The sequence below is a fragment of the Pagrus pagrus genome (assembly GCF_965226575.1).
Source record: "Pagrus pagrus genome assembly, chromosome: 13".
Taxonomy (NCBI): domain Eukaryota; kingdom Metazoa; phylum Chordata; class Actinopteri; order Spariformes; family Sparidae; genus Pagrus; species Pagrus pagrus.
This window is the reverse complement of record NC_140197.1, coordinates 18,043,252-18,288,306: the sequence shown is the minus strand read 5'-3', so window position 1 is coordinate 18,288,306 and position 245,055 is coordinate 18,043,252. Positions and strand designations below refer to the sequence as shown.

At 43.1% G+C, this 245,055-nt stretch overlaps 12 protein-coding genes, 2 long non-coding RNA genes and 1 pseudogene across 25 annotated transcripts in view; 12 read left to right on the top strand and 3 right to left on the bottom strand.

Annotated features, from left to right (window-relative positions):
- Positions 1-53: 53 nt before the first annotated feature.
- On the top strand, positions 54-15,336 carry axin2 (axin 2 (conductin, axil)). 4 transcript variants are annotated; one of them, XM_084370583.1, is made up of 11 exons: positions 54-551; positions 2,070-2,996; positions 4,853-4,984; positions 7,654-7,756; positions 9,677-9,817; positions 9,912-10,417; positions 10,521-10,697; positions 10,817-11,032; positions 11,143-11,262; positions 12,040-12,207; positions 14,999-15,336. In XM_084370583.1, exons 2-11 carry the CDS (start codon positions 2,188-2,190, stop codon positions 15,123-15,125), a joined length of 2,499 nt encoding a protein of 832 aa, XP_084226709.1. In that variant the 5' UTR covers positions 54-551; positions 2,070-2,187; the 3' UTR covers positions 15,126-15,336. The 4 variants fall into 4 exon arrangements, with proteins under 4 accessions (XP_084226709.1, XP_084226706.1, XP_084226708.1 ...); XM_084370580.1 differs by having other exon boundaries at positions 54-766; XM_084370582.1 differs by lacking the exon at positions 54-551 and adding an exon at positions 785-1,420.
- A 31,928-nt stretch (positions 15,337-47,264) lies between these two features.
- LOC311267712 lies at positions 47,265-55,308 on the bottom strand. The gene is made up of 3 exons (XR_014623872.1): positions 55,235-55,308; positions 48,820-48,939; positions 47,265-47,333 (listed from the first exon to the last, which is right to left on the bottom strand). It is a non-coding gene; the product is annotated as an uncharacterized lncRNA (long non-coding RNA).
- On the top strand, positions 55,241-83,942 carry tex2 (testis expressed 2). Of its 4 annotated transcripts, none has more exons than XM_084370935.1 (14): positions 55,241-55,378; positions 55,475-55,986; positions 56,767-56,858; positions 69,645-71,409; positions 73,139-73,339; positions 74,958-75,321; positions 75,909-76,198; positions 76,457-76,600; positions 76,696-76,795; positions 78,824-78,944; positions 79,492-79,608; positions 79,902-80,111; positions 81,141-81,261; positions 82,100-83,942. In XM_084370935.1, the coding sequence occupies exons 4-14, from the start codon at positions 69,670-69,672 to the stop codon at positions 82,247-82,249; spliced, it is 3,558 nt and encodes a 1,185-aa protein (XP_084227061.1). In that variant the 5' UTR covers positions 55,241-55,378; positions 55,475-55,986; positions 56,767-56,858; positions 69,645-69,669; the 3' UTR covers positions 82,250-83,942. The 4 variants fall into 4 exon arrangements, with proteins under 4 accessions (XP_084227061.1, XP_084227059.1, XP_084227062.1 ...); XM_084370933.1 differs by having other exon boundaries at positions 79,486-79,608; XM_084370934.1 differs by lacking the exon at positions 55,475-55,986 and having other exon boundaries at positions 55,324-55,378; positions 79,486-79,608.
- Positions 83,943-84,902: 960 nt separating this feature from the next.
- Positions 84,903-85,894, bottom strand: LOC311267958. Its single transcript, XR_014623895.1, has 4 exons — positions 85,673-85,894; positions 85,476-85,590; positions 85,239-85,289; positions 84,903-85,065 (listed from the first exon to the last, which is right to left on the bottom strand). It is a non-coding gene; the product is annotated as an uncharacterized lncRNA (long non-coding RNA).
- Positions 85,895-86,054: 160 nt separating this feature from the next.
- Positions 86,055-107,052, top strand: ern1 (endoplasmic reticulum to nucleus signaling 1). Its single transcript, XM_084371339.1, has 22 exons — positions 86,055-86,315; positions 92,804-92,924; positions 95,580-95,613; positions 95,757-95,829; positions 96,077-96,149; positions 97,242-97,364; positions 97,853-97,954; positions 98,041-98,302; positions 98,773-98,851; positions 99,437-99,596; positions 100,442-100,557; positions 100,649-100,843; positions 101,040-101,304; positions 101,418-101,508; positions 101,607-101,796; positions 102,140-102,239; positions 102,376-102,575; positions 103,136-103,283; positions 103,562-103,689; positions 104,326-104,449; positions 105,532-105,599; positions 105,681-107,052. Exons 1-22 carry the CDS (start codon positions 86,238-86,240, stop codon positions 106,218-106,220), a joined length of 3,270 nt encoding a protein of 1,089 aa, XP_084227465.1. The 5' UTR covers positions 86,055-86,237; the 3' UTR covers positions 106,221-107,052.
- An 855-nt stretch (positions 107,053-107,907) lies between these two features.
- On the top strand, positions 107,908-112,904 carry LOC311268642 (sterile alpha motif domain-containing protein 9-like; annotated as a pseudogene). The gene is made up of 3 exons (XR_014624908.1): positions 107,908-107,979; positions 109,282-109,340; positions 110,700-112,904. The product of XR_014624908.1 is annotated as a sterile alpha motif domain-containing protein 9-like (transcript).
- A 792-nt stretch (positions 112,905-113,696) lies between these two features.
- On the top strand, positions 113,697-115,369 carry LOC311268643 (sterile alpha motif domain-containing protein 9-like). The gene has a single exon (XM_084372389.1). The coding sequence runs from the start codon at positions 114,534-114,536 to the stop codon at positions 115,299-115,301; it is 768 nt and encodes a 255-aa protein (XP_084228515.1). The 5' UTR covers positions 113,697-114,533; the 3' UTR covers positions 115,302-115,369.
- Positions 115,370-120,446: 5,077 nt separating this feature from the next.
- On the top strand, positions 120,447-130,856 carry LOC311268718 (sterile alpha motif domain-containing protein 9-like). The gene is made up of 4 exons (XM_084372511.1): positions 120,447-120,559; positions 122,905-122,963; positions 123,276-123,334; positions 125,031-130,856. The coding sequence occupies exons 3-4, from the start codon at positions 123,331-123,333 to the stop codon at positions 129,650-129,652; spliced, it is 4,626 nt and encodes a 1,541-aa protein (XP_084228637.1). The 5' UTR covers positions 120,447-120,559; positions 122,905-122,963; positions 123,276-123,330; the 3' UTR covers positions 129,653-130,856.
- Positions 130,857-131,997: 1,141 nt separating this feature from the next.
- Positions 131,998-140,798, top strand: gaa (alpha glucosidase). The gene is made up of 19 exons (XM_084371647.1): positions 131,998-132,978; positions 133,482-133,633; positions 134,390-134,555; positions 134,643-134,739; positions 134,859-134,978; positions 135,106-135,224; positions 135,328-135,459; positions 135,672-135,782; positions 135,867-135,980; positions 136,098-136,182; positions 136,561-136,678; positions 137,338-137,471; positions 137,658-137,809; positions 137,951-138,099; positions 138,177-138,318; positions 139,178-139,276; positions 139,766-139,930; positions 140,113-140,265; positions 140,410-140,798. The coding sequence occupies exons 1-19, from the start codon at positions 132,445-132,447 to the stop codon at positions 140,473-140,475; spliced, it is 2,808 nt and encodes a 935-aa protein (XP_084227773.1). The 5' UTR covers positions 131,998-132,444; the 3' UTR covers positions 140,476-140,798.
- Positions 140,799-142,004: 1,206 nt separating this feature from the next.
- tbc1d16 (TBC1 domain family, member 16) lies at positions 142,005-166,996 on the top strand. 2 transcript variants are annotated; one of them, XM_084371340.1, is made up of 13 exons: positions 142,005-142,204; positions 147,613-147,823; positions 149,061-149,223; positions 149,405-149,716; positions 155,826-156,020; positions 156,525-156,672; positions 156,764-156,928; positions 157,425-157,573; positions 159,899-160,033; positions 160,871-161,057; positions 161,707-161,886; positions 163,513-163,659; positions 164,267-166,995. In XM_084371340.1, exons 2-13 carry the CDS (start codon positions 147,643-147,645, stop codon positions 164,564-164,566), a joined length of 2,262 nt encoding a protein of 753 aa, XP_084227466.1. In that variant the 5' UTR covers positions 142,005-142,204; positions 147,613-147,642; the 3' UTR covers positions 164,567-166,995. The 2 variants fall into 2 exon arrangements, with proteins under 2 accessions (XP_084227466.1, XP_084227467.1); XM_084371341.1 differs by lacking the exon at positions 142,005-142,204 and having other exon boundaries at positions 147,619-147,823; positions 164,267-166,996.
- A 34,494-nt stretch (positions 166,997-201,490) lies between these two features.
- On the top strand, positions 201,491-209,535 carry cbx4 (chromobox homolog 4 (Pc class homolog, Drosophila)). The gene is made up of 5 exons (XM_084371640.1): positions 201,491-202,032; positions 202,143-202,186; positions 202,822-202,887; positions 204,744-204,810; positions 206,650-209,535. The coding sequence occupies exons 1-5, from the start codon at positions 201,964-201,966 to the stop codon at positions 208,051-208,053; spliced, it is 1,650 nt and encodes a 549-aa protein (XP_084227766.1). The 5' UTR covers positions 201,491-201,963; the 3' UTR covers positions 208,054-209,535.
- Positions 209,536-215,575: 6,040 nt separating this feature from the next.
- cbx8a (chromobox homolog 8a (Pc class homolog, Drosophila)) lies at positions 215,576-218,562 on the top strand. The gene is made up of 5 exons (XM_084371012.1): positions 215,576-215,791; positions 215,913-215,956; positions 216,372-216,437; positions 216,862-216,928; positions 217,339-218,562. Exons 1-5 carry the CDS (start codon positions 215,723-215,725, stop codon positions 218,164-218,166), a joined length of 1,074 nt encoding a protein of 357 aa, XP_084227138.1. The 5' UTR covers positions 215,576-215,722; the 3' UTR covers positions 218,167-218,562.
- Positions 218,563-220,728: 2,166 nt separating this feature from the next.
- LOC311267521 (meteorin-like protein) lies at positions 220,729-225,785 on the top strand. The gene is made up of 4 exons (XM_084370615.1): positions 220,729-220,919; positions 221,385-221,797; positions 223,865-223,924; positions 224,946-225,785. The coding sequence occupies exons 1-4, from the start codon at positions 220,837-220,839 to the stop codon at positions 225,266-225,268; spliced, it is 879 nt and encodes a 292-aa protein (XP_084226741.1). The 5' UTR covers positions 220,729-220,836; the 3' UTR covers positions 225,269-225,785.
- A 2,858-nt stretch (positions 225,786-228,643) lies between these two features.
- On the bottom strand, positions 228,644-230,960 carry aqp8b (aquaporin 8b). Its single transcript, XM_084372416.1, has 5 exons — positions 230,663-230,960; positions 229,810-229,936; positions 229,260-229,474; positions 228,864-228,998; positions 228,644-228,773 (listed from the first exon to the last, which is right to left on the bottom strand). Exons 1-5 carry the CDS (start codon positions 230,926-230,928, stop codon positions 228,731-228,733), a joined length of 786 nt encoding a protein of 261 aa, XP_084228542.1. The 5' UTR covers positions 230,929-230,960; the 3' UTR covers positions 228,644-228,730.
- A 3,553-nt stretch (positions 230,961-234,513) lies between these two features.
- Positions 234,514-245,055, top strand: part of arhgap17b (Rho GTPase activating protein 17b) — a 24,051-nt gene continuing 13,509 nt past the window's right edge. For all 4 annotated transcript variants that reach the window (XM_084371135.1, XM_084371132.1, XM_084371133.1 and 1 more), the window contains exons 1-2: positions 234,514-234,878; positions 241,823-241,862. In XM_084371135.1, coding sequence (XP_084227261.1) covers positions 234,826-234,878; positions 241,823-241,862 — 93 coding nt within the window. In that variant the 5' untranslated portion in view covers positions 234,514-234,825. The remainder of the gene's footprint in view (positions 234,879-241,822; positions 241,863-245,055) is intronic.

Genomic DNA, 245,055 nt, shown 5'->3' with positions numbered 1-245,055 from the left:
GATATGAACGTGCTATTTGATACACGCCGGTGCATGCATTGTGCATCCCCAGGACTCCAGCGGATTAATCTGAGAAACTATGCGGGTCTTGAAAGGAAAAGATCCCTGCGTCTTTAAAGTTTATGTAGCAACAGAGGGATTGTAGCGATAATGCTATTGGGGCGGCAGATCAGTTACTTGTGACGCTCCGAAGCCTCGGGGAGTTGGCTCAAGATTGCTTGTCTTTGATAAGGTCCTCACTATGTAGCTGCAACTTCACGATCTGGAGAAAAGCTTGGTAAAACGTGGCAAAAAATAAAAAATAAAAAAACGAGCAGCCTTTAAAACACCTCTCACTCAGAGTGGCTGCATAGCATCCGGGAAGCTCCGTCACTTGTTTTTTTTTATTTATTTTTTTTCGGAGGCGTCAAGCTGCAATTGTTTTTTATGCAGCTGTCGGGACCCGGCAGTCGGTTCCTCACTTTGAAGTGCGCTGCTCCAGCCTGTCGGCTCACTCGGTGTTGGAGTCGCCTGCAGGAGAGACCTACCGTGCGGCATGGCAGCCTGAAACCGTAAGGGAGGAGGAAAGGAGGAGGGAGGAAAGCGGTCTTTTTTTTTTCTTCTTCCCCCCTCTCTCTCTCTCTCGAGTGCATTTTTCTCTCCGCGAACCGACTCAAACCTGAACGGGACTGTATGTGGACGCGAGTAGCTGTGGATTATATGTTTTTTTTCCTCGCGTGTTGGATACACCGGAGTTTAATTTGAGGAGAGAACTCGTGGATCGATGGTAAGTTTACAGGAGAGTGTTGCCTCCTCAAACTGGCCCCCCCACTGGAGCTGCCCTTTGATGTGCTGTTGACTCGCCTTTGAAGTAATGTTCCGGGCGCAAACGAGCCGCTTTTTCTTCCGTTTTAAAGAGCAAAAAGAATAATTAAGGAATTTTTTTTATTTATTTTTTTTAAAAAACGACAAAAACAACGCGTCGAGTCGTTTCTGTGTCGCTCACTTCGTTTTCGACATTTGTGCGGTTTCGCGTTTAAAAGTTAAGAGTAGAAAAATCTCTCAGAAGTAGTGCGAGCTTTCTTTTTCTGGAATTCCTCCTCCTCCCCCCAACAGATCTGAGACTTTGGTGTACTTTGGGACTGGATGTTTTAAAGAGGGCTCGTTTAGTCGCCTTTTAAATGCGACATTAAAGAAACTTAAAAGCACTGTAGTAGATGAGTGTGATTTTAAAGTTAACCCATGTTGTCAGTGTTTGGGTTTTGCTTTTTTTTTTTGGGAGTGCTCCAACACTTGAGCAGCGTGTCAGTGATCCAAAGTGACATCTGTAATGTTGCACATCAGCCCGCTGATGCATCTGTAACAAACTGCTGCGCTCATGGAAGAACAGATATCTGGATGTTAAAGCTCCACCAGTAGTACACAGCAGCAGCAGCAGTGAGTGAGTGATTGAACTCTATTAACTATGTTGGTCACGTTTTTCGATCTTCTCCCAGTTTGTCCCACCACATCAGTGTCCTACAGGTACTCACGGGCAGGCTCAGTTTGACGTGATTTAGCAGCTTGTGATGAGATGTAGAGGAGGAGGGGGTTGTCGGGGATGGCAGAGAGGACATGTGCTTGCATTCTGCAGCGAGCAGCCCTGACATCAGGCGTGATGGATCAGGAAGCGCTAATAAAGCCGTGTCCGTGCGTAAAGCTCCGGCATTTTGAAGGATTAATGACTTATTAATGGTGCTCAGGTCGTCACCCCGCTTGACATATAGCCTACGTGTGATTGCTTCTCGGAAAGGCAGATGATGTAGATTCAGCTCAGGTGGGTGCATGTGCGAAATCACTGATTAAATTCGTGTTAATTTGCGTCCCAGCCAGTAGCGCCTCGGTAGAAATCCCATTCCAGGTTTGAGATATGAAGAAATGCTGTTTATGTAATGCTGCTGCAGCGTTTTCTCACATTTTTTTTCTCCTGTGATCCAGCCTGTCTTCTTCTGTAAAAGTCAGTGAGGGTCTGAGAAGACTCTTACTGCGTCTCTCCCTCTTTGAAGTTGGGGCGGATCTGGTTTTGATTAGATCAATACTTTGTGTTTCAGAGAGAAGACGGGCAGCCGGAGAGAAGCTCCCCCGCTGACATAAGAGAGTGAGGAGATTACAGTAGAGGCTCAGAGGAGGCGAACAACACACAGGCTCTATCCTGCTGCCTTCAGAGCCATGAGCCGGGCGCTTATGGACCATATCGCCAGTAGTTTCAGAGAAGATGCTCCTCGACCCCCGGTGCCGGGGGAGGAGGGCGAGGCGCCCTGCTACCCCGGCAAACTCGCAATGATGAAACCTCTGGAGCCCCCCAAATCGGTTGTGCTCGGCTCTCCGGGCTCCACGGCGAGGAGGAACGAGGATGGTCTTGGGGAGCCAGAGGGGAGTGCCTCCCCGGATTCACCGCTCTCCCGGTGGACAAAGTCTTTGCACTCTCTCCTCGGGGACCAGGACGGTGCTCTTCTTTTCAGGACATTCCTGGAGCGGGAGAAATGTGTCGATACTTTAGATTTCTGGTTCGCCTGCAATGGCTTCAGGCAAATGGACCTCAAGGATACCAAAACGCAGAGAGTCGCCAAAGCAATTTACAAGCGCTACATCGAGAACAACAGCATTGTCGCCAAACAGCTCAAGCCCGCGACTAAAACCTTCATACGGGATAATATCAAGAAGCAGCACATAGACTCTGCCATGTTCGACCAGGCGCAGACCGAGATCCAGACCAACATGGAGGAGAACGCGTACCAGATGTTCCTGACCTCTGACATTTACCTCGAGTACGTGAGGACTGGCGGAGAAAACCCGAATCACGTCAACTCGAACGGGCTGGGCGACCTGAAAGTCGTATGTGGATACCTTCCCACGCTCAACGAAGAGGAGGAGTGGAGTTGTGATTTCAAAGCCAAAGCGCTGGTTGGACTGACGGCGAAGGCGCAGAGGGCCACCGTGTCCATGAGGGCGATGGAGGTGATGGAAAGAGGATACAGGTATGGCTGCAGCACCTTTTTTAATACACGCAGAATGCTTTACATATCTATTAATCCACATCAGAGGCAGCTGGAAAGTCGTGCGTAAAAGCGCAACACGTGTGTTCTCTCCGAATCAGTTCAGGGTTTCTTAAAAAATGGTAGAAAGCTCAGTCTGTCTCTCTCCCTGGCTCTCTGGCCCCTCTCACCATCTCCAGCAGCAGCAGCAGCAGCAGCAGCCCTCTGCTGGCGCTCGCCTGGATTTCCGGGGCTTTGAAATAGTTCAGCAGAATGAGGGATCGTCTTCCACGGGAAAAGTTCACAGAGCACGGCTGGCTCTGGCCCCAGCCAGCAAATAATAGATGATGACATTGCTATGCTATGCCTCCTCCTGTAACCACACTGTCCTCAAGCCTTGGGCGGAGAAATTAATCTATAGCAGATCTATAGATGGCTCTTTTTGAATTGGATATTCTGAAGCCTCTTTTGGATGCTGTTCCACCTGCTCCTGTCCATTTTAAGAGTAGATATCCCGAACAAATATATGCTTTTCTTTAGGAGTAGGTGTATATAAAAACATCTGTGTCGACAGTGGAAGTTGCACAAAGATCTTAACTTTAACATCGAGTATGACAGGTTAGCAAACTGACAGCTACCTGCTCTGGACAACATGGATTGACAGCTTAGTTGTGGGAACTCTTCCCGTAGTGAGAGAGTCTAGTGAAGCCCCGGTGCCTTTCTCTCCCCTCCCATTGTCACCTTACAGATTCAAAACATGTGGAACCCATTTCTCCCTCTTCCGCTTCCCCCTGCTCACCTCCTCTCATCTGACTTTCTCTTTTTTTTCCTTCTTTTTTTTAAAAACAAACCCCTTGAACAACGGCAGCAGCTACAGTACAGAATCAACACCCTCCCACCCCAACCCCTCTCACTCTCTTCTTCCCTCTTTTCTTGTTTGCGTCAATTCTCCTCTGATTCCCCCCCAACCCCTCCTGCCTTTCTCCACTTTTATCTTTTTTTCCTTTTGAAATCTCAGGGATGGGGACTACGAGGCAGGCTTTTGGAGCGAAAGTGAGGGGAAAGAGAGCGGAAAGGAAGGACAGAGAGAGAGAGAGAGAGAGAGAGAGAGAGGGAGGGAGAGAGAAAAGGGGAGAGGAAAGGGGGGTGCACCTCATGAAAGAAAGGGAGGGAGGAGAAAGGATAAATTAGGGGGTGAGAGAGAGGCAGGGAGGGAAGAATGCAAGGCCAGCTGTGTTAAATACCTGACTCTTTGCAAGCTCCTCTGAAGGTCAGCCTGAAGTTGGGGGGGCCTACAGCTTTAGTCCTGCTGGGTCTCTCCCTCCTCATGAAGACCCCCCCTTTTTTTTTCTCCTCTCCCCTTTCTTTCCTTCTCTGACACACTCTCATGCTTCCGCTCTATACTGTGTTTTTTCTTTTTCTTTCGGTCACTCCCCCCCTTCTCTCCTCCTCCTGTACCATGGCAAGAATGCATGCACAGCGGGAGATGAATGCTAAGGAAAGAGTGAGTGTGAATGTGAGAAATGGAAAGAGAAATTGTAGGCTATTTAAGAAAGGCATACATGGGGGCATAAAGAGAAAATCACAGCTTTCCCAACGCAGATGAACTTATATTTGAGAGGGAGGAGGTTGCCAGGCTCCAGAGTAGCCGGTCACATTCATTCATAACGGGGTTTAGTAGTTATTGGAGCCAACAAAGTCATGTTCACACATTTAACCACTTTATGTGTCAATAAATCCTTAACATAAGTGAAACAAACTCACCTGATTACTCACAAATAAGACATTTAAATGTCACCAACCTGTTGGATACTGTTACATGAGTATTGATCTGATTTCTGTTGTTATAACCTCCCCAGATCATACAAGAGAGGAGACTCATTCAGCCCCTGCCATGCGGGCTCTTTCGCCCCCGTCAGCAGCACCAATGACAGCGAGGTGTCCAGTGACGCCTTGACCGACGATGCCATGTCCGTGACTGACAGCAGCGTGTAAGTGAATATTAACCAAACATGCCAGTGTGTGTATGTGAGAATGTCAGCACATGATGGGGGTTTCAGGAATGTGAAATGAGGTGCTGTGAAAATTTTTAAAAAAGATTAAGTGACACTTTCCCTCAGCTAGACTGGGAGAGTGGTTTGCTGTAGTTGAAACACTTGAAGATACACTGGCCATCACTGCCAGGATGTGGCATGGGCCAACGCCAAGCCCTATACTACTTTTTTCGTTTTTAACATTATACTGTTAATACAGAGAGACTTTGGTTGGGCTGCAACTAAGGGTTAATCTGTCTGTCATGTCCTTGATTTATTGAATATTGATTTGATGAAAAGTGTCAGAAAATTGTGAAAAATGTCAATCAGTGTCTCCCAAAGCACAAGACAACTTCCTCAAATGTCTTGTTTGGACCACAACCCAACTATGACAGACTGATATATCAGTAGGCTGATATTATTGGCCGGTATTGGCCTACATCAGAAATCAGAACTGGCGTTTATGTTGTGTGATGTGCGCTAATATGAAAACTGCTGAAAAAGTTTACTGATTCAGTGCACTGGTGTCATTTTAGACAATAAAGTTTGTTGTCATACTGTAAAATATCCTGCCTCTGTTACACATCTTTGTGTTTGATAACCACATTTGATGGATATATCTATATCGGTCCCAAAAAATTCAAGTATGGTTTGGGCTCTAGTTGTAGCTCTGGACCTTGTCAGTGAGTATGGAGGCTTTACATTTAGTGCTTCAGTTGACATGGACACTGCTGGAAGATTGTTTCGCATGTGGTGTAGAGCTGAAACCAATGGTTAGTTTCATTATCAACCATTCAGCTTATTACTTTTCTGATAAACTTGTGAATTATTTGCTTTATAAAATGTTGGAAAATTGTGAAAAATCTCGACCTCTGCGAGCCAATGATAACTTGTTTTGTCTTTTTGATTGCTTTGATCTGATCAAAACTGTTGATTAACCTTCTGTGGATTGGCTAATCAGGAACTGACTAATCATTTCATCACAAATATAGTAAGTTATGTCTCATCCACATGTGGTTTGTGCTTATCTGCGTACGTGCCTAGGGCCTCGTTTGGTTGAAGGACTACTTGGCGTAATCACGCGTCTCTCAAGTGACAAGGTGCTATGAAGTCATTGCATGGTGCACAGCTAAAGGCCAAGAGCACTCGGGTCAGCCGGTTTTTGGACAGAAAGCAGAAAAACCTTGGTGCAAGTACTTCTTTACCTCATCTCACATGGGAGGCGTGAAGGCCTACATGGATGATGTCACTGAAGCAGCAAGGTTCTCCATGACCAAGCTAAAGATACTTACAGACTGAGACACTGATGTGCAGTGCAACCAGTGGGCTGGGCTACACATTAATATGGCAGCTATAAAGAGTTTTTTTTACAACGGGGAGTCCTCTGCTCTGGCATATCTCTAGACAGCCCTGCTTCAAAGAGACCGGGGCCCATATAGTCCTGTTCTGCTGTACTTTGCCCAGTGCAGTGACAGAGCCCTGGACACAGGGACACAACCCCCCTTCAATTCCTGCCCGCTTTGGCCTTGATCAGAATATCTGCCTCTCTCTTTAGGTCAGTTGAAAGGACCCATAAACATTTGAATCTCATTTACAGATAAAGAAAAGAATAGAAAAGGGAAAAAGCAACGGGGGAGGAGGCGGCTGGGTGGGAAGAGAAAGAGAGTGGTGGAGGGGGGATTTTTGCTTATATCTTATTTATGGATTTGCTTGGACGCTGGGGAATGCAGCTGCGCAGACTTCAAACATTACCTTATCTTACAAACCAGCCTTTTGATGTGCGGAGATCAGAGGCTGGCTGCGGCAGCGCTTGCCAAATGAAGATTGGGAGGAGGGGGGGTGGGGTGCTTATGCGCATGACTGTGGCATTTCAAAGCAAAAGTGGAAAAGTGCTCCTCAGTTAGGCTAGGTCACCAGGAAACTGCTGTTTAGCATGGAGAAAAGACACTGTTTTACACTGTCAAGTGCTTCAGTTTGAAGCTCGAGCTTTTCTGTTTGTTGTTTGATTTAATTTTTTGAGCCAGTCAGCTGTTCAGTCCCTCAGATAGATTTAACCAGGTTAGCTACACCCTTGGGTCCTGTCCTGCAGTAACTCTTTGAATAAGTATAATGAGCAGCTAATGCTAACAGTGTCCTCAGCACAACATTAAAGTCAGTAGGGGAATGCTAATGCTGACACTACTTCTGGCCAGTAGAGCAGAGCACTAAGTGACTGCAGAGCATGTTCGTGTGCGAGTGTGTGTATGTGTGTGTCGTTGAAAGGAAGTGGCCAGCAGCGTTCCCAGTGCTGCGCTGGAGCCGGAGCTGAATATGAGTGTCATTTCTAGGGCAAACAAAACCTTCTTCCACCTCACTCAGAGCCATGTAACCTGGTGTGCTCCGACACATCAACAAGACTGGTGAAACGCTGCCATGACTTGCGTCTGAGTGTCTCTTTTGTACCCAAATTGAGTCTAAAAGATGAAAAACAAAATTGATGATAGGATTAATAAATTAGATTTATTCTTGCCTGGACTGCGTTTGATCTACGCAGTTGGCTAACAAGCTCCTTCCTGAATGGCTGTTTGGTCTTAAATGATTCATCTGATTGGGTAATTGACCTTTGTGATCTCTCTGCACACCCCTAGAGATGGCATCCCTCCGTACAAACTGGGCTCCAAGAAACATCTACAGAGAGAGATGCAGCGTAACATGAGGATGAACAGCCAAGTCTCTCTGCCTGCTTTCCCTGTAAGTGTATACACACACACACACACACACACACACACACACACACACACACACACACACGCACACACACGCTCTGAAGTCTTTTTGAACCTGGGTCCCACAGTGTAATTTCCATACCACCCTCTGTTCCGGGTCTCTCTTGGTTCTATGAATAGTACCGCACAAACTGTATTCGGCATTCTCAATTCAACAACACCAGCAAAGATCTGAAGAGTAACGTCAAAGATCCAGCCTCCCACTCTCAGACACACACACACACACACACACACACTCACACAGTTGCGCATAAGCGCACGTACACACATACAAACATGAGCCCCCTCGCTACCTTTGGTGTCACCTACACCCCCATTAGGGTTCCTTGAAGTCTGCGGGAGACGGGGAGGTCTCTAAGCTGTTTATCGCCGCAGCGCTCGGAACACACCAGGGTTTTTCTTCCCTACCGATGCTGTAAATATGGAGAATAGAGAGAGATGAGGAAGATCTCTGCCGCTTTATCCCGAGGGCTCTGAAATCAGCCCGGTTCCCAACAAAAACACAAAGATACTCAGACACATTCACACGCACATGCACGCACACGCAGTGCTTTGATCCAAGGATGAATGGAGCAAATGCACAGGGAAGTGACAACTTCCAACAGAGCTGGCCCCCTTTTTTTCCCTAGCAGCCCCCCACCCAACCCCACCCCCTTTACATACATATGCACACACACACTCAGCCAGCCCCCCTCCCCTAAAAGTGAGGGATCTTGGGGAAGAGTTTGAGCGTGTCATGTGAGCTCTCAGTGGGTCAGAGGGGAGCTGGTAGCTTAAGGCTTTAGAGAGGCGAACTCCAGGTTGAGAGAAGAACAGGAAAAGAAGTCAGGGGAACATCTTGCAAAAGTAGTAGTAGTAACAGAAGCAGCTTGTTAAAATAAACTCAATGTAACCCCCTTTTTTTTCAACGTTATGAGACATGCAGCAAGTGTTACTTGTATGAGAGATCCACAGATTGGTTCTTGCCACTCTTCTCTCACTGTCCTGCTTTTGCTTTATTTTCGCTTTTATTCTTGTTTTTGTTTCCCGTCTGATTTTTGGCAATGGCTGCCATTCCCATGGTGCACCAGCCCTAGGCTCCATCAGACAGCGCCTCTTTTACTCACTCTTTTCTCCCCTTCATCCCGACTACAAAGGAATGGGAGAAACAAAAAAGAAAAAGAAAAATCAAGAAAGCCCCAGTGCAAAAATGCAAATAATTTAAGATGTGTGCGACACACACACACAGATTCTCATACTGTCACTATACTGTACCTCAAAGGTGCCCAGTGTGACAGGGGGGGGAATAAATTACCGCAACCTGTCTGATCTCCCACCCTTTTTGGGCCCTTTATCTCTTTCCTCCAATCCTTCCCTCTCTTCATTTTCTCTTTCTTTGCCCTCCTGCGAGCACACATCTCTGCATCTCAACTTCTCCCTATTTTTTTAATCCCTCGTCCTTTCCTCCCTGGAGTTCTCTTCCACCCCCTGTCGATATGTGGCTTTTATTCGAAGATGTAAAGCCACTGCTTCCCATCCATCTATCCCTCCATCCCTCCCTCCACCATCCTATTCTCCCCCCACTGAGTGTTTGATATTTGACGAGGAAGCCTTTGAAGTGAGCTGACTTTAAAGAGGCCTGCTGATGATGACAGGGGGAACCAGCCGAGGCCTAGCCCAGCATGACCATACACCAAGCCTGCCACCCCTTGGAACAACCCCGTAGCCCTGGGTGCCTATGAGAGTGCCCTGATCAGTGCCACCAGTGGTGGAGCAGGCGCTGGTAGAGGACAGTGCATGAATGTAGACAGATGAGGGGAAAGGAGTATCTTTGTAGATGTTGTGGAGGGCTGGGGCTTGGTCACAGAGGGATGACAATGGCTAATTTATCGCCTTCTCCTCAAAGCGTACTCGCCGTCCTCCCAAGGAGATGGTCCCAATGGAGCCAGCAGAGTTTGCAGCCCAGCTCATCTCCCGCCTGGAGAGCCTGAAGAGAAAACAGGACACCATCAACTCTCTGGAGGAGAGGCTGCAGCAGATTCAGGAGGTTTGTGTGAGATTTCTTCTTACTATAAAGGTCAATCATGATTTTATTGTTTTATTTATTGCTCAGTTGATGACTTTGTGTGCTTTGTTACCAGGAGGAGGAGCGAGAAGACACAGAGATTGTGGTCAGTGCTCCCCAGCTCTCTCCCCATCCCTTGACCCTACTCCCTGGCTCCTCCGACGAGGACCCCCAGGCGATCCTGGACGATCACCTCTCCCGCGTCCTGAAGACCCCCGGCTGCCAATCCCCCGCTGTTGTCCGCCACTCACCTCGCTCCACCTCCCCAGACCACAAGCCCTTCACACGGGCAGGCTTTGGGATGAAGGCCCTGGTGTCCAGTCCTGACCAAGGGGCCATCACTCTGGCCTTGGGCCCCAGCAGGACCCTTGTGAGCAGGCAGAGCACAAAACACATCCACCACCACTACATCCACCATCACGCCAGTCCCAAAACCAAGGAGCAGATTGAAAGGGAGGCAGCCCTCAGGGTGCACGGCATGTGCTCCAGCAGTGGCGAGTGCCAGCCCTGCCAGCCTTACCAGCGCAGCCGCAGCCTAGGCAGAGAGATGTGTGGGGCCACCTCAGCAGACAGCAGTGTGGGGTCAGTTCCAAGCTCTTCTTTGATTTCATGTCCCGGTAATCTCCTGTTTTCTCATTTCGATTGTATAAAAATCAACATTGCTAACACTCTCTCTTTCTCCCAGGCGTTCCAGCTCTCTGTCCAGGCGTGTGTGTCGCTCAGGGGCTGAGGATGGAGTTGCAGAGAGGTGTATGGAGGACGGTGGGCCCGTACAGCTGCCCAGCGACACGACAGACCCCACCCAGAACGTGCTGCAGTGGATCCTGGAAAGTAAACGTCAAGGCAGACACAAGTCTCACAGGTGAGCAGGAATGCTTTGGTTCTTACACAAGTTTTATTTTTAGTCCAAAATGTTTTAATTTATGTGCCACCATTGCATGTTGTTAAAGCATGTCGTCTCATTTTTTCTCTCCCTCACAGTAACCAGAGCACCAAGAAATCCTTTGGAGGCTCCTCTACCCAGACGCACACGTGGGGTGGTGGTGGAAGCTGTGGCCACCTACGTAGCCACCAGCCAGCCCAGCCATTCATCCAGGACCCAGCCATGCCTCCCCTGCCCCCTCCCAACACTTTGGCCCAGCTGGAGGAGGCCTGCCGCAGACTGGAGGAGGTCTCCACCAAGACCACCAAGCAAAGGTACACAGAAACAAGAGAGTAGTTGATGAATGTTGCTCTTAGCTTTGTTCAGCTTCCTCAGCCTTTATTATTGATCCATGTAATAAAGTCTCTGTAATATCTCTTCGCAGGCATTCAATGTCCGGTCTTCAGCAAGAGAAGAGCCACCTAGTGCCTGTCCAGAGTGAGGGCTCCGTCCCTCCGTCTCTAGCCAATCCCAGCCTCCTCACGACCAGTCTGCAATCAGAAGAGTACGATGCCTCTACCATCCTGCCCTCCCTCTCCTCTCCTCCTCTCTGCTCCTCTTCCTCCTCCTCTCAGCCATAGCCTCCACCTTGCAGTGTACTTCTACCCTTTTAACTCTTTCTACTTGACACCTGCACATGTAGGGAGACAGACATGTTGTCATGTGCGCACTCACATGCCCACATACAGTCACTGGAAAGAGAAGGTGACCCCCTTTTTTACAGAGCTTATTTTAAGCTTTGTGCACAGATGCCTGGCTCTACCTCGGTTTGCATGAATCTTGTGTATTTGTGCTGTGTGTAGGGAGTGTGTAGTCACCACCGCACCACCTGACTGAGACATCCCTTTCATATATATGTATCATTTTTATTGGCTGTCCTTCAGTGAGCTGGCAGTCGGCTGGGGCGAGCAGAGCTTAGCAAAGAGAGAGCTCCTCTGAAGTGGGCCTACAAAGCCTTGGACATAGCTGAAGGGGAATTGATAATACTGGGCCCCTTCTCCATGCACACACACACACACACACACACACACACACACACACACACACACACACACAACACAAGTACACACTTAGTGATGGCACTGGGTCACACTCTCTCTCACTCACTAGTGTTATTCTTCAGTCAGAGTGCTGTTACTGTATTTCTAGTCTAGTACTGTCTTCTGTACACTCTTGCTGGAAGTAGTAGATTGATGGTTAGAGGCTTTTTCTCTGATTTCTCTTCTTCTTCGCAAGGGTGTCCGCTCATTCTAACGCAGCCTTTTGCTCCGTCTACTTTCAGGATGAAGGAGTGTAAAAAGGCAGTAGGAAGCCACGGGATGTGCAGTGGCGAGACAGTGGTGACGTATTTCTTCTGTGGTGAGGAGATCCCCTACCGGAGAACCATGAAGAGCCACAGTCTCACCCTGGGCCACTTCAAGGAGCAGCTCAGCAAGAAGGGCAACTACAGGTGTGTAAAGATGGAAATCGGACGTGACATTTTGCCATCGGCGCCTCTGTGACGTTGCAAATGTCGGCAATAAAACGCTATCAGTTCATTGGCCTTGATGTCTGAGAGCAAGCAATTTATTGGTTGACCGTCTCTTGCTGTATCAACACAAGTCCTTAACACAGTTAACAGGTTGCAGATCAAAAGGTGACACCTTTTAATAATGAGACTTTAAACTTTACCTATAAACAAGTTAAAATACTATGAAACAAAACTACAAAACCCTAAAGTGGCAATCACACATGCAGGAAGTGAAGGAATTGGTAGGAGATGGGTGCTGTAATGCTGAACTTGCGTTCTGTGATCATTAGTGTCATCTCAGAAAAACCTGGTGACATTTAAGAAAACAAGGCCGGACTAAAGGAAACTGTAAACTGAAGCGAGAACGTCTAATGTAAGCAGCTACAGGCTACTTTGAATTGTGCTCAGTGCCTGTGTGACCTCATGTGTTTTCTCCACATTTATTATCTTTATCCATGTCTATGTCTATGCACTGTTATCAGTGTTTGTTTCTAAGTGTGTGTGTGTGTGTGCCTAGTCAGATTCAGGCCTCTGTACTTTGTGTGTGTGTTGAGGGGGGTGCAATGAAAAGGAAAGGACAAGAGCGAGGGAGGGTGGGTGGTGCGGGGGTTAGTGGAAGAGTTTGAACTGCAGCGATTTGGGTCCCATCTGGTATTGATTTCCATGCTAAGGCACACTTAATACACATGGCTTTGAAGCCCCGGCCCCTTTCATTTCAACCAACAAAGACTCACACAAATGGCCAGCGTGCAAATTCTTCACTGATGCTATCAGGGGCTCCTTTTTTTTCCCTTCCCTGGTGTGTGTGTGTGTGTGTGTGTACATGTGTGCTCGTGTTGAACGCGCACAATGTTTACACATGTTGTAATCATTTTATGGATATTTTTGAAAGGCAGATTGTTAAACGCCAGATTCGCTTGTTTGCTGTACTTCAGGGCCTTGACTGAGGCCGCGCAGCTTCGATGTGTATTTGCGGAGCGAGATTTTACTTTGATTGCTCCTTTCCAGTGGGCATTAAAGGGAAAAGATCAAACATTTATTGTTTAGGCTGCCGTGGCCGACAGGATAAGCATGGGTTGGGTATTGTGTTAATAATTACAGGTATCAAACTGTTTCTCGAGGGGAAAATAAGCACAAGAACTGATTGAAACTTCTTCCTGTCCAGATGTGCGCTGCGTTTTTGGATCGACAAATGTGACAAGCACTTAGCTGCGAGTCCTCCACATCTGTCTGTTTGCCCCCACCTCTCCTCTTTTTTCTCTGGCTCGCTGTCTCAGTTCCTGTGTCATACCATCCACATTTTTTGGAAAGAGAGCTGCGCGGCGCTTTAATAGCAGCCAGAGAATGTGTGGAGTTGGGTCATTTCAACATGGCAGCGGTTCAACAAAGAACAGTACTGCTGGGCCCTGCCAGACGATATTGGTGCCAGATGTCAGTGCAAACGGAGAGAGAGAGAAAGAGAGAGAGAGAGAAGGGGAGAAGGGGGAAAACAGATCTAGCCACATAAAACATGTTCCAGTGGAAATTCAGGCTCTTTCTGTCTCTGTCTGTCTCTCTCAGCAAAAAAGATCAGGGCTCTTTGAAGATTTTTTTTACCAGCAGGACAGCTTGACTTTTTCTTTCTTCTCTCCTTCCTCCTCCAGATGAAAAAGTAGGATACAATTATTGGACATGTCTTTCGCTTTAATGTCCTCTTATTTGTCTTATTTACTCACAGAAGAGGACTCCTGTACTCCTTCCTGTATTTTAAATGTAACTGCTTTTTATCGGTGACCGCTCTCTCGCTAATTGGCGCATGTGCACGCGGGCACCTTTTGCGGGATTTAAAAGTATTGCATATTTGACTTTGTCAGCCTCCCATCTCATTAAAAACAAATGCTCACAAACATACCCGCATTCCAGCCGCCCCACACATGGAGCAAACCGAGGCATTTTTCCATTACATAGTTAATGAGTGAATTCTGAGACCCCCCCTTCCCTCCTAGCCAATCCACCCCTGCTGGTTTCTCTTCCTCTAAAAATTGAGGATGGGGGGGTTGCATCATTAATGGCCCAGTGAAGTCATGGCTGACGAGAAGCCCCTCCTTCAGTCGGCTGCCCTTCCTATAGCACTCAGCGAGAGCTCGTGCTATCAACGGGGGTAAGAAGGAAGGACACGGTGTACTTGCTCTTTCTCCTCCTCCACTTTGTCTCTGTTCTTTTCTTTGTCCTGTAATAATGAAACGGGGATGAGGAGCGAGTGAAAGCCCGTGCATGTGTGTCTTCCACCGTGCGGGTGTGTAGGAGTCAGGGGGGGTTGGTGGCGGTAATGACAGGCAGACTTGCAGGCACCCAAAATTTCAGCCTTTGTCAAAGGACCCCTTCATTTGCACGCTGGCCTAATTGGCCCCTGTTAGCCGGGGCAAAACTCACAACAACATGATGGAGAGAAGGACGCGAGGGAGGGATGCAGAGGGCGAGCCTCTTATTTTAGACCCAGGACGTTTTAGCAGCAGGTTGCACCCCACCCTGAGAAGCCAGAGTCTGTAGGCGCAGCAGGCTCGGCTGCTTGTGTACCGAGTGGCTTTTCATGGCCGGCGGAAATGAGGCCTGATGTTTAAAAAGGTCGAACAAAAGAGCTGACAACAAGCTGTTTGACTTTTAGGGTCTTTCTTTTGCCTTTTCTAAGCCTTTATGTATCTTGAAAAAGACTTCATTCGGGTGTTAACTCTCTCGTGTCTCTCTCTTGTAGGTACTACTTCAAGAAGGCCAGCGATGAGTTCGAGTGCGGTGCAGTGTTTGAGGAGGTGTCCGACGACGGCTCCTTGCTGCCCACCTACGAGGGCAAGATCCTGGGGAAGGTGGAGAGGATGGACTGAGGACCTGCTTGTGTTGTGGATTACTCTCCGACGGACACTTCACACCTCCATGGATGTACTCTTTTAAGCTAAGACTGAAGGACTGGAGATGTTGTTGAAGGAATGTTGACAAGATGGAAAAAGGAAGGAGGACAAGTTATCGCTATTACAGGACTACCACGTGAACAGCCCGCCTTGAAGTGAAGAAAATAAAAGATTGTGTGTTGCTGGACTGAAACATCTCCGTGTTTCCAGAAGAGAAAACTCTAGAGACTCTAGGTGAATGACCACTCCTCAAAGAAGCGGGGCGGTGGGTTAAAATCTGAGACTGACAGCCTACCTGACCCTGCCGCTAATATGTATATGCAGATATACATGTACATTGCATTGTATCGTGATGCTCGTATTGCTGTGTTAAGATTTCTATTGCTATTTATTGGAAATATCCCTGCCCCAACCCTGTTCTTCTTACATGGACAAGCTGCTTGGAGTTGGAGAAACTTCTCCAATTTTCCACATCCGTGATTTTTTTGTTTTTTCTTCCCCCCTCCGTCTGAGCGTCAGTTCTCAAGCAAAAGGAAATGAGTTTTCTATTCATTTTCTGCCCCTCATATTGAACTGTAAACTTCAAAAATACCTCTTCAAAAACTTCACTCCTGTTCCTGGAGATTTAGTGGGACATCTCTGATCTCTTGGCTGGAGATCTTACTGCTGAAGCTTTGAGAATGGCTCTCTTATCACTTAAAAGTTTGATAATATATTTACTACTGCAGTGCTATTTGTGGCTGTGTCCCCATCTGCTCTGAAGGGCCCTGACTGTACGATGAAAAAGGAGAAAAAATGCTATTAATGTTTAATTCCCAACTCTGGGATTCTGCCCAGCTAGCCTTGATCTGTCGCGTCTTAGTGCCTTTGTTTCAGTGGCGCAGGCATCGCACAAATAGCCTACGTATTTACTAAGAGGAAACTGCCCCGAACAGCTCCTCGAGTCCCCGAAATGTGTTTACACCAATATTAATATTTACCAACAAAAAGCTCTATAATGTGCTCCCCAACGTGCTTACCTATGTGATTGTGTGATTGAGTTGCTTTTGAGTAGGGTTTACTCTGTGTGTATTTGAAGCCTGCACTATGAGCTGCAGATGATAACGATGGTGGTGATATACACTATGTCCATAGTGTTTTAATTGAGTACAGTAGCTGTGCCTACATGGATTCTTGCCGTGTTTTACCCAGTTTTCAGGGTCCTATTACTCCCTTGGTTTTTACAAGGGGCCTTATGTTGAAAAGATATTTTTATGCCTTTTAGTATCCGTTTCATCATGTTTATGTTTTATAATATTTTTCATGGCTTCCTCGGCTCCACACTTGTAAACTGTAAATTATGCGTTCTATAGAGCTCAGTTGAAAAGATGCCTCGGTACTTTAATTATTGTAATTATGAAGAGATGTAGCCTTTATTAAAATGTTCTATTTTTCAAATTAGCAAATGGCTTCCTATGGTTTTGTGTCTGTGTGTGTCTTGTAATGGGGTGTATGGATTTGCCTACCTCTAATTGGGATGTTAGGATGTGTGTGTGTGTTGTACAAACTTCACCACGCACACACACACACACCCCGCTGCGGAGAGTGCAACTCATTGGATCCAGTGAGAAATCTCCACCAGATTTGCATCTATTATCAGCTCTTAATTTACTCCCTGTTGGAAATTAAAACATGCAGCATTAATTTGGCCACCAGAGCCTCTGTGTGTTTTAGTGTGAGAAGGAGAGAGACTATGTGTATCTATGTGTTTGTGTGTGTGTGTGTGAGTGTTAATGAGACATTTTGCAAATATGTGCCATAAGTACATTTCAAACCAGATATTTACATAGTTAATCATTTAACTGTGTGTCAGAGTAATTTGGTCTTTAGCTCAGACTAATTTAGGCTGCACACAGACTGCTGCATGACTGTAAATTACAGGTAAAGACCATCAGGGAGTCTGAAGAGTAAAACGTTTTGAGATAATATTCTCAAAATCTTTAAAGTATAGGTTGACACATTTTCAAACCTGTCTTAAAACAACAATTAGGTGATCATTTTAACATTAAAACAAGTTTTGATGACTGTTTTTAGTAAATGTTACTCAAACACGTGTAAATAATGCATTTGTTTGGGACTATTTTCAGATGTGTGTTAATACACTGGTACATTAGTGAGTAGCAACAATGAGGCTCATTGACATGTTTTTGGACCAAATGCAGGTTCATGGCACAGAGGGATGATCTGGACTGGCGCTGGCTACACACACTTGTTAAAGGGATCAGTGTCTTTTGGCTTTTTATTGCATTTCTTGCCAAAAAGAAAACATAGAATAACACCAACGCTGTTCTTTAATATCAAACACACACCTTGAAATTAAATCCATGCATTTTTTGTCAGTCTTCCTCTGTGCGGTATCAGCCGAGACCCTTGTGCACGTGTGAGACATAAAGCCAGGATCACAGTGGACATCAGTCTACATCACATGATACCTTATTGAATTTTAAATATGTAATAGCTTATAGCTTCACACACATGCACACTGATATCTTCACACGCATTTTGCTGGCCCACATCCCTCTGCCACCCTCTCTCCTTTCAAGTTTCATTGGCTAAGAGTGTTGCTTACGCCGCCTTTCATATTGAAAGGGCATCATGATATTGTTAAAATACCATTTTCAGCCCTTTCATCAGCAAAGGTCAGTGCATACACTTGAAGGCCATCCTTTGGACTCTTTAGAACTAAGAGGCTCTCACTCAGCGCCGCTCCACTGTCAGAAAACCTTGTGAACCGATCTTTGTATAGAGGGCTATTTTAGATGGGGTCATCTTTTTGAAGAGTGCTCTCGGTTTGGTAGACTCTCGACTGCTATTCAAGCATGCAGGTGCTTTTTGGGTGGGCATTAAGATTTGAGGGTGGCTTTGGCAAAGAGGAGTTTATTCGTATGACTCACGAGGTTACAGAACATTATTAAGCTGTTTCTGTGCTCACTTTTGTGTTGAAGATCATCAAGGACTCTCTTCGCACAAAGCAAAAGCAGTGTACGAAAGGAATAAATATCTTCCCAAGTCTGGTTTCAGTCCTCTGATATGCTGCCCACATTGCTGCTTTTTTTCAGCAAAGAGGTAAAAAAAGAAAACAAAATAAATCTGACAAAATAAGTTTTTTCCAGAGCTTTAAACCAATCTCATAGTCGTAATCCTTGTACAGTTTGCACAAAACCAGCTGGAAAGGACCCACTAGAAATTTGTTCGGAAAAGGGAAGGCACTTTCAAAAAGTCCTTGGCAGGTGATTGGATGAAATATCTGTCTATCACCATCCATCATGGGCTGACTTCAGACAATTAGATCAACATTAGGAGAGGCCTACCACTACCTCAGCCAGCTGGTAAAAGAAACTGAAGTCAATCGGGAGAAGAAAACATCTTTTCCATCAAGACAAGCCTTCAGTGCTGGAATGCCCATTTGTCAATTAATCAGTTGGTAAGAAAAAAAGAAAATACGTTCCAAACTAATATGGAGTCGATTAAATCATTTTGCTGGCGACCGGTCCAGGGTGCATTTTTCAAGCAAAACTTGCCGAACATTAGCCGGTTCCAGCTTCTAAGTGTAAGAATTTGCTGCTTCTCTTCATCATTATGAAAGTCAGTGAAGACACAAGGACACAAGAAGCAATTTCAAGACGACACTTTGGGCTCTGGGAAGTTGTGATGAGCCTTTTTTCACATTTTCTTTTTACATTTTAAAGACTCTTTAACTTGATTAATCACTCGTGAAAATAATCATTAGTTGCAGCCCTATACATAGTTCGACTGAATGGTTTGATAAAAACCATTGGATGAAGCTGAAAGCTCTGGAAAAAGCTTGCAAATTGACCTTGAGATGATTCCAGAGAAATGCTAAAGCAATTCAGTCTGATTTGCAAGTTCAGTCAGCACCATAGTCACACAGTGGTTTCCAGCTTTATGTCACATCCATACATTCTCACCCTCAGAAGGCAGTCGTCTTATACAACAAGTACTGACAGCTGTCCGGGCCTCTGACTGTTCACCCCTTTTAAGAAATCAGCTGCGGTCGGTAATGAATTGGCACGACTTTGTGCCAACCTGCCACCTCAGCCCCCTCACGTCCACATCTCTGCTGCCTGCTATTGTTTCCCCCCCGATGATATCCATCGCCTGTTACCTGTCCCGCCCACATGAGGCGAGATCAAAGGCTCTGACTGTGAACAACCGCACACAGGAACAGGAAAACAGGAAGTGGAACCAGGATCACACAGATGCGCTTTGATTGGTGGAGGCAAGGCTTTGACGTCCATAATGCAGTCATTCCTGTGCTAGTTGCTTTCCAAATGGGCTGTTGTGGTACAAAAGACGTGACCTTGACCACCATCAAAGAAAATCCATCACAAAGAAACGGAGATGGCTTTTTCAGAAGTTACAAACTGATATATGAGGGGTTTTCACAAAAAAAGACACGGCAATATGGATTTAAACAGGTTGAAGGTCCAATTTGTAAGAAAGTTGATTCCCAACTCGTCAAATATGGACTCTTTTGGAATTGACCGACCCGACCTACAATACCATAATAAGCGTCAGTACTTGATGATTTCTGAATATGACGCAGAAATCAACTTTATTACAAAGTGATCCTTATATGTAGAGTCTAAAACATCAAACCAGAGCACAGCTGAGTGTCTAAGACATGGGAAAAAACTTTGCTCACTGTCCATCACCGCGAACCTCAAACTCATTTAAATACACTCCAATCATTCCACCATAGACGGATATGAGAGAGTGAGACCCCCAATTTTGGGTCCTGAACCCCTTCATTTGGGACCTGGATCAACCATGCGAGTTGTTCCACACAGGCATCGACCCAGACAGCCATGGGACTGTGGTCAACCAGGGGGCCTCGTCTGGAAGCTGGCCAGGCGCCACTGCGGTAGCTGATCCCCCTACCATGTGACCAATCACGTGACCTTACAACGTCTGATATACTGCTCTAACCAATCCTGTGCCTTCTGTATCAACCGATGCCAAATTTGCTGACATGTTTAGATGACAGCTGCCTGGCCAAGACGAACGTATCCATCAAAAAGAAATTAACAAGGTTATTATTGTGGAAACAGAAATATAGGCATCACTTGGATATGCATTAAAGGAGAGTGAGGTCGTACAGGATACCATTAGAGATGTCTATAAGCTTGAACAATACATTTGATTGCTCCTGTTTTTAGAAAGACAAACGCCTAATGACCAACATATGTGACCAAAACTTTTGAAGGTTGAAACAAATCTTCTTTCCAACAGTATAATGACAGAAACAAGGGCATTATATTTCATGGCAAGAATCTGAAGAGATTATTTATCTCACAAATGCTTTGGGAAACGAAAAGTTTTGACATCGAGGGCCAGAAACCCGATCTGCCGCCGGTGCAGTGCGGCGGTGTCGGGTGCCGCGCTGCTAAAAGGGCACTGAGGATGTGAGGTATGATAGCTGGCCGGGTTGCACCGGGGGATTCTGTGTGCATCCTCCCTGCAGCTGAAGGAAAACCATCTTTTGTAAAAAGAGAGTGAGCGCCATTGTCCTCTCTTTGGTGTTTACGTTTGTCTTGAATTTCACCTACTGCACAGCGCTGCCCCACCAAGCCACAGGATAGGCATTGTTCTGGGCCCGTGCAGGAATGGTAGCCTGCAGTCACCTTCTTGCTGACTGTCGCCATTGTCCCACCACCAACCCCCCAAAACGGCTTTGTTTTTGCTCCCCGCCACAGACAGCTCAGATTGTTGCCTGATGTTGCTTCCTCCTTGTCCCATTGTTTCCACGTCTCCTCTCATGTATGACTTTTCTCCTCCTTGTAGGTCGATGTGTGTGTCGGTGGTTGGAGGGGATGGGAGCGTGGGGTTCTGGGGATGGAGGGGGGGGGTTAGGGTACACAGAGTGCATGTGAAGTTTTATGGCTAACCACATGTGTTTTTGAATCTTTGAGCTTCCACGTTTTTTTTCTTTTTTTTCCCAGGGTTGAGGGGCTGGGGAGAGTGTGTAGCATGAGGACGGGGCGGAGAGCGTGAAGCTGGGGTATGAGAGAGAGAGAATTAAACAACCAGGACTCAGACATGTGGTTCTTGTTTGGGGCGCTGCATGCAGAGATGGTGAGTCTGTCTTTTCTTTGCTCCAACCTGCATCTACAATCTAAACATCCCACTGATTATTAAACAACAAGGATGCTCTCATGCCCCCATCCATAAACACAGCGGGATCTCAAAAAATCAGCTCTTCATTTTCAAATCAGGAAATCGAAACCCTCCACTGAAGTACAGTTGCACATTCTCGTATTACAAATCCATCAGATTTCCTTTGTAATATTCTATATCTGCGATGTTTCTCGATGCTTGTAACTGTGTGGGAGCATATTAGCATGAAGCCTCTGGGCTCAGTGAATTCACTACAGTATGTACTGTAGTAAAGTCATACTGTGAAGCAAGCGAACACCAAACCACAGCCCCCCTTCAGTCTGTTAGATACAAGCAACACCCACCCACAACTCCAAAGCCCTCTGGGTAATGAGCTGTTTTACATGTTCACACACCCCCAAAACACTAAAAGGCCAAGATGCAAGGGCAATGACTTCAAGTAATACATTCTTTTCATAACAAGAAGTGCATTGTAAAGTGTTTTATCAGGATATATCATCTCAGTAATCCTCTATTTTATAGGTTTGTGGTTTCTTTATCAGTTCCTAGGAAGATACCTGGAAGTAATTATGTAATTGGGAACTGATTATACTGAACATTTAGACAGTGATACACTTGGAGTTAATTAACTATTATGAGTAGCTAATGTATGTTGGACTGATAACAGAAATCTGTCTGATCGGCAACAAAACAGTTCAATACATATGGAGAATTAAGGTTCTATATGTCTATTTTTATATCTAAAGTTTAATATAATATCCACAATGACTATAGTCCCCTCGGCTGCATTTTTTATTTCATATATTATCTTTATTCATTGCTTTTGAACTACAGACCAATCTCGGAACCCATCAGCTATCGTTGGATCGTTGCAACTTCGCTGCTGGACTTTGGTTACATTTTGGGCGTCATATGCCATCTAAGGCGGGATTGCAGCCTTGAAATACATCCAAATGTGGAACAAATCAGCAATGTGTAAAGTCAGCTAGCTAGCTAGTTAGCTGCAGAGACATCAGCGAACTAGGCGTGATTGTTTTATGCTAATTGTAAAGAAAATTATCCCTAACGCGCTGAAAAACATCCCTTTGGAGGGCTGTGTACAGGAGCCCTAAAACTTTGTCCTACCCCTCTATCCCAACAACAATTGGGACACCCCTAGATGTGCAAAAATGGAGGGGTCGGGCTGTGTAGTAGGGGCAAGGGATGTATGGGATTGGCCTTGATATGAAACAATGATTAAGACGGAAGAAGTCTTCATGGAGTTACAATTTTCTCTAATTTTCCTGGACGACAACCCTTTCTTTTGAGCTGTAGTACAAACCTGTCTTAATCCTGTATCCAAGGATTAGACTACAGCTGAAAAAGATCCATGCTGGTCATGTTAATATGAATAATAATAAAGGTCAAAGTCATTACATGATTATCAAGTGGCCTTACACAATCATCAGTGCTGGTTATTTGGCTCTCGTTATATCGCAGCTCTACGTCCTCTTGGACTCCCCTTCAGTGATGTAATCACTCCGTCCTCGGACTTTACCTTGTTGGAATGAAAAGAGAAGAAAGGGAGGAAGGAGAAAGAAAAGGAGCCAGGGAGGGAGGTGAGCTGTGAGCTGGAGGTCCTCGCTCCTGCTGGTCTGCCTGGGAAAGGAACGGACCTGGCTTCACATCACACACAGCCCGCATCAGCATACGTGTGAGCATGCATGTGAGCGCATTTGCTTGCAAGGCGGTGCGTGCACTTGTGCGTGACTGGGAGAGCGCACAAAGAGGGGAGAACTGTTTCAAAGCAGAGAATTAGAAAGGATAACAGGGAACGTGTGAGAAGGCAGGGAAAAATCAAGCAGAGGGTGTGTTTGAATAAAAAAACACGTCTTAGATGTGATGAAAGATGAGGAGTGCGACTATGGATGAAGGCTCTACAGGTGCACGAGAGAAGAAGAAGCAAAAAGGGGTTATCGATTACATCTGAAACTGAAGCAGTGGGTGAACAAGCCGAACAAAACTTTTCAGGGGCAAAGAGGGCAGGGGGAGTCATCAGAAGTAGGAATGAGGGAGGGGAGGGAGGAGAGGGCTGTGATCCAGATGAAAAGCAAAAAATGCCAAATGTGGAAAAAGAGCTGCAGTGCTTGTGCGTCCCTGGCTGGGCGTGGGTCAGAGCCGGAGTAAACAAACCCACAGCTTAGCAGCACGTTTGATCTGTTCAACTGTGAAACACTGAGTGGAGTAAACAGAAAAATTAGACTGGGTCAGCTACAGAGGAGGGCTGTGGAGGGGTATGTGTGTGTGTTTGGTAAGGGGGGGTAACATACACACCAAAACAAGTTAGCTGTTCCAACCCAAAAGCAAACGGACGAGGCTTCTCACCCTGCTCCGTGATGACCACTTTTCAACACCTCAAGCTCAGCCTGTCATCTCTTATTTGGAGTTTCAATGAAATATGGCGCCGTCCAACCTTCTGAGTTAGACAAGGAAGTTATTCTACCAGGGGAATGGACAGATTCCTGTAAATATATATATATATATCTTCTATAATCTGTTTATGGGGACTGTCCTCACCAGAAAAACAACATTATTTGTTTAAATATCGTACAATACTTAGGGCCAGACACACTAAATCAACGCTTAGGCCAACAAGTGGTGATGAAAGCTGCCAAAAAGCCAAAAGGCTGCACTTGAACCAGTGGCGTGTTTGAGGAGCAGGGTCAAAAAACATTAATAAAGCACCACCAGCGCTCAGTATCATATCATGTCTACCATCTACCATAGGGGCATCGTCGCAGCTTTTCCTCTAACATGGGGGCTCCCTGAAGGGCATAAACTTGTCTACTGGAAGGGCACCCTAGAGGTGGGAAGAGCCCTGACAGCCAACTACGTGAGAGGAAATACTCCATACCGCCACTTAGCAGTATAGTCTGTATTTGTCATTCAAAAGGGAAACTGAAAGATTGTGGTCTTGTTATTAAAACGCAGTATTTCTTCACACTGCTCTTGCTCTTGCTAATACCGCTCAAGGCATTCTGTATGTCTGATAAAAAGTTGCAAATGACACTTGGCGGAGGCAGAGAATAAGGAGAAGCCGCGCTAAATGGGTGAAATCATGGATATTACAGCGACAGGCTCAAGGGTTTTTCTTTTTCTGTCACTGCTCTGGTGCTCTGATTGAACAGCCAGTCACACTGAACTTTTGGCTCCGGCTGACCCCGTCTGCCTGGTAACTTCAGGACTTTTAAGGAGGAGATCAAGGTGAATGGATGGGCATACTAAGATTTTAGGATGTCACATCAAACAGTAAGGTGTGGGAAGGTAAGACGGCAGGCATTTCATTTTGAACACCAAACTATGCATTTACATCTCATCCAGCCTGTGGTCTCATCTCCTATCATCAGTCAACTTTGGGCTCCTTTGTGCAGAAAGATAAAATCATTTCATAACAGTTTTGAGCTTTATTTAGACCAGAAAGTGGCACTGTGAGATTCATTTACCCTTCTGATGCAGACGGTGCTGAAAGCTTGATGACATAGTGACTACTCACATGGCTAGCAGCTGAGTCTAAAGATGCATTTGTACTGACCGCTCTCTCTTGAATGGCAGCAATCCATGCTGCATCTCTACTGTGGAGCAGCGACTATTCCAGCAGCGTTATAGAAAATCAGACGAGGCACCAGATAGATCTTTTTTACCATGCGCCAGAAACCACAACTTCATTAAAAGTATTACAAATAGGTCAGCAATGCCTGCAAATCATTATCATGTTGAATGCAGTAGTGTTGTTGTTTCCTTCTGGAAAAGGGCATCATGTTACGGATACGAAACAACAGAGCAGTACCTCCAGTAGTCATGGGGGGCAGTGTAGCAGTGTCACCAATAGTTCAAGACGAGACATGACCACAGGACAAGTTTTAAAAATGGCGGCACTTTTTGAAACTGTATCATCTGTACTAATCTGGATTATGTTACTTCACCGGCACAGAGATAAACAGTTGCTACAGAACAGCTGGGAGGAGAATGGACCGTTGCGAAGTACAAGCGGAGGTCTGTGTGAGACTCTGAGCGGCGCCCTCTAGTGGTTGCATTGCATAACATCCATGCCATCGTCAAGGACACATGGAGGTATGAGGGCAGTGATGGCTATATCATCGTTTGAAATGGACGTATCCATTTTCGTAGGTAAAGGGAGCATATGTGAGTCTTTAGGTGCGTGACGAATCAGAGACGGACATGTTGTGACTGACGTAGGTGTCTGTGTCATCGTTTCCAAATGTCTGCTTGTCTGCATTAAAACGCAATCCTGGAACTAAATTAACAAAATTAACTACAACAGGATCAGCAACGTTTCCAAAAGCCTCTGTTTTAGGGGTTGGAAAACGCCTACCTCCACTCCTCTTGTGACTCTGTATGCTACATCGGTTCTACCAGTTGCTCTGATCGTCTCGTATTGCTCACATTGCCGCGTGAGATGTGACAAAACATTGGTGTTTGACGCCCTGGGTTGAGTCTGCACTGCATCTTTGAATGATGAAGCCAGTGGTGCACAGAATAAATCCTTCATTATCGCATTTGTTAAATGTTCTGTGAAGATATTTTCTTGTGACGCTTTGGTATCACGACTATTTTCACAATAATTTAAACGTGATACCCTCAAGATTAAAGCTGATGTGCAAAACCTGTGAAGGCATAATGCTCCATTTATCAGCCGGCTGACACTGAACATCAGAGGCACGGCGTTACTTTGGTGGACCTTGGCTACCTTTGAACACTCGTTACTTGGCTGAAAAAGAAGCACGTCAGGCGGAAGAATCTTAACGACACGCCTTTGCCTGTTTTTCCAGCCTTGAAGAAGTTAAAATTAGTCTTTTAAAAGGCAGAATTCAAAGCTGGGAGCATGAAAGGGGTGGCAGAATGAAATGTCGGCACTGCAGTGTTAAAAGGGAGATGGGAGATGAGAGATCCTAGTGTCTGACTTTGGTGTGACTTCAAAAGGCTGTGTTTAAAGCGGCAGGCCTTAATGCTGGCCTGATAGCAGAACTGTCATGTCTGTGTGACCTCCCACAGCTGGCCAGCCAGGAACACAGGGCTCATGCCGAGTGTGAGTGTGTGTGTTTGTGTGTTTGGTGATTTCTTGATGTGTGCGTTTGAGCTTGTTTGCTTTTTGTATATTTGTGTGTCAGCACTCTTGTGGCTCTTGCTGTGTTTCTTGATGTGATTGTCTGTGTGCCCTTTAATGTTTGTGTTTTGATGTCGCAGTATGAGTTTGCCTGAGCCGTGACTTTGTGTGTGTGTGTGTGTTTGTGTGTGTGTGTGTGCACAGAGGTTGAAGATCTAAGCCAGGCTCTGCCCTCTCTCCCTATGCACAGGGGCCTTTTTTCCTTCTTGTTAAGATTCAAACGCTGATAGGCTTTGAACTGCAGCTGTAGACTCTGCAGTCATTTCACCACTTTAGCTCAACTAGCTAAAGTTGCCCTTCGCTGCCTGTCACCCTATCGCTGCTGCCATTACAAACCATCACACCAGCCACATTAACTGCATAGCAGCGGGCGAAGGCGCTCGGCACCGTTTATAAAAGCAGGGGTTTGCCTTTGATGTGGAAAAACAGACAACTGGTCTGAACATGATGTCGCTCGGCTCAACTTTTCCCCTTCGGAGAAAGACAGTTGATCTAATGTAGTTGCAGTAAACAACTTCCAAAATGGACTGAAGAAAGGTTTATTCATTTAACCCCTGTTAGCAGTGTGGCTCTGTGGATGGCAATGTTGGTCAGTCCAGACTGAAATATCTCAACAACTAATGGAAGGTTTGCCTCGGAGTTTTGTACAGGCATTCATGTTCCCTGGTAGATGTAGGTCCTCAACCTTTAGCGCCACCATGAGGTTGGAATTTGTAGTTTTTAGTGAAATTAGATGGATTGCCATTAAATTTGGTATTTGTCCAGCTGTTTGGTTTCTGACTCAATACCAGCAAAACTATCAACATTTCCATTAGCCTCAGCTGTGTTTTGTTTTTGTATGCTAAATAGCAAATGCTAGCGTGCTAAACTAAGATGATGCACTTTGTAAATAATTGACAATAAATAAGTACATATTAAATAAAAATTACAGTTACTAATTACAAAGGGGGTTAGAAAGGGGTTACATGTGAATTCTTTACGTTAAAAAGTATATATGTAGACTGTAACATTTGTTTTGTTTTGCATTTTTTCGCTGTGCAGGAATGTCTTCTTCATCTTCTGGTATCCCTGCCCGGTTTATCCAATCAGGACAGAGAACTCCGCCTGTCAGGAGCAGGATCCTCCTGTTTACTGCTACGTCTGGTGATTCCCACTGTACATTCATGTGGTGACGTAGAGAGGAAGGCGGAGATTGCGAACTACAAAGCGGTCAGGAAGTTAGCTAAAACAGCGACAATGCTTACGGCAGCTTTAAAATAGTTACATTACTCATTACATATCTAACAGGGCAACTAGTAATCTGTAACCTATTATGTTTCAAAATTAACACTTCCCATCGCTAATTAGCATCAGCATGCTAGCTCTGTGCCTACAGTCTCACGGAGCTTCTAGCATGTCTGTAAATCTCCAAGCAGCATCTTTGATTTCTCACACCGATTAAACACAAACGTTGTTGGTAATTACCATCATGGATTCTTGACAGATTAATGAGTCTGTTTTGTTTTTGTTTTTCTCACAACTGTTATCATCTTGCACAGGCTTGTCAGTTTATTTTTCTCCCTCTTTCTGTCCCTCATGTTCCTTTTGGTGCGTCTCTCCTTATCTGTAGGAGCTAGCAGGCGAGAAAAGGCCGAGCAGTCTCTTTCCTGCTCTTTAAAGTCCAACAGGCAGGATACTGCTGAGAGCTGCCTCTCTTCTGCTGCACTTGTTTGTTCTCATTTCATCTCCCTCTATCTTCTCTCAGGAGAGACTGCAGACCAGCACAGATGTTGTGAAAAGACCACAACATACACACAGCTCTGACACACCTTCATGTCCTTATCACCTTTATGCTCTGCGTACGGAGTGGAGCCCATCAGGGAACCTTTCTCTGCATATGCATCCTGCCACGTCCGTCTCCTTGATTTCTGTTTTGAACTGAGCCGAGGAGAGGCTCTGTGTGCGCCTATCAGTTGATCAAATGAAAAGTTTCCAGTGGTCAACTCCCGGCTCCTGACTGTGTGTCCGCTCGGCTGACAGCGGGAGAGCGAGGCAAACATCGGGAGACGCTCCTGTCACACCCCGATCTCTGCTTTGATGAGTCACATCAAACGATGTCCATATCTAAACGTCATCCTCAAAGGAAAAACTGGGGGAGGTGTGTGTATGTGTGTCAGAGAAACTAAAATAAAAACAGCTCATGAAGACATATAAACAGCCTGCTTTGTTTTAGCTGTTGATAAGGTTTACTTACTTAGAAGTGCCAGATGCAGGGATTGCAGTTTACTTTAAACTTCCGTGCGTCCGGGATTGTGTGTTTTGTTGAGATGCAAGTTGCCAGGCAGAGATAATAGACTTCTAAAGGGATATTAAGTCTTGGAAGTCTCTCGCCGGGCTATTCACGGGCAGAGATTTAGCCGCTATCCTCGCTATTGTGGCGAATTTGCATCTCAGGCTTTGGAGCAACTGTTTAGGGTTTATTCCAAGCTGTCTCGGGCTCGCGAGGAGTCTGTGATGATAGCGCACCACTGAGAGCAAAAAGGGAACATCAAAGACTGATAGACTGATGATGTTACCTAACTGGATTTGAATTTGATCCACGATTCCTCTTATTCATATTCTACTTCCTGTTTCCATGTAGCTGCTGCTGCTTATGATCAATTTTGCGGCTGTTGTTGATGATGTCTTTACTTCTTCTCTTCGCTGTTTTTGTCCTCTGGCTTTTCTTGGCGTCGTGCTGAAACTGCAGCTGCCAATAAAGAGGCTTTTTCCTGTGATGAAGATTTAATGTGCTTGTCACATGGCGCAAATGGCATATGTTTGCCCCCGCTGCTGCTTTCTCAGTGTTCAGCCAGAGAGAAGGTAGACGACATGCATTTATTCATCATTTCCTAGAGGTTCTGGTGTTGGTGTCCCGAACAAATGAGCAAAATACAGTTAGGCACTATGTTGGAAGTGTTTTTTGAACATATAGCCTTCGCTCGAGGCGATCTGGCGCTTCCTTTCGTCATTCTTTCTAACTTTTCTCTTCTGCCAGGCTTTTATTAAACTCCAGTCTGTTTCAAGCTTATTGTTCCCAAAGAATGGCGAAGCATGTGTTTGTTTTAGACGCCTCCACCACTGGGTTAAAGTGATAAGTACGTGCAGATCAGCCTCCGTCTTTATCAGAACTTTTTCGAAGGCCACTCAGAGGTCTCAGCTTAATTGAACACGGAGCACTTTCTGAGACAAAACGGGCCTCATCCTGGCTTTACGTCTGCTAGAAGAAGCTTTCGTAGCGTGGTTCCAAGGAACAGAGGAGGGGGAGAGGACTGAATCACGGGGAGATGTGAGGCTTTATGTCTTTATTAATGTCTTTGTGGTGATCAGGCGATGAAGATGAGCAGGAAAGATGTGGTTTTTAGTATATATTTATGTGTCTGTCTGCCTGCATGTATGTAGTTTCTTGGACTCAATCACGTCTCCACTCTGTGCCGCTCTGATGAAAGTGATCAGGCATCCTGTGCCAGCACGGGGCCCGGCCCGCTCATTAAAAATGCTAATGTCTCCCGCCGGGTCTTTGATGCGGGACCCAGGCACACAAAGCCAGCCAAGGTTACCAAGGGCCTGTGTAATCCTTTATTCGGGGCCCGACGCGGGGAGACACCCAGCTGAGAGCCCTGACAGTCACAATCAATCATGTCAGGGATGCGACACACAGGTCTGCTGACCCCCTGCAGCACGCTCTGCTTTAATTAGCTAACGTAGGAGAGTGTACACTCCGCACACACACACACACACACACACACACATATATTACATCCTCCTATTTTTCGAGTGGCTTCAGATAGATATCAAGCTGTGGTTGTCTCTAAAGCTGTCTAATGTCTGTGACTTAATTACTGTAACGTACATGGTCAGTGTGTGCGTTGAGATTTATGTAGTGTGTAAGTGCTAATGGACGTAAGTGTGTGTGTGTGTGTGTGTGTGAGAGAGAGAGAGAGAGCGAGAGAGAGAGAGAGAGCAGAAGACTTTGCCATGATTTTTTCTTCTTGCAAGCTTCTGATCAGTTTTTTTCTCTTGACACTGATGCTTAAAAGAGAAGGAAAGAGAGAGAGAGTGTGTGTGTGAGAGGAAAAGATTAAGAGAGAGAGGAGGAAGACCGTGTGTGTGTGTGTGTGTGTGTGTGTGTGTGTGTGTGTGTGTGTGTGTGTGTGTGTGTGTGTGTGTGAAGGGGGGTGGGGGAGAGCAGAGGATTGAGATGGGGGTTGTTTTGAAGTTTGCTTGACATCATGTTAACAAAGCTCGTCTAAACCCTCGATGGAAAGCTGGGCAATAGCCGTGATGATGGTGTGTGTGTGTGTGTGTGTGTGTTTGGGACACATACTAAGGTCTTGTCTGACTCAAGGCCACAACTCGGCAACACAAAGCTATGACTCCAACACCAAAAATCCCCTCCACAAATACAGCGTCCCTATTTCTGATTTAAGAGGATAAAGCTGCTGTAATAGAACTTTATTTGAATGTAAAACAGATAAAAAAATCTGGTTATTGCTCTCTGTTCATGAATATTTACTGTTTCTGAAAGTTCATGTTTTACATTTAAAGATAAATTACACAGTATTGGTTTGCAAAGCTGATTCTGATACTCTTTCTAACTTTAAATGTGACTGTTAAAGGCCAAAAAACAAGCCAACTGACAGGAAAGCTCGATTTGGACTTTATCTTGCAAAGGATTAGCGTTAATGACAACATTTCTTATTATCCATACACGAAGAACGATTTATTTCTACAATATCTGGCAACCACAGTACAGTTAATATGGAAATGGTGAATGGTATTTATTTAACGCTTTTTACCACTCAAAGCGCTTTAACAACACAAGTCATTCGCCCATTCAAACGAAGAAGCCACCGTGAGCAATTTGCCCAAGGACACTTCAACATGTACACTGCAGGGGCCGGGAATCGAACCACCGACCCTCCGATTGGTGGACGGGATGGCCGCTCTACCAACCTGAGGTTAGAAAAAGATTGTGATTAAACAAACAGTCGGATTGTGACTGGATGCGAACTCCAGTCTACTGCATGAAAGTCTGGTGCTTTACTCTCCCATGTACCTTTCCAACAGTCACAAACTGTGTTAATTTGTGTATCCAGTACCAGTTTAAATGGCTTTAAATGAGCATCAAAGGAGGACCAACTCCTGGGGGCCATCTTAAAATGAGTTATGGTGATGTCAGATGGGCTTCAGTACTATTCAGGGACGAACGCTAGCTTCCTCTTCCTCCTCGTTTTTCGAGCAGTAAGCAGTAGATGTCAAGCAAAATTGTAACAACAGCCTGAAAATCCATGATTATATGTAGCTGGCTACCATAAAAAAAATGGTGGTCACAATACAGAAGGCTTAACATTCCTCTGTTTTAAGGGGACACCAGCTAAATAGGTAAGGAAGCATGACGTTAAGGATCTTACAAAGGCAGTGAATAATGGGACGGGACACAAATCCTCTGCTGCAGAATAAAAAAAAGGCCTTATCTTTAGGGAGTGTAGGATGAAATGTACAAAATCTATTTAAAATGACATAACGTAGGTAAAAGGAAACCAGGTCAACAGAACAGACAACAACAATCATCCACATACCCAAGCAGAGATCAAGATAAAATCAATGAGCAGTGTAGAAACTAATACAACAACCGTTTTAAAATATGATACCAATCAGATTTAAGTTTTTCTCAGGGAGGTGGGGAGCTCAGTATCTCTAAAATCCTGGCTACGGCCCTGGTTATAAATACAGTAGTGTTAGATTTCACATATCTGCTCACATCGGGCGTAGTATGTGCACAGTTTGAATACTATTTGCAGCTGTATGTAGTGTATTTACATACTTTAAGAGGCTGATATTAGAATTCAGTGCAGGCAGGCTGATGTAGAGCTTCCCTCAGGAGCAGAGTTACTTTGCTCTTTGTAACAAACTTCTGAATCCGCTGCACACACACAGTAGGCTCGACTCCAAACAATACCTGAGCATACCTTCTTTTCCTGCTGTCACGCTCTGCTTTTATTTTGTATATTCTTGGCTTCCCCAGCCCTGAGCGCTTGGCACAAAGCTTCTGTGTGGCCTCATCATCATCCACTGTACTCAGAAATAGAGTGTTGCTCTCACTTCAGAGCGGGGCAGACTCTTGTTTGCTCGCAGTCCTGACAGCGGAGCAGTGTGGTTGGAAGGTGGCTCAAAGGAGGCACTGCAGACCAAGTGTGTGCGCACGCGTCTGTGTGTGTTTTTTCAGGCCTTGATGAGAGCAGGTGCCTGCTGGAATGAATGTGACTCGTTGCTGGGAGGGAGCACGGAGGCGATCAGTTTGGCATGAAACAACCTGTTACATCTCTTCCTCCACCACCTCCTCCTCCTCCTCCTCCTCCTTCACTTTTTCTGGTGCCACACGTCAAGAGGAGGCAGGAATGCAGGAAAGGGGAAACAACAACAGAGAATGTCCTTCTCCCTGGAGCTATCTGGCAGGGTTGGATTACAAACTGAACACACACGAATGTGCGCACACACACATGCAACTCTTTGTAGTGAATCTACCTCTTGTCTCACCTTTGCCCATTCCTGGTGGCTGAAATGTGAGAATACACTGGCTCGAGGGCTTGGCTCAGGTTGGGGCTTGGCACAACCTCCGCCTTTAAAAAAATCTACAAATTCTTAAGCCTTTAAGGAAGCATACGTTCTGCTCTCAGCTTTCTGAATCACCAGTAGAGGTGAGACGGATGTAACAATAGCCACGTTTCCAAGAAAATGCAGATTAGACGCATTTCCAACGAGGCTGCGCATTGAGTTTCTCCAGAAGTTGGCGGTATCTGCTACGTTACGCACACAGCTGTAATAAACAGTGTAGAAGAGCTCGCTCACTGGAAACAAAACCATATGAAGACACAAAAACAGACGCCTTGGCCATCTGCAAGAGAAAAATAGTGAGAGGTTTAACCTCTTCAGCTAATCAGTAATGTGTGTTAAAGGTTCCCTACGTTGGCTCCGTCAGAACTTATTCAGAAAATGTGTTTCCAGCTCCCATAAGCGCATTAAAGTAACAATTCATAGCAGTTTACATGTATTAATCCCCGTCTCTATACAAGCAGATTTAAAGGTGCAATATGTAAGGAGCATATCGCCAGATTAACTGCAAACTGCTGCTAACTGTAACTGCTGTTAGCTAGCGAGCTCGGGGACCAGGGAAGTATTTACATGGCCAGCATAGGAGCTTTGGACTGGAAAGGACCGGGGCTAGCTTGTTAGCATGCTAACTTCGGTAGATATTTCGGCAACATAATACAAATGAATCATAGTGTAAAAAAAAAAAAAAAGTCAAAATTGCAGTTTATTTACCTTCTGTTGGTAATTTTAGTATTTTTTTTTTACTTTTCAACTAGAAATTTTTACATATTGCCCCTTTAAGTTGAATAATCCTTTTTGGATTTGAAAAACACCTCAAGCGAGCGCAAATTTTCATCAGCCTTTCCGAATCTGATGCTTCAAAATGTCCATGAAAGCTAACTATGATGGAAACAGGCAAAACAGGCAGCCAGATAGGCAGAAAGGCTTGTCAGTCACTGGACTGATCAGCGACAGGCAGCCAGACAAACATTTAGTCAGCCAGCAAACCGGACACTCCAAACTCTGGAAAACGTAGAATTGAAAAAGACAGGCAGAGTCGGAGAGAGCGTCCAATGGCGGCTCCAACTTTGAGATGCCAAAGGAAGCGACACTCTGTCACCCAACACTTTAATTACCTCTGTGTGTGTGTGTGTGTGTGTGTGTGTATGTGTGTCAGCAGCAGTGCCAGACCTGTTTGGCCAGATAGGATGACTGTCACCTCTCATCTTCTCAAATTAGTCCCCCTCTCCTCCTCCTCCTCCTCCTCCTCCTCGTCCTCCTCCGGGCCAGCCCATACCAAGTTTCAGCAGCACACTTTTCAACACGTTTCGGTGTCGCTTACATGGAGATATTTGGCCCTGATTCTTCTCCGCAGGATTGTAAACATATCCTCTTTATCTTTTTTATCTGTTCCTGAGACCTGTTTTCATGTTTCGTATCTCACAGCGCATGCTTGCAGTCCAGCTGTACGTGCTGTTTATGAAGTTTTAAAGGAAAGGGTCATCCGATTCAGTGTTTGTGCTTTTTTGTGTTTTTACATTCTGTTTCAGCAGACGCAGAAACATATGGGATACAGCTTTGGCGGGTTATTATCTGACAGCAGACCTCGGCACATAAAGTGTTTAAAGGAACAGCCAAGCAGGAAAATGTAAAACAGACGCTATCTTTAATGATGGATTACATGACAGTACTGTGAAAAAACACTGGTATTTGGCCTTTAGAGGATGTTTCAGGTTTATAAGAGCTTGGATTATTTATTTTTTGTAGGTTTGCTCATCATTTCTCTGAGTTTCTATCACCATAACTCTTTGTGATTTACGAGGAGTGTTGTGTTTACGCCGCTGGCACAGCTGCTTTGGATAGCTGAGAGGAGGCTTTCAGGGTCCAGGGCACCAGAACCTGAGCTGGCGACTTAATCGGACTCAGGAGCCTCTACGGACATCATGAGCAGAGGTGACGAGACCGAAGAGGACATTGACAGAGAAAGAGAAAGAGATAACCTCCTGGTTCTTCATGTTTGTTAAATCTCTTGCACACGTACACATCAGCGTTATCCTTCCATCATCTCATCTCCAGTCGTTCTCTGGAGGTTTTTCTCCATCTCTGCCCTCCTGACCCCTCACCTGCACATGCTGACTCAAGGTGTTCACTTACCCTCCTCGCTTTGCTCCCTTCCCTTTCTGCCAAGTACCACTGATACGCACAAACACACACCTGCAGCCAACAATAGAGGCCTTATTCAGGGTGGGCACACTGCTGATCCAGCCGGCGCTCTATCAAAGACTGTGATCTGGACATGGGCGGCTGCCCTGCAAAGACCACAGCGCTGCAGAGGGTTACTTAAAAGTACTTCAGCTGGAGCAGCACGTGAGCTTTTACTTTTATCTGCAGCTTTAGTGTCATGGCTTCACCACGTTTACTTCAGAGATGGCGGAATAAAAAGGCTGAACTGAGCAGTTTATGATATAACCGTCTACTGTCATTATATTTTGGATGCTAGAGCCAGATTTAACCACGTCTAAATCCTGTGTTTTCTCCCTTCCGGTGCAGCTCGGCCTCAGACATAACACAACATCCCCGTGGCCATGACATCACTGTCTAAATAACATGCTTGTTAGGAATCTCCCTTGATGTCTGATGCTGCACAGAGGGATGAAAGCAGGCGAATGAAAGAGAGGGCAAAAGCCATCAGATGCGTCTTCACGAGCAGCCTTTGGCTTCAAAGGCAAAACCTCAGGCGCTGTGACAGAGAACAACAGCCGATGACGTCACGCAGGACAGGGCGCAGGACATTTAACCAAACCTCGCCGCTAGTCCAGAGCAGTTCTCCGAGCACAAAGGGGGAGGAAAAACAAAGATGCAGAAGAGGGTTGAGGTTTAATGAGGAAAAGAGGGAAAAACAGAGAGCACGAGGGTTCAAGGGGGTCGGTGTGTGCACACATCAGGGTGGCAGGCGAGATCAGAGCGACGGGGAGCGTTCCCGTGTTTGGGATAGGAGGGAAAGATAAATACGCCAGGACGGCTGCACAAAGAGAGGCGAGGAGGAAACGGGAATGTTGAGATTCCAAAAGGGAAAATCTGTGTCTCTCTCACACACAAACACACACACACACACACACACACACACACACACGAGTTCAGATGGAGTGAAGTGGTAAACAGACGTGTGTGTGTGTGTGTGTGTGTGTGTGTGTGTCTCGTAACCATGGAACATGAGTTTTAGAAGTTTGTTATGGATTTGTTTTCAAAATGACAGGCTTTCACAACAACTCTTCCACTGCTGCGTGCCAGTAGAGAGCGTATGTTTTACATCATGACTCTGCTGCCTCCGAGTCAGAAATCAGCTCACAGCAAACGATCCGGCCGTACTGTATATCTCCTAGTAGCCCTTCTTTCATGGGAGCGCCGGCTTGTATCCTAAAGTAAAATCTACTTTTTTTCACGAAGTCAGATTCACAGAGTCTGACTTTATCCTAAAGCTTTAATGTTCAATTTGCTCTGATCTAAAACCATTTGCCTCTGCCGTCACTGTGTCCTCCTGTTTCCAACAATTCCCAGAATGCCTTGTCACATGCCCTGAGATTGGGATGTTAATTTTGTAATACTTGCTGGAGTCCTTGTGCTTTCATTCTGAGGGGCTGCCCAAACCAAAGATTTACCAATTGTTCATTGTAGCTTTGATGAAAACATCCTAGTTTGATGTCACGTTTCGACAACTAAGTGAACCCAGGAATGTAAAATCTTGCACCATTTTGATGTGAAACAATATGAGAAAATATTCTAAACTTGAGGTTCATTTATCAGCTTTTACAGGAGTTTGTATATCACACATCTACTGCAAATTAGAAAACACCAGGCACTGTTAAGCAAATGAAAGTAGTGTGTGATAACTTTATCAGAATACTGATAAAATACACCAATTTGAGATAAACTGAAATAACAAAGGCCTGAAAACAAGGTTATAACTCAAAGCACTCTGGAATATGTTTTCACCTGCGCACGGCCGGCCAATCACAGTGTGAAGTGAGGGTGAATGTTGGATTATTGTTCTTCAGAAATTGTTGGACAATTAAGACAAATGTGTTTTCGAAGCTATGTGACTCTCAAATAATCAGTTTTGATGTCTTTAGTCGCACAAATGCTCGTTAATAACAAGTTAATCTCAGACATCTGATGATGTTTCTGGTTCCAGATGATCTCTGATGCCAACAAGACCGTGAGATATGACTGGAAGCTCCTCAATTTTTTCGGGGGGCCACGGTGTTATAACATTTGTCAGCATGACATCAGCGGATATTTTTAATGAGACCTTGTGACATCTAGAGCCCTGTTTGTTGTTACCAGAACAGGTATTTTAAGCCCAAACATGATCTTTTCGTAACCCTAACCAAGTGGTTTTTGTGCTTTAACCAAACCAGATCATAAGCAGAGCGTTGTCACAACATAAAATTAAAAAAGAAACAATTGTTCTAAAGAAACACAAAGTTGCAACATCAAGAAATGCAAAGTATCAACATCATGTCAACACTTATTTGGGCGATTTTGTTGGTTCCAGTGGCCGATAATGAGCCCTCGTGCTCGTCATCCATATTTTTGTTTTCTTTGTGATCCGATATCTAAACACGCGACATCCATCCACACACGACTCAAAACAGAACATTGCCGTCTATCGTCTAAACCACCTTTTTTGTTTGAAAAAAATGTAAACTAGCACCTGCACACCACCCCTTTTCCCTTTCAGCTGGGAGCCAGGGAGCAAAGAGAGGATATTGGCACCACACAATGGCCGTAAAAATCCAAAGCATCCCAAACAAACTTCATCACTCCCCTGCTGGCCTGTCCTCCCCTCTGATCTCTCTCCGCTTTCATCCTCCTCTGGTAAGGCCCCCTCTTCCTCTCTCTCCGTTGTCCCCATTCTTGCTCCTTTTCGTCTCTAGGCAACACGGCAATGGAGGTCTGAGCGCAGAGAGCGAGCGAGACAGACAGAGAGATAGTGAGCTGCTCTTGAAAACTTCGGAGACAGCTATGCCAGGAATGCAGGTGCCTGCTGTGAGGACAACAAAGTGAGGAGGACCTCCGTAGGAGCGCAGCGTGGGCAAGCAGCACGTCGGTGTGAGGGAGCCCAGCCCACATTTCAACCCCGCTCGCCTGCTTCTCATGCAAAGCAGGCGCTCGAAGTTGAGTTTCAAAGGTGTGTTTGTCACCGTGTGAGGCTCCTCAAGGCACCATGTGACAGCAGGAAACGTGTGTTGATTATCCAGCTTTCTAAAAAAAAAAACGCCTGATATTATTTACGATGTTTATTTACAATGCAAATTCATGCAGTAAGATTAGCCGATTTGCTGAAAAACAAACTGCTCGTGACGGAAACTTTCTGCAGAGACGTGACCTCATCTGACACAGTCGAGGCATATTTTCGTAACAAAGAATAGCAGGGTGGGCTGTGTTGTTGATTTTTACCACATAAAAAAAGGGAGACTTCTTCTTTCACTCTCTACCTCTCTCTTTCTTTCGTAGTCTTTCTGTGTCTTTGCCGTCGACATGTCTCTCTTCTCCCTCGCTCTCTTCCAGTCTGTGTTTTATTCAGCTGAAACAGAGAAGCCACATCACAGGGAGACCAGAGGAGTATGAGACGAGAAGAGAAGAGAAGGGAAGAAAAGTTTCAAACAAAGTGTAGGAGAGAGCTTGAGAGAGTGTGTGATGTGGCTGAGTAAAAGGACACAGATGACAGAGAATACTTGAAAAAAAAAAGAAAAAAAAGAGAACATTATTTAGTGGTGTTGTGTGCATCTGTGTGTGTGTGTGTGTGTTTGTGTGTGCGCGCCCATCGATCTGTATCTCTCAAGTGCATGAAAGCGTATTGACCTGTGTGTGTGTTCTTGTGTGTCATATATGTGAAAATGTGGCCGTATACAGATACGTGCATGAAAGCATTCCTGTTTCTGTATGTGTCAGAGCAGCGCACAAATGTGTGTAGTTGTATGTGTGTATGTGTGGGGGCAGCTGCCCATATGTTTGGTGGAGTCCTGGGGCCCTGTGGCCCTCGCAGCCAGCGACTGATGTGATTTAGTGGTGCGGGTCAAAGGTCAAGAGCCCCTACTCTCCATCTGCGCCTGAAGAAAAGGCCATCAGGAAGGGATTAGACTGGAGTCAATGGTCCTGGTGACATGTCTGCCACCAGTTCACTTCACACACACACACAGTCAAAAGAACATCAGTGTTTAGACTGTTGTTAGCAACAGCATTCATCTGATATGAATATTTACATTATTTTAAGCATTAGTTTAAGTATTGGTGTTTTAGTATTCAAATTAGTATTGACATTAAAGTGTCTGCACATAAGGCTTTTCCCTTGCACAGGCTGTTTTGTATGATTATTTCAAAGGGTATATATCTCATTCATCCAAAATACAGACCTAATTTACCTGTTGGGCCACAGATTAAAGAAAATGACAGATTGAGTTTACCCAAAACTAGCATTGAGCCTTACAGTCGAAGTGAGATGTCGCTGTTGGGAAGATTTAGTTAATCAAAGACACAATAAAAGTACGTAAAAAAACACAGAAAACACCACCTAGCATACTGCTGTTGACAGAAACTTAAAGTTTCACCTCTTAAACCTGTGCTGACTGCTTCTCCCCACCCATCCAGTCTCACTCAGTCTTCTGCTTTTGTTTTTTCTCACAGTAACGCATTACTACTACAACATGGAGCTAGAGCGTTGAAGCCATGCCCCAGCTTTTGCACAGAGTGGTGTTCAAAATGTATTAATATTGAATGTGTCTCATGTTCAAATAGGCCCATTTTGACCCTGCGCTTCCTTGGATCGTCAGCAAAAAGCATGCCAAGTGTGGAGTAGATCGGATGGACGGTTCTTGAGATATGCGAACCACAGACAGACAGACAGAGGTCCTTGCTTTATATTAACGTTAGTTACATCTGAAAATGATCACAGAAATAAACAAGTCGAGACGATTTCACCTATCTCCACAATGCTAATCAACCACCAGCTGTCTACCCGGAGGTAACTTGTTGTTAGCAGGACATCACGGTGGTTGGGTCTATTAGCATCATTATGAGTTTATTTTCATTTATGAGTATTTTTGCCGTTTGTGTTACTGTATTAAAGCAAAACATACTGAAATGTATTCATTGTAACCTTTTGAAAGAGATTATAAACTAAAAATAACATTGTCAAAACTCACAGTCACTGTGGTCAGCTGACGGTGCATGCTAGCAAATTAGCTGGGTAGCAGCAATGCTTGCTTGGCTCCCCTCATCAGTCACTTGACCCTCGACTTGTCTGTCAAGAGTCTCCAATAAACTGTGTTGGATGTTTACTGCGGGCAATTTGGGATGTAATCTGACCGCTTACCTTTGTTTTCTCCTCCAAATACATTTTACCATCTTGGAAGTTTGTTTAAAACCGTGATGATCGTCTGACCGCTCTTTGTTACCCCGAGACCTCAGAAATTGCCTCAAGGTACAACGTTCCCACAAGCCACAAAAGAAAGCCAATGCTGTAAGAGAGTTTTTTTTTAATGTTAGCTTGTATTAGCATAGGAGTAGTAGTTCTGTATTAGCATTAGCATATTTCCAAGTCGTCTATAGCTCTGAGTCCTGAGAATTCAACTGTAAATTCTTTTTAACTTAATATCCACATTTCAGAAGACAGCAGTGGAAACCTGAGGGAAGTGCTATTTATGAGCAGCTGTTTGACTGACAGACAGGCCTGCGATGGCTGAAGACAAGTGTGTTTGATGAAACATGGCAGGAGCCAAATCCCAGTCAGCCCTCTTATTGAACCTACTGAAGGAGGACTGTGTTGTGGAAAAGTTCCCCAAAGTGGCTCAGAAGAAGCGCCTGTTTTTCCGCAGGTGAAGGGAAAACCGGCGAGTCGGGGGAATAATGTTTATGTATTAGATTTCAAACACTTCCATCCTGTGAGGAAATCCAGATGTAAAGGTATGTTCTTCTGCCTCGAGGATCTGACGGATTTCTTCCTCTTTTTTCTGCCTCTTTTTTTTTTTTTTTTTTCAATATTTTCTTCCTCTTGGTGTCGCGACGGAGTGACAGAGTTTGGCTCTCCATCATCTCAACACACAGAGGGTGTTTGAGCTAAATATGCATGCAGGTCGCTACCGAATGTGTTGCTTGGCATTCTTTTAAAATGTATCATGTGGGCAAAGTGTGTTTCCTCACAGCCGCAGACACCTTAAAGTTTGCGCGGTGGAATATATAAAAAAATACACCTACCATTAAAGTCAATATCAGTTAAAGGCGCTCCCTATAGACACACCAATTTCTGGGCCATTTAAGTGCCTTTCAAGAAAAATAGCCTGTTCTGTGATGACGACAGAACTTTAATCTTCAAACAAACCTTATCCAGCTCTAGTGTTTTTTTCTCACCGCTCTTATCTTCTTTCAAGCGTTGTCGGCAGACTGAATTTCTATATATTCTTACTTTCTTTGTCAGCATATATAAACAAACCCAAGGCCTTCACAAATACGCACCTCCCTGCCTCCAAAAGTTCGATAAAAGTCCTTTTCTTTCCTTCCCCCGCTACTCAGAGAGGAGAAAAACGGGTTGTTAGCTCTTTGAGCCGGCTATCAGAAAATCCGGGGGAAATTACGCTGAGCGCAGCAGCCGTACAGCAAAGGGTGATTACAAATTCAAATGGATGCTTTTACATCAATGAAAGGCTTTGAAGACCTCTTAATGAGCAGATAGCTGGAGTTAAACATTTGTGGAAGTGCCATCTTCGAAAGAGAAAAAGGAGGGGAGAAGGAGAGAGGCGAGAGGGGAAGGAGGGGAGGTTTTTTTTTTTTGATCCTGGCAGATATCTGCAGGGCAGTGCTGAGCAACTGTCTATCTCGGACCGGCGATTGTCTTTTGAGAGCTCGCTGTTCAAGGCTCTGTTTGGATTTCCAGGGTTAGATGTTGGGCTCTCTGAACAAACTTGCACCAGGACGGCATCCCCACTGCTGCGTGCTGATCAATGTCTGTCAGATTTGAAAGACTGGCATGCGTGATGAAAGCCGGATTGAGATACAAAGAGGGGGAGAGAACGAAGAGGGTCTGCGGAGAACCGAATGTACCGCGGAATTAAATATAGAAAGTAAAATAAGAGGAGACAGTGCGAGGGGGGGAAAAAAGAAGAGGAGCTGATGCTAAATAAAGTGAGGGGATAAAGGGGGGATGAAAGACGAAGCAGGGAAGCAGTGAAAGAGAGATCGAAGCAGAGAACGAGAGGAAAGAGAGCAAAGCAAAGGATAAACAAACATAGGGAGGGAGCGGGAGACGGAAGTGTTGTTCCTCCATCTCAGCAAAGCAGCGGGAGTCTAGTGGAGCTTTGAACTTGGCCCCCATTAGAGGCCTGATGACGGTTTGAAGTGAACAGTTGAAACGAGCCGGAGCATTTTAGATGTTAATTTGTTTTTGTTGTGTGTGTGCATGTGTGTGTGTGTGTGTGTGTGTGCATTTGTGTGTGGGGGTGTATTTTCTCATCCTTTTTCCGGGCCTCGCAATCGTTCATAGTCACACCCAATTTAACGCAGCAGGATAAAATGCTTCCTTCAGCTTTGTTGTTTTCTGCTCTTTCCCTTTCGTCTCATTTTCTTTCACCTTTTTTGTTTTTGTTTCAGCCTGGAAGAAAAAGGATTCACGGTAGTTACGGCAGAACTTTAAGTTGAATTCAGCTGTTTTATGGAGAGCAGAAATGAATCCGTGGAGATGTTATCTTCATGCTGTCGTGATTCGATTTTGATCCTCTCTTGTTTTCTCTCATAGCTTTTGAATGCGCTGATGGAGAGATACATCTTTCATGTGTGAAAGTAGTCAAAGTTGACAACATTTTTAAAAGTAGCTCATTGTTCAAATCATCGTTGTGATCACATTCTTCCATTAACCTGTCAAAAGTTAGCGGCTAATTCGCTCAACTTTACAAACACGGCTAAGCAAATAGGCAAAGGCCTCAGTTTAAGTGTATAGTCGTGCCATATATCGTTAGAACGCTTAGATTCTCGTGATTACATCCACGCAAAGCATTTCAAGATGAAACCACTTCAGCAAAGTACAATCAACAAACAAACAAGCTAACAAACTAGCATGTACAAAGTTTTGCCAACTCACCATTAAAGTGTTTCATGCTTTTATCTGACAAAAAACTCTACATTGAAGATCCTGAGATGGCCGCCATTTAATTTACAGCTCATTTGAGCAGATATGAGCTTCTATGCCTGCACTAGAGCCTACAACAGCCAACAAGTGACCGTGTAGACAAGTGAGTCTCTCTCTCTTCCCAGTGAGCAAAGAGTGGTCTAGATCACGTCTTTTAGACATCATTTATGGACATCCAAGACGTCTAAAAGACGTCCTCTGGGGAGCCAGAATGAAAGTTTTTTATATGTCTTTTCTGGACGTTGTATAGATGTTTATATATCGTTTATCGACTAATTCTGGCTGTCAATGGACGTCCAGATCATGGCCTGGCCATGTCAATAGTCAGGCCATAATCTAGAAATCCACTGACATCCAGAATTAGTTGAGAATAGACGTTCATACTGGCTATGATCTGGACATCCACTGACAGCCAGAATTAGTCGACAAACGACATATAAACGTCTATACAACGTCCAGAAAAGACGTATAAAAAACTTTCATTCTGGCTCCCCAGAGGACGTCTTTTCGACGTCTTGGATGTCCTTAAATGATGTCTAAAAGACGTGATCTAGACCACTCTTTGCTCACTGGGTTCTTTCTCCTCTCTCCTGAGCCACTTACACGCCAGCCTTCAGATGACTGATGCCTCACGTAGCCAATGAGATTTAACATCCATTAGTATATAGTTTATATCAGTATTTAAAGCCCTAAACTCAGAAATGATGCAAGTTTATGTAGTTTTATGCATTTTGCTCTTTGAATTGGCTGTTTTTTTTCCACCTTCACACTTGTTTTTGACTATTTTATATGCACAAAGCTAGTGTTAAAATGTAAATATAGAACTATGATGAGTTTTTGCCCCTGTTAACCCCAGACAGGGGTATTTTGAGGTCATGAATTGCATTTGCAATAGCCTAGATATTTCCTCTGAAAATCAAGAGTTAAATGTTCATTTTCAGTGATAATGTTATTCAGTTTGAACTTGGACCATGTAAGACTGTATGATGTGGACCCATTGTGTTCCCCAGCTAACAGGGGAAGTTAGTTATTCTACAGGCTTATTTATGCATTGAAAAAATGTAGGTGAGAAAAATAAATAAATAATTCAGTGTTCACACTCCTATGGATTAATGCCAGAAGCACTAACTGAGCATCTGACAGCTTGGGGAAAAAGTTCAGTTTATAACTTTCAAAAGAGCCCAAGACCATGCCCGTACTGCAAATGGTTTGAATTCACTGGGATAGACATTTTAGGATAATTTTACATGCATTTCCAGAAATAAGAACAGGCCACCCATCGATAAACACTTTTATCAAGTGTAATGTGCTGAGAATGTTTTGTGAATCACATCGCACATGAATAATGACGCGTTTCAGCGTTGTGACATCTGTCAGGGACTTGAAATTCAAGTAATCACACAACATTAAATCAAGTTCGTTTTGGGGGAGGGCAGCTGAAGATGGAGCCAAACTATAGGAGGTCAGCTGACTTTCTTTTATGGCCCCTTTGACCCCTGACCTCCGCTCGTATCTCCCATCAGGTCCGCGGCAGTCGGTCAGATCAGAGAGCCGCTCTGGCACCACCACCTCCAGGTTGACTCCCAGCCTTTGTCCCCCGAGCTTCCCCAGCCAGGGTGACAGGTTCTGGGGGACGCGGCTGGGGTAGAGTTGGGAGGGGTCTGGATGGGTCTGGTGTGTAAACATTGAGCGTCTGTGATCTGGTGACACATGAAAGGGGGTCTGCCTGTGGGGTTGCCGTCCCGTCGTCTATATGTCGACATCCCCCGCCACACACACACACACATGCATACACTGACACCAGATTTATGTATTTATGCATTGCGGCGGCACAGCTCAAAGGGACATGGCTGGAGGGGGTTGGGGGAGAGTAGAAGGGGAGAGAAGCTGTTTGGTCTGCAGACAGAGACTGATGGGGTGCTGGGGGGGTTGGAAAGCAGTCTATAGGTGACAGGAGAGACTGAAGGGCAGGAGGGAGACATCTGGAGAGCGATGACGCTGATTCATAAGCTCAAGTGGTGAGGGCTTCCACATAGTCAGCCTGAACGGGAGCGTTTCATACAAAAATTAATAGGTTAAATGAAATGAAACGTTCTCATCATAATTTCATGAGGGTTTGTCACTTCATACTGAAGCCGTTTCGCTCTCCTAAGCGCTGATTATAATTACACTGAAGAAGCTGTTTGCTTAATATGTGGAGTGCAGCAGATTAAAAGCAAAATCAGAGTGTGAGGGTATAAAATCTTCTTTTTCCAAATACAAATCACATCTTACAAGTGTTCAGATCCTATACTTCTGTAAAAATACTGGGAGTACTACTACTATTCAGTAAAATGATTCCTGTCAGATGTTTTTTTAATTAATATAATGCTGCATTTTACTGCTGTAGATGTCAAAGGCTGAGCTCATTTGAACTTATTTATATACTGTTGGATAGTTTATCGTCAGCAATGCATCATCGTATTCTACAAGATCATCACATGTTTGTAGTTTTGCTGTTTTGTGAGAACCACATGTCTTGAAAAAGTCAACTTTTCATGAGAGAAACAGCCTGTTTTCAGTTTTGTGACAATGTGTTTTCCAGCTTATCCATGAGGGTTTTTAAACAGTTTATTAAGAATAATGGTGTTAGAGTTTACAAAAATAGCGAGGACCCAAATGCAAGACACACAAAGGCAGGCAGCCTGAAAACAAAAAGTAAGTTTTAATAAGGAAACTGTTGTCTAAAATTGAAAGTCCAAAAAGCAAGCAACAAAACTAACAAAAACAGGCAGGGTCAAAACCACTAAAAGAAAAAAAAAGAAGAGAAATGAAAAAAACAAACAAAAGAAATACAAACCAGAAACTCACAGAGAAACCAGGAACAAAACAGAGGAGGTGAGCTGACATGAGGATACAGAACAGACGAACTGATAAAGAGAGGAGGGAAGACTTAAACACACATGAGGCTAATGAGGGACAGGTGAGACTCATCAGGAAAATCACAAGGGAGGGAAAACAAGAGGAAGACAGGAAGTAACACAAATGACACGAGGACGCACCTTACAAAATAAAACAGGGAACAATAACTAAATCAAAAAACAAAAAGGGACATCTGGAAATGTGTGGATTTCACCTGGCGTGAAGGGCAAATTGTAATCTGTAAAGTATCTAGCAACTACAGCTGTGAGACAAATGTCGTGGAGTGAAGGTACAACATTTGAATCTGAGATGTAGCAGAGTAAAGGTATAGAGTTGCATAAAATGGAAATACTCAAGTAAAGTTTTCAGCTTTTGATTTGAAAGAAACTCAGTTTAAGCAACAGTGTCCAGCGTGTAGTACCAAAACTCAACACTAGAGGGTAGAAGACCCAATATACTGATTATATACTGTTCTGAGAGGGTAGATTAAAAACAGATCATTGTATTTTTGTGAAGCTGTTCTGTTTGTCATATTAAAGCTTGTCAGTCACCTGTACAGTACTTTAAACTGTACAAATAAAGTTTGATTGAGATTATATTAAACAAAATCCGTGTATGAGTGGACAAACTGGGAGACTGTCAGTGAGCTCACAAAATCAATTTAAGGGACACTATGTAGTTTCAAACTCAGAATTTATTATGGTTTATGTACAAGCTGTTCTCAGAGGAAAATAAGGTCCCCAGAACACTGTTTGAAGCTCGAAAGGTGGCAGGGTCCGCCAAATATAAACAAAGTAAAACAATGTGAAGTTGTCCTTTAAGGTCAGTTTGGTTTTTTTTAAGCCACCAAGTTTGATGCATCCGACACAACCAGAGGTCGAGCCTTACACACAACTACATCTGGACTCTGTGGTCTTGTTTCCAAACGCTGAGCTTTATGTTAACCCAAATCATCAAGTTAAAGGCTCTCTGTTTTTCTTTCACAGTTTTTAAATGATGCTCTCCGGCATCTGATCACATATTAGAAAAAATAACAGTATGATGCAGCTTCAAAGGCCTCACCGGGGTCCCTCGGGTCCTTCTCATCCTTGTTCTCTCTTCATACGATTGTCTGTTGTGCTTGTTTCTTTTCCTTTTAAGGTTCTTTCAGCTGAAATGTGATCCAACATTGGCTTTTTTTAGTACTTGATTAATAAAAAAAACACACACAACATGCTTAGCTGCAAGAGAAATATCACCCTTATTTGAAACCTATTATGAACTGTTGAAGAACGAAAGTTGGATGAGTGATAAATCCTTCGAACTGGTGTAATTTTTGATGTAATTATCTATTTACCAGCATTTTTTGGATTACTGAGGGGTCAGCTTTTGGATTTAAAGTCTTTTTCTAAAAAGATCATTGTAAGATTTCAGACAGTAAATCTCAGTTAAATTCATCTGAAATCATTCAGAGTGATCTTGTGCTGTAAAAGCCACGGCTTTAGCGTCAGACACTGCGGTTTGATCAGTCATATCATATTATGTTTGCTCAAAATCACAGATGGTATTTTCATCCGAAAAATGAACACAAGAATCATTTCAGCTCCCAGAACAGTCCTTTACTCTCTTCTTGACTGGCAAACAGCTAAGCCTTCAAGAGCAGAGAGAGAGGGAGAGAAAAGGACAGAAATAAAGGGGGGATGTCTGGGTAACTTCAATAGCCTCTCTGTGTCCATCTAATATGGAGGGCTAGCATGCTGGGAGTTGGCCCTTTCCATTCAGACAGACCCCAAACTCATAAAGACCTCTTCTATGGCCCCCAACCTGAAACCCACCCACCAAAGCCCTCGCTGGTATAGGCCCCTTCCATGGGAACTTGCAATCTGCAACGTAATCCCACTTTGGCCCCTGGAGAAGCCTTTCCAAACAAACCATGTGAGTCCTAATACCCAGGGCTTCACAAGTGGCTCCTGGCTAGGCCTGAGCTCCACCACCACCAACAACTTGGCCCTCCTTCTCCTTTTTTTCTCATTCTCTCGCTTTTCTTCTTTCCACGGATAGACGACAAAAGAAAGGGATCTCCTTCTAATTGCTTCGAAGATTGAAAAGCTGAGAGGGGCGGTGGGCGGCTACAGGGGGAAATGAGACGGAGGCTCTGGAGGCAGCGGGGGACTGTCAGTCTGGCTTTGCCCGCCCTGGGTGTGCGGTAGCTGGGATAAAGGAGCTGGCAGGACAGCCTCTGCTGCAGAGCCGGGCTGAGTGGATCAGAGTGGAGGCGGGCGACTCCCAGGGCCCAGCTTTACAACTCCGGCCAAACGGACGACTATGAGAATGTGGAGGAGCTGAAGCAGCTCTGCTGGAGGCCCTCTTCACTCATGGGAAAGGACGTCTGGTCTTCACAAGCGGGATTCAGAAACCGTAGGCTGCTGAGAACAGTGTGTTCAAGCCAAGAAGGAGTATCGGACAGAAACATAGCGTATTGGTCTCCATCCAAACCCTCCGCTCTGTACGAACAGTCCAGCCACTATTGATCAGTGCAGTGGTAGATGATGAAGTGTGTGAACACACAGTTGGGGTGGTCCGTGACCTTTGGATCTGTTGCTATGACATGCAGAGTTGCTAATAACACTCACACACACACACATACACACACACACCTTGACCTCTGCAGTAAGCCGTGCCACAAGTCCACGCCTCCTTCTCCCAGCCTGCCATCACCCGGCAGCAGCTCCTTTGAAGCTTGGCGGAGGAGTTTTGCTCAGCTGTTTGTGTCAGGCCTGAATGGGACACAAAGGAAAAGGAGCTGCTGTGATGATCAAGATAACATTAGATAACATTTCAACCGCCAGTCCCCCGCCATTCAGCCAGAGCCAGGATTTTTGATGCAACATAAAACACAAAATTTGACGAAAAAAATATGTGATTATGTCGAGGTTGGAGTCCTGGATCTGTCATGTTTAAAGGGACAGTTCACCCCCTCTTACCTGTGGTGCTATTTATCTATGTACATTGTTTGATTGTGAGTTGCCAAGTTTTGAAGGTATTGGCCGTAACATGAAATACATCAGTAAATGTACTTAACATTTGAATTACAAAGTGTTTACGTGACTCAAAAACAGTGGTTGCTAATGTTACCGGCGCTAGACTTAGGGGAAATCTGGACCAGTAGCAAAGCATACACAGGCTAGGAAGCACTGTGTAGCCGATAAACATTGTCTGTGGATGATAAAGGGAGAGGACAAAAGTTATCGTCTTGCTCAAGCCAGTGCTAGTTTATTTCTGAGCTGCGCATGAGCAGAGCTCGTAGCTAAAGTCTTCCTAGTGGATCCACAGTAGCCCTAGAGCGCCATCTACTGACTAGTTCGTGAATTAACTAAATGTAAAGTCTGTATAACCAGTGTTAGATCACTCAAATGTTTACATCAAAAACTTAAAATGTGGCATTTCCAACCCACTACACTAACCAGAGGCTAAATTAGACTACGGACATTGTCATGCCGGACACGGAGACTCATCTATTCACTAGTCTTTACAGGCTGACTTTAGTTGCAAGCTATTCCAACTCTAACTTTATAATTTATAGATCGATCAATTTATAGTAAAGTGTGTACACTAAGATGCTTGGTGTTAGTGACGTTGAAGTCATGCGACCACAGTGTAGTATCTGTTTATAGCCTAACGTTAGCCTTTCACTTCTAGCGATTGAATGTACGTGTCAAAAATCATTAAAGTTGTGTTTATCTGTGAAGATTATCTTGCTGAACAAATTGTTCAAGTATCACAAGCTTATTTTCGGCGATATCCCAAAATCCAATTAAAAAATCCCTGGGCATTTTGTCGAGGGAACCGGGACGATGCTAACTTTCGGGTTAGCCTACAAAGAATACTTCATCCCTACAGCACTCTGTTACCAACAGTCTACATCTGCTGAGGGAGACTGATCTACTCATGGACAAGAGGCCCGTGACAGCACAGGATGCAAACATTGGTGGCCTCCTCCTCGGCTGAGCCGTAACGTTAGCTAGCTCAGTTAGCCTCTCGTCCGTGAGCAGATGCAAGCTTCCTCCTGCGTGGTGATTCCGTTTGGTACAAACAAACATGAAACTGCTCACAACGAGGTGTTAGGATTATCTTGTGTAACTGGGTCATCATATCTGTTGAGCTGTTGAGCCCCACAAACCGAGGAAGGCACACATCTTTACGGCTGATATCTCCAAAAATCGGCAACTCGCACCAAGACATCCTTGGTGGATGAATAGCACTACAGGTAAGAGGGAAAATATGTATTCGTGATTCTGTGGCGAACTGCACCTTTAAGTTCAAAGCCTGAAAGCAAAAGGGTCCGCTCCTCTGTATGTGTAGTGACAGGAGATCCAGAGGATTTTGGCCTTACGAGCTCCAGAAAGTTCCCTCAGTCTACCCTCCCTGACCTCCTTTCATCCCTCCATCCCTCCGCCTTTCTTCTTTTTAATACAAATCAGCCACTCAATGCCATGCACATGTTTTAGTGTTATTTGAACTCTGGCAGAGAACTTCAAACAGCTTTCAAAGTGAGCAGAGTTTTTTCCTCTCTTGCTCTCTATCTTTCTCTCTCGCTCGCTCGCTCTTTTTTGAAAGAACACAGCCCTGCTTCCAAGTACACCTGATCAGAAGGTCGAGAGATGGGGATTATGATATGCAAATGAGGCTTTGTTATCAGCGTTGACATTCGTTATAAAGCTGAACAGAGGAGAGGTAAGATGAAAAGGTGGCAACTCACCCCCCTCTACCCCTTTTAGCATAACCTCCCCTCTCAAACACATCGGCCTACCTAAGCCCCCTCCTTTTTTTTTTTTTTTTCTCATTTAGATCAAAAGGTTACACACAACAAAGAAAGGCCTGTGTGGAAAAGAAAAAGCACCCTGTACACTCTTCTGTGTACTCTTACACAGTCAAGACTATTGATTGGTCAGCTGCCCCAAAGGTGTGTGCACATCTGTACAATATGTGTGTGCGTGTGGATCCGACCGTGTCCTGATGAGGTTGTCGTCTCTTATGCTGCTTAGGCAGAACGGAGGTCTTTGCAATTACCAAACACTGTGGAAAGGCTTTCATGTCTCTCCCCCGCTGTGACAGGATAAGGACGAGGACACACACACACACACACACACACACACACACACACACACACACGTATACACTCAGAGTCCTTTCAAATACACACAGAAACATGCATATGGTTGCCCCCCTGTTCAATCTGCGCACGGTTCAGTTCAAAGGAGTCCAAGCGAGGTGGCGGCCGGTGCTACTTTTCCAGCTATTAGCCTGGCCCCACCATCTGCAGTGATCTAGTGAGGAGTGGGTTTTATGAACTTCATAAAGGGATGGTTAATAGAGCGTCAGAGTGGAGATGGGCTGTCTGGCCTTTGAGTTAAGCAGCAGGGGTCCTGGGTGCTTTGATGTGAATCATACTGTTAAATAACTTTTGAGAGGTGGCGAGAGCTACTGAAACCTTACAAAAGGCTGTGGCCCTGTTGTATAAGTGATAATTGAACCACTTATTTTTCCCTTTCTTTATTTCCTCTTTTTTAAACACATCCAGTGCACATTAGGGACAATAACAGATGAACACAGATGTACCCATCATGTAGACGTAGTCAGGTACAACATCAAAACATCCGCTCTCTCGTGAGGTCGCCAAATGAATCAATATTTTACCATACAACATGTTTGAAACGATACGATAACCACATTTTATAGTATTGAAGCACTGCAGCAATTAAGAAATTTTAATATAGCTCCCCAGAACACTGTTTGAAGCTAAAAAAGTGGCAGGGTCCGCCAAATCTAAACAATGTAAAACCGTATGAAATTGTGTCGTCCTTTAAGGTCAGTTTGTTTGTTGCAGAGAAAAAAAAAATGTGTTTATCTTCTCTTCCAAATTAAATTTCCTCTCCAAAACTACATAGTGCATCTTTAATATTATTACAAATGTGTTGCCTACTTTTTTCTTTTTGTAACGAAAGAGCTATCAAGTTTAGTTTTTTTGTTTAAATTTGTGCATCGTGACAGCCTTACTATCGTGGATTTAATAATGCATGACATAACAGTTGCAAAAACTGTCATGAGGACCATTGAGCAGGTGTTCTTGAGCTTTTAAACATGTCACATGCAGAGGAGCACTGTCAGAGGAGGCAAACCACGCACATGTCTGGGGCCCCTTTTCCCAAATGTTTGGAGGGGCCCCAGACATTTGCATGGTTTGCCTCTTCTGACAGTGCTCCTCTGCATGTGATATGATATGAGATGGTAATGACAAACTCCTTAAACCTCACATAAAGGCATTATACTTACGTTTCATATGTTGACAATCACTGGCCTTGTAATGTGGATTGTTTACATATTGACCACAGTGAAGTTGTTAAGTTATTAATTCAGGCTTTAATTGTTGTTTTTAATGTTTTTTTATATTTGAAAATTCTACTAATTTTTGCCTTGGGCCCCAACAGCCTCTAGACTTGCCACTGCTCACATGACCTTCATCGGCAGATGAATTTGGGAATTGTTAAAGGTCACATTTGAATTTTTTTCTGAGTTCTCTAAAGACTTTTTGACTTGAAAGCTGAGGTTCAAAGTTAATTCTTAAAATTGCTAACACAAAATCTCCCAAAAGGTCAATTTAGGAGCCCTTCTGCAGTGTTTGATCATCTGACATGATCTTCATCAACAGATGGAGTCGGCTCAGTTGTCATGAAACTGAAAAAAATATATTCTCAACTGCGGTTACCAAAGTCAGGAATGACCTTTGACATTCAACATAAATACATGGTTCAGCCTAATTTGATTTTTGATCTTTGATTTGATCTGGTTATTAATTATCTCCATAAATGTATAATAATGCCCAAAAACGCTTTAAAAATGTCAACACAGACATAAAACAAGACAAGAAAATGAAACACAGCTGTTCTCTTGTCATGTTTGATTTGTGCGACTGGTTTAATTTTTATTAGATCATGTGGCCGTTCTAAAAGTGGAGCGAGTGTCCACTGTGAAGAGCAGATAACGAGTCTTTGTTCTCAGCCGGGATCGTTGGGAAGACGCTGGACATCAGGACAACATCCTGCTTACACCCTGAAGCATCAGTGGTCAGACGTGGACAACAAACTGTGAAAGATTCGAGAATCTCTTTACTTTTGACTCTCTACAACTACAACAAAAAAAACATGTTGATATTCACACTCATAAACATGGCTGTCTATGGCCTGAGGGTGGTGCTGCTGATCCAAATACCAGGAAACAAGGTTTGACGAGCAAACCTTGTAATAGTATTCAGATACTTGTAAAGAATAAGTGCCAACAACACCCTGTAAAAGCACTCATTGTGGGGTAAAATGTTTCCTGTCAGTGTTTTATTATTATATTTGATGTTTTAGGATTAATACTACTGCTGTAATAATGTGTATGTTGGTTGCGGTAATTAAGTTAATTTATGTACTGGTGGGTAGTTTAATCTGCATGCATCATATTCTGTGAAATCATGTTTGTAGCATCACTGTGAGAACCATGTGACAATGCATTTTCCAGCTAATCCAACAGTTTATTTAGTTTAAGAAGTAGGAGGAGTGTTTTCCTGTAGATCCATTCAGGAGTGGTGGGCCACCACAGCTAGATAGAATGGGAAATTGAACATTACTATGATCTAGATAGCAAAACAAAGCAAACATACAAAAAAAACACACATTAGGAGTAGCTCATAGAAGTACTCCTTTATGATCACGTAACAGAATATGAACCAAATGATCTCTGCAGTCACTTAAAGCACTGGAACCAAAGTGAAGACCAACAGGGATGAAAGTGGAATAAAATGACTCACTGCCATCGCTGATACAAAACAGTTACAGAGGAAGTACTGTAAACACTTAATCCTTCAGTTTATCTGTCAAAATCAATTCACAAAAAAAGAAGAAAAACTCCTGGAGATAATTGGTTCTCGTCAGACAAGCAAGTGTATAAAAACTTGTAATCTGGCTGACTAAAGCTGTCAGACACATGTGGTGGAGTAGTGGTGGAGGACAATATTTGCCTCTGAGATTAAATGGAGTGGAAGTATAAAGATGCATGAAATGGAAATACTCAAGTAAACAGTTGTAATAGCGCTCAAATGAAAGGCTTTCATAGATTTAACACATTCACTGGAACAAGAAACTGGTGATGATTCAAGAAGAATTGTGTCACCAACCATGAACCAAACATGTCACTGCCTCTCATACAAATACACACACACACACACACACACACACACTAACCACACATGACCTACCTAATTTAAATAATCCTGACCCCATCAAATATTATTATTGATCACAGTAAATGTAATGTCGACATTTTTTTTCTATTTGTTTTGTCTGCTGTGGTTGTTTTCTTGTTATTCCTGTGTTGTCACACTTTTTCAACAACAACAACAACAAAAAGTGCCTTTTTGGTGCTAATTAACATACAATCATTATTGCATGTTGTTATTTAATCTTAGATTAGATTAGTAGAAAATAAATAGAAATACAATTGGATAAATATTGTGTTTAAAAACATTTTAATCAGGTCTATACTCATGATTTGATTGATTTTAGGGTGCTGATCACTTTAATTAGAGTTTAACATTTTGTGAGCAGGGGGAAAACAAAAGTGAAAACCAAGAATTTCCTGTCTGAAAATATACACTCAAAATGAGTTAGGGGTGTTGGCAGGGGTGTGTGGACCAAAACTATCCACGAAACACAAAATTAAAAATCCAGATATGTGACAGAATAAACAAGTGAAATACTAAAACATCTCTAATGTTCATGTTGAGTAGTGTGAATATATGAGATTTGCTCTTTGTGCCACTAGATGGACCCCTTCACCACCCAGATTGGACCTCAGCTGAGAATCATCTCAGAAGCATCGACCAGCACTTGTAGATCAATCAACACAGTGGATCTGTAGCTACATAAATAGCCTCTTTATTTATTTATTTATTTATTGTTTCCCCCAGGTGATGTCAGGTGATGTACTCTGTGCTGCAGGCCTACTCCCTGAGGAGACGCGGGGACTCACGTGGACAGTTTCCCCTGACGTAATCGCGCCAGCCCGGTAGGTGGCAGCCTGTCCAAGCGAATATAATCAGATTAAATCAGCCGAAATTCGGATGGTTCCGCCGGCCACCAGCCGCACCGAGCCCCTGGTGGATCTGATCCAGCGGTAGGTTGTTTCACCTTATAGTTTCCCTTTAAATAAAAACCATCACTGTATCCATAACAACCATCAGTGTATGACGAGCTCCTCTGTTCTCACCAGCTGACCACTTGTCTGCAGCCTGCATGTAAGGGAGCTGTCAGCGCTGTTTTGCGGAGGGGAACCCGCGTCTTACAGGCGTACCGCAACGCCATGACGCAACTCACACTCCGCTGCTGCAACACAATAAAATATGAATCGCCACAGAACCGACGGTGGGATCTTTGGGTGTAAATATCATTTAAATGGTGAGGAGGGGGTGTGGCGCTGACCGTCTCACCGTCCCATTCACCAGAAGCAACACACGCCCAGAGAGGAGCTCGTTCACTGTCTGCTGCCCGACTCTCGCTGGGTGCACAGGCCGGCCAAGTCAGCCCATCCATCCATCTACCCATCCAGCCAGGCAGCCAGCTCAGTCAGTCAGTCAGTCAGCCCCTCGGCAGCCCGCCGTGCCTCCGTCCCTCCGCAGGCTCCGGGCTGCGCGCCGCTCCGCGCAGGGATCCTGATCGCATTACGCAGATTCAGAGCCTGGATGCAGAGCGAAGCCTGCCCGTGAAGATGCGATAAGATTAAAGGTGCGTTTGCTTTCTTTCTGTCTTTCTCTCTCCTTTTTTTTGTCGGTTTGCTTTCAGTATCAGCTGTTGTCCCCACGGATGGTTTATAAACAGACGCAGGGTTGGAGATGCGCGGAGGACAAAGGGGCGGATGGAGCCGCATCTTTTATATTTTCTTTATTATTCGCTTTACCAGAACAGGAAAGCATGAGCAGAGATGTTCCTGTCTGCGTACAACAGCCACGTTAGATAAAGCTGTCAGGACGCCTCATCACAGTGGCTGTACTTCCTGATTAAAGCACATTTCTGTGGCTGTTTAGGCTTCATAAGCCTCACCAGCGTTTGGATCATGTTGTCTAATACATCCATGTGAAACGGGTTTATTCTAGGAAGTGTCCATGCCCCTCCTCTCCTCTTGGTTCCCTTCCTACTTGCAGGCCCACGGCATCACAGCCATAAAAGACATTGATCACTCAGACCATCATCTGTGTCACCTAATTACACCGACTCTTTATTCCAGGGATAGATCACTGTAGACCTGTGTGACAGATCATTTAGAGAGACTGAGCCCAGTGTCCTCATGTGAACTGGCTCTTTAAAGAGCTCCAAGGTGGCTTCTGATACAGATGTGTGGACTAATGTGCTTAAAGATTGGTCAGATGTGTTTTTTGTGGAAGGAAAACGTTGCATGATGCCCCCCCAAATCGGAAGTTGCGGCTGTCCGAAACATGCAAGACACAAGTTTGCAACACCAGTGTAAGATGTCAGAACAGATAACGGTTGTTGTCTCTGTGTTTCTAGGCATGTTCGCACCATGATCCGTGGCTCTGGTGTGCAGTGCGTCGGTGCAGGCTGTGTTGCAAGAGGAGATTGAATGCCTCTAAAATCTCAAGGTAAGACTTCTCCTCCTTTGACCTTGTGTGTGTGTGTGTGTGTGTGTGTGTGTGTGTGTGTGTGAGGTGGTAGTGTTGGAATTGATCCATGGCCTTGATCAGCTGCTCCCCGCTTTACTTAATAGTGTCTCCCTCATCTCTGCTTCACCTCACATCATCTGTCTGAATTCAAGATGTGTGTTTTCTGTGCATGTTCACGTTTCCACACGACTTTTATCCTTATGCCGACGTCTTTGTCCAACACTGAGGTTTGTCAGTAGATGAAAAGGGGGCTTGTGTCAGCAAGTCTAAAGGGGATAATCATTCTTTAGCCTAATTAGACAAATTGCTGTGAGGGTAAAAACAAACAGTGGCAGCTGAACCATCTGAATGAGCTATTGTTTGAGGATAAAGAGAGGGGCTTGATGGCACACTGGAGAGTCACAGAGAAGCCAAAAATACAAAGAAAAGATCAATCTGTGGACTTGCAAGTTGATCAAAGTTAAAAATAATCCAGCCCCGAGTCGTCTTGCCTGACTCAGCAGACCCTGATATTCCCCCCTTCATGGTTTCAACAGTGGCTGGGATGTTTTTTAACTTGAAAAGTGCAGTTTGCAGGATTTTCCTGGAAAAAAAAAAAATCGATAATCTCCACTAGACCCACTAGATGTGTTTGTATCTAGAGACCCTGCTCTCTGCCTCTGTCTTCTATTTTCTTAGGATTTTGCTGTGTTTGCATCATTTCTGGGTATCGACCTTTGGGCAGTGGGTGCGTAGCCAATAACAATGTGCAGCTTGTGAGGTCGGGAGTCTATAAAAAAAGTAGCCACAGGTTACATTGCTGTCTCCCTCTGTCATAGAGAGCTGCAGGTCTGTGTGTTTGACTGAGGGCGGGGCTGAGCTACACAGACACACACAGGCAGAGCACAGAGGCAACAAGTGGCCAGAATGCAATTCGGCCGCATTCACGCATAATCTGGAGGGTTGTGCGGACATTTTATTTCACTCATTCACTGCTTGGTTCTTGCTAACGCTGCTCCCTCTCTTCATTCACTCTCTAACTCGCTCTACCACCACCAAAATTTAAATAATCTGATTGTACAGTGATGCTGTATGTGACATTGAAAGTCATATACTTGATTTGACTACAATAATGCTGCACCATAAACGGGAAATATGGAAATAAGACAAATTGGTGACATGTCCAACGTTTGTAGTAATTTGTACAAGAGGAAGGTGCCAGAAGTAGCCACTGCAGCTCACTACATGTTAGATATCTATAACTACCAGGGGTATTCCTCCTAATAGGGTAGGATGTCAGCAGATATGAAGCAGAGTCAGATAAAACAATGTATGTGTGAAGAATCATGGAGGCAGGGGGACAGAGTAGAGGATGTTGAATTAGACTAGAGAGAACCGGATATGTGTATTGTTCCTGTTACATGACAAGTTAAGTTTGTGTTTCGGCATTCTCATTGTTAATAGACCTCAACTTCTCCTTATGAATAACGAAATGAGTTTGTAAAATGCAGCCAACTGTCACTGTCATTTTCAAATGTTCTTTCCCAGACAGGAGGTTTGTCCTCAAAGGTGATATTAAATCTAATTTTTGTCTTGACCTAAGGTTGAAAGCAGATTCTTGCAGGATGTTGTGAAGTATTAACACCCCGCTGGCATTAGTTTGTTGTCTTTAAACTGCTCTGTCTGGACTGGAGGTACACAATCACCCAAAGTATGTAGGCTGATACTTTTCTGTATCTTTGGCCTTTTGGCAGTTTTTGATCCTTTAGTTCAAATTTAGCTTCTAATCTTCACATTACAACATACAATGATACTTTTAGACAATAGTGTGCCTCCAACTTTGTGGCAGCAGTTCAGGAAAAGGCTCTTTCCTGTTTATACATGACAATGCCCCCATCCACAAAGCAAAGGTTCGTGATGTAATGTCGGTTTGTTTAGTTATGTAAGTTGTCCGGACAGAGCTCCAACCTAAACCCCATCCAATGAGCTGCCCCTTCTGCAAGCCTGGCCAGAATTCAAATGCAGTTTCGACGACCATTGAAGAAAAACATGCAACTGGTATAAAGGTAACAGAAGGTTTCAGAGATCCTTTATTGATTCCTTCGAGAAGAGGGTTCACTTGTTAGGGAAAAACTGAACTGAACTAAAATGATTGCCAAAGATCCTTCATTGATTTGTTTGGGAAGATGGTTTACTTGCGACAAACTGAATTACTGAATGACTATCTTTTGTTGTTTACTGTTGAATCAAAAACTGACTCTGTCATTATGCCCTGACAACATTTACATTTACATATTTGTCCAGGTGGCTTTTTGCAGGTTAGGGGGGTTAGGCTAGTTCAGATAGTTAGGATGTACTAAAAATAAAGATTCCAGAGTTCAACAAAAATGATCACCCTTCAGTGCTGCATAGTGAGTACTCCTTACTTTTATACTTTCAGTACATTTTCTTGTTAATACGTACATACTTTTACTTAAGTAAGATTTTGCAAGTGTTTCACTTAACAGCAATTGCTACTTGCTGCTTATTGCTTCTGTCCACATACTTTTGGCCATGTCTTGTGTCTGTGCTCAGAGTTCTGGTGACAAAAATGCAAATGTGATCAGATAAATGAGAGAGTGCTGCAGAAAATTTGCTTATAGATAATGTTCGGAAGATAACAGATACACAGCGCTGTTTTCGATGTGAAAGGACACACGTGCACACATGCGTGAATGTGTCCACACATGTGCTGCACATACACATTATCCTACATGACACTAACTGTTTAAATGGAGTAGCCATTGGCGCTTGTCACCGTGACGAGCAGCCACAAGTGTCACAGCTAATGGCTTCTGATGCTGCCGTGACTCTGTGTGTGTCTGTGTGAGTGTGTGTGTGTTTGTGTGCACTCATTGACCCTCTACTCACCAGGATATGAATTTAATGAAAGAGCACTGACAAAGCACTTACTCCACAGCTGCTGGAGATACATCTGTTTGTGCTTACACTAACGAGAGAGCGAGTAATGGGTGGTGCTTTCCTCTTATTGCGACTATCTCGCCAAACAGGAAGTAAGCGTTAGAGAGAAAGGAGGAAGTCTCTGTTTACCAGATCACACACACAGATTTGACATACACACTGAATACACACTTGGTATACACACACACACACACGGCAATTGTTGGTTAACTGATACGGGCCTGCACTTCACCCTCGCCAAAGCAAAACCAACAATGCATTCTGCTAAAGCGTGGTATGTATTATTCCGCTGTGCCATAGAGCTCCACTGTTGTTCAAAAAAACAGTTAGACACAATAGTGAGCCACATCACTGTACTGTTGGCATGTTGACAACAAGAGCACTAGGTCCTGCTGCTGTAAACTCTCACAAGGGCGCCTAACGTGTATTAAACCACGGCTGAAAATAGTCCCCAACAAATGCACAGTTTTCTCCTGTTTGAGTAACGTTTGCTAAAAGCGACAGTGCCAAGCTGGAAGTATTCAGGGGTGGATGACACAACAGCCATGGTGGTTTGAACCAGCAACCTTCCGATTACTGGACAACTTGCTCTACATCCTGAGCTACAGCCGCCCGTCTATGTACCCTGAGATCTTATTTCATGGACAAACACAGGACACAGTGTATGAAACTTGAGTGTCTATGTCTAATTTGACTATGTACATTATCTTCCTGCACCACCCACCTCATTAACTACCATTCAGCTAAATTGTATGCCAACACAGTGCTGTTGCATCTGTCTTAGTTTCATGAGGTTTATCAGGTGGATTCCTGTGAGATTCTCATCTTGTATCACCTCCGATGTTACTACCTGATCGGCGTGATCGCTGTGGCTTTTCTGCTTCAGAAAAGCGTCGCCCAGCTCTCACTTACCACCAGCACTGCTGACTTTGTGTGATCATATAACTAACATGCTAATTCTGCTCTGTCTTGGTGCTGACGCCTCTATTTTGTGGCACATCGCCGTCGAAAAGAAATAAATTAGGGGGGAGAAATATAAATGGCTTTGATATTTTCAGCTACTTTCAGTGGCCTGGGATATTCTAATGATGTCAGTCTGTGATCCATGAATACACATTTTAAATATTATTTTTGAGATTCCTTCATTTTCTTTATAGCCACAGGTTTGTACTGAATTCCCTGCGCTCTCACAATTCTGCATAACAGCTCTAATAAAAGTAACACAGCCCTCTTATTCCTGGTATTCATACGGGAGGAAAGCGTGACAACATTTCTAATATTAATCTCTGTCTGTAAATACGCTCACGGTTGATGTTTTTCCATCGTTCTGTCTCTGCCCCCCACGTCTCCCTCCTTCCATCACTCCATTCATCATGTAATTGGGTGGATTATGACTAATACCGAACCCGCCGGCTGTTTGCGGGCTGTCAAGCAGCTTTTACACAGATTATAAATTGCTTAATATATTTGGATGCCTGTGTGTTTGTGTGTGTTCAGTCAGGACTGAGCGTTCATCCACCTTTTTGATCTCTAAACTGTCAAATCGCGTTAGGCGGCGCCAGACGTCGATATTTATTGAAGTGAAGTGTTAAAACCCGTATGGCACTGCTTGAGCAAATCAGCCGCTCGTAATGATGAAAACGAGAGCGTTTCTGTCTCGCAGAGAAGATCGGAGTCAACAGCTGAAGTTGTCAGGAGAGAGCGTATTGATGTTGACAACCGTAATTAGAGGTTATTAATTGATCAGGTGCCGTTTCATCTTTGAGATGCTGCTGAATGATGTACGAACACACACTTTCTCACCCATCTCAAAGAGGGAGATCTGAGCTTTCAACGTTCTATTTTGCGCTTTGGTTTGGCACCTACGCATCCCACACACACACACACACACACACACACACACACACACACACTGAAAACCCCTCACTGAACATCTTGTGTTAACAAACACTCAACACACATCCTAGGAGACCAAGGTTACACAGCGAGGAGAAGCTGCCCTGCCGAACAAAAGGATGCACGGATAAGCGTGGAACAAGATGAAAGCTTCTCTGTTGGCATGGCAACCAACCCGATGATCTGCATGCCGAGGTTTGATGTTTGACGTGTTGACGGTGGTTTCTGGGTTAGAGAGAGGGAGAGAGAGAGAGGTGAGGGGAACCGGTTTGATCCAGCGCAGAGTGTTGTTTTCTTGTTGTTTTATTCTCCTTTCATTAAGAGAGGGCTGCGTGATTCAGAGCGGTGATGTTCAACCATCAAACCTCGGCTCCGTGTCTCCTCTGATGCTGCTGGAGCTCTGGTCGATGGGCTCAGAGCCTGCGGCAGCTCCGTGCACGGTTTGTGTGTGGATTCACACGTGCATGTGTGTGATGCTGCCAGGCAAATGTATTGGTCCAACAGGCTTATTGACACACCACACATTAATATTGAGTATCAGGCAGTCAGTGTTGTTCACTGTCAATATGATGGAGGTCTCCTCCTGGAACAGCTACATCAAAACAGACTGTTGATGAAGCCTGATGTGATATTGACTTTGCCTTTTTGTGCTTACTTTGTTTCATTGTGTTTTGTATTAGTCGTTGTTTATCAAAGACGCTCAGTAGAGTAGAGATTCCTCTCTGCTTAAAGGTGCACTAAGTAGTTTGAGGAAGACATGTTAAAGAGAAGACTGTTTTTATGCCTAAAGAAACTAAATAATCAAACTCTCTTCACTTTCAGTACTGAATAACTGAATAAACAAACTGACCTTAAAGGACAACACAGTTTCAGTTTGAATTTCTTCTCCAAAACTACATAGTGCCCCTTTAATCTCATTAAAATGGCTCCATACAGTTCATCTGGCCTGGTCTGGAAGCCCCGAGGTCCCAAATTGATTTGAGTAAAACAGAAAAAACAACCAAATAAGATGGAACGCTGTGTACTGCAGTGTTCCTGGACCCATGTCGTAATGTCCTTTATACAACATAGTGGTGAACCTCACTCCATCCTGACTGAGCCTTAAGCCGATGCCCCTTTCATTCACAATTATGATGCTATCACCTGTTACCAATGGACCTGTTTACCTGTGGAGTGTTCCCGACAGGTGTTTTTTTTTCATCATATATTTACAAAAATCAATAAAGTTGATTAAGTAAAGCGTTGGACATATTGTCTTATTGTCTGTACAGTTATCAATTGAGTGTATGTCAGAAAGGATTAACAAATTATCTGCTGTTTTGTTTATTTTTTACACAGCATCCAAACTTTTTTTTGAAATAGGAGCTGTATATTTTATTAAACAGAAAAATCAACCGGAAACTATATAAATAATCACTAATTCAACAGGTCTCATTGATGTGAACACTTTCAGATTAAGGAATGGGATGTTTTTTAGTATTAAATTAACTGATTAATTGAAAAACAGTTTTCTCTATAATGAAAATAGTCACAATTTGCAGGCCTCGTGTTGAATTTTGTCCTGCAACTTAATTAAAAAACAGTTTTAATTAAACGTTAATAAGCACTGGCCGGTGTGTGGCACATGTCGCTGTGCAGTCGTGCCCAAAACGTTCTCATCTTTTCCTGGAAAGTCAGTCATTTCCCCTCGAGCCTCTGTCCTTTCCCTTTACTTTACTTTTCCTCCTGCACTCCTCTTTTTTCCCTCCATCCATCTGTCCTCCAGCGAGCACTTTAAGTGGCCAGTCTCGGTGTTAGGGGACCAACACCTCGACAACCCTCCCTGGAGCTATTTTAAGAGCTGCTGCCTGTGTTGCCTCCTCGCTGTCAGAGTCAGGTCAGAGTTTCTTTCTGAGGTAAATAAGAGAGGGTGTAGTTTGGCCTTCGTGTCACAAGATGATTTCTTCTAAAAACAATGAAAACAACCATTGAAAATTGTATTCCCTTGTCATCTCTCCCCTTATTCCCTTGCTTCATTCCTTGGTATTAGTCTCAGTACATCTAGATACACACACTGTACATGCGTGTGATGTAACCAGGGTGACTGGGACCAGTGTTCCCTTGAGAGAGCAGCGAAGCATGAGAATATAAGACTTGTGGTGTGTCTATGTGCTCTTGGTGTCTGTGGCCTCAGCGTTTGTGTCTTTCCGTCCTCTCTACCTGCTTTAGGTGCTCTCTGCTCATTACCGGCACGCATCACGTGACCGAGGAGCTCATCTCTCCGGGCTGTTAATCGACTGCTCCGTCAGCCTCTCGCTCTCTCTCTGCGCATCCTGTGTTCATCCCTCATCTCTCTGTCTCACCCGATCTGTCTTCCCACTGTCACCCTCCCCCTTTTTAATGCCTCGCCGACTTGCTTCTTACTTGACTTGATCTCCGTTTTCCTCCTGCCCCATTTTTGGGGGGTATGCTCCAGACGCCAGCCTTCATTTCTTCCTCCTCGTTTGACTTTTCTGTTTGATCTTCCTCCTGTGCGAATTTGGCATGCTTACTTATTAACATCCTTCAGCTGAGGCCGTGTCAGTCTGTCCACGGCCCCCTGCTGACGCATCCAATCACATCAGCAGACTGTTACTTAAAGAGAAGGACTTTGGGATTTGTATCAAACAAGGAGAAACAATGACATAAGTAGACAGAAAGGTGAAGTTTCTTTGAAGCAAAATCTATCAAATATCATGCAAATGATCCTTCTCTGACTGTGGTTTGCTTAGCCCACGTCATCCATGTCATTGCAGGGTTACGGATGTGTTATTTCCAAGTCAGAGCACAGGCTTGGAGGTTTGCTTTTTCAAAGTCAAAAATCTAAGCCCCTGCTGAAGTAACTGTTGAGTCACTGGTATTGATCCATGACTTAAAATAACTCCTAGAAATACAGATATCTCACCATTTTGTGCTAAATGACTATAAAGGTCTTGAAGGGGAACTCATTTTATGGGAGTTTAACAGACTATTGCTGCTTCTTCTGCATTTATTCGGATCCTTTTGACTCTCTACAGTGAATCAGACAATGTTATTGGAGTGCAATGCTAAAATGGTGGAGTGCTCTTTTACACACTCTTACTTTCACCTTTCTCTCTCATGGTGTACGTGCTGTTATTCAGTCCTCCACTGGCAGGATATTGGGAGGCTTAATCCCAGCCAACATGTCCATTTGGGCCCCATATGGGTCGATTGAGGGCTTTTAAAAATGGGTCTCAAGTGGGTTTGTCCTTGGATTGTTATAATCATCCATTCTTAGACGTTTTATTTCTCTTTTTTTACAGTGTATTTTATTTTGTGAGGCACCAGTTTTGATAATATTTGATAATTATTATACCATTATCTCTCCTGCTCGTTAAAAAAACTCGTTTTTGCACAGTTTTTGTACTTAAGAGGTGCATAGGTGGATTTTACTACCATTGTTAGTGCCAGGCTAACTGTTTCCCCCTGTTTCCACTATCTATGCTAAGCTATGCTAACTGGGTGCTAGCTGTTCTCACCACCAGAAAGAGAATAGCTCCCAAAATGTCTAATTTTTGCTTCAAGTTTACTACAATTCTGCAGACGTGCCACCTGACTTCCTGTCATTCTTCTAACCATCACAACAGCCATAATCCATAATGAATGTAAAAAAAATATACCCTGGTCCGTGCTCCGTGGTGTTGTGTGACTCTTGCATAAGGACTGTGGGTGCTCACAGGGCAAGAAGGAACACACATGCACACTCACCCCTCCCGCTGCAGACGCCTCCTCGGGGCCTGATATTTGTCAGGGTGTGTGACAGTCGAGAAGTATCTACCCATCCATCAAATGCAGAGAGAGGAGAGGGAGAGCAGGTGAGGCTCTGTCACAAAAAGAAAGAAAGACAGACTGAAAGGAGGCGCATATGGAACCTGTCTCAGCATCTGTCACGCCCAGTATGTCAACTGGAATGAAACGAGCAGAAAATAAAGGAGAGTGTGGCGAATGCTGCTTTTTTTTTTTGACGCGCAGCTGGATGTGTTAAATCAATTAAGAGCGCTTCTTGGCTCTTAAAAATGTGATTAAATTAGTGCTTTTCGGTGGTTCATTCAGCTGGGAGAGGAGAGACACGATATGCTGAAGGCGGCACAAACTGACCTTAAATACATCCCCGTCTCTCTTTCTACGCCCACTCTGTTACCTCCCTCCTCTTCACCACTTATTCTCATCTATGTCTCCCCGTCTGTGCCCCATTATGAAGACACATGTACATTTTAATGGTGTCAATGTACTTCGAGTTGAAGCAGAATTGAAGGGATTACAGATTGTGGATAAGGATCTAAAATTTAGTTCACCGTGCAGCTTTTTCTGTGCCATTTTCTACATTTTCTCTCCAGTCTGCCCCCTTTCCCTTTCCACCGTCTGTTCCCCCTCTTATATCATTCTTTTTACCCTGCTGCTTTTAACCTCCCTCCCCTCCTCTCTCGTCTCCTGGGGTGCTGGCTTTAGCTGATTAGAGTGGCACGGCTCGCCTTGATTAATTGGATGAGCCTTGTCTCCGTGCCAGACTCTCCTCTCCTCTCCTCTCTCCTCCTCCTCTCCACCACATCCAGAATCAGCTAAAGCAAACAGAGGCCTTTTAATGGCAGCGGTGCATTGAAATGACTAAATCTGTGATCGTGTCAGCAAACGTTGTGGATGTTGGACTTTGTTTAACCTGAGAGGCACCTGACATGTTTCCCAATGTGTCATCTATGTTTTTAGCTCTAGGATGAGCATATGTAAATGTCTCAAAATAACTCGACCTTTGTTACATATTTTGTTGAGTTGTGTAAACATTATCCCAAATGTTTCTAACAATGTTCAAACCCAGAGAAACCCACAAGTTTACTCAAGGTAACGGTGCGTTTCAGTGTGTCGGTCATCGCTACATTCAGGGCTGGGAAATTGGCAAACGAGACGAAACATGAATAAAACTGACCTCGTCTGTGAATGTTTATGCCTGAGTCACGTTAGATTCTTGTCAGCAGTGGTGGTTGTTTAATGGTGCGTTCACCCCAATCGAAGCGATCATTTGTGTGTATTCAGGTCACTCGCGCAGTGTTTATCCGCCCCAAACAGCCAGATTACTTCACTGTACATTAGCTGTAAGCTCCAGTCAGCAGTCCACATTACAGTACTTAAACACATGTCTTCTGCAGTCAGGTTAATAAACAGGAGTGAAGCTAAAAGTAATCTCTGAACTCTCCTCCTATGAATCTGATTTTACTCTGGGTGTTTATTCCTCCAGTAGGTGTTGCTATCCACCCGACTCTCTAGCCGACTCGGAGCAGCTGAGCAGCGGCTCTTCCCCCGGCTCTGCCCGGCCCTCCACACAACACTCTACAAATGTACATATTGTACGTTTAACAGATAATCAGTGTAGGACTGTAAGCCACGAGCCACATATGTGACGACCTGGAAATGAGGCTCAACACTCCTGTCCTGCATAGTATCCCTTTAACATGACAGTCCAGGTTTAGATGCTGTGTCTCTGCGTCCTCATTATACCTGACTCAATAAAACGTGGAACCATCCTTCTCTGCTCACCCCCTCGACCTCCACAATGTTTGAATCCGTCCTTCAGGCTTTCAGACAACAACAACCACTTCCATCTCCATGGCTCAGTCTCCCCACTCATTTGTCTCCTCCCTCCTCTCTGACACTTTCTCTTGTCTGTGTCATCCTCCCTGTTTTCTCTCTCCGTTTCTGCCGTCTTTAAGCGAATTCCACTTCAAAAAGCCAGTCTCTGAAAGGTCGTCTGCAGCCTCCACAGACCCCCCCCCGGGGCTCTTCATCTTTCTTCTTTTTTGTTGCTCTTTTTTTCCGTCTCTTTCCGTGTTTTTTTATTCGATCTGCCGTGCCCCTAGCACAGCCATGGCAGGAGCAGCGCGCACGCACATACTCAAAATGACGCACACAAAACCCATTGTAGCACAGCCGAGTGAATGACTGGCTGGGAAAGTCAAATGTTCTGTTATTTCATCCCAGCAAACACAATCTCTGGAGATGCAGTGCCAACCAGAGAGCCCCCGAGGGATGCCGGGGCTTTCTCAGAAATGCAGACAATCACACAAACTAACTGCTCTGTTGTTTCCCTCCGTCTCTCCTTCTTCCATTACGAGCCATTTTTATCAAGCCTGAGTGACTGTGTGTGTGTGCAGACAGCTTATGTGTGCGTGTAAGTGTGTATATGATTTGCTCTGCCTGTTTGATAATGCTAACCAGGGAGGATGGACTCTATACGATGTGGAAGAATAAACAGGCACAATAACTCAATAACAAGTGGAGGCCTCATTCAGTGAAATCATTGCATGATGAATGACTTTGGTTCTGCTGTGTTGAGAACGTACAATAGACGCCTTGTTCCTGTGATCACTGGAGCCTAACAGCCTCTTTGTGGTGTGATTATGTCCTGCATATCGTTATGATTGAGTGGGGGGGGGACGGTTTGTTATATTTATGTATATGTTTATGTCTTTTAGAGATGCCATAAAGCACAGAAATAATGCAAGACATGACAGTCACAGCCTGGTGAAAGACTAGATTTAACGACTGAATGACAAACAACAAATGAAATGAGCAGCATCAGAACAATATTTGAGAAATATAAACAAGTAAAATAGACTGGGTATTCAGGACAGGCCTTAAAGAGACAGGCGCTAACAGTGTTTCAGACAGAGGGGGGATACAGAGCTGCAGCACTGGACAATATGAGAAATCTGATGTTTTTTTGAGCACTAAAGCATGTAAACCTGTTCTGGTTGTAACCAAAATAAAATGATGAGCCTAATATGTACTGATATTTCTTCTTTAAATGAATGAGTACACAAAGTCAGGATTTTTATATAACAAGGGGTTAAGTGATTATACATAATGTGAAGAGTGAGAACATTTTAGCATCTTACAGCTCATTGTTTTGGTTTAACAACTTAACTGTATTGGCTCAGGGCTACAGGGCTCTCAGTATCACCGTTTCCTGCAGCTGCACTCAGTGGAGCTCTGATAAGTTGACAGTATGCTGATACATACATCCACAGTATTCATCTGCTAAAGAGCCAGATATTTCCCTCAGGAGTTGGAAGAGACCAAAACAGAGAGGTAACATAAGAGGGAATATTGGACTTAGATTCACCAGGTGGCCAGAAACATGACTCTGAACGAATGCTAATGTTGCTGCTGGATGCGTAAATATGAATTAGAATCAGTTTTAGTGGCAATAGCAATAGTAAAAGCAACGGCTGTTCAATTTTAAAGGTGATAATATGTCAATGTTATGTTTTCTCCTTGTTGTGCTGCCCCCAAGTGGACAAATTAATCAACTAATGCAGATTTAAGTAGAAATAATAATAATAATAATAATAATAATAATAATAATAATAATAATAATAATAAATACTAAAAATAATCCCCCCTGAAAAAATGCTGATTTTCCCATCTGTTAGTCAGAGTAGCAGCCCTCCTCTTGTTTTCTCCTTTCTCATCTTCAGCACCTCACAGCATTAGCCAGCTGAAGGCTGCTGCCCCCTGTGGAGGGTGCCGTTAAATACAGCCTCGCTCCTTGAGCCTCATGTGTTCTGAAATAACCCATTAATCATGTTGCCATAGTGGGGGTGAGTGAGTGAGTCGGATGCTGGTAAGACAGAGAGAGGCCAGGCCCAAGAGCGACTCTGTCTGTCAGCTACAGCCTTGCATAATGAGGGCTAATGGATTGGGGAGCCTGGACATACCTGTCCAGTCTACTCACATTAGGATGAATAAAGAGCTGCGAGGCTGTTCTCTTCTGTCCTATGCGTGTGTGTGTGCATGGAGAATGTGGGGATCTCTGAAGTTATTCAGTCATGGTCCTGACGTCTTTCCAATGTTTCAGTGTTTCTGTGGTTGTCAACAGTGTGTTTCTATCTCCCCCAGGCTGTGAGCCCTGTGCAGGGTGGTGATGAGCAGTCAGGGCAGCAGCAGCAAGGGAAGTGGCCAGCATGCTGACACTCGTCCCCCTCGCCAGGCCCCCGGACCCAAGCTGCAGGTGCAGCGCTCCCTCTCTCGCGACACCATCACCATCCACTTCTCTGCTCTGGGGAAGGAGGAAGACGATGAGGAAGAGGAGCTCTACGGGGTTGGAGCTGCTGGGGATAAATCTGGGCTTGATGGTGCAGGGGGACTGCAAGGTCTAGAATCCTCGGGGGCTGATGACCAGTCTGTGGCCACGGGCTTGGAGGCAAAAGAGGAGCTGCTGTTTGAATCTGCTAATGTGGAGACCTCCTCTGGAGCTGCTTTGCTCCCTGTTTCCTCCACCGATCTGTCTGTGGAGCCCTCCTGCCCTCAACCACACACACCCTCTGCAGCCATGACTATCATTTCTACTTCCACCCACTCCCACCTGAGCTCCAACCCTCCTGCCAGCTCCTCCTGGCCCTTAGACCGTCCATCAGCCGCACCCCCATCCACGAGCTCCGGCACCTCCTCCCCTTGCAAGTCCACAACGCTATCCTCCTCCAAACCATTCCTCAGCCTGGTCAGGTCCTTGTCCAATGACATCGAGTCTCGAGAGACCACTCCTGCGCCAACCTCTGTTGCGCCATCGCACGCACGCCACCGTCACTTAATGAAATCTTTTGTTAAGTCTCTTTCTACTGACACTTCAAAGGCTGAACATCAGGAAGGGCATCTTCATCACTACCTTCATCACCCCCCTCAGCAGCAAGTACAGTCCTCCCAGCGGCCACCTCGCAACATGCAGCTCTTCAAACAGTTCTCCCAGCCTCGCTTGACCTCCTGCCCCGTCGTAGTCACTCACGCGGGTGGAGACTCCAAAACAGCACCCTCGTCCCCCATTATGTCCCCAGATGGTAGGTCTTTCTTCAAGGTCCAAGAGGTGGAGGCGAGGATAGAAGATACAAAGCGGCGGTTGTCGGAGGTGATGTCAGACCCCCTGCAGCTTTTCAGTAAGATCATGGGGGATGAGTCTGGCGTGGGAGCTGTTGGAACTGCAGCTCATCGTGCCAAATCGCTGTCCTCCAGTGCGTCAGAGCTCAGTGGAGTGACAGCAGTAAACGGACACGCAGAAGGTAACAACTATAGCATCAAGGAGGAGGAAGGTGCAGAAGGGGAAGAAGAGGAAGAAACCCCAACGGGAAAGGGCCCCGACTCCGTTTTTTTCTCCTTCCCTTCGCTGGCACAAGCTTCAGCCCTCGCACAGGCCTCCACTTTCCCCAAGTCTCCTTCTCTTACTCTGGGCCGTTGCTCTATGTCGGCCCTGGTGGCTCGGCAGGAAGACGAGGACTTCTGTGAACTGTACAATGAAGACTTTGAAATATGTACCGATACAGAAACACCAGATGGGGATCATCCCAGGTCCGGGCTGCCCCGTACTGGTAGCACTGGGCTGTGCAGTGAACTTGACACCGAGGAGGACGAGAAAATGGAGGAGGAGTTTGAGACTGTGCCTGTGACTGGCCTCATCTTCCTGGCACAGTTGGTGTACTGGTATTTAGTCCTTCCAGTGCCACCATATGTAGGTGCGGTGGTGCACGGGATTGTTGCTGGCTTCATGTTGGCCTTGCTGGTCCTTTGGCTGTCCTCTCCTCGACGCTCCTCATCGGGGACGAGAACAGGGAGGCGGAGGATGGATCCCTGGAATGTGGCCCAGTTGGATATCAAAGAACCAGGAATCTTCAAGGTGAGACAAAGCGTGCCATGAATGGGCCTTGTTGTATCCATAGAGTCAATATAATCTATATTAGATTCGACTGTAGAAGTTTTACACATGTAGTTGATAACATCAGCTAGATAAAGGTGAGTGCAGTGCATTCGTCTTACTGTGCCATGGAGAAACTACCCAAGTGAGAATGCTACTGTACGGAAAATGCCAATTCTTTTGTTTACTATCTAGCTAAATTGAAGTAGGTTGGACTGTTGTCCCCAAGAGCTTTTGTTTTGTATCTTTCGACAACATGTTCCTCGCTCTCGCATTTTAACATCCTCTCGCACTAGCCAAGCACTGAAATTTCCCCTGTTGTTTCAATTGAATTGGCTTTGCTCTCAGAGCCTCCTTTGGGACTGATAAGGTGGGAGTTTGGATGAGAGTTAAACTCGATGCAGCCTCATGGGGACCAGCAGTAAGGATTGGGGTGATTGTAGACCACAGTTTAGCTTTGAATCAGAGACATTCAGATGAGAGCGTGACCACACTTGCCCCCCTTGTTCTCAGCTAACCTCTCTCCGTGATGTTGAAGCTCTCCCAGAAGAGAAGTGTTCAGTAGTTTGAGGGGGTTATGTAATGATGTGTACTGTGTGTATGTGTGTGTGCCTTAGTGGGTACCGAGCTGTTGCATCGGAGAGCTTTATGACTAGAGGGCACAGCTGTTCCAGAGGAGGAGAACATGATACACACAGATGAATGATAGACCCTGGAGCACACAAGAGCAGGGCAGCAACAGTGGGGACAAACTTTCTTCTCTCTCTTCATCTTTCATTTCCTCTGAAGATCAACAAAGATTGTTTCAGATGTGCTACTTTATCTTTTGTTGTGTTTTGTTGAAAATACTGCGAGGAGGGATATTTACAGAAATTGTTGTATCCTGACACCTTTTTTCATGTTTTAACAGTAAGTCAAGTCGACTTGTTGTTGGTCTTGGAGGTGTTTTGCTGCACTCCGCAGAGGCGTCATCACTTCTGTTTACGAGAAGGGCCCAACAATGATATGAGATTGTCACAGATATATAAGCTTTCTGCAAATACGTTAACAAGAAATAGTTAACAAGAAACTGCAGCACAAAGAATGCCAAAGATGTCTGTGGTCGCCATTACATAGTTTGTTTAAGGGGTCCTTATAAAATATAGTTTAGTTTGGTTTAGTGTGTTTATGTTTTTATGTGATGAAGAATAACATGGATGTATGTAACTTGTGGTGCGGATCCGAATAAATGGATGGATCCAGGGACTTTCTAAAACATTTCATTATTTAGGTCGCTGGTATCTATGAGTGAGTAGATTCTGAGCCAAATAAAAATCTGGATCCAGCAGATTTAAATATATTTTATTCGATATTGGATTACATGGGACTGTATGGCCTTGGTGAAGGTATGCACTTTGAGTGCCATTCTGGTTAATACTCATATCGAATCAAAATTTTCAATTGGTATTAAGAAAACCTTATTACCATCTGTCGTCCTTCAGACAACGTATCACAAATAAACATTTGACGGAGGAAAGTACAAACATTAAAACATGGTAATTGGGTTAACATGCAACAAAAAACACTACAAAACAATAGATCTTTGAACAGTAACGGCATGGAAAGTCAACTAGTGAGTTTTCTCCTGACTATGACTGGGAGTCTGATGAGAATACATTTTGAGTCACTGTCATTTATAACTCTACCCCTCTCCACCCCCTCTGTCTCTCAGGGCTGGATGAATGAGATACACTGCTACGACCCGGAGATGTACCACGCCACCTTGACCCACTCTGTTTACGTCCGTCTGGAGGGCTCCGTCCTACGTCTGTCCAAGCCCAACCGCAACATCTCCCGCCGTGCCACACACAACGAGCCTAAACCCGACGTCACCTACATCAGCCAGAAGATCTACGACCTGACTGACAGCAAGGTGTGGTGGCCGTGGGCAATGAGAGATGCTGGAAAGCTTTGTCATGTGTGTGAGAGAAGGACACAATGAGAGGGGCATTAATGTGTTAAGTGTGTTTGTGTGTGTCACCGCTGGCTCTCCAGTGTATTTGTGTGCTTAACAGATAGTGACATCAAGCACACGTCCCCTCATATTTGTCTTTGCCTCAGTGCATGCTTGCTAATAGGTCATGTTCAGTGACAAAGCTACTCAGAGTCACATATTGTGTGTAAACATGGGGTGAATATCACAGGTCACTGACCCTGTACACACAACTGTGTGCTGACTCCATGGTTTTGTGAGTCTGAAGGCAGGACAGTAAGAGGACATCGCTCATATCATTGTATCATGGAGGGAAGAGGTCATCACGGTTGTCCTCACCATGCAACTACAGTGCTTTCTTTCTTCTGGAGTTGAATGGCTCGCTAATGTCATTTCACCGTTGTTATTGTGGATGTTTAGGCTGTTTTGAATGCTATCTGTGTTTTTAGCTGCCAGATTACGCATATTAGTGTCCTCAAACATGCATTCATAGTCAAGCTGGGATTTTTTGACACAACAACCATGTGCTGCTGTTATTTTGGTGATAGAATCTGTGGCAGAGTTGTGTTGACTCACAGACCGTATGAAAATATTGTAACGTGAAGCTCAGTGTGGTGGCTCCGGCCATCGCTATCTTGGCAGCGCCTGACTCAGCTTAACACCTGGTGTGAAGATGTGAGCGTGGTGGAGCTGAGGAAGGCCAAATGAAGCTGACGGCTAGCTAGACAACTAGCAGCTAGCTGTCAATGAAAGCCACAGTACCATTAACTATGCATAACTTTAAGCCTTAAAGGGGCAATGTGTAAGATATGGCAAGGATTTTAATTTAAAGCATTAAAAAAATGAACTCACATTATCAACAGAATGTGAAGAAACAGTGTTGATGCTATGTCACAGATGTTTCCAAGTTATCTGCTTAAGTTAGCATGCTAGCCAGCTAGCCCTGGCCCGTCCTGTCTTGTAATACCGCTTTGTACCACTTTGTAATAGTAGCTAACTACAGCCAAGGACAGCTAGCAAAGAGCAGTGGTTGTCTGTTACACAGTAATCTGCTGCCCCCCTTTACTTTTGGAGCTACAATTTAATTCGGTTCAGGTTGCTGCTTGGTTGGGCTGGATTGAGAATTTATGCTTGAATGAATATAGAAAAAACACACACACACAACATACAGTACAACACTGATTTCTACTACTACTTTGCTAGCTGCTTTCATCATTAACGACACAAAAGACGTTCTTACATTACGGGTCAAAGGCAAATTGAGCTGTGGGTTAGACAAATATAAATACATAATAGATGAGTCACTTGCACTTGAGATCCTCCCTGCATTGCTTTTTTTTGTTCTATTTTCGAAACATTTTTAGCCCTGAGTTGCTGTTTCACACCCTCGAGCAAGTCTGCCACATATGATGTATTTATAGCTTCAACGTGCTCACCACATCTTTTTTGTCCTCATTTCAATGTGGCCATTCTGCTGCCCCCCAAAACAACAACAACATGATAACATCATCACTTTCACTTTTTGATTATCTGGTCATGCTCTATATTCCCCCTGAAGATCCAGCTGGTGCCCCAAAGCTTGGCTCGGAAGAGAGTTTGGAACAAGAAGTACCCTATCTGCATTGAGCTCGCCAAGCAGGAGGACTTCATGTCCAAAGCCCAGGGAGAGAAGCCTGAAGGTGGGGAGGACAAATTAACTGGGCTGGTGGAGAAGCTGGAACGGACGGACAAATGCGAGAAAGCTGAAGTATCGGGATCGGCGGAGGAACCCAAAAGACCGACCTCTGGAGGCGGGGACCTGACAATCTACCTGTTTGGGAGGACGGGTCGGGAAAAGGAAGAGTGGTTCCGGAGATTTCTTCTGGCGTCCCGGATGAAGTCGGAGGGGAGAGGTGGCAGTCTGTCTGGCATTTGCAAGAGTGGTGAGTTTAAGACTGGGCCATGTACAGTAGGTTTAGAGACACAAACCACTTCCCGCAGTCAGAATTGCCATTCTCTTGAGTATGTTACTGCACAGCCATCAGATCTGTGCATAAGCCCCAGCTTAGGGACTGCCAATCCCCTCAACTGAGCGAACAGATGAGTGTGAATGGGTCAGCAGGATTACATGCACAGAGAAGCAGCATATTATAGTATTGGTCTCCACTGTGGGATATAAGCCTGTAAGGATAAGGCTCGATTCAAAGGGAAACACTAGCACTGTGCGGGTCCGGTGATAAAGGCGTTGGAAGGGTGAACAGGATTACTGGAAAGATGATTTAAATACCAAGCTGTTTTCCTGGATATACATAGCAATTATGTTGAAAATGAGTATGTCAGTGCTAATATGAGTCAGAGAGATGATGCGCTGTGTCATAGTCGCGAGAAAAACCAAAAAAAAAATCTTGATGATACATTATGCATGTGAAATATGATTCCTCGATTGGAATTACGGCAAAATGTTAATGAAGCATAATCGTGTCACATTAACCATCCCTTCCTGCGTTTCCCCTCCACCCTCCACGTTTAGCCTTCTTGCCCTCCCACAGCCGCAGTAGCAGCACCCAATCTGGCGGAGGCCTGGAGGCGGACAGCAGGAGCAGCAGCCGAGGGAGCCTGGAGGAGCTGTCTCAGCCTCGCCACAGAGAGACCTCTTCTGCCCTCGCCTGTGGCTCAACTGGAGGGATGAAGCAGAAGATGCTGCTGGACTATAATGTCTACATGGCTAAATACGTCAACCCCCAGGCACCACAGAGAAGCCCAACTGCCACTGACAGCCCTGGTCAAAGTCCCGAGAGCAGCCCCAAAACTACCAAAAAGGTAGGAAAGAGAGGAAGGACGCAGGAAACCCAGGAAACTCGGTCAAATATCCTCCCGGTTAATCGAATAACGGTCTATAAATTGTAAGAAAATGGTGTCGATGACTGTTTCCCAGTCCCTTTTTCCAGGCAAAAGGTGCCCAACAGTTTAATCCGGCCATGTGAAATAGACTGTTATCATACTTGAATTGAACCTATTAACTTAATTTATGTGAGAAAGATTAAAGATACAGAACAAACCTGTATATGTGCCCTCCAGATACGCAGGAGTTCAGAGGAGGCTGTGGAGCCTGAGGCCTGGGTTAACGCTTTTCTTGGAAGGATATTCTGGGACTTCCTGGGAGAGAAGTACTGGGCCAACGTCGTCTCCAAAAAGATCCAAATGAAGCTCAGTAAGATCAGGGTGGGTACCCGTACTATCTTACACAAATCTACCGTATCACAAGTATGATCGGTTCAAGAGATAATTTTGATTCTCTGTATTTTTGTGGTCTTCAGCTGCCATATGTTATGAATGAGCTGACCCTGACGGAGCTCGACATGGGCTTCTCCATTCCTAAAATCCTCCATGCCTCTCCACCATCTGTGGACCACCAAGGTAGGTGTGTTCTGGATGGTCTGCTACAATGGAGATTTATTATGTTCCTGCCACCAGTCGTCTTTCCCCTCCTCTGCTATCCTTCATTATAACCCAGGCTGTTTATCAGTTCCCCCTCTCGCGTTTCTGACAGAATAGAGAAACTTTACTTTTCAGCTCAATCTATCCATCTCCTACCGTCCCTCCATCTTCCTTAAGCTTTGCTCTTCCTCTCTCCGGATAAAGACATTTTCCCCTCCCTTCCACCCTCTCTTCCTCTCTCCTCTGGAGTCCAGCCCCTCTGTGCGCCTCGCTCTATTAGGCCACAGTAATTAAACTTCACGTCTCGCGTCCCCCACATCCATTACTGAAACACTGACTCACCCTGCCTGCCGCCTGCCTTGAGCCCCTGTCAAGAGACTGGTCTGCCACACAGAGACAATACAGACACGAAGGATATATTAATTCCTACTGTGGTGGTTGGTTTGGAGAGAAAATGTGGAAAGAGAAGCTGAAGAAGGGGGTGAAAGGGAACAGGTCGTGGGAGGTGTGTTTGAATCATTAGTGGTGCTTTTAAGCAGAGAGCAGGGTGAGGGAGGAGCGGTTTCCGTCCTTATTTAAGAAATATTCAGCGTTTTTCCAAAGACGCTCTCGTCCAATCTGATCTCGCGTCTAAAGATATAAGAGCATTGAGGACGTGATACCTTTTTCTATTCGGCTGAACGAGCCAGTCATGAGTCATTCTCCTGTCAGCCACATTTCCACGGCTGAGTCTGCAAAGCTCATTAATGTGCTCTGTCTGAGCCCGTACACCCACAGAAACATACTCACCGAGCATCATCGGTTGATCCCAGCACATAATCAGTCCTGTGGGAACGGCATCTCTGAAAGTGCTGCACTGTAAACCTGCGTGAACCTGACGGGAGGCGTTTGCCGCGGTAGTAACACACCTAATTTCGTATCTTGCGTATATTTCTTTGCTCTAGTGCTGATGAGAAGGAGGAGAGGGAGAGTGCTTCCTGACTCATTAACGATGGGAATATATGAGCTGATTTATAATATTAAGCCTGTGCTCCAGGAACTACTAAACACGGCTGATATAATTACATATCATTTCTCAATCCAGCACCTAGACATTGATAATGTAACCACTTTTAGTATGACTATCCATTATACTCGACTATGGAGAAGACTGAACATAAAGTGGGATCTACAGTCACACTAGTGGCTCTGTGAGACAGTAACGCTTATTGAACAGAAAACCAAACCATTAAATCTGATAAAGGGCAATTTGGATGTAAAAAATGAGCCAGAGATGTCAAATAAAGTCATTTTCAGACTGTTAACGCATGAAGTGTTGTAATATGTAAAGTAATGGTTACCACATCTGTACAGTTTGTTTTTATCATCGTTTACCACTGCTACCATCTCAGTTTAGCCTGTCAGCATGCTAAAAAACAACATATAAGGTGTATATTACAATAACTTAGATTCAAAGTAATATCTTGTCTCATATGATATTGCAGTTATTATGATATATTTCCCAGTTTATGTAGAAACACACACATGCTTATTTATATTGACTCACTGCAGACCGTCTCCCCCCTGTGTGTCTCGTTCTAGACAGGGACAGCGGGACACCGTCTAACGCGCCCTGACTTAATGCCGTCATTTAGCGCCTCTTTGACGCGGTTGCCTGCCACACACACACAAATCAATGAGCATTTGTGGGGGAAGCAGCGAGGCAGAGGATTAATAAAACACCACTTATCAGTTGCAGAGGTTAGCACTCAATGAGCGAACAGCAGGGGGATCGAAATCTGAATAGTTCTCCCGTCGCCTCCCGAGAAGTGTGATGCGTAAACAGGAAGTAGCCTGATGAAGTCAGCCAACAGAGCTGACCTTTTCAGTGTTTAGGATAGGTCGTCTTCCTGGAGGGACTGCGGGGGACTTCACGGCAATTAGAAACCTGGCAGGAGCTCATTCAGAGTTTTTCCATTTATGATGCTGCTTTTATTAATGTTGAAAACAATGCATGTCTGTGTCCAGGTCTGTGGTTTGATCTGGAGGTCTCCTACACGGGCTCCTTCCTCATGACGCTAGAGACCAAGATGAACCTGGCCCGTCTGGGGAAGGAAGGCGAGGGCCTTGGGGAGCACGGGAAAGAGTGGTGAGGCTTTCAGATACACCCAGTAATTTCCTCTTTTACAGCTTGTAATGAAGCTCAGTCTGATTTCTAAACTATCTGACACATTTCTTGTGAGTGATGCTTCACAGCTTGTCCTCATTTTTCTTGTTAATGTCTATATAATACATTCTCAGTGGATGTTTGAAGGATTAACTTATTTTGCTAAACAAACAGCTCTGAAGTGAATGTTAATTGGGCAGATTTGCATGTAGAACCAATCTGTTTTTTTCACGATCCCTACCCTTTTTCTGTTGGTTCTTCCTCCCTTCTCTTAATCTACTAATCCTCTCTCTGGATGCTTTCCACTGTGGATTTGTCCAATTTGACTGGTGAGTTTTGGAACGGATGCCTGTCACTGAAACAATACATTTTGTTCTGGATCGTAGAAGCACTGGAGATTCATTTCCTGTGATTTATATCAGATGCATTTAATGGGATTTAGTTCTAATTCTTAATGGTTCTGGGTAAAGCCATTAGACTTTGCAGCAGTGAGGGTGTGTTTATGTGTGTGTGTGTGTGACAGGCCCAGGCCGCGGACATACTGCCTGGCTGACAGCGATGAGGAATCGTCCAGTGCTGGCTCATCAGATGAGGAGGATCCCCCAGAACTCCTCAGTGACAAGCCCGTTCCTCCTGGAGCCGAGGGGTGAGCGACTGTCTCTCTACAACAGTGTCTGAATTGAAAATGGGCAGAAACAGATTCACACTGATGTGTTGAAGCAGAACGTTTTGCCCTTTCAGTCCACCCACCCGCCCACTCAGTCCCACACGTTCGAAAGCTTGCTGCTGATTTAATGTAGCACCTGGTCACTCCCCTCCATCGTGGGTGCTGAGTAGTGAGAGATGCTGTTATGAATAAATGATGAACCTGACTCACTCCTTGCCTCCCCTCCTTCTCCTCCTCCCCCCCTCCTCTGTTTCCATCCTCTGCTCACGTAGCTATGTGGGAGGCCACAGGCCCAGCAAGATCATGCGCTTTGTGGACAAGATAGCCAAGTCGAAGTACTTCCAGAAGGCCACAGAGACGGAGTTCATTAAGAAGAAGATGGAGGAGGTGTCCAACACGCCGCTGCTGCTCACTGTGGAGGTGCAGGAGTGCCGCGGGACGCTGGCTGTCAACATCCCACCTCCCCCCACGGACAGGATATGGTACGTTCACTTCCAGGGAGGAGTGCAGTCAAGACTGTGGGATGAAATCAGGGCTCCTGGCTTGAGGATATAACTCAGCACCCTCTGCTGGGTGTAAAGTGAATAAAAGAACAAGAATGTTTAATCACAAGTGGACTAATTACACTTAACATGAGGGCACAAAGGTATATTTTCATTAAAGATGTTGAATATTAAATCCTTAAGTACACACTAAGTTTAATTCTAATGATTATCGAATTCATCTAATCACCCTAATTAATCTGATCACCTTCATCTGCATCTACTTAAGTGATTCCCATCCTGTGAGTCAGGACCAATACAAATCAGAAGTGTCACCAGATGATTAAAAGATTATAGGAGCTATATATACAAAATTAATTTTAAAACAATTAAAAATTAACTTAAAATCTCAACAGAGCCTCTGCCTCGTAATACCATATATTATGGTGGTTAGTTACTGTAGGATCTAGTCTGAGAGGATGAAGAAATAGCCCACTGAGGGCAAGAAACCATGTTCGGAAGCAAAGAAAGAAGTGACAAAAGGAGAAGCAAAACATTAGTTAGCTAACTCGCATACAGCACCTTTTAAGAAAGAAAGAAAATAATGCATATTTTGTGCCCTAAATTATGCATTAAAGTCCCATCTTATGGGCTGTCGCGGAGTCCTTCACAAAGAAATCTACAGTCCAGCAGCTTTACTTAAAAAAAAATGTCCAGAGGCTTGTACCAGACGGGGAATCCCACATGTGGGCAATACAAAAGTGAGCAATACATGTAAATAGTGACAAATTGTTACATTGAGCCCCTTTAAACATTGTTGGGAACCACTGATCTACGGCATCATTGTGAACTTTATCAATTTTGCACATTTCTTCAACATAATGTCTCGTCTTGTAAATAAGAAAACAAACTGAATTTAGTAGAATAAACAAAATGCCTGTGTTCTGACAATCCAATAATGCAGAATACAAATCAGTTTGTATGAGATTATCTGGTTTTTCACTGTCAGTGTTTCCTCTTGGCTGTCAGGTATGGTTTCCGGAGTCCGCCTCACTTAGAGCTGAAAGCTCGGCCTAAACTGGGCGAGAGGGAGGTCACTTTGGTTCATGTGACTGACTGGATTGAGAAGAAACTGGACCAGGAGTTCCAGGTGAGCACAACGGGAAACTGTGCATGCAAATGTTTATTCAAAAGGACAAAGATTGCCCCCCATCAGATGTTTTAGGGTGAAAAATCAGGTGATAAAAGAGGCTTCATTTATGGCTGCCCACCTACACACACACTTCAAAGCAGTGAGCCTGTGGCTTTCCCACCCCTCATATATACATATCCAAAGTAATGATACGCCTGCTGTTATATAACCGCCCTGAGGCACACCTGCAAACTACCGTGTCCCTGTCAGGTCTACCACACATCTACATTTATCCCTGTCCGACTCCTCTGAGGGTTATTATTATGTACCGCCCCCCTTCAACCTTTCCTCCGGTAAAATACAGTGCTGCAGTGAACACTGTTGTCATTTATGAGTGAGTGTGTACATCTGGCTTTCAATAAATGCGGGACTCACATGGGGTGTTGTTACTTGGGGTGATTTTAGCAATTCTTCAAACAGATATACTTTCATGCTACTGTCTTTATTTGACACTACATAGTAGTTTCTGCTCCATTTCCTCCACTACTCACTCACAATAGCTTTTGAACAGGTATGTTTTCTTTGTTTAAAGGCTCAACATGTGAGAACTAGAATTATCAGGAGAATGTGAAGAAACAACATATTTGATGTGTCAGAAATATCTCCATATTGTGGTACAGAGATATCCTCTGAAGTTAGCATGCTAACTAGTTAGCTCCATGCCACTTTTTACCTCATGAGCACTGATTTTCTTTAAAAAACTAATAATAATAAAAATAAAGCAAAGAGTGTTGAAATGTTGTGTTTTAATTATCTGAAGATGACTTTGCTTGTTGCTGTTCTCGTCCTCACACAGAAAATATTCGTGATGCCAAACATGGACGACTTATGGCTACCCATAATGCACTCTGCCATGGACACACGTTCAAATGCCAACTTGGTTACTGTGACAAATGATGCCTTGAAGGACCCAGAACCTGAGGAGTCTGACGTCTCGGACATGTGAAGACTGATGGACAGACGGACATTTTATCACCGTGGCAATATGACAAAGACCCCCTGCCCCCGCCCTCAGGCACCCATGGGTGCAGCAACAGGGCCGGGCCAACCCTCCAATATTTCTACCCACGGTCCAATCCCATTGTTGCACCAGTCATGAAGTGCACTCGCAAGACTTGGAAGTGTTGGGGCGAGCTGTGACTCATAGACTGCCATCCAATCACACAGCTTTATTTGTGTGACGTCAAATGCTACGACTAACTCTCTGATGAAATACTCCACATGGGGCATGTCGAGACTGTTCAACCAGACAAATAGCCATCAGATTCAACTAGAAGAACCATAATACCTGTGATGTACAGCTGCACCAAACATGATAGTTGTACAGTGTCGACTTTTTGTGCGACCTTTCTAATCGAGCGGTTTACCGCTTGCTACAACTCCACGAGAACTTTGAGGCCGCCGATGAAGAGTGCGTATGTCTGAGTGAGCAAACGTTTGAAGGGAAAACTGGAAGATGATTTTGCTGGAAGCCCCTGCGTCCGTTAAAACACATTTCACAGGGAAATCAAGACTCTTTTTTTTCCACCCATCCACACTGCTGCCTGTGCCAGCCGCCTGGTACCTATATGCAAACAGATCAACGGCGCTGTGTCCATGGGAGATACTGGTGAATCTACTATGGACACATCATCATACAGCCTGTGTGCGTTTAACCGTAGGGACTAGAGCTAAAAAACTGACTACATGGGGTGAGTTAAAACATATCTGCAAACACAGCAGCTGAACATTGCCTAGGTCTGATGAATGTATAATTAGGAATGCAGCTCCCTAGCTGTGCGAGGAATAGCTCATTCACTGACGACGTGCTTTCACGCGACATGCTTCAAGACTTCTCTTCATGTTATATTCAGAGTTGAGCAAAAGTAATAATTTTCTGTTTTTATTGCCAAAGCAATCTTTCAGTCCTCTTCTTCGAAGGCTACTGTGTGAAGCAATCGGTTCATTATCTTGTGTTCCTATCGAGGCGGCGATGTAGAGCTCAAGTTTGGATATTTGTAGCTGGGAATTCACCGGATGGAGATGTTAACTGCAGGGAGGATTTTTTTTGTGTGGAGCAGGGGAATGAAACCCTTCTGTGAAAATCGTGACAAGAGCGGGAAACATGCCCTCTCTTCCTGTTTTATTTGAATAAATAACATACTGGATATTAGCCATATTATTTAATGTTGACAGCAGACACCCAGCTAATGAATGCTCTTATTTGTTGGATTATTTATTGATTTGCTGTTGTTTGCTGTTCTGTAAAACGACAATAAACTACAAAAAGTAACTTTGTGATCTGCCAAGACAACCCGGCTGCTTTACAGGTGTTTTGTTGTTGTTTTTTTTACATGCATTTTCGTTCAAATGTGTGTTGGCAAAGTGTATGAGGCAGAAAGTGCCTTTAAAAATAATCAAACATTCCTCCATGGTGAGCCGCCACATTTGTTGCTTCAGTTGAGGATCAAAGAGAGAAAAACGTCTTTGTGCCATTAATGTGTCTGTCAGGACATGCCCTTTGTTTTCACAGGTTTTTTCGATGTTGTTCATTTGCACAGTGATGAAAATATGAAAACATTGCTGTTGTGTTCAGTGATGTCACAGAATGTTCTGGTTCTGATCGTTGTGGATCAATAAAACCTTTTGCTTGGAAACAATTTGTGCTGCCTTGTGGTCGTAGGGGGAAGAGGAAGAAAATTAGAAGATAGCAGATCTCACTCATGAGGCATCGATCTGTGTGTGTCAGATTTCTTTACTTTTCTAAATTGTGTTTAGGGCTTTGGAATGCCATTATTGTCAATATTAAATAAAGGCATATTTATTCATGTATTTATTTAATATTGACTAAAATGGCATTCCATATACAATTATCTTCATTATTGATTATTCTGCCGTTTATTTTTCCGACTTCTGGATAAAATTTCTGTCTATAAAAAGTGACAGAAGTCCTAATGGATGTCATCAAATATTATTTCATCCATCAGTCAGTCCAAAACCGTAAGGTAACTCCATTTACAAAGATATGATCCAAAAACTGCTAATTCTCACATTAAAGAAACTGTAAAAGGACCGTTTGTGACTTTGCAAGGGAGAAAAAAGACAATTTATCAGAATAGTAATTTTTTGGCAATAGATTGTTGCAGCTCTTTACATTTTCAATATTGGCAAATAAATCAGTTACATAGGTAAAAATTGTATTCTCTTGCTTTATTTACATGTAATTGCTCAGCAGTAAAGATTAATTGATTTCTCAACTATTTTGAAAATAGTATTTTTTTTTTTTAAATAAGAGTCAATTTTAATGTGAATATTTTCTGGTTTCTTCACTCCCAAAACCAAATATCTATTATTTGATAAACAATAATTCTGCAGACCTCTAAGTGCATTTCTTGCACAAAGTTATGGCTGCAAAATGCCTCCAGATTCTGTGTCTTGCTTTAAAAGAGCAACTTGGTGAGATTGCCACGAAACTCCAGTTATAACAAGACATGACATGATCTTGCACTATTCTTGACCTGAGTGGCAAAGATGGGCCAATCAGGTTCAAAGTAAGTGCCTCAAAATTAATTTACCAAAACATACAACAAATAAAAGAATGAAATGGACAACAATTGTTTGCGTTTGTTGACAAATGCTTTATTTAGACGGGACGTGATACATCCTACAGTGCAAAAATAAATATTCTGGTACAAAAACACATTTACAGCAAACCCACACCTATTATATCACCTTTTAAATTGACAGCAGCGTGTTCGTTCCTTCAGCGTCACAGTCCGATTTCTGCGGAAATAAAACAACTATAAGTAAACTCATTTATTGAAACACCATCAATGTCAGAGTGGACGTGTTATATGTCAGATCTGAGTTGTCTTCAGTCTTAAATCAGAAGTCTAACGCATCATGATCATCATTCATAACCATTACAAGCCTGTCTGCTCACTCCAGATACTTACTATAGTGATGTTCCTGGGATCATTCTGCAACAAAGCCCATTTACTAGATTCCTGCAAATAGAAAATATCTGCGTTAATTTGATTATTTAAAAAAAACACATAACATCCTGGAGTTTTTGGGTCAAGTCAGATTTGAATGTTGACTTCATTTTTACATCAGAAGTCTAACGCACTAAAATCATCACTCATGAACCAAAAGCAGGAGATTAAAGGAAGTTTTTAATCATTAATACTCACGGTCTTGGATCAAAGGGGCCTTGGTTTGGCCTTCATCTGAGCACCACCCTTCTGCCCACGTGTGGACGTGCAATCACCTCAAAGACACTGCATCGATCCGAGATAATCACTCGGCCTGTAAACAACATTAAATATGTTAGTAGGAGGAAAATAATGCATCAAATCTGCCATTTTATGATGTGAAACTTTAAACTTACCTGCGCATTTCCACGCCGGTGCGGCCTAGTCACTCTGCAAGGATGCTCCAAAGTGGGGAGTCATTTCACGTTTCATATTAAACTCCAAAATAAAAAAAATGCAGCTACTATATAAAAATATAAACATTAAATAACGTATAATCTTTTCCCAGTCATGTTAAATGGAGATATTCGGCGCATGACTGCAACAAGCATGCTCTCACGGGGCGGACCGGACTTCAGGAGAAAATGTCCCCCGGATGTGATTTATACCACATCCGGTTGTCTGTGCGTCTCTTCTGATTGGCTGACACCGGCGCTACGTCTCCCCTCCTCCACTCGTCGTGGATATCTATCCCAAAGTCCAGCCCCCACAGTTTTCATCATTTCAGGAAGAAGAGGATCTAACGTTGTGCTCGTTGCTGCTGCTGCTGCTGCTGGCTCAGTGCCTTTTTTTTTAATGTTGCAACGTTGTTCAAAAGAAGAAGAAGAACATCGTCACGTCTGGTTGTTAGCCTAAACACGTTTTCTATGTAGTCTGCGGCCGTCCGGACCAGCTGTCTATCCCGGTTTGAGACCAGAAAACATGGACTGGACAGTGAGCAGTTGGACCCGGCTGTGGTGCATTTTGGCGTTGCTTTGCTGCGCTGCTCCCCCACAAAAGGTAAGAGGGGGGCTAACTGGATAAGCTAGCTTAAGTTAGATGACATTAGCTCGGAGTTAGACGCTAAACTACACTTTTCAGTCAGCGCTAATGGTTTTCAGCCTTTAGCCCCACAAGTATTACACGTCCAAACTACAATATGTGTCACTCAGCGAAGCTTTGACTGTGTCTGCATGCGGCGTGTTGTCTTGACATGACACAAGTAAGCTAACATTAACGTTAGCTTGGCGGCTAAAAGCATCAGAAACCTTATTATTAACTTCACCAACATTTCAGTATCCACGTTGAACATGTCCAATACATCAGCCTTGATGAGACACTCGAGCAGCTAGGTGAATTTGTAATAGACGTCTCCCTATTTGGGGACTATGAGAGTTTGTTTTGCTCATATGTGTGTTAGCTGTATTTTTACTATTTTGCTTTAAAGCTAGGCTCTCATCAACCTTATCATTTTAATTTCATCAACTTCCCCCCAGTATCTCAGAACCACATTAACAAACTAGTGAATTTAAGAAAACTGAACTGAAACTTGGGCTTTATACCTTTTTTATAATAAGGTCAGTGTGTTGGTGTTGATTAAGCTTGGCAATATGCTAATATTCCCATTGTTTGCATGTAGATATGGGGTGATGTGACAGTGTTATTTCACAACTATCATGCCCATAATAATTGCAATTCACAACCCACAAAACATACTGTAATCACTTTATGGTAAGAAACAAATATTTTAATTATATTACAGACAGGACATGTCTTTTTTGCTTTCTGTGAAAAAGAATCAAACATCCTCAAATTATGATAATAATGTTTATCTATATGGCACCTTCCTTAACTTGGTTACATGGTGCTTGTACAGTGAAATTAAATAAAATATGTATGCAAACACAACACCATCAAGATAAAATGCATAAAACAAGTAAAACCAACCAAAACAATGAGAGAAAACATTCATAAGCAAGCAGTGTTCTTATGAAAATGGGTCCTAAAAAGAGATAATGATAAGGTAGTCATAAATCATGAATAAAGAATATATAAATGGTGGTCACCTCATCTTCCTGTTGTTCTTTAGTTTGGAAGCCAACTTTTCTTTGTGGGAGATACAAGGGAAAGCAAAGCCTTCACCCATGGTGACAGGCTTAGGATTTTGCAATGACTGGAAAGATGCAGACTCTCCTTTGAGGCAGTTCAAAATAAATCAGCATTTAGTGTTTTTGTCCCAATCTGCAACAAAATCTTATATCCCCTTAATAAGCACAACACTTATTAACTTTTCACAAGACTGAACATCATTAAAACTACTCATTTAGTATTTTTGGGTCCTGCAAAATGCATTGTGCAAATGTGATTGGTTGATGAAACATGGGCCTTTGACAATGGGCTCCCCAGATAGATCTTACCAATAACTGTCTTCATGAAAGCCCTCCCCTGTGTTTTGATTAGATCTCTACAACCATTTGAAGTTAGCAGGACAGATGCAGTATGTGTATGAGTTTATCTGTAGTCTCTAATTTAAAAACTTCTACACCAAAGCATGGCATTGTTGTGCACAATAAATCTTTGTAGTTAAGTTAATTAAATCATGCACAACCTGCGCCAGAGTAGTACAAACTGACCACACAAACATCTATGCCTCTATGACGTGAAACCCAAACATTATGTCTGTGAAGTACCAGTTACGTTGCAGGGGAAGGCTGTAATAAAATATAAATCCCATTGTGGTGCTCTGTGTTGTTTACCAAATAGAGAATGGATTCCCTAGTATTAGTGGCTGGCACAGAATGAAGCCAACTAACTTGCTGAAACTGAGCCAGATCCCTAGAAAATCTCTAGGCAGAGACATTAACTGCCATGCTAGTGAAGCACTAAAGCTAAGCAGCAGATTAAAGTAGCCTCTTAATCCCCTATCATGTCTCAGGTTCTTCTCTTAGCCTGTTAGACCGTCTGCCGGGGCAGTGGGGGGCTCCAAATGATGATAGGCTATCTATAGATTTTTACAGAGGTGTGAGTGTGTGTGTGTGTGTGTGAATGAGAGAGAGATATACCAATGAAAGAGCAACAGAAAATGACTCGTACGTGTCTCTCGTCACTGTCTCTTCCTCACAGTTTCCATTGTAAAGATGTGTCAGTGACTATGCAGCTATTACTGTTCACACATCCGTAGGCCCTTTACAACATCACTAATATTCCTTCTAAGACTGATAATTGACTTAAAAGTTCCTCAGTGGTAGTTTGTTCCATTGCTCTCTTGGGCTGACCGTATTTTATTTCCTTTTCCTGCCTGCGCAGACAGGATTCACATTGAACTAAGGCATGTCGATTTGCTTCAAAAACAAAAAAAGTTGTGATCATACACTATCTTATCACAACAGTAGATTGGCTGTGCTTTGACTGAGTGTGCCTGAACGAGAGCCGACACGTGACATCCTCCCCACTGAAGCAACACCATGCAGAGTGCAGCTGATACGCAGTGTTGACAAGAAAGGTTATTAAGATGTTTCTCGAACCTATGCTAAATTTAAAAATGTGTCAACACATTGTTTGACAGTTATCTCCCCAAGGTATAACCCCCCACCTGTCTTACTATGGTATCATTCAAATCTCCTATTTGTGTCATCCTCATACAGCCCTGAAGGGAAACCTCTAATGATTGCTTTAATGTAAGAGTTTAATGCTGTTCTTAAAGCTGCATTTTTTAGGGATGTCTAGATTGACTTTCAAAACATATTTTTGACGACTTGAAGCTGTTGCTGCAGCTCTACACCTCCCATGAGGTGTGAGAGAACTATTTGTTGGTTCCTGTGTTGGTTTTCTGCAAACAGACTATTGGCTGCAAACTAGTTGGTGTTAGGAGAGTGTTCCACTTTACAACAGGAAAGCAGTATCCGGTAGTTTAGACCCAATTAATACCTGCAAGAGTTCAGACTAGAAAACATATTTTTGCAATAATGGTCTCACCTATAAATATCAGTTTTTGTCTATTAAAGTCCCACTGTATTGAGGCCTTTTAGAGCCCATATGAAGACTTGTTTACTGTCATTAGAATTTCCAATCCCAATCAACAATTGATTTTTTTTTTCCTGTTTTTGATTGGGAGACGCCTAGCAGCAGAAATGACATACTATGCTTTTAAACGGTCAGACCATAAATGAAAATTTTGTGTCTGTCACACACCCAGTGAAACATTCAAAAACAAGACTGACTCAGTGTTTCACATGAAACTACCAATTCATCTGGTCCATCATTGATGTTGTCTGTCTGTTTGCAGTTCGCAGTCGCAGACCTTAATGAGAGCCTGCACAAAGTCTCTTTTGGACATGGTGCTTACACTGTCATATGATGTTGATGCACCATAAAAGTAATACTTAAAAAAAAGTTTAATTTGTGCATTATCAATGGGAGCATCTCTACATCTTTACTTTCCTCTCATTCCCGAGTCGTCCTCTTACTCTGTCTCCTGTATGAATCCAGTCTCCCTCATGTAAAGAGACCCTGTCTATCAGTCTCTTACTTTTTACTCTAGCAATTCTCCTTCTGACAAATGATATCAAATTTACAGCTTTTGCCCAGTTGCTCTGTTTCAAGCCCCAATACCACCAACTGTCGGTTTATGATGTAATACGTCACCATCCTGTTGACAGCATATCGCAGTATCTGACAACGTGGTCATAATGTAGGTGTACTACTGAAGTGCTTGTGTTCAGTCAGTGGGAAAGCTGGCAGTTACAGCCTGTCCTGTGTTCAGGTTGGTCTGCCATGCAGGACTCCAGACTTACTGTAACCAGTGAGATCATGAGCTTTGTAGTCAGTGTCCCTTTAAGCTATGCCTGGCTTCATTGCAGACAGGAAAGTGAAGACCTCAGAACTTGCCAAGACTCTGGTTTCGCCCAGTTCTGTCGTATTATGTAACTCGCTTACGCAACAACTAAACATTTCTGTTACACAGAAAGAGGAAATGAGAGGTAAATTTCCCGATACAAGTGTGTGATTCTGACAAAGTTTTACAGCAGCCAGGCATTGTAAACCAGATGTTACTGAGGCCTAACACTATAGAATATTCTACAGTTGTTCAATAACAGCGTCCATCCAAAACGAGGAGGCTAACAGATGTTAAGAAAGTTATTTGCTTGCGAAACCAAGAACCTTGATAGAGGTTACAGGGGGGCCCAAAAACAAGCTGGTTATGAATCTCCCAGTACAGTTGTGTGATGCTCGTGAGTTTGCAGCCCAGTGGGAACAGTCACAGGTGCACAATATTGACACACATGCTTGTTTAAGTTGTGAGACTACAGCAGAGGAGCAGTAGGCAAATGGGAAAGTTTCAGTTTATGGGGTTGTTTTGGCCTTGGTTTCTGTTTGGTCAGTTACAACAGGGTAGTGTTTTCCTGTTTTCAGTTTAAGTTGAGGGAGAAAGAAATGAGAGATGTAAAATAACAGCTTGGTCCTCTCTAATTGTCATGCGCTGATCATTTTTTTATTGGTTTTGTAAGGAAATGCAAGTTCACCACTAGGAAAATCATGAGTGACTCAGGGATAGTGACTGCGTTTGCTCTCCACACTGGTGGTTTGTGTGACTTAAGAGCACTTTAACCCCCACCTTCCTTACCTCCTCAGAAGTAGCTAAATGCTCAGAAGAGTGTGGTCATGATTATGGACTGGTGATTTGCATTCTATGTAGGGGCTATTTGCACTGCCCCCAGGGAGCTGTTCAGGGGGATTAGTCCGGGATGTTGATCAATATCACTGTGGTTTAGGAGGAAAACGAGGTCTGTCTTGGCTGCTTAGCTTTTGTAAGACTCCTCCTTGCCAACCATTTTGAAAAAGAGAAAAAAAAAAGTCAAACATCTGCGGGTTCCAGCTTCTTCAACCTGCAAGGATTTGCTGCATTTCTTTGTCCTTTATGACAGTAGATGATGAGTATTTTAGATTTGGACTGTTGGTTGAAAAGAAGCAATTTGAAGACGTCACTTTGTCTATAATATGAAACAATTATTCGGTGCGGCCCCGATTTTTAATTCCCAGTCTGACCCTGCTCCATCAGAAATAAATTAAAAATGGCTGTAAATCAAATAACATTTTTTTCCAGAGACCAGAGTCATGTCTTCAAAACACTTCTTTTGATCAACCAACAGTCTAAAATGGAGCTGCAACGATTTATTAATTAATGAATTTGTTGTCAACTTAAATTAATAACCAACTATTTTGGTAATCCATTAGTTTGAGTAATGAAAAAGACAACTTGATATAATTGATGAATCATTGCAGCTCATATCAAAGCACGCAGACCGGTCAAGCTGAGTTCATACAGTCTTCTCGGGGTTGGCGGGCAGTCAGTGCTCTCAAACACGTCCCCCACTGGAGCTCTTCCTGCATTTTGGTGCCAGAAACCATACGAAGCCCACAGCTTGGTTTTTAAGAGCGGCGTTTTTAGAATTCCATAGTGGGTGAGTGGAGCACACATCACCCACAGCGCTGTTAATTCTGGCTTAAGCTGAGTCATGAGGCCGGGTCGTGTAGCTGCTGTTGTGGTTACGGGGTCTAATTGTTTTCACTGGATTTACTGCATCTTCCTCTGGGTTTCCTCTTTGTATATCTGGTGGCTGTCATTATACGGCGCTTTTGTCACATACACTGTCTGGCATATAGTGAACCAGTCCAAGTGTTCCCGTATCTGTTCATGTCCCCCCACATTTCTGCGTGGGAGTAAAAGGTTCTGGAAAGAAAGGTTCCCATATGGACCGTCGGCCCACTATTCATCTGTGCAGCAGAGAGGAGTTGAAGCACTCTCTTTACTCTGTTCATTTTAAATTAAGAAGGAGCCAAACCAACCTTATAAGGCCTGCTGGGTGATAGCACGAGTGTAATGCTGAAGTCCAGGACATGCACATGTGCTCAGCCCAGTGCCCAGTTTGTTTACCTTCCACCACGTTGCAACCCTCTGCTCCTGCCCTCTGTTAGAAAGCTAGTCAGCCCCCTCCTACTTAGCCTAGCTGTTATTGTGAGGTATTGATTTGTAAAGTGGGCCGTGGTGACACACTCCCTGGGGCTACCCACTACCCCCAACCCCTTTCAGCTAAAGGCTAACTATACTGGGGTGAATATGAAAACAGGCCTCTCCTTTTTTGTCAGACAATGGCTCATCTTCTGCAGATTTCTTCACATCAGTGTGCGAATAATTTGAATAATAAGCATGCTATTATTCAACATATTATGAATGTTTGGTCCAGGTGTGTGTGAGGAATACTTAATGTCTGAGTGATTTAGTGGCTGATGACATTATTCACAGCCTCAATGCAGGAGCACAGGCAGCACTTTGACCTAACCTGTGAGTTAAATGGGAGCATGCATGCTCACACATGCAGCCTGCTTGCCTATGTATGAGTTTAATATCACTTTGATTCATGTGCATTATTAATAAGTTTGTCTGATATTGTGGAGACGCCGCCATTACTGTACATCACCTTGATTTTCTTTGTGTTGTGTTTCTGCAGGGGTTATGCAGTGCCAGCACAGTTTCCCTTCCTGAAAGCCTGCTCTTTGTGTCCACCCTGGATGGAAACCTGCACGCTGTTAGCAAGAAGTCAGGCTCTATCAAATGGACTCTGAAAGAAGGTAAGAGGAGAGGGACGGACTTGATTAGAGTTTTTGTTTGTGTGCCTTTTTTTTTGTGTTCCTTTATTCAGGTTACATTAGCAAAAACAAAGTGCTTTTGTGAGTTGCCACAGGGAAAACAACAAGGTCCCACTGCTGTTTTTGAACCACAATGAGATCATTTTGAGTTTTGTTATTTTCATCATTAATTTATGCCATGAAAGGTTTAGTATATGACAAAAATAACACTGTAATTAACTTAACAATTTACAAAGTGGGGGCCACATTGTTGAGTCCATATCAAGACTGTGCCACTTACTCGTATTGTTATCTTAATCGGTCGATTTTAATTAAAAGTACCTGCTGTGTTCCTAAAAATGTGTTAGCACCACAACATTTTTAACCAAGGATTCAAATGCATTACCACCATTAATAATAGACAAGAATTAAACCAAAGTCATACTGTATAAAGCTAAACGTGATAATGCTAAACATAGAAGTAAAGTTGGCTGATATTATAACCATTTGAGAATCAAAAAACACTTACTGATTATTTAAAAGCATATGCCTGTAATTAATCTGGTCAAAAAATGCTGATGGGGCTTTTTTACTGGTATTATTGTCTTATAATAAATGTTTTCTGGGCTTAAGCTCAGGAAAATGCTGGTAGATGTTCTGTTAGGCACGAGAACTGGGTAATTATTAACTGAGAGAGGGGCAAATATAGCCTGTAATCAAGGTCAGAGTTGGCAAGGGTAAGCAACTTAGCTGTAGTATCACCTGCACACACAGCGTGTACTATGGTTACCATGCTAATGTCGGCACTATACATTAGGCTAGATAAGATACACTGAAGGGTTAATGGAAAACTTGTCCTGAAAAAGACATTAACAGTTTTTTGGTGTAGTGTATCTTTCTTAGAGTAAGACACATAGACATGTTCTAAAAATATATTTTCTCACACTTTAAAGAAGAATAAAAACTACTGTAGTTTGAACCTAAGAGCGCCGGTTAGGTGGACCTAATACCCAATTCATTAATAATAATCAGAGGCGGAGGCTGCTTCCTCCGCATCATCTGTTTTTCTGGAAGAACTGCTGAATATAAATTTGACCAGTTCTGTACCAGGCTCCGCACACCTGTTGTTTTGATCCACTCAGGCTACTGTGCACCCACATAATGAGGAGGAGGCGGGAATCTTTTTCCCTGGACCAAGACATCTCAGTTCACATGTGCAGTATATCCTCTTGTACTGTATAACTGTTTGCTCTTCAGTCTATGTTGACTTTGCAAACATGTATTTGCATTTTAGCTAAGCAGAGTTAGTGTCGTTCTATGCAACATAGAGAACCACTGTTTTCTTTTCACTCCCTGCAATTACACATAATGAATGCTGATGCTTCTTGAGTTGTTGACCACCTTCAGGTAATCCTACGCTTCCCCCCACCCCTTCCTATTGTTGACCCCTTCGGGCACCTCCACAGAGATCAGCACCATCTGGTCCACGCCCTGTATGTTCACACTGTAGGGAGGTGTGTTTGTCTTGTAGCAATGACAGTTGGGCCTTCATGGCTTAAAGAACTACTGTAGTTGCTAATTATGCCACATGGTATGAAAACAACATTCAATGTGGTGGACCGAAAAAGCTGATTAATTTCTCCACTTGCTCCATTAAAACATAATATTGCATTAAGGATTGTCCATCCGCCTAGTTGCTTGTTATATCTCACATTGCAGTAATTACGTCAACCAGGGAAGATCCCTGTGAAGTCATTTGTCCATTCAACGTAGCGGTCTGGTCCGCTACTCACTCAGTTGGTTTGTTCAAATATTGAGTAACAGAAGTAAGAAGTAAGAGGACATTAAATACCACGATCTCCTTGCCTTCAAAATCAGTCAAAATCTAAAAGCTTTAGATCACCTACATTTAACATACTGTATCTCAAACAAGTTTCCAGTTATTTAAGTTCATTTTCAGCCAAAGTCTCATTTTCATTCTCTGCTGAATAGAAGCTAATAGCTGCCCAGAGGGGAGGAATATGATTGCATGCATTGGATAATGGTAGGCAGTCATGTAAAATGTAAAAACTAATAGTAAATGGGCTTAAACGTGCAAATACATGATCATGTCCTTTTAAGCACCTGTCCCTGGGAGGCGTTTCAGGGAGGAAAATTCACAGCATAGTTAGATCATTTTAACTGTGCCATTTTTCATATTTATTTCTAATATTTAAATACAGAGCAGAATGTGTCTCTTTTATTTATTTATTTATTTATTTTTTACCGTGCCAGGATAATATTTTAATTTGCTTCTGCTTTAATTAGTCTGTTGGATGGACATTCGGTATCATACTGAAGCTCATGAAGAGATCAAAACTTTCTATCACTTTTTATAGGATATGATCCAGTATTTGCTCATCAAATAGTCATTTTTTTGTTTGTTCCTATCACTGGTTTTACATGCCTGATGTCCTTTGCAGACATGAGAGACTGTTTTCCTTGCATGTTTGCCCCTAGGGCAATTCGCCTTTGTTTGGGCGTTGTGTTCGGTGCAGTTGAATGTAACTGTTGCTCATGTCATACTCTTACTCAACAGCTTCTGGCCGTGCTTTCCATTGTTGGTTAAAATTGTTGTCAGTCCTGAACTTCATTTTGTCGTCCTTTCCCTCCTCACAGATCCAGTTCTTCAGGTCCCCACACATGTGGCAGAGTACGTACCTTTTGAGTTTTTTTTCCACATGGGTGTACTGCACCTGTCTGTAACAAAAGATGGTGACCGGTTGAGCTTGTCTTATCTGTCACTCCCTTTACTGGTCTATAAATGTAATGCATCTTCTTAAATCTTTACTCTAGACCAGCCTTTCTGCCTGACCCCAATGATGGCAGCCTGTACTCTCTGGGAGGAAAGAACAACGAAGGCCTCACAGTAAGAGGAAATCACTTTTATCACAAACCATAATCTACCCTCTTTTTTTTAAGAAACACAACTCAGTTCCCTGTTCTACAGAAAAAAAAAATGTAATCACTCACCACATATTGTGTGTGTGTATTTAAGCAATGCTAAAATAATGCACCATCACTCTGAAGTTGCAGCCATATGTTACCTATATGGTGTCAAAGCATGCAGCATGTCAAGGTAATCAGATTTTCATTCATTCCTTTTTCTCAAACAGAAATTACCGTTCACTATTCCTGAGTTGGTCCAAGCCTCTCCCTGTCGCAGCTCTGATGGAGTCCTTTACATGGGTAAGGCTAACTCAAGTGGGGATTATATAAAACCTTTTGATTGAACACATTGTCTGTAGTTTTGCAGCAGTCCCTGTCCCAGTCTGCCTGCTCCCCTAAATGAGCTGGTGTTATCTTCCAGCACCTTTCAGTCCACTCAACCAGCGGTCGCAGCCTGTTCTCTTTTGAATTTACAACAGTTAACAGAAGAAAGGTAATCTACCGTAGAGACTGCGTGGCTTTGTTTAAAGGGAAGCGAGTGACATTTGCCTCCCCACAGTCATTATCAGTGAAGCTTTTGTTTTCATTCAACTGAAGCTGCTGCTGGCACAAAGCATAATGGAGAAGAAAAAGGTCTGAGAGTGCTACAGACTTGAATCCTCGCACTCTAAATCTGTTCATGTATGAATCATCATCTGGATTCTCTGATTTGAAGCAGGCGTTTTTGCATTCATCTATAATGATCTATGATTACAGTATTACTACCGCGCCCTGCATTGATAAAGTAAGTGAGATGCCTAAACAAAGAACCCATGGTGGGTTGGTCGTTTAATTATAGAATGGTAACACCCACCACTGTCAAGATTAAAAAGCTGCATTTTATTGCTTGACTAGGCTTGCACTAGTGCACCTTTTGGTAATTTTGACGATTTCATGTAATTTCATGTTTCATGTTCATGATCACAAATTTGTCTTGATAATCATTAGATGCACTTAAAGGGGTTCTTTGGAACTTCTGTTGTGTGTTAGGCGCCGGTCATTGGTTTATATTAACGGTCTCCATTTCTAAGCTAATGTTAGCTATTGTTGCTCTTTGTTAGCAGAGCAGAGTGAGGCACAGGTGAGACTTTGGACTGTCATGGAAATCAGACCTGAGTCATTTACAAAGAAATCCAGACTCCAGCAGCATTAAACAACTGCAACAAATCGTCCACAGGCTTGTAAAAGCAACTGAAAGAGACGGGGAGCACATTTGTAGAGATGACGAAAGTACAAGTAACAGAATTCGCAAATACAGAATACATTAAGTTTAGTAACATATAAAGCATGTAAACAGTAATCATGGCAGAGGATGATCGTTTTGTCTGTGTGTGTTTATGTTCTCGTGTCCAGGTAAGAAGCAGGACTTGTGGTATGTGGTGGACCTGTTGACTGGCGAGAAGCAGCAGACCCTGACCTCCTCCTTTGCTGAGATGCTGTGTCCCTCCTCATCTCTTCTCTATCTGGGACGCACAGGTAAACAAACAAACCGATCCTAACCTGGCCAGTCTCATCTTAATCAGATCATCGTTGCACCCCATCCCATTCAGTTGCTGATTTAATCTTGCTGATCAACAGGCCTATTTGTCTTGCATGCTCTAACCCCAAAGTGTTGGCAAACCCTTATTTACCTATTGCTCAGCTCCTGTTATCCCCACCCCCCCAGTCTGTCGCTGTAGTGCTTAAGGCTGGAGAAGCTGGGGGTGGTAATTGTAGACCAGGATCTAAAACATGAGATCCCTGCATAGTGAATACTATAAATCCTTTACTGGGTGTCAAGTCAACACTCACAGCTGGATTTTGTTTCCTGTTTTATAAAGCAAAAGAAATTCAACACCACTTAGTATTTACTCCCAGGAATGGATACTCATGCCTGGCTTTTGTGTATGTTACATAAGGAGAATAATGTGATACACATATATCTTCCTGTGTGAATATGCTCTTGTTGTTCACCTCCTTGTCAGAGTACACCATCACCATGTATGACACCAAGAGCAGAGAGTTACGCTGGAATGCCACATATTCTGACTACGCCTCCACCCTTCCTGATGATGACACCAAATACAGTAAGATAAATAGACACTATGGCTCTTTTTGTTTTTGTTTCTGTTTTTGACACAGTGGTAACCACTCGCTCTTTGTTCCCACACAGAGATGGCTCATTTTGTGTCCAACGGTGACGGCCTTGTGGTGACAGTGGACAGCGAATCAGGAGACGTTCAGTGGGTGCAGAACTATAACTCTCCAGTGGTGGCCATGTATATCTGGCAACGCGAGGGCCTCCGCAAAGTTGCCCACACGAACGTGGCCGTGGAAACCCTGCGTTACCTCACTTTCATGTCTGGAGAGGTTGGCCGCATCACCCAATGGAAATACCCATTTCCCAAAGAGAAGAAGCCTAAAAACAAGTTCATGTAAGCACATAGGGTGGATTTTTGGATTCATTTAGTTTTTGACTTGTGATATAATACCATTCAGAGAACAAACACTGGCCAAACCCTCTTTCAAACCTTCTGCCTATTAATCATAAAATACAGAGTGGATAAAATCCAGATATGCTGTTGTAATATGTGAGATTGCTTAATGTTTGGATGGTGTCTAGACATGTAATAACTAACAAGTGGGTGCCTACAAGCCTGGTTTCAGCTCTGGTTTCACACTGCAGTATTGTTTTTATTTTTATATTCATTGTGTTCACACCTGCTTCTGTTGAAAAGAACAAACGGGACTTTCGGTGGTTGATCCTTTTTTTAATGTTTCACCTGTTTGGAGGTAACGGAGAACTCAGAAAGTTCACTGTAATGGTACACACACTCCAGATGTGTTGCCATAATTGTATTTCTAAAAGTAAGCTGGAAATTGAACTTTTTTTCCCTTCTTTCAGGGCTACTTTGTATGTGGGTAAATACTCGACCAGCCTGTATGCCTCTCCCTCCCTGGTGCACGATGGAGTCACTGTGGTGGTGAGTGACCGTTACATGTATATCTTCATTTAGGCAAAACACAATCCTTATCAGTGAGACATGAACATAAAGCATGAGGGTTTACCGTTAAAATGTGTGTATGTTTTGTATGGAGTCAAATTTTCCCTGCAGTTTATCTGCTCTCATGGTTTCTTAATCCGCCTTCGTTTTTGGTTAGTGGTTACAAGGCATGCCAGTGAGTTTGCATGAATACATCCTGTTCTAGTTGTGTCTTAACTTGCCCAAGATCAAGTCACTTTGCCTTACTGGCCAGGCTCAGTCAGGGTGCCTGCAGGGCCTTAAAAAGTCTTAAAATGTCTTCAATACAATTTTAAAAATAAAAGGCTCTTCCACAATCGTCGTAGATTAAAACGTGTAAATATCTTAAGCCTTATTATCTGGCATTTAACTGGAAACCATTAAAAAAAAAAAACGTTGAATCTGAGCAGAGGGACCAGGAAAAGGAAAAACCTAACTCAACCTAACTCACTCCTACATCAAACCTACCTCTACTTGTAGATACCCTGTAAGTTTTTCTTATGTAATCCTGTAATTTCCCACGTGTGTTTTTGTGTGTGTGCACAGCCTCGTGGCAGCACCTTCCCCATGCTGGAGGGTCCCGACAGCCAGGAGACTGAAGAGGACAAGGAGTGTGTCATCACACCCAGCACCAGTGTCAAGTTCAATGCTGCACTCCGGGAGCGAAACCGTATCAACTTCATGAGGAACTACCTGCTCCTCATAGGTACTACATTTGTTCATAAATCAAAGTAATATCTAAAAAAGTAAATACTCTGATTCATGTGACCTTTCCTGATACAGAGACAGAGAGTGAGAGAGGGGGGTTTCAGGGCCAGCACCTAAAAAGGAAGAAGTCATAGTTTCACTAACAGGTCTTGCACTAAGAATGCTCAGTACTGTTCAGTCTTCTGAGCAGTTTAATGTCAAGGAGTCTCATTTATAAAACGCACAATGAGGTTTTAATCTTAAGTAGAAAACAGCTTATACATAGTTATTTTTAAAACCTTACTTTGATCAGGAAATGATCTCTAAGCACAGTTTAGATCTGGCGTAAGTGATTTTCCTGCTGGTTTGGTAGACTGAAATGCAGTTTGGAAGGCATATGCGTGTGTTTGGCTTTAACCCACTTTTTAGTCCACTGAATAAAAAGTGTTTCAAACTCCTTCCATCGCTGTGATCTCGTCTTCCAAAAAGTTTGATTTTCTCTTTTGGTCCAAGACTAGTCCTGACTTAACCCTCATTTGTGCTGGCATTAGATAGTCTAACTGACGGCTCGTGACTTAAGTTCAAGTATGAATATAAGAACCTGTTTGTAAATGAGGCATCAGGGCCTTGAAAGTACCTTTTTGCCTTGAATGACATTTGCACTGATACTGCCCTCTGCTGGAGGATAAAATGAATCATTTGATTATACTGTAAGTTTAAAAACATTGTTTAGTGTTACCTTGCCATTTAAACAGAAAACTATAAATAATATACATATCATTGCTTAAGTAGTATTTGGTTTTTGTGAATGGCTGTGATTCTCATGATGATGATTTAAAAAGTTCACTAATTTCTGCATTTCAGGTCATCATGAGACGCCCCTTGACGCTCACACCAAGATCCTGGAGAAGTTCCCCGACAGCTTCCCTCGCAATCAAGGCAACGTCATCCCACCGACCACTGATAAGAAAGTTGAGGATGTGCGTGACTGATGAGATCATTTGTTTAGAAGATTTTTCATTAAAATATCTGTGCAGATTTTCTCACTCTCTTCCTCCCTCCCTGCTGTAGAAGGTGAATGATAGTGGTATGGATGATGGGCCACCGTCTTCTCGGCCTGAAACATCGATTCAAGAACCTGGGACCAGTGGTCGCACTGCACGTCCAGAGGCCCCTGTGGACACTATGCTCAAAGACATGGCCACCATCATCTTCTCCACTTTCCTCCTGGCTGGCTGGGTAGCCTTTGTGATTACCTACCCCAAAGTAAGTAGAACAACACCACCTAGTGGACTGTTGAGTGCCTGCATCTACCCATTGATAACAGAAAATCTGTCACATGCAGAAACAAGACTTCAAGCGATAACAAAGTGTTGGATGGATCAAACCAACATATCAGCAACTTCATAATCTTAGAGTTTTGTTATTCTTCAAGCTTTATACATACTTCCTCTCACCTCAGAGCGTTCACAAGCAGCAGCAGCTACAGCACCAGGAGTTCCAGAGGCAGATGGAGGAGAGGTTGGAGCTCCTCCAGAGGCAGCAGCCATTCCCCCCTGCAGACGTGGGCCTGGGCCTGGTCCCAGACAGTGACTATCTTGAGGTGGCCCGCACTCGCTCCGAATGCTCGGACCACAGCAGCCCCAACATCACCCCCCGCGCCTCCAACCACTCCAACCTGTCCGTGTCAGAGCTTGGAAGCTCTGCCAATGAGCATGAAGATGGAGGTAAGGATCAAGGAATTAAAATTACATTCACACTCTTTGTTGGTGCTTGTTCAACACTTGGGTAATAATTTAACTTAGGTTTCATTGTTAAAATGATGTGTTTGTTTTATCAGAGGAAGACTCCAATATTGTCAGAGTGGGGAACATAACTTTCCGTCCAAAAGAGGTCTTGGGTCATGGTGCTGAGGGCACCATCGTCTACAAGTAAGTCTGAACAACCAGTAAACAATTATTTATGATGTTTGATTTGTAAAATACTAAAGAAATACTACAACGTTGTATTTCCATTGTTTCTCCACAAGGGGTCAGTTTGACAACCGTCCAGTGGCAGTGAAGAGAATTCTCCCAGAATGCTTCAGCTTTGCAGACCGGGAGGTCCAGCTGCTGAGGGAGTCAGACGAGCACCCAAATGTCATCCGCTACTTCTGCACCGAGAGGGACCGTCAGTTCCAGTACATCGCCATTGAGCTGTGTGCTGCCTCACTTCAGGAGGTAATGAATGGTAGATCACTCCAGCACCATTTAGGAGTCTGGGAAAAGTTGAGTTGTGTGGAGTTCTGCTGTTGGCAGAACTCCGGTATTTTGCTAATTTAGTTTCCCTAATGATGCATTGTGTCATTAGCTTGCAGTTGTACCGTGAGCTAAGTGTTCCATGTGATTTTTAAAGTTTGACAATAAGTGGAGGAAATAACTGGGACCATAGAGCATGAAAACTGCTGGAAAGCACTTCCCAATGCTAAAATTAATTTGATGCTTCACACATCTTCAGTCTACGTGAAAAAGAGTCGCCCTATTTCATTCATGGACTTCACTGACTGCGGTTTCATCTTTCTAGTATGTGGAGAGGAAGGATTTCGATCGTCATGGACTAGAGCCAGTTATGCTTCTTCAGCAGACCATGTCAGGACTGGCCCATCTGCATTCTCTCAACATAGGTATGCATCACTGAATACAGATCCATTTTCTCGTCTCATTGTTTGGTAAATCAAAAGCGGACTGTAATAAAATCTACACCATTAAGGTATCTAACAGTGTGTACTTTCTCCTCTCCCCTTCATATTTTTCCTTCAGTTCACAGAGACCTGAAACCACACAACATCCTGGTTTCCATGCCCAATGCCCACGGTCGAGTCCGGGCCATGATCTCAGACTTTGGCTTGTGTAAGAAGCTGGCAGTGGGCCGCCACAGTTTCAGCAGAAGGTCTGGGGTGCCGGGCACTGAAGGCTGGATCGCCCCCGAGGTTCTCAGTGAGGACTGCAAAGACAACCCGGTGAGACATCGGCAGAGTAGCAGCTCTCTCATTGTGGATTTAAGCGTTGTTGGTCGTCAGGATTCAGAAGATAAACACAAAGTTATATGGTTTTTGAAAAGGTGTGCAGTCACCTCATTTTGAGAAATAAGCTGCGTTGACAGTTTTGTCAGATCATCTAATCTTTGTCCACTGGAAGCTGTAATGCTACCATACTGTGGATCTGAATGTCATGGGAGGACTCTCCAGCTCTCGTTACTCATTTGAATTGACATTTGGCTGGCATCACTTGAACTTGACTAACCTGACTGAGCCAAATGGCATTCTGCAGGTGATGGACAACAACTGGTGCACTGCCAAATCTTTCTTCATAATGTTCCTTTTGTGAGAGGAACATAAATAGATTATTTTGACTAATTGTTTTGGTCACAGGGCGTAGCTAACAGAACAACCTGTAACTGTTAAGGATTAATGCACATACCAATACATGCCCACTGCATGCACACATTCTTGGTGGTTTATGTGCGTTTCATTATTTTCCACACTCTGACATCTGTCCTCCCCTTTCTTGTCCCTTGTAGACCTGCGTCGTTGATATCTTCTCTGCTGGGTGTGTGTTCTACTACGTGGTGTCTCAGGGAAGTCACCCTTTTGGCAAATCTCTGCAGAGGCAGGCAAACATCCTACTGGGCACATACAGCCTCGACCATCTGCAAACCGACAAACACGGTGAGGACCAAACTTTTGCTTTTCTTTTCCCAGATCACTTCCTGAGGTGTACAAAAATAGTGTAGGAGTAAGATCAGTAAGGACAGGTGGTGTAGATGATTGTGTGATTAGTTGTTAGAAGGTACAATTGTGAGGATTGTTATATGGTGGCAAAAATGTATACATTTTGAGCAGTTATTCACAGTTTTGTTAAGTAAAAACTTTTTTTTTTACAAAATATGATGTGAAATCATACCTTGTGGGCACACTGTGATAACCAGCATGTCTGTGTCATTTAGGAGACATTGTAGCCAGAGATCTAATAGAGAAGATGTTGAGTATGGAGCCACATAGGAGGCCTTCAGCTGAGAGTGTCCTCAAACACCCTTTCTTCTGGAGCCTGGAGAAGGAGCTGCAGTTCTTTCAGGTCAGCCTTTTTTCTTCTTCTTTCTTTTTTACTTACCTGACAGTTTCACTGCTTATTATAAAGATCACATGATCTCAGCTGCCCCTGATGTGGTTTAAACCTCTTCTTACTCAAACCACATCTTAGTGCAGTACAGACTGCAAGTGTACTGTGCTGTTACAGACTGGTCCTTGCACACACACACACTCTTGAACTTCACTTAACAACTTTGTAATTGTGTATATATTCTCATTTTTGATCAATTTTCATGAATAAACTTCATCACAAATGCAGTCAAACCTGAGAACATTTTAGTATCTAATTATGATTTGGGCAATAATACCAGGTTGTCTTTACTGGATAATTTTAAGAGATGATTCTTTGGGATGTTCATTACAAATATATGTAGTATGTATGAAAACCATCCATTCAAAACATGCAAACATTAAGTCTTTACAGCCAAATGAACCTGCAGAACTTATAATAGATTTGTCTGTCATATCCAAATACTCACCTCACATGGGCATGTGCTTGCATCCTGATTCATGCAAATAAGACCCATTCACTTATATAATGAGAGTGTTTTATGTGTACTGATATGATGGCTGCCTGGCATATTAGTTGAATTTCACTGACATTTTTTGTGGTTTCTTGCAGGATGTAAGTGACAGAATTGAAAAGGAACCGCTGGACGGACCAATCGTGAGACAGCTGGAGAGAGGAGGGAGGGCTGTTGTCAAGGGTGACTGGAGAGAGCACATCACAGTGCCACTGCAGACAGGTATGACATCAGCTAAAATTTAATGATAAAAAAAAAGAAGCTTCTGGCAAACTCTGGTTTGTAAAATAGTTGTTTTGTTTCTTATGATGTTATAGGACAACACTCCACAAATGGACTCGGGTTGTGTTTCACACAACGTGCATATGTTCATAGTTGCACTGAATGCTGTATCCTGTCATCATAAAATGATGCAGTGTGTGGTTAAATAAGCCTGCTGTTTCCCGTCAGCATTGTCACCTACTGAGAAATACAACCACAATGCTTTGGTCTTTTAATTGATCATTAAAGCAAATGGCATAGTAGTGCATTGAGTCAGCCGTTTTTTGTTGTTTTTTTACATTTACAAAACAACTACCCTTTTAAAAACAAGCTAGTTACTAACAGTTTGACATACTTCTTTGACTGTTTGTCAGTCACTTAAGTCAGTAAGTCAGACACCAGGGGCTGGATGCATAAAACTCTGTGTTTAAGACTGCAGGCAAAACCAAATCAAACTGACTTTACAAAGTCATGTGTGCGTCTGATTCTGTTTTATAAATCTCAGTCATTGTGGAGCTGGACACACTGGCATAGGCTTCTTTTCCACCTCCACAGTAAGACTTAAATGGATGTAGAAACATCCTTGGCATATCAATACTTTTGCCACCACTCATTTGACTTGTCACTGAGAAGAAAAACAAAGAAGTGCAAGTTAGACAAGTTGTTTTTACTAAAAGTTTGCATCTCTTACCTGATATTTCATCAACACTTAGAATATCAGCTGCAGCTATCTCAAGAAAAAGGTGTCTAAGTCTGTATGAGGTGACACATTCTCACTGCAATTCTTCTTTTGTGAATACTAATTTATGTTTGGGAAACAGCCTCTGTATTGTTCTGTGTTAACGCATCTTTTATACATCTGGCCCCAGATGTGTAGATGTTGTTTTGTTCTCACCTCTGTTATATTTCCAAAATTGCACTGATCAGTCCATGTTTGCATACCTCAGTCACAGGGTTAAAATAACAATCACACACACACACACACACAGGGATATTCTGTGTTTGACACATGAGGATTTATCTCTCACTTCTTCTTTTGGCAGATTTGCGGAAATTTCGCTCCTATAAAGGTGGATCAGTCAGAGACCTGCTGCGTGCAATGAGAAACAAGGTAGGAATGAATTCTCATGTTATGTCTTTAAAGAAAACTGGTCTTTCCTGTAAGAGTTAACTCTTGACCTTCCTTCAACAGAAACACCATTACCGAGAGTTGCCTGCTGAGGTACAGGAGACTCTGGGCTCCATCCCTGATGACTTTGTGTCCTACTTCACCTCCCGTTTCCCTCACCTGCTGATGCACACCTACCTGGCCATGCGGACCTGTGCATCTGAGAGGCCATTCCTGCCTTATTACTCCGCCGCAGACCAGCTTGCAAAAACACAGACCCAGCACACATATCTCGGGCCGCAAAGACTAAACGAGCCATGCACTCAGCCACTGCCAACACACACATCTTCACCCCCCTCACAACCACAGGAACCCACACATACTTCACACACAGCACCTGCTGAGTCAGTGCCCTCTACATCACCAGATGAGCCTGTATCCTCACATTTGCCAGTTCAGACAGTGCAGCCAGCACCGTCCACACAGACTGACCTCCACAGTCAAACAGTGAACCCCACATTTGCCTCAGAATCACCTACAGATCCTCTCAGGCACGGAGAATCCAACCAGCCTGAGAGAAACACACTGGCAGATCCTTCTACACTGGACAATGAACCAGTGTGAACAGGAGCAGAGACAGATGGAGCCAGCACAGATGGGAGCACTGCCTTCGAGAGTGGACACAAAGTGGGACTCAGTTGCTGCGCCGTGAGCTGGTGAGGACCAGGCCTGCAGTGCCTGGGATCCACTGCCAGGTGCAGCAGCCGGCCCTTAGTTAAGTGCCTTCTGCTCACCTGGGTTAACATGTTACCCGACAGAACCGTCCATGGCCTCGAGGAAGTCAGATAACCAACAGGGTGTTGTTGGACGTTATCTTGTAGCAGGACTTTTTATTTTATAACGGCATGTCCAAAAAAGTGTTTGTCCCAGAAATGTTTTGGCCTCTATTGTGGGAAACATGTCTGGATGTTGTTGAACACTTGTGTAGTTTTATTGTGCAATGTTGTATTTCTCAGTGAGCCTGCTCACTGCACAGATACTGTATGTATATTTTTGTATAGAGGGATTCAGAATTTGGATCATGGTTGATGAATCATTTAATGTGGCCGATGTGCCTTTTTTAAAAAAAATATCACTGTGCTGTATGGGTACAGATCTTTAAAATTGACTATGCTAAATGTGCTTGATTCCAGTTAATGCTGCTAGACTGCTTCTCTTTTGTCAATCAAGACTATTGTGCTGACTCTGTAAGAGTGGACTGTTCCAAAGGTTGTTCAGGGTGGCCTCTGAATACAGCAGGTGATTTTATTCTCATGTGATTATGTAGTCAAAGACGAGGTTAGAGGTGAGGCTGCAGGACTCTCATGTATAATAACTTTGCAAGGGTGTCAAAGTGAAGTTAATGACTTGCACATTAAATTCTATTTTTTTTATACTAACACTTTGTGTGTTGATTGATTGCTGCATCTCAAGATGGGGATTGGGAAAATGAAAAATGAATGAAGAATCCAGAAAATATTCACATTTAAGAAGCTGTCAGAGAATTTCGACCATTTTTTCTTCATCAATTATCAAAATGGTTGGCAATTAATTGAATAGCTGACAACTAATCGATTAATCGCTGAAGCTCTATTGACATGTGCTCAGAGCAGCTGGTATGCAGTTCAATGTGTTGCGTGTTGCTCCAGTTAACATCTGTTAGAGTAGCTTACAATGTAACCTTTTTCTGAGTTTGGTGCATTGCTAAACAAAATCAGGAATTACTAACAACTGCAACAGGCCTCTGCAAAAAAAAACCCAGCACAGTAACACAGCAACATACGAACATGTAAATGTATGGAAAACCAGACTCTCATTTCAGGATGTAGCCAGGAAGTTACAAAGATAAGGGAACACTCTTAACATAGAGGGAAATACACTACTCACGCACGTACATGGATATGCAATAAAAGTCAAATGCAATGTGTCGACCAAAAATATTCACAAAACACAAAATAAAATTCAGAATAAACAATCAAGTGAAACACTATCCATATATCCCTTATTAATTTAGAGTGTATGCTGCAGATGACAAGATCACTATCAGTTTTGAATCTCTGTATTCAGTGCAAGAGATTTGTGATATATGTAAACATACTGTAAGTTGTTCCCAAAGGCTGGAAACAGGAGTCAGTAGAAGTGGCCAAGCTACCTGGTGAGGGTCCACCACCTTTCATGAGACATATCTCATGTTTCTTTGAGCATGCGCATGGCTCCCATCCTGCAGCGTAAGCTCTCAGATGACAGAGGTCTGGTGAAGTTGGAGCAGCTGCTGCGATTTGCTCCCACAGGCTCTGACAAATTTCACTGCGCACATATGCCGACTTCCCAGCAGTTATCCAAGGTAAGAACAATGGTTGCCTCTTTCAATGTATATAGGGAGTGTCGTGGTTTTCGCCTCACTCATGGTAATGCTAATGTACAAAAACAAGTGTCTTGATATAGGGCAGCTGTAGCTCAGGAGGTAGAGCGGGTCGTCTAGTAATCGGAAGGTCACTGGTTCGAATCCCGGCTCCCCCTTACATGTCGAAGTGTCCTTGAGCAAGATACTGAACCCTAAATTGCTCCTGATGAGCAGCTGGCGCCTTGCATGGCAGCCTCCAGCATCAGTGTATGAATGTGTGTGTGAATGGGTGAATGTGGCATGTGTTGTAAAGCGCTTTGAGCTGTCCGAGAGGACTGGAAAAGCGCTATATAAATGCAGACCATTTACCAGACCATATAAAGCCCAAACTGTGTTAACGTAATGTCTCATCTATCTCACACCCTCCTTCAACTCTTCAGTAGCTCTTTTGGTGTTTTTGGTGTCTCATCTGTGTGGCTCATCTCCTCGGTCTTACCTGCCCTGGTCATAAAAACGAGTATCTCTCCCCCTAAAAATATCTGTGATTCCACACAGGTCATCCTACTTTCGTTCTGTGTTTCTTTCCTATGCTCCACAGTGACTGCATGCTATCCAGACCAGTGGTTTCTCAAACTTGTTTGATGCACACTGATATGCTTTGGGAGCCTGCCAGTTGAAGGCCTAAACTACACAGGCCTACCTATAAATAGTGGTGTAAGAAGTTGGCCTATTCAGATTTTCACTTAAGTAAAAGTTATAGCTTAAGTAAAAGTAGCCTTCATAAGTGCTATTAGCATTAAATAATACTTTAAATACCAAAAGTACACAAGTATTCATTGTAGAATGTCTTAGTTCAGGCAATATTGCATGTAAAAATAATTAAAAGCAGATATAGTCAAACCACAAACCTTTATTGGTTTTTTAACACTTATCTTAATTGCCTTCCATAAAAAACATATGCAGTATCCAATCAAGTTAAACAGCAAACATTATTGTACTATTGTATTGTACTGTATTGTATTGTATTGTTTGCCTTTGTGTATTGAACCTAACAGGGCGTATTGAATGGTTCAATAAAATATTGAATATTGTTACATCTCTAGTGTGTATGGGTGTGTAGTTAAATTCAGGAATATTTATCTTGGCTGCAGCAGGTTGGTGATGTTATTAAAGCTCTACAAACCAACCATAAAACAAATAATTATACCAGTGATATTGTGAACAATAGGGTGGGGCACACCTCTAATCTGTAAGCAAGATGTCAATGGACTGACTGTAACTGTGTAACATTGTCTTTTGCAGATGGAAGTTGAAAATAAGTTATTGCTGATGATGTGAAGAAAGGACACAGTAGATCATGGGTGAGTGGAGTGACAAGTTGGTTTTCATGAGATGCCCTTTTTTCAGGTGCAGTAGTTTGAACTGTCTGCATTTAGATTGATATACAGACAGACAGACATACTTTATTGATCCCGTGTGGAATATCATGTTACAGCAGCATTAACAAAAGATTTAACACTGCTGGCCTGGCTCTACTCGGTTTGACTCGGAATGGAAGCCCAGCATAGTCAGGGTTTTGCATTTCCATCACAACTACTTGCTTGAAGGTGTCTTAAACCAATGACGTGCTTGTCCCAATCCCCGCAGTACTATTTAAGAATCACCGCTAACAAAGTGGCTCCACTAATTCTGTTACAAACACATTTGATTTACTATAACTTCTTCACAATAATAGACCCCTGTTTTAAGTCATTTAAAGGCTTTTATTATGAAGCAGCATGACAAGAAACGTGGCGTTTTCACCAGCAGTAACTAAGCATGACTCTTGAAACAGCTGAAAGTGAACATGACCAATCAGTAAAACACAACAGATATTTGAAAGTACAAACAGGACGAGAGAAACTGAGGAGATTCCATTAGAAGTTACAAAAGGACTGAGCTCTGTCTACGGGTTGGTCACAGTGGTGAGATGTCGCTGGGCGGCTTGGCCCTACCCTGGAGCAGGTCCATTGCTGGCGCAGCACTTGCCCCAGTAAAACTGGGAATGGTAAAGCAAATTAACGCAGCTCGGTTTGACTTGGCGCGGCCACAAGTGCTAGTGGAAAAATGGCAATAGATCCCAATAGAAGCTAACGTTTCTCGGGTGATGGTATGTGAGATGGTGTTAAAGGCTGCACTCAGATCAAGGAGGACAAGTATGGTTTAAAGCCCACAGTCAGCTGCCATCAGCAGATCATTAGTGTTTTTTACCAAGGCTACCTCTCTACTGTAAAAGGGGGAAAATAAACTGAAATTGTTTGAACAGATTGTTGTCAGTTAAGTGGTTGTGAACATGTGTAGCAACTGTTCCTTCAAGTATTTAAGAGAGAAAAGGTACGTTTGAAATTGGACGGAAGTTATTTAAATTGGAACCTGCACCAGGTTTCTTTAGTATTGAAATTATTGCAGCTGTTTGGAGAAATGATGAAACAAGACAAGAAGTACGAGATGAATGTACAATATAAGGAAGTTGGAAGGTAGTGAGATTCGTGCTAACACGTTGTTGGTTTTAGACTTAATGGGATTTGTTGATGAAATGGAAAATGTACTGTCGATGTTTAAACTATGTAATACTAAACGTGCAAACCATAAATGCCTTAAGTGTGAAAGAGAACTATGTCGCTTCTTTGATTCTGTTCCAACGTATTGCTTTTTTCTGTCTTTTTTCCCCGACTATACAGCAGACAAACTTGACCAGTCAGAAGACAAACTTGACCATTCACCCAGGAGCTGGACTGAATCTCAAGTAAGCATCTGGCTACGATCTATTGGAGTGAAGAAGCAGTACATAGATAAACTCTATGAGGAAGAAGTAGATGGACATATCCTTGTTACACTGAATGAGGACTTTTTAAAGACAAAGATTTGCATGAAATCAGGGCCTGCTCATTTAATAATTCAAAAGAGAGATGAGCTCATCAACTCCAAGCAAAAGTCTCAAGAGAAGAAAAAACCCACCAAAACTGAGTTTGAGCAGAAAAAAAATCTGAATCAATGTCCTACAACAAGTGAAGGTCCTCCAGCACATATTCCTGAAAGAGATCAAGATGCCTTAAAAGAGAGCCAAACTGCTCAGAAACAATGTGTGTTGACATCAAAGGAAGACTGCAGACCACGACCATTTGATCAAGAAGGGATCGATTTCATTTATGTAAAGCACCGAGTCCTGCAGCCAGAATCTGGTGCTTTTAACCTGACGTCTCCATGCCATGAATTTAAGTCTTTTTCTTTAGCTGCTGGTTTGGATCGCACACGACTCCAAGCTAAGTTTGCAAAGGAGGTTCTTAAATTTGCTTGTGGCTGTATGAATATCAGATCAAATGGCACAATACACTTTGGTGTGATGGACAGCAAGGAGGATGCAGGATACGTGCATGGTGAGATAATTGGTATCCCTGTAAAAGAGAAAGACATCTATGTAGATGCTTTGGACTACATTGAAAAGAGCATCTCCTCTGACAAGGAGCATGTGCGCCAGTGTGTGCGGCCACCAAGGTTCATTGAGGTTATGGATCAAGAAAGCACAGAAAAGAGGTACGTGGTTGAGGTTGACATTGTGCCTTTGTTAAGTATTGTAAAGAGCAAGGTGTATGCAGTTTGCCTGCCAAACTTCAAGGAGTCAACTAACAAAGTAGAATATGAGAAAGAGACTATTCTGCGGAGGGTAGGCTCAAAAACAGAGCCAGTGAGTGACAAAGACCTGAGTGACTTTTACCAGCGACTGAAAGATCGGGATGCCTTAAGAGAAGAAGCAGAGAAGAATCAGTTCCTCAGTGCCCCAGACTTCTGCAAAGACCTCGGAAGAAAACTCACCATGCTAATGACAATGGGAAGAAATTCATTGAAAAGGAGAAATGGTTCATTCTCGTCACAAACAGATTTAAACCTGATGACCTCTGCAACATTGACTGGCTGCTAAACATGAAAATATCCTGTGTGTTTGACTTTGACCCAGACTCAAAGATATCAGGTCTTTGCAGTAAATACCTTGAGCATCACGCTGCAAACATGCATTCTCTGCAGAGCTATAGAAAATCAGGTGACATGACCATCAAAGAATTTACAAGCAACCTGCATCTGTTCGAGCAGACTAGCTGGATCTTTTGTAATGGCCGGACTGATTTCATAGGAAGTGAAACTCCATGTGATGAAATGACTTGGATCAAGACAAAAATGACTTTCTTCAGTGAAGCTGTGTCTTTGATCTGTAAACAAATCTTGCCAAAGGGGTCTTTCCAGGTCCCTTTTCTTCTCACATCACCAGTTGAGAAACCACTCTTGCACAGCTTTTATGAGTTTTTCAGAGACATTGAAGGCCATGAAGACATCATCTGCATCTGTGAATCACAGAAAAACTTCCAGAAGTGGCAAAGCTTTGCAGAGGGCTCATGTGGAACAGAAACTGTGAACAATTCCAGTATCGTTGGGATGAAAATGAGTCACATTAATGCAACTCTGCAGCAAATACAACCCGTTAAAGCCTGTGCCAGCAAACACTTGCCAGTCTTCGTGAAAGGGACATGTCTTCTTGAAACACAGGTGGAAGAACAGATGTATTCTCTGGAAATAGTGACAGTCAATCATTGTGATGAAACAAGTGAAGATTTCATCTACGAGGAGAAAGCAAACATTGAACAGCAGTTCTACCGCAGTGGGAGAGTGAACTGGCTGAATTTCTGGCTTGCTGAGCACAAGGATGTTGGGGAGGTCATCGAAAGAGATGCTTATCATGATGTTTCCAAAACTTCTCCATGATGCTTTGAGATGGAATGCAGATCAGACTCCAGTGAACAGTATAAACATCTACCATCATCCAGGAAGTGGTGGAAGCACTGTGGCAAGACAAGTGCTTTGGAACAACAGAAGAGGTCTAAGGTGTGCAGTTGTGAAGCCTTCATACTCAGCTCCTCTTGTTGCACAACATGCAGTTGAACTAAGAGAATATGAAGAAAACGATCCACAGAGGTGTCTTCCTGTGTTGCTCCTCATTGAAGACTCTGACAAAGACTATCTAGATGATCTCAGGAATGAACTAGAGGTTGCTATTAACACCAAAAGAATCCAGCTTGGAACTCTATGTTTCATCCTGTTGAGCTGCAGACGATCCCATGATCCAGAGAAGAAATGCAAGGAGTCTCCATTACAGAATGTGTCTGTCACTCACAAACTGTCTGCTAAGGAGAAGAAAAAGTTCTCCGGAAAACGACAGGTGCTTGAAGAACAATATGAGCCTCAATTCATCCTGACATTTGTTTTGATGAGTGAAGTATTTAATGTGGATTACGTTCAACAGTTTGTGAAACATTTGCTCCAAGATCCAAGCTCCAAGCCTGATTCTCTATGTAGCACTGCTGAACACTTATGTTCAGAACTCTTTCATTTCTCAGTCCCATTGTGAAGCTTTCCTTGCTTTAACCTTTCACATGGAAAGGTTTCACCAGCATGAGTTTGAGAGATCACTCAGTGATCAAGCGAAACTAGTCTTCTTGCACCTCAGAGATGACAAGACACAAATTAAATCAATCAGAATCATCCACCCACTTGTTGCAAAGGAAATTCTTCAACAACTTTTGGGGAGCACACAGACCCAAAGCAGTTTGGCCATGGATTTGCTCCACGAGAACGTGCTTTTTGAGCACAGATTTGGAAGGGACGAATATCATTTTTGAGAGCACTTAAGCAAAGGGGACAAATATGATAGTTTTTTCTCCCCTCTGATTGAGCATGTGCGTGGAAAAAGGAAAAGCCCAGACAAAGCAATTGAGTTACTGAAGGAAGCCTTCCAGCGTTTCCATAAAGATCCATTCTTTGCACAACAACTTGCTCGTCTTCATTATACTTATGAAAAGTTTGAAGAGGCAAAACACTGGGCAGAGACAGCAGCTAAACAGCTGCCCAACAACTCATACATACTTGACACAAAAGGGCAGGTGTACAAAAAATGGTTCCAAGCAAAATACAAGGCCATTGACAATGACAACCCACCAAAGACAGTTCAAAATACAGCAGGTGCTGTGGAGACTGCACTGAAAGCCATTGAGTGTTTTCAGGAATGTGAGAAAGCAGCTGAGGCAGACATGGACAATGTCAACAGCTCTGGGTTTTTCTCTGAAGTTGAGGTTGGTTGCAGCCTTCTCAAACTGATCACTTCATTGGATGTGTTTGCAAACAGAGCCAATGGCCATTCAGAGTGTATGAAGTACCTGTTAACAGATTACATTCCAGAAGAAGTTGAAGGTCCCTGGGAACCATTTCATGGCCGTTTGAAAAAACTAAACAAGACAATGCAAGATGCATTGGAATGGATTTCGGAAGACCTCAGTTACTTCCAGACAGACATTGGTGCAGATGAAGAAGAGACCCATGAAAGTCCTGAAGAAAAGATCAGTCATCCACTGACATGGCTGGCAAAAAAATCTTCAGAGTATGGGTAGTACTTCAGTGAACCTTATTGCACTGGACTTCTAAAACAAGGACAGTCAATCCCAGCCAATCTAACTTCTTTCCAAAAACGCATGGTTATCTATCACCTTGGAGGGGGGAACATAACATCCATCCTCTCCAAGCTAACTGACCAGAGGGATGTAGTACCTCTTCTAGAGGCCATCCTTTCTTTCTACCCCAGCAATCCAGTAAAGGCCAGGTTTTGCCAAAGGGATATTGTCAATTACATAGTGACCCACATTTCTCTGAACTGCCTGTCACCACAGACTCAGAAGGTAGCTCCACTGAAAGATCTGCAGGCACTTTGCCGTCAGTTCCCATCTGATAAAAGGAAATGCTTACCAAGTGCCCTGTTCTTGCTTACCTTGCTATTCTGGCCTGAGGATCATGACACAGAACTTGAGAGTGAAACGAAATATGAAATTGTGCAGTCGGCTGTTGAACACATGGAAAAAGGCTACTGGACTAAGATGAAGGACATTCCTCAGCGAAAGAGAAGGCTGTACACCCATTTCTTCCTGGGCAGTGGAAACGGATTGGATAAATTTGTCCACAAGAGAAAGTTTGAAAGTATCACAAAGGTGTTCTCAGTCTCTGAGAAACGCATGAAATGGTTTAGTGGTGAGGCATGGAAAAAGCCAGAGATTGCAGAGATGCTGAAATGTGTTTCTGGATGGACTGAAGATGGAGTGGTGTACCTTGAGGGACCTCAGAAAAAGAAGTTCAATATCCTGCCTCTTCATGTACCTTCAGTGCCCCATGGTAATGAAAACATCACATTCTACCTGGGGTTTACGTTCAGAGGTCCTGTTGCCTGCAACATCATTGTGAAAAAGTAGTTTGTCTTTGAACAGTGATCATGTCACATATGGCTGTATGCCAGCCTGCTGAAGCATTGGACTGGTATCCAACTTATTATCAAGAGCAAAAACCAACCATCAATTGAAAAGACACCAAAACACAAACCATCTTGTAACAGTTGTTAAGCATGTAATACATTTAAAAGACAAAACTAAAAATGTTAAAGCGGTAAAGAGTATTGTTGTTTTGTAAGATAGTTTGATATTTACATTTTGCACTTTATACTCTTACTCTACACTTTTGTATTTTTCCCTCTTATATGTATCTAAGTTATGTATGTGTGTGTGCTAAGAAAAAAATACAGCACTAGTGTACACAAGTTAAAAAAACAACAACTATTTTTTGTGTATATATGAACATGGACTGACATGATTGACTCTGGATTCCCAGGGTAACAACAATATAAACTGAATTCGCTATGCTCCAGCTCATTTTTTGTAGATCCAGTTCAGATGTACTGCAGTTCATATTTTAGTAGCTCATTTTCTTATACTCACTTCTTTATTTTCCATGATACAATGTAGAAAGAAATGGAATCAAATGCATCTGTGTTCATGGGAATTGAATCAGTGTTTCACTTTCAACAATAAAAGTATTAAGAGCTAAACAGCAACAATTGTACAGTCAGAGATCGATGTATTTACATATTCATACACTGAACAAAAATATAAACGCAACAATTGTTTTTGCTCCCATTTTTTGCTCCCATTTCTCTCAAATATTGTTCACAAATCTGTCTAAATCTGTGTTAGTGAGCACTTCTCCTTTGCCGAGATAATCCATCCCACCTCACAGGTGTGGCATATCAAGATGCTGATTAGACAGCATGAATATTGCACAGGTGTGCCTTAGGCTGGCCACAATAAAAGGCCACTCGGAAATGTAGAGTTTTGCCTTATTGGGGGGGTCTGGGGGGTCAGAAAACCACTCAGTATCTGGTGTGACCACCATTTGCCTCACGCAGTGCAACACATCTCCTTCGCATAGAGTTGATCAGGTTGTTGATTGTGGCCTGTGACATATGACCATGTCTACAGTGAAACATTGTGATGTTAAGGGTAGTTTTTTCCAGCTTCATTATCTTTTTATTTTATACGTGGGTACAGTCAATAGAGGTTTGTTTGTTTGTTTATCTCTTCAGAGTAATATCTATTAAATATGTTGGAGCTAAACCATGCAGCTTTAGAAATGTTAAAACGACATGTACAAAACGGTGGCTGTCTGATTTTAGTTGTTTAAAGAATAATGGACAGGTAGACCAAGTTTTGTGATTGAGATGAGTTAGTACAGGATAAATGTATTTTAAATGCACATTAATATAAAAACAGATTTCATGTCTAAAAGTGGGTAAACAACTTATCAGAAGGAATCAATAATGTCTCCCAAAGGTAATAGTTGTGGTTCTGTCAGTGTGTACCTTAGTTTATTTAGTGGGAGGTCATGAGATTTACAGGTGTTTATATTAACCCTCAGGAACCCACACGTTCTTCACAGCCTGTGCAGGTCTCTCACACAACACCTGCTGAGTCAGTGCCCTCTACATCACCAGATGAGCCTGTATCTTCACATTACCCAGTTCAGACAGTGCAGCCAGCACCGTCCACACAGACTGACCTCCACAGTCAAACAATGAACCCCACATTTGCCTCAGAATCACCTACAGATCCACTCAGGCACAGAGAATCCAGTCAGCCTGAGAGAAACACACTGGCAGATCCTTCTACACTGGACAATGAACCAGTGTGCAGCTGCACCCTTGGTTAAGTGCCTCCTGCTCACCTGGGTTAACATGTTCCCCAACAGAACCTTCCATGGCCTCGAGGAAGTCGGATAACCAACAGGGTGTTGTTGGACATGATCTTGTAGCAGGACTGAAAAAGAGAATGTTTTTTTAATTTTATAACAGCATGTCCAAAATGTAAAATTAAATTGGCTTAAAGGCTGGAAACATGAGCTAGGAGAAGTGGCCCAGCTACCTGGTAAGAATGCCTCCCTTCATGTGGTGTCTAGAACTGGTTTATAAAACATTTTTTTCTTATGTGTCATTGAAGCTGTTAACGCCCAGTGACTTGACCTGCTGGGGCTGTTCTGTTTATGATCAAACAATCAGTGATCAGTCATGTTTTGGGTGTGGCTCTACAAAAGTTGTATAATGTGGGTACTGCTCAGGTCAAACTCGCGCTCATGAGGACCGAATTAACTCTCTTAGATAATTAATCCCTGGTTTACCTGCAAATTGTGCAATATTCAGCTGTTGCTGTAAACTGAAGAATGTCATTAATACTACATTTCAATGCTGTCCCTGATTTGACCACAGTTTACAATAGCTTTGAAATGCATCAGTTAACTTTTTCCAGACTTTTTTGTTACAGACTTAAGTTCGGATACATTTATATGCTTACATTTATTTTAACTTGATATCTACTAAACGTCAATTCACTACTCAAAATCTGTCCTGTTATAAATCAAATACTATAGTGACCATGACCAAGAACAGAAGCTTGTAGCAACTTAGTAGTAGTAGCTTGTACAAGTTGCTTTTTCTTCTGATCCCTTCTTTCTATATATTCATTGCAAAAGCCGTGTGGTCACCCCACCCTGATACATAACTGCTTTCATACTCACCTGATGCGTTTTTCTTCAACAATAGCCCACATATAATCTCTGACAAAAGTGAGTTGTTTTGTTGCTTCTCATTTTAAGAGCAGGGCTTTAAAATAGAATACCATTAACATTATGGATGTTCTGCACTTGATGAGTACGTTTGAATATGTATTATAAAAGATAAAAGTGAAGAGGTTACTTATGCTATAATAAACAGGGTCGTAAATGAAATGGTTTGTAGACGTCTGAGTATAATCATGTAATGATCAGCTTAATGATTAGCCTACAGATTGTGTGGCGCAGTGGAATGGGTTCTGTGAGTCATGCGGGTTAGTGAACCTGCATGACTTAGGTTAACTTAGTGAGCTGAACAAGCGCAGGGGGTGCGGCCCAGCAGGCACTGCCAGAACATATAAAAGAGATTATTTTTAAAATTATATACTTTCATTGAATGGGATTTGTGATGAAGAAATATATGACAATGTAAACAATAGTTATTTTTAATATATGTAAAACATATTGTATACAATAAAATTATTATTATTATTTTTTTTTTTTACAATTTTAGTTACGTCATACCTTGAATACATTGACCTTTCAAGTTCAATGGGTAGTGATAGTCTTTTCAGAAGATATGAGTCGACAGTGCAGCAAAGATAAGACTTTATATGGCAGAAATGTCCAGCCTATACTTGGAAAACAAACACAAATTGACCACTTGCATAAAGTTTTTGTTCGACTATTATAACATTGTCTGACGAACTTAAATATTTTTGTACATAACATGGTAAATTCAAGAAAAGTAACTTCAAAAAGAATAATAAAAAAAACTAAAACATTGCGACTTTGCAGTGGCTGGTTGGTTATGGTTGAGGTGAAAATATGAGATTATTTTTTTCTGTGAAGTTGTTCCAAAGGTTAAGGGTCATATTTTCCAGCTTCATTATCTTTTTATTTATACATAGGTACAGTCAAAAGAGGTTTGTTTGTTTATATCTTCAGAGTAATATCTAGTAGATATGTTGGCGCTAAACCATGCAGCTTTAGAAATTTTAAAACGACATGAAAATCAGTGGTTGTACAAACAGGTGGCTGTCTGATTTTAGTTGTTTAAAGAAAAATTGGACAAGTAGACCAAGTTTTGTGATTGAGATGAGTCAGTACAGGATAATATATTCTAAATGCACATTAATATAAGCAAATCAAATCAAAAATGTCTCCCAAAGTTAAAAGTTGTGGTTTGGATATTGATTGAACAAATAAGGGAATTTTCTATCAGTGTGTACCTCAGTTTATTGAGTGGGAGTTTTACAGGTGTTTATATTAACCCTCAGGAACCCACACATTCTTCACAGCCTGTGCAGGTCTCTCACATGACACCTGCTGAGTCAGTGCCCTCTACATCACCAGATGAGTCTATATTCTATATGCTCACATTTGCAGCAAGCACCACCAAGAATCCAGAAAATATTCACATTTAAGAAGCTGTAATCAGAAAACTTCGTCCCCTTTTTTCTTAATCAATTATCAAAATGGCTGGAGATTAATTGAATAGCTAACAACTAATCGATTAATCTTGCAGCTCTATTTACATGTGCACAGAGGAGCTGGTATGCAGTTCAATGTGTTGTCTGGGTTATCTATTGCTCCAGTTAACATTTGTAATAGTAGCTTACAGTCTAACCTTTTCCTGAGTTCTGTGCATTGCTAAACAAAATCAGGAATTTTAACTGCAGCAGGCCTCTGCCAAAAAAACCCCAGCACAGGAACACAGCAACATACGGACATGTAAATATATGGAAAACCAGACTCATTTTAGGATGTAGCCAGGAAGTAACAAATATAAGTAAACACTCTTAACATAAAAGTAAATACACTACTCATGCATGCAAATGAATATGCAATAAAAGTCAAATGCAATGTGTCGCATTATTTGTGGGGACCAAAAATATTCACAAAACACAAATGAAAATTTAGATATGTCACAGAATAAGCAATCAAGTGAAACACTATCCATATATCCCTTATTAATTTAGAGTAGTGTATGCTACAGATGAGAAGATCACAATCAGTTTTGAATCTCTGTATTCAGTGCAGGAGATTTGTGATATATGTAAACATACTGTAAGTTGTTCCCAAAGGCTGGAAACAGGAGTCAGTAGAAGTGGCCAAGCTACCTGGTGAGGATGCCCCACCCTTCATGAGACATATCTCATGTTTCATTAAAACTGTAAACACCCAATGACTTGGCACTTTCCCCTGTGGTCAATGCTGATATGTGGCTCATCAGTTATATGACACGGTCCGGTGGTGCTGCTCAGATAAACCCTGCCCTTCTTTCTCTCCTCCAGCCTAAATGATGAATCCCTGTTTTATGGGCATGACTCACTCAAGTTTCCAGTTGCAAGTTGAAACTGCCTTATTTCCCATTTTCTCAAAAACGAAACTTGGAGGTACTGCGCATGCGCAGTAGCTCCCGTCCTGCAGTGTGAGCTCTCAGACGACAGAGGTCTGGTGAAGTTGGAGGAGCTGCTGCGATTTGCTCCAACAGGTTCTGACAATTTTCATTGCTGGTGTTGTATTTTTTTTAAATCCAGACGCACATATGCCGACCTCTCGGCAGTCATTCAAGGTAAGAACATTGGTCGCCTCTTTCAATGTTTATAGGGAGTGTCGCGGTTTTCGCCTCACTTATGGTAATGCTAATGTACAAAAACAAATGTCTTGATATAAAGCCCGACGATTTTCTGTGGCTGGACTGTATTAAATACCCGTATTTACAACATATAGACCAAATGAGTTGGGTGTTATGGATGTTTCAGTATGTCTGGGTAGGATTTCGAAGTTATTTAATGTTACATTTGTTATATATTTGTATATTTGTTTTTCGTACATTTGTACTTTGAATCTCCCAAACGCTTGCAATAATGTTCAAACCCAGAGAAATCCACAAGTCTACTCCAGGTAACAGTGTGTTACATTTGGCTGTGGACGCTACTTCCAAGAGAGGGAAGTGGGCAAAATTAGTAGCTGTGAGCTAATGTGAACAACAGCACACACAGAGTGCAGAGTGTGGGTGTGTAGTTAAATTCAGGAACTCACCAGAGACTCTGCTTCTCTCTCTTCTTTCCCCCTCTCCTCTCTGTAATGTTTTTCATGAGGTAAAGTACATTTCCCCTAGAGATCCAGTCAGCAGTTAATACATAAACTGTACTGAGGAGATTTTGAGAGGATAGCTCAGAGAGGTGACAGGAAACGGGATGAGTGAGAGGCCGACGACTAGCAGCAAAGGGCCACAGGTCAAACTCGAAACCCTGGGCCGCTGTAGCGAGGACAAAGCCTCTATACATGGGACGCCTGCTCTACCAACTGAGCTAATTTGGCACCCCATAAATCCACTTTTTAATCCCAAAACTTCCCAAAAGAGCTCTGAGCTCTTCTCCCGTCAGGTAATCGTTCCGGATCAGAGCAGAATTTGAAGTGACTCCAGGTGTTTCTTCTCCAGAGGGTCTGGCTCTAATCCATGCAGCAGCTTTTGCCCCCCTGCTCCAGACAGCCTTCCACACAATACTCTGCATGCATCGTTTGTTTTGTTTTGAACCGTATCGGAACTGTAACGCAACGCACATGCATCCAGTGGAATCTTTGGGGAAGTTATATACTGAACATTTAACTAGTATTATTAGTGATGCATTAATGTGTAAGCATCACTTAATGTTTCAGCTGGGAAAGTTATAACTCATTTCACCTGCTTTATTTACTACCGGTTAGTTTAATCTATGTATCATACTTGAAGAGTTGAAAAATATTTTGAATTAAAAATCTGAATCTGAATCTGCAAAGTAACTAATAACTAAAACTGTCAAAAAATTGTAGTGGAGTAAAAATTACAATATTTCCCTGTGAAGAGGAAAAGTATAAAGAAGCATAAAGTATGGATACCCAGGTAAATTACTAGCACCTCAAAATTGTACAGTACTTAAGTAAATGTACTCAGTTACATTCCACCACTGGTTGTAATTGTATGTAAAGGTGTACCTACGAAATACTTCAGACTTCGGTGTGCCTTGCAAACGTTTGAGAACCACTGAACTAGAATAGATAGCTATCTAAACAGCCCTCTACTTCACCAACCTGAGCTGTACTGTAGATGAGACAGCGGTGCTCTCACGTCCCGGCTCACTTCCTTCCTGCATCTCCTTGAGCTTCGTCTGCACCTTTTTGCATCACCCGTCTTCCTTTTTGAAGCCTCTTCTATCTATTGCCTTAAAGTCTTGAATTACATAGCAATCTACCACCAGAAGCCAACAATGAAAAGCCTTGGTGTGCACTCTCTCTTGCTTTCTCTCTTCATCTCTTGCGTGCTGACATGCGTGTCCAGTAGTGTGAAGTAGATTTGCTTGAATGACACGCTGACGACCCAAAACGTTCTTGTTTTTGATCAACAATATCATATTATTATTTTTGTGGCTTTAATGGCATGATCGGAATGACAGATGAATAGACCTGAGACCTGTTTGTCTTCTTCTTCTTTTCTTTCTTGACCTTGGGCTATTCATAAAAAATGTGCGGCTGTAGCCTCAGATGCCCAGGCTTAATGACTGCTATGGTTAGAATTTATACATTTACATTTAACAATGAATCACAGACTACATGTTAGAGCGTTTGCTCATGGTGATAAACAGAATTGTCTGTCCATGTCTGCAGTTCACCTGAGCTCTTTGGGTCTTTAAACCTTCTTTTAAGTCATTTATTTTGGTTCTTCGACCCATAACTTTACTCTTATAGTTAGCTCAGTGCTCTCCTAGCATTTTTTTTGGCTGCAGCAGGTTGGTGATTTTAGCAAAGCCCTACAAACCAACCATAAACCAAAAAATTATACCAGTACTTTTGTGAACAATAGGGTGTTGCACACCTCTAATCTGTAAGCAAGATTTCAATGGACTGATTGTAACTGTGTAACATTGTCTCTTGCAGATGGAAGGTGAAAATAAGTAATCGCTGATGATGTGAGGAAAGGACGCAGTAAATCATAGGTGAGTCCTTTTATTCAATACTTTAAAGGTAGTGTACTAGTTTGAACTGTGCATTTAGAGACCATTCTGCGGGATCAGACCAGCTGCGACGAGTTTTGCCAAGTTTGGACCTGCTTATATGTGCTTAAATGCTTATATTTTCTGACACATAAAAGTGAAAACTTCAGAATAATATACAAATGTGTTCATCACTTTAACTGGTTATGGGAGACCTCATATTATTTGCTCAGTGGTTAATAATTAATTTTCAGTGGTCTAACTGTGAAACTTGACAATGGACTGACTGTAACTGTGTAACATTGTCTTTTGCAGATGGAAGTTGAAAATAAGTTATTGCTGATGATGTGAGGAAAGGACACAGTAGATCATGGGTGAGTGGAGTGACAAGTTTGTTTTCATGAGATGCCCTTGTTTCAGTATTTGAAGGTAGTGTCGTAGTTTGAACTGTCTGCATTTAGATAGATAGACAGACAGACAGACATACTTTATTGATCCCGTGTGGAATATTATGTTACAGCAGCATTAACAAAAAAATTAGCGCAGCAACATACTAGGGACTATCTTGTGACAGGTTTAGACCAGCTGCAATGCCCATCAATGTTCACATTTTGACCCTTTAAAGCTGTTGAAGAAACAGAGTGATATGCACTATGGAGGGAGTTATGGTAATGATACAGGCTGCTGAGTTTTTGACTTAATGAAGTTTATGAAGACACTTGAGAGGGAGACCAAAGAGGATAGAGTTTTAGTAGTTAATATGGGAAGTAATCAGGGAGTTGATGAGAATGGCAGCACTGCTCTGTGTAAGTAATGTGCGAAAATTATTAATATTTGTCATAAGTGAAGTATGCAGGCCGAGTAACATTGGTGATGTGTGGTTTGAAAGATGATGTGCTGTCCAGGATCACACCCAGAGTCCTTATCTGAGGGGAAGGTAGTACTGTGGAGTTGTCAGGTGCAGCCAAAGTGGATTTAGAGCAAGTGAGGGAAACCTCAGTTTTATCACTGTTAAGAGATAGAAAGTAAATAATAAATATACTGGAAAGGACTGTGATTTGAAATTAAGTTGAACAAACTGAGTGCAGCCTGAGAAGTAGGATCTGAACCAGTCAAGAGAGGTGCCATTTGCTGTTTTTTCCATTACATCTGCCGGCCTGGCTCTACTTGGTTTGACTCGGCACGGCAGCCCAGAGCAGCCGGGGCTTTGCATTTCCATCACAACTGGGCTACCTGCTTGAAGGTGTGTCTTAAACCAATGACGCCAGGTCCAATCCCTGCAGTACTATTGAAGAATCACCGCTAACAAAGTGGCCCCACTAATTCAGTTACAAACACATTTCATTTACTATAACTTATTCACAATAATGAGACCCCCGTTATTAAGTCATTTAAAAGCTTTTATTTTGAAGCAGCATTACAGGAAACGTGGCATTTTCTGGTAATGGAAAAGCAAATCGGCCTGGCTCGGTTTGACTTGGCACGGCCACAAGTGCTAGTGGAAAAATGGCAATAGATCCCAATAGAAGCTAGCCTGTCTCGGGTGATGGTATGTGAGATGGTGTCAAAGGCTGCACTCAGATCAAGGAGGACAAGTATGGTTTAAAGCCCACAGTCAGCTGCCATCAGCAGATCATTAGTGATTTTTACCAAGACTGCCTCTCTACTGTAAAAGGGGGAAAATAAACTGGAATTGTTCAAACAGATTGTTGTCAGTCAAGTGGTTGTGAACATGAGTACTGAGTAGCAACTGCTTTTTCAAGTATATAAGAGAGAAAAGGTACATTTGAAATTGGAACCTGCACCAGGTTTCTTTAGTATTGGAATTATTGCAGGTGTTTGGAGAGATGATACATAGGGGAGTTGAAAGGTAGTAAGATTCGTGGTGACACGTTGGTTTTAGACTTAATGGGATTTGTTGACGAAATGGAAACTGTATAATATTGTTGACGTTTAAACTATGTACTGCAAACCACAAATGCCTTAAGTGTGAAAAAGAACTATAGTGCTTCTTTGATTCTGATCAAACATACTGCTTTTTTCTTCTTTTTTTCCCCCCCAACTATACAGCAGACAAACTTGACCAGTCCCCCAAGAGCTGGACTGAATCTCAAGTAAGCACCTGGCTAAGATCCATTGGAGTGAAGGAGCAGTACATAGATAAACTCTATGAGGAAGAAGTAGACGGACATATCCTTGTTACACTGAATGAGGACTTTTTAAAGACAAAGATTTGCATGAAATCAGGGCCTGCTCATTTAATAATTCAAAAGAGAGATGAGCTCATCAACTCCAAGCAAAAGTCTCAAGAGAAGAAAAAGCCCACCAAAACTGAGTTTGAGCAGAAAAACAATCAGAATCAATGTCCTCCTACGACAAGTGAAGGTCCTGCAGCACGGACTCCTGACAGAAATCAAGACGCCTTAAAAGAGAGCCAAACTGCTCAGGGACCGTGTGTGTTGACATCAAAGGAAGACTGCAGGCCACGACCATTTGATCAAGAAGGGATTGATTTCATTTATGTAAAGCACCGAGTCCTGCAGCCCGAATCCGGTGCTTTTAACCTGACGTCTCCATGCCATGAATTTAAGTCTTTTTCTGTAGCTGCTGGTTTGGATCGCACACGACTCCAAGCTAAGTTTGCGAAGGAGGTTCTTAAATTTGCTTGTGGCTGTATGAATATCAGATCAAATGGCACAATACACTTTGGTGTGATGGACAGCAAGGAGGATGCAGGATACGTGCATGGTGAGATAATTGGTATCCCTGTAAAAGAGAAAGACATCTATGTAGATGCTTTGGACTACATTGAAAAGAGCATCTCCTCTGAGAAGGAGCATGTGCGCCAGTGTGTGCGGCCACCAAGGTTCATTGAGGTTATGGATCAAGAAAGCACAGAAAAGAGGTACGTGGTTGAGGTTGACATTGTGCCTTTGTTAAGTATTGTAAAGAGCAAGGTGTATGCAGTTCGCCTGCCAAACTTCAAGGAGTCAACTAACAAAGTAGAATATGAGAAAGAGACTATTCTGCGGAGGGTAGGCTCAAAAACAGAGCCAGTGAGTGAAAAAGACCTGAGTGACTTTTACCAGCGACTGAAAGATCGGGATGCTCAAAGAGAAGAAGCCGAGAAGAATCAGTTCCTCAGTGCCCCAGACTTCTGCAAAGACCTTGGAAGAAAACTCACAATGCTAATGACAAGTGGTAAGAAATTCATGGAAAAGGACAAATGGTTCATTCTCGTCACCAACAGATTTAAACCCGAAGACCTCTGCAACATTGACTGGCTGCTTAACATGAACATATTCTGTGTGTTTGACTTTGACCCAAACTCAAAGATATCAGGTCTTTGCAGTAAATACCTTGAGCATCATGCTGCAAACATGCATTCTCTGCAGAGCTATAGAAAATCAGGTGACATGACCATCAAAGAATTTACAAGCAACCTACATCTGTTCGAGCAGACTAGCTGGATCTTTTGTAATGGCCGGACTGACTTCAAAGGAAATGAAACTCCATGTGATGAAATGACTTGGATCAAGACAAAAATGACTTTCTTCAGTGAAGCTGTGTCTTTGATCTGTAAACAAATCTTGCCAAAGGGGACTTTCCAGGTCCTTTTTCTTCTCACATCACCAGTTGAAAAACCACTCTTGCACACCTTTTATGAGTTTTTCAGAGACATGGAAGGCCATGAAGACATCATCTGCATCTGTGAATCACAGAAAAACTTCCAGAAGTGGCAAAGCTTTGCAGAGGGCTCATGTGGAACAGAAACTGTGAACAATTCCAGTGTTGTTGGGATGAAAATGAGTCACATTAATGCAACTCTGCAGCAAATACAACCCGTTAAAGCCTGTGCCAGCAAACACTTGCCAGTCTTTGTGAAAGGGACATGTCTTCTTGAAACACAGTTAGAGGAACAAATGTACTCTCTGGAAATTGTGACAGTCAATCATTGTGATGAAACAAGCGAAGATTTCGTCAACGAGGAGAAAGCAAACATTGAACAGCAGTTCTACCGCGGAGGGAGAGTGAACTGGCTGAATTTCTGGCTTGCTGAACACAAGTATGTTGGGGAGGTCATCGAAAGAGATGCTTATCAAGAAGTTTCCAAACTTCTCCATGATGCTTTGAAATGGAATGCAGATGAAACTCCAGTGAACAGTATAAACATCTACCATCATCCAGGAAGTGGTGGAAGCACTGTGGCAAGACAAGTGCTTTGGAACAACAGAAGAGATCTAAGGTGTGCAGTTGTGAAGCCTTCATACTCAGCTCCTCTTGTTGCACAACATGCAGTTGAACTAAGAGAATATGAAGAAAAAGATCCACAGAGGTGTCTTCCTGTGCTGCTCCTCATTGAAGACTCAGAGAAAGAATACCTAAATGATCTCAGGAATGAACTAGAGGTTGCTGTTAACACCAAAAGAATCCAGTTTGGAACTCTGTGTTTCATCCTGTTGAGCTGCAGACGATCCCATGAGCCAGAGAAGAAATGCAAGGAGTCTCCATTACAGAATGTGTCCGTCACTCACAAACTGTCTGCTAAGGAGAAGAGAAAGTTCTCTGGAAAACGACAGATGCTTGAGAAGCGATATGAGCATGAATTCATCCTGACATTTGTTTTGATGAGTGAAGAATTCAATGTGGATTATGTTCAACAGTTTGTGGAACATTTGCTTGTAGGCATTGAGCATAAATCTGCTGTCACTCGCCTGATTCTCTATGTAGCACTGCTGAACACTTATGTTCAGAACTCTTTCATTTCTCAGTCCCATTGTGAAGCTCTGCTTGCTTTAACCATTCACTTGGAAAGGTTTCACCAGCATGAGTTTGAGAAATCACTCAGCCCTCAGGCGAAATTAGTCTTCTTTCACCTCAGAGATGACAAGACGCACATCGAATCGATCAGAATCATCCACCCACTTGTTGCAAAGGAAATTCTCCAACAACTTTTGGGAAACCAACAGACCCAAAGTAGTGTGGCCATGGATTTGCTCCATGAGAACGTGCTTTTTGAGCACAGATTTGGAAGGGACGAATATCTGTCTTTTTTGAGAGCACTTTTCATTCGGAGAGCCAGAATAAGCAAAGGGGACAAATATGATAGTTTTTTCTCCCCTTTGATTGAACATGTGTGTTGTCAAGAACAACGCACAGACAAAGCAATTGAGTTACTGAAGGAAGCCTTCCAGTGTTTCCATAAAGATCCCTTCTTTGCACAACAACTTGCTCGTCTTCATTATACTTACGAAAAGTTTGAAGAGGCAAAACACTGGGCAGAGACAGCAGCTAAACAGCTGCCCAACAACTCATACATACTTGACACAAAAGGCCAGGTGTACAAAAAATGGTTCCAAGCTAAATGCAAGGCCATCGACAATGACAACATACCAAAGACAGTTCAAAATACAGCAGGTGCTGTGGAGACTGCACTGAAAGCCATTGAGTGTTTTCAGGAATGTGAGAAAGCAGCTGAGGCAGACATGGACAATGTCAACAGCTCTGGGTTTTTTTCTGAAGTTGAGGTTGGATGCAGCCTTCTCAAACTGATCTCTTCATTGGATGTTTTTGCAAACAGAGCCAATGGTCATTCAGAGTGTATGAAGTACCTGTTAACAGATTACATTCCAGAAGAAGTTGAAGGTCCCTGGGAACCATTTCATGGCCGTTTGAAAAAACTAAACAAGACAATGCAAGATGCATTGGAATGGATTTCAGAAGACCTCAGTTTCTTCCAGACAGACATTGGTGCAGATGAAGAAGAGACCCCTGAACATCCTGAGGAAAAGATCAGTCATCCACTGATATGGCTGGCAAAAAAATCTTCAGAGTATGGGAAGTACTTCAGTGAATCTTATTGCACTGGACTTCTAAAACAAGGGAAGTCAATCCCAGCCAATCTAACTTCTTTCCAAAAACGCATGGTTATCTATCACCTTGGCGGGGGGAATGTAACATCCATCCTCTCCAAGCTAACTGAGCAGAGGAATGTAGTACCTCTTCTACAGAGCATGCTGTCTCTCTACCCCAGCAATCCAGTAAAGGCTAAATTTGGTCAAAGGGATATTGTCAATTATGTAGTGGCCCACATTTCTCTGAACTGCCTGTCACCACAGACTCAGAAGGTCGCTTCACTGAAAGATCTACAGGCACTTTGCCGTCAGTTCCCATCTGAAAAAAAGAAATGCTTACCAAGTGCCCTGTTCTTGCTTACCTTGCTATTCTGGCCCGAGGATCATGACACAGAACTTGAGACTGAAACGAAATATGAAATTGTGCAGTCGGCTGTTGAACACATGGAAAAAGGCTACTGGACCAAGATGAAGGACATTGCTCAGCGAAAGAGAAGGCTGTACACCCATTTCTTTCTGGGCAGTGGGAATGGATTGGATAAATTTGTCCACAAGAGAAAGTTTGAAAGACTTACAAAGGTCTTTTCAGTCTCGGAGAAACGCATGAAATGGTTTAGTGGTGAGGCATGGAAAAAGCCAGAGATTGCTAAGATACTGAAACGTGTTTCTGGATGGACTGAAGATGGAGTGGTGTACCTTGAGGGACCTCAGAAAAAGAAGTTCAATATCCTGCCTCTTCATGTACCTTCAGTGCCCCATGGTAATGAAAACATCACATTCTACCTGGGGTTTACGTTCAGAGGCCCTGTTGCCTGCAACATTGTTGTGAAAAAGTAGTTCGTCTTTGAACAATGATAATGTCACATATGGCTGTATGCCAGCCTGCTGAAGCATTGGACTGGTATCCAACTCATTATCAAGAGCAAAAACAGATCAAGATCAATGAAAAAGACACAAGCCCTCTTGTAACAGTTGTCAAGCAGGTAACATGTAAAAGACAAAACTAAAAATGTTAAAGCACGGTATGAGGATTGTTGTTTTGTAAGATGTAAGATAGTTTGTAAGATTTTCAATTTTCCATCTTCCATATGTATATATATTTTATAGCCACATATGTCTGTGTAGACAAAGAAAAATATATTTTTTTGTGTATATATGAAAATGGATTGACATGATTGACTCTGGATTCTCAGGGTAATAAGAATGTAAACTGAATTTGCTACTCTTGAGCTCAGTGGTTCTCAAATAGAAACTTTAATTCCCTGTTTAGATCTGTTTCTATTACCCTATCATTTTCAGATTGTTTGTAGATCAAGTTCAGATGGACTGCAATTCACATTTTTTGTAGATCTTTTTTTTTTGTACTCACTGTTCTTTATTTTCTATGATGTGTAGTAAAGAGGTATTTTTTTTTTTACATTATTTATATATTTGCACTGAATGAGAATGGTGATGGATAAGTATTTGACCATGCAAAGTTTTCTTAAATATATGTAAAACATGTTGTATGCAATTAACTATTTGTTTCTTTAATATCAGTTTTATGTTGTCTTTCTTTGAATACATTGACCTTTCAAGTTCAGATGGACTGCTGTTCACAGTTTTTGTAGATCTTTTTTTTTTCTTATACCCACTCTTCTTTATTTTCCATTATACAAGGTAGAAAGAAATGGGATCACATCCATCTATGTTCATGGGAATTTAATTAGTGTTCCACTTTCAACAATAAATGTATTAAGAGCTAAACAGCAACAATTGTACAGTTAAAGAACAATGTATTTACATATTGGTGTGCAACAGAAAAATGTGTGTAGTATAGAATTTAATGGTTGTATAGATATGGAAAATACTTTACGACCTGAGCATTTCTACTTAAAAACACAAATGGAGTCAGTCAGGCTCTTGTGCATGAATGCACTTTATTATTTTATATACTTGCACTGAATGGGATTTGTGATGAAGAAATATTTGACCATGTAAACATTTGTGTTCTTAAATATACGTAAAATATGTCACTCAATAAAATAAATCATCTTTTTTTGGGATTAGTTTCATGTTGTCATTCCTTGAACAAACTATATCATCTTTCCAAGTTCAACTGATGGTGAGAGTCATTTCAGAAGATATGAGTTTACAGTGCAGCAACTATCAGACTTTGTATGGCAGAGTTGTTAGGCTTATACTTGAAAAATGAATGAAGGTTTTTGTACTACGTTTTTTATAGGCTAAAGGTTATTTGGGCACATGATATGGCAAATTCAAGAAAAGTAACTTAAAAAAAATTATTGCAGGTGAAAATAATGTGATCGTCATCTTTTTTCTGTAAAGTTGTGCCATAACGGCTTCATTATCTTTTTATTTTTCACACAAGAGCGGTCGAAAAAGCCTTTTCTGTTCATTTCTTTATCATAATACTAGATAGGTATTGATATTGTTGGAGCGAAACCATGTAGCTTTAGAAATTATAAAATGACCTGAAAACCAGTGAAAGTTGTGCAAAATGGTGGCTGTCTGGTTTCAGTTCAAGTTAAAAGAATTATGGACTAGGACACCAGGCTTTGCGATTGAGTAGTAAATTAATATAGGATGAATGTATTTTCAATCCAGAGTAATATAAAGACAGCCTAAGAGATTGAGATTTTATATCTAAAAGTGAGTGAACGACTTTTAGGACAACATCAATCCAACATGTCACCAAAGTTAATGGTTGTGGTTTTGATTTTGGTTGAACAAATCAGGGAATGTTCTGTCACTATGTATACCTCAATTTATTTAGTGGAAAGTAATCAGATTTATAGGTGTTGACTAATCAAATAGTGTTTATGGCACATAATATTTATACAACATACTTGAATTTTTTTTTTTTACATTTATAACTTGATCATCAGTAGGTAATTCAGAATGAAGCATTGCACAATTTTTGAGCAACAGCACAAAAATATTTGATATTTAGTCTGAAATGATGAAAACTAAAACACAAAGTTAATTTTGACAGCAATTCTTATTCTAGTCTATATACTATTTACATAAGTGAAACTTTAATGTTTGTGACTGAAATAATATGAATAAAACGTTGTTTTTGTGGTTCATTCAAAACAAATAGCAGAGGAGTAGGACGAGTAGCAGTGGTAGGTTTTGAGCACTTTTGTCCTAGTAGGCTTGCCTTAGTTTCTTGCCATATTTCGATGTTAGCCTGCACTTTGTCGTCTTCTACAGACATGTTATTTCGATGTAGTCATCTTATTTCACTGAAATTCTGCTCGTTACGCTGCTTTGAACATAAACTATTTTCTGTCACTGCTCGCACGTTATCTGTTAGGAGGTAAATACTGACTAATAGCTCCGACACTTTACTGTTCGTTAGCTAATTGCTAGCTAACAGCTAATTCAGCCATAGACATATGTCTGTGAATTCAGCCACCACTGACGCTAACGGTAATGAAAAACGGTTCAACATCCACAAAATGAACAAAACTGTGAGTGTGAATGCTTCGCCATTAGCTATCTGTTCATGATGGCTTTCTATAAAAAACTATAAGTTACTCTGCTACTGAATATTTACATCGGACGTGTCTCAAGACGTTTAATGTAGCGCTCACCTTAAGTGCCCTCTGACCTGTGATGAAGTTATGGGTCAACTGTCCAGCTTGACTGTGGCTGTGCTCCTCCTCGCCTTTGTTTTATCAACATGTGTGCACATGAACCACTTGTATAACGATGAGGCCACACTGGTTAGATCAGTCTATGATGAGCAAAATAAAACCAAAGCACATGAAAGGCTCGTTGATAATAATAATACAGCAAAACCACACAACCATTCAGTGGGGACAGAGGGTGTGCATCCAGAAAACTGTGATGTTTCCAGAGATATCAAATGCACCATGGCCCCAGAGAGTCGGTTTGACTGTGCCAGGGACCGGCTTCTCAGCCAGAGAGAGTGTGAAGAGAGGGGATGCTGCTACGCCCCTCTGCCTGACGCCAAAGGACCACCTTGGTGCTTCTACCCCAGTTTGTACCCTGGCTACAAAATGGGTCCCTTCACACCCACCACACGAGGCCAGGCTGCCACCCTGACTCGTGCCACCCCCTCCTATCTCCCCAGAGATATCTCCACTCTGCACCTAGAAGTCATTGAGGAGGCTGCAGGCTGCTTACACTTCACTGTAAGTACCCACAATACTCATTTTATTCTACTGCAATTGAAAAAGACAGATTTGAAAACATTCAGGAGAAAAACAGATTGTGTGGAGTTGTTTTCTAATGTATATAGTATGATGATTTAAGATAATTTATTCTCTAAACATTGGCTCAACAAAACCCTGAAATATTCTGGTTAACAGTGACCAAAAACTGGAATGGTTGTTTGTTTTTGATCTGATTACATTTGCTAACTTTGTCTGAATTCCTGGAAAAGAACACATGATTTAATTAGTAATTACTGGGATTTCCATTATTATATTGTAGAAAGTCTTTTATAATTTTGTTGTACACAAATAAAGATCTGCTGGTGAAAGTTGTTCTATTGTTTGCAAAATGTATATGCAGCACTGGATATATGTGAATTTGTGGTAAGTTGTAAGCCAATTAGAAGTTGAATGAGTTATTATTCATATGTAAGAGATCCACATATCAGAAAAACCTGACCTGACATCTGTTTTCTCTCTAGTTAAAGGATCCATCATCTCAGCGATATGAAGTTAAGCTCCCAGGTGGTGTCCCTCGGAGCAAAGCTGATTCCCAAGATGCCCTCTATACCACTGAGTACCAGTCTGACCCATTTGGCTTCATAGTGCGGCGGAAATCTAATGGAAGAGTGATGTGAGTTCTGCTAAGTTTTAATTAATTTTAAGTATATGTGATGCACTATGTGAATTAGTCAGTTTGTGACTAGTTCAACTGTTATAGTCCCATTTTCAAGTTGCAGTGTGATCACACATCATACAGTTCACTTAACACAGTAGTTTTCTTTTAATTTGACATTAATAAAATATATTTTGATGCTTGTAATTTCTAACATTTCTAACATACCATTATATATTCGTTTTTTTATATTTAATTTAACATAGTAAATAGCACCGCTGATGCACCTCAGTGTATCCGATACCGTGCACTTTCATTGAAGCATCATCATTTGTAAAAATCTTAAATAAAGCAATAATTGACCATAAGGTCCCCCTGCATAAATAAAGAGTAAATAAATGGTCATTATTGTGTTTTTAATACTTGATATTTCCACACATCCCATTTAACTTCTTTTTGTGGGGGATTCAATGTGCAAGATGAGCCTTCAGCCATTGAGACTGGTTAAGGAGCAACTGGAAGGATGCAGGCTCCCTCTTGTGGCAAATCGAAATAAAGGCAATCCGTTTTAGGACTGTGTTATTGAGCTAGACAGCTTTTTCAAGTCACTCGTGGGGATATTCATGATTGTCCCAATAATGAAAAGATGTAGAATTAATGAGTGTTTTTATCATGACCCACAATAAAATATTTTATCTTCCCATCTCCTGTAGTAGTTAACAAAACACTTAAATAATAGTACATGTTTGTTTGTTCTGTGTCCTGTCCATCCAGTATGAACACCACGGTTGCTCCTCTGCTGTTTGCTGACCAGTACCTGCAGCTGTCCACCTCACTGGCCTCTTCCCTTGTGTCTGGCCTCGGGGAGCATTACACCTCTCTCCTCCTGGACCTGAACTGGACTTCTCTGACTCTGTGGAACAGAGACATGTTTCCTCATGTGAGTCTGTTGCGGTGGATCTCAATGTGAGAGTCGGGACCATGGTTATAATCCTAAATTAATGCTGACACTTGTCTTTTTCTACAGGCCGATGCTAACCTCTATGGCTCCCACCCATTCTACATCGTACAGGAGGAGGACGGCTTGGCACATGGAGTGTTCCTTCTCAACAGCAATGCAGTCGGTACCAAGCTATCTGTTCCTATAAGACACACACACCATCCCATTTTTCATACAGAATGATCTTTTCTAACATATGGGAATGCTTATTATTGCTGAATATCTTTCCAAATGTCTCTGTAGAGGTGATGCTGCAGCCGACCCCTGCTCTCACCTGGGTGGCTATCGGAGGAATCCTGGACCTGTACGTTTTCTTGGGTCCTGACCCTCAAAGTGTCACACGCCAGTACCTGCAGGTCATTGGTACGTATCTTCACCCTATTTAGTTACACATCTCCAGGTCACAAAAGCAATAGGCAAATGAACATGGCAAGAAAAGACGTTTAGTTTTTCACACCTGTGAAATGTCATTATGTGTGCTGGAAAATAGGATATCCTATGATGCCTCCCTATTGGTCGCTGGGCTTTCATCTATGTCGCTGGGGTTACACCACCACTAATACAACCCGCCGTGTGGCACAACGCATGCACAATGCTAAATTTCCTCTGGTAAATGAAATATTCCCAAAGCTGTATAATATATAAGTTAAAATTAGAGGACACAGGTTATCACTTCGTTTTCTGAAAGTGTTTTGCTTTTTTTCTTCATCAGGATGTGCAGTGGAATGATCTGGACTTTGCAAATAAGCGCAGGGTATTCACCTTTGACCCCTGGCGGTTTGGGGACCTACCCGAGATGGTGGAGGAGTTCCACAAGAGAGGCATGAAGTACATCCTCATCCTGGTGTGACATCTTTAAGTTAAACAAACGGATGAGGCCGATTTAACCATAAATTCAAAAAGGAAAAACATAACACGTAGTGCATGTGTTTAAATTGGTTATTATGATGTGTGAAGTGAGCATTAACAATGTTTTTTTCCAGTAGATGGCAGCAAAACTTTCTTAACTTTCTTTGTTGACTGACTAAGTCGTGCTCTGCTTGTTTCTGCCTAAAGGACCCGGGGATCAGCAGCACCAGCCCTCCTGGAACTTACCCTCCCTTTGATGAAGGACTGAAACGAGACGTCTTCATTAAAAATGCTACAGGACACATCCTGATAGGGAAGGTAAGACTCTTTTAACGGGGATGTATGCTTTTCTTTCTCATTGTCAGGTGTGTATCTCATGCATATACCTTACTGTGTATCCAGGTTTGGCCTGGACCAACAGCCTTTCCCGACTTCACCAACCCAGAGACTAGACAGTGGTGGGAGGACTGCATCAGAGCTTTTCATGCTAAAGTTCCTGTGGATGGTTTGTGGATTGTGAGTATTTATGTACATACACAGAGACTATTTAGCCACCAATCAAGTTTGTTATCACCTTCGAATTACATAAGGAAGAACTTATCCTTGGTTGTTTATCTGCCACGCTCCACCCAGGATATGAATGAACCAGCCAGTTTTGTGCAAGGCTCAGTGGAGGGCTGTCCTAAGGGTGATCTTGAGCACCCACCCTACACACCCAGTGAGTGTACTGGATTGGTGTTGCATCTTACAAGCATTTAAAGGCATACAAACATTATAGGTTTAACATTTACAATCAGTTTCTATACATACAACAAAAATATAAATGCATCACAAAAACTTTCTGTGCACACAAAAGGCTTATTACTCTTATTACTTATATTAGCAAAGAAGTGCATAGTTTAACACATTTTTTGCTCAAAATTTGAGAAAATTTGCCTTTTGTGTGCACAGAAAAAGATCTTTTACTTAAACTTGTGAAAATTGGGATCAAAAACATGCAATTATAATTCTGCTTTATATATATAGTTTAGATACATAACATACTTTATGTTTCACTAATTAGTGCCTGCATGTCTCTCTGATTGTCATACAACAGGGGTGGTTGGAGGCCAGTTGAACTCAGGAACTCTTTGTATGTCGGCTCAGCAGAAGCTGTCCACTCACTACAACCTGCACAACATGTACGGACTGACAGAAGCCTTCGCCACGCACAGGTAACACCATGCCGCGATCACATGCAACCTGCAGAGCTTGAGTTATTTCATGGTTAGTAACAGAATAACATGAAGTATTGAGGACTGCACGATATGGTAAAAAAAAAAATTCATATTGCTTTCATTTTGAAATGTATTGCGACATGATTCAGTCTGTACCAAACACATGTTTTCTTACATCTGGAGAACAAAATCTGTCAGCCAGGGCAATCTGCAGCACTACAGTACTTTATTTTAATGCTGTTTTGTCTCACATTTTATCTTTATCAAAAAAGTGCATCTTCTGATTTGGATTTTGCTGTTATATTGACATTTTGATACTATTTTGATTAATTGTGCAGCCCTACACTAAGGCAAAAGCATCTAATCTAAAGACAGTCGGACTGTTTTTAGAGGATTCTTGTTCAGAGCAGTTGTGTCTCGGGTGGAAGCTAAAAAAAGTCTTAAAAGTAGGTCAGCATCGACGCAACAGGTCAGATGAACAAAACACAGTGTAAAATAGTGGTGTAAGGTAGTGGTTATGCTACTGCTGTTAGACTGAACCGTTTCAATTTTGAGCCCAGTGAGACACCACAGAACATATGGACCAAGTTGATCTTTGTGCTCTTGTTATTTGTGCTCTCCACCATTTTCCCCCCGGGGCTGGCTTCCATCCTCAGTGCTCTTATGAAAGTACGAGGGAAGAGACCCTTCGTCCTGTCTCGCTCCTCCTTCTCGGGCATCGGACGCTTCTCTGGAGTGTGGACAGGAGACGTCAGGAGTGACTGGGAGCAGCTTCGATACTCCATCCCTGGTGAGAAGTTCCTCAGAGGTCATGGTACTGTTTTGTTTGAAAGCACGTGATCCTTTAGTTGTTATTCAGTTTGATCTAGTTTTTTTTGCCAGATCTGAATGTAACAGATCTGTTTTTTTGAAGTGACCCACAGATCATCTGATAGATTCTGACTGACCTTTTGGACTTGTCCCCCCACCCCCTCAGCGGTGCTGCAGTTCAGCCTGTTCGGGGTGCCTCTTGTGGGGGCGGACATCTGTGGCTTCGGAGGCAACACCACCGAGGAGCTGTGTGTACGATGGATGCAGCTCGGAGCCTTCTACCCATTTATGAGAAATCATAATGACCGGCTGAACGCTGTGAGACAAAGACAAAGGGGTCGACTCTTGATTTTATTTTCCACTGCGCCTAGAGCAGTCCATCTGTTTCATGTATTATGAATAGAAGTAACTCTATATGTCCTCATTGTCTCTGTGTTTCTATGTGTCTGTGTCCTGCAGCCTCAGGAGCCCTATATATTTGGGCAGAAGGCCCAGGCAGCCATGCGAAGTGCGCTGAACCTTCGTTACTCTCTTCTCCCGTTCCTCTACACACTCCTCCATCATGCACACACTTCTGCTGACACTGTGGCGCGGCCTCTCTTCATGGAGTATGTGTCCTCTACTCTCTATCCTGAATGAAATGAATACAACCACATGCTTCATTTTCTATAACATTATCTTTTAGGTTTCCCACTGACCCAAACAGTCAGACCATAGACCGACAGTTCCTGTGGGGGAGTTCACTTCTCATCAGCCCAGTTTTAGAGCAAGGGGCGGAGGAGCTGGCTGCTTACCTGCCCCCTGGCACTTGGTACAGCCTGCTCACTGTGAGTTACCAAACCGTGTACCACACTCTCACAAATCCACTGGCACGTAGGAGCCTTAAATGTGCAGTATGTATAAGAACTGGCCACCTGTTGAAATTACACTCTCAAAAAAATAAGGGGCAGCATATCACCAAAGTAACTGCTTACTGCTGCTAACTGAGGCTAGTTAGCTCAGTTAGCCATGCACTAGCAGTCCTACCTGGGAGCTCGGTGCACTGGGGAAGTGTTAGTGTTTACACCGATAGCACAGGAGCCTCAGTCCGGGATGGGAAGAGGCTAGGTGGTTAGCATGCTAACTTCAGTCGATACCTCTGCAACACAACAACACATAGACATCATGACGTCAAAACTGTTATTTTTTACATTCTGTTCAAGAATTTTAGTTTAGTTTTTGAAAATTCTTACATATTGCACTTTCAAAGGTTAACTTTGGCTTTGGTGAGAGCGATGTGTTGTTTCTGGGTGATAAAAAAGGATCTTACTCTAAGAAAAAGGGCAGTCTCTTTGGGGATTCTTTTCATAATCTTGTCAGACACAGGCCATTTCAGTGGACGTACTTTGATGGTGCGTAATTGCACAGATGGACATTGCTCTGCAGCCTCTTTCGCAGCTGCTGGTTGAAGCAGTCTCGCTCAATACGGGACCAATTTAAAAAAATGTTGCCCCCAACAGTCACTTGGACACAAAAGCATAGAAAACATAATAGGGTACAGGTAGAAAAATACCAAAGGAACCCTTTAAGTCAAAATTCATCACACAGTTCAAATCAGTTTTTGTTTGTTTACTGATAGGTTTGAGGCTTTTGTGTTGTATGGCATGATTGAAGTTGTCCCCTGGTCGTCTGTGTTTTGTGCTCTAGGGTCAGCCTTTCTACAGCAAGGGTCAGTACCTGCTCCTGCCCGCCCCTCTGGACACCATCAACGTCCATGTGAGGGAGGGACACATTATCCCCCAGCAGGTGAGGATCTACTCTGGACAAACTGCAAATATGCAGCTCCTCGTTTTGCTGAGTTTAGCCCTTTCTGTATAATTTTTGGTTCAGTAGGAGACAAAATGTGCGAGGTGAATTATTAATAAAATGTTTGAGGATGGGAAAAATCTGCAATATATAATTGAAACAGGTAAAACAAGTGCTTCAAAGTCCTACTTCCAATTTCTACTTCCACTTAACTTAATCGTGTTTGAGGCCGGTGTAAGATAAACAAGCATATTACATCACATTACTGTCATCAGTGCAGCACATCTGTTCACACTTTTAGGCTTTGTCTGATAATCGATTCATTGTCAACCTCAGTTTTCAGTGAAATGTCTGACGTGGATTTGTAAGATCAAGTGTTGTCAACTATCGTGACATTCTGACTGATGTCTTAAAGTTGAAACGTAGCTGAAACACTTGATTTCGTCATTTTTTCCTCATGTTTTCTTTGATCTGCCTTTTCCTGTGAAGGAGCCAGCTTTAACGACCACAGCCTCACGCAGAAACCCTTTCTTCCTGACGGTGGCACTCTCAGCAGGTGGCTGGGCCCGGGGCGACTTGTTCTGGGATGACGGGGACAGTCTTGACACCTTCGAAATGGGAAATTATTGTTACGTTATCTTCATCGCTGGACAGGTAGGGACAAGACGAGTGGTATTTGCATTGGGAAAGCAGATGAGGCGATGTTTTGCATTTTACCACTTGATTCACAGGTCCATTTATTGAATGATATCATTATGTTTGAATGGTTACTGATCTCACGCTTTGATACATTTAGACGAAAGGAAAATATAAAAGCCCCTTAAATTCTTCTCCAGTCTCAGGTGGTGAGTGATCCTCTCAGGCTGAATGGTGCCCTTGACGGTCTGGTGCTGGGAGGCCTGCAGGTGTTCGGGGTGCCCTCACCACCACTTTATGTGTTAGCCAATGGGGACAAAGTCAGGGATTTCACGTACCACAGTGACACCAAGGTGAGTTCAGTGTGACTCAGCACCACTTCGTTTGGTGTTTGTCTTCTCAGAAAGATACTGATGTCATTTGGCAGATTAGTATCAGCGTGTTTGTCTTCAGTTTTTACTCATCATGTCTACTGCTGTGTCTGTCTCTTCCCTCAGGTTTTGACAGTGACCAGCCTGGCTTTGCCCATGTCGGAGGTGTTTACAGTCCAATGGGCTCTCTGATGCACTGAACTTTATTACCCAGAATGCTTTGGGAGCCTTTGGATTGTTCACTGCTGCTGATAAAAGCTAGACGATTTTTCCTCGAGCCGTTCTAACCATCCCAGGACTCAAGTTGCACTTAACGCTTGCTCTGCCTCTTTGTCCAAATCAGAAAGTAGAGCTTTGTAAGCAGCAGGTTTTCAAAAAGGTGGTGATAAAAAACAAAGGGAGACAACATCTTGATGTAACAGTTTTTTTCTTGCGAGGTCATTTTTTGCTGCTAACTGCTATACTAGCTTGAGAAAACTTTGTATTTTTGAAATCATGTTTATGTGTAATTGATACTGAAGTTTATTATAAATAAAAATGATGAAAACAGACACATTTGTCTGCAGTGCTCATTGGACAGTTTATTATTTACAATGATTCTCCTAAGATGTTGCAAATACGTCTTCATGCTGTCTTAATTTATTGCCTGCAGCAACAGTGTCGGCTGGTGATTTTTCACCTTGTGAGTCTGTGTGTGTGTGTGTTACGTGGTAAAATGTGGTTCTGGAGGCACCTTTTGTAGCGGGAACTACTGCAGAAGCGATGTTGAGTTCTTTGCCAGATGTTTTTTTGAATTTTGTCCGTTCCAAGATGGGTGTGATCCGACCCACGAGTACTGAGAACTCGTGTAATAATGCAGTAATGACCTCGGAGTAGTCATGCGTCAGAACGTCAACATGCTGACGGACGGGCGTAGCGGCTGGAGTGATCCCATTGCAAGACGATCTGGAGTTTTTCTCTTCACTAACTTAAATATTACTATTATGTAAATAACAGTTTGACAAAATTGTGAAGAAAAAGTGTTATTTGCCAACAAATATATGATGAGGATACTGTTGCTGTATTAGTTTCAGTTTCATCATACAGTTTTTAGTTTGTACAGTATGTACATAAATATATAAATTAGTTTTTGTATTGTCAAATTTACCACTAATGATTTCTTTTAAAAAAAAAAAAAAAGGCATTTATTTTAATTTATTTTTTATTTTTTCCATTTCGGGTAATAAATTGTTCTAGGGCAATTATTTTTTGCCTGAACTGCCTAAATCAGGTGTTTAAATGGAGAGGTGAAGCCTCCAGCAGCGGTGTGACGGGATGCTCTGACTCCAGCTCTGGTCCTGATGATGCATTCAAGCACTTCCCAGTGACCCTTAGACGTCACTAATGATGAAAAGGGGTCATATCTTCAAGGCAGGATGATCACTTTTGTAAATATATTTACAATATATAATATATATTTTAAACTGCTGTCACGCCCTGGTGCTGGTCGTGTTTTCTGTCTTAAATCTAAAATTCCCGATGTGATAGAAAATTCCTTGATATTCCGGAAGCAGTGAAATTTGGGGGATTGGTCTGGTTAGTCAAGTTAGACCCACACGACCGAGTAGTTACAGGAAGTAGGACAAGTCCGGCTTACACATTAAAGCGCAGACACCACGCTCTTCAAAGGGGGGAGGTTTTATTTCGAAAATTAAAACCGGAAGTGTGGTTTTTTTTTTCGCTGTAGAGAGAGCAGCAGTCAAACGTGTGGTGTCACTGTCGGAAAACACAAGGATACAAACAAGACTACCGCTCGTAACAAGTGAGCTGAATCCGGGAGAAAAGGCGGTGAAAGGACGCCGGTACACGCTCGCTCGGTCCCCGGCTGCTCGCTGACATGGATGTCCGACATGGGCTGTAGACTTCTGCGGCGGGACTGAAGGTGAGCCGCTTTGGCCCCGTTTCTCCTTCTACATACTGCCGCCGCTATTCATTCATTTTCTCCTCCTCGAACAGGTGCATGCCAACAGCAGCAGAAAGACACATTTTGTCCGGCTCTTAACATTTGCCTTCTGCGGGGAAACAAACTTTAAAGTTGGCTGTGAAGGCGGACACCGTGGCTGCAACTAGCTAATGGTGTCGGCAGCTAAACTAAAATATTAATGCTGTATGTGAGGTGGTACAGATAGAGAGTCCCCTTCCTTTGGGCCGAAAACACACACAGGCACATGAGGATATTAGGACAGGCCTGTGTGTGGGAATAGTGCTGCGGTGGCAGAAGCCTTGTCCCATCCTCCCCTCCTCCTGTCAGGCGGATGCTGCCTGTCAGACCGATGATGGGCTGACGGAGCCCCCGACATTACGGCCCGCCTCTGCTCTGCTGCACAGGCTGCTCTGTTACTACACACAGGCACCTCCAGGACTGGACAGGCACACACCACCTGCAACCAGCCCTTTTATTTTGGTAGAGTTGACCTACACCCTACATCTATATTCACACTAGTGTACACTGACTGAGCTGCATGATAGGCAGTGTATACTAGTGTGCATGTAGTTTGCAGGGGGGGTTTAAGGGTCATCCCTCAAATTTTCTGTGTAAATATGCAATTAGGCATCATTTTGGAGCATTTTTATATCTGTGTGCTAAACAAGTTTAAAAAGCGAGAGCAGATCATGAAATAAACACCTCGGGAAGCACAAAATCTATAGCCAGAGCCCGACCGATGTATCGTTTGGCTGACGTTATCGGATGATATCGGTGTATCGTAGATATATTGGTGTTGGCGCCCATGTTGTTGATGTGAAAACTTTAGCGTTTTAAAGAAAACGGTGCGAAAATGAAGCTTGTGGTGATTTATTTTGATTAGATTTTGAGTGAAGACACTGAATTTTATTGTTAAACTGTAAAAATCACTTAATATTTGTGTTCGATAACCACATTTTAGGGATCACTGCAAAAAATGTGTATAAAGTGTGTCATTTTTCAATCCCCGATATCTGTATTGGCCCCAAAAACTGCACACTGGTCGGGCTCTACCCATAATTACCTGCTTCTCCTGGCAAATACTGATAATGTCACTGATGATTTCACCTTTTTATATTGTTAAAAGAAGCTCCTAACTGGTAGCTTGCTCACACATGAGGGTAAGAAGGGATGTAGTGAGCAACGATGTATGATTTAATGTTTCATAACTCTAATAAGATTTGTTGTGATCAAACCAGGCGGCTTTTCCCTGCAGCTGCATGTGAGCCGCGCTGTGGTCAGTGAAAGTGATTTGGCTTTGTATTATTGGATACAATCTGTCCGATATGATATAAAGCTGATAATATAAATTTCCCAATATGGAGACGATCATTTATCCCGGTGATATATATTGTACATCTCTGAACAACACAGGAGCTTAATGACTTAAACTAATAGATCTCGGAAAAGTTGTTTAGTTAGTTTTGATGCTCTCCATGTTGATTTAAGATTTATTTGGCTTAGGTGGTGCCCTAAACGCCTCGGCTGCTGCACCCAAGTCTTACAAGGGTATTTTTCTCTACCACGTATGTAGAGGAAGTGGAGGTGGATTGCCTACCTGAAGCAGGATTATTGAGAGTTATTAGAAAATGGCTGATATTCTTATTTTCACGTGAACATGTGCCATAAACAAACATTTCCGACATCGATCCCTGACATTTCGTCATGAAGTAATTCAAATTTATGGATCGGGACGTTTCATCATTAAAAAATAAACTTGTCAGCGCTCTCTGGCAAGACAACCTAAATCATAACTACTTCAAGCATTTCTTGTAGCTTATCAGTTAAAATACATGCTGATATTGATATATCTGAGATAAGCTCGCCTAACATTGGCCGATTTATCCACCCAGAGAATATATCCTTCAGGCTCTTGTTAGTTTTCTGAGTGTAAAACAATTTAAGGCGAGAAGTGTAATCAGAAAATGTTGGCACAATTGCACAGGAGCAGAAGTATATAATCATCTTTGCTTATGGAAATGATCAAATAAGCTCCAAACCAGCTGGCTTTTACAGGAGGTATGTGTGTTTTAACAGGTTATTTGAACTTCCTGTTCAGGTGTACTTAAATTTTAGGGCACGCAGTGTATCACTTTATGACATGAAGCTCAATATAACACTCCCCTTGACAGAGAAGTAAGTTTTACATGCTTTAATATATATCTTCAGATGTAATAAAGCCTTTAAAGTCTACACACACTCCCACTGAGGCACTAAACACTAAAGTTTCCTCCTGACTTCGCCAGCCTTTGCAGGGTCCACAAAAACCTTGTTTTTCAGGCTTCTTTGTGGCCGCTCTCCTTTCAGCTGCCCCAGGCACGTCGGCGTACAGCGCAGATGTAAAAAGGGGGTGTTCAGTATTGGCTCCTCTATTCAAATGTCAGCGTGACAACTTAATTAATTTAGCCCAGAGGTGAGAAGCTGAGACCCTGGAAGCTTGTGGCTTTCATACTCGCAGCTAAATTTCCGTGGTGTATGTTTCAAGTTCTTATTAAATGTTTTCTCTATCGGGGAATGAATCTGTTCATAGTTCTCTGCAGGTCACAGTGAGACCGGACGAGTTTATGGTTGTGATTTGATAAAATGTCAGAGAGGGAGAGGTGTGAGTGTGAGCACACTGAGGTGTTGACAGAATAAAAGATGAACGCCCTCTAACAGCCAGCCTGAGGGAGCCCTATCAAACTGACCCGACCTGAGTGTCCCTGTAATCACATACAGACCAAAATAACCACTGGATGGAAGCACAGCAGCAAATATGTTATTGTTGTCGTGAGGCGACTGGAAACAGCTGTGTGTCATGTGTAGGACACCAGCCTGTCATTACACACATCATGTTCAGATGGCATGTTTTTCAGAGCGAGTGTCCTGCAGGAATGCGGAGTCAGAGTGTGTGGACACGGCGTTAGTCATATTTACATAAGTATTAGTCTAATGTTGTCTGAAGCAGTTAGCATGCAAATAGCCCAGTGGCCTCTAATGTTAAGTAGTAGTCTAATGTTGTGGTTTGCGGATAGCAGAGGGGTTTGGTTACCTGACTACCAAATACTTGTTTAAGTTTTCAGACTTGGAGAAAAAGGTCTAAAAAAATAACATTAGTGCAGTCTACCTTGGGAATTATTAAGATTATTAAGATTAAAAAGACGGACAGAAAATGTAACAACATTTTAATAGAATTTTGTAATTTCTCAAGTAAAAATGCCAAACATTTGCTGGCCTTAGTTTCTATTTCTTTTGGTGTGTATTTGTCTTTGGATTTTAGACTGTTTCACTGTTTTTTGACAATAAATAGAATAAGCCAGGGCTGCCTAAAGTGGGGCCCGCTGGCCAGTGTTGGCCCACTATAACAGCTGAGTTGTCCTGCCAGATGTTTGTATGAAAAAAATACAAAAAATAATCAAAAAACTATAAAGTATACCACTGTTTTTGTGTTTTGTGTGAGCTTCAAATATGAACAGGAGTTCAGTCAATTGAGGGGACTGGGGATTTTAGTACCATTTTTAACAATACAGTTCAATAGGTGCTTGCATTTGGCCCATAGTCCACCATTAACTTTCAGTTTTTGCCTTTGAAGGGAAAATGTTTGGTCACCCCTGGAATAAACTCAGGCTGTAGCTAACAGCCATGGAGTCTAAATTAGGGGACTGAATCTGCTGTGGGGTGTCCTCAGATTTCAATATAAATATTTAAAAATCCACACGCCAAAGGATTAACTATTTGTTTATTTATTCATTTACAATAATATCTAATAGGGTGTTTTATTTCATTGATCTGTTTTTTTTTTTCTTTTTCCCCTTTTCTACTTCCAGCACAAAATGACGTGTTGACCTCAACGTTACCTTTTCATGCATGTCCTGGCTGACGTGAGGTGTTATTATTGGTACAGTGTCACATTAAAAGTGTCGCATCAACAACTGATGAGAAACATTCTGACAGGAATTAAGCATGACATTATTATTTTATTCATACTCCAAAAAAACCTTTGGAAAACTACCACAGGTGTCGGTGATATAAGTTATGTGACACTCTGTGTGACATGCTGTATACTCAAGTGCTGATGTTTTTGAAATGAACTGTACACACCCTCAGCAGTTCAGCAGTGGTCTTAGCTGGGGTACGGCAACACCACTTGGACAAATCAGAAGAACTTACACTAGAATCAGCATTAAAAGTTATTGTCAATTTTCAAAGTTTTGTTATGGTTATGATTACATTTGATTATTAGTATTATTATATAGTTAAGTTCATTAACTACTGCCCTCGACTAAATGATAAAAGCCCAAGATTACTGACATCTGCAAGAAACGGCAGCCCCTTTTTTTTTACAAGATGTGCTGCACAAAAATGCACAAAAATAAACCACCCACTTTCTCAACTGTATGCCAAATGATGGCCTACGGTAAGTCTCTCCTCCGAGGTTAGCCTGGGTGTCGTGCCAGCAGACTTCCTGTCTGGGGCCTGGCATCAGGAAGTGGGGTGCCTGCTTAATCAGGCAGAGGTAAACATGCCCTGTGAGGAAAAAGGAGGGAACATTCCTCAGATGGAGTGGGGAGTACGTGTGGGCGTTCAGCCAGCGAGAAAACAAGGCAACACACGCATGATCCACACATACAGACAGCCGAGATAAAGGGAATGAATAAGTGAGATCTGTGCGAGGTGAGCAGAAAGAGTTTGACTTTTTAGTGCTTTGAGCGGTAAAAGTAAGATTCCCTTTCAAAAGAAGAAAGCCCTCAGAAACACAACATCAAACGAGCCGCTTTACTTCTCACTTGATTTGAAGTTTGTTTCATCACAGCAGACTCTCCCTCTGAAGCAGACAAGTTAAACTCTGCCGGTGTGACATGCTGATCCCAGTTCAGACGACATCTGTTGGCTACCGATAACTGCTTGGAATTTCACACGGATGGCGTGCAGTGTGTTTGCACATCTCTCCTCGTGTGTACACACCGGTGTATGTGTGCGTGTGCTGTTTACAGAGGGTGGGACGCGTTCAGTGACACACCAGTACAGTAGCCACGGATCCTGTGAATGTGTTTGTGTTAGTGGGTGCAGGTGGGGACAAAGAAGAAGTGGCACAGTGAAATGCTGAACAAGTACAGAGGGGAGAGGGTGCTCTGCAGCAAGGACACTGCAGTAAATACAGGCACACGTGTGACAGAGGAGGTGAAGTGTAGGTGAGGATCTGTGCGGTCAAGCCTCGTCACACTGTCCTTTAAAATATGAACCTGTCATGTTTCCTCTTTTCTCTTTCTCTCTTTCATACCCCCGTTCCATTTCTATCATGGACCGTCCTCCCCTGCTCTGCCTAAAACTCCCTTTTCTGCTCCCAGAATGGGCCCAGCGTCCCGGTGCCTGAGGAGATGTCTCTGGGTCGGCTCCTGCGGCGTGCCTCCTCCAAGGCCTCCGACCTCCTGACCTTTAACCCCGGGGCGGGGGGCACATCGTTGCGCTCGGGCCTGGACGGCGAGATCATCTTCTCCAAGAATAATGTTTGTGTGCACCCGGCAGAGCCCCTGCCCGGCCTGGCAGAGCACCACCCAGGTAAGACGGGACTGATGGAGGGAGTGTGTTTCCAGCTGGACTTCTTTGTGGTGTGAATTCCCTCCAATTTACACATTTACACATTTCTTTATTCATATTAATACAGAATAACAAGTAGAGCTGCAGCGATTAATCGACTAATTGGTTAGCTGTCTACTGTTATATTAATCAGCAACTATTTTAAGAAAAAAAGTCAATTTTCTCTGATTACAGCTTCTTGAATGTGAATCTTCTGGATTTTTAACTCTTCTATAACAGTAAACTGAATATCTTTCTGGGTTGTGGACAAAACAAGAGATTAAAGGTGCACTATGTAGTTTTAGGGATGAAATTTTAATCAGAAGTGAAAGATCTTCATTGACTGAATAAACAAACTCTCTTTGTTTACATGACTGTATAATGAATGAATGTTCTGGGGACTTTATTTTCCTCTGAGAACAGCTTGTTTATTCAGTTATGGAAAAAAAATAATATTTCTGAGTTTGTATTATTACCTCACTAATTTTGTAAATATCTAGTTTGATTTTATTCTCCAAAGCTACATAGTGCCCCTTTTTAAAGGATGTTACCCGGGCTTTTAGAAGCTTTTCCACCGTTTTACAGACCAAACAACATATTAATTATTTAAGAAAATAAATGACAGAAGAATCATTGAAAATAATCATTAGTTGCAGCCTGAAAAACCAGCATACAAACCAGAAATATACAGACGTCAAGTTTTATAAAGGCTAAGATTAAAAATGAGTCTAAAACAGAGGGCATAGTTACAGCTGTTGGCCAGATGTTCTGCTGTCAGCATCATTCAGGCTGTTGCAACACTCTCACTTTTGCTACCGTCGAACTATAAAGATTCCTCCTGCTACCAACACTGCTGCAGCACAGAGTCAATTTATTTAAACCAGCTTTACGCATGTGAAGGGTGTGTGATTCTGGCCTAGTGTGAACGTTAGTTGCCTTTTTGTGTTCAGTAGCATTTCCTTAATTCCTCCATCTCTTATCTTCCGCGATCCTTCATTTTTGTCTGTGTGAGCGATCTGCAAAGTCGTCACTCACCTCTTAAGTTTCCCTCTGTGTCGTCATGTCTTTGTGTCTTTATCTCCTCTCAGGTTTCATGTTTGCCTCAGGGTTTCAACTGTCTGCTGCTCATAAAAAGCCTCGATGTTTCCTCTTACCTTACCTGATTTTCCCTCAACTGAACCTTTCCTAACTGTACTGTGGTTAATGTTGCCCCCTGCAGGCTACCTGTGCGTGCACACGGAGAAGGATGAGAGCCTGGGCACCACTTTGATTCTGACCTGGGTGCCCAACTCCCGCATCCAGAGGCAGGATGAGGAGGCGTTGCGCTACATCACGCCAGAGAGCTCCCCTGTACGCAGGAACGCACGCCGCCGAGGCCGACGGTACAGAAGTTCTTATATAAAATGTGTATCGGATCCACAGAAACATTTTGAAAATTATTTTAAAAAAGTTATTTTCATGATATATCAATTCAGAACGCTCCTTGTTCCTAGTTACACTGAAACATTTGTGATAAAGTGTGCAGCTCTATATCATTATTATACATCATGCTGTTCCCTCCAGGCCCCACTCCCGTCACCCAGCAGCCCAGGAGGAAGATGAGGATGAAGAGAGGAACATCACCAGCAGCACCTCAGCAGAGAGTCACACCCTGGTGGTCGAGGCAGGAGCTGATCCCTCCTTGCACCCGCAGCAGCAGCTGCCCTTGCCGGGGGAGGAGGGCGACGAGGGCTCCTGCGAGCTGTCGGACGAAGTGAGTCGGGACAGCACCATGGGCTCGGACTCGGACACCTTCTCCTCCCCCTTCTGCCTTTCCCCCGTCAGCGAGGCCCTCTGTGAAAGCAGCGGCTCAGTCTTCCTGGACAGTGAAAGCAGGTCAGTGAGAGTATTACGTTCTGTATTTTTCATTTTACACAGCAGAGTTTAAATTTTGACTCTTTCTGTTTTCATGATAAACAAACTGACCTTAAAGGACACAGTTTCATACTGTTTTACTTTGTTTATATTTGGCGGACCCTGCCACCTTTCTAGCTTCAAACAGCTTGTTTATTCAGTTATGGAAAAGAGTTTGTATTATTACCTCATTCATATTGTAAATAATACAATTTTCAGTTTGAATTTCTTCTCGAAAACTACATAGTGCCCCTTTAAGTTTATTCTTTCTGAAAAAGGTCCCTTGTTTGGATATAAATCGACCCACAGACTTTTATTTTCAAGGATTCAGGTTAGCATTTGTGTTACCTATGTTCCTTTAGCAATGCTGGTCGTCGGTACATTCTTATGAAACTGTGTAAATAAGTTAATTGGGTTTCATGTTAAGGTTAGAGTTGACACCTTGCCATAAAGGGAAATGTTGTGGTTTCAGGTGCATAATATATAACCGCTCCAACAAACAATCAAATGATTAATCGATGAGTATATCCAAAGAAATTTAATTGGCAACTATTTTGATATTTGAATAATCGTTTTAGTAATTTTGCAAGCAAAAATGTCAAACATTTTTTGTTGGTTTCAGCTTCTTAGATGTGAGGATTTGCTCTCATTGATTATAGTAAACGGAGAGTCTTTGGGTTTTGGACTGTTGGTTGGACAAAAGAAAAAATTTGAATTTGAATCGCTTCGAGCAGTTTTCACAATTCTTTGACAACAATTCACAGATTAATCATGAAAATAATCGTTGATTGCAGCCGTAGTTGTGATTTATAAGATGCATTTTATTATTTTTGTCAAACAGATTTAAGGGATTATGGAAGACATTTATAAATTTGTGTGCCCTGTAAAATAAGACTGTGTGTTTTTTTTTAAAGAGTGAGCGGGCTGTGTGTGTGTTCTTCACACACTTTATTCCCTCAGTTGTGATACAACTGAACTCAAATACTACAAAGACAAAGATTTCTCAGTTGATAATCTTCTTATTTTTGACTGACCACTCTGTCACATAAGTCAATGTTCACATCTGCCCTCAGCTGCACCATTAGCTGAGGAGCTAACGTTCATTTGCTTCCACGCTTCCTGACAGAAAATATCAGCAGATTTCATCTGAAAAACTTTGATTGACAAGCTGTAATAGCCCATTGTAGCACACTAACCCAGATAGTTCTTTGTTACACTTTCAGTTACTCTGAACGACCACAAGGTGGAGCCAAAAAGAAAAGAATTGATTGCATGAGGGGTGTTTTACGCCCGGAGGCCACACGGTGGCTTACTGCACAACAACTGAATGTCCCCTGGGAGGGACAGCAGGTAGATGACTCCAGTAGGAGGCATGAAACGTTATCAAGGTTCAAGACGGGTTCACTGACTTAAAGCAGCTCTTAATCTAAATGTTTTATGATATCACAGATGGCCCTAAATAAGTCCCCAAATCCCACAAAACCCAAAACCTCAGCTCTTCCAGAGACAGTTCTCTAATCAAGCGAGCCATCTGGACAGCGATTGTGTTGCTGCTCAGACCTCACGGCCGTTTGACTTTATGATTCCCTCCGTGGTCGTTTCCTCACGCAGCTATGTTGGCCTGACATGTTGCCCAGAATGTGTGAGCCTGTGTCAGTGTGTGTCAAGGAGAGAGAGAGAGGGAGAGAGGGAGTCAGTGTGTGTTTAACCGCTCTCAGAGCCCGGCTTGCTGTAAGTGCAGTCAGTGTGTGACTTGGCAGCGCTCTCTGCTTCACAGCTTCTAACCTTTACTCTGTCCTCCTCTTCCTCTGCTGCTCCGTGCTCTGCTCGCTGTTTGTCTCTCTGGCACTCATATCGATCCTCTCTTTTTCCCTGTTTTCCCTTCCTCTCTCTCTCTCTCTCTCTCTCTCTTTCTCTGTCCATGCCTCCCACTGTATTCTGCATCTTTTCTCCTTGCTCATTCTCTCAGTTTTTCCTCAATATTGTTTCATTCGTTGTTGCCCACCTCTCAAATATCTCGCCCACCTCCCCCGTCTCCCCTCCCTTCCCTAAAGTCTGTGTGAAGCCCTTTGATTCCCAGTGCTCCCGGGGTTGTTGTGCTGGGCTGAATGTCAGCTCTCCGGATTAGAGCGCTGAAGAGAGCCGAGCAGCAGCCAAAACCCTGGAACCCACTCAATCTCTCTTTCTCTCTCTCTTGCTTTAATTGACACTGTTAAGGGGCCAGGAACTGGAAACATGTCACTTGGAATCATTCAAAGAGAAAGAACGGCGTATGGGAGAGCGAGAGCGGATGAAAAGAGGCGGGGGGAGAAAGAGGAGAGCGGTGGGAGAGAAATCCACAGCAATCTCTGTCAAGCGTCCTAACAAGTTTCTTTCAAGCTTAACAGAAGTTTATGAAACCGCTGTCGACTGTCACTGTGCCTTCCTGAGGCCTTGCTTGCAGAATTTTAGCACGTGATTATATCTCAGATAAGAGGTTTCTAGTGTTTTTGGCTTGTGAGGCCTTTAAATCCTTTAAAATGTCCTCTTCCAGCCACTTATCACTGGTTACATGCTGTTTTTTCTCTCCTGTATTTATATAGAATATTTAAAGACCTGAAGAAGATTTAAAAAATCATAAATAATAAGTTTAAGTAGTAGGAAATAACTTTACATAGCAAGAAACATAGTTTTTTTTCTGCTTTACTATTTTGTTATAGTGCCAAACAATCACTGGACTCCCACTGTAACTTTTTGAACTTAAAACACTGATTCAAAGATTTACATCGTCATCATCAGTGTTGTAAAAAGTATCCTAAAGTCACAGTTGAGTAAAAGTAAAGATATTGTTTTTAAAATGTTACTTTGATAAAAGTGAAAGCCACCCATATGAATAGTACTTGAGTAAAAGTCTTTAAAGTATTTGATATTAAATGTACTTAAGTATCAAAAGTAAATGATATAAATACATTTACATACAGTATATTTATATCCTGCATGCGAGCATTCAACCGATTATCAACCTGGCAGATTATCAGATCCAATATTTAGCATTTTTTTGATTATCGGAATCAGTGCATTCATTTTTGTCTTGTATCTGGTTGCAGATAAAATAAATTCATTTAAAAATGCACAGCTTTGGCTCTGACACAGCATGCAACCTGCAAAGTAACTAGGAACTAAAGTTAACACATGTAGTGGAGTAAAAGTACAATTTTTCTAAGTATAAGTGACATAAAATGAAAATGCTCAAGTAAAGTGCAGGTGCCTCAACTGTACTTAAGTACAGTACTTGAGTAAATGTACATTTCATCACTGTTATTGTGATGAGACCAGTGGTGGAGAGAGTGCTGAAAATCTGCACCCAAGTATGAGGACAGTTACATTACAGATTAAACTACTGGTATTAATGCTTCAGTAAAACTACAAAGCATTCTTCTCAAACACTACTCAGAGTATTAGTTACTTATTGGTCATTGATGTTTAATGCATTATCAATACCATCTGTTGAATCAAAGAGGTTTGTGTTTCTCTGACTCTTCAGTCTAAATTACTCCAAACTCCTGCTCTGTTCTGCTCAGCGGTCACGTCTCCAAACCTGCTGCAGAGCTTCATGTTTTAAATGGCCCGTTTTTGATCGGAGAGCCTATGACTTTTGGAGTACAAATAAAATTACAGACTTAAAAAAATAGTAGTAGTAAAATAGTTACTTCCTCCACTGGTAACTAAAATTATCCAAAAAAATGTAGTTAAGTAAAAAGGACAATATTTGCCTCCAAAATGTTGTTAATTTGAAGTATAAAGTGGCAGAAAATTAAAATACTCTACATTGATATACAGCATAATGGTTGTATTTTCCTGGTTTTAAAGGCTGCGTTACAGTAAAGTGATGAAACTTACCAGACTGTTCTACTTGATCTAATACTCAGTCATTTTATCCACATTACTGATGATTATTTATCAAAAAACCTATTGTGTTGATATTGTTGCAATATTGATATCAAGGTATGTGGTCAAATATATCGTGATATTTGACTGTATCGCTCAGTCTGAGCCCTTTCAAAGCGTTTCTACGTACTAAAAATTTAAAATTATTATCTTAAGGCCATATTGCCCAGCCGAACATTTAATTGTGTTTTTCTATTTAACTCAAATCAACAAAAAAAGAGCCTTTAATGTCACTATGAAAACAGATGTCTAAAATGAATGTCCCATGTAATCTTGTCATCTTTGCAATCTCTTTCGAGACTCCTTCTACAGTTGTGAGCGCTGTTCTAGTTCTGGGATTATAAAAATATCATAAATAATTGATGATGTGATGTTTTTTTCACCCAAGCTCAAAACTGCACTGACCACTTGCGCCTTTTACCCGAGCCCCTCCCTCATCTGTCTGCCCTCGCGCCCCAGGGGATTAGCTGAAGGGCCTGGGAGTCCCTGGAGGCCTGTATGCAGCCCTTGGTCCTGGTTCTCAGGGTGACCTGGCAGCACCTTCCCCCAGGGCAAAGCCTCATGTACGGGGGGGAGAGGTGTTTTGAAGGGGCCTCAGGGCAGTTTGATCTCACCCTGGCCTGGTGGGATATGCCGGTTGCAGCAGCCTGACTCCATCAAAACAGCTTGTTTACATAATGTACTCTCTGTACGCTTTACGGCTTGGCTGCTGCCTGCAGTACAGTACATGTTGACACTGACGGATGCTGTTAATCAGTCGTTGGGTTTCCGCTTGGATGCAGCACAGCGGACAATATGCGCTATAATGCCAAGAGTCATGTGGTTTCTCGCCGCGTTTTCCATGGTTTATGCACTTTCATTTCCATGTGGAAAAATATGCAAAAACCTTTTTTTTGCACTTGTACTTCAAGCATGCAAGAATGGAGGAAACGTCTGCTGTAAATGGGCTCGTAGGCCTTGTTAACACCCAGAGCCTGACAGTCATTGGACTCGTGAAAAAGCGAGTACAGTGCAGTCTTACCGGAGCCCTCTGCGCCTCCCTCCCCGTCTCCTTGTGTTCCCCAGTCTGGTTTGTGGCATGATACATGAGACAGAGAGCAGTAAATCACTAGATAGCAGAGGAAACTGTGCAGCTTGGATTGATCAGCCTTGTTATTTTCCCATCTGCTAACGGGGGAAATGATTAGCCAGACATGATTGATCCAGGGTGTAATAGATCAGGCTCGGCCTTCCTCCCTTCTTCTTTTCACTGCACCAACATGCCGCCTGTAGAATATTTCTAAGTAGATATTACATTTCTGAGGGAAGAGATGTGTCATTTTACACAAATAATTCACTCAAACCAGAGAGAGAAACTGTGCATCTCTTTTTACATACGTACTTTAGAGATTTAATACACAAAATGTTTAAACTGCGTTTGGTTTGCATTTTCTAAACAGACAATAAGTGCATTTATAGTCAGCAGTCAGCAAACAACTTCATTTAGACGTCCGCTTCTCAAATGTCAGCGGGTTTAACGCATTTATGTGTTGGCCTGTTTCTCAGCGTTAGCAAGTCTCGAGACGTGTTGGAGAGTGCATTATGGTCATTAGCTACGGTCCATTCGCTTGTGTGTGTGTGTGTGTGTGTGTGTGTTTCTGGACATATATGTGTAGTGTGTCTCCTCCCGCAGCAGAGGAACCCTCGGCTCAGGTTTCAGTGCCGGGAACAACATGCTGGCCATGGGGGGAATGACAGGGGAAATTGGACGGCAGACAGTGTGATTTGTGTGTGTACAGATTTCCTTGTGTGTGTGTGTGTGTGTGTGTGTGTGTGTGTGTGTGTGTGTCCTCAGAAGCCTCCATGCATTCCTCCCATTCTGAGCCTTTTTGCTGAACCGTATTGAGACACAAAACAACAGGGCAGAGCTGAGCTCGGGTTAAGCCCACATGTCTGCACAGTTATCACTGGGCTAAACACCGCTGGCCGCCGTCTGCATGATGTTTATTATTAATGTTCCACACAGAAGACTGGCTCTGTGTCTCAACATGAGGCACAAGAAAAGGAGAAGGTCCCATTCCTCTTGAATTTCATTGGAAAAAACCATGACTCAGTCAGCTTTAGCACAATAAAAACTCAAATTAAATTCTAATTCATAGGAAATCCCTTGTGTTTTTTGTGGCAGGGAGCTGTGTGAGGAGTCCATGACCCACTCCGCAAGCTCTGCCTCCAGCCTGGACAGCCACGCCCCCTCCGAGAGCAGCGGCCAGTCACATGGCGCGCGGTGGGAGGAGCAGCAGAAGGTGCTGGCTCTGGAGCAGTTGTGCGGCGTCTTCAGGGTGGACCTGGGTCACATGAGGTCGCTGAGGCTCTTCTTCAGGTCAGCTGGGAGTCATGAGGGGGTCACACTGTCGCGCTACTGTGCAACGTCTCGTGCCGTGTGCTAGGTTTCAGGACATGTTTTGTTTTTTTTTGATGATAACTGGAAAATTAGTTGTAGATATGATCAGAGATAAACAGTGGAGGGGAAAAATGACAGAGCCATGGGCAGTGGGGTTATAGTCAGTGAAAGTCAAATATTTACAATTATTTTTGCGAAGCGATGCATTGTGGTTCTTTTAACCAAAAAAAACTCACAAGATGAGACCAAAAGTCATTAATTTGCGAGGAAAACAAACCTTGGATATTCTTTGAGATTAAAGTGGTTTAATTAACAAGAAAATAAACACTGCATGTTTTTGCAATTTTAAAATCTTATTTATTTAATTCTTTAACCTACAATAACCTTAGAAATTGTCTAAGAAATGTGTTCGGTAAGGAGTAAAAAATGGTCTATTAACACACAAGTGTCTCGTCTTTCTCATTCTCTCTCGTGCCGTTGCAGCGATGAGGCGTGCACCAGTGGCCAGCTGGTGATCGCCAGCAGAGAGAGCCAATATAAGATCCTCCACTTTCACCACGCTGGACTGGACAAGCTGGGCGAGGTTTTCCAGCAGTGGAAGTGCTGCAGGGAAACTCAGCTTAAAGACCAGGTCGGGGCACAGCCAAGAAACACCAGTTCTGAGTCTAGTTTTACTCAGAGACGCAGGAATTTTCTATTCAGATTTTCACTCTTTCCGTCAGGTGTCAGTTGAGAAATCCTGCATGCAGTTTTCCATCCAGAGGCCCACCCTGCCGTCTGCTGAGACCCACCCAGAGGAGAAGCTTTATCGGCGGCTGGATGTCACCACCTGGCTGCGTCACCTCAATCACAGCGGGCAGGTGGAGGAGGAGTATAAACTACGTAAGGTATGTCTGTGTTCATGTGCACACTTTTTCAGTCTTCAGGTCTACATGAGTCTCTCCTGCTTCTGTCCATACAGTCAAACATTTTTTCAACATTTTCCCTCTGAATCACACAAACTGAAAGTCATTTCGAAACTCATCCCCAGCGTGTACAACTTTCAGTTTTAATCGGCCCCCAGTCTCTGAATAATGAGCGGGCTGGTTTTGGCCAGTGTCCCCCTGCTGTGACTCATTTAAGTTGTCTCGGTTTGACTCAGTCGAAGCTTCACCATCTTACCGGAATGACTCAGTGGCAGTTAGACTGTGACCAAGACATTTCCTCAGAACAGAGGAGCTCTGTTTTTGCTGGACATGCACATTACACAGTGTTTGTTTCTCTTTTGGAGATTTGGTTACGCAGCATTTTGCAACACTGCGCGCACAGTTTGTTCACATCTGCTAGAACAGCACCCCCTGTTTGACCTTTCGCGCTCACTTTTGTATGTTCACTCCCCGCCAGGCCATCTTCTTCGGTGGTATTGACCCATCCATCCGCGGAGAGGTGTGGCCGTTCCTGCTGCACTACTACAGCTATGACTCCTCCTCTCAGGAGAGGGAGGCCTGGAGGCTGCAAAAACGTACCCACTACCATGACATTCAGCAGAGGAGGTGAGGAACGGGGAGAAAGAAATAAATGCGTGTTTATAGAGAAGTAGGGGGGGGGGGAGGGAAATCAATTAATGGAAAACAAATTCTGACAAAGACGCAGCAGTCTTCTTGACACTGCAAAACGGCAGATGAACTGTCACACGGCTGCACCATCGGCTGCCAAACGCTCAGTCAGTCAAACGTTCAACCATATGTGAGTGTTTTCGTCGCGGCAGCTGAGCAATCAATACCCACAATCAGGGAAGTGTGAAGGGGAGGTGCCGGGTGTGAAATAAAGAAGTCTCTGGAGTAAAAACATGTCAGTGCTTATCAGATAATACTCTCACCTCAGAAGGAAAAAAACACACACATGCACACCCAGGAGCACATCCCCGAGTCTATTTGTCTTCACCCCACCACCAAAAGGTCGAGTGTGCTCGTATTTTCACACGTTGTGCAGCTCAGTCCATAATGAATATGATATTTGGACAGGTTTCATCTGTACGACCTATTAACATTTTGAGTACATCAGAAGGTCTTCTGCAAGTCAGGTAATTAGAGCCCTTGTTCTGACTCTGATGTGGATTCCTTTAAAGACCATTTGACTGGAGCAGCCTCCGGGGCCACTAGTTGATCATTAGGAGAGAGGATACATGTCGGTGGTTTTGCTCCTCGTCTCCTAACCGTGTGTCCTTTCCTTAGCTGGGATATTTAAGTGGAGGAAATGCAGCTCGGACTAGTAAATAGACTTTTGAGTAGCCAAAGACTGGATGACTGCAGATGTAGGTCGACAGGCAGAGTGAACATCATGGATATTGTTATTGTGGGTATCATGAATGGCAACCTTTAGATCATCTTTCTTTTTCTTTCTTTAGTTGAATGTATTCTTTAGTTTCATGTTTTTTTTTGTAACACAAAAAGCAGGTTGGGTAAGTGAGTTTCCTGGTGATGCACAGCATGCTGCATGCCTAACATAAGTAAATATCCTCTCTGACTGGCTTAAAGAGGAAGTGCTTATATTTCATTTTTTGCACCAGTGCCTAAAATTCAAAAGAGCTCTATTTATGCCTCAGAGTTCACTTCTCTTTAACTGTAACATGATCGTTGTTCAGAAAAACACCTTTGCATATGTCAAGTATCTTGTTCAGCCTGTGAACACCGTATCGATGCACCGTTGTATCTGCTTATCACCAGTATTGACCGATATCCTCCTTGTTGACTGCTATCAAGCACAAAGGCGATACTCACCGATGGCACTGGCTGATCTTTATTTGTTGCGTCACATCAATTTTCCATGAGCTCCTGGCTCGTGACATCCCTGCCATTCATTTTTTAGGTCGTGAAGGTATTGAAAAATTCTTATCAGTGAATAGGTAGGTAGGTGAAAGAAGGTTATATTAGGGGTTGTTTCATATGTTTGTGTGATTGAATCTTCGCTCTTACAGAGACAGTGTAATAAAAAGGCTTAATGACTTTGTTCCTTTCTTTTTTTGTCTGGCACAAAATGGGGAATAAATCACAAAAACAAGACACATCGGTATCAGCATCGGCTTCCGGCTAAATTGTTATTTTAAACATCGATATCAGCCCAGAAATCCACAAACAGTGCTTCACTTAAACACTGTGTTTTGGCCATCATCCCTTTATTTGCCCCTATAAGAAGAAACAGGAAATAAAACCAATAAAAACAAACTATTAGTGCAGCGTGTGGCACTATTATGTTTCCAGCTATATTTTTCCTTTACCATACAAGCCTCAGAAATAAAAAGTGATGAAAACATGTACTGAACTCCTGAGCGTCTTCCTCAGGAGAGACAGCGAGGCGGCTCGGGAGGGTCCAACGACACAAACACTCGGCTCTGAAACTAAACAGTTGCGCGGCGTTGCATCAGGTGTGCGCTCATTATTCCTGGTGGGCCCACATGGAAAACAAACAGTGTTAATTAAATCCCCTCTGCTTGTTAGGACTTGAGTACATTAGTGCCATACACAGAGTACATTCCTAATATAGTGCCTAACATTTAGAGGGGTTTTATGGTTGTGGTAGTATCCTCAATGGAGCGCTTGCTGGTGAAAAACCCCCTCAGTCCACTGCTCGCCCACCCCCACATTTTTACCTCATTTGAATCAAACCATTAGTGTTTTACACTAGAGTAACATTTGAGGTAAAGATTATTTGATGTGGCTTTATTTTCTTATCCTAATTACCTTAATTTCCCTAGAGTTTGCTCAGCTGAACTTTCCCAAGTTTCTGCCTTGCTAATCAGTTACAACTTTGGGAAACCAGTCTTCTTTAGCGCGGTCTAACTTTTCCAATTCCAACTGTTTTTTTGGTGTATTTTTCAGGCTATCCATGAGCCCGGAGGAGCACAGCGAGTTCTGGAGGAAAGTCCAGTTCACAGTGGACAAAGACGTGGTGAGGACAGACCGCAGCAACCACTTCTTCAGAGGAGAGAACAACCCCAATGTGGAGATCATGAGGTCAGACTATTTCTGTTCATTTCCCCCCTTCCTCCTCTTCTTTTATACCCCCCCCACTCTCGATCTCTATCTCCGTCTGTCACCTTCTCTCCCATCCATCCTTATCATTCCCAGTCCTCAGCCCGACGCTCAGGCGTACCTATTCATTTCATATTCTGAACCCTGGGGGAGCCGCAAATGAGTTTCATGCTTTATTGACTCTGACTAAGCCGTCTGAGCACTTTTGATGCATACTCAGAGCTAATGGCTTTCTAAACGAGGAGCAGGAGGATTTAAATAGCATATTAGTTTAGTGACTCTCATCGAGGCTCCTGGTATTTGTGCAGGTATTATGTCTTATGCTGCGTCTGGGGCAGGGGGTGATACCGGCGCTTATCTCACGCCTCTTCAGATATCTCACATCTATTGTACTGATATGTCACTGATAACCTTCTCTCTGTCATTCATGATCTTCTTCTCATTTTTATCTCTAATTTTACAGACACAAAGCCACTGCAAAGTCTGCTACCCCCCTTGGTTTTTCCAGATGACATCCATTTTTTTACTGTTTAAATCCATACACAAAAGAAAAGCCAGATCATTAATTAGCTCCCCGGTTACCACAGCCAGTTGCCATGTTTTCCTGGGCATTACCGGTAATGCTGAAACACATGTTGGATCATTCAGAGTGTTTGGGTGGGACCATACAGTTCAGTGGTTTGGCCGAGCTCAAGGGTCGTGAACATTTTTATGTTAGAGACCCAAAAAAAAGCTAAAGATTGTAATGTTTATGAGTCTCAGTTGTCAATTTGCATTAGGTTTTCTGCACTGAAACGTCCGCGGCTGTTCTCTCCACAGGCGGATTCTGCTCAACTATGCAGTTTTTAATCCAGACATGGGCTACTGCCAGGGCATGTCTGACCTGGTGGCCCCGCTGCTCACTGAGATCCAGGATGAAAGCGACACCTTCTGGTGCTTCGTCGGCCTCATGGAGAACACCATATTCATCAGCTCGCCACGAGATGAAGACATGGAGAGGCAGCTGGTAGGATGCTTCTATGTGGAGCACAATTGTCAGGTTGTGCTGGAATTATGCTTCCAAAGAAAATAAACATGAAGGTGTTTGCTCGATTGGTCGAATAGCTTCAGAAACGCCCTCCTTCAAACCATTGATCTGATGATCTTTACAAATCCGGATGCAATAGTCAAATATTGACATTCAGGACTGATAAAATGTTTAAACTGGAAAAGGAATCTAATCGTGACCTTTAAATCTTATTGTGACACCTTCTATAATTGATTGATGCAAACTCCTGTTGGGAAGTTTTCTGTTTTTTCAAGCTTCTGACAGAGCAAAGGAAAATAAATGACTACAAGTTAAAATCGTCGATCTTCTTGTCATGGTCCATTTACATTATTAAATTCAAATTATATCACATGTATTTAACAGATGTTACACTGTCACCGGGGAGAAATTAGTTTCATTTTACTGATGTTTTCTATTTTTTTTTTCTTCATCGTGGTTTCCTAAGAGCGACGCTGCTTCCTAGTTAATCCTTAAATTATAAAACATCTGTGTACGTTCACTTACATGCAGCCTGGAGAGGCATAATTCCAGCCTAAGAATACGAAAATATGTCTAAAAAATATTGCCGTTGTTAAGGCAGTGCGTACCCTCTCTGCCCCGACTCCAGATGTACCTCCGGGAGCTGCTGCGCCTCATGATGCCCCGCTTCCACCAGCACCTGACCAGACTGGGGGAGGACGGCCTCCAGCTGCTCTTCTGCCACCGCTGGATCCTGCTCTGCTTCAAGCGAGAGTTCCCCGACACAGAGGCGCTGCGCATGTGGGAGGCCTGCTGGGCACACTATCAGGTCAGGGCAAAGTCCGAGCGGCTTTTTTTGCATACACAAGTTTGTGAGAACAACTTTGCATAAATGAGCACACAGAGGCGTTTGGCTGTTTCACTACAGCACCAAATTTTGGATGAACCTCCAGCGGCTGTGCAGAAATGTGCTCACATTGTCTCCAATAAAGAGAGTCCATGTTATTCCTTCAAATCCTGTCACCACAGACTATTGTAATCCTCCTAAAATCCCTTTAAAACGTCTTATTACTTCTTGGTTGTGGAGAGGTTTAATGGTTTAATTCTACAGAGATGATTTAACATATATAAAATCCCACATTTCAACTGATATATTTCAGTACTTCTTAAAAGCATAGCAGCTTGACAAATGTACATTAAAAACTGTAAAATACACGGTGTATATATGAAGCAGGTGAACTCGAGTATCAATCGCCCGTCTGTCTTGTCTCACGCTGCAGTGAGCTTGTGTCTGTGTCGTGCTCGCCCGCAACGGCACAGCGCTTAACACCACTTCTCGCTGAGGCAGAGTCAAATATCAGTCTTTCTCTTCTTTATGACATCTGTTCAGACTCCTGCTACACGTTGTGATCTTCAGCTACAGTTGCTGATAGAGGAGATATCAGACCGAAACCTCGGTTTTTAGACAGTTGAATGTCACACGGACCAGAAGCAACAATTTCTGATTGATATCTGATTTTTCTGTGAAAAGGGAGGCATCGTGTGATATTGTGCCACAATAGTTGGTTCTTCGCTGCTCCTGTTGTGTTAAATATTTAGACTAACTGACACTTACAAAGTCGTACTCGTCCAGGTTTTTAAATATTTATTTAACCTTTCTTTGTCCTGCTCAGCCCCTTATTTACTTTTTGTCTTTAAGCAAAAATTGTCAAACATTACAGTTATTTGCATTGTCCTTGAACTGGCTTTCAGTGTGAATTTGCATTTTCTGCATATCTATTCTCTGACTCTCTTTGATCCGTGGTAACCTTCAAGTTGTCCCCTGCAGCAAAGGCCTGACTAAATACATGTGAGACCATGTCGTCAGTGGATTTTGGATTAAAATATCTGATAATCTGCAGATATTCATTCCACTGATCCTTCCAATCCTCTAAAGTGTGTGAATTTCAGGGTGAAAATCGAGGCTTTGAAAGTCTTTGAAAAAAATGCATAAGTAGACACAGATCATTAAAAAGCAGTTGAATTTCTAAATGTTGTGCAGAATGGAAACTGAAGTTGTTCAGTTGAGAAATGTTCACACATTCATGCCTCTCTTCATTATCTGTTAGCTTCTGTAAAGCCAGCTAGTTCTCAGCATAGAAATTCTGTGTTTTGTAACAGAAATAAACAGATTTGTGGGAATTTGGCCTGGAAAGTCCCAAAAAGTCCTTGAAAAGTCTAAACAACTGAAGTAAATGGGGACTTGTTTTAAAACGTTTAAAAACAAAGAAACATGAAATGGCTCCACACAGCTCATCCGCCCTAATCCAAGTCTGCAGAAGCCCTAAAATCCCAAATTGATTTGAAGACTTTATTCACACCCTTCATGTGTGGTTGAGCTCATGCAGCCACCTCACATGAGCGTTTGACTTCCAGCATCACCCCCCTCACCAACCCTTGATCCCTCTCTTCACAGACGGACTACTTCCACCTGTTCCTGTGCGTGGCCATCATTGTCCTGTACGGGGAGGATGTGACGGAGCAGCAGCTCGCCACCGACCAAATGTTGCTCCACTTCAGTAACCTCTCCATGCACATGAATGGAGAGCTGGTGCTACGCAAGGTATCGCAGTGAAATGCTCCGGGTTTTTCTTGCTTTTATGACATGTAGTGACATTTAACGATTGTGTTTACGCTGCTGCATTTAGTTAGCCAAAGTACATGGGTATCCATCATCTGAATAGTCAGTGATTTGTGAGCACAGACTGCTGCATTTCATCAAAGTCAGAGTGTTTGCATTGAAGCAGCCCTGCCCAACGCTGCAGCAAAGCAGCTCTGATATACTGTAACCTGCCCACGGAGGCCTTGAGGTGCTAAATGGGATGCTGCCGTGCCATGCCGAGGATTTATGATCTGCATCCTTGCTACTGAGTCTGTGTCCTCATGTTTATGGATGCTGTGTTAGTGCTGCTGCAACCACAGGCAGTGAGTTCATGTTAGCATGCAGCTGGTGTAACTCCTTTTGTTGTTCGGCCGAGATTTTGCATCCAGGGCGGGCACGCCGGCTTTTTAGCTTTAGGTAACGCGGCACAGAGCTGACCTTGACATTGTTTTGTTTAATTTGAACCCAGAGTCCGGGGTATTGATTTATTTTAATGTCTCAATCCACTGTGTTTGATATCTGCTGCATATTTGAGTTTATCTTGCCACTTTTCGTCCTGTTCCTCCAGGCTCGCAGCCTCCTCTACCAGTTCCGCCTCCTGCCCAGAATCCCGTGCAGCCTACACGACCTCTGTAAACTGTGCGGCCCCGGGATGTGGGACAGCCGCTACATCCCCACTGTGGAGTGTTCTGGTGAACATCCAGACTCGCAGAGCTGCCCCTATGGAGGCACCTCCACCCCGCAGCCCTCCTCACCCTCCCCGTCGTCAACGCCCTCGCCCTCACCAAACACCACCACCACGCCTCCACCTCTGGGCAAGAAAGGCTCCAAAACGCGTGATATTTTCACCTTCCGGAAACAGTCCTGAGGCGGAGGCGTTGGGGAGCTTTTGCTGGTCTTGGCTCGTGTTAGCACAGCAAATATTTGGATCCATCTGCTGGATTCCTGAATCATTTGCTGCCCCCTCTCTCTCAACAGCTTCTAGTTTCACTTTTACTGAGGATGTTTGTCACTTGATCCTTTCATGTGGTGCAATGTGGAACACTGCCTTACCAGAACGTTATTTACAACGTTCGGCATCACGTGAATCTGCGATGAGGACGGTTTTCGCTGCTGGACGAGCCAGAAGACAAGAGGCTGCTTTCCTCTTAGAGCAGAACGGACAATCACCAGGCGCCGTGTCGGTCTGGAGCTACTTCAGGTTCAAGTCTGCTGCTGGCTTGGCATACTTCCACGAGCTTTGTGGGCAGGGGTCACATCAGGGTCTGAGGCAACCAGTCTGAGTTCTTGCAGACTCTGACCTGCGGGTCAAACGAAACTGGAGATTCATTCACAGGACTTGAACTTGAACTTGGAAAAAAAAACTGTTCCTGTGTTCTCACAATGGAATATTTGTGTGAATATCAAATTACATGTGCATATCTCAAGTCTGAGCAGGACATTTTTAACATGAAATCCAAACCCTCCGTGTTAACAAAGACAAATAGGATTATAACAACTTTAAAGTTTCGTTCGATTTCATTTCAAACAAGTGAATGTTTGCGTTTATATCAGCAAAGTTACAAATATTTAGCAATATTATATCCTTGCATGAGCGATTCTTGACATAATAGAGGGCGCAACATGTTTTATGGAAAACACTGGAGCCCAAAACAGAGGTGAGAATGTGTTTATGCGACAAACACATCATGACAGGGCTCCGCATATTTCCTCATCAGATTGTGGTCAGGAACATTCTCATAATTTCTCTCCCTTAAAATGGCGTTTCCCGACAGGCAGGAGGGAGCTAGGCGTGTGTTTCCTCCTGATAAAGTCAGACGTTCATTTTTACCTGTCGAGCTTAATCATTTACACGTCACCATCGTAAGACGTAAGCTTCCCGTCTGAGGTGTTGGATGGATATGACAGCGCTGTCTTCCAAAGAAAGCATAGATCGTGTGATTATCCCGAAAGAGAAACTGATGGATTTACTTGAAGTTTTGTCTTCTGTGTTGAACCTGTGTTCACAGGTTGTGAAAAGTCATCATACAGTGTTTCTTTGGCGTTTCTTTTTTTTCCCCTCTCCACTCTCACCTTACAATGAATGACACTATCAACACTAAGAATCAGTCCACATGAATGTATCAGGGGTTTTTTTTCTTTTCTTTTTGTGCGTGGGTTTGTGTATAAACTTGAGTGACCTCCGAACATCTGGTAATGAGTTGGAGAGCAGCCGTAGAAGCCCCCCCCAACCACCACCACCACCACCTCCCACCCTCCCCCTGACCAGTCTCTTTAATTATAGCAGTCATCATGAGGGAGAACCTGGGAGAGAAAAGAAAGAACGAAAAAGCAGTTCTGGGACTCTCTGGAGTAAAACAAAAAAAAAGGATGAGACGAAGAGGAAAGGGGCGATTTAGGCTTCATTTAGCGATCTTGCCTCTGTGATTTGCAAGTCCCAGATGTAAAGACGGTCTCCACTCGGAGGTTTTTCCCTGAGAGCTTTCGAGTGACACTCCTGGGGGGTGAAAACATCTTCAAATCGCTGCTAAAATGTAACATTAAGACCTTCAATCAGCCTCTCCTCTGTCTCTCTCTGTCTCTCTCTCTCTCTCTCTTGTGGTCTCTCTCGCTCTCTCACTCAGCAAGCAGTCTCTGCAAATGACATTCATAACTGCTGCTTCTCCCTGTTAGTTATCATGTGCAGCTGCTCGCTGGAAATGCCCGCAGAGTTTTGAAGATTGGGCGGCTGCAGGGAAATGAGCAAAGTCTGGAGATGCACGTTGGGAAAGTAATCGAAGCGCGTGTGCGTGCGTGTGGCGTGTGTGTGTGCCTGGATAAACTCATGAATTTTATTAAAATCCTCATTGGAATCACATTGTCCGCACAGGCACTGTAAGTCACAAGCCTAATTAATGACTGCTCCTTTTTAAAGGGGTTTCGATCAGTCGTCACTGAATGTACAATGTTGCTGTTGAGGTCCATGATATGCTGATGTTTTAATGTACACATCTCAGATTTAAGAAAAAAGAGCCTATTCTTGGTATTAATAAAAAAACAAAAAAAAAACACAGTCATACTTTGAAGAAACATCTCAAGAAAATGGTTTACTGAACACCAAAATGTACCAACACATTTTATAAATGCCTTTCTGACAATAAATGACTTGTGATTGTGATCTGATACCAAGTAAAAAAAACAATGCTGGGATTTACAAAACCACCTTTTCATCATTAAACACTGCTCAAGTAACAGAAGAAAGTCTGTGTGTTGTTTTGTAATTTATGCAACATGGAAATCATGATCAGTATAGAAAGATCATGAAAATGATTGATGTGAATAGATTTCCATAAATGACAAATTAAAATGAAACGCATTCAGAATATACCAAAAAGTATCAATGATTTAATGATGCTAGTAAGATTTTATTGTAGACAATGAACAAAATATGCAGAAGCTGCGCCAATAAAAAGATGAGTACTACACATTTGTAGCCACAAAGATATTTTTCATCTCTTTTCAACATTGTTTGTCTTCAGTCACCAAATGTTCAGTCAACTGTATGTTGTAAAAAAAAACAACTTTAATGGGAAATCCCCCCCAAAAAACTGAGATCAGTAATGTCCCAAATATCAGACCAGGAAGTTGTTCTATATTTCACAAAATGTGGAGCAGATGCAGGATTTGTCTCATGTCTCATCACTGAATACAGTGTTGAAGTGGCAAAAACCTTGAAGCTGGGATTTTCCCCGACCCTTTTTCTTTTCCTTTTGGTTTTGCCACATGGAGAGGACGGGTGCAGCCAGTCAGCCTTCTTGCGATAAATAAACCCTGGGAGCGTTCACCATCGACTGCTGTTGAAACTTCATTTTAAAGTAAATGTAACATGGAAAACAAGATGCAGGTCTTTCCGTGTTCTTGAACTTAATGACTTGCAAGGCTGAGGTCAATGACGGTATTTGCTGTACGTGTCCTCTCCCCACCACACCCACATGCACCACCTTATAGCAGCGCCCTCACCGCCTATGGAGGGTGCCCACATATGAACAGGCAGCTCCTACACAGCGTTCTTCAGTCCTGTTCCTCGAGGACCCCCGCCCTGCTCCTCATCCTGATATAATGAGACTCGACGTGTAAATTCAATAGAATCAAATTCCCTTTCAATGAAGGCAACAACAACAGCCTTAAAGAGGCTGTATGTAACAACTTGTAGCACTTGTATTAATCTCTTTTTAAACGTCACATGTAAGTAGATTGTAATGTGTGAAAATTGAGACCTTTCCTTGGCTCTCAGCTGCTGAAAACAAAATATGTATGAAGCCTAAAGCAGGCTGTCTTCATAAGATTTTTTAAATGCAGTGGTAGTTAAAGTGGAAACTTGTTGTTGGTGCCGCTGTCACAAAGACAGCTGAATCTTTTTCCCCAGAGAAGCAACCACCAACAACACAGAACAAAGCGTGAGTTAATTCATTTTTTTTATTGTATAATGGAGACGTGAAGCAGATAGAAATGGCAAATGCACAACATTTTATAGGGAAATTGAAATTTATAAGGAAACAATCTTATGGCTCATTGTGTAATCAACATTCACTTCCTAATAATTGTTCAAGCAAGCAAAAAAAACCCAAAACAAAACAAAGACGTGTCCATTGCCAGTTTAAATGTTTTACTCCACTTCCCAAATTTCAGAAATCCTGACCAGCTTTGGTGCCTCCAATCCAAACCACTGACACTCCCCTGACAGAAGCTGAGATGTAGTTTTGTGTCGTGTCTTCCTTTAAATCTGCCAAGATGAAAACGATGAGGTGTGAATCCTGCCCCATGGGGAGATTTTCATTCCAGTTTTCTGACAAACAATGTAAAACCTCCCATGAGAGAAGTCGGCAAAGCAGACGGCGTGTTTCCCAGAGTTTAACCCTAAAAGATCTAGCACAGCCTTATCAGACTGTGCTGTTTGTTTGTGGCTCTGTGTGTGTGTTTGTGTGTGTGCTGGCTCAGGCGTTTGACAGCCATCAACTGACTGTCACGGACAGCTGCGGCGATAGCATCAGACACCACCGTCAGGTGGCTGGCTCTTTGAAAGCAGAAAGACGACTGGAGCTGACGGTCGTGTTTGGGGAACAGCTCTTGCGGTGCAGGTATTCTGGTTTAGTGATTCAGAGTTACATGGAAACAAAACAAGAACCATTTTTCTCTGGAGTGAGTGAGTGTGTTCTTTGGTATCCAGTGACTAAGCACCCAGGAGTTTTTTGTTATCCCTAGTGATGTCTGAAACGCCCTTTCATGACTGTCTTGTCTCTTCTTTAACCCTTTCACTATATTAACCTCGTTGATTAATGCAAGACATCGTCGGGATGAGAATAATGGGTTTCAAAAGGAGAATGAGTCGGAAATTACCTCAACCTATAACCCCCCTGAGATCACCCGGGGATTCTCTACTGTACGTCTGCCATCCAGAGACCCCGCTGCCTCTGATGTGGGGCCCTGCCTGCCTGCAATTACAACCCATTAGCCCCTGATTGATAGCTTCTCCGAGGGCTAATGCATCGCTATAGCAGAGGACGAGATCAAGGGAAAATGACAATAAATACATAAATGAATAAAACGCCACTTCTCATTACTCAAATCTTTGGGCTCTTCGAGAGGCTAATGCAGTTTTTACCCACAGAGAAAACCAAATGACTGCCGGCGTGGATGATGGAGCAACGCATAAAAACTTCACCCTGTTGGAAAGTGAGCCGCCGCGCTCGTTGGAGGCACTTTGCTTATTTCTACAGGGCGTGAGATTAGAGGAGTTTTAGGACGCCATTGTGATTGATAAGGTCTGTGGTTTAACAGTAAGACAAATGCCCGACCTTTTGTCCCCGGTTTCAAACTCACATGGCGAGCGTCGCTATCAGTGAGCATACGCAAAGCACGCAAACATCTCTGTTCAGGCAGAGTTGTAGTCAAATACTCTGCTGTATCAGACTTTACACGTGCATCGCACACTAAAACCTGCCGGTGTGCACATGTTTTTAGATCCTTTTCCCTTCAACCCCCCCACCAACACCCCCCCTCAATCCTCAATCCTCTCCCCGCTCCTGAGTGACAGTGTGCCTACTCTCCTGTCGTGAGGCCGCCATTGAACGCTGGGTTATTGCCCCCTAATTATCAATTACAGGGCTCGGCTTCCACACCTGGAGCAGGCCAGGCTGGGAATGAGCTTAGCCCATTAGGATGGACCTCCGGCTGGGCTGTTTATGGAGGGGGCTGGGCTCTACCCTCTGGAGGTGTTAATGGGCCTTTCAGGGGTACAGTGAGCAGGCTGATCCATCAGAGTGTCGAGCTTCATGCTGCACCGCTGCTCAGACTGCAGTGCTCGTTGCTAGTATAGATATATAGCATTATATTTACACATTTTTACGATCAAAACTTTTAAGCTTTTAACTCCGATGTGAAGTTCAGGAGATGATTCAGATGATCAGTCCCCGTCACTCTTTTTAATTAACAATTTTGTAAAAGCATTACTTGTTAAAAATGTGCTGAAAGTAGTTTGCACCAAGAAATGTGAACCAACAATTGAGATTTTTTGCTAATTTTTGCTTTAGTTGTCTTCACTGACCTTGTAAAATTCCCTGAATTAAATTGCCTGAAATTGCAAAAGTTGAAGACATTTTCATACTTTCAACACAAAGTGATGTCACTGCGTAATGTGCTGGGTTAGAACAGTGAATGTGAACATCTGTATGAATTATTAGACCTCAATTTTGAAGTAATTTGCCTTTGAAAAGTGCTCACAAAGTCCTTGAAGTGTATCATTCCAACCAATCAATCCTTTTTATGTTAAAAATGAACTGAGGATTAACTGAGGTTGTCAGTGACATTTTCTCTAATCCCTTATGTCCCACCACTTTTCAACACAAAGTGACATCCTTGCACATAGCCACATTAAAAAATATAATGACCATATTCAGACATTTTAAACTTAAACGGGCGAACTTAAAGATATAATACTTCTCCATTAAAATGTCTGAAAACGATGATTTGTAATGTTTTCAACAAATCCAGAGAAATGCCACAGGAAAGTAACACACACCGAGGCGAGCCTGAGGTGCTGATCACAGGAAGCGGACTCAAAACTATCTTAAGATTTTGGAAGGTGTTCATGAATATTTGAATCTCTGCATGTTGAACTTTAGGAGTGCTTTGATCGGCTGTATCCTGTCTGCTTTCAAAGCACCGTCGTGGTTTATTACCTGATCTCCATCACATGTCATTAGGGTGTGGCCTATATAATATATCAGTTATAATATACTGTATACTGTGTATCTATGAGCATACGTTCACATCACAACACGTATAGCCTTTCAGCTTAACGAAGTGTGATGCAATGTTTTCAGGAGATTTGCTCATTTTCAAGGTCAAGTGTAAATTTCCGGAAAAAAATCAACCTGCATGTTACACTTAAAGGGGCACTATGCAGTTTTAAAGACGAAATAAAAATAATAATGAGGTAATGACACAAACTCAGAGATATTTTTTTTCCATAACTGAATAAACAAGCTGTTCTCAGAGGGAAATAAGGTCCCCAGAACACTGTTTGAAGCTAGAAAGGTGGCAGGGTCCGCCAAATACAAACAAAGCAAATCAGTATGAAAATGTGTTGAACTTTGAGGTCAGTTTGTTTAGTCAGTTTATTCAGTCATGAAAACAAAGACTTTGTTTGTTTAGGCATTAAAAAATCAGTCAATGAAGATCTTTCTCTTCTGACTAAAATGTCTTCCCCCGAAACTACGTAGGGCAAAAGTCAATTTTACTGATAAAACTTACATACTTTCACTTGTACTCGAGTATTTTCACAGTGTATTACCGGCACTATTTCTTAAGTGAAGCACCTGAATACGTCTTCCACGCCTGATCGTCACACACACTAAGTGATGAAGTGTGACAGACGCCATGCACAGATCACTGCTTTCATGTCGCCTCCGCGCTCTTCTCTCTATTCATGAGGGAAGACGCAAAAATAGATGTCTCTGCACCCTCGAATGCAAATGGATTGACTCGGCCTCTTATCGTCACAATAGTCGCTCTTTCAAGCCCGTCTCGTCTGCGCTCTATTCAACTGTTAGCGGCGTTTAGGTGAAGGAGTCAGCTTATGGCAGCCGTGCTCTATATCATGCAGGAGATTGAAATGAAAATGAGGCATTCCTCAAAATAGCTGCAGGCAGACGGGGAGAGGAGCGAGGCTCGGAGGATTGAGGGTGACAGGGGTGAAGATATATGTTCTGACTTTCTGTGTGTTTTAGAGCTCACGGGTTGTTTTGAGTCTTCGACCGTGCTGAATGCTTCTGAGATATGTCACAGGTGTTATGATGGATCGGAGCGTGGTATGCTGGTTTACATCGTGTGAGTGTTAGAGAGAGACGCACGGAAAAGACAGAGGGTGCAGGTGCGTGTGCTTGTGAATGCAAACGCACATCTGTGTTATTGTGTGTGACCGAGGGCCCCTCCCTCGCACGATCTCGCTGCAAGGGTGTGTGTGCGAAACACTGTGCGTGTGAGTGTTTGCATATTTTGTTGGAGGCAGAACAAGGGAGGAAATGAATGAGTCAGGCCCAGCTTTGCATTTATTCTCTTAATATAAAAGCTCTATGATTCATAGAGGACTGAAATGATGCTTTTTGCATTATAAAGTCAACTTGTGAAAGATGTTTTATTGTTATGTACATGACCTTTAATATCGCGGCCCAAAAAAACCCAACAACGAGTTATGTAAATATATTTTAACAGCTGCTGCTCCACGCTTTGATCACATAGTGTGGGACTGCCCTGTGCTTTGAATTCATGCTGTAGCTGTACGTTTGTGGCTTTTTGTTGCTCAGATGTATGAAAGGAAAAATCTGGCAATGTCTGATCCTCCCGTCAAGTGTTGTCTGTTTCTCCGAAGCCTGATACGTGTTATCCCCTGTGACGCAGAGCTCCATTGTTGCCCCAAATGTATTAAAAAACACATCAGTGAGCCACACCGTTTACTGGATGACATGTTCCTTCATTATGAAGAACAACAGCCCCACATGTGCATCAATCCGCAGCTGAAAAAAGTCCCTAACAAACTCACCATTTACTCCTTTTTGAGTGATGTCCTTTTCTTACAATTGCTCTTTATGATGGTTAGCTCGGTTTGAAGACCACCGAGCTCTGTGCTACAAACAGGGCGAGGAAGTTGGTAAGTATTGAGAGACAGATCAAATTAGTAATAAAAATATAGAGTATGCTTAAACAATTTCCTCTGTGCCACAGAGCTCCGTTGTTTGCCAGAAAACTATTAAAAGCACATCAGCGAGCCGCTTTGTTACACTGGATGACATGTTGCTTCATTATGATGAACATGAGCACTCCAGTTTAGTTTGACTCCAGCTCAGAGTCACCGTCCAGCTGCTGTAAACACTCACCAGAGTACCAAATGTGTATCAATCCGCAGCTGAAAATAGTCCCTAACAAACTATTTTCTCCTTTTTGAGTAACGTTGAGTAAGTTAAAAACTACAATGCCCAGGTTTTTGAGAAAATCATTCACCTTTTCTTTAAAATTATACATCTTCAGTAGAATCAATTAGTCTGAGTGCTACGAACAGGGTAAGAAAGTCAAACAGTAACAGTATTATATTGTATTCTATGTTTTTTAAATTTTTTTAAATATGTTTCTATAGTTTTAAATAATACAGGTAGCATTGTTGCACATTGCACACCCATATATATATATATTTTATTAGATACCTACATATATTTTATAGCTTATTCTATCTATCTATCTATCTATCTATCGAGACAGACTTGAGTTATCATGAAAAATATAGAATAAATTCAGCCTCACCCTCTAACAACAAGACAAGCTTTTCAGTATTATGTGCAATAATTCTGCTTTTGATTCTGTGGTTTTCACTGTAAGTTACTCCTGTTTGAATAAGCTTTGCTTAAAAACCACAGTGCCCAGCTGAAATCACTCATCCGTGTTGAACTGTTTTTTAAGATTTATGTCCTCAAAAAGAAAGAATGTGCTTCAGAAGGAACTGAGAGGTGAACTAACACGTTCTTGGTTCTCATCTTTTCGTGGGATTTGTTGGCATATTCTGTAAGAAACATATAAAATAACACCAGTACGTATGGCTACAAAAAGAGCTAACTGAGCTAGTGAAAACAAAATCACCTATTTGACGTAAGCCTTACAATGTCCGTGTGAAACTCAAAGCTTGGAGCTGAAAGTCATCTTGACAACCATTAGTGATGTTGCCACGATGTCTCGGTGCATTAAACCTCCCCTGCTGTCCCCCGTTGTGCTTCACTGGGGCCGTGGGATATGTGCACTGACGCAAGCTCTCCTCTCTCTGGGCAGCCGTGCTGGTAAATAAGCCGGTGATTGTGTGCTGAGGGAGGGCGTCACGTGCACAGAGGAAAAAGCCTGTTGATTACTGATCGGCCGGCCGACGCTGATAACGCTCTGTGTGTCCTGACTCTCTCAGCTCTGGATCAATCTGGTGAATGAGATACAAGCGCAGAGAAAACTCTCCTCCAACCTTCATTTGCATTTAATTGCGTGTGCTCGGCAGCGAGCCATCGATTTCAATATGAGGTGATGGAAATAGCCTTTCACCTTAATTACTGATCAATTTAATGAAATGTTAACTCTTAACTGTTATTTAATATCTAACAGCTCTGCTCTCTGCCTGTGCTGTGGATGGCTGCTGCTTCTTATTGCCGCCAAGTGAGTCTGTGGCTCTGACACATTCGATCATGAAAGCTCTCTTGTGTTGGATCAACTCCTTATTAATGTCTGGGGAATCTTTGTGGCCTCTCAGCAGACGGTTCGGTCGCCTCAAACTGTGAACAACTCAGCTGTAGTTGTTTTTGTACCGTGTTTATTCGTCTGACAGCCATGTTGGTATCCGACTCAGGGCTGAGATATGTCTGAAATGTGCATAAATAAGCCACTTGTCACAACCGAGGCTGTGTAATGAGTCCTTTCAGGTCGTTTTGATTTAGCTTTTGACATTGAAGGTTAAGATGGGAACACACGCACACGTCAGCGCTCTCTTTAAGACAATAGCTGTCGTCTCCAACAATGCACTAATTAGAGTGTATCCGGCGCTGACAAAGTGCTTCGTTGGGGGCTCAATTCCTGCCGTTCTTGAATCCAAATCTTTGTCACCTCACATGAAAAGCGCTTGTAACATCACAAGGCCTAACCGCCATGATCCCTCTTTACTATTATTCATCTCCAATAAGCGCCACAGCTACCCTCAGGGCGACAAGGCGAGGTTCGGTGCAATTCAATCCTAATCAGACACTGTTTGCCTGTTTTCCGATTGGTTGTTATGTGCTCCCACGATGTGAAAGGCGCGGCGCCTCGAGGCACAGCTGACTGTGACAGGGGGGGCCCCCACGAGGGACCCTATGGCCGCTCCATGGGGAGGAGTACCTAATCCTGGATTATTCCCCCAGACCCGAAGCCAGCTGGATTAGGAGATAGTCGGTGGAAAAGGGCACCGTCAGCACTCTTTCCCCAGCAGCTCAGTGGATTATAGAGCCGAGGCTGCCTGTGAGGTACAGCGAGCCTCGCCGGTCCCCTTGCAGCTACACAGCAGCACCATACATGGAGATGGAAAGAAGGGGATGGTCGAGTGCACACTCACACACGATGAAGAGTTGATTTTTCCATTCTTGACTTGGGGGTGTTCAAATATGGTGTCAGGAGATAATGGCCGGCTTTGCGGGTGGATGGCGCTAAACTAAACTGAGGAAAATTTAAATGAAAGTGCGTTCGTACATTTGCAGCCATTCTATCTCAGCGGGCCCGTGTGCAGGCCTCACAGCCCGACAGATGACAGCTTCCATGCAGCTGCAACCTGCCATCCCTCATTAGAGAGATTATCTGCATTACAGTGTGCATTTCTGCAGTGTGCAGTGTGTTTTGTGAGCAGCAACTGGTTGTGTATCTTGTGTTCATTGTGGTCTGTGTGAGAGTGCACGATCGCACCAGCAGCAGCAGCAGCAGAGCAGCGTCAGATACCCCGGCTAGTTCCTCCAGCCAGTAATCAGCTGCTATTGATTGTGAAGTAGTCAATGAGAGCATAGTCTCAATGTGCCCTCAAAGCTGCTGCTGAGGGATCGATCACGGCCTGCTACTGGGCCTTTGTGTGACCGGCATAATGGAATTTGCACGGCAGTGTTTGCTTTGCTTGATAAGAACAAAAGAACATCTCCTTTTATTTATGTTCAGCATTTTTGTCCGTTTGTCTGCGAGACGTCGCAAGGTTTCCTTTTTTTGTTTTTCATGAATTCTGATGCAATGTGTTTATCGCTGCTCACCGAGATGCGTGCGACCACATTACCTCCCCATCAAAACCACATCCTATCAACTTAATGCAGAGAAAGGGGCCATATTGAAATTGCCAGGTGCCTAATTTGGTCTTTGTCGCACATAATTGAAACCACTCATCCCTCCCCCCACTGTAGGGGAGAGAGAGCGACCGAGAGAGAGAGGGAGAGAGGGGGGGAGAGAGAGATAATTGCCTTATAAGGCAGTAGGCTGTTATGAATGTGACGTCTCATTCCCAGCAGCGTGCTGGCAGATGATACGGTAAAGCCCACATCTCAAATCCATCTGAAGAAAGCTGGCTCTCTCAGGCTTTGGTTTGATAGCTCCAGCTGTCTCGTTTAGGACTGCATGTGCACGCGTGTGTGTACATATATGTGTGTGCTTGGATGGGGGGTGGTGCATGTGTGTGTGAGGGGGGAGAGTGTGTGCACGTGTAACATGTTATTGACTCCTGAATTACTTCTCTGCAGGGGGATTTTGTTGGAATTTTTTGAGTGTGTGTGGCGGCGGCCGGCAGGGGAACATGGATGATGAATAGAGGTGTGTGTGTGTGTGTGTGGATGCTGAGTCAGGTTGGTGATTTACAGTGTAAGCATTGCAGAGCAGGTGGAGCCACACACACACACACACACACACATACGCAGAGGCGCCGTGTGTAACATAATTTTTCTGTTCTTTTGTTTTTCCTGCCGCCTCCTCCCCTTCTTGTTGCATCCTTCTCTGTTGCTCCTCTCTCCATCACTATCCCTCGCCGTCTCCCTGCATCTCAGTGTACCCCTCCCCCAACCAGACAGCCGGGCTGGATGGATGTGTGTGTACGTGTGTGTGCGTGTACGTGTGTGTGTGCGCGTGTGCGCGCTCCCAGCTGGGGGCAGCAGTAGGGGGGGATGTTCTTTGGGGAAATGGAGGACGGTATGCAGTCTGCTCCTCTTGGAAAACCGTCAGTGTATCATCTCTCCCCTCTCTCTTCCCTTTGTCAGCTGAGAATTTCTTCTTCTTCGCTTTTTTAAGCACGACTCTGCTTCACTGTATCTGCTCCAAAACATATATTTCACCCTACCTGTCTCCCCCTCCCCTCCCCCTTCTCTCTCTCTCTGTATCTTCCTTCCCCACAGGATATTTATTTTTTCCACTGTTGCTGGTGTCCTCTCAGCATGAGCCGCTGTCCCCCCACAGAGTGGGTTTTCTCCTGTCACTACACACTCCTCACAGGGTATCCTCCTGCTACCAAACAGTCTCTTTAAAGCCCGGCCCTCCATTTATCTCAGCTCTCCTTTCCCTTTTTTATCTCCCCTTCTCGCTTTTGTAGAAGTGCCGCGAGCTCCTTTCAATTATCTTCCCCTACCTCTCTGCGGTCGCCGGGAGACAGCTTTTCTGTGCAAATATTTGCGTTTCATGAATATGCCATCATTAAGCACCCTGCATAGGTGTGGGCGCTGCACCGACGAAATGTTAATTGTGGCTCGGCGAGGCCCTCTCGCACATTCCTCCCCTTGCAGGAATCTGGCAGGAGCTCAGACAGGAACAGACGTCTGGGTCAGGGCAGGCTCAGGCAGAGAGAGTGTGGGAGAGACTGAGAGGGAAAGGGAAGGGAAGGAAAATGAGAAGTGTACATAGGAGAAATAAGGGTGAAACTTAGCTTAGATGGATTAAACCATGAGGGAAAGGAAGAAAATAACCTCTTAAACCTCCATTTGCACCACCAGGTTCAGGCCTCGAGGTCTAACATGAACCACAGGAGGTTTCGACTTCCAGAAGAGCGGCTTTGTGGTGCTTGAACACACCGACCCGACCACCTAACAGCACATCAGACACTCATTTGCAGCAATCCTAAAACATTTCTTTATAAATTATCACTCTAATCTGAAGTTACTAAAAGTCCAACCACTAATTCTGATCCCACTGCTTTAGATTTGGCCTTTTCCCTGTTGTTTTACCTGCTTTTAATTACGGAGTGGCTCTACCCTCCTATTTCCCCTTTGAGATTTGCATTTAATGAAACATGTGTTATTTATAAAATGCATTATCACTATTATTAGTAAGGCCCAACAAAAAAAGAAAAGAAAAGAGAGCGCGTAGTGCCCGAGGGAGTTCACTTGTCAATTGTAGCACAACTGGATGAGAACCAAGAGGCCAGTATGAAAAGAAGGATTAGAGTCCGTTTCAACATGGAGCTGGTATCTGTTGCAAGATCGCCTTAATATGGTGAACAGCAACGGCTTTGTTTTAGGCGAGGAATGCAGCCGGTTCAGCTAAATTAGAGGCAGCCATTTCCGTTGGCATCAGGGCTTGGCTACGTTGGCAGAGGTCCGCCGTGGGGAGACCGTGGACACTGTGATACGGACTGAAGGAGCTGAGGAACCCAGTGTGGAACCAAAAAAATCGTTGAAGGTGACGTCACTGGTCGAGGAGGAACCCAGTTTGAACAATAAATGTTGGTATTATACATTTCTGCAAACCAGGAATATGTTGAAACTTTACGTTTCTTTACATTTCAACTTCATATTTCAATGTTACATTTCTTAACATGTTAACTTTACATTTTTAACATTTCAACTTAACATTTCTTAAAATTTCAGCTTCACATTTTAACATCACATTTCCAGTTTACGTTTCAATGTTACATTTCTTAACTTATTAACTTTCCATTCTTAACATTTCAATTGTACAATTCTTTACGTTTCAAAACTACATTTCTTTTTGTTGCAGTTTTCAATTTTATGCTGTGACAGCGCTGTTCTTAAGGTCTGGTTAAGTTTAGGCAAAATCATGACTCCGTTATGGTTAGGAAAAGATCATCTTTGGGCTTAGAATAAAACACGGCTAGAAAATGTCCTGAAAATATCTAGTTTTGTGCCACGAACACGGCTGCTACGTCAAATGTCTGGCGAGTGGGTCCCACTCTCTAACATTGGTTTTCAGACTACCTGACTAGAACTGAGACAGTATAAATGATGATGCCTGCAGGATCGGCATTGCACATGTGGTAGAGGAGGCACAGAGATCATTAGCTTAAGTAAAAATACCATTTTAAGTGCTTAATTAAATTTCTTGTTTCTCTTTTCCATCCTGTCTTCAGGTCTAAGATTGGAGGATATGTGTGAAAACGCTGCTGCAGGCAAACTGGGTGTAGTCGCAGGGCTGACGGATGACATGATATTAGTTAGTCACGCTCGGGCCACATGACTGCAGCCGCGGCTGATTGAGGCCGGTTTGACATGTGGCATGTGTCTGCGTCGCCGTCATGTGATTTCACAAGTTTATTTCGCACATTACGGAGCGATGGAGCATTTTTCCTCCGGGCCTACGCGCTGAGATGCAGCAGACATGAGGATGTTTGTTAGGATGGAAACTCACCAATTTCCCATTTTTCTCCCCACTCCATTCAACCCTCTCTTTGGCAATCCCTCTTTCCTCCATGGCTGTCATTGACAATCACATGTGAAGCTGTCATGTGCAGGTGTTTGTGTGTGGATGCAAGGATGCCTCCTCCTCCTCCTCCTCCTCCTCGTTATCCTCCGTTTCATCCTTTCGCTCCGAGCCTAAAACATCCTCCTCTCTTTCGCAGCTCTGTTCTGTTTCTTTCCACAGGTGAATTCTCGAGCACTCTCCCTCCTTTGTCTCTCGTCTACCAACCCCTCTCCCTCCTCCCCCTCTCCCTGCCTGCTGCTTTCCCAAAGAAGTCAACCTGTTATCGGCAGGGTCTATGAATAGCTCAGGGTTGGAGCTGCGACCCACTCACCTCCCCGACATAGCTCATGTCTTATGCATGTAGAATCTCTCAAACGCTTTTTCTCCTGTTGTTCTGCGACGGTACCTGGTTTCTTTAAGGATTATTGTAGAGAATTACAAACCATATCAAGTATTTAATGATGCTTTGAGTGCAGATTGTCAAAAGTTCTTGAGTAATGTGAGCACAGTTTATCTTCCCAGGTGGCGTGCATCGTCTTTCTGCTGCTCGAGCTGAAAAGGACGACGTCAAACTAATAAATAATCACACTCATTTGCATTCCGCACACATTTTCTCCCACTTTTCACCTCCGCATACTGTATTGTCATCCAAAGATTGCAGCTCAGCAGTCAGTCAGGGCTGCACATGCACGCAGATGCAGCGCACAGATAAGGGTCCCCTGCCGCCGATGCCATCATTCTTCCCACGTCGCTCCTGGAAATTCTGTTATGGCAAGGTGCTTATTTCCCAAACACTGAAGCCTGTTTACAATGCAGCGAGCGGCGGCATCATCCTCCCAGTGTTTCTCCTCTATGCCACAGCTCCAATAATACACCAGGGACAAGGAGCTTAGCAGTGACAGCCCCAAATCCCTCTTTCCACAGCGTTGATTTCTGGATTAAGGAGGGGAGATTTCCACACCTCTGAATTGTATTGTGTTACGGGGCTCACGCATCTTTTCATGCATCTTTTCTTCTGTGGCTTGCATCGAAATTGGAGCATTTCCTTATTTACACAGATTTAGAGCGATTCTGGAAGGGCCAGGGGAGGCTACAAAAAATGGATGAGGTTTGAGGCGGGGAGAAGGTGGAGAACAGGAGTGATTATTGTGGTAAACCCCCTTTATGGGGGGATTTTTGGAGCTTCATAATAACCAGAACACCTAAACAGAGCGTGTCTTTAGTTCCTGAAAAGCGTGTTCATTCAAGGCGGGTGGATTTCTTTTGGCTCCAGGACTGTCAAATCTGGACTCTCACTCTGACAGATTTGGATGCCACAAAAAAGGTTGGGAATATTTTCATTCCAGTGCGATTAAAAACCTCCCCACTTCATTCCTCCCTTTCCCGCCCCCTCCCTCCACCACTTCTTGGCCACTCCTTTTTTCCCCCTCTCCCTCGCTCCTGTCCTCCTCACGTCCTTCGTCATTTTCCTCCTCATTCCATTACCCGACATTGTTTTGACTTACCAGGTTCCGCATTCCTCCACGCGGCATACCGACCTGCCTGACGGACCATCGGAAGAATTCCTGGCTTGTGATTATCCACTCATATTTCAGTCACACACACACACACACACACACACACACACACACACACACACACACACAGAAGGAGGGCAATAAATTAATGGAATGGGCTGTACTCTTTTATTACCTCTGTAGAAAGGTTTATTGTTTCTTGTTGCAGGGGGGTTGAATTGATTTACTGATACATTCCAAAATGTCCAAATGCCATTGATTTGCTTGTGAGTGATCAATCTGGGGGAGATTTGTGCTTTTTTAACAGATGCTGTTCGACAAGCCGAGCATGTTTGTGTGCGAGTGCGTGGCTGCAATTTCCCTCTTTGTGTGCCAAATTAAACACAGCTTTCGTGTGTGTTTATTTTGCACTGACTGAGAAATTAACTTCTGAAGAGCAATTAATTAGGAGCCGGAAATTATGAAAATCTAAATCAATCAAACGGAAATTACCCTCATGGTGTATCTGCAGACATGTATGTGTGTTTGTAATTACGGCAAAAGGCACAGTTTGTCAGAAAAAACAGTAATTTCTGCCTGAACGAATAAACAAATTAAACCGGTTTATGTATCTGCAGCAGACACATTAATGCTTGTACACACACGTGTGTGTACGTGCTTACAACACATACACACATGCATACGCACACACATATACACAGAGCCTACCAGTTGGCAGTGGGTGTTAATTGTGTTGGGCCTCAGGGCAAAAATAACATTGCACCAAAGACAGACAGAGAGTGTGTTCTGTCTTTCAGCAGCCTACGCCTTTCTATGGGAACAAAATGCCACAATCATGCTACAATCATAAAACACACTCCATCTCCTTCATGAATACGCTAATTATTACTCATTATATATTTTATATATTATGGAAAGGATATTCATGCTGTTCATTGGTTCAAATTTTCCCTCTTTTCTTATTTACAGCCTTTATCCCCCAGTGAATCCCAATAGACAGTGTTTTCATGACTATATGACTGTTAATTGCTAATTAGGCTGGTGTAGCAACAGACCCCTGTGTGAGGTGATAGCACTGTGTCGGTGTACACAGAATAATTACAATGAAAGGTGTTGGAGGAGCGTGTCAACATCTGCTCCCCGTGTGGCTGGAAGACAAGAAAAGGTTTGTGAGAGGAGCTCTCAGAGATGTGACAGGTTGTTCTTTATTGGTACCATAGTCGATACAGAGATTTTCAGAGCAAGAACTGAGAGAATATTAAATTTCATGAGCCTTTTTGTGCTTCTTTTACTTGAAAGCTCATACAATAGCTACCTGCATTATTAATTATAGCTTGCATCATTTTACATCTGCATGTATGGTTTTTTGTGAGATTTCTGTACAGGTTTTTTTTAAAAACTGCTTTAAAGGTCACATGAAGCAATAACAAATAAAGAAGCCGTTTGCAGGAAGATGAGCTAATGCAATGTCTGGGGAAAACCCGTGTCCAAATTTACACACACACACACACACAGACACACACACACACACACACACACACACACACACACACACACACAGATGCTCAGCAGGTCAGCGATGTATTTTGAGCTACAAAAAACCCCAATGAAAAGCAATGGAAACACACACAAAACCACAAAATACTGCCTGTGATGTCATTGATTGATTGAAACTTTAAGTTTCTTTACGTATCAGTTTTCCATTTTATGTTGTGACAATGCTGTGCTTACGGTCTGGTTAAGTTTAATTATTCAGTACTTAATTATTAGTTACTCTGTTTGCATGCCTTCGAGTAAAATTCAACTTGATACTGAGTAGTTACTAAGTAGACTCATTAATAACTAATTACTTAATTATTAGTTACTCTTTTTGCGCACCTTCAAGTAAAGCGAAACATAATCCCGAGTAGCTACTAAGTTGTGACAACGCTGTGCTTAAGATCTGGTGATGTTCAGCCACAAAAAACACTTGTGATCATGTTTTGGCTTAATATATCCAGTTTTGTCTCCACAATAACATTTGGAAAATGTCCTGACTGTGTAAAATTACCTGGTTTTGTCTGGTGAGTCTTGCCTCGCTGTCACACCACCACGATCCCCTCCTGGTGAGTAAAGCAACTCGTACGCGTGATTTGAACGTAATATGATACTTAAAGTAGAAATCTTCATATGATAGTGTGAAGCGTTACAATACAATATATCTGTGGTTTGCAGGAAAAGGAAAGGAACTTTTTGAAGATATGGGGAAAACCCAAAACACAAGCAATGAAAACTCCAAATAGAGTCTATATATATATATACAAATGTCCCATACAGAACAGACTGTTGGTTATACAGAGACAGTGTGACCTTAATGTGACTGTGTGAAGCTGAAAACAGATTGTTCCACGTGTAACCAGTAAAACAGGATTGTTTTTAAGAACAACAATCAAATAATTGCATAACACTTGTGCTGTATTGTGGCTCTCATGCAAGACACACACACACACAGCCACACATCCCCCAATGTTCTTCTTAACTCGCTGCTGCCTACGTGAAGCGTGTGTGAGCCTGAGGTTTGGGACTGCAGCACGTTGAGATGCTTGTCTGTGGGCTGAGCTGCTCTGAAAACACATGTTGGTCTAATGGATTTAATATGGCTGTAAATTACAGTCAACAGAGTGCTGGAGCATCAGTACCACTCACATGGAAATGAGCACAACTTGAGTGGCTTTTAACGCTGTATTCGAAGATTTATCAGTGGCGTGCGTATGTTTGTAGCATCTATCAGTCAACTCAGTTCAGCGTGTTTGTGGTCAGTTATGTCTTTGGTTATACTTTTTCTTTCATGTCTTTGGGTTCACTTCCTGTTATGATTTCTTTTCCATCAAACGCGTCATGCTTTGTTTCATACGCATCGCACGGAGTCAGTCTATGATTAATTTCATGCAAAAACAGCTTCTAAAGGCTCCAGCTTTGAATTTTGAAGCTCAGTTCGTAGCACACAACATTAACATTTATGAAAGCTGTTGGGGCTTTCTGATCTGTCTTTTGAGCAACAGAAGTGTACCATTCATGTCGAACTGTAATTCTCCTGTGCACGGCGATAATGCAGTATGCATGCAATTGCGTGCACGTGAGAATATGTGCGTGCGCATGACAGAGTGTGCGTTCATTTGAACTGTTGATCGTGCAAATGGTGGTAGCATGCAGGCAGATTTTAACCTGCGCCTCTGCCTCATTAGGCCTGCCTCCGTTGCCATGGTTGTCTATTAGAGCAGCGGAGATTAAAGACTAATTTACATGTGAAAGAGGAGAGAGAGGGAGAGACTGCACTCTACTCACTTTAGTGTATTCTGGAGAAGAGGGTCAGATAGGGTACAGGCAAATGTTTGCAGAAGCTTTGACCAACATTTTGACCATTTATGTACATCTACGTTTGTTATGAACCTGGGTTCTGACTTGTAGTAAGTCACTAATAAAACAACTTTAGTACATTTGACCAATTTGAGCCAAAAGTGTGCATAAACACACTTCTGAGTGTGGCTTGTAGCTTGAGATACACTCACCATGTAGTCACAATCTTCCTCCGTTGACGTGTTTGTGTCAAATGCCCCCAAAAATCTGTGAAAAGCTTTTAAAACCATTTCTATTAATTGTATTCATGGAAATATGCATTTCAAAATCCTTTGCTTTATGTTTAAAGTTCTGGATCTTACACTGTACAATAATACACAAAAGTGTGAGTCAATACGAAGGAGCAAGTCAGGAATGAATCAGAAACAACTCGATAGTTACCAAATTGTTAATGAGTAATTCCTGAATAACCGTGATATATAGTAGATAATCTTGAGTTACTGGAGAACAGACTGGAAGATACAATATTCATGAATCATTAGGTGATGATTAGTTCATAAATATCTGTAAATCGACATACTGACCCAATTCCAAATGAGTTATTCCTGAGTGGCACCAGCGATGACTCATTAAATACTAATTACTTAATCACAAGTTACTCTTGTTGTCCACCTTCAAGTAAAGTAAAATATGAGACTGACTAGTTACTAAGTAAATGCATTAATTACTAATTACTTAACCATTACTTACTCATTTTGTAATCCTCAAGTAAAGTGAAACCGAACACTGAGTAGTTACTAAGTAGACTCATTAATTAGTCATTACTTAATCATTAGTAACTCTTCTTTTGCACCTTCACATTAAATCAAACATAAAACTGAGTAGTTACTACGCTGAGTCATTATGTATTATCAGTATGATGTGTCACTTTACTTGTGGGGGCAAAAAAAGAGGAATTAATGATTAAGTAATCATTTTTGTTGTTTGCTAACTCATCATTATCCTCGAATCACAGTTATTCATGAATTACTCAATATCAACTTGTTCCTGATTCATTCCTGATTCATACTCTGTCCTCAGCAACAACTCACATGTTTTCTGTACCTTATTTTAAAGTGTTACCTTTCTTAATGTGAATATATATAAACATATGGTGTGTGTGCTGTATTTATGAGTGTGAGACAGGTGGAAGTTCTGCATATTGCATGTAGGCCAACATCTGGCATCCTGTCACACCTGATCCTCTGAGAAAGGCAAGGAATTGAGGAGAGAAGTCAACTTGTAAATCACTTATATTGCACAGTGAGTGTGGAGAAAATACACAACACGAAACTGACCCTGACAGGAAAGGAAATTCTGTAATACATAGTGATTGTGGAGCTTGTTTTTCAGAGATCTGCAAGGTGGACTTAATGACTTTAAGCATGTAATTACCGAGGCTGTTCGTGGTAGGCATGAGTCACCTCCTCTCTCTGTCTCTCACTCTCTTTAATGTTCATGATGAACCTGAGCAGGAAAGGCAAAGTGGAGCACTCAGTTTCACTCTGACTCACTCCACCACGGTGGCTTTGACCAAAACAAGCCACAAGATCAACCGAGTCACTCTGTGAACTCGCACTGCAGCACTGACTCGTGAAGCTGCTATCGCTCAGCACAAGGCGACACATTCACAAACGCGCTAATTAGCCAAATAAAGTCCAATCTGTTACTAAAACTGAAGATTCACTTGATTTGTGCCGTGTATTGCCTTCGCATTGTAAGTCTGCATGAAAAACACAATAGCCTCTCCCAACAGAGAGTCAGCTAGCCATATTTTAGAGTCCTAATAAGCCAAGTCTGTGGGCTACAGGCAGCAACAGACAGCAAGGAGAGAATCTTCTCTATGAATATTAATGTGTGGTACAGGGGGAGGTTGAGGGTGGGGAACCAAAGCCTCCTCCAAATCCTTCGCAGATAAACTGAGAGGGGAAGAGAGATGATTACATGCATGGTTTTTCACAGGGCTCCCCCAAATCTCATTTTCTGTAGTGCATTTTAATGGGATCCACGCACACACCTCAGCCTGCTAAGTCTCTGGATGCTGCCGTTAAAGAGGGAGCAGATAAAATTCCTGGCCCGCGTGAATTTTTTATGCAGCAGCACGAGGGCGAGCCGTGGCGGAAGGTATTGTCACGGTGTGTTTTTTCTAATGAGAGCAAAAACTGGGGCCTTGTCGACCTTTTGTCTTTGTAATGTGCCGTATGTATCAATGTCATTTAAATGCGCGCCTCAGACAATGGAGGGCTCGAGAGAGATGGATGTGATGAGGCGACGAAATGGGAATCAAAGTCATTCTCGGCTGGAGATGATGGAAGAGGTCAACGCACACGGGCCCGGAGGGAAAAAGATTTAGACGTGAAAACATGATGGAAAATTAGTTCTAGACACGTTGAATTTTTCAGATTTACATTAACGTATTTACAAATTCTGCTCGGGATAACACACCAGAAACCCCCCAGAATGGACCTTTGCTCTCCATGAACTCACACGCCATGATATCCTGTTTTGAAATCTAAGACCCAGACATTGATCTCTGTCCTCTTTGTGTCCGTCTTGTGTTTATTGCTGATAGCCATCGGGGTGACCGGAGCACACACGAGGGACGGTTTAATTACACACTCTTTCTCCACGTGTCCATCAATAATCCAGCTGATGCAATCATTCATGTGGCCATTTTAATCAATAACGTCAAGATAAATGCAGTCAAACTCCGGGGTCATGCGACCAAGGCCCTACAACAGTTTTATGGCATCGTTAGACCGGTCGTTTTACTATCTGGAGTTTACCAGCTATTCACTATCAATCTGTTGGTTAATTGGGCCGTTTGTTCGACTTTATGTAGAGACCGGACTTTCTGTTGGAGGGTTATTGACAAACATTTTGAATACAAAGTTGTTTCTGATAAGCAGAGAAAACAGCAGCAGTTATCTTTCTTGCTTTAACTCATCATTATGAAGTACATTTTCACAGCGCAGTGTGGTGGCTCTAGAGTAATGACACCGCCTGTGTTTAGTTTGGTTTCTTATATGCTTCGCTTTCACTATGCAAATTCTGTCTGCCACCAGATATGAAATCTCCTGGGAAAATGAAGACCCGATGTATGACACAACACTATCTGCTTCTATGTCTCCGTTATAGACTAAACAAATGAGTAAACTCGCGCTTTGTTTTCTTCTTCTTCCCCCCTCCTTCTTCTGCTTCAGCCCCCGCTGTAGTTACTTGTTTGCACAAAGCAATACTCCATTTAAAATTATGACAATTTCACTTCACTTCTTCAGCCAACATGCTTCTTTCTTCTCTCTTATTTCCAAAATGGTGTTAATTGCTTCTACACTGAAATGCAACTGTGTCCTGTGTCGGTGGTAATTGTTAGTCCCAGAGGAAAACAAAAAGTGATCCAGTTGTTTTTTTGCGACAGCTGCGCCAACAATAACACCACTTAGGTACAATTTTAAAACGTGCCAGTTGCCTTTACTTTTGTAGGTTCAGTCAATGAGCTTTTGGATTAAGTTAACAGATGACTGATTCATGCAGAGCTGTAGCCGCAGTGTCCGCACTATATCAAAATATGTACTGAAAGTAATTATCTAGCAATATTTGTACAAAATTTTCAAAGTAAATTATACATGTATTTACATATATTTATTACGTTCTTTGTGTCAATAATTTTTTTTTAGCTTGACCAAGCTTTAAAGTAGCAGAAAATGGAAATAAGTAGCAGTAAAGTACAAGTACCTTGAATTATACTCAAGTATAGTACTTAGTTACATTCCGTCATTGGTCAGTACTAGTGATAATTCTGGCTTACGTTTTCTAATCATTATTTCTGGTGTCATGTTGTAGCAGATTTTTTTGTACCTATATTTTTTATAAATCCCCAATTTGACTACAATGGCAGTAGAGTGAATACCTTCGCCAAGGCCCCGGGAACCTTTCCTTTATCTGGATCTGCACCAAAAGTTAATGGGGCCTATTCTGGGCTGAGATCCATCCTCCGTCCAAGTTTTGTGGAAATCCTTCCAGTAGATTTTCTGGAATCCTGCTGACAAACCAACCAACCAACAAATCAACAAACAAAAAAATCTATTTCAGTGTATTCCCCAAATCCCTCCTGCTGTATTTCTGCATCCATTATAGTTGCCATGTTTTCTTTTAGTTATACACTTTTTCTAATCTCATTCCCAGTGGTGTACCTTCCCGCTTTTGCTCTTAACGGCAATCGTTTTTCCGAAGTAGCCCCTCTTAGAATAAAAACAGCCACATTAAAGGACTTCAGGGAGACATCTACATGGCTGCTATCATCTTGAGGAAGCCGCTCGACTGAGATATTGTCACTCGGTTAGAGCGGCTGTGGAAATAATTATAACGTGTGCAGAATCATTCTGTTTCCTCACAACTTTAAAGCCTGCGTTGGTTTTCTGATTGGAAGCTTTTGACTTTTCAAAGAGGCCTGCAGAAAATGAGCAGACTTGTGTGTGATGTGGCGTTGACACAGTCTTCTTCTCTGCAGCTTTCAAACATGTGCTCGTAGCTCAGAGTGTGTGTGTGCCGAGCTGAGCCGGTATAAACAGCACGATCTGGCAGTCCTGCAGAAATATGAGAGAGCAGATGACAACTCGTATGATAAAGAGGATGGCGTGTGTGTGTGTGTTCGTGAGAAGTGTGTTTGCACTTGTGTGCTTGATAGCCACAAAGACTTAAGTGTTTGTAGTGTGTATAGTGTGCAGGCATGGCTAGTGGAATAGGGTCCGCCTCAGGGTCCTGCTAATCTTTGGGGGGCCCCCCATGCTAGAACCTTTTTTTTTTTTTTCTCATTTGCTTGGTTGTTTCTCTGCAGCTGAATCAATCGTCCTGCAGGATGTGTGTGCAATTTTGCCTGGAGTTTTTTACACCACACCTCTCAGTTCAATCAGTGAGCTGCATCCGGTTACAGCAGGGTGCTCGTCCAGCTCTTTGCATAAATTTGGCTGTGTATTTTCAACCAGCTATTTTTCTGCCCCACTGACACTGAGCAATGCAGCCCAATTGCCAGAATAAATGTTGGTAAAGTAAATTTCTGCAAAACTGCAGATACGTTAAAACTGTGAAGGAGCTGTATGTAAGAATGTTAGTTAAAACATGTCCAAAATTTGCCAAAATGATCAACAAAATGGCAAAAAAATATACATATAATAGGGGTTTTAACATCATGTCAAAGACGTATATGTATTGTATTGCAGAGATATCTACTGATATTAGCATGCTAAACAGCTAGCCCCGGCCTGTTCCTTTTGTAAAACCACAGTAAGCTACCATTCCAGACTGCTTACTGCACGGCTAACTGAGCTAACTAGCCAACAGCAGCTACAGTTAACAGCATTAAGCGGTTTCTCTCTATTTTTTTGAGAGAATGAATTCAAGAGGTGGCCAATTCTTACATATTGCACCTTTAATTTTCTTTGTGTTGCAACTTTATGTTCCTTTAGGTTCAATTTTCACATTTTCCCATTGCGTGATATGCCCTGATTGGGTTTATGCACAAAAACCATTTGGTTAGGGTTAGGAAAACATCATGGTTTTGCTTTAAACACCTGTTTTTTCAGCACAAACAGCTGGGAATTGACCATAAAAATATTCAGCAGTGTCACGCCTACAAATGTGTTGAAACGCTGAGGTCCCTCATCAAAAATATCCTTTAATTTCACATTTTTAAATGCTGAAACACAGTTTTGTGCAAAAGTCACCATGGTACACGGCCAAATGTGAACATATGTGGTGGGGCAGAAACGCTAACGGCTAACATTTTATCCTGGCGACTGAGGCTGTGTAATGACAGCCTGAGCGACAAAAAACACTAGGAGCAGCCCTCTATGTGCGTGTGCATGTGCCAGTATATGTGATAAGTCAGATTCAGCGGGAAGATAGAAAGGTGTGAATGTGAGGTCAGCTACTGTCCTCACTCTCGAGCTCAAAAGTGTTAGATTAACATCGCACATCCCAACCCTCTCTCATCCACTGCTCTGATAGACCCACCCAAGGCAGCACAAAACCTGAAGGGAAGTGTGTGTGTGTGTGTGTGTGTGTGTGTGTGTGTGTGTGATCTCTTCCATAATTCACTTTTAGCTGCAGCACCAATGAGTATCTCTGTGTGTCTGCATGAATTTACACCTGCATACAGTGTATGCATGCATGCAGCTTCTGCAAAGGTGTGAAGAGTGACTCAATGCAAAAATAACACCTCAGCTCTTCATTCGCCGCTGTGGTGAGTGTGTGTGTTTGTGTTAGTGTGTGTGCGTGTGTGTGTGTGTGTGTGTGTGTGTGTGTGTGTGTTTGTGTGTATGTGTGTGTGTGTGTATGGTTTGAGGAAAGTGAGGCTCGATTCCATGTGCAGAAATGTTGCATGTTTTAGCCATAACCAGTCCCATCTTCTGATCACACCGCACTGAGAACACTGACAGCTTGTCTTCTCAGGCTGCACCGACACAAAAGAGGCTCTTTGAAGGCGTCCCGACCCAAGCAGTTTGGCTGGAGCTTCACCCTGACGATGGCTCTCCAACTCGGGGACACAAGGAAGACAACCTTCCCTTTGTCAGCGTGGGAGCGTGGGTAAAGCCGAGCAGTCACAAACTGTTACTTCAGCTGTCACCATGTCTGGATGTGAAGTGTTACTCCCGTGTTTCCCATCCACAGCATCCACATCCTGTCATACCCTAAAGGCTATTGGCTGTGGTGGCGGCTGTGGTGGTGGTGGCGGGGATGATTAAGCAGGATTTGCTGTAGATCCTCAATCCTCCCCACCTCCTCCCCAAGCAAAGTGAGGTTCGCGGCACTTCAGAGAGCGGTGAGTCATTGAGGGATTGCCAGCTGTGTCAGAGATAAAAACGATGGAGGAGGCACTGACTGACAGAGTGGAAAGTGTAAACACAGAGGACCTCCGGGCGTCTTGTCTTCTGACATCTTTTCTCCCTGCTTTTTTTCTGCCTTTGCTGCTGCTGCTCGGTGGAGATTCATTTCCTTGTTTTCCTTGAATTCTGTCCTCCTGTCATCCTCTCGTTCCTTCCTGCAGAGCCCTCCTCCGCTGCATTCCTCTGTGTAACCATTCCTGTCTTCTCTGCCCAGTAGGAAACTGCTGTCCAATCCATAAGTCATGATAACAACCGTCTTCCTCCTACACACACACACACACACTGTAACACTGGCGGCGGAAAACCTCCTCCTCGCTCAGAGCATGATGTCAGACGTCTGCTGGCTGACAGGTCTTGCCATGGGAAAAACATGCATAAGTGTGTTTAAGTGTGTGTGCGCACACCACAGGGGCCTCGAGGCACATCGGCGCACTCGTCCTCACGCTCCACATGTGTGCGAGCACAGACTAAATACACAACCACAGCTGTAATTGAGCCTCGCTCACGTCAGAGGAAGCCCATTGAGGACATTTTTTAAAAAGTGATGTTACGGGTTTATTCTGGAATCTCACTGTGTGGCATCATGATGATGAGAAATTTTGCATCCAAATGATTAAACATTTATTTTCATAATGCAGTTTAAAAATCCATCCATTCATTTTTGCCAGAACTCCACTCCAATTTGGCCTCCCATCCTTTAACCGGCTCTATGAAATGCCCACTCTCCCCCGTATGCTCTGCGTTATTGATTTGCCATTATGTTGCATGGGGGAGAAAATCCATGGCTCTCCCTTTAAATAACCATCACATGAGGACAAGAGAGATATATCATGGAGAAACCATATCGAATTGGAACACATGGGACGCCTGCTGTAAGCGCGGCAATCTTCACCGTGTGTCTTCTGTCTGACAAAGACGGAGCTGGTGAATTATCCTAAGCTTTGCTGAATCAGGCTTTCCTAGAGAGCCTCGTCTGAGGGTTTTGTTGTTGTGAGGGATTCCTCTTCACATCGAGGCTCTGCCGATAAATCCGCATGTGTTCGCATGACCCAGTGAGTGGTTTTGGTGATGTAGGCGGCTTTTAAACCGGGGGGCTCAATTCAAGCCTTAAAGTTCTTTCTTGACCTCGAAAAAAGTAGTTTGACAAAAGGAGATGCAGAAAAATCTAATAAGAAGGCTTCAGTGGTCTGATTGGTCAAATTAAATGTGTGATGGTTTTGGTTTTTGGTCAGTTATTTCCTGTTTTATTTTGTAGTTATATCCTCCTGTGTCTTATTGTCACTTCCTGCTCACCTGTGCTCCCAGTGTTCGGTTTCCCTCCTGTGTTCCTTGTGCTCCTCCCCAGTCTGATTTCCCCACACAACTGTCTCACATCAGCCTTGATCTCCACCTGCACCTCATCCCCCTGTTAGTTTAGTTTGTATTCAAGCCTGTGTTGTTCCCTCACTCTTTGTTGGTTAAAGTTTTCATCTGTGCGTCTCCTGTCCTCCTGTGCCTGTTCCCCAGACCTTGTGTGATCCCTGTGTTCCTGATTTGTTCCTCATGGTGTTCTGGCTTGTCCTCAGTTTTTTATTCATCCTTAGTTTTTTTTTTTTTTTTTTTGCCTTGGACTTTCCCTTGCATTTCTTTTGTTACTGGTTTTTTGGATTTTAGTTTTCGGACTTTTTATTTTCAACCTGCCTGTCTCAGTTCTGTTTTTGGGTCCTCTTTTGTTACACGTGACAAAATGGGCATCTTCCAAAATGACTGCATTTTTACAACAATATTTGTGTCACTGTATCTCCACTGGAGACAAAAGAGGGACTTTTGCACTAAAAAAGACTTTAACTTTGGAAGAGTCCCACTTGATTTGACTCAGACTGCTGAAGCTTTTCTATTAGCTTTGGATAAACTTAAGAATGGTTTCTCGCTGTGGATTTAACTCCCTTCAGAGCCAGTATTTAGAGGAGAAACAATTACAGCAACCAATTACTCTTTCAATGCACGTCAGGGCATGCAAGTATTTTAAGACAGACTTGGATTAATGTGATCCTTTAATGAAATGCTGTTAAAACACACAGACGTCTATTAATGTTCACTTTTCAACCTAATTCTTCCCAGTTTTAACTTAGAGGAAAAATGTGTTTTTGACCTGAAAATCACCAAGTCAGTGCTCACAGGGTTCTGATGGCTTACAGCTTGATTTTCTTAAGAGACAGATTTTCATAAAGAACGAAAAAACAAGTTTTGGTTTAGTCAGACAATCATGCATTTTTGAGTTTGTGTAATTGGCTTTTATTCATTCAAACGAACCCAAATATTAAGAACAGAAACATGTAAGTCCCCAGAAAACGTGGTTCTCTATAACGTTAAATATGAATTATTATTAAATAAGCCACAGACATAAATGACGTCACCTCAGCCAAACCAGCCAGAGGAGCACAGATTCAACAGCTCCCAGGCAGAAATCTCGAATGAGAAATAAATCAAGCTGTTTTTTATGGCGTGAAAACTTTGTGCTCATGTATGTGTCAAACTGAGAAAATAGCCCCGGCCTTCAAGTCCCTCATCAGGAACAAAAAAACTTTCCAGCAATGCATTTTTCACCTGACAGATACAACATACTGAAAGTAACTGTGTTCACATCAAGAAAGTGGTGGGTGGGTGAACTTATGTGTGATGATTCAGTACGATTCTCAATTCTACTCATAAAACCCCTTGCTGCACGTCATCCCCCGTCTCCCCTCCCCTCTTGTCTGTCTCAAGGTGTACTTTCCAATAAAGGCACAAAAACTAATCTTAAAAAACTGTTAATAAGTGCATAATAAAAAATGTATGAACCCTAATAAGGCATTGATTTTACTTTGGATCAGATACCTGCAAAAAGCTCAGTTAATTGCTAATAAACACATAATGCAGCAATATTAATATTTATTAAGCAACGGAAAAAGCTTGCTAAAAGTTAACGATGACATGAAGGGTGAGTGAGTAAAACTCAATAACTGTGTTTGTGATGTGAACATGATCAGTTATAAGAAAGTCTTAAGGCATTAACGTTCTCAAGCAATCAGCTGTTAACAAGTGCTCACAAATGTCTTATAGTCTAACATAAATGTGTTTATGTTATAAGCATCTCATAAGGACGTATAAAGGCCTGATTACCGTTTATTATATTATATATATTCATTAATTAACGTTTATTACAAGGACATTAAAGGATAAGTTCATCCAAAGAACAAAATTTAGTCATCATCTTCTCCCCCCCGTGCCGACGGAAAGTCATTTGAAGTTTTGCACTCCACAAAACATTTCTGGAGCTTCCCAGCAAAACAGGGTTGCAGCATTCTCCTAAACAACTGAAGTTAGATGGGGACTTGCTTTAAAACGTAAAAAAACAACAGAAAAAAAACCTCCTTACGGCTTGTCCAAGTCGTTGGGAGCCCAGAGATCCCAAATTGATTTGAAAAGACGTTATTTACCCCGCTGACGGATTGCACGCTATCAATTTTAGCTTAGCAGCTACAGTGAAGATTTCATCTTTGAAACGGATGTAAATAACTTCTTTTCAAACTAATTTGGGATCTCAGGGCTTAAAGAGACTTGGATTACAATGGACGAACTGTGAGGAGCCATTTTATATTTTCTACCAGCAGTTTTTTTTACATTCGAAACAAGTCCCCATTTACCTCGGTTAAAGTAGATAATGACTATATTTTCATTCTTTTTTGAGCTTCACCTTTAACATAAAGTGTAAACAGAAGCTTTTCCCTCCACATTAAATCTATGCATTGACGTATCTGTGTCAGTGTAAGCCCTCATCTACTGCGTGACTGTACACACGGTGCAGTGACAACAAGTGACAGGGACAGTACAGGACATGCAGCAGACAAAGGGCTGTCTGTGCTGTTGTGTTCAGGAAGAGGCCTGCGTGGCTCTGATGTGGTGAGCTGCAGTACCTGTGACACACACCGAGTTCCTGTGTTGAGTGTATGATGTCTGGTGCACGTGGCAGGGTGATGAGAGACGCAGGTTCCCAGCTCTGCCTGTTATGAGTCCTGACAGGCTCGCCTTAGGCCATCAGTGCGGGAGTGAGAGGTGATTAGACAGTCAGGCGGGCGCTACGGCTTATAGTCTGAAAAGTTTCTATAATGTCGGATGGTTTTATTCAAATAGGGATGCACAGAAAATGGGGGGGAAAGGAGCGACGCAGAAGGAATAAGAGCACGAGCGAGAAAACAATAGATAATATTGAGCTGCAGTCTTTGTTTATATTGTGCTGTGCATGGCAGTTTCTGAGTGATTGTCACCTCTTTTTTCTTTCCTTTTTTTTTTTGTTGTTGCAGAAAATGGCAGCTCGATTATCTCTCTAAATTTAATACAAATCTAAAATCCCCGTTGTGCTCTTTTGCTCAAGTAAAGAAAGCTGGCTTTATCTCTCAGCTCCCCCTCTGAAGCTCCTTCTCTTTGCTCTTCATGCAGCCAATCAAAACCCCAAAGTGAATTATGATAAAAAAAAAGAAGCAGCAGCAGCAGTCGGATGAACGCCTGCGTGGCTGCATTTCCATATAGATAGACGAGCACATTAAACTTGTCTATCTGCAAGCTCACTGTCCGTTCTTCCTCTTATTACATTTTGATGGCGAGATGGCCGCTTCATCTACATCATCAACTTGCAACACCCCCTTCCCCCTCTCCCTGCTCTCTCTCTCTCTATCTGCCCCGGCCACTTGATTGGTTCTGAACCGGTGCTGACCCCATAAAGAGGAACCACTTCTTTTCCTGCCACGGTTTGTTGTGTTAATTTGTAATCTCGAGGTTGCTCAATCTGGCCTCTCCTTCCTCTTCCTCCTGTAAAAGCTACAGTTCCATGAGGAGGAAAAAGTGGAAGAACGTGCTGCAATGGCAAAGTATGCTCCTGCAAAACCACAGTAAAGTTCAAACTTTGCGTGTCTTTATTTTGCACCTGTATGTTTCTTAAGGTTCAGTTTTTTAATTTTTCTCTTGTGATAATTCTGTGTATACTCTGGTTAGGTTTAGGCACAAAAAACATTTAGAGTTAGGTAAAGATCGTGACAGATCACGACTTCCCCTTAAAAAATATCTAGGGGGTTTTGTGACCACAAACACAGCTGGAAATGTCCCGAGGTGTTGTTGAAAATACCTGTTTTTGTCGCCACCAACATGGCTGGAGATGGCCCGACTTCTCATCAAAAATATCCACAGGTTATTGCCACAGACGTGTATGTTCGTGTGAGTTCTTGTTAAAAACACCCGGCTTTATTGCCACAAACACAGATAGAAATTTCCCAACTTTCCATCAAAAGTATCTGTTTTTTGTTTTGCTCTTTCAAACACATATGAAAATTTCCTGAGGTCTCATCAAAAGCACAGTTTTGACGCCACAAACACGGATAGAAATGTTCCAACTTCGCATCAAAAATATAATTTTTTGTTGCCGTAAACACATATGGAAATGTCCTGAGGTATTGTTACAAACACCCAGTTTTGTTGCAACAAACGCGAACAGAAATGTCCTGACTTCCTGTCAAAAATATCAATTTTTTGTCGCCACAGAGATGGATAGAAATGATCACGAGCTCTTCGATCCAGCGGTGTGAAGCTTACAAATGTTGAAACGCAGACTTGAACTGCGGTCACTGGTTTGGCAGCCTAAAAGTCAGGTAATAAACATCACGTGATATGTCAATATGTTACGCAAACGTACTTATGGACCTTTTGATTAGCAGAAAGGTTAACTGCTAACATTTTACCCGGGCGACTGCTCTGGGAAGAACAAGAGTGGGGGAAGAAAGCCGGCTCCTCATCATGGTGCTTCCAGGCTTACATGTAAATTAAAACGCAATTAAAAACAGGCAAATAGGCTGTTCCCTGGAGATGGGGAGGAGGGGAGGAGGAGGAGGAGGAGAGGAGGCAAGGGCTCTCAGGATAAGGGGCCTGCGTCACTCATCATTAGCATGGCATTAGACTGGAGGGAGCTAAATCTGAAGGCTGGGTCAGGGGCACGTTTAGCAGGAGCTGTGTCTGCTGCTGCGAGGTCTCCACGCCGATGAGAATAACCACACAGAGGGAATCATTTCTGCCTTCTGTCGGAGGAAAAATCCACACAATTATTCAGTGGATTATTCAGCCATTGTTCTCTGAGGCGCACCATTGTGTGCTCACTATTGTGCGTCATGTACAAGCTCGCCATTGTGATTTCCTGCGCAGAGCTGTGTGTGGAGTATCTATCATTGATGGCTGCGGATGAATAATTTCAACGTGCAGCAGCTCTGCGCTGCGCGCAGGAACAGGAAGCCCCCTTTCTCAGCAAACATCCATGCCTCTCCTCCACCTCTGCAGCTCAATACAGTATCGACAAGAATTCCACTGCACCAGCTCCTTCCTCCTCCCCTGGCCTCGGCCCTCGCCCCCTGTAAGCCTGCTGCTCTGCCTATAGGCCCCCCTTCATCCTCTTCCCCCTCCCGCACCTCCTGCTCTCGCTCGTGGGTAGAAGGGGGATCAATGGGGGGGGGGGGGGGGGAGCGTATGGTGGTGGTGGTGGTGGAGAGGGGTGAACCCCACACGACGGCAGCCTTGCAGGCAAGCAGGCGGTGGGGCGCAGAGGAGGGAGGGATGGAGAAGGGGAGAGGGTGGGTTGGAGAGCCCACCCTGGCAGAGGAGCACCCCTCTCTGCAGACCTGTCGCCTCGGCGCAACAATGGCCGTGACAATGACACTGGAGGAGGAATTTCCGCTCTCACCCTCACCCCCCCCCCACCCTCATCTTCACAGTGCATTAAAAAAAAAAAAAAAAAAAGAAATCTGCAGCGCCAAGATGAATGGCCTCCTAATAGCTTTCATTTGTTACAATTATCATAATTAAACATATGTCAGGGGCAGACAAAGGAAACGGGAGATTTCTGTGTTGGCACCTGAAGCAGAAGCCAGCGCAAAACGGATCGTCTATTGTCACAGCTTAATTAGCCCGAGTAGACTTGTACGCTGCAATCATAGCGCATGTATTTACAGTAGCTAATTAAAGGAGCCTGCGTTGAAGGGCTTCAGTGTGAGTTTCCAGTCTTTTGTTTTGCGGCAACAGTGTGAGCCTCCTCGTGTCTCCCTGCGTGTTTCATGTGCGGGTCCATCATCAGCCTGTTTGATAGTGGAGCTTAATGACCGCCCGCTGAGCGCCGTGAGAATGGCTGTAGGGCCCTCTTAACATTTTTGTAACACCCGCCTCCTCCTCCTCCTCCTCCTCCTCCTCCTCTCCACTCCGTCCTTGCATTATGTCCCTTAAACCAATCAACTCTTTTCTTCTTCCATCGCTGCATGTGGAGGAATGAATCGGATGCTCTTTCCTCTCCCTGCTCCTCTTCCCACCACACCTTTATTTAGTTTTTTCCCCCCTTTCTGCATCAATCACACTTTCCCAAGCTCCCCCCATCCCATCTCTCCATTCCCTCAGTTGGCACTCCTGGCACTGTGGGTGGCGGGTGCCAAGGAGGGGAGGCCCGAGCCACCATTTTGTGGATCGCTCCTCGACTGAGAGCCAGCTGTGTTCGTGCGAGGGGAGAAAGTGGTGTTGCAGTGAAGAATAAAAGGTCACACGGCTGAGGGCTCTTCACCTGACCCTGCACCTCCTGCAGACGCACGTTTACACCAGCACGAAGACGCTTTCATGCTCCCCAAACTGCGCAAGAAATCACAGAAAAGGGAAGAAAAAGTCGCAATATTCCTGCTTTCACGTGTCCAAATAACGGCACAGCCTTGGTTCCTAAATAAAATGACGCCATAGGTTGTTTGCAAAGAGTCCCCCCCTCCAGCAGCAGATAAAAAAGCAGCCCGGCTGACCCTGAGTTTATCCTCATGTTGGAGATAAGAGCTCGTTTGACCTTGACAGGCTGCAGCAAGGACGAAATAGAAGTGGAGAGGGTTCCTGCAAAAGCACTCACGGAGCGTTAAAAAAAAAAACGATTTCAAGCGCAGAAAGAAGCAGACAAGGACAGCTCTGAGAGATATGCGGACGTTTATAAAGATTTAGAGGCTTTTCACACCGCAAATAACTGCGGGGGGAATTGGAGGAATGCGGGAGAAGCGGCTCTGAGCTGGGGCTGAGAAGTTTTCACAGATATTTTCTCAGGCAAATTAACTGATCGCTACGGTCGATTTTGATCAGATCGCGCTCATTTTTTATTTTATTTTGTTGATTTTATTTTTTTTTTAATTCGCCTGAAGATTTTTTTTTGCTTTTATCGAATAACAGAAAACAAAAAAACAGCAGCTCGCCGTGCAGGCAGCGGCTTTTATCACCATAAAAAAAGTCGCAGGTGAACAAAGTGCGGAGAGGAGGACGTGAACTCACCTGAGCGCACTCCTGAGAGGATCAACAGCACTGTAAATATTATTTAAAACATATTGTAGAGAGGATCTGTGATGTGATAACTTCTCATGGAGATCTCACACTTATAAAGACGACTGAACATTTAATTTAAGAGCGATGGATCTGCTTCTAACTCCTCAAACCTCCCTCCTTGGAGCCTGTGAATGAATTTAAAAAACCTCGTCATGCTGCGTTTTCTCGACTGAAAAATGATTCAAAGCCTATTCTGACTAACTCTATCGATTTCTGGAGGTGTTTCCGATTATATTCGTGTTTATTCTCCTGGTCAAATCCCGCCGACAGTCTGAGTCAGAGGATTTTCCAAATGATGATCTCCCTCTTGACGCAGATTACAAGCGTCATTCCCGTCAGTATACAAACACATAATGATCCATAATTTGTATTTTGGGTACCTGCTGAGTAAACAGCGCTGACTGTGAACACCTCCAACTCATTTAAAAAAAAAAAAAAATTGGGGAGAGGGGGGGTGTTGCATTCTGAGGCTCATTTGTTTGTCTTTTGCATTTTCGTTTGGATAAGATCTGTCGAAAAGACGAAATGTTGGAGGAAACGACGGCTGCGTGGTGCCATTTTATCAAGAGCTCGTTTGTTTGTCACAAACTTAAATCCCCCCCCTCCTCCTCCTCCTCCTCTCTCTCTCCGTGTCTTTCTCTACGTCGCTCTCCCTCTCTCTCCTTTCATGCTGTTGTTGCTAGGGAAGCAGGGCGTATGCGCTCCCTGGCCGCGGCTGAAGGGCACAGGAAAAAAACAGGAATAGGGCGAAAAGCACGAGTTTTGATCGAGCTTGTGCGCGACCCACGCACTCCTAACCCCCTCATGTGCCCGATTCAAGAGCAAAACTCGGGAATGGATGAGCGCAAAATGCGTTATTTGGGCGCTTTTTGTCCATTGCCTTATATGGCAGGGCAGAGATATATCGTGCCTGTGTTTAATAGGCTGGCCGCTGCCGCTCTGCTCAGAGGCTTCATTTTAACCCTTGCGGTGCTGAATTATTTTTAGAGCGAGCAAAAACGTCGGTTTTTCGCCTGTTTAATCCTCTTTTTGAAGCCCACGCTGCGAGACACGCGAACGAATTGCGCCTTTTTGATGGCAGCCATGCGCACGGATCGCAATTTACGCACAGAAACACGCATTTGATGCGCTGGGACGCAGTTTTGTCCTCATGTTTCCAATTAAGCGCCCATAAATCCAGCTGACTCAATGTTGGGTGACATTTACAGCACAGAGTACACACTCGTCGGTGTTGTGGTTTATGCTATCGGATTTAAATTGTCAAGCTGCAGACGAGACAACAGATATTAGAAGCAGGAACAGGCTGTAATGTTGCTTTTTTAGGGGACCCCAAGCTGAGCGCCCTGGCAGTGAAGGAGTTGAGCATTTAGAAAGTTGCCACAGGTAGACTGAAGCCGTGTGTCAGATTAGTGGCAGTTGAGCCCAGGGGACACGGCACTGGTTTGACGATCAGAGACTGTGACCTATATTTGCACAGCGCGGTAAAGCGGATCGAACGAGAGCTGAGTCTACAACTGTGCTGCGTTGAGGGGATCGGAAATAAAAGGGGAACTAGTGTTTCATCAGCGCGTCAGCCTCAGTTAGAAGTGATAAAAACAAGCTTTGGTGACACAGTGGTGTGTCTTTGTTGGAGCATTGTTGAACAAGTCTCCTGAAAAGTGTTTCCCACTGATGTGGAGGTGGGTTTGAAGATTAAACAGGACGAGTCATTTCCAGTTGCCTCAGGTGCAGTTGTGCAGCTTTAAAATGCCTGAAGCAGTTGTAACAGATTCTTCTTCATATGTTCGTGTTAATAGATGCAGAGTATGCATCTATTGCACTATTAATTAACATCCACACATGACCACTCAGAGTATTTTTTGTTGGAGGAGGAGGAGGAGGAGGAGTCCCCAGCAGCTCCGCCATCGAAACAAACGATAAAACTGCACGAGTGGATTTTATGCATCTGTGCTTTGACAGTAACGTAGCGGCTGATTTGAATTTCCAGACATCCCTCCTGCAGTCCAGTACGCACGGGATAAACCCCAACCTCTGTGCAAGGTCTCCACCTCCCCCTCCCCTCCTGACGTCATGCACCGAGCTGGAGCTATTGCGCGAGAAGAGCTGCTCGCAGCCGCACCACTGTGAATATCTGTACGCTCGTAGCCAGCACTGTGGAGTGTGCAAAGGGAGGGAGAGCGAGCGAGCGAGGAGCGAGGAGGTGGAGGGAATACAGTTGGATTTGGACACAACTGGAAAACTACCAAGCGCGCACAGCACGCACCGAGCGGAAGGCACATCGACGGGTGCCGTAGCCAACATTTCACCTACTCCCCCCGTCGTCGTCCCCCTGCGATCGGATACAGGCGAGAATGGAGCTCCCCGCCGCCGGAGAGCACGTCTTTGCGGTGGAGGGCATCGAAAAGAAGCGCATCCGCAAGGTAACAGAGAAGGGAGCATGTTTTTTTGCAAACGCGCTCCGGACGTTGAGATATCGGCGTTTGACATGAGCCTCAATTCTTAATTTTTTTCTCCTTCTCTACCATCACAGGGCAAGATAGAGTACCTGGTCAAGTGGCGAGGATGGTCTCCCAAGTAAGTCTCCATGCAACATTCCCAATCAGTGCAATGAACGGACGCGTCATTTTGCAGGGAAAATGTTGTTAGTTAGAAATGCCAATCATCAAGGACGTGCGCGCACAGTGTGTGTGTGTGTGTGTGTGTGTGTGTGTGTGTACCGGGAGAGCGCGCTCGGTATGTGTTTCACTGTATCCGCGGATGCCTTCACTAATTTATGCGAGGGAAGGGGGTAGGCACAGCCATGTAATCCCGTTTTAATTATTTCTGCTCTGCCAGCGAATTTACGAGACAGTGGTGCTAAAATGGCCGACTGTATGTTGGTGCTGGAGGACCGCTTGGAGAGCATATACGCACAATATTTGTTTGACATTTCTCGCTCCGCAGTTGCACGCACTCAACCGCGGGGACGCGGGATAGTATTTGGTCTTTATGTCCTTTACGTGCATGTGAATACAAAATCTGCATCTCCTGACGTTAAATTCCCGCCTTACCTGTGTGCACTCTGCTCCGACTGTACAGTTATGGGCGAAGATGTGGGAATGTATGTGTGTGTGTGTGTGTGTGTGTGTGTGTGAGGCCTGTGTGTCGGTTGCAAAATAGGAAGTGTGCACGTGATGTCTCTCTGACAGTTGTTTGCTCCTCTCCGCCAGATACAACACATGGGAGCCAGAGGAGAACATCCTTGACCCGCGCCTCCTCGTCGCGTTTCAACACAGGTGAGAGAGATGTGGACTTCGGACTAGGCCCGCGCAGCCTCCCCGCTTCAGCCATGGCCATATATGGGCATGGGAGGAGGGGCGCTCCAGTGACTCTGATCACTGATCCGCCCCGCCCCCTCCTCCCCCTCCTCCTCCTCCTCTTCCCCCCTCTCCCCACAGGACTTGTCTCCTGTGGGGAAAAGCTTGGGGATGTAGGTGGTGAGAATTCCTAAATCGGCGGAAAAATGCATGGATGTACATCATCGACTGTTATGGTCTCATTGCGTGATTTTGCGTCAGGAATTAGACGGCTCCACTTTGCTGACTTGACCCAGTTTCAAAGGGAAAACTCAAGTAGCTGCCATTTTTCTTTTATTTTTGCCAGAAGGTGCATGTTGGACCAATGAGCAATGCTCCTCATGCGGATCAAGCTACAAATATCTGTTAATGATCAGATTTGAGCCTCTTGAAGGTCAAGCTGCTGCCTGTTGGGATCCTCATCATTATCAGTATCAGAAAAAAACCATGACATGCAACGACAGTGTTTACTTTGTGGAAGCAGACGCAGAAAATGCTCAACCTGCTTTCAGTCTTGGGTCAAGAGTGGAGGCTTGCGAAATAATCATAATACATGCCAATCTCAAAGGTTGGGACGCCAATGAATACGAATGCCCCGTGGCGCTCGCTTTGCCACATCTCCTCTGGACCCATGAGGCCTGTGAGATGTACGCTCTCTCTGTAGGCCATCAGGCCGCTCTGGGTAAAGACATGATGGCTGGGGAAAGGAATTCGCATTTCTGAAAAGGCTAATTGACACGCAGTGCTCTCCAGCGTTTCCAGTGTACCGCTCTCATATTCCCCCACAGCCTGCCTGCCTCCCTGCCTGGCTGTGTGTGTGTGTGTGATGGTCATGGAGTGCTGCCTCTGCGCTGTGTGTGTGGATTCCTCTCGGCTCCCAGAGGATGGGGGAGGGGATCCGACAAGGGAGGCTGTAATTGCCAAATCTTCTGTGAATAGGGGGTCACCCCGTTGGATGCTGTTTGGAAGTCGCACACATTATAGCATTAAAATGTCGACTGTTTATTGTGGCAATTTTCTGGCAGCCCTGATAGTTTGAACATCTGTAGCAAGAGGCCAACAATGGGCTGGGCTTTACGCATGCCCGGCGCAGCCTGAGTGCAGGCGGCCTTCAGCCACCGCTGGTTATTTATGAGCCAATGATGAGTCAAGGTTTATATCAGGGATATTTCAGAGACAGCCCGGTGCTTAGTCTAGTCAGTACTGCTACAATAACACATCTCACTCTCTCCTCCCTCAATCAAAACTCTTCCATGAGATGTTTGTTGGATATTAATCGAAGCGTAGGCCTCGTGTTGCTCAAGCAGTGGTGGTTTGCATGTTTTCAACAGCAGCATGCATCCCAGAAGTCCTCCACAATGTTGTTTTTATCCCATATTATCCCTACCTCATGACCCTAATTAGAGATTGAATGTAAGAAGAGGCAGGGCGTGCTGAAGGAGGGAGGGTGTTTAAGACAGGGAGAGATTCTCCCTGCTGGAGCCTTAATTGAATTTCTCCAGGATAATGAGAATATGGAATGGGCCGATTACCATGGAGAGCGATGCAAATAAGGACCATAATGCTTTGCAGCAGGTCACACGTGGGCATTCATTAGTCCTCGAATCAAAATTCCACTTTTGACCTTGAACAGGTTGAAGAAAACGAATGAATACTCCAAATGTCAAACCTGTAATTTACTATCAGATTTAATTAGATTTTTCATGTAGAGCATTGAATCACTGTCTGTCAAATGAGATGTTGTATAGAAGGTAAACATGGTGCAAGAAAATGTAATTATCTTTTTGTTTTCACAGAGAGAGGCAGGAGCAGCTGATGGGATACCGTAAACGGGGGCCAAAACCAAAACATCTTTTACTGCAGGTAATTATCTTCTTCATCATCGATGAGTCACCGCAGACATAATAGCTTCTGTGGAAAATGTCCTGGTTTCCCTGAGCCTTTATGTAAGTTTCAGTCAGTGAGAGGGCAAGAGGGTAAGGGTCCTGTCAGGTGTTTTAGAGCTGCCGTCATTTGGGTCGAGGTTATTTATAGATGAGAGAGGTGGAGTAAAAGCCAAAGGGAGGACGGGGCTCTGCAGCTGGATTTCTCTCCACACTCATTGTGAAACTGGATTTGTTGCCTGAGGTTGCGCTAGCATTGCTTGAGTACTTTCATTTCTATCAGCATGTTCATTATTTCTTTATGTTAAATAGCTTTATATGCAAAACATTGTTTCTTTCCCTTTTTAGAGAGAGAGAGAGAGTATTATTGTAGGCACCCAGTGAATCTGTATCCAGGGAATGTTTTCTTTCATTTCCCTGTTTGCAAATGTTTTTCCAAGACAAAAATAGATGGCTGAAAGTAGCCCTGTAGTAGCGCTTTGACTATCTTAGCTGAGGCCTTTACAGGACTGTACTCTGAGCCAAATGTGATTATATATTTCCAGAGACTCGGAGCTGATTGCTATGCAGTGTCACTCCTTAAGAGGCATACCACTCTGCCAGAGTGACACGTGGCCAGCGATCAGGGATAAAGCGTGACATGTCTGGTGGCACTTCTCTGACCTCAGGTCACAGTCAAAGCGTCTTGAGCGTTCCGCTGCAGTGCCCCTCTGACGGCCCGAGGGGTCAGTCTGTACAGGGGGAGGAGGAGGGGGATGAGGCAAGGCGGATGGGAGGGAGGTCATAAGCCGGGCACTTACTGGATAGTCTATTTCAATTTCTCAAAAAAAGTGCTATCTTGTAACTTGAGCGTGCAGGTCTGCATATTTTAGCCGTCGAAATATGTTACTCAAAAAAATCCGTTGACTCATCGTGCTCTGCATCCGGTGCCTCTGAAGTCTGATAAATGATGTTATAGTGATGTCATCAGGTTTTTTCCAGCTTTGACTTGGGAGACTACAAAATTATTCCAAGATGCCCTTTATAAAATTGTGACAAGGAGTTTGAGGGACATTGGCATTTTTCAGGTAGTCAGGGTCAAACAGATTGGTGCATGTGATTGCATCATGGGAAATGTTGGATTTGATCTTTAAGAGCTTTATATATACTTTGCCTAAAAATTGGGATGTCCCAGCCTCTGTTGATTTGATTTTCAATCGGTCTCCTGTGAGCCCCCCAACTTCATGGAATACCCAGTCGCTGGAGTACCACCAAAGTCCAAACTTTTCAAAAACTGATGCTTTGGGATTGTAGTTTGGGTTGGCTGCCATTCCAAAGCATCAACTTCTCTTACAAATAGGACCTTTAAGGTGCCCTGTAGGGTTTTCTTGTAAACGAAGTTTCTGTTTCACTTTAGTTGAAAGGCATTGTGTGAACCTTTAAAAAATGTATTGAATGCATTTCCGTGATCATAAATCATTCTTAAACCGCTGTTCTTTTTGAAAGTTTGAAACCTGAACTGGTTGCACACATGTTTACTTGCTAGCAGTCTTCCTCCTTGCTTTGCAGGCAGAATTATGCTTTTCTTGCCTAGTAAAACCATTGACAGGAATGTGTATTGTGTCATGTGCATCCTCGTGCAATGAAAAGGGTACCCATTCATAAAAGCCTCGCATTCGTATTGCTACTAGTGGTCAAGAACTTCACAGGCTACCTTAAAAGAGATCTGAGAATGTCAATTCTTTTCCTTAAGTTTTCTTTATTTGGCCTATTATACTGAGTTGACAGTAAGATTTTGCTGACAACATGTTAAACTTGGTGTGTCGTCTCTTTCTTTGAGGTGCCCTCATTTGCCAGAAGATCCAGTATCCCTGCAGGTTTCGAGGAATCATCTCAGGATGCAGAGTGTAGCGTCAAGTCCGATCCCATCCAGGTCCAGCGCCCCCAGCCTCAACAGTACCAGCTGAACAGCAAGAAGCACCATCAATACCAGCCCAGCAGCCAGGAGGTGCCTGCTGAACAGCTAACCAATGGCAAGAAGAAGTTCATCTACCAGCTTAACAGCAAGAAGCACCACCACTACGAGCCTCACCTAAATATGTACGATGCCCAGGCTTCGAGGCTCAAAGAGGTGGTCAAAGTTCAAGAGCCGGCCAGTAAACCAGCAAATCCTGGCTGGAACTTACCGCTGGCCCTGCAGCAGAAATGGGTTCGGGACAAAGACACAGGCTGCTTGAGCAAGGTCAAAGAGCTAGCAGTGGAGGTGAGGAAGCCAGCCGTTAAAGAGGCTGAGAGCGAACATGCCCTTAAGCCCAATCCTAAAGACGCAACCCTACCTAGCTCTGTTAGCAGCAAAATGAAGATAATCAAGAACAAGAACAAGAATGGACGTATTGTTATTGTCATGAGCAAATATATGGACAACAACAAGGCTCAGGGAGCTAAGGGTAAACACGGGGAATCATCAAGCGAAGAAAAACCCCAAAACACCAAACCATCGGAGAACAATCCAGCGCACACGACCAAAATGTTGGAGTACCTTGAAAACGGTATCCCCAAAGAGATCTGTAACGGCAGCTCTCTCCCTGCTGCAGACCATCCTATGAAGTGTTCCCAAAAGGACAGACATTTCTCTAAACCTTCGCCGAGCACAGCAGAGGAATACAACACTGAGGTGGCTCGTGGTCAGGCGGATTTACCGGACGATCTACCCCTTCAGCTGACCGCTAGCTCACCCATGACGTCGTGGTCCGTTGACTCCAATATCCTGACCCCTACAGTAGTCGACCAGATCAGGATCCCCTCTTTTCCCAACGACCGCAAGCGAAAGCTAACGGATCCAACCGAGGACAGGGGTGTTTCTAAAGCCTACCTGACTTCCAGAAGCTTCAGTGTCCCCAGCACTGTGCTCACGCCGCCTCAGGACAAACCGATGGACCTCCACTGTAGTGGCCCACGCCACAGCAGTACATGTACATATGAGGACTCTGGCAGCCAAGAGGAGCCGATGGATCTCAGCTGCCCAAAGACTAAGAAGCAGGTGGAGCCGGAGGTACAGCCGGAGCCGGAGCCTGAGCCTGCTGTCGAAAACACACCTCCTGTGGTAGAAGACACAGAGCCATCCACAGAGAAATCTACAAAAGCACCTGTGAAAAAAATCTCCCCTTTTATGGGAAATATCATAATCACTGATATCACAACGAACAGTCTCACCGTCACCTTCAAGGAATATGTGTCTTTCTGAGAAACCTTTTTGTAAAATGGGACTACCTGTTAATATGTGCATATGTAAAAACATCAGAATTTTGTATATGTGGAAATTTATAATTTATCATTCAAATTCAATATGTTTCTTATAATGTTTTATACTGTAACTCTATGACGTTGTAGCCAAGAAAGTGCCCTCGAGGATTTGAGCGAATGCATTCAGGTGGATGTATTCCACCCCCCCAAAAAAATCTGTTCATGTCAGATGGAGCTTAATGGGATACTTTTGCTGTTGTTTCATAACTGTACCAAACTTATAATCTGAGATGTATGAAGGTTTATACATATTTTGTATGAATAATATCACTTATTTTGGTCCTGATACAAGGTAGAAAGAAAGTTGTTGGGTATATGTGATCGAAGATCAAATGAAAGCACTTAATTACATTTTCATATGTTGGTTTGTGTCATTACTAGTGTTGAAACAGCTGTTCCCTTAAAGTCTTATTTCACTGATTGTTACTCCAGACAGATATCATTGGAAGGTTTATGTTACAGGTGTGTCTGAATACAGTGTACACGAACTGTCGGACACACACTGCCATGTCAACAACCTTTAAGATAATGTTTTCTCTTGAGGTGCATCAAAGCCGTCAGTGAATATGCTGTTGCAACCTGATCTACTGTATATTGCACATTTCACCTTTAGCAAACATTTATGGATTAACACGCGACATGTACTTTCTAAAAGGTCAGTCGCCATTAAGAAAATGATGTCATTCATCAAAACGTGCGACTTCCCGTTAGGACAACTTATTGATTCATACCATGATTAGGTTGTGATTTATGACCTCATTCATTATTGACCTCACACACTGCTGGAGTTACTTTAATAAAAACATGCTAGTCTTGTTCAGAGTCTCCTAATGTGAAACAGATTAGCGATATTCATCTCATTTTGCTAATGAAACTCATTATATGATCTGAAACACACGTTATGCTACTTGCTTTAGAAAAGGTGACCAGGGTCATTAATGAGTATGTTATGCAGATTAAATGTGAGTTGCGAGGCTGACTTTTGTATACTGTTACAGGCGATCCAACGAGCGCAGGCTGTTCTGATTATGCTGCTGAAAATTCACACGTCAAAGCTGTTGGATGTAACCTACATTTGAGTCGAAATTGCCTTCCATGCACATTTAATACAAAACCAGTAAGAATGCTAAAAAGCTATGATGATAGAAGTGAAGAGTGCATATTTATGTTTGATTTGATCATAAAACTTGACAAGATGTTCTTTGCATCAGAAGCTGCAAGTAATTTGCCCTTTTTGGAAGATAATTTGGGTCTGTTTGCTCTTTTTTGTTGATCTTTTGCTTTGTTTTGTTCTTTCTTTCTTGCACTTGGTTCGAAACGATTGTTATAAAGGATCTTATACCACGAGTTGGTTGACTTATTGCCGTTGGCACAGCTTATTGGATGGTATGTTTCACAATAAAGAATGAGATACGACCTCTGACGTGTTGTTGCATTGATATGTGGTGGGTGCAAACCAACTCAACTCAACTACTGGAATAAATATGTACATTTACATTTACATTTAAATATGTAGTATGTTTCTTTACATTGCAACTTTTCTTAAACATCTAGTTTGTAAGACAAGTTGATTTTGGAGCCTCATTTCCAGATAGTAAGATTCTGACGCTTTGGGTAAGGATTTGAGAAGTTCAGTATGCGACTCAAAAATCAACTTTCTTACAAACTGGACCTTTAAGGCTCAGTTTGCTATTTCTTATGCTTGTGCTTATGCTCTGGTCAGGTTAAGGCACAAAAAACATTTGGTTAGGGTTAGTAAAACATCATGGTCTGGCTTAGAATCTCTTTTTTTGGTCACCACAAAGACGTGTAAAAAACACCTGGCTTTGTCACCACAAAACATGTGCTGCAGATGGTCCAACTTCCCTTCTAAAAAATCTACATTTTGTCACCACAGACATGGCTGGAAATTGTCCCAAAGCCTCGTCAAAAACACCTGGTTTTGTTGCCACGATCACGATCGGAGATGTTAGACTTCCCGTCAAAAATATCTGTTTTTTGTTGCCACAAACAGGCTGGAAATTGTCCCAAGATCTCCTCAAAAATATCCAGTGGTTTCACACTTGTCCAATGTCGAAACTCAGACTCGAACTGAGGTCACCCGTTTGGCTGCCTGGTCACATGTGACTCCACAACAACCTAGTATGAAAGGCATGTAAAAAAAATGTAATATGAACATGACATGGCACATTTGTGAACTGGCTAACTGACATTTTATCCTGGCCACAGGGCTGTCACAGCTGGCCATGTTGTGTGTTGATATATTGAATGTACAAAAACTTTCCAGCCTTCCAGTGACAGATTTATGTATCATTGTTCCTGCAGTTGTTCTGAAGCCCCACAGACAAAGAATGGAACATTAAACACTCGAAAAACTTACATGGTTGTGAACCATGAAAAGGAAAAACAGATCAAGTTGCATAATCACAAACGATCCTGCACAAAGGGCCCTCTGTCTTGCGTAACTGCACCGGCCACTTGTATTATTAAAACACTGCCCATGCATTATTTTTCTATTGTAGCTCGACCCCGAGCAGGAATGTAAACACACAACATCACTGGAGGAGGGCAGGGGAAGGCCGTTATGCAATTCTCAGGCTGTATGGAGAAGAAAGGGCTTCATGGAGGGTGAATGCTCGGCTTTACAAGTGCGCGCAGTGCTGCACAATGCGCCAGGGAAGGGCGTCAATTATGTGCCATTTAAATATAATGTGTCTGCAATATGCTTCGTGGCATGTCCAGAACATTGGGTAAGTTGTTATAAAAGGCTTTGTTTTTCTCGTTAAAAGGCGTGTGTCACCATGACACAGCACTTCTCCCAGCGTGGTTATCAAACTGTAAAATTCAGACCTTGAAGACGCAGATACACACACACACACACACACCCTGGCTCAGCCTTTGTGAAGGATCTTTAAATAGACTTTTCATGACATTTCCAAATGTCGTGTGACCTTCTTTCAGTATTTGGGAGGATCGTCAGAAGCTGCAGGAGTCTGGTGTGGAAATGCAGACATAACTTGTTGTTCTACTGGAATCTCAAGCTGCAGTCTTGAATGATAGAAAGGCCCAGGAATGTGTGTGTGTGTCTGTGTGTGTGTGTGTGTGTGTCATGGGAGTTGCCTATCAAAGAATGTGGACAGGGAAATCTTTACAAGTAATAAAACAAGGAGTAAAGTGTTTTACATGTTGAGTCACACTCTCTAAATTATATAAATCGCCAGTGCTCCTTCCGGAGTTGCAGCTATTTTCCAAACGAAATCTTCTCTCTGAACTCCTCTGTGATCTGGATTTTGTTGCCAGCTCAGAGTCACCTCTCTTAGAAATTGCGTCTGCGGGTTTCCTTGGCATGGAAATGCGTAAAAACCGATATTCAAAGAAAATGACTTTCTGTTCCTGGAGGCCAATAACTTTTAAAGATCTGCAATATCATCCAAGATTTCACAAGAATCACTTTAACTTCTACATTTGACTCATTCTCGACCTTTAAACTCATTACACCGCTGAATAAATTCATCTCAGCTCATTTCCTTCTCTATTGTGACTCGTTTATTAGAATAACCCGCTTACATTACGAATATTTATACTTATACTTTATAACCTAAATAAATGTATAAATGAACAAACAAAGAACGCATTTTCGTTGTTATTTGGGATGTGTGAGCTGCTGGAGTCTAGAAAGAGCAAAAAAATACGACATTAATCCAAACAGGCCCCTGGGAGACTGTCTGCCGGTGCACCAGCCACAGCCACGCATTACTTCACACATTTTCTCCAAAACTAAATCACTCGATATGGCACGTCTCTCTCTCTCTCTCTCTCTCTCTCTCTCTGTGTGTGTGTGTGTGTGTGTGTGTGTGTGTGTGACGGCTGTATCTCTGTGGGCCTTTGATGGCCGTGCACCAACTATGCGAGTCAGTCAAGCAGCAGTAGGAAACTGAAACATCGTTGAGCAGGAGGGGGACATATTTATAGACCAAGTGTGATGTTTCACATTCCCCCTTTATCATCGTGCCCACCAGCAGCCTGCACAGTGTCGCTTACACACAGTGCAGCCTCGCAGGATCGTGTCACCAGCGGGATCGGTTGGCTGATTTAAAGCCCTGTTGTGTGACCCGGTGGAGGCCTGTGACTCACGAAATCAAACGGTTCTCAAGAGAAAGATATTTTACAATTAAAAATCAAAAAATGAAAGGAGGCTGCCTTTAATTGTGAGATCTCTGTGTTGGGTTTCTCTCCAAATAAAGGCTTTAATAAAGGGATTGCTTTCAGTTCTTCATCTGCACACAAATAGATCTCACCTAAAAACCCAGAATAGTTATAGTGAGAAATGAGAGCTGGTGGTGAGGTGGTGGTGGTGGTGGGGGGGTTGTAGAAAGGATGCTGTCTAATTCGTGCACACTTTAAAGCTCGCTGGTTTTTGTGTCTTTTGTGTTATTTCTGTCTGAGCCACCTTCAGCACAAAAAAATGTCGCCCCGGTAAAGTAGGACAGTGAACAGCGAGCTGTGTGCAGCAGTTGCCCAGAAACCAGAGAGCCAATAATGTTCTCACAGAGCCAGCACTGTTTATTCATGTACGGCTGTCGCCATTGCGGCTCCTGCAGACTCACTTTTCATCGAGTCGCAGCCAAATATGGAGAGAACCGCAGTGTGCGAGGCGAGGCGAGGCGAGGCTGCCTCCTCTCCCCGCCGTCTATCTGTCTCTCTGCACACTAACCGTGCAGGCTAGAGCCATTATAGCACCGACAGGAAATGTCGGTCTACAGCCTATGACTATCAAAATGGTGGTTCATATTTCGACGGCAGCCACAACGCATCTTTTGTCCGCGGCGAGCCCGCCTTTGTGCGCTCAGCGGCGGGGACAGTGTGAACGCACAGCCCGGCAGCAGATGTGTCCTTCAGTGCGCGGGCTATCTCTTTTAACACGAGCAGATCAGAGGAGAGCTGCCCGCACCCCTGCACAGGGCACACTCCCGCCCTGCATGTGCTGCCATTTCTTTTCTTTTCTTTTTTTTTTTTTTTACACACACACACCTGCTTTCAGCCATCCGAAATCTAATTAAGCCGGCGAGCCAATTAAAATCCTGCCTTTTTTAAATTCCTGGAGCCGTTTATGGTAAATATCAATCAGGATTTCAGGGTTTTACGCGACAAAACGAAGAGCGCACACCAGGAGATATGGAGAGGAACACATTAAGAGGTGGTGTTTGTCAATAATACTGAGAATATTTGGTGATTAGGTGTCAAATAAGTAAAGATTGTCACTTCTAAAGAAGTGTCACCTCGTCTTTTTAAATCACCACATTTCGTGCGTCTGGCAAACGGAAATGTGTGGCCCCGCAGCGAGTCATCCCCAGCATCACACACACACACACACACACACACACACACACACACACACACACACACACACACACACACACACCTGTGATTCTGAACTGACTTTTCAATTTTCTAGTGGATGAGCTCTTACAGGCCTCTGCAGGACAGGATGCCCTCTGTGATTGTTCTCATTTTCAATGGACAAGCTGTAAAAGAAGACGAGTTGAAGCCTGGCAGTGAACTTCAAGAGTCGGACGAGAGCTTAAATGTGTTTAAACCACTGAAAAAATATATAAAAAATCATTTTCAAACTGGTTTTTCTTTTTTGTTTTTTGTTTTTTTACCTTCCGTTCAGCTCAGGTGACCGGATGATGTGGGTGAAGACCTGGAGGCTTTTGCAAGATGAAAAAATAAAATAAATAAGAATGCAGATCTTTCTCTTGATCTCACGATTTCTGCCAAATTTATTATCATTGTATTTAATTTTCATTAATCAAATTAAAATGTAAAGCTCGTGAATGTAGAAAATTGCGTCTGAGGCCTCCAGAAATTCACTCCTTTTCCTCCCTCATCTGTTTATTATTAATTTGTGTGATTAATATTCCGAGTGGAGGTTGTGGCTACTCAAAGCCTGGGCAAATAATAATATTAATAATAATAATAACAATAATAATAATAATAATTTGCTCCTGACTATGTTTAAAATATTCCAAGTCCTTCGATTTATTTGTGAGTATCAGCCAGAAATATTAAATAAAAACATAATAATACTTCTACTACAAAAAATAATCATTTTTAAATTTCTTTTTTTTTTTAAAGTTTCCAAACTCTGTTTTCAAACAACATCTGTAATTTTTTTTTCCTAGAGACACCAGGCCCTCGTGGACATATTTATACAAGAAGATTAAATTAAATCAAATCTTTATTCTCTCTTGATGCACAAAGCGTCTTCCACTGATCACAGAAATAAAGTTTTCTCTCAGTATCTTTAATATTTTTTTTACATTAATCACTTCAGCAGGTTTAAAAAATGTCATTTGAATTTAGCCAAACTTCAATTTTTAGATCAATCAGACTTCACTCTGCCGAGAAAAGTCCAGAAAACCAAATAAAGTTCCAGCTTGAATAAAATCATTCACCCTCTTTGGAATAAAAACTGTTCCAACAGCTGTGAACACTTTTTTATTTATTATTCTGCTTGTTTTGTGAGTGAAGCAGACGATATTACAGAAGTCGTTTTGGAACCACATTTGCTTCACATTTTATTCATCTTGTAAAAATCTCAGATCAAATCCGACTTCTCTTCACAGTTTAAGTGCAATAGATGGATCAAAAATATATAAAGTAACACATCAGGAACGATCATTAGAAGAAGATCGACCAGAAACATATTTATTTCTGAGTTTCTTTCTCTTCATCCGTTTCTTCTGTCTGCGCAATCTTCGTGCGCTTCACACTGAATAAAGTGCGCAGCCAGTGCGCCAAATGTCCAGTTACGCATGGTTTGATATTACACGGACGGGCCCTTTTATTTTCATATTCAGCACCGTGAACCCGAAACGGCTGAATTTGTAAAAGAAACTGTGCTGTCGTAGATTTTATGAAATACATTTTAAACAATCAATAATGAGCGTGTAGAGTAATCAAAACGTGCGGGTGAGGCGTGTCTGAGGGCAAAGTTTTGCGTTAAGTATCAGAAATCGTATTTAAGTTCCCATTTAATATATTTTAACGCATCGGTTTCTGATCTTGAGGGTATTATTTTGACTTTAATTGTTGAGTTGGGCTTGTTTGTAGCTGTAGAGATAATATTTGAGGATGTTTTGTGTGAGAGGGCTGTGCCTAAGGGGGAAATCTCCTCACTCTCCTCTCTCGCTTGCTTCATCTCTCATTTAAAAAAAAATAAATGCTTGTGAAATTAAAACTATATTTCTTTTTTGACTCCGGCTCCGCGGATCCCCCTCCCTCCGGGACCTCAGGGGGGTCCGCGGATCCGCTCCGGGAGCCTCTGACTCCGCTCGTCCCTCTGTGCCAGACATTCCTGTGCAGCAGCCAGAGCAGCGGGACTCCTCCCCTCCGCGCACAGAGCCGGAGCACGTAGCAACAACTGAGCCAATGTGCTCCACCGCGATCCGTCCTACCGACTGCGGTGCCTGGCAACAGAAAAAGACGTGATGACGTCCTCCCCAGATTGCGTATTATGGGATGTGCGGAATTAAACAACCCGAAGAGGACGCGGGGAAGCCAAAAATAATAAAAGAGACAGAAATAAACGAGGTGCATGGTGAATCATGGAGCTCTCGGCTGTTGGTGAGAGCGTCTTCGCAGCCGAGTCCATCATTAAACGGAGAATCAGACGGGTATTCGCTGCCTTTTTCACCCACAGCCTGTGTCTCCACACCTATTACGCAACCATTTGTCTGTGCAGCGCCGACAGGCGATCCTCTGATAACCTGAATGTGTTTCGGATCTGTTTTGCAGGGTCGCTGGGAATATCTCGTGAAATGGAAGGGCTGGTCTCAGAAGTGAGTATAATCTCCGAGGCTGTGAAGGACAGCGCTCCATCCTGGCCGCTCGCACAACTGCACCACCTCACACTGTGTCGCTTCTCAGCTTGTGGATGTTTTTTTTTCTCTCCTAATCATATCTGCTCTGCGTGTTGTAGTGCAGTTTAGTGTGTGTCAGCTGGCTTGTGCGCAGCAGTCAGGGGGCTGTAAATGTGTGAGCTGCAGCCCGCTGGGATGTATCAAAGTCCACAGTAGCGTTAGCAATGGCTGGGTTCACCATGCGTCACTGTCCGCTACGTAGTCTGTAATTATTGCAGCGCACGCAGAGAGATCGCCTTGATAAAAGTGTTGAACCGTGCGTGTGAGAGCTTTGACATGTGGTCAGATCACCGTGCGCTAACGCACACCTCTCCCCCTCCTCGTTGTGATGAAGGTACAGCACTTGGGAGCCGGAGGAAAACATTCTGGATGCACGACTCTTCGCTGCCTTCGAGGAGAGGTGAGGGTTTGACAGCGCAGCAGTAGGCCGCTCCGCAGAACCGGGACGGCACCGCGCACTCTGCGCTCCAAAACAAGTCCTTAAAATGAAGACACGAAGAGTGTTTGAATCTTTTGCACCTTCAGTGTGCGTCAAGGAAGTGGTAACAAGCGCGAGTGGAGCGAGATGATTCCGCTTAGCTGCGAGGTGCGAGGTTATTCTGGCGCCACAAACTGGTCATCTGCTCCTCTCAGACGTGTTTCTCATTTGGTTTGAGCTTAATTCGAACAAAAAGTTTCATAAAAAAGTGGAGAAATCTCGCTCCGTTCGGCAGCTTGGCCCTCACTTGCAATAAATAGAGTTTTCCGATTAAAAATGACACAATATGAATCCATATCTGTAACCTGCTGTTAACACGAATCTTTGAATGATTTTCCTTCCTCAGGGAGCGCGAACGGGAGCTGTTCGGGCCCAAAAAGAGGGGACCCAAACCCGAGACATTTCTCTTGAAGGTGAGTGGGTCGTTTCTTGTTTTCATCTCATCTCGTCGCCTTTCTCATGCGGCGATGAATCATTTCCATCTCAAGACAACTCCGGTTTTTACTCATTTCGAAACCGTCTGGCTGTTTCAGACCCCCATACAAACTAGTAAAATCACAACTGAAACGAAATTTACGCGTGATTTTAATCAGGTTAAGATGGGTGCTGTGTTTATATATTTTTTTTAGAAACCTTTATAAAGGCCTGTTATACGTATCTTGGATTAGAAAAACGTTCCTTCACAGCAGCTGTAGGACGAGGCCTTCAGTGCAGCCAAACAGATCTCCAGCTGCTTCTCTTAAACCTTTACATTTCCTCAGGAGGCTTAAATTTCCATCTCTGGGAAACCTCCTCTCATAAACCTCATTTGCTCTGTCCTCAGGCCAAAGCCAAAGCCAAAGAAAAGACGTATGAATTTAGAGGAGAGGCTCCCAGGGGGATCCAGGTTTCCTATCCCATCCCGGAGCCTGTCATAACACCGAGGGCTCGGGAGGGTTTACGCGCCGTGGTTCCCACCATCTTCCCCCCGAGCGCGGTCAACAGAGGGGAGAGCTTCCACGTCAGACCACCGGAGCCAGAGAGGAGGCCCAGGCCGGCTCCAGCAGCTGCACTGACACTCCAAGAATCCGCCCGGGTCCCCAAAAAGAGAGGGCGCAAACCGAAGCTGCATTTACATTACGGCAGAGATGATGGAGGCAGCTCAGCCGAGCCGTGCGTCAAGCGCAGCAGGCTTCTGGAGGAGCCGCCGTCACACGGCTTGTCCAAACCTCCTCGCCGCTTGCACCACCACGGAGAAACCTCGGAGCACAGCCTCCTGCAGCTCACCAAGAGGTTCCAGGAGGAGACCACGATAACACCCAAACCCTGCAGCGAGCAGAGGCGCGCGGGGTTGTCCTACAGCTGCGCGTTCAATCCAGATGTGCGCAGGGGTGAGCAGGGGGGGCACAGGACTAGTTGCGCGCCTCAGCACAGGAAGCCCGAGGAGCAGCGGAGACTCCGGCAGGTGAAGGAGTGCCGCCCGGGCCCTGCTCTCATCCCGCCGCTGCAGGCCGAGGCCCTCCACGACGCGTCCGCGGGACCAGCCTCGACCTGGACGCCTTGTTACGCCAACGTGGACGCTGTGACGGTGACCGACGTCACCATGAACTTCTTGACGGTGACGGTGAGGGAGAGCAGCACGGACAAAGGCTTCTTCAGGGGGAAGAGATGAGCTGCGGCTGGAGGTCAGAGGAGGACGACACGTGCTCATAAATGTTGTTTAACATGCTACTAACGAACATGCCTACTGTAAGACTATATTTTTTCTATGTAACTTTCCAACGTGTACATACAGATATTTAATACGCTGCTGAGAACATTAAAAACCAACGTGACATTGTGAGTTTCAGGGTGTTTTTGTTGCTGCAGAAAAAAAAAAAAGGCAAAGTTCACCATTTCTTTCCCCTCTCACTGTTCAGCCACTTCATCACGAACATGCTCGTTATGAACTCTGTGGAATATTAACTTGTGACAGTTTTCTGCAATAAAACAAGAATAGAAATGTACACTTTTTTTTTTCTTCTTCACGTTTTCAGCCACCTGAGTCTAATAAAGTTTTTGAATTGGAGGTTTTAATACGTATTTTTTCTTTCCAGGCCAATTGTTGAGGATGTGTGTAGGCAGCAGGATCGCGTCGAATAATCGAAATAACCAATCCCGCTTGGATGTGTTTGATTAATTGAAAATAAAGGTGTTCAAATCTTCCAGACTGGTCAGAGCCCTGAAGTGGAAACGTTTGATCGGACAGCTGGATATATATTCTTCTTCTGTGGTTTTGTGCAGAGGTCACAGGCTCAAAGTGGTGTTTGTTTCCTGCTGAGCAAGTTTTTGTTTGTAGGAATTATTCTAACAAGGACTTTGGGGATAAAACTGAACGCATGCGAGAGAAAAGAAAACAAATCTGCTCGTTTGGATTCATTTTTGTATAAAATCGTGTATTTTCCAGGTGTAGTTTTGAATGTGGATCTGCTGACCCCATCCAAGGGCCTGCTGTCAAGATGAATAAAGCCTTCAGTGCATTTATTCGATTTCTGCTCCATCCTTTTATTTTGTAAGCAGAAGTTAAACATCTTATTACCAACTAAAACTTCCAACACAGGCCTTTTTATTCTGTACTGAACGACTTCAGGGTGCGAGTGAGGCCTTGAGGAGAGAGCTGGTGCAGGGACGCTTGAATTAAAAGAGGGTGTAAATGATTTTTAACACACATCTGACCACAGGCGTTGACCTCTGGCAGGTTTCACCGAACGGAGCTGCGTAAAAATGTACGTTTTTAATTAAAAGATCCAGCTGAAGTCGTGATTCTTCTCCAGAGTCTCCTCTTCACCTCTTTTTTTTTTTTTTTTTTTAAACACAGGCCTCCAGTAAATGAAGGATCCAGGCTACAGTGCGCTGATAAGAGGCCACTTCTTTCAGGCACAAAGCCTCCATTCAGTTAGATGCGCGACACATGACCCAATCTGACCGGCCGGCACTCCTGGGAGGAGGCTGCTCTCTGGCTCGTCGTTTTTTTCAAACGTGACACTGTGGTGGAAAATGAACGTGGAGCACAGTTTTTACTGGAGATGCACTGAAGCAATAATCGTTGCCAAAAATGTGTCAGGACAGCCGCGGTCATGTTGTGATCATTTTCAAACGAGTGGTTACAGATGTGATTAAAGGTGAGAAAAGTTGGTTTTTGAGTCTCATTCCCAACACGAGTTGGGAATGAGACTCAAAAACCAACTTTTCTTCCAAGTAGCACCTTTAAAGTCCAAACTTGTGAGCAGCAGAGGCTTCTCCTGCAGCTGAGACAACATCTGGCCTAATTCTCCACATGAGTGTAATTTACTCCATGACACACAAAACCCAGCCAAACCCCCTTTGATGTGACGCTGCAGGGCCTTTATATATAAATATATATATATATATATTTATATATTTATACACCAGCTGAAGCCTGAGAGGAGCTGCAGCCCGGCCGGGCCTGCTGGGTTCCGCTCCACAGAGTTTCACCTCCACAAGATGTCGCCACCAGCAAGACCTTGAAACGGTGCCAAATGATTTTAGCACAAAAGGACCCCTGCAGGTTGAAACGCAAGCGGGGCAACTCATCCTCGGCGGATTAATCGCTGGTGAAAGCTGCTTCCAGTTTGTATGAGCGGCTGTTGAGTTACAGCCTCCTCCTGCGGGCGTGGGCCGGTCCTCCAGATGTGGGGGGCGGGCGGAGGAGGGGGGGGGAGAGGGGGAGTGTGCGGTGCAGCATCCCGCCACTAGATGAAGCTCGAGCACAGAAACACGTTTAAAAAAAAATAAAAAATGTCCACCTTTGATTTATTTTTCCTCATTTTTCTATTCATGTGGACTTCTGAGATGATCCCCACTGCTCTGACAGCAGAGTTGATGATTTAGAGTTTGATTTTGATATTTATGATCATTTACTCAGATGTTTTGGGGTTTTTTCTTCCTGTAGATGATGATAAAATAATGTATGATATATGAAGCGAAGCATAGTTCGACTGCGATGTGAATGGAGGCGCACTGGTGTTAACAGATGGCTGCGGGCTTTCAGTCCGAGCGTGTCTTTAGAGAGCAGAGACAAAGACCTGCGGAGGCCGGCAGCCCTCAACAACTGGATCAGTCCTAATTGGGCAAAGAGAGAGGGGGGGAGAGGGGAGAGAGAGAGAGAGAGAGAGAGAGAGAGAGAGAGAGAGGCTGAGCCATCACCGGGCTGCAGCAGACAGACAGTCAGTCCGCTGCTCCTCTCTCCATTACAGCTCAACTCTTCCACAGACTCCAGCCACGATGCGCCTCCGGCCACTTCTGTCTGCGTTTTGGGGATGTTTGTGTCTGTGTGGTTGAGATGTTGAGGTCGGTTATTCTGATGTACATGCTGGGTCTGCAGCTGCGGCACTGCGCGGCTGATCTCTGCAACTGGACCGGGAGGTGAGCAACTTCTTCAATTTCAACTTAAAGAGGGAAAATGACATCAAATAGTAAAAAAGGAAAACTGTCAATTTAAAAGGCAACGCTTGTAATGTTAATAAACTCTCTACAGATCAGTTAAAAGCAATTTTAAAATGCAAAAATATATATTTTTTTAAACTTAATTATAAGAAAAAACTTTGTTTTTGTCTCTTTAACATTTATTTCTGCTCATTTTTGTTAATTATTATTATTGCCAAGAAACACGCGAGCACGTATTAATGAATTATTTACATTTATAACCACAAACAATAAAGGATAAACCAGCCAATGTGGTCTTTTACAACCTGAAGCCTACACTTCTTATTGTTGTCTCAAAAAGACTCGGTAATGATTTATCAAACACTTTGAACGACATTAATAACAGCAGCAGTCATTTGCAGCAGTAGTTAATGTGATTTCATCGCTTTCCTCCGCCGGATCCAGCGGCTTTGCAGCTGCTGTCGACTCCAGGATCGTCCTCCAGGTGCGGCTGCGCTGCACAGAGGGCTCAGTCAGGTGGATCTACCCGGGCCAGGCTCTCCGGGTGGTCCTGGAGCCCAACTTGTCCTCGGCCCGGCGCACCACCGTGTGCATCAAGCCGTCCCCCTCTCTCCGAGGAGCCAGCGTGTTCATTGAGCGCGCCGGGGAGCTCGAGCTGCTGGTGACGGGCGGCGGCGGCGGGCGGCCCGAGCAGCAGGTGTTCTGTTTCCGGGCGGATGGTCCGCACAGGCCCGTCATCTACCTCCAGTCCAGCCCGCAGAGTGATGGAGCCTGGAGCAGACGCACGATGGGCTTCAGATACGAGCTGCTGGGAAACAGGAGCGCTGCACCAAACCTGGGCCAGAGCGGGCTGCAGAGTGAGTAGAGCCTCTGAAGTCCTACATAGATGCATTCAGCAAGACAACTTACTATATGTTGTAATAAATAATAATACATTATTAACTGAAGCTTTAAAGATCAGCCACTAATAAGACCAATTTTCAGGTTGCCAGGTTGTGAAATTATTACAAATCCCTTTTATCGATTGGGCCTTCTGACCACTAAAGAATGCTAGAATTGCTAAAACCAACAAATATGACTTCCTTATTAATTCATATAAATGATAAACGTCAATGAATGGGATTTATTGTTATAATGATTGATAAAGGGATGAATTGCATGCAAATAAGCTATTAATTAACCTTTTAAAGTGTACTATGCGCCTGATTAGAACGTTTGGTTGATGCAGATCAGTACTATGCAGTCACAATTAACCAAAGCTTCATAGATCAGTTAAGGACCAACAGTTAAGTCCCTTTAGTGATGGGATTGTATAACAGCTTAACCCAGTGGGGCTGCAGAGGATCAGGACCAAAATCCATTTATTAACAGCTCATTAAGGGTTTATTGATGGATTCTTCTGTTGTTAATGATTAAAAACTGCTTGATAAAGCATCAGTGCATGCTAATAAGATATTAGTTACTGCTTATAAACACTTAATAAAGGGTGCCTTATTAGAAAGTGCCTCTTATGTTGGTTAATAAAGATCAGTCCTAAATAGATGCATATGTACGTATGGTACCTCTCCCCCATTATAATGAGTTGTATCAATGTTGTTATTAATGGTTAATCAATCATTACCAAAGCCTCATAGATCAGTTATAAGTCATTAATAAGACCAATTTTAAGCAATGGGAGTGACCTGTGTGATCCTGGAGGAGCTGCAGAAGATCATGGCTAAAATCCATTTATTATCAGCCTGATAAGCATTTATAAAAGATGATGATGACAGGCTTAACTGCTTTATTACCAATAAACATCTGTTATAAATGGTTTATAACTGATCGCTAAAGTATAATGCATGCTAATAAACCATTATTTACTGCATATAAACCCTTGATAAAGTGAGCCTTAACTGAGAGTGGCATCAAATTGGTAATACAATTTTTAAACCATTTGCAAGTCAACCAGTCCTAAATCCTTGGAGAAAAAAAAAAAGCAAATTTGCAATAGCTGCAACCATGTACACACATGCATCCACTGACACACAACCTCACAAACATCAACCACCACACCAAATTTCAGCCTCCTTAGGCGAACAAGTGCGGCTCCCAAAGGGGCTGGGAAATCTTCTCGGACTGACCAATCGATTTACCAACCGACAGAGCGAGCTACAGAGCTGCTGGTCACAGCTAAAAAATAAGTGGTTGTGTAATTACAGAGCCCGATCATGCTGACTGGAGCATGCAGCTGCTGGTCATTCCTGTGTTTTGTCTGGCTGTCTGGTTTCTATCAGGGGACAAAGCAGCAGGGACAGAGCAGACCACAGGGCGGCTGAGGGGCACCGGGCCAAGGAGCCTGAATTGAGACGGCAAATACTTTGCAGATTCCTCGCATGCCTTTTCATTGTGTGTGTCTGTTTATTAGCATTTATCCATGTGTGCGGCCCTGTCCCTGCGTGGTGATGTCATCCTGTGTCCATAATAGACAGCTGCTGGTTTATCTTTTCTGCATTGGCAGTCCGGTAGAAGAGTTTGACTCCTGCAGCCTCCTGCGTTGGCACTGGGTCGTTCAATTAGGTCGATACAATAGGAGTCAAACACAGGGTCAAGACGAGTGAGGGGTTTTTTGATCCGTAGGCAGACGCTTAAATGAGCAGCATTCCTTCATCTAACCCCTGGTTTCTCCACTCTTTGATGAGAGGAGTCGGTATGTGTGTCAGATTTTTAGGTCAGTGAAGTGGGAGGGAGGAGATGTGACACCCATCTATCAGGCAGTGTCAGTCTTAGAGCCTTGGGTCATGTATGGTGTAGGAGAGGGTGATTATGCTTGACAGAAAATAGTGGGAAAAAGAGGAACCTGACAAAATGATTTGCTGCAGGTTTTCATCATCTTAATCATAACTTCCTTCCTCATTTTCTGAACCGATTTTCTGCTCCCACAGCTTCGTGCCGACCCTGCAACGACACAGAACTCCTCATGGCCGTCTGCAACAGTGACTTCGGTGGGTACATAATAATTTGTCTTTACAAACGACACAATTTGTTTCTTACTGTTCTTTTTAAACACACTGACAGAGCACCATTAAGTTCCTACTCAGATTTATGGGTACAGTGGCCCCGAGAGCTCAATGCGCTGGAACTTGAGGAAACATGTTATAGACGTAATAAAAGCCAACCACGAACACGTCATCACCAATTTGATAACACATGTGTAACACATGAGAAAATAAAAGTTAGCTAGTTCGCTGAGTTAGCCATGCAGTAAGCGGTCCAGACTGGGAGCTCGGAGTGGTTTAATGAGAAGGGACAGGCCGGGGCTAGTTGCATAGCATGCTAACCTAGTGAGAGTAAGTATCTCTGCTCAACAATAAATAGATGTCTTTGACATAACTTAAAAACCCTTATGTCTTCACATTCTGTTAATAATCAGCGTTAATTTTTGAATTTTTACATGCATATCGCACCTTTAAAGCAATGTAATTCACTGTGGAGGCTAAAGTGTGAGAAGCTGAAGGAGAGCATGAATGAGATTTGGTCTGAGCAAACACTGTGAGATAAGTATCGGATGTAAATAAGCATAAAAGGTCCTGACGTAACTGCTTCCAAGTGAGAGTGAAGAGTGAAGTAATAGTTGCATCAAAAAGGACATTAATGGACAATAGATCTCAGTTTTTGAAAAATAATTGTGTACATTCACTGATTCAACAATGTACGCCCATGTATTTTATTTAAGTTTTTGCATTTCATGTGACGTTGAAATCCTCTACGATCTTAAAATCTTTTCTTTTGGTCTGGTAAATGTGCAGAAAGCAGCAGCTCTGCTGGTGGTGCAGAGGAGGTCAAACAGATTTGGGGGGGCAACAATAAATCCACTGGGATTAATGGCCCAAAGGAGAAAAAGAAAGACAAAGAAGAGAGAAAAGAAAAACATAACCTAAAGGAGATAACTGAGATTTGGAGGGAATTTCCACAGAAAACTTGTTTTTTTCCTGATTTTTCATGTGATTTTCTTTGTTCCGTCAGTGGTCCGAGGCTCCATCAAGAACGTCTCCCACGACTCTGCACGTCAGACCTCATTGGTGGCGGTGGCGGCAGCGAGGGTGTACTGGCAGCGCAGCGGGGTGTTTGAGCAACAAGCATCCGCCTCCGGGTCGTCTTGGCACGGCCACATCCACACACTCCTGCAGTGCCACGTGCAGCCTGGGGACGGAGAGTTTCTGTTCACGGGGTCAGAACACTTTGGGGAAGCTTGGTTAGGGTGTGCCCCACGATACAAAGACTTCCTGTCTGTCTACCAGACCGCCTGGGCGGCACGCCGGAATTCCTGTGACTTCCCTTTAGACTGAGGAAGTGCGTTGTTTTAGCACCACTGAGCCCTACAGGCGTCCTCACCCCTGTGCTGGCACTGTGGGATCCCTGTGATGCTGTCAAGTGCCAGCAAGGTGGCATCCAGCATCACCAGCAGGGACGAAGCTGTTGAACTGCTGGTTAAAAGACACATTTGGAGGAGCAGAACAGGAGCAAACAGCAGGGCCTCCTGCACTGAGGCTCAGAGAGAGCCGGCCTTTGTCTCCATCCCATCACTGCCCTCGGTCCTGGGAGACTGAGAAGGGGTTGGGTTGCTGCGCTCTCTTTGTGCTTCTCCCAGCATCAGCCGTCGTTCACTTTGCTGGCTCTGTGTGACCCTCTGAACTGAGGCGGGAGGGGAGACTGAAGCACGGCCATTTGTAATTTGTCTTAGTGGAAAGGCTTGTACAGAAGTTATTTTTATTCTGATTATGTCCCATGTTGTCTATTTATAAATGTTGTACTCTTCACATGATTAAACTAAATGTTTGTGCATCAGGATTATTGTACTTACAATGCAAAATAAATCCTCTGAAGACTCCACTGTAGTAGTGATCACAGTCTGCTCATTTTCAGGTATGAAATACACACATTTGTTTTCAAAATGGCTGAAAATAATGTTTTCTTTGACCATTTTAAGTCAGAGACTCCATGAAACCTTTAAGTAATGGAGAAACTTGGTAAAAAGCTTAATTTGGCTTACTTTGACAGGACATGATTAATCAGATATGGTCTGTTTTTCCTCAGTAAGACTGAATTTTAATATTTTAACTCTCCCTGGCTTGCAAGAGAAAGTTAATTTGCCATTTATCTTGACTGTAGGTTGTTCAAACAAACTCTCCAAAAATGTGATTTGTGGATATGCGGCATGCGACACGGTGATCAGTTCATTTTGATTTGATTTTTACTGTCAGATACGAATCTGAACTTTTAGCAACACAATAAATACAAAATAAAATTCTTGACATTACAATTTTGGAGATTTCTTTTACATTCCCAAAGAGAATATGGCCAGCCCATATACCTGTGTGTGATGAAGTGTTTACAAGTGAACAGAGCTCATGAACACTGCATAAAAATCTAAATTTCATGAGGTCCTTGGGTTAATAAGAATGCTCTGGCCCCTCAAGACTCGGTGCTCTTTTTGAAAGCTGCTTCGTTAAAGGCTTAAATGAACTTACACCCCCATTTCCCTTCATATGCCGTATAATCTCTGCTTTTTCAGGAGGATGGGATTTAGAGCTGAAGTGTCCGACAAGCTTAGTCTGTCCCTTTTCCTTCTGCGTCCCATCTTTCCCCCTGTAATCAGATTCTTATGATAATAGGATAGCCCTACCAGAAAATGAAATACAAAATCTCCTTAGAGCAAACTCTCTGAGCACACTGAATTGGACTTTTCTTTTGAGCGGTTTGGCCCCTGCATCACTGCCCGAGAAGACAAATGGACAGATGTGGGGCCCCAAAGCCTGGGGATCCTCCCCCTCAGCCCCGCCCAGAAGACGGGAACAATTAATTGACTTTTAAAGCAACTGCTTTCTTAGCCTATTCCCCACTTCTCCTTGGCTGAGCAGGGCTCACAAATTGGTGTGTTGAACTTTTTATGAGGACTAAATAGCTGCCAATGAAAGTGTAAATGACTGTGTGGTGAATGGGGCCTGCACAAAGGCCCTGCAGTGACAAGGCCTCAGGCAGACATAATGACCATTGTCACGGCTGCTCTCATCTAGAAACCATCAGGGCTCATGAAGCCAGAGGAGGGGCGACCGCTGCCTTTACTCTCAGTCTTTTCGTGTGTTTCTGCTCTATGTTCTTGTTATTTTCTCTCTATTGCTTCTCTTTTATGGCATCTTTTATCTTTCAGATATCTCAGCTAATAAAAAATATACTTGTAGACTTTTCTATATATAGTTTTGTGCAATTTACGCCTTTATTTTATGGGAAAGTATATATATATATATATATATATAGGATGGTGCTCCGGAGACTTTGGTTAATTTTTCAGGTTAATTTCTTTTTAACATTCTCAGTCTCGTTTATATATATGCAGTGTCACATGTATGTTTTTGGGGCTTGTCCTATGGTGAAACTGAAGGCGAATCTTAGTGGACAATACATTTTTCATAATCTTTAAAGGTACACTATGCAACTTTTTTACAGGCGTAGCAGGCCGAGCAGACATGAGTTTTAGATGTATTTTAAGGCCCATATGTTTACTTTTGTGTTTGTAAACATTTGGGGAAAACAGGCCTGTATTTTATATTATTACTGTATTATTACTTTAACAGTGACATAGTGCATCTTTTACTATAATTATTCCAATCACATTTCTAGCACAAAAAGCTTTCGATCAATTCTAACAATCAACAGTAAAATGAAAAACATTTCCTGTGAATATCTGGAGAGGTCTTTTTGGTGTTGACAAGGTTGCAAAAAGAGCTTATTTTTCTAAATGTTGGCCAAAAATCAAGCTTTCCACAAACCTTTTTCATCCTACAGAAGCCCAGTTTGAAGTCTCCTCCCTCAGTATTGTCCTGAGGGGGCCACCATGTCAAATTTCCAAGCAGAAATATAGCCTCTCTGCAGGCTTTTCAAACCACACAATTCTCATCTCTGGGAATTCCAGCCGGCTCTCACAGGGCGCGAGCCCAGGAGGGCTCGGCCCGGAGCTGCTGCGTGGTGCGCCGGCAGGAGTCCACCCAGACTGGGGGGTAATTGGTTTATCCCACCGCCTGGCCTGCTTTCCCATGTGGGCCACTGCTGCGTGGAGGCCCAGGGGTACAATATGGAAACAGCATGATACCCTCCAGTGCTGAGGAGGCATTCAGTGCTCCGGCTATAGAGAGCGGGCACAGGGTAGCAGGAAGACAAAGCTGAAGCAGAGATGTCTCTTGGCTTTGAAAAGGTTGCCATTTGGTCTCCTTTTAACAGTGAGCAGCATTTGAAAATCTGATAATTGAATTTTGGTTCAAGCTTTTTTATAAATGTTCTCCTCAATTCAAAAGGTAATGAGTGAGAGAGCTTTTCTAAAGGTCTCCTGCACCTGGTTGAAAACTAGATTTTCCTGACGTCCTTAAATGAAAGAGTCAAGACGTCAGAATGACAAAACCAGAATTAAATCTCTTCGATCTGGAGCGACAAGTTAACTCAGTTTTGCAAAACATTTACGACTCTGTTTAACTTTAACTTTACCTATAGAAGAGTGACAGGACCAGTATCACATTAACATAATCTGTAAGCTAAGAACAACATTGTATCCTGTTCATGCTCCCGCGTTTGTTTCATAACCACCAAACTCAGAAACAAGGGTCAAGTCACACACATAACAGGGCCAAAAAAACAAACATAAGTATGTAAAAAAGTTATTTTATTGTGTAGAAAGAAAGTATAATCGTGTACAAACAACGCAGTTATATTCAAATTCACTCATGATTTGTCCCCTTTACGGTCAAGTTCAGAGGACCTCATTTCAGAATGAGTCGCAGCTTCCTGTCTCCAAGCAGGAGTCTGCAAAAACAGTAAAAACACTCCATCATTTGTAATCTTTATTATCAACATCAATCAAAAGGATAAGTAAATATGTTTTGTTGCACCTACCGAACTAGCAGAGCTGCTATCAGGCCTCCTCCGATGGGTCCCACCCAGTAGACCCAGTGATAAGTCCAGTAGTTGCTCACTAAAGCTGGACCGAAGGCTCTGGCTGGGTTCATACAGGTGCCAGATACATCTCCACTGATAAAACAGACAGGTAGGGGCTATTCAGGTGAGTTTTATGTTACTTATTTAGAGAATGACGATATTTATCTGTCCTAAATGAACTGCAGAAATATCACACAGTCAATGTGAGATATTGCTAAAAATGCTAATTAGGTGTGATTTTTTTTAAGTGTTTCACTTGGACAAACCTGTCGAACACCATGAATGTATGAAATCATATACACAAAGTACTTTACAGCAAATGATGCCTCGTAGTCAGTCTAAACAGATGCTCACCCCGCCAAGATGTTGAAGATGACAGTGCAGCCCACCATGAACGGCACCATAGGGTTCCTGGTCTTGGCGTTGACAGCCCCCAGCAGCAACACCATGGTGATCAGGCAGGTCATGGCCACCTCGCCAAATAGAGCGTGTCCTATTTCACCGTTTGACTGCAGCAGAGCTAATGCAGCTCCTTGGGCTTTGGTGTAGTTCTCTGTCGAGGTCATCGCCTGTTGACATCAATCCAGCTTTAATTCAGCACTATGTACACAGAAGAAAGTATAAGAGCTAATCCCTATCCCTAACCCCAACCCTATGTACATAGACGAGAGTATAAGAACTAACCCTAACCCTAACTGTCTAACCCTAAAGCTCTAGTCCTAACCCTCTAACCCTCTATCCCTAACCCTCTAGCCCTAACCCTCTATCCCTAACCCTCTAGCCCTAACCCTCTAGCCCTAACCTTCTAGCCTGAACCCTCTAGCCCTAACCCTCTAGCTCTATGTATATAGAAGTATGAGTATATGATGCATGCTTTAATGGTACAAAAATGAGACAGGTTCACCTTTGCCATAGCAGCTCCAAGCACCCCTCCAACCAGCTGACATGCGAGGTATGGGATCACCATGTATGTGTCTATCCCTCCACATAGAAAGATGGCCAGGGTGAATGGAGGGTTGAAGTGGCCACCACTGGAGAGGCAAAAACAGAGAGAAAAAGTTTAAGGCAATGTTACAAACTTTAAAAGGGATAGAAAGTTTAGAGTTTGGGGGAATTATTCAATTTAATTCAGTTCAGTATGATTCAGTTCCATTCAAATCAATTCAATCGGTGGTTTTATTGGAAAACAGACATTTACAATACCAAAGTAAGTGTGAAACAAAAAAGCAGCAAACATAGAATACGGAGCTATACAATGTTATATAGCAATTATAGTGTTATATAGTATCGTACTGATAAAGTACGTTTCTTTTTTTCTTTATTCTTTGAATTTGAACATTTTTCTTTTATTGAAAGAAACAAAAACAATTTTATTAAATAAAAAATATATACAAATATTCATATTACATGAAAGAGTTTAACTCAGACTGAATGAATAAGGGTATATGGGGTATATGAGTGGCCAGGACTGATTTATTCAGATGGCTCTTCCTCTAAATATAACTCTCTAACTATCAAGAATTGTGTTATGTTGTGTGCACAGAAGCATGTAAAAGAAAAATGAACTTAAAGTAGCACAAATGTCTTATGCAACCTTGAAAAATGAGCCTTATTCTGTCCTATTTTCACATTTTTAAAACAATTAACTATGAAAAAATGCTGTAAAATCCTAAGAATAAAAGTTTCAGATGAAATAAAATGTTGTTCATTCAGTAAACTCTGCATAATATGCATCAAACACTCAAGATGAGCCTCACCTGATCTCAGCCATACAAGCCACGAGGACAGCCACAGCCAGACCATGCACCAGAGCCGGCTGCAGCCTGCCTACATTCTCCACATTCTCAATGACCGACACACAACCGATGAACACAAAGAAAGTCGTCCCCACCAGCTCGGCCAGACACGGCTGAAACACCCTCTCAAACTTGTTAGGAGGTCTGGCCGGAGGCGTCTTCACCTCTGAGGACACGAGAGACGTCCCAATTTCACCCATCTCCATCTCCATCTTCTCGTCCGTCATTCTGTCTCCGCTGAGGTGTGGTTGTGCGAGCTGAGGATGTGACACTGAGTGTGCAGCCTTGAAGGGTGCACGCAAATATCTTTATGCCTGCTAATCACACGGACTTTGGTGTGTAGAGATAGAGTCTGGTGTTGCCCCACTGACCTGTCATAGACCCACTGACCCCTTTTTCTTAATAATCCAAGACGGTTTGTTCATCACATGCCTTCTCATGTCGAAAGTGCACCTGCGAAGGTAAATATTTCATGCGTTTGCTGACAAGCTGGCGAACTGTGCCAGCGCTGTTTAAAAATCAGCTAGATTATGTCAATGATTGTTCTTTAAAAGACAACCTGTTCTCATGTCTTCCATGGCAGGGTCAAAGCAGGACAGAGCAGAGTCTCTGCCAAAGACTTCTTACTTAAAACATATAAGCTGTAGGTTAATATGTTTCCTCCTATTGTGATTGAGATACAGTGGGACTTCAGTAGTCATGTTTCTTAAATCCTACTGTTGATAAAACTCTGACAAAAACGTCGAGAATCCAAGTCACAACTCTTGCTACATGTTTACCCGAGAGCAAAGTCTGTGCCTTGTTTTTAAGTAGGAAAAAGATGACTAACTGTGAGTTGACTTACATAATTTCATTCTGAGGCAGATTTCACTGACTCTTTAATTATTTCCCACAAGACGATCACACATTAAATGAAAAAAAAGAGCACATACAGTACATGGTGAGGCAGACATCTTTATGTGGAAGATAGTAGGAAAGAACACTTTGAATCTTTTGCTGTTCTTATAAGATACAGTACTTTGTTTATCGGATGTATGATAACTAAGATAAGTGAAGAAGTGCTTATGATGGTCAACCAAGGATCATTTTGCACAGTGGTTGAGTGAAGAAGTTGAGATTAATCAGTAAGTGTAAATATCAAAGCAATGGTTGATGAGCTGCGGCCTGAGAATGAGATTTTAGGGCAACTTCAAAATGTTACGGAGACAAGCAGCGAATTAAATAGTCACGTTGAATTATCAGAGCTTTTGGTTACTTCACATACACAGCATGTGGTGGTTGATAAACTATACAGCTGTGCAAGTTGCTCCATGACCAAGGAGCACGGTAGGAAAATTGAGTTTCACTACATGTGTCAAAACCCAGAGCAGATCAAAGGGGCATTATGTAGTTTTGGAGAAGAAATTCAGGCTCAGAAATATTTTCCATAACTGAATAAACAAGCTGTTCTCAGAGGAAAATAAGGTCCCCAGAACACTGTTTGAAGCTAGAAAGGTGGCAGGGTCCGCCACATATAAACAAAGTAAAACAGCATGTGACTGTGTTGTCGTTTAAGGTCAGTTTGTTTAATCAGTTTATTCTGTCATGACAACAAAGAGAGTTTGTTTATTTTGTTTGTTTACGCATAGAAAATCACTCAATGAAGATCTTTCTTTTCTGATTAAAATTTCTTTCCCAAAACTACATTATGCAATTTTAATTTAAAAAGCAACCTCCTGGAGAGCTCAGACAGGGAAGGGTACAGTTGGAAATTGGAAATTTACTCAGTATTACTTCATAAAGATATTGCAAAGATCTCCTGAAATGTGGTTGTCTTCATGTGAGTGTGACTGTGTTTTGAATGGCTGCTACCTTGGCTAGGTCTCTCGTAAAAGAGATCTTGATCTCTTCGATGTGTAGGGTGACACAGTGTGAAAATATGTGACAAAAACTGTAGGATTTGGTCAAAGGCGTTTGGTTTCAACACTTGCATTTAGTGACAAGACTTTGAAGCAGCTCTGCAAAGGCAGAAGTGTTTGATAGGAGCAGATACCAGGGAAAACACGGACAAAATAAGTCTAATTTTATCACCACAGAAGAGAGTGTATGCCCTTTCAAAGCTGTTCGAAGCAAATCACAGGTGTGAAACTGTGCCACTAGTTGTTCTTTAACGTCAACACACCAGGACCTTGAGAAAAGTTTCAGTTCTCCACTGTGATGAACAGAAACCTCATGTTTTTCCTCCATTTATTGGCCTCATTTAGTCCCCATGGCAAACAAGGTTCATAGGTCTCACCACTGCGCTCTGATAGGAAGGCAATCTATACATTATTGACCCTCATTATATACTAGACTTCACTAGGTTGATAAGGCAGAGGTGTGACTTGTCTGAGAAAGGTGTGGAGGATTGTTTTCAACTATGAGCCTAAACATCATGAAGGTCGACTGATGACATTCACTATTAATGTAAAACAGGACACCTGATTTGAGCTCTGTGGTACAATTTCACCTCCATTGTACAAATGTCTGAAGTGGACATGTCAAAAATTAAATCAAATAATCAATCAATTAAAGGCGCAGTATCTAGGAATTAGTCACCTGTCATATGCATATTCCTAAAAAATGGGAGGTAGCATATCACCACAGTTGAACTGCTGCTAACTGCAGCTCTGAGCTCTGGCCACCAGGGGAGTGTTGTTGGTGTTTACACCGCTGGGAATAGTCAAGTCAAACTTATACTGTCACATTCTGTTGATAATTTAAGTCACGTTTTAAATGTTTTTAACTAAAATCTTACATATAGCGACTTAAAACTATCAATCAATCAAACTTTATTCATATGGCACCTTTCTAACAAATCAAAGTGATCAATAAAAATTTAAAAAAACTATTTAGAGACTAATGCACACCAAGACAGCAATAAATTATAGATCATAACAATATTTAAAGAGAAAAAATAAAATACTACACTTAAAACTGATTAAAAATGTTGATAAAAATAGAATATATATAGTAATGATGATGACAAAGAGTAAAATGTTGATAAAACAGAATAAATCATTATGATTAAAAAACAAATGAATCCATTAGAACAAGTAAAAAGGCTAAAACCATAACATTATAAGACTACTACACACACTTTTGGTGTATTTTATTCTGAAAATAAAATCCTTATAGAGTTATTTATGTATACATTTAGATTTTCAGAGCAGCCATAAGGTGGCAGCAGATCACTGTGAACACCACAGTGCTGCTCCGGTGTTTAATGACTGGGGCAGTTTAATGTCCTGAGCTGAACACGTTACCTGAAGTGGGCAGGGCTGACCCTGGATCAGTGGAGGAACTTTAATTAAATGACTTCATGTCAGTTTTTGCAGCTGTTGGTTGACTTTCATTGGCTCTGGGTGGCTTTAAAACTCCCTTTTTGAAAAAGTCTCAAAAATCTTATCAGCATGGGTGCTAATTTTAGTTGTGTCATGTTTCTCAAATTTGTGTCATTAATTCATCAGTTATCTTGACTTATGCAATCCTTTTCTCTTCATTGTTTTGTCTTTGTCATACAAATCCCCCACATGTGAAACCACTAAAGCTGTTTTTGATAATAACAATAATCTAAATGTAACATAATCTCGTCTACCTACTATAAAAAACAACTTTCTAAAGCCCTCTGAAACAAACGTGTGTGTGACTTTGCTGTGACCATGACAGACCAATAGCTGAGTCAATGCTTTTTCTTTCTTTCTTTTTTTTTTTTTTTTTTTTTCTTGCTAAGGTATCACATGTCACCGCTGGGCCGTGCAGCTACAGTAGGGAAGTTAAGGCACTTCCTTCTTCCTACCACACTGGCTGCACTCGACCCAGCCACAGTTAATAGGAAGTGTGATATTCGAGGCGATGGGGATCCGGAGGCTCGTTGGAAACTGTCTCATCTGACTTGTTTCTCTCTCTCTCGTCTTTGTGCCTGATGACTTTGAGCAGGAGCACCGCCGAGCTGTAGTGTGTTCAAGCTTGTTTCTGTCACAATGGCTGCGACGTAACGCAACTTTCTTTTTTTTTTTTTTTTTTTTTCTGGTGGATGAACGAAGTGAGGGTGCCGATAAGTTTTTACTGACTGGTGGAGACTCGAGAGGAGGAAGGAGAGCAACATGAAGAAACAGTTTAACCGCATGAAGCAGCTCGCCAACCAGACTGTGGGAAGGTGGGTGTTTATTTTACCAACATGCTGATGCGAGTTGGTGTCATGTTGTGATATTGTGGCAGAGAGGAGGACAACACCGCTCCTGCTGCTGCTGCCTGTCTGTCAGGGTTGTCATCTGTAGGGCTGGGCACCTTTTTGGGTTAGAAATACCTGAAGTTTGAAGTCAGGAGTTAGTTTATGTAAAAACAAAGACACTAAACCTGCCTAATATCACATGCAACTTGGTTTTCATTGAGTTTTAGAACAATGCGAAGAGTTTCAATGGTTAAATAACTCTTCCAGATTTAAGTTTGAGGCTTTTCCTCCTCAAAAATCACTTTATTATTGTCCACAGGCGTAGGAGGTGGGGTTTGTGTGGGTGGGGGGAAGCTGGGGTCCTCCCCAAGGAAGTTTTATGACATCACACTCTTCATTTCCTGCATTCTGGTTGATTTCATGCACCAGTTTGTCCATTTCATAGTGGAAGTGTCTTTATTAACGTAAAGGAAATGCCAACATTCAGGCGCCAGGTGACAATTCAAAATATAAATGAATATAGTAACAATAATGATAATACCTTTATGTATACAGCACCTTTTAAAAGCAGAGGTGCAGAGTGTTTTACATGCAGCACATCAACGAAGAATCAGAAAATCACAAAAAAGCAAGTTATTGTGGTGGAAGTCGCACATATGAATATAAACAGCAGAAGGTGTAAAACAGGGAATACAGTAAGTAAGATTTGGATTAATAAAACAAAGAAAAACATCTAAATAGGGGTTGAAAGCAACTAAAAATATAATGAAGTACGGCTCCAGTAAGAGGTTTGTCAAAATAAAAGTCCTCTCCCTTCTCTGTGGGGCACCTGTCCTCTTCTTTCCCCCCGGATCTACGCCCATGAAATCCTTCTACCATCTATGTGTGGACTTATGATGTGTCTGTGGTAGTAATACAGTAAGTCAATGCCCTTGTGAGGTTCATGGCTGCCATAAATATATTCACTACGATAAAGCTGTGTTTTATCTATTAACTGATTAACTGTTAATGCCAATCGCAGGTTCTGCGAGCACAAGACGATCTCGTCACATGTCTTGTTTTGTCTGACAGACAGTCAAAAACCCAAATATATTCATTTAAAAATCACATTAAAGTGAGAAAAGTAGTAAATTCTCTCACTTTAGATGCTGGAACCAGCCCAATATTTGACATTTTTGCTTAATGGAGTAACTAAAATGATTAATTGATTATTAAAACTGTTGCCAAGTAATTCTCCGTCAGTTGACTATTTGATTAATTGACTCATTTTGGTGCTCTAATTAGAATAATTAAGCTTTATATTGCTCATTATGCCTGAAGGCAGGATCTCTGGGTACACACAATCCACTTTCACGTTAATAGTTTGACCTTTGTGCCTCGTCTTTACGGTATAAGATCATATTCTGGAGTTACTGCTACTTCTGCACACAAACACATATTTACTGATGGGTGGTAATGCTGTCACACACACACACACACACACACACACACACACACACACACACATAATATCTGTACCTCCTCCATCCCCTCAGGGGTTTCCAGCCTTGTTCTCTATCAGCAGCTCCCACTGAGATGATGTCTCCAGTTATTACTGCATTAATGGCGTCAGCAGATGATGTTTCTTCACGATGACTTTCCAACCAACAGCCTGTAGCCGCTGGATTCCTCACATACATTCCTTCTTATGTTGTGCAACAGCAGTCAAACTCCACTGAGCACAGTGACAACTCGAGAGGCAGTAGTGTTTAGAGGCACACACCCACTGTGGATTACTTTCTGCTGGATAGAGTTGAAGATAGTCCTCTGGTGCCATTTAAAGCACAGCACGATTAAAACAAAGTGGGAGTTATGATGTTATATAAATGAAGGGCTGAGAATAGCAGCGTCATGGTGAAAGGGAAGCCGATGCAGTCAGTGAGCACTTAAAGGTCAAAGCAGTGCGTTAATGTCAAGTTTTATCATTTTCTCAGATTTTTGTTTAATCTGAACATCAGTTTAGGGCTCATCCATCAATGGCAATAAATTTAATAGTTGACAACTGATCGATTAATTGTTCAAGCTTTAGGTTAAAAGAACAAGTGTTTGGTCTACAAAATGTGCAAAAATAGCCCCCAACATTCTTGTTTTTGTCTCACAAACTATCAAAACAGTTACAGAATCACACACCATCTAGAGCTGACTGCTGATACCGATATGAGGAATTGAAAAATCCAGATATCTATATATAGGTGGATGTACACACTGGATGTTTGTTTGTTTGTTTGTTTTTCAGATGTTGTCCTCAGACACTTGTGACAAAGATTTGTAACAATATTTTACAGCATAACGATAATCTTTATTATCTAAGATGACACCAGTGCACTGAAACAGTAAACTTCACTGGGAATGTATTAAAGGTGCATTATGTAAGAATCAGCTACCTGTAGGATTCAAACTGCCAACAAAGAGGGGCAGCGTATCACTGGAGCAACTGCTCACTGTCGCTAACTGCTCACTGTCGCTAACTGCTCACTGTCGCTAACTGCATTCTGTTCCATGACTGTAGTTACTGTTAGCTAATTAGCTAAGTTAGCAGTGCAGCTAGCTGGACTATCGGGGGAGAGTTGGTGTTTACAATGCTTGCGCAGGAGCTTTGGACTGAGGTTTTCAGGCACATGGCTAGCTGGCTAGCATGCTAACTTGGGTGGATATCTCCGTAACACAATACACAGACATTTTTGACGTCAGAGCTGTCATGTCTTCACTTTCTGCTGATAATTTTGGTTAATTGTAAAATGTTATAAACTGAAATTCTTAAATATGACACATTTTTAATTATATTATTGCAAACATCTTTATTTCTGCATTATAATCTCTGAGAAATAAATCTTTTGATATCAGTGCACACGCTGACACAGATATGTCTGTGATAGGCCACAGATATATCAGTCAGGCCCTAACACCGTCCTTCCCCACTAGTTTTATTTCCATAAACAACACCACTATGAGTAAAAATGTCCGCCAGCAACATTTAATTCCATGACTAAGACGCGACGATGACGACACGGCACAGACACCAACATGTGGTGCTGTTAATGAAAAGAGACGAGACTAAAATGTAGTTTTAAAAAAAAAAACTTTACCGAAATCTCTTTAATTGTATCGACAATGAAAAGGAAATGAAATATTATACACTGTTTTTTATTTCAGTGCAGCAGTTCCTTTTCTTGCGTTGTCCATGACGTGTCAGGACGACACCGAGCGTGAGCTCAGTCGTGACTCTGACGAATTTACGTCAAGTATTTTATCATGTCTGGCTGATTCCTTAAATTATCACCATCACACCAGTAGACCGGACACTTTCTGCACGGCTGCATTCTCAATCCCTCAGCCTGTGTCTTTCCAATAATAACAACATGATTTAGTGGTATTGGCTAGACTAGTTTGACTAAAGGACTAATAAACTGAAAGTTACGCTTTTCTTTGACTAAGATGAGACCAAATTGCTGAAACTTTTAGTCTGTTACTGTAAAACTTGACTGGACAAATAAACACAATGAGGTTCACTAAATATGATTAAAAACTAACAAGGCTATTTGACACAAGATGGAGACTTAATAAAAAAAAACAGCTGACATTATTAACACTAAAAGCCGATTTAGATGTTCCTGATCATTAACTGTAAAGTGATTGCCACCGTCGCACCGTGATGACTGTTTATCTCACAAAGCTGTGACTATGTCTCCCTCATGTTTGTGATGATGTGGTTCTCTGTTTGGCACAGGAAGGGCCAGGCAGGCACGGAGGGTTTTTGTGGAGTAAGCATTTCTACGCTTGTTGTCGGGGACACAGTGAAGGGCTGCGGACATCACGCAGTCACAGAGGGGTTGTGTTTTTTCTTTTTTATAAAAGAGGAAGCCGGTTTCACTTGCATGTGATTAATAGGGAGGAACCAGTTGTGATTTACATACAGTTTGCTGCAGTGTTTATGAGTCTTTTGCATACCTGTGGGGAGATACGCTCACAAAGAGTCATTTTTAAACAACTTTGATTTTGGAGGCTTAGTGATCAAAAGTCCCTTTACACAACACACTCAGTCACTGGTTTGCTCTTTCTCCCTTTCTGTGTTGTTTTGCTCCAAGTTTTCCTTCAGAGTCTGGGCTCCAGCATCGTGAGCCTATTCTTAGAACAATAGCTGCTGTCCAGAGTCAAGCTGCACTCCATTCAAATCAATGCTAATTCAATATTGATAGGAATCTAAAGATCGCGCGCGTAGCTTTCTCCCTCTGAGGCGAGCCAGTGAAGCCCTAATGTGTAATGTGATCATGTGGATCAGTGTGGAGGTATTCTAGCTGCAGATCATATCTCATGCCATCCAATATATACAGTATGTCATAAATCTCAGCCAGTTTAAGTAACAAGCTGTGACTTTCTCATTTGAATTAACAACATTTTAGATGTATAGCTTCTCTTGGCTTGCAAAGATCATCTCTTGCTCGGACCATGATGCTGTGTATGCTTAAGAAATCAGCAAGAACGGCAGTTAATCGAGACAAAAAATTAAAGAAGCTGCAGTATGCAGAGGAGGGCTGAGTATCATTCGAAAATGTTTAGTAGAGAGCTTGAGCATGAATATCTGAACGCTACTTTTGTCAGTGTGTATCTTGAAGAAAGAAAACGTGTTGTTCTTCAAAACGAAAAGGAGCTCAGGGCTGAAGGCGCCTAAATCCTATGATTAACTACTGGTAACTATGGCCGTGGTTTAGGGTCGGCAACCAGCTAGTGAAGCGCCTGTTGTTTGGAAGCAACAATGGCGGCTCCTCAGAAGGTTAGCGTAGCTGCTGTTATAGCTTTACTTACCAGAACTGGAGAAAGAAGAGCAAAGAACAGCAGTGAAGATTCTTCTTGATGGAAAGATGTCTCTACTACTGTTGATCTGGTTGGTAAAGTTAGCCCGTGATAGACGCTGTTTCATAATCTTACTTTGGATTACTACTAGAATAGGTTTTCATGCTTTAATGCTCAAAAAACACATGAGTTGTCTCATCCTGTCCCCTGCTGCACCTCTGTACTCCCCCCACGCTCTGTTTTAGCCCCTGTCTCTTTAAGACCCCCTCCTGAATACCCAGTCTGCTGTGATTGGTCAGCTCACACACGCTTGAGTCAATATCACTCACCGTGTCCTCCGGTCTTAACTTCACTTCTAGTGTGATCATAGACATAAACTATGCAAATTGCTCACATGGTGATGTAGTGCGATGTCGAGAAGCCACAGAATTAAAGGTGGGACTACCGATGAGGCGTTTTAGGTGCAGTGTTTTCTGTGGGAGAGAGGAGCTTCCATTGGCGCAGACTTTGGGCTTTTTAACTTTCAAGGCCGTTTTACTTTACAAGAACCTTTTATTAAACACTGAAGGAAAAGAAAAAGCAAAACAGCATAATAGCTGTCCTTTAAATCTGGTGCTATCTGATTAAATAATAAGTGAAGAAGATATTTGACGCCTACTAGAGCTGCAACAGGCGGTTAGTTGTCATATTTTCATTAGTCTTTCAATTGTTTTCTCGTTTGATAATTTGGTCCATAGTATGTCAGAGTAAAGCATAAAATGCCCGTCAGAAGAGCCCCAAACTCAAGGTGATATCTTAAAAATGTCTTATTTTGTAGAACCAATAGCACAAAACCCAAAGATTTTCTATTTACTACCACAGAAGACCCAGAAAACCAGACAGCATTCACATTTGAGAAACTTAAACCTGTACATTGCTGCCATTTGGCCCATTAAAAACTTATATAATATATATAATATAGATTAAATAGTTGCAAATCATTGATTGCATAACGAAGAACATCTCGGCTTATCAATGATTTGCAGCCTCGTCATCTTTTAAATATCTAATCTTGGTTCGAGCTGGAGGCAGCAGAGTGCAGCCCGAGGTGTTTTCGATTAACGCTGAGGGTTATTCCAGGCATTAGTGAGGTAAAGGGTGTAACTTACAACAGCATTAGGTAATAACTCTTGCGTGGGTGAGGGTTAATTGATCCCTGTGAGATTTGAATCTATAGTGTGGGCCTGCTCTGGTGGAGGCAAGGTCTTCAGGGATTTGTGTGTGCAGACGTATTACGTGTGCGCGTTGGTGTATTTGTCAGATATCGAGACGGTAAGTGATGAGCTCGCTGGCTGCGTCTCGCCAGCTCAGCAAGATTTAAACCCGAGAAACAGAGAACAATGATTAGTCTTGGTGGAAATCTGCCATGAGGCCTTCTCTTGTTTCAGATGTTGGGGAGGTGATTTCCTAGATGTTTTGGAGTGATGTCATTGCCCTATTTTCCGCACACACTGCTACAATTCGCAGTTTGTTCAGTGTGTTTCTGGTCAACAATCCTCCACCACATAAATACACACACCTTGCTCCTGTTGCCACAACAAACACTGTGGAGATGACACCACAGGAAATGTTTGTTCGGGGAGAGTGGAGGAATCCGACAGGTCCATCGTGGAAAACGGCCACAAGGAACGAGTGGAGTAGAGCAATGTGGAGTATGTGTGTACAGATGGTACCCAGTAGTTCCTGTATTCTTCCTGATACCTTTCACATTGTTAACAGGCCTATCATGTGACTGCATCTTAACGTGCATTGAAGCAGATTCTGCTCTGTGTAACTTTGCTGCAGGCACCACTGCAGACAGGTCGGGCTGGATAGTCTAATGGTCTCGTTTGCTGTGTTTTAACAGCGAGTTTGGTCTTGTTTAGCTGAAATACAACAGAGTGCATCACAGTACGTCTGTTTGGTGCATTTTCCTTCTAAAATACAAAAGAGACATGTCAAAATATTCCATTTATTTAGACGCTGTGTCACCTCATACCCTCATATTACATTATGTTGTATTTCTCTGTTTGTTGTCAGTATCTGAGCTTTGCCTTCATGTTTGTGTTTTTCTTCAACAGGGCTGAGAAAACTGAGGTGCTGAGTGATGACCTCCTACAGGTGAATATGACATTGATCACTACACATATACATCAGATTTTAGTGGAGTGTAACTGTAAACTGGCATCACACCTGGAGTGTAAAGATGCACCATAACACAATATTTCACACTTGCATTGTTGAGTGACTCATGAACCTCATGAAGTAGCCCCCGGGTATGTTAAGTGGAGCTGGTGTGACCATTAAGTGTTGACATTTAGTTAGAGAATATTAATAGGCAGCTAGTTTCATAATTGATTCTTCGTCTTAGTCATTTTTCAGTTTCAATATGATGCTATGAGGCCTTTATTTGCCATGTGTGTGATGGTAAATTGGACGTATTTGGGTTTTGGACTGTTAAATTGCACAAAGTAGGTAGTTTGAATGCCTTTGTGACAGGCAAGTTAAAAAATTTTGGACGTAAGGTAGGCCAGATTTTCAATCAAGAAAGAGAAGATTATTCGATAAAGAAGCACTTTTTTTTATGTCTATTTGAAATTTGAACAAATATTTATAGAAATGATATTACACAAGTACAAAGAAGTGTGTGAACTGTTAATCCTTAGAGCACAGCCACAACACTTCTAGCAATCTGCTCTTGTTTTTAAGCCAAACCAGGAAATCATAGGAAAAAAAAGGATAGACTCAATTAAAGTAGAATAAAACATTTCCACCAGTGTAACGTCCACATCCTGCCCCCTTAATCACACGTGGTGCAGGGGCCTTTGGTCGTAGCCACGTCTCGCTCCTCACCTGCAGCAGACTCACTATCACAGTTTTTAAAAAAAAAATTTTTTACAGTTGATTGTAACTGTAATTCAGCGTCTGTCACCCATAAACGCTGCTCCTTCAGAAGTCGTTTTCTGGAAGAGTAAAATACGGAAGTTATCAAAGGACTCAAAGGCTCTGTTAAAGCTATCATGCCTTAGCAGCTTGTTGATGCCAAGTCTCTCTGCAACCGCTGGCATTGAAACATTATTACTGGGGGAGTCTTTCATTCAGTAATGCCTAGCCGGCTCGTGGGTATGGCAGGGAAAAAGGGCCTCATGGTTTTCCACTCGAGGCGAACGCTGGCAATGTTCTGTTATCTTGAAATCATACTGGATGTGCATCGAGTGTTTGTGTGTGTGTGTGTGTGTGTGTGTGTGTGTGTGTGTGTGTGTGTGTGTGTGTGTGTGTGTGTGTGTGTGTGTGTGTGTGTGTGTGTGTGTGTGTGTGTGTGTGTGTGTGTGTGGGGGATGGGAGCACTCACACTCTGGCTAGTGAAACTGTGAGATCACTGCTAAGAGAAGAGTGTGAAGAAGACTTAAAAAGACCAGGAGAAAGACACTTGTGTGAAAGGAAAGGTGAAGGCTAAACCCTCTGCAGTTTTATGACATGCAGCAGTGAACTATGGACTTCATGTGGTCTGCGCACACAGTAACGAACAACACAAACAGTCGGCGCCGGTGAAAAGGATTATTTCTTGTTGAAGAAGCAGAAATACATGAGGCAGTTGTTTTGCTTTAATCAAGACAATCATCGGCGGCTTGTGTTTCGCTTCGCTGATCGTGATAATAATACGGCACAAACTGACCCAGCCCTTCCAGAGAACGCTTTCTCTCGTCTTTGGTCCTCGTCCTGAACGACAGGAGCTTTTGTGCTGCGTTAGACATTCCTTTAGCGCCAGCCCTCAGCGAGGAATGTGATTGTCAGGCGGTCGGCGTGGTGGAAGTTGCTTCACGTCTTTCAGCTTAACAACAACTTGAGCTCCCAAATGTCAGAATCTGTGGTTTAGCAGTCAATCAGGACGCAGGAGGCTGCTCACAGCCAGTTTCCAGATATGCAACCTGATTACAGTCACCTCTATAAAATGTGCAGCTCACAGTTCACTGACTCACAAACCAGTGAATCAGTTTTTAACATTTTGATTTAATCAGGCTAGCTGGAAAGGTTTTCCCCTTCTTTCCAAACATGAGCAGAGAAAGAATAGTTTTTCCTTTCCCCCCTCCCCACACGTCCCCGCTCTCTGAACCGTCCAACCTGAAATTTGACACTATGATTTCCATGGTGTTGTAGTAGTCTTTTCTTTTTCCATTTTTCCCTTTGGTCCTTTGCATTGGCTGAGGCGCTCATCTTGTTTGGACACGTCTTGCCTCGGTGGGAAAGTGGAGGAGGCTCTCAGACCAGCCTGGCCTCATACGGAGCAGAGAGAGTCAGGCTAGAACTGGTCCCACATCTCGGTATTTGAATACAACCAGTGGTGGAGGGAGGACTGGAAATCTGTACTCAAGCACCAGTGTTGTCCGTATGTCACGGTTTTCATGGGCCTGTTTGTGATCGGAGAGCAGATGGATGGTTCAGATATTGATTTGAACAGCTATTTGAGTAGCTGTGATTAGTTACTTCGACCCCTGAGTACAGCTACAGTAATAACACACAATGGGCTGTTACTGTTGGGGACATTGGACCATACTTATTACCTGAGACTGTATCATAGGCAGGTGTGTGACCTTGTTGATGTTGCGGTTTTATAGGGGTTGAATGTGCTGGACTATGGCCACAGTAACTTCCTGGGACAGACAAGACAGACATATGCATTCTTTAAGTCAGATTTATAAAGCGTACGTTGTGTACGCACGATTCTGTTTTATAAATCTCAATTATTGTGGAAATGATCGCACACAAGCTTCCTTTTCTCACTCACAATTACCTAGAAATCAGTGGAGAAAGAAGGCCGGCTGTTTCCCCCTGTTTTGGGTAGTCATGCTAAGCTAGTTAGCTGCTGGCTGTAGCTTCATATTTTACACACAGACATGAGATTGTTAGCGATCTTCTCATCCGACTCTAGACTACACAGAGGAGAAGTTTTTTTCCCCCAAAATGTCAAACTATTTCCTGAAGCAAACATGACTATTGTTGCATTTGAATCATGTTTCTGCTCTGTCATCAGCTAGCCAGACAATTAGTCGGCCATCCTGCCAACAAGGTCAGCCGGTGAGCCAGAGCAGCTCCGAGCCAGAAAACAAAACTGCGTCCACCCGCCCTGTTCCTCTGTGACTCACTCAACGTTCCACATTTTCTGCTGTGGCAGGTCAGAGGTCGTCAGCTCGCTCTGTTTTCACTGCCGTCTGGAAAAAAAAAAAAAAAAGATGGCAGTGAGTGGCTTGTAAACCTTTGGACAGCTCCATAACTGGAGAGGCAGGCGGAAGGGCTCGTAGAGTGGAGCGTGTGC

Bases quoted from the DNA above. Each gene is read 5' to 3' on its own strand.
- axin2 (XM_084370583.1), top strand. From the start codon at position 2,188: ATGAGCCGGGCGCTTATGGACCATATCGCCAGTAGTTTCAGAGAAGAT. The intron at 4,985-7,653 runs GTAAGTGAATAT...GCACACCCCTAG, and splicing joins TCCGTGACTGACAGCAGCGT to AGATGGCATCCCTCCGTACA. The intron at 10,698-10,816 runs GTGAGCAGGAAT...TCTCCCTCACAG, and splicing joins GGCAGACACAAGTCTCACAG to TAACCAGAGCACCAAGAAAT.
- tex2 (XM_084370933.1), top strand. From the start codon at position 69,670: ATGAGCAGTCAGGGCAGCAGCAGCAAGGGAAGTGGCCAGCATGCTGAC. The intron at 75,322-75,908 runs GTGAGTTTAAGA...CTCCACGTTTAG, and splicing joins GTCTGGCATTTGCAAGAGTG to CCTTCTTGCCCTCCCACAGC. The intron at 81,262-82,099 runs GTGAGCACAACG...GTCCTCACACAG, and splicing joins AACTGGACCAGGAGTTCCAG to AAAATATTCGTGATGCCAAA.
- ern1 (XM_084371339.1), top strand. From the start codon at position 86,238: ATGGACTGGACAGTGAGCAGTTGGACCCGGCTGTGGTGCATTTTGGCG. The intron at 102,240-102,375 runs GTATGCATCACT...TTTTTCCTTCAG, and splicing joins TCTGCATTCTCTCAACATAG to TTCACAGAGACCTGAAACCA. The intron at 103,690-104,325 runs GTCAGCCTTTTT...GGTTTCTTGCAG, and splicing joins AGGAGCTGCAGTTCTTTCAG to GATGTAAGTGACAGAATTGA.
- LOC311268643 (XM_084372389.1), top strand. From the start codon at position 114,534: ATGGTTATCTATCACCTTGGAGGGGGGAACATAACATCCATCCTCTCC.
- gaa (XM_084371647.1), top strand. From the start codon at position 132,445: ATGGGTCAACTGTCCAGCTTGACTGTGGCTGTGCTCCTCCTCGCCTTT. The intron at 136,183-136,560 runs GTGAGTGTACTG...GTCATACAACAG, and splicing joins GCACCCACCCTACACACCCA to GGGTGGTTGGAGGCCAGTTG. The intron at 137,810-137,950 runs GTGAGACAAAGA...TGTGTCCTGCAG, and splicing joins ATAATGACCGGCTGAACGCT to CCTCAGGAGCCCTATATATT.
- tbc1d16 (XM_084371341.1), top strand. From the start codon at position 147,643: ATGTCTCTGGGTCGGCTCCTGCGGCGTGCCTCCTCCAAGGCCTCCGAC. The intron at 156,929-157,424 runs GTATGTCTGTGT...ACTCCCCGCCAG, and splicing joins AGGAGTATAAACTACGTAAG to GCCATCTTCTTCGGTGGTAT. The intron at 160,034-160,870 runs GTCAGACTATTT...TTCTCTCCACAG, and splicing joins CCCAATGTGGAGATCATGAG to GCGGATTCTGCTCAACTATG.
- cbx4 (XM_084371640.1), top strand. From the start codon at position 201,964: ATGGAGCTCCCCGCCGCCGGAGAGCACGTCTTTGCGGTGGAGGGCATC. The intron at 202,033-202,142 runs GTAACAGAGAAG...CTACCATCACAG, and splicing joins AAAAGAAGCGCATCCGCAAG to GGCAAGATAGAGTACCTGGT. The intron at 202,888-204,743 runs GTGAGAGAGATG...TTGTTTTCACAG, and splicing joins CTCGTCGCGTTTCAACACAG to AGAGAGGCAGGAGCAGCTGA.
- cbx8a (XM_084371012.1), top strand. From the start codon at position 215,723: ATGGAGCTCTCGGCTGTTGGTGAGAGCGTCTTCGCAGCCGAGTCCATC. The intron at 215,792-215,912 runs GTATTCGCTGCC...TCTGTTTTGCAG, and splicing joins TTAAACGGAGAATCAGACGG to GGTCGCTGGGAATATCTCGT. The intron at 216,438-216,861 runs GTGAGGGTTTGA...TTCCTTCCTCAG, and splicing joins TTCGCTGCCTTCGAGGAGAG to GGAGCGCGAACGGGAGCTGT.
- LOC311267521 (XM_084370615.1), top strand. From the start codon at position 220,837: ATGTTGAGGTCGGTTATTCTGATGTACATGCTGGGTCTGCAGCTGCGG. The intron at 221,798-223,864 runs GTGAGTAGAGCC...CTGCTCCCACAG, and splicing joins GGGCCAGAGCGGGCTGCAGA to CTTCGTGCCGACCCTGCAAC. The intron at 223,925-224,945 runs GTGGGTACATAA...TTGTTCCGTCAG, and splicing joins CGTCTGCAACAGTGACTTCG to TGGTCCGAGGCTCCATCAAG.
- aqp8b (XM_084372416.1), bottom strand. From the start codon at position 230,928: ATGACGGACGAGAAGATGGAGATGGAGATGGGTGAAATTGGGACGTCT. The intron at 228,999-229,259 runs GTGAGCATCTGT...CTGTTTTATCAG, and splicing joins ATCTTCAACATCTTGGCGGG to TGGAGATGTATCTGGCACCT. The intron at 228,774-228,863 runs GTAGGTGCAACA...CTGTTTTTGCAG, and splicing joins ATAGCAGCTCTGCTAGTTCG to ACTCCTGCTTGGAGACAGGA.